The sequence below is a fragment of the Lagopus leucura genome, unplaced genomic scaffold (genome assembly GCF_019238085.1).
Source record: "Lagopus leucura isolate 7727_CA_CO unplaced genomic scaffold, USGS_WTPT01 Super-Scaffold_100004, whole genome shotgun sequence".
Lineage (NCBI taxonomy): Eukaryota > Metazoa > Chordata > Aves > Galliformes > Phasianidae > Lagopus > Lagopus leucura.
In genome coordinates, this window is record NW_024962264.1 from 17,423,392 (window position 1) to 17,705,016 (window position 281,625).

Consider the following 281,625-nt stretch of genomic DNA (forward strand, 5'->3'; position numbering starts at 1 on the left):
AAAACTCCACAGTAACTGCACTTAATCTTTATATTGTACATGAGCAATGAATATAAGTGTGCTATGCAATAATTTCATGTCAGACTATTGGATTTGTAGCACAAAGCAGAAATAGTTTGCTAAATAGGAATGAACAATCAAGCAATATTAAATGAGGGAAATGAATGGTTTAGTGTTCTAGCAAGGCAGAAGTAGTTTGTCATAATTTTTATGTTAAGTGGTTGATATTTTGTGCAGCAACACATTGAATCAAAAAAGTAATCCAATTTGGTATCAAAATGTCTCTAAATATTTGGACTATACTGAAGACTTAGAAAGGTGATTCATATGAGAGAGTGGTATAAAGTTCTGTTTTATATGGACACTTAACATAATGAAGTATATGCAGTGACTTCCACTTGTGTGCAAGTGGAATGGATGCTCTGGTGTAGTGAGTAATGACTGTTGTATATAAAGAGGTTTCTTGTCACTCAATGAAGAAACACCTTAATTTCCTGAGTTCTCTGTTTCATTTTCTTACGTTGTACTTGATTGAGCTGCATGTAACTTGTGAATGGGTGTAAGTGTATTCTTCCAGAAAATATGGAATTACTGTATGTAAGGATAGGTGATAGCAGATGTAGCTGCTTTGAGCCAATTTCACATTACGCAAGAAAGGTACAGTTCACAATCCAGTAATAAAGAAGGAGCTGCTTATCCTTTTCTGAGGATCAGGGCTAGCCAAGAGCTCCAAAGGAGACAATCTCCAAGTAGAGATGCTTCTTTTGTGGCTGCCAGCCCTTAAATGAGGTTCGGGAGAAGTGGGGCCAGGGTCCGGCCCTTCCAGTCCCGCAGATGAATTGCTTCCACCTGTGCTCCCAGGGTTGGCAACACACCTTCACCAGGTGCTCAATCACTGGTTCAGGCCATGACCTAATGGTTCCCATACGTTGTACATATGTTTTATGTCCAGCACATAATTTTGGGGATGACAGCCAAGCTGCATAGTCATCTTTAAGTGGCCATTTTAACCTCATTGAAGGGAAATGGAAAGCTGCCTGGCTATCTTGCTGTCATTTTTCCTCTACTACTGTGTATGCATACCAAGGGCTGTAGATCCAGCTTTCTGTCTTGTTGATCCACCTTAATATTTCTGCAATATATGTCCGTAATACGTGTGTACACATGATTGTATTTTCTCAAGCAGGCTTGGACTGCTTGGGTAATTGCCTCATTTACCTTTGAATAGGTAACTTTTTCTGCTGCCTTCATTGAGTGGGGAGTGAATGTACCCAGTGAAGGAGGGACAAATCAGGACTGCAAAGATGGGCACTAGCCGCCTGCCTCCAAGCTTCATTATAATAGGAATATGGACAGAAGCCAAGTATGTTATATAGTGAATTCACTTCCTCTGCAGAATACAGTTAAATGAAAAACACGTGGAAGTAACTTGTTGAGTTGATTTTGTTCTGTGCTCTGTCCTAGTAATTACTTTGTTTTCAGAACTGAGCATTCTGCATGTTTCTTGGTGGATGCTAGTGGTCTTGGAAATATCACAGCATGTGGGACCCAGTAAAACATGAATTTCATTTGTTTTCCTTGGCTTCTGTGTGTCATGATTTGTTCAAGATGATAGTGTCTGGAAAACTGTAAATTTTGGTTAAGTCTCCAGATTTATACTTGAGACTTAGTGTTGCATAGGAAGTCTGGCAGTAGGAGGCAAACTGTTGTTCAGCTGTGTTCCTGGGGGTGAACTGTGCAGCCTGTGTTTTGTTTACATTAAAGGTACACTGACAAAGCTGCTGGCTCTACTATTGGACTTAATAGTTTTGGTTTGGTTTGCAGCTGTGTTCTGCCCGTAGTTCTTTACTGGTTTAAATACTACAGCAGCAAATCCTGCTCAGCTAACACTGCTGAGGCCAGGATTTTACTATATTTCTGTATTGTCCTAAGGGTTTGCCAAGCAGGTTTGAAAGATGAAGATATGTGAATGGACATCTGTGCTGTTCTTGTGTGACCATTTAAGGAATTGAGCCATATGACTCCTTTTTCCTCATCTTTAGCTCTGCTCTTTAAAAAGTAAAGCTGGTAAAAGGTAAAGTAGCATTTCCTTACCTTATCCAGTTAAGGTGCATAGGTCAGGACAGGGGGACAAAAAAAAAGATCTCGGAAGTGAACTTTTCATGTGTACTGTAAGAACAACTGAAATGCTGTGACGTAAGAAATATATGAAGGATTCAAACACTAGTTCCTTAGTGGGAGTATTTTCAGAACAATTGTAAAGGACTGTTGTACTAACTACTGTGGAATAACAGTAGTTGTGCCCAACACACTTTGCTTTTGGGGCCCTGATTGCGCAAGACATGGAAGTACAGTGTGTTCTTGATAAGAAAAGGTCTTAAAAAGAGAGCAGGTTAAGGCAGCAGGTTAAGTTTGGAGATGGCAACAAGAAAACAAGTGGCTGGAGAGGTTGGAGCTCTGGATTTCTAGTTACCAAAGTATGTGCTGACTTCATCCAAAACGAACAAGGGACAGCTTAGAGTTCTGTGCCACTTTTCTATTTAATGGTGTTTTATTTATCAAAGCACCACTTCTAAGTAAGGTGAAAATACTGGTTCATCAGACTACCATGTGACACATTTTATCCTAATCAAACATTAATATTTTGCAATCTAGTTAGCAGGGCAGATTGTTTTGCCATCTGCTTATGTGGACCTCGGTTCAAGGCTGACTGGGATGACAACTGAAAGCCAGTTTGTAAGGCAATGTCCATAATTGATGGGAGCAAGCTATTATTTACTTTTGTTGAAATACATTTCCCTATTCCAGAGTTTGTGGGATTTCCCTACATCTCAAATAAATAGGAGTTTGACATTACAGAGAAAGATAGTGCTGTTGTCAGACAAATTACACCATAGGTATCTTTCAGTTGGTCAGCAATGAGCTCTTACCTATAGCAGTAATTCCAAAAATACTTTGTCCAGGCCTAAGTGGGTGTTACATTCTTATATTCTTACTTAGATGATGTTATCGGCCTTAAGCTCTCAAAGTGCTTTCTCCCACAGATGCAGAGATTTCAGTATCATCTGAGGGGAGAAAAGTTGCCTTCTGGCTTGGGGAAAAAAAATAAAATTGCATCACAGTCTTGTAGAAAGTGCATGTCCAGCACTGACTTTGTGGTTCAATTATTCATGTAACTTAATGTCTTTAACAGATGCTTGCTTTTTTTCAGTGTTATCTCAAAGGATCAGACAGATTTTTGCACTATCTAGTCCTTTTGCAGTATGCCTATTTGGAGCCTGAGGAGAAGTCCTTGAAATGGGCTCATATGGAACTAAGCCATTTACTTGAGTACAGGACCCTAAAAGACAAGAAAACATAACCAGCCTTTTCTATGGTGTGTTAGAAAAGGGTGGATCAGCAAGAACATTTAATCATGCCTGTATAGATGACATGCATTACCCCTCCAGTTTTTCCCATGGTCTAATTATGGTATGTCCATAAAGTATCTGGAAGAGGTCATTGCAGGTCATATTTACAATGATTTGATTCTTTTGCCACCTTTGTTTTTAGAAAGCTAATTTCCTCTGTCCATAAAAACCTGAAGAACCAGTTTCAGTGATGTCTTTGTTTAATGAACAGTGTAAATGGAACAAGTGTTTCATATATACTCTATGCTCTGCATCATTTTAAACAAAGGTATCATCATCTGATACAAAATCCAGGTAGGAAACTCATCATGGTACATGAAGACCATAACAAGTTCTGCAGTGATAGAGCCTTCCTCTCTCTTGTCCCTGTGATGATGCACTGAGAGCACAGCTAAACTGTGAAAATTGAGGTCCAGTATATGGCCTCCTGCGTAACTTCAGAGATGAGTTCACTGGGCAAATGAACTCAAAAGTAGGGATAGGATTCAAGGAAAAAAAAAAAGATGAAATAAGAAAACCTGGCCTCACTGCTAAATTGGGAAATGAGAACTTAGACCTCAGGTGAAAAGAACACAACTTCCTTCCCTAATGGCAGTGTAAAAATTTCAGGATTCCTGGGCTTTCTTGACTACTTATTATCTGCAGTTTTTATTTGTTATCCTTTTGTACAACAGTAAAGCAGGCTCAGAATTTATCTTAAAATGCTTAATTTATGAGCACTTGCTAATTAATAGAAAGTTTGACAGCTTTTTTTTTAAGTAGCTTGTGCATTTCCTCATCTCTACAACAAAACTGTCATACTGAGACAACTGGACAAGAAATAGTCACAAAAAAGTAGGGATTATTTCTCCATTTCTTCCCTAAAAATGATGTGCTTTTAATATAGAGTACAGCCAACCCCATGTAGGGTTGAAAGGGCAAGGTGTACAGCTCTTGTAATCAGCTCTGACCTATTGGTAGACACTAAAACTGGGGCGAGGAGTGAGCAGATGCTGTCATCTGTGACTGTGGTTTGTTTACAAAGGATGTATTAGTTACTATTTTCTCTAGATCTGTGTGAATTAGTAGTCTTCAGTATCATGCAGGAACTCTTTTTATTTTTTCTAATTTTAACTTAAAGATTCTCTGGCTTTATCCACTTAACTATGAAAAAATGTTTTATTTGTCAATATTTATTTGTCAATATTTCCTAATTGATAGGAGTAAGAGAAAATGTGTACATCCCCCTGTGACAGCCTAACATTTAGATTGAGCTATGCTTGTGCTTAGGCTAAAGAGGTGCAAGATACGGAAGTAGATGAGAAAAATAATCTAATCTGTGATGTTTAATTGTGAAATCATTTTTAGCTTTTCACTGGGTATGACACAGGAACGTGTTTCAGCTGAAGACTTACATAATAGACCCAGAGACACAGCTATGTAGAAGGGAAGGAAATTTTCATGTCTGAAAGCATGTATATGCAAGTTGGAATCAGAATTCAACTTCTGAAGTCCAAAGGAGTTGGAGCAAATGTTTGGGATCGTGACAACATATCAGAGGTCTCGGGTGACTGCGGTATAACCAAACTGAGACCAGCATGCATAGTTTAACCGTACAGGGCTTTGAAATGAGCAGCGCTCGCTGATGTTGTCCAAGCAGTTGTTGTGTCAGGTGCAACTGGGACAGTCATGGCAGGTTGTGTGAAAGGCAGGCTGTGATGTGGGGGCAGGATGTTTTTCTTGCCACTTCGGAGAAATTCAAAAGTCATCTGCCCCAGCCCAAGGAGCTGCCAGGGTACAGATGGTGACTCTTGCCTTGGTGGTGAACTAGCATAGTGAATGCTAGTTTTTAGTGAATGGGAAGTACTAACAAGCTATGTGGAAATGACAGCTAAGATGCCTAGGTGAGGGTGGCAGAACATCTTTTTGGTTGGTAAGCAAGAATTTTCTCTTGTAAGTGAAGTACATATCTAAAGTAAGTTAGTTGTGCTGCAACGTATGGGGAAAAAATGTAAATGCTAAGATGAGAAGATTGCTGGAACAAAGGTCAGTTTGTAATTGTTTTAAGAGCTCTGAACACAGAACCAGTACTCAAAGTATACCACAGTGAGAGAAAGATAACAAAAACCCAGATCCTTTACAAGGGGTTTTGGTTTAAATAAACTATTATAATATGAAATATTAATTCAGCAAATGTTTATGCTACTTCAGCTAGGTTCTTATCACACACTGTGACAATTTTCTGCACCGTGTGGAAAGATGGAGGCATTTGCAAAATTCCTAACAATTGCCTATCTCCTTTAAAATACCTAAGAAAATTGCAAAGCTTACTATTCTTGAGACTTATAGTTAATAGAAAAGAATACTGTTTCAACAAGCAGCAAAGAAGTGCTCAATGTGCCTACATCCCCAACAAAATGTTGAATCAAGAGTTTGCATTATATTTTACACCAAAACATCTGAATAACAGTGGCCTGTTCTCCAGAGCTGCTGCGTTCTTCGAATTTAGTAGTTGTTCTCTTGGTCTCAACTGTTTGCAAGAAACAAGCTGATTCAGGTCAGGAAAAATTTCCTTCATTAAAAATTGTTATAGGTGCATTACATTAAATGTTTGTTTTAAAAACAAAACTTTGAAACCCTGCCTTTAAGTTTAATACTAACTTGGAACTGAAAGGAACTGAAACAAATGCTAATTTTGTGGCCACTCTCAAAAGTGAGAGTGTTTGGGATATCCAGACTTCATCACCTGCAGTCAAGGATGGATTTGTCAAAAACAGTCCTGTGTAGGGAGGCAGTTAATGGCAGGGTTTTCCAAGTTAGGCTGGTCTAACTAGTGTGAAGGACTTGAATTAATGGCATGATGTGACATGGTGTGATCTATCACAAAAATATTGTGCTAGATTTGTTACTGCTGTTGTTTTGAAGGAACTTCTAAATGCACATCTGGCTGCTTAGGTGGATGGTGTGAGTGATATGCTTCCACCAGCAAACCAAAAGGAAACTAGGATAAGTATTGTCTTTAAAAAAAAATTGCAGGACTTAAAACTTTGTTCTTGCCTACATATACCAGCAAGACTGAAAACGCTAGCTATGATGCCTTAGCAAGTATCATATATTCTTCTTGATTTTGAGGCTTTATGTTCTGAATGCTTAGTGTAGAAAGCACTACTGATTAAGTTTAAATTGTCTTTTCAGAGTCTTGCTTTTTGGTTTTGCATTTCTTATTTCATTAATTCTGACAGTTTTGCAGTTACCAATATTTGTTGTATATGCACGTAAGAGTGGATTCTTCTGTGAGCCATAATTAAACAATGAATTATATTATCTGCCACACTAAGCTCTGAAGTTTTGTAGTATTCAAAAATGTTTTTATTGTGAGCTGGCACATGCTCATTAGCATGGATCTGGTCACTGAGGCTTAATCAGTCATGCAGGGGAAATTTGCAAACTGCCAGGCTTGTCACTTCTTGTTAACTCAGAGGAGAAACCTGGCCTCAAATACATCTTGACTGGGGAATGTGGGGACAGTACTGATAGCACATGGTATTCCAATAGCCCTGAAGATCCACGGCTACACACTGATAGAGTAGATTGAGGAGTGAGGATGTGGCTGGAAAAAAAGTTTTGTTGCTTGTTTGAATATGAAGAAATAAATAAAAAGGAAAGCTTGCCTCTCTGTATCATTGAAGAGCAATGATCCCAACTTTAGTGGTATGGCACCTGTAACTGACTGAATACAGAGTTATAATGGAGAAAAGTTGTGAGCGTAACTGCACGTCATGTGCCCAATTCCTCAAAATCATTTTTTGGTGTTAAAGGAACTACTTAGACTTTTTGGGCGGAAGGAGGTTGCTTAGAGCTTTTACTGCCTTAAATTTATAAACAGTCATATTCCTGTCACTTTCATCTACAGCAAGCATTTTTTTTATTGTTGGTTTTGGCAAAGAAACAAGTTCAGCAGCCAAGCCTAAATTTCATTTGCATAAAAATCTGAGGCATTGCAAGTTGGAAACAAACAGCAAGGCTCCTTTTCTTTGCTTTGACACTAGCTTTCATGCTACTTAGCATGTTGGTACATTTGGTATGCAGCATAGATCTGAAGTCTTGTTGGAGCCAAGAGAGATTCAGCAATGATTTTAAAGAATGAGGAAAAAAACCCAAACCAACACACAATCACAAGATTTCATCCAGAGATTACTCTCTCTGAGTACTTTTCAGTTTTTTTCAGTTAAAATGAGTTGGTTATAAGACACTGATATGTGTATGTAAGAGATTGTAGTGCTGTGGGATAGAATTATGATTTTGCATGGCATGCTTGAAGAAAAAAGGCCGTACCTTTTCTTATATCCTACCCTCTTTTCAGTTCAGATTTCATTTGGTGAAGCTGCACCTATAAATATCTCTCAGATGCTTGGTATAATTTCAAAGTCTGACTCTGACAGAACCTGCAAGTTGGTCAACAGATTCAAGCATAACATTTCATCTTTCTTTTCCCTCAGTGAGTAATATTTATATGCTGCAGAGCTGTGGTAGCTACCCACAAATGAATCTTTGGTTTATCGTCTAGACTTTGCTGAAGCTTTTTTCCAGATTACATTTGGAGTAATTAAATGTGTTTGGATTTTTTTTCTTTTTCTACAACTGACCGTAGGAATGTTTCTCAGGTAATAGCGACTAGATCACATAAGCCACAGTGCTTTAGGGATGGAGTAAATAAGTAGAAGCAAGGATTACAGGCAGTAGCAAGCCCATGGAAGGCAAAACGAGAAGAATTAAGTAAGGCTTGACTGTGAATCCGTGGAAGGGATTGGTGCCACAAATTGCGAAGGTTTAAGTAGTTAGTCTTGCATTTCTCCCATGTGAAACTTGGCCCTGCTACCTACATTTCTCTGGTTATAAAATTGTAGGTAAAAAGAAGAGCACCAAAGAAACAACCAAATTGGTTTTAACATACTTCTCTTAACATTTGTTACAATCAGATACCAAGCTTTATCTAGTGTTTTAGAATCATCCATATTGCAATTAAAAACAAATACATGTAACAAGGTGTTAAGATTTTGTTGATACCCCAGATGTTGCTTTGATTGTACAGAAAATAAGCATCAGTTCTCTGATACTGCAAGAATTTGCTGTTATTTCAAATGGAATTCGTCCCAGCTTGAAAAGCAAGAATGAAACTCTGCAGTGGTGATTAGTCAGTTTGAGGTAACCTTGACTCTGATCTGCCAAACCAGAGTGGGTTTTTGTTGGTAGAGAAAAAATTCAAATGAAGAATTAGCAGAAAGGTTTTACCAGATGTCCACATCAGAAAATGTGGAATTGCTGTTCATGTTTGGATTTGAAAGGAATAAACTACTGGTATCCTGAAAGAGAATATTCATAAATGAGCCTCAATATTGGTTCAGACAGTCCACCTTAATATCACGTTGCATGGACTTAAAGTTGTGGACTTATGTTATACAGTCCTGTTAAATGTCTGACTTGTGTGATCAATCTGTCTCATAGTGATTTTTATAGATGATTTCTGAGAAACTGACCACTTGTTACAGCTCCCATTGCCATGAAATTAAATTAATGCTGCCAGATAAACAAACCAACCTTAGAAAAATTCTCGTATGACCTTGATTATTTTTTTAATAGTCCTTTCTGTTCCACACAGGAACACTAATGGGAGAATCAAAAAGTCAAGACAGGCAACAACTGTTTGCCTGGTGGATGGAATGAATAGTGTTTCAGTCACTTTTTGAGGTTAGCACTTTTCAGTGTTTTCCCAGAACATCTCAGTAATTTCCAGTGCAGCAAACCCTGATAGTTTTTCTGCAACTGCGTGTAATACTTCCATAACAGGAGAACATAGCTTATGAACACTATGTGAATTGAATGCTCTTTGGAAGACATGGGTTTTTTTAACATATGGTGATTTTGAAGATGCCTGATAGCATGCATTAACCATAATGATGAGTCACCAGTTCTTTGGTTTGTGAACATTAAAAAGCCCAGTTCATGATTAACTGTAATGGGATTTAGATGTGATCCTGTAAGATATTATAAATTCAGTGGGTACTTCTGTCTGACTTTGCATATGGTTACAGTCAATATCTAGTGCTGCTTGTTCTGAGAAGTGTGAAATTTATTAAATGTGTGTGAGTACTCTTACAGGATAAGGATGAGGCTAAAAATCAATGCTTGTGCTTGAACTACAAATAATAAAGGAGAGATGTTACCTGTGTGTAAATATCATGGATGGCTAAATCTTCATTGGGAATGTGAGTACATAATTCAAAAGGTTTCTCTGACCTTTAGTTTGGTTGTAGACCCTTTTGTTATATTAAGTGTGTGTGCATGTATATATATTATTAGAGAGGGAGAGAATAGAGAAGGAAGAATGCTTTTTTTTTTCCTACATAAAATGACTTTTTCATTTAAGCATCAATCACTCTCTGTGCATTAACTACGTTTTATCAGATTGTTTGACCTTTGCTATCAAGGGAGTAAATGCAATTTTGCTTCTCCGTAATGAAAATAACATCAGGAAATATATGCAAGAATGCTTGTTTAATTTCCTCCTCCTTGCATTCTTTCTCTGGAAAATTATGAACTGTTGTCTCAGTTCTATGAAACATACTTTGCTTGGTCATGACTTTAAAATATGAACACATTTGTTTTTATTTCAAAACAAATGATGCTGAGTAAATGAATGCGGTGGTTTCACCTTGATGGGTAGCTGAACTCCACTATACTGTGCTCTTACTCCCCCTCCTCAAAGAAAGATGGGGAGAAAATATGATGAAAAAGGACTTAGTTAAGGACAGGGAGATTGTGGACCTATTACTGTTACAGACACAACAGACTCAGTAGGGGAATTAATATAATATACAGCCTGCCTGCTAACAGACCAGAGCACTGAGAAGATAAAAGCAAATCAAAAACCTCTTCTCCCTGTCTACCCACTCTTGCCTTCTCCTCCCAGCTAGTGCAGAGGAATGAGAAATGGAGGTTGTGGTCAGTCCGAAAAACTTCATTACTCTTGCCCTCTGTTCCTGCTCCAGCATGGGATCTCTCCTGCAGGGTGCTGTCTTTCTTGGACTGGTCCTTTGTGGTTTTCCTAAGGCAGCAGCTCGTCAAAAAACTACTCCAACACAGGTCTATACCACAGGATCCTTCCTTCAGGAGTGGACTTCTCTAGCATGGGTCCACATGGTCAGCAGTTCCCTAGACCTGCTCCACCATGGGCTTCTCCAGCGCTGCAGGAAACTAATGCTCTGTGCCTGGAAGACTTCTTGCCCTCCTTCTGCCCTGACCTCAGTGGCAATCGAGGCTCAGCTCTAGCCAGCGACAGGGCCATTTTGGATCATTTGGAGCTGGCTCTGATCCAACATGGGGCAGCTGCTGGGCTCTTCTCACAGGCTGTTCCTGCAGCCCTCTGCTATCAAAACCTTGCCATGCAAACCCAGTGCAATGAGGTAGTCACATTTGTATCTTTTACTATCCAGTGAGCAGAGTTAAACTTTATAAAGAACAAGACCAAGAAATAGTTTTAGATAAATATGTATGTGTACGTGTATGTATATGTGTTTATATGCATATATACATATACACATTTTTAATGCACATTAATGTTAACACGAGTCTAACAGTAATTGTAAATTGTTACAATCCCACATTCTAGTACAAAGCTGCTGTTTCTGCGTAGGAATATATCTGAAACAATATGGGCTCATCCATCTAGACTTGGAGCAGCTGAGAGAATCCTAAAATAAAGTTAAAATAAAAATGAATGGGGTCAAATAAATATGTGATTAACACGTTTAGCTACACCTAAAACATTGAAGCTTTGGGTAATGGGAGAAGTGAAAGATGATCTGAGAAGGGAGATAATTTGGAAGACAGATGCAGAAAATTTTAATAATATCTGGGGATAATAAGGACAAGCTTGTTATGAAGTTCTAATATAGAAGAATACAGCAAGAACAAAAACAAGTGAAATGACTCCCATCAGTCTTCCTCCCAAAAAACTTCCTGGACAGGGGCTTTCCAGGCAATTATCAGGGAAAGCAAAATATCTGTTCACTAAAGGTCATACAAACTTATACTGAGCACATTCTTATGCTAGCAGATAAATGTGTGAGGAGAACAATTTAGATGTTGAGATGTTTAGATGTTCTACTCTGGATGAAATAAAAAACATCCCAGATACCTTGTGATGATTTAGTATTAGCTGTCAAATATGTGATATAGAGAAGGCTAACTGCTGCTTAGTGGACAAACGTAAGATAACCAGCAGAGTATATGACTAAGAATGACATGAATATGGAAAAAGTAGGGTGAACAATTAATATACTGTCAAATCCATCCAGTGATTGAATACTCTCAAGGAAAATCACAAAGTTGTGTTATGAATAGTGGTGGCTTAACCTTGGCTAAGCTAAGCAGCTAAATACTCGCCCAGCCATTTGCTTTCTCAGTCCTTGCTAGAACAGGAAAAAATATATTAAAAAAAAAAAAAAAAAGTCACCCAGGAATAATAAAGTCTGTGGATTAAGATAAAAACAGGAGGATTGATAATTGCTGTGGGCAACATAAGATGTGACTTCCCATTCCTATCCCCCACTCCTCCTCTGCTTATGTGGCATCTTCCTAGATACACTTTCAGAGGTACAACCACGTTTGATTGATGGGCTCGGCTGTACCTTCAGTGAGTGTGCTGGAGCCAGCTGGAACAAGCATGGGCTGGGCCTGGCCTCTGCTCTCAGAGGATGTTCCTTCTGCAAGCATCTGGACACCTGCACCCAGTTGGAAGTCTCTCACTTAGAAAAAATCTTCTGAAAGACTGCAAGTAATATGTAACAGGGAGGAAAGTTCTTTTGTCCTTGGTTTTGTGTGAGTGTGTTGTTGTTGGGTCTTTTGTTTTGCTATTAGCATGCTCACATTTTGTAAGTAAGTTGTAAAGAGGCAGGAAAGAGTGTTTTGATTCAGAGTGGAGAGAATTTTTTGTTGTTGTGGATACTTTATATAATAAATGGTTTTAGCATTGTATTTTTTGGCTTTGCTATTTTACATATGGTTAGCATTTCTAAATGAATTCAAGAGATGGGCAAAGAAGTCTAGACTTGCTTCTTGGGGATGATGTTCCTCATGTCTGAGTCCTGCTTGTCTTATGCAGATGTCAATTCAGAAGCTTATGGTCTTTGAGCAGTGGTCTATAAGGAAGAAGATACGGTTTATAACCATCCTGATTTTCTGGCATTTTGACATATATGCAATGGAGAGCAGTCACTGTTCTGTGAGGAGAATATCTGCATGGCTGGGGCTTTATCCTCTCTGTTTTCAGGATTCATTTAGATCTAGATGTTCACTGGTTGTTGTTGTTGTTGTTGTTGTTTTGCCCCAAAGGTGGAATGGGTTACATTAATAATGTCTTCGATGTTTTCATCTACTGAGACTGACCTTCTAGTGGATGATGTGGTATGTACTCCTGAGTCAGCACAGGGATGGTAGCTCCAAGGACTGTGTGGTCATCTGATAATAAATTTGTACAGTCACTTGTCAAATGGACTTTGAGAGGGATTACTGGATGGGAAAGATGAATGCACCAATTTCCCCTCCAGTCTCTGCTCTGAAGAGATATCTACTTCTGCCCTTGCTGTGATACATGTAATGAAAATAAATTCAATAGGACAAACATTGATGAAACAGAGCTTAATTTAACTGAGAGTCAGAAACAGAAAGGAAAACGTGACCGCATTTGTGGCATATAAATTGTTCTGAATTAAGATTCAAACTCAAGACATGAAAGTTGTGCTCTCCTTTAGCGAGGAGGGTGGGGGGAGGCAGTGTCAGGACTGAAGAAATGCATCACAAATAGATTGGCAAAAAAAAGAAACTAATGAGTTACAGCTGTATTTAAAAAAAAAAAACACAAACCTTTCACATTTGAAAATTATCTAGTGATAGATGGATAGAGGCTGTGACAACTGATACAGCAGTGGTGCCAAGTGAAACACATCTGTTATGAACAGGGAATAAAATATATGTCACTGAAACCCTTTAGCGCAGCTTGAAACTTCATTTAAATAAAGTATATATTAAAATCATGCTACCAGTCATTCCCAAGAAACAATTTCATCCTCTTTAATTCTTTTTCTTTCCCCTTCTGTATTAATTTATGCATAAATATGTTCTGTATTTGGATGGTGAACTGCCATCAAATATAGTAACACCTTATGTGGATATAAGGTTCTGCATTCAGGGGTATGCATTACATTTTCGTGGAGTATTTAGGCATTCAAACTCTCTTTAAATGTTTAAAAAGACACCATATAGTTTGTTGTGGGTTATTGCTCATGGTTGTTATAATTTTTGCACTGCAAAAGTGCGCAAGAACTCTAATCATAGCCCAGCAGGAGAAACTTTTTTTTTTAGGAGAAACTTTTTCTCTCAGAGGGTGGTCAGGCACTGGAATGGCCTGCCCGGGGAGGTGGTGGAGTTGCCGTCCCTGGTTGTGTTCAAGAGGCGCCTGGATGAGGAGCTACGAGAGATGGTTTAGTAGTTTGTGGCACTGATAGGAATGGGAGGGTGGTTGGACTGGATGATCTTGCAGGTCGTTTCCAACCTTGTGATTCTGTGATTCTGTGTAGTAGTAGCAGCACTGTCAGCTCTGTAAGCATGTAGAGTGCTCACAATTTAAGTTTCAATCCTCTCATGCCTTTTTTTAATTAAACTTTTTTTTTTTTTTTTTTTTTTTTTTTTAATGGAGGGGTATCTTATGTGGTATTTTATAGTAGCCTTCTCCCTCCTGCCTCCCTTTAAGAACAGGATTAAATGTGACTAAATAATCTACTGCTGTCAGATCTTGTGTTTCATTAGTATTGCACCTAAATTTGAATTCAATTCCTGGTTAGTGCACTGTCAATTGAGAAGATGGATATCCACCAGGCTGAAACCAATTAGGAAACATGCTAAGTCTCCAGGGCTTTGGAGAGGGAACAAAAAGAAGACATGAAAAAAAGAGGACTTTTTTTTTTTTTTTTTTTTTTTTTTACTATGATTACTATGCTACTTGCTTGTGCTTTTCATAGTGAAAATGTACCAAATGGTAGTAGTAAAGTAACTTTAATCTGACTCTAGTTTCTTAATGATAGGCTGATTTATTTATTTATTTATTTATTTATTTATTTATTTTTAAGTGCTAGGAGTCCAGTAATTTGTGTCTGGTGTTTCTAGTGAAAATGTAAAAATCGTGACCAAAACACTGACAATGATTATGACTGTTTCAGAAATTTTTAAGATCTTATTCCAAGAATGAATTACCTGTGCCCAGCAGCTGTGGGCAAATTCAACATATGCTAAATTTGGGTGGATAGATAAAGCTCCTAATTTAATACTATACATCCCTCTCAATCAGCAAGTAAAGTTTCATGTGAAGTGCTGTGGTCAGTGGTCAGTCAGTGGTGCCTGTCTGCTGAAGTCTGTTAGAATGGTACCAGAGGATTTTCTCAAATGACTGCCATAACAATATGAATGGACCTTATGCCCAACTGATGATTTCAACAAATTGATAATAGATTAAAAAAAAAAGCTATCAAGATCTATGCTTTAGCCTAATCTACAGTAGTTTTGTTTTACTTAAACTTGAATTTTTCTTTAAACAGGCTTATTTTCTGACTAGGACTTTGGATTGCACATTTATGTTTAAGCATGGAGTATACAGGACAGTGATTTCTATAATAATAACAACCTCTCCTTTTAATTAATTATTGTAAAGAATTTACTTAGCAAAAAAAAAATAAAAATAGTAAGGTGGGTATCTCTTTTGAAACAAAAGGAATGTGTCAAATGACTGAATGTAGGACTGGATATTGTGTTGGCTTCAGATCATGGGAACACTACAGGCTTAACACATTCAGCATTATTCCAGCAAATTAATGGAGGTTTATGTAGAGCAACTGCATAAATTAAAAATGTGTTCTCCGTCATTGGAGGAGATGCAGGAATGATGAAGTCTCTAGTGTGGTTTAACAAATGTCTCTTCTCAAGGCTTATATGAATTTCTGTAATAGAAGAAAATGAATGGATGTGATAGAATAGTATTGGAAGGGCAGAAATAGCTAAAAAAAAAAAAAAGTTCTGTTTCAATTTTTTTAAATTTACAAGTAAACATGTGTAGGGTGGGGGACAGCTCTCAACTAAATGCAGTTTAGATCATTACAGTCTCCTAACAGTGTCAGTTTATCAGCAGATCTTTGGATTTTCTATGCGAAGCTTGGTGGGACAGCACGATGTGGAACAAGGTTATGCAAGGTTATACAGGATTGTAGTCTTATTCTGCTAGTGTTGATCCTTCTCAGTAACAGTTACATTTATCTGCTGCTACATTGATATATCATCAAATCAGTTCATGAAATGAAAAATAAATGTATCACCTGGAAGAGTTAGAAGGGAAAGATGAATGAAAACATCCAATAATTCAGGCCTTTTAACAAAAACCAAGACTAAGCTAGAACGCTACTGAAAACAGTATAAGACACACTACCTCTTAATCTTTGTGCTATGGCCTTCTTCAGAGGAGAGATTTGAGAAGCTTTGAGAACTTTCAGAGAATAGGAACTCTGCCCAGAAAAAATAATAAACTAGGTAGTCAAAGAAGAGTATTCAGTTAAAAACCAATTCTAGTATTCTTTTTGACGGAAGCCTAGTTGTTTTTTTTCTTGTGGTTTTGTTTTTTTGTCTGTGTGGGGTTTTTTTTGTTTGCTTGTTTTTATCTCAGATGGTTCTTTGTTGTTGTTTTAAGAATGCTTTTAATCCAGTATATGTGCCAATTTGTATTGACAGATTTGGAACTACAGATGCAGAAAAGAAACAGAAAATGTCAGTAGCATATACTTTTATAAAGGTTGACAAGACAGAGAAGAGAACGCAGTGGGTAAAGGCAGCAATACTGGAAGGGAACCTTTTAAATAAAGATGTCCTAAACCTAGCTCCATGAAACAAAGCTGAATTTTAGGAGGCAAAAAAAAAAAAAAAAAAAAAAAAAAGCAAACAACAGAACATTATGAATAAGTCTTTCTTAAAAGAATAAAAAGGCTACTTAAACTAAAGGAGCGAAGATTTAGATTAGATATAGGAGAAGTTTTTTCACTGTGAAGATGGTGAGGTGCTGGAACAGGTTGCTCAGAGAAGTTGCAGATGTTGTGGATGCCCCATCCCTGGAGTTGTTCAAGGCCAGGTTGGATGGCCCTGGGCAACCTGATCTACTACTTTATCCTACTGGTTGGCAACCCTGTCTGTGGCAAAGAGTTTGGAACTTGATCCTTGAGGTCCCTTCCAACCCAAGCAAAAATAAACAAGTAAATAAAAAATCTGGCCTCATAGGAAATGAAATACTGAACTCTTGGACGAAAGGCAATATTTCATGAACACATTGCTCTTTATGAATTCTCCTTTAAACTGTTTATTGTTATTACTTTTTTAAAATTGCAGGTTGCAAAATTGGAAGCTCAAAATGCTTATCTCCCCAGATATAATCAGAAGAGTCTTACTAATGGCCTCTCTTAAATGATAATCAAATTGCCCAGTCATAGGAGTACTTGTAGCAGCTCTGGAGACTTTCTGCCAGTAGTTCTGGAATTCTTGTTGATTTATGGCTTTCCAGGCATATATTATGAACTACTTACAATATAAAGACACTTGAGGATATTTGCATATTGTTATCTCCTTGGCTTTCGTACTCTTCTTATAGGGTATGTTGACAGCAGTTAAAATGTTCTGTGAGAAGGCACTGACCTTGCCCGAAGCTGTGAAACTTCTTACTCTGTGATCATTCTGACCTAGAACTCCCTTAAAATTAAAAAGGGCTCAGCCTTAATAGTGCAATAAATTATTAAGAAATTATTGTCTACGAAAGCCTAGCAAATCTGATCTTGAAGTCAATTGTGCTGAAATACAGAAGATGTGAACTTAATTTCCCGACACAAATTTAGTGCCCGACGATCTCGGATTTTAGGACAGAGTATCCTCCTGTTCACCAACATATAACATGAATTCTACAATTAATTGCAGGTATGTGTCTACTATGTACTAACGTTTGCTGCCTAGAAAAAATCAGTACTTTACTAGGATATCTAGGACTCTTAATTCTCTTTGCAGAATAGAGGGGCTATTAAGGTGATAGGATAGTCCTTCCAGCAATGCTTGATCTGATGGTAAATGTTAGTAATGCCCTGTCAATATTTTACTGATGGCTGCTGTGTTACAAAGTGTGAGCAAACTATTCATAACTTTGTTCCATGTTAGAATAGAAGCTGGTAATTCACAATGATGAATTGTTCAATTTTTGGCATGAGCAATACTTTCAAGCTGACTGGACTGCTCATTCACTCAACACAATAAGAGTTGCCTCACTTAAGAAAGTTTTTTGGATTTTTCCTGATTTTCTATCAATTTCATCTTGTTCATCATCTTATTTGAAATGTTTTCCTTAGACTTGGAGTTTCTGCAACTTCTTCTGCTACAAGCACAGCTCACTAGCTGAGACCCAAAGTTCAGTGTTGCAGGAAGTAATGAAAGACATCTTTGCAGGTGGAATGTCTTTTGATTATGTAAACTTTTATGATGTACACTTTTATTACAAGAAGAATTAGTTTGAATTCCTACAGTACAAATCAAAAAAATGTACCATGTAATTCCCAGTTACTTCAAAGAAGATTAGGAGTTAAAAAGATATCTGATATCTCCAGGTAATAAAGCTAACTATTTGAGGCCTGAGGGATTTTTTTCGTTAGAGCAATTACTCATCTGGCCTTGCTTGGGAAAAGCATTAATCATAATGACCATTTTAAAACACTCCCTTACCCTTCTGGGCAGGACCACAAAGGTCATCACCTAGTCATTCAGGTCAACTGGAAGGTCACACGCCTCCTAGAGCTTGACTACTGGCCCAGTGTGTGAGTTGACATTGGGTTAACAAATGGTCCCTCTTCTCCTAATTATAGGAAACACGGCAAGCTTGTAGCCATGGACAAGGGTCAGACTTGAAGGGACATACAGGTGGTGGCTGGGCCTCTGGATAAAAGCTTAAACATCCTAAGCTAAAACAGTTTCACTCTCATCTGAATGAGCCTATTTCCAGTAGTTTTGTAAGAAAGTTTTCTAAACAGTGTATTGTTCAAAGTAATGGCTTCATCTTTGGTGAAAATACAGTAATGACGGAAACTTCTTGTTGCTATTTGTATTCCATTTAGTTTTGTTTTTACAGTTTGTTTTGAGAATCTGATCTCTTGAAGACTTAAGTATACAGATTTGATTTAAATATTTATTAAAATCATGCCATTAAAAATGCTCGCTTTTACTCATACACACATATCATTCATGTCTTCAAATATCATTATTCCTTTTAATATCTTTAGAGCAAATCTCTTTGATTTTAGTAATAAACTTAGCAGGATATTACTCGTACAGTATTAATGAATATGCAAAGAGTAAGTAATTTATCATAGGCATGATTTTAAGTAAAAGTCTGTAGTTTGTATATGAACATCGTTGTGAGACTCATGACTTCATGTTGGTTTTGTTTAAGCTTCTGACTGGTACAAGCACATGATGGGAGAAAAAAGAAGGTCAATATTTTGAGTCATCTTCCCAAGGCTGATGAGATGTTTTTTAATTCCCCGTGTCATATGCATGCATATCATCAAGTTCACTACATCAAGGAATGTAGTGTTCCAACAAATACTCATAACTTTATGGTCAAATCCTGAGGAAAGTACTATGGCATCTTGAAACTCAAGTGCTAGGAGCATCATTGTAAAACTATAACATTGCCTCCTGTTGTGTGCTATGGTATCCATGTTGAAAAGAAGGGTGTCTTTTGACACGGCAGTAGAAATGTTGTCCACGTATAAGAGAATAATGCAAAATCTGCCATTTATTTTTCAATCATGTGGTTGGTCCCAGTCATGGTTTGCTTTGCTAGGGGATCATATGCTGCTATATTTCATCCTGCAGCTCCACTGTTGCATGCTGTTTCTTTTTTACTTGGCTTTTCCTTTTATTCCCTTTGCAGCAGTTAGATGACAGATAAGACTGAATTGCAGTTTAATAGATTAAACTCACTGGGGAACTAATACAGTCACTTGTCACCTGTAAATTGCCTCAGCATGATGCAAGTTGTCGTTTCAAATCAGAATTTTTCCATCAGAATGAAACTGCTTGGATTAAGCTTTTCCTTAAGCTTTTACCTTGAGAAACTTATAAACTTATGAAGCCTTTTTTTCCCCCCCTACTTTACTAGCTTCTGCATGGCAGATATAGATTTTGTAGGAAAATGGACTACAGCGAGATATGCAGTACTGGGTTCTTTGAAGCATAAAAAAGATTTCCTGTGAAATGCATGTGTATATTTGTGTGTGTACGTGCATCTTTTGAAGCAGATAGTGTATTTTCATCTTTCAATAGCCAAACTTGCTTGTGAATTATAACGTACCACTTCTTTCTTACGTAACCATTCAGAGATACTGGTATAATGCAGTGAATTTGCTAGCTGGCCTTACTGCTTTTCACTTTACATCTGTTTGTAGCTCTGACAAGAACAAATGAGTATTGCTTTTAATCCAGTGAAGCCAGCATAGGTCAGAAGGATAGTGTAATGAGTGTGTGAAAGTGATTTGTAGTTAATCTTGTGATGTAAGTTTCAAGTAGATAAGTTAGACCCAGGCTTCTATTCAGTATCTGGCAGTGTTTTATCTGTGCTTTACAGAGAACCTGCACAATGAATGCTTTATCCCACTGCAGAAGAAATAAATACTAGAAAGGCTGAATATTATCCTAAGGAAATAAGTAGTTGTTAATAACCCAGCCTATGATGAAGAGTAGTCTTTGGACTTCAGTTTAAGTGGAACAAATACACACTAATACTGGAAATTTATTTGACCAAGATTTGAACTTGGTGATTTAAGAAGACTGCTATTAGCATTCATGGGATGCTGTAGATACAAAGCATGTTGAAAAAATTAAGGGAGATAAATCTTCAGTTTTCTTGAAGACTAATTCATTGCCTTGTTGTTAATGGCTAACTAAAATTTTTCCTTTGATCAATCCCTTAATGTCCACTTACATGTATAGTTTTCAGTCAAAATTTCAAATCTAAGAACTGAGTTGCTGCTATATTTGTCTTCTGTAAGAGAAGCCATGGAGTAGCACAGGTAGAATTTCTTCAACCTCAAAATATTCAAAGCCAGCACCAAAAATTTCTTTCTGTACATAATACATGGTTGATTCTGTAGTGTATAAAGTATTTATTTCTTTTTTATGTCCATTGAATTTGGTTTATGCCTCAGACTGAGGTGCAGGGGTTGCTCTCTGTGCTTTTTCTTTAGGGTTGTTCTATTATATTTTGTATCTCCCTCTTCTAGTCTGCTGCTTTCAGCATTTCTCTTTCTTCTTCTGCTGTCTCTCCTGCAGATTGTTCATGACCACGTTTCCTGTCTGTTAGCTTCTGTAGTATTTGCCTCTTCTCTTCAGAAGTTTCCCACTTGAAGCATTCCATCTGTATAGAAGCATGTTACTTGCCAAGACATTAAGTTCGGAAAGCCTGTAACTCTATAGTTTAACGTTTTTGCCTGTTGTTTTCTTGTTTTTGAATAGGTTATGTGTCTACAAGGCTGTTTTCACTTCTGCATCTTTAAAGATTCAAAATCAGATATGAAGTCAGTTCTTTGCCTTTTTTTTTTTCTGTCCATGGGACTAATTATGCTAGTGTGCAATCAAATCATTTATCATAAGGCTTAGGCTATATCTAGGCTGCACAAAAGATGGCCAAGCTATCTTGAAATCTAACAAGCTGAGTACAATGATCTGTGCTGGAGCTTTGTGCGACTACAGTCATAAATAAATAGATAAATATGTATTTGCTATCTAGCTTTTCAACATTAGTGCAATTATTCATCTATTTCCTTCTTCTATTCTCTTCCCTTCTTCCTTTCTCAGAAAACAGATCTTACGTGCTGCAACTGCCATCCTTCTTTTTTTTTTCAGAAGCATTGAAAATGGTACCGTTTCAGGACTTGTTACATGCTATCTCTTTTTGTTATCTTTCCATAGCTGTTTCTCTGCTCTCCAGGTTAAGTTGTTCCAAGCTCCTAAGAACTGCAGTCTTTTTTGGTTCTGCACATGTAATGGCAACCATCTGCTAATACTTACTATCATATTCTATGTATTCCAACTGCTTGAAATTACTGAATGCACCTGAGTGTGCTGAAATGCTGTCTGTAGTGTAACTCGTACAGCAAACAAAATGCAAACTCAGTTTTCTTTTGGCTGCAGATTCGGAAAGACTTGCACGTTCTCAATACATGCATGATGACAGATAGCTAGAAAGTTGAAATAATACCTGTTTTGGTAAACACTCTTATAATGTCATGCAGTCAGATGTGTGCAATTAAGTCCACAGGTAAAATAGAAAAAAGTTGCTAGATATGCTTGCGTTTCCTTGAAATGAATGCCATTTATTAAAAAGTTAGAGCACAATTGAAAAGTGTAAGTAAAACTTGTTTAAATGTCTATTTGTAATGGGATACACTGTCTACCATTCCTAGGTCACCAGTTCAAATCTACCCCAGGTCAGTAGTCACTGAATCCTGGGAGCATCTAACAGCTGGTGGTTTATGTGAAATGAGTAGCCTGTCTTACTTCAGTTTGTAGTGAACAGGTGTCCACATTTCGAGAAAGCAACTACTACAATTGTTAGCTTATCTGGCAAACTTTGTATGGAAGCTAAAATGTGGGTGGCTGTACAGTGGAACTGCCCTGTCCCATTTAAAATGATTTCTTCAAGTTGGGATTGATTTGTAGGCAGAATGACACTCATATTCATGTCTTACACTGGAAGTATGGGGGTAGGAAACATTTGATATGGTAGCCAAGAGCATGGGTCCAGAAATACTCAGGTATCTTTGTGAAGAGGTGGTAAGATGCCAAATCTAAGTATCTAAAAATTCATTCAAATTCTCTCCTGTCTGTTGCTCTTGCTCTTACCTGTAACTGTCTTCCCATTCATTTTTCCAATCCCAGTCTTCCATAGAAGAATAATTCTATCCCAAAAATGGTATTTGAGCACATAGAAAAGCAGGTACAGAACTTTAAAACTGATATTTTTCAGCAGCTGTGTACCCTGCCTGTAAGTGAGAGAGTCTCTGGCAGATGAGAAAATGTGAAAAACAAAAAATAAGTCTTAAGCATAGAGCTGGATTGTGGAAAAAGTCTATCGCTAACACCTGCCCTGTGCACGCTGACTCTGTAATGTGTTATTTGACCTGAGAATTTTTGGAGAAGCTTCTTTTCCCACAGAGCTCTCATACCAATGAGAAACCATTCTGTCCCATTCTCTTATCTTATTGCAACAAATGTGAGTTTTGATGCCTGTGGGAGAGCATGAAGTTTGGAAGGATGATAGGGCCTGTGTGTTCTCTGCTCCAGCAGCCTGGACCATGCAGACTTCTATCAGGCATTGCACAACAGCCCTGCACTGAGTGAATGGCCACAGGGCTTAGCACACCAGGGCTGCTGTGCTGGGGGAAAGAAAAATGTGGCCAGGACATGCAGTAAAAGATGGCCTCACAAGGGCACAATGTTACACTGTTTTTCTTCAGCCTAACAGGTGGCTTGTCAACATAACTGTAATTTTATATAGAGCTATTCAAAAGCTTTGGAGACATAGACTGTGGCATTTCAATCATGTCCATGCCTTTGATTCTGGCGCTACGCTGTTGGGAATGGTATGGCACTATTTAAACTCAGTGTATGTCAGTGTTGGCTCTGTGGTTGTGTGCCTGGTGCCAGCTCAATACTTTCTTGTGTCGATGACTGCTCATGCTGCACATGTAAAAGTCGACTGGAGCAGTTTAATCTTGGGTTTCACAGTTTTGTTGATGTGGAGAAGCACCGTGTTAGAAACATTACAGGTGAAAAAAAAAACAAACAATGAAAAGTCTCCTTGCTAATGCATTATGTTCTGTAGACTGGACAAAAGAGCTTAATTAATAAGACAGATAATTGCACGTGGTTCGAAGTGTTGCATTTGTTAATGGTTCTGGTCCATGCAGACTACATGAGTGTGTATTCTATTTTTGCCATCTCAGGAACAGCTACGTTATATTAATTGCAACATTTAGGAAAAAACAAGAGGTAGTAGATTCACTGCTTCATAATTTGCATATAAATGGCAATCCTTTAAATGGAATTACTGATGGAACTTAAAAATCAGGTAAGAGTGTGAGATGTTTGAACTTCTGTAGCTTATGTTCACAGGCAGTTCAAACTGATATTCCCCAGCCCCCTACCCTGAAGACAGAATTATCTGAAGCACACAATCACAGAATTGTAAGGATTGGAAGGGACCTCTGCAGATCATCTAGTCCAATCTCCCCAAGATGAAAGTTCATCTTATTCTAGCCAAAATCTTGGGGGGGGGGAAAAAAAAAAAAAAAAAGAACAACTGGAATTGCTGATGTTCTGGTATAGCAGTTTCTAGAGAAGAGCACTGGTCAAGATCTAGGAACAGGCTGAGAACTGCACATTCACCATTTATCTAGGAATCGCTAGGAGGTTTAACTTAGTCAATGTTTCTCAATTATCTGCAACTCCTATAGGAAGTGATTTACTTAGAGTAGTTGGGAGAAGTTGGAAAAGGAAAATTGGCAGTCTGTAAGACTCACCAGAGTTCATCAGAATGTAAATGATTGTCTCAGTCATTTTGTAATAGAAATGCTGTAATAGAAAGTTTGCTTTCAGACTTACCAATCTCACTGCACTATGCTAGAGAACATGTAAATAAATTATTTGCCTCCTGAGGCCAACATATCTACAAGGAGACAATCTATGTTTTATTGATAGTTGCTTTTGCTTTGAAGGCAGAAAAAAAGATATGGACAGGACTTACTGTTTCATTAAAGCGTTCATAAAATAATGGTTAATGGCACAGATAGTTTACTTGCCTAATCTTCTCACTCTCTAGAAAAACTTGGTAGTATCCTCATTAATTATCATAATCAATTTAGCAGAACAGTATGTTTTCTTAACTTTTTTTATTTCATGTTTGGATTTTTTTCCCCATAAAGTGGTATTTAAAATGTGGATTTGATAATTTTTATTCTCCAAAATCTGTGTTCTAATGGAGTAGAAGCTCTTTAATATTCTTAGAAGATTTCTTGTTGAACTGCATCATTTAATGCAATTTTGAAGTTAAAGAAAATGTTACAGAAAAGACAGTTTTGTTGTTGCTTTTAGTTAAGCAAGTGAAGAAGTTGATAGGTGATTACTTCTACCATCAGCTAATATGCAATGACATATAATGAATATTACATAGGTTAAAAAATTATGGTGTGGAGGGAGAGGACAGAGAATTACTGTGTCATCACAACTAATTTCAGCTGATGAATTTGCCTTTTAATGCACTGTCTAGAAGACAACAGGAGGAGGGATACATTGAGAAGGGGCAGAACATGGATGGGAGACAGTCTTCTATCTACAGACCTAGGAGGGTTATCAAAATGTAATTAAGCAATTAAGTTATTATATTTGTGTACTAGCCACTGAAGCTTTGAGAGTATGTTACTGTACAATTTCCAGGTAGAGTCAGGTTCTTGATCTTGCTTAAATCTGGAAAGGTAGAAACTTCTGATATTAGATTTGCCACTGCTGGCTCTTAACAAATGAGAGTTTATAAACAAATTGTCTTGAAATCCCTGTGGCAAACATGAACAAATACTTGAAGTAGGGATTTATCTGTAAATTCATGAAGATTTTTTTGGAGTGTTGAATTGCAGCAGATAATCCATGTTGGTTTTTGAAAGATATCTCTACAGTGTTTTTGCCTGATAGTAATGTTAGTAGTAGTAAGAATATAATTGGAAATAATTCTAAAAATTTAATAGAAAGTAATTTGAATGAATATGTTTAGGGCTAGGAATGGTTGTAATTCTGATATGTTCAACATGCTTCTCATTGTGTGTCAGTAGCGCAGTGTTCTTTCTTTTAAGCTGTGCTCATACAAACTTTGGTAAGGTCGTGAGACTTCTCTCACTGCATAAATATGTCATTTTCTGTCAGGATTCAGAAAAAGGGATATATAACTGAAATTTTGCAAACTTAAATATTAATATTATTAATAATAATTTAACAGTGCAAAATACCATCATGTTGTTTGTAAGCCATGCTCTGATGTCTCATGCCATTGACATGGAACTGCCAGCAGTTCCAGTACTGATTTAGAAAATTAAGCAGAATCTATGCATGTGTCTAAGCTATCTGCAAAGCTCTGATGCTTCACATTAGAATATAAATGCAATAAAATAAAGCTCCAAGATGTTTGTAGATAGTTGACAGTTGCGTGAACATCCCTTGGTGCATTGTTCCTCAATTTTTGCTGTTTAAATTGCTGTTTAAATGCTTGCCAACCTATTTAGATTTCCCAGACTATTTTTTTTTTGTGAGCTCCCTTAAAAAAAAGAGAGGAAGGAGGTAGGCGGAGGTGTAGAAGCAGTGGTAATAAAGATATGTTTTGCACTGTCCATATTGTAGTCCTATGAAGACTACTTCAAAAGCTGTATCTTCAAAGGTTTTTGCTTTTATCCGGAACAAACAAAGCTCTTTAGAAAGTTCCTTTATGTTTTTGTTTCACTGAACACCTACATACTGGGTTCTCCAGTCTGCTAAACAGTAGCGCCTAAATACTTCCTTTTATGGGTCTCTAATTGCATATTTTTCAGAAGGGTCAAATTAAAGCTTGCTCACTGAGTCCTGGCAGTGACAAGTGGCAGGAGCAGCTCACTTCTGCCCCTTTAGGCCAACAGTTGGGAAAGCACCTTTTTATTGTAACCCCTGTAACATTTTGTACTCTGAAAGCACATGTACTATATGTTTATATGTTTTTGTGATTATTTTCCCATGTATGGTTTTCTTACCTTAAATAGAAGACAGTTTTTTTGTTGTTTGTTTTTTGTTTTTTTTTCCATTTTTTTTCCATAGTGAAACTCTATAAGGTATGTTCTTTTTTAACACATCTGCAGGATGGAGTTGAATGTATGTGTTTGTATGCAAGAGGGAATAAACAAAAACATAGAATGGAAGGGTTGACAAGTGGATAGTACCCAAAATGTTGTAAATGCTTTCAGCAGATCTTATCCTCAACACTACTCGCACCATTTTTCGTATATTGCTGTTACAGTATTCTTCTGTGCAGAATTGCTCCAGGGTATTACAAAAGCATTCTGTGAACAAACCTAATGCTTTGTTATAAGCTACTGCAATAATATCTCAACTGAACTGATTCAGAATTAGAATTGGAAATACTGGGCAGCTCCAGAATTGTTTAATGGAAAACCAGTGAAATTCCTCTGGATATGGAATGGAAGAGCTAAGAAATTGATCTAAATCTGAAACTTAGCCAGTGGTTTTGCATTTGCATTTATGTTTGAAAGTATACTAATAAAACCAGAATAACACCAATGGAATGCTTTGTTTCAGTGCATTCTGTTAGTACTTGCACTACTGCTTATGTACGACCAAACATTGCTACAAAATGCTGCTTTGCTGTTCTCTGCATTATGAGCACATCGGAATTACAGCTGTTGAAACCAGCTCTTATGCTAAAGCAAATTTGGTAGTGATAGTGTTTAAAATTGATACCTAAGCCTGAAAAAAATTTCTGTAGTTCTAGTGTTTTACTGGATTAGAACTTGTTGCCTTATAGCATTGCAAGTAATTTATGACATTTTTGATTAAGTGATAAATGGGAGTCTGGAATGTGCTGCTTTTTTCCCAGTAGGCTAGGGGTTAGATGTGGGGGTCAGCTTTGCTGCACAGGAAACCTTTCAGTTTCTTTAGAATGCCTTGGTACTTCTAGTTTGAAACAAATAAACAAACAAAACAAACAAACAAACAAACAAAAAAAACCGAGCTGGTTGTCCCAGAACAGCTTAATAAATATCTTTGAGGGTCTTTTAGCTTTTCCTAGTGTAAATTGAGTAAAAGTTGTTGCCAGTGAACTCCTCAGGAAAAGTTTTGATTTTAATATGTGACTGTCTCTTATTGTAGTTTACCCAACGTGTTGCCTCAAGTAGCATCAGCAAAAATGCTTACTGTGGTCTTACTCATCATGGCACATTAGTTTCTGTTTGGAGGCTACATGAATGAAAGATCAGAAAAAACTTTCAAGTTTATCCTGAGTGCTGCCTTTCTTAGACAGGATGGTTCACCAAGCATATGTTGTCTATTCTTGTTCAAATTGATCCAGTGCTAGTTTGTTTCTATTTTCACAGGTGAAGGAGAACTGTTTTGCATCACTTCTATCCCTGTTTAGCTTAGACGTCTGTGTCTGCCTGCAGGGCAAGGTGCATGGTCAGCCTTTCATCCTGCCCCTCTGCAGTGCAGCCAAGTATTGGGTAGCTGGACTGGGTTATAGGCTCTTAAAGTGATGCTGTGGAATGTTGCAACCACAAAACTGCGGAAAGACTATTTCAAGCTTATTGACAGCCTGCTCAAGCAGTAGTGGCAGAGTCAATTTTCAGGTGCTTATATGAGGTGTGTTGAATATGGCTTCTGCTTCCCGCGTTTGTCATTGGAATCTGCATTTTTTCTGGGTGTCCTTTCCTTTTTTTGTACATTACATGGAGATAAATACTGAGACAATGTCATAGTGCATAAATTCTGCAGAGATAAATACTTCAAAAATACATAGATAAATAAATTGGTATGTATTTAGGCAAGAAAAATATTTCAGGTAGAACTGAAGGTGCAGACGACTCATTTTGCTTTGAAGCAATCGTAATTCAGTTTCCTTATTGCAATTGAACGTTTCTGAATTCTAATAACTGTGTTACTTCTCAGCATTAGTATTTGATGTGAAGCCAGACACAGGAACATTTCGTTTGAAAATTAAATGGTTTATTAAATTATGGAGCCTAAAACTAACTACTTCAGTATTTCAATAGTGAGATTGGTGGGATATCAATTATTTCAAAATGGTATTTGATCTGCTCTCTTATGTATTTGCTACAATTATTAATTCATGTATTACTGGGACTAGTGGGATTCTTTGTTCAGGTCTGAAGTCTATAATGTAAAGTCTGTGAAGTTCAAGGAGTCCCTCCTTAATTTAACTTTTATCCCACTGGAATGTGATCTCTAGAATATTACCAAAATAAACAGTGAAGCTAATGAATTTTCCCTTGATTTTGTAATTAAAATTATTTCTAATTGAAAGTCATCATTATGCTTTTTTTTTTTTTTTTTTTTTTTTTTGCATATATGGTAATTGTGCTTTGTAGTGAGTATTTTCTATGCTAACAAACGTGCTTCAAAGCAGGGAGAGAAGCATTGCGTGGAAGGAAACAGCTTACCCTATAAAGTATTTCCTAATTAAATGCTGAATAACCTAATTGCTTTAAACAGATTTGCTGAATATGACTTAGTAATTACTCAGTGAAAGCTGATCTCCAAATACAATATTAGCAATCGGTAAGATCTGGTCTTGAGCTCATAGGTGCTTCAGTGTTGTACCTGGCAGTTCCTAGTCCTGGAACGCCTGCAGTAGTAGCAGGACTTTCTTTTTAGCTTTTCCTGGCTCCCAAAATAAACCCCTGAGAACCCCATCTCAACAGCTTGTCACTATCTCTCTACCATTTAAAAAATAAAAAATAAAAAATTCAGTGGGAACAAGTGAGTTGATGGAGGTGCAGGAGCTGCCTATGGTGTTGGGAAACAGTGACATTTCCAGTTAGAGCTCTTGCAAAATGGCACAGATGGGGGACTTAATGGGCAGGAGTTTATCTGGGCAGGTGTGAATAGCCAAAGTGAGTGCCAGCTCAAAACATCTGCCTCCATCTGTTTCTATAGCATGTCTTTGGTTTTACTGAGACTGGGAAAGAAGAGATGTGATAGGATGTGAGCACGTGCTGAGATGTGCTGAAGTCAGTAGCCATCTACTTTGTGCTTATGTGATTCCTTGAACAAAGCTGTATTTATGTGTCTGCTTAATTGCTTTTACTGAATAGGAATGCTTGTTAGCAGAGCAGGTACAACGCAATTTATCTCAGCTGTGTTGCCAAATGATGTTTTTCTGGATTCCAAGGGCAATTCATTCCCTGTGCTGAGCATCAGCTTCCCTCCTAGTGCCAATGAAGTGCCAAATAGGATGGCGGGTTTTGTGTGGCAAGCAGGTGTTTTTGATGAATAGAACCACTGTATCATCTGGCAGAGTATAAGGGACAGCCAAGAGTGACTGTTGCTGTGTAGGTACACTGCTATGTATTTCTAGTGTTTATACAACCATAATGTGAATTTTCCAGATAATGCTTTTAATTGGTACAATGAAATGTTACAATTGGCTATATATTCTTTGTGAAAACTGTAAGGCTGAACTAGTATGACAGAGACTTCCTGTTCATAAGCATTTTTTTTCACATGCAGCACACTACATAAATAATTTGCTTACCAGGAATGGAAAGTAGTCATGAGAAGCTGGTTTATTACAGCCTATTTCCTTCCATTTTCACTCATGAGTTTTCTTGGTATGTACTGTCCCCAGAAATAAAGACCACTGTGCATGGGCAACCCAAAGAGGTTCAGCCAAATGAAATGCAGGCACAAGTCAGGAAAAGAGTACTTTGAGAATGTCTCATTGCACTTCTGTGGTGAGGTAGAGAGAGGTAAAGAGGAGTCCTGACGTGGGCCTCAGCTATCTGCAAATCTTTGGCCTGTCATGGCTAACCATATAAAATGTGTTGCAGGACTGGAAGCTAAAATGGGCTTGCTTTTCTCTTTTATCTCTTTAAAGTAAAAAATATATATATTTCCCTTGTTTCTGCAGGTATATAAAATTTCACTGTCTGGCTGAATTCTGTCGAAAAACTGAATTAGCTAACGACTAAGTTGCTACTGACAGCTTTGGGTCTTTAGGTGCTGTCTCATTAATCCACAGCAGTCTGATAGGAAAATTACAGTGTTTTGAATGATGCTGGATTGTGCAACTGTGAAGTCATTCAAAAGGCTAATATGCCTATTAAAAAATGAACAGTGAGAGGCTCAGAAAACAGTTGTTACTGAGTTCTTTATTTGATATTTCCTACTCTAGTAACCTGGTTTAAGGGCTTTATCTGCTTCTGTCCCCTGTATGCCACTCTAAGGCTTCCAGTTTTGGAACATCACATCATAGTCAATTCCATTCTTTTAGGAAGCAAGCAGAAATATTAACAGTCTTAATTTTACCTGCCCTGAAAATCAAACTGATAATACCTGTATTCAGTACCTCACATGGAACTGGGATATCACCATCATTTATAACATACTTTGACATCTATGCTTGTAACATACCCTACATAATGGTATATTGTTTCTAGAGAATGTTACTGCAAGCATTTATATTTTTGTTCATAATTTCAAGATACAACAAAAGTAACTCCTTGAAGCTTTAGTATAGATTTACATAAATATTTCTTGCTTTAATATTTTATTCATTTCACCTGCACATTCTTTTTCTTCCCTTCCCTTTCTCTTATTTCTGATGCATGCTTTTGAATTTAATTAGAAGCTTTCTGCAATGGAAATGCTGAGTCAGGGCTTGAAGCAGTGATTGAGCACCTGGTGGAAGGCAGGGCCAACCCAGGAAAGCCCAGGTGCATGCAATGTACCTGAGTGATCAGGAGGGGTGAAGCCAGGATCCACCCCTTCCCAGACCTCACTTAAGGGTTGGCAGTGGAGGTGAGGCTGTCTCACTAGATATCCCTTCCTACCTGAGGCCTTCTTGAAGGTAAGTAGCTTCTTTATTTCTGTGTGTACAGTTGCTGTGTTGGAGCAAATCCTTGCTTACTGCAGCATGGAGTCTTGCTGCTCTGCTGTTATTGTTGTGCCTTTCATTGTGTTCAAGTTATAAAGATGTTACTTTAAGTACGTGTAGTTATCTTTTCCTCAAACAAAGTACCTTTTCTTAGTTTTTACTGCTCATGGTTATTTACCTATGTACAAACACTGGGTCGTAATTCCTAGAGTGCTATGAAAATGTGATTATTTTTTTCTTTTGAAGTTATCTTAGAAGAGCGCTTAGGAGGTACTATTTGATTAACTGTGTTGAGGAGAACTGCCAAGGACTTCTGAAATTGAAGAAGCTTAATAAGTTCTTATTTTGGGAAGCACACTGGAGTAAGCCAATTCTCAGAGTAATCACAGCAAGACTGATCTTGAAGCATTTAACTATATTATCTTGATGGACTCTGAAAGAACTTTTCTTTTTCACACCTTCTCATATCATGTTCTATTTTGATATCACTAGATGCTATGTTTCATCTTTCCCAGCAGAACTTGTATTTAAAGAAGATTGCACCTTACATTCTGATATATATGTTATATAGGATATCACTGAATAGAGATATAATGCTTTATTACAAACATATCTAGTGGCTCTCTCTTGTTATTCATATTTATAATAGTGAAGTCTTATGTTCAGCTACAGTCACTAGGCAATAGTTTGATATCCATATGCCTATTATAGCCCCTTGTTGTCTGTCCTACATTAAGCTTAGTTTAGCTACTCGGGATATACGGTATAATTTGATAATGTTTGGTTGATTACTCTGGTTTGCAACTCTCCTGTTGCCTTACACTTTTGCCACAAAATAGCTGCACAGGCTGCATCAAAAAGTTGAAAAAGTATTGTTTTAAACAGTTTATCCCATGATATTTGCACAGTGTTTATGAGGTAAGCATATCCTTGTATTTGTCGGTTATGGTTTTCCTTAAAAATGGGAGAGTTTATCCAACCAGTAGAGTAACAGAGAACGGGGTTAAATAGTCATTTAAGTCATTTATACTGGGTGTGGCAGTTGCAAAACAGCATTAAGAGCTCATAAATTTGTGACTTCTAACACGAGTCTGAAGTTCTAGTATTTTGGTGTATTTAAAATAGCATACCTTCTTTCTGGGACACAGTAGCAAAGTCATGTTCTGACATCTAAGCCCTGATTCCTCAATGGACTGTTTAATCTATAGACTGTTATACTCTTCCTATCATTCTTCTACAAAAGAGTATTGCAGGAAACATCAGACATTCGTTAGATCAAGCTGCTCATCTCAAAGTGGAATGGGAAGACTTCTCTAAATAAAGGAAAAAGCCATATACCTTCTTAAGCAAGTAATCCCACTGATTTTGATTAACAGGGCATATATAGAGACAAACCATTCCATATTTTTTTCATGTATGGAATTTTGTTACCACAGGCATATAAAATGTGTGCTTTAGATTGCTGGTTATTTTCTAATGCTTCTTTATGTTCATAGAAAACCTCCTTGAAAATATCAGCAATGCAGTGTTTTCAACTATCTAACAAAATGCCTTTCTTTTATTATCTGTAGTTACTCTACAAACAGCCCATGAATTCAGGCTCATTTTATTCTGGACTGTACTCTCAGTGCATCTGAAAAATCGCAGATCCAGTATACATAGTGGTTAATTGTGTTCTACTGGGATGAACTGGTGTTCAGTTTAGTATTTGCTTTGCGCTGGCCTGTGTAAATTAGTACTTAATGTCATGTTATACTTTGCTTCTATATCACAGCTCTGAATTTTGCCCAGTTTTTGATTTTCTCCTAGTGACTTGAAATTGGAATAGTGATACATGCAGATTAAAATGCAAGTTCCCCGACTTTCTGATGTGAAGCATCTACAGCTTGAGATATTTAGTGACCTCAAAATTAACTGTATCTGATAAATATTTCCCTCCCTGGATGTATTATTCTTCAGGCACAAGGCAGCGTAGTGCAAAAATATAGCAGAGTGTTCTTAAGAATCTCACTGGCTTGCTCACCTACCAAATGGACTGCAATTATTTTAGCATGGTGCTTGATTTTAACTAGTTAGCTCCTCCATTCTCCTGATGTCATGACAAGACTGCTGTGCCAAATGAGCTAGCTTAAGCTTTTTAAAGCATTTTCCATTTCCATGCATATTTCTTCTGCCTCCTTTGAAATTAACACAAGCTTACAACAGCAGCAACAAAAAAGCCAAGGTAACAGAGCAATAGTGTACTCTTAAGTTGTAGTCCAGTGTCTGAGTATTACTGCTGTACTGTGCCATCCATCTTGTACACCTGTACTTGGTCTTCAAGTGTGCATTTCTAATGAGCTTCTGAAAAACAAGCTGATTTCATTATTTTTGGTTAGGATATTAATTCTCAAGAAGGCATATAGCAGTCCATACACAGCTGCCAAAACAGCAGTTTTTGAAGCTGTAAATATGTCTGGAATGATCTGGGCTCAGTGGTTTTTGCTGGCTGAATGGAACCTTATTTCTGCTGAGCACTCTTTTGTGTTGCTTTTATTGTTACATGCCTTCTGCTTTTCTAAAAGCTTCTCAAACACAGAGGACAAGTTTTGTCCCAGGGATGTTTCCATATGTCAGAAATTGTTGATCAGAAGTCTTAAAGTTTGGGAAAGTGTGTGTCTCCTAATGGAAACAAAATAAAGGAAATGAGTTTTTTTTTTAAAAAAAAAACAAAACAAAAAAAAAAAACAAAAAAAGAAAAACCTAGGTATTACATGGGGAACTCTGTCTTTAAGAGCAACTGTTGTGTCGGGACATGGTATGCATCACTGCTGCCTCTTGACAAGTTCACCATGGAGAGACACAAATTAAATTCTTTCAGTTGCGGTTTTGAAGCTAAAAGTGTTTGACTAGTTCAGCCCCTGAATGGTGTTTAAGGAGTAAAGAGAAAAAGAGCAGGAAGTTCTAATTGGCAAATTACTTCTTGTTATTTAGTTTGGCTTCCAAATTGGAAATTACGATAATGAGGCGCTTTGTGGGACTTGCCCTTGAAGAGGGCCAGGCAGCTTTTTGTTCAATTACCATTTAATGTGAAGATATTCAAGGAACATATTGTAGCATTTAAGCCATCACTTTCTATTAAACAAGTATTCTAAGGTAATGATTTTTAAATCTCTCTTTGTGGATGGCTTTTGTGATTTCAAGATGTCTAAATGAAGTGTAGGTTGCAAACAAGGACTAAAAGGATTTTCTTACGAAGCAATATTTAGCAGAGTGGCTTTAAATGTATTTCTCAAGATATAATGAAGAATAGACAGTGTTGTACGCAGTGATATGATGACTTAGTTTTATAACTGTCAAGGTGAATGTGTATGTGTAACAGAGTTTTCATTAATTCTGTTGTTTCCTTTACAATTTCTTAATGCATCTTATTCTTAACTAAAAGTGATATTATTGAGAAGGATCTGATCCTGGAAATTAATAAATATATTTTATACATGTATATATATTAAAAAGTGCTGTTAACTTCAATTTTTGTCTTGTAGCTGAAGGTCTAACACTTGATCTTTTGTTGTATATACTAGCATGATATCTAAAAATAACGAAGAGGTGATGTAAGAACTAAGCATTTTGAGAGGAATTTAGTGTGACTACTTAATTTTTTAAACATGCTTCTAATAATAGTTTTTATTAAAGCAAATAACAACAATAAAACAAGAAACAGCAGCTTATGATTTCACAGCCAGTGGGCTGGGACTGTGTTCTGTGAGCTGTTCTCCCTTTTTTTGTGCTTTCTCAGTGCAAATTACTCATTCCTTTTCTTTGACGTAAGATCTGTTTTTTACAATTTTGATTACTTTTTTTTCTGTAGAGTAGGCTGCAGACAAACTTAATATAAACCTCTAGATTTGGTCCTGACCAAGGAAACAGTGTAGACAAATTACTTAGCAAGTTTCATTCAAAGTCTAAAAGCAAAAAATTATCTAATAAAGCTTTGGATGGACAACACAATGTTTATAAACTATTAAGAGCCATTTCACAAATGCACATATTTTCTTGCTTATGTTTATGTAATCAACCCTTCCAAAGTTGCAAACTCAGAATAAGCAATTCTAACTAGTTGACTTTTCACTTATCTATGTTCACATTAATTAGAGTGCTTTAATGTGAAATAGTGGAAGGGAGTTAATTTGTTCAGCATGTTTCCTTCTGATTTAGTTCCTTTCAACCCAAAACTTGGCCTAAAGCAACTGCACTTAATGCCACTTTTTTTAAAGCCTTTTTAAACAGAGGCATGCAATAGAAACACAGTTCCTGAACTCTTGCAGTGCTGCTGGATACTGTTCTCAGACCGCCTATTATTGCTTCTGTATGAGTGGATGACCACTGGATGATTCATAGTCTTGGCCTCCTGTCCAGCACAGAGAGCTGTTTGAGAGCAAACCCACAGGCAATTTAGTTCATGTTTTCCCTTTGGGTTAAGCTGGTCTAGGAACAAGATAATCAATCATTTAAAAATTTAAAAAATGAAACTTACTGTTGTGTATGCTGTTTTGTTATATTTATGTTAGTGGGTGAGCATACAAAATATATACCAATGTGTATATGAATAAAGATCTGTGTGTATGCATACATGATGCTAGTAAAAGAAATGTCAGCAGACTGTAGCAGTAAAGTGCTTCACTTCTACAATAGTAACCAAAAATAATCTTCGGAATTGTCCCTGTAAAAGCCAGACAGTTCACAGTAAGGCCAAGGAGGGGCCTCTAGATAACGTGTGCTGACCTTCTGTGTATCACAGACAGCACGTTTTGCTGTCTGTAATGAGACTGTAATGAAAGTATTTTGTTCCTTGGTAGACTAGGTCCCATCCCATAAGATGACTGTCAGTACAGTAATGTCTGAGTTCTCTATATTGACAGTGTTATATGAAATATACCCCAGTGTACCCAGGGAAAACCCCTGTTCTGTACTGGAAAACTGATAAAACAAATCAAAGGCCCTTGTTCATCTAGCACAAAGGAAGCCTTTTCATTTGTGGAATGTCTGGTCAATGGTTCAGCATGTGAACTGGTACATATCAGTCAGGTATCCAGTGCTGGGTTCCAGTTTTGCTTCATTTTCCATGTGCTTTGAACCTGTGACCAATCTCTCATGCTCCATAGGAAGGCATGCCTGAATGCAGCAAACTGCAGAGCAGTATTTGTTGCTGACCTTTCCAACATCTGGCTGAAGCCTTGAAGTGCGAGATTCAGTCATGGTGTAAAGCTGCAAAGTGTTATGAGCATTTGGAGGTCAACAAGGCAATCGTCTTCTCCCCCTTTTGGCCCTTAGTAGATGGAGATAAGCAGGGTGTCATAGATCATGAAGTACTGAAGCTGAAAAGGGCAGCCATGGCCCTGCAGTATGGCCCTGAACAAACAGGCCTTTGTGGTGATTTTTTTTTATTATTTTTATTTTTTACCATTCCAGGACACAGAGAATGCAAGTATCTTGTATATTGTATTTTCCTTATTCTCCTGGTAATATCTTACAAAGTTTAAGATGCATGCTCATAAAAGTAAGCAGTATTTTATGTAGACCTTCCTAGCCAAGAGAGACCTAGACGAACACTATGTGTGGTGTTGATGGTTCATTTGATTTTGGCTGTTTTCTCTGCCAAATCTCAGCGCAGCAATGGGAATGAATGTATTCTGCTTGGTGGAACACAAACATGGCTAACATGAATAACACTGTTAAAAGTCAGAGCATAAAGATATTTGTAAATTAGTCCATCTGAGATATTTTCAGAGATAATTCGGCTTCATGCTACTATGGTATTTCTCTAGATATTTTTACATTGGTGTGTTTGTTTCTGAATCACTGGAAAGCAGCCTATAAAATAGGTTTTTTTTGGCTTGTTTTTGGCTGATGCTTTACTACACTGTCTAAGCTTTGCTGTTTTAGATATCCTAGCTGGATGGTGTATGGAATTCTACACAATCCAACACATAGAAACATCTTGCTGTGTTCTCAGATATCCTTGTGGCTGATGCTAAAGGAAAAATACTTATCAATAAGGAAAAATTTAAGTTAGTAATTCTAAGTATCTTTTTGAAGATGATGTTGTAGTGATGTACTTCTGTTGTAGATATGAAAGAAGGAACGTGAGCCAGATGGCAGTTAAAATTGCAGAAATCCAAAAATAAAGCATAAAATGAATCGCAGAATCATAGAATGGCCTGGGTTGAAAAGGACCTCAAAGATCATTTAGTTTCAACCCCCTGCTATGTGCAGGGTTATCAACCTCCAGACCAGGCTGCCCAGAGTCCCATCCAGCCTGGTTTTGAATGCCTTCAGGGATGAGGCATCCACAACTTCCTTGGGCAACCTGTTCCAGTGTATCACTACCTTCTGTGTGGAAAAACTTTCTCCTAGTATCTAACCTAAATGTCCCCTGTCTCAGTTTAAAGCCATTCCCCCTTGTCATGTCACTATCCACCCTCATAAACACTTGTGCCTCCTCTTGCTTATATGCTCCCTTCGAGTATTGGAAGGCCATAATGAGGTCTCCTCAGAGCCTTCTCTTTTCCAAGCTAAACAAGCCCAGTTCCCTCAGCCTTTCTTGATAGGAGAGGTGCTCCAGCTCTCTGGTCATCTTAGTGGCTCTCCTCTGGACCTTCACCAACAGCTCTCTGTCTTGTACTGAGGGTGCCAGACATGAACACAGTACTCCAGATGGGGCCTCACAAGAGCTGAGTAGAGGGGGACAATCACTTCCCTCTCCTCGCTGGCCACCTCTTTTTTAATGCAGCCCAGAACACAGTTGGCCTTCTGGGCTGCAAGTGCACACTGTTGGCTCATGGCTGGCTTCTTGTCTGCCAGGACCCCCAAGTCCTTCTCTGCAGGGCTCCCCTCAAGGAGATCTTCCCCTAGTTTGTGTAAATACCTGGGGTTGCCCCGACCTAAGTGCAGAACCTTGCACTTAGCTTTAGTGGACCTCATTAGGTTTTCAATGAGATAAACTGTTGGAGCTTAAGATCCAAGAGAAATGATGCATCTCTGTTACCAGTGCTATCTTTTTAGGATCGAATGTTTGTCATGAAAACATTGTGGTAGAGCATAAGCCATGGTGTGCAGTGCAGAGGTAGCTCATACAAGAGACAATATCTGAAGAGGAATAATATGAAGTAACTTTGTAGCTTTGGCGCACCAAAAACACAGTATGTGAAATATTTTTCAGGCATAATTGTGCAGTTTGTTTTTCCTTTCAAAACACAACTGTAACATCTTCACATTTAAATACAAAAAAATGATAGAGAACTGAGTTTTTTATATTCTGTTCAATAGTCACTTATGTGATGTGTAACTTCAGGTCTTTGTTTCTACCTAGAAATAAAGTATGAGGGAAATGGAGTATTTTATGTCTGTGCTGAAACAAAAGTGAGATAGAGGAATCATTATTTTCCCAAAAGATGATGTCACATCTTTCATGTGAACTTGAGGTCTGAATGCAAAATGCAGTATGCAAATCATTACCTTTTACAGTCATGCTATTTTTGAGAGGTTTATAATGTGTCAGTACACACCATACATTTATATATCTGCTGTTTTTATTGTGAAGACAATTAATAATTCTATCAGTAATCCTAGTGCAACTCTTCTGCTGCACAAACATAAAGCCAAACTGAATTTCACAGGGATAGTGAAGCAACAGCATGCTGTCTTGCAAGATAGGCCTGTTAAAGACCTGTCACATTCAATTTATTGAGCAAGGCACTCAACTTTGGAGCCAAGAGGCTGGTTTTAATACACCTTTAATCATGTCGTATAATTATTTCCAAAATATAACTGTTAAAATGCAGTGTGCTGCATCATCTTCTGACAAGCAGGGAAGGTGCAAAGCAGAGAACCATAGAGCTGCGTACCTTTTGTGGCTTTTATTCTGGCTTGTGCAAACGTAGTCACAAGCTGGTAAACAGCTAGATGAGAACAGCAGGGGAGCTGCAATCATATAACAAAGAGAGGGCAGTGAAACAGTTCCTTCTTTAGGGTGAATGAAGGCAGAGGGGCAAAAAATGGCTATGAACCTCATCACTGCAGCAAGGATTGTACTTCAGACAGCTTTAGAAGTTCATACAGTCCATTCAGATCTCATTCCCTTTTCTCTCTATTCTTTTTCTTCTTTAAGATTGTGCACTGCTGAAAGTAAAACAACAGGCATTTTACGGGCTTTTGGGCTGCTTGTAGCTATTGTCAAATCAGTGCTAAATCCTACTTCAAATCAGGACAGAACTCGTGTCTCATTTATGTTTTCATAGGGATGAGATTGCCATGAATAATAGCAAGGAATGTCTGTAGAGTACATGGGGACATTAATAAAAATTACTGTTTTGAGCTGCCTAATTTCTCCCTTTTCTTGATGTTACTGTTCTTACCATAGGATCAGCCAGAAGGGAATATAGGAGCATGCATCTGCTTTTCAAGCATCTGCTATAACTGCTGAGGAAGATAGGTTTGTGCCAGGATAGAGTCCACCTTATTTCTTCATAAATGCTTTTTAATGTTTGATTTTTTGATTTTGTGTTTTATTAAATCACATTGTAATTAATTTCACACTTGATTCATCTGATATTGTATATTGTCTGTGGCAGTGAGAGTAAGTTGCTGCTTGTCGTCCCTCTTGACTAAGTTGACATGCTTAGTGAAAACAGCTGATTAAAAAAATTCAGTTGTCTTGGTAATGAAGTGGCTGAAGTTTAGTTTGTCTTTCTGTATTATTGTAACAGACTAAGTATACATATTGCATGGGAAGATACACTAACCACCTTCCAGCAAATCAGTACTGTAAAGTTTTTGTTTTTTAAAAAGACAACAAAACAAAAAAAAATCCATCAACTAAACTATATTTTCTACTGTAAGACCTAAAAAGACTAGCTTGGCCAGATGTATTAGAAGGTGGATGATGGGGAAAAAATATTTTCAACTCAGGAAAAATATTTTCAAAACAGGAAAATCTCATTAAATTACCTCTTATAACTTAAGGGGGATGGCAAGGGCACTGTAAAGAGCATTTAAGGCATGTGTATGGAAAAAGAGATAGCAGTTGAGAGAATTTCTGCTGAAACATTAAGAACAGTAAGTTATATTGGGAACCTACTGTCACTGGCTTATCCATATCTTCAGAGGCCATAAAGCAACAGAAACAGACATAAAGCATGGATAAAAACAAGGGCTATGTAATAAGGTACGTATTCCGCCTGCACAGACAAAAAGATGTCATAATTGTAGATTGTTTTCCTGTATTTTCACTGTGCACGCCCTTCCCAGCTTCTGCTGACCCGTGTGCCACCAATGTTGCTCCATGCTTGCTGAATACCAAATTCCTCCTTCTCATTGTACTGTTCTTTTGAACCACAGTTAGTTAAGGAGTAAGTACCATACAATATAGTAGTCATTTGATTTTTTTTTTTTTTAGTAGTGAAGCTCCCAACTCAGTTTGATATGTTATGCCTATATAAGCATGAAACTTTAGTTCTCTTTTATTACTTTACTATCTTTAAAAATTTCTCACTCTTCAAGAGAAGTGCACTGCATCATTGTCATTTCCTGAATTAAAATTTCTGTGCATCTTCATGCCCCATGTATGTATATAGTTGGTTGTGATTTAATCTGGCAGGCATTTAAGCACTGCACAGCTTAAATTTTCCACACTCTCTTCTAATGAGATGGGGAAGATGAAAAGAGGTAAAACTATGAGAACTCATCAGTTGAAGTAAGGATTGTTTAATAAGAATGGAGGATGGAAAAAAATAGAAAGAAATGTTTAAAAACAAACCCCACAAGAGAGAGATAACACAATTACTTACTACAACTACGCAGCCTTTGCCCACACAATGGTAGACTACCAGCCAACTCCCTTCAGTTCTGTTGCTCAGTGGTGCTGTATAGCGCTGGGCATCACTTTGGCCACTTGGGGTCAGCTATTCTACTGTGTTCCCTCCCAGCTTCTACTGCGCTTCTAGCCTTCTTGATAGCAGCGCAGCATGAGAAACCAGGAGAGTCCTTGACTCAGTGAAAACACTACTGAGCAACAACTGAACCACTTATGTGCTATCAACATTTTCATCCTAAATCTGAAATGCAGCACCAGTTACTATGAGAAAAATTGAATCTTGTTTCAGTCAAAACCAGGATTCGGGTGTGTATGATTAGCCATATCTGTGTGTCAGTGCTTCAAAGTGGGGTTGATTTTAGAATATAGAATATAGAGATGATGTAGCTGCCTTTTCTCTTTGACAGCACCATAGCTGTGTGTAGTTGCTGAGTGCTTATTTTGACTGATTTGCAACCTGAAGTGAAAACGTTGCCCTCATGTGAAACCTTTTTATGTCCTAAGGTGGTAAGGTCAGTTATAGTGTAGTTCTAGTATAGTTTCAACTAATAAAAGTGTATATTGAGATCATACTTTATCACTATGTGTTAGCAAGCACAAAAAAAAAAACCCAACCACAAAAAAAAAAACAAAACACCATCTCTTATCCTCTCATAGGGCACTTTAATGGCTATTTTTTCTCATTTAAAAATGTATGCATTAACCTTGTTCCCAGCACTTTTGGATCTGGTCGTGCATTTCTCTGCTGGAGTAAATGACTGTCTAATCCATGTCTGTTCATGTGAAGCTACTTATAAACCATAATCAGGTCACATCTTAACCTTCTCTTTGATAAAATAAATAGATTAAGCGTTTAAGCTTTTCACTTTCAGGCAGATTTCCAAGCCTTGAATAATAGTATTTAACTGTTCTCTGAACCATTTCCAAATTGTCACATTCACATTTAAAATTGATACTAGTACTGACCGCTTAATTCTAGTGATTATCTAACATGTAGTACAAGCAATTCCTAACTACATATGAGGTAGAGTTGACTCAACTGCAACATCTGCAGGTGTTCCTCTCTACTTGGTTAGTAATTGCAACCTTGGAAGCCTCTTCAGATCATAGCTATGAAATGGTTCTTCTGTCGTAATGCTGGCCCTTAGGATTAGTTCCTGAAGATGTGTGGCCCAGATTTTTCTCAGGAAAAATTTGGCTGTACTAAATTGTTAATTTGATGCATTTTTATTTTACTCAGTCATTGAGCGCTAAAACCATGCGATAGCAGTTAAGGTACACCCTGCCGGGTAATACTAACAAAGTGATTAAATTAATTCCAGAGTGCTGGAAAGATGAATTCTGTATGTGATCTAAGGCTTCGGGGTCCAAGAGGAGCTCTGTAAAGGATCAGCTTGGAAGATAGCTGAAACACTTCACAGTATTTAAAGCAAACTGGAGTATAAAGCCAATACCCACAGTGGTAAGTTCTCATTTCTAATAGAAAGAGCTTTGTAGTCACTGAAATAGCAATTCTGCATGAAGTTCAGCAACAGTAGAAGTTTCCAGATGCTTGATACTGAATGCTCAGAAGTTTTAGCATTCTGATTTTGTTTGCAATGAGTTTGTGCTCAGCTTTTTAGCCAACCTTGTTATAGTTGATGACCAAGGCCATTCAGCAGCTTCAGGATGGAGTTCCATGAATGCTCATTTCTTCTGCTGAGAAGTGCAGAGTTCCATGCCAACAGAGTTATATTGAATCCTACACCTGCTGTCAATTCACTTAAAGCTGGATCCTGTATTTACTTCTGTGCCTTAGGCTCTTTTTAAGATCCAACCTGTACTGTAATTCAAGAACAGTTTATCCTGGCACTTATTCAATGTTATGTACTTCAAAATCTGTTTTAGAATGTTCAGTAATTATTGAACAATTATTTATAATTAATCTCTTTGATTACTTAGCATTGATGTAGAGTGGGCAAAAACACGTCTGTACATGTGTACCTGTGAAAACATTTGCACATAAACACTCAGAACATAAGCCTGCAAAACACAACTTTTTATAGCCAGTAGCATACTGAGTTTTGTGGAGCCATTATAATGCCAGTAAGTCCCACAGGCAGAATTCTGTAGACCTATTATTGTATAGCAGTGTCATTATACAGCATTTGATATTCTCGGTGCACACAGAGGTGATGATGACGTTGATGCAAATACTTAAGCTGGTTAGTCATCTGTGTATTGAATGTTATGTATCAACATGCCTCGTTCTTTTAAGTTAAAGGACTACCATATTGTGTGGTACTTACTCCTTAGCTACCTGTGGTTCAAAAGAACAGTACAATGAGAAGGAGGAATTTGGTATTCAGCAGGCATGGAGCAACATTGGTGGCACACGGGTCAGTAGAAGCTGGGAAGGGCGTGCACAGTGAAAATACAGGAAAGCAATCTACAGTTATGACATCTTTTTGCTTGTGCAGGCGGAATACGCAGTACGGAGAGAAGCTGATGACTTTCACCTGTTACTAAGCTATCGCTTTTCTCTGGTCTTTAGAAAGTGGAAGGTAATTGCTTTTAGATGTATGTTTTGGACTGGACAGACCTGTGTGTAGATAGATGAATCTGAAGATAGTATTTTCTGCAGTCTTGTGAAAGAACGTGCATCATTTGTATGCTGTTTTGGCACCCTTGTAGCCTCAGATTTAACTCTGCTAGACAAGGAAGGATCTGGATTTAAAAAAATGTGTGGCATTCATTTGAAGGAATTAATTTGTCTTGGCAGAAGAGCATGACTTGTCCTTTATTGAGATGCTAGCATCTGTCTTTTGAGGCTTCTTAATTGAAGTGAGAGCAGTGTTACTGATTTTAGAGATATGTGGAGTTTTTCCTCAAGACGATTTGGCATCTTTAACTGGGTGTACTGGCTTAGCAATTTCAGAACAAAAGACTAGGATGGCCAACCCACCCTAAGGTACAATGAATTAGGGTAAAGGAGGTGACCTTAGCTTTCTAACACAGCTAAATTTCCAGGAATTGGAAAATTTAAAATAAAATGCTTCTGCTTGGGAAACTAAGCTCAATATTTCAGTGAAACTGTATAGCCAGAGAAAAACTTCTGAGTGTCATGTCTGAGTAAAACATGTTTAAAAAGAATTTTAAAAATCCTGCAAATCACCTTTAGCATAGAAGTGTGGGGTCTGATGTGACACCATAGATATGACTACTAAAAGTTGTACTTGGTAATAAGAGGTTTTTTTCTAATTCTCTGCCTTGTACCATATTTCTCCTGAGAAAGGTTTCCATTATAGCTTTACATCCTAAGAAGATTGTGCTCCCTTCCACTGAGGATAAGGTATAAGCTAAATCAATTACTAAGTTTACAGAAATAGAATTTTATTTTTTTTTTTCCTGTGTTCATTAGTCATGTAGTCTCATCAAAGTCTTTCCTCTACTGGATAGCTGTCTGGTTTCTCTTCCTTCTCACTGACTAGGAGTAAGCAAGGAAAATTTAAATTTACAAACCCCTCGAGTATACCTCACTGGCAAGGAGTGGGGAGAGAGATGGAGCTGTTCCCATCAACAACTGCGCTTAAGTTCTTCATGGAAAAATTGGTCATCTTTTTTCCATTCTATCTTGTTCTCAGCAGAACGCCTTTTGCTTACTTTATTCTAAATATAGCTGAACTGTAATCATTGAACTATTTGTTCTGAACAGCAGCAGTGGAGAGAATAATATAGCTGATTTGCACAAGCATTTCTTATTCTTTTGCTGTAGTTATGACAACTTTTTACATGAGCTGCATTTGGAATGTAAGTGTTTTAAGGGATCCTTCATAAGCAGTCTGAACCTCTGGATTTGCAGTAGGTCTTGAAAATGACTTCTGTTGTAAGGAAAATTAAGGCCACCTTTTTCAGGGTAAATGAGTATATATGAAACACTTGAAAAATGTCCTGTTGTGGAAATGCAAGTGTTAAACAATAATCCCTTGTATAAATCTCCTTTATTTTCTAGAAGAAAAGTAGTGTTTTGAAATACAAAATGGGGAAAGTATAAGAACAACATCCTTGCTCTGCTAGATTTTGGTATGGGTGGCTTGGCTGATGAGGGTTTTACTAGATCTTTCCCTTGTGACAGTCATACTTCTGACTCCACAGTTGAAGAACAGAACCATGTTTTTTGTTTGGTGCCTAAGGCTGATGTCATCCTTGGACTACTACAGGCCAGAATAGTAGCAGTAGTTCAAATGATAGTTCTTATTCTAACATTTTGATGCTTAGTCAGTACAGAGAAGTGAAACCAGTGCTCCATCTCTTTTCCTTTGTGTTTCTGACTGCCAACATTTAATAAGCTGCTCCTGAGTATTGTTTTCCTTATTGTTTTTAGATATTATGATCTATCAAATGAAATAAGTGTAGTAACACAGAGTAAGAATATTTGGAAAAGTTTATTCAGATTTAACTGGTAGTCAGCATGAGACAAAGTCTGCATGCTTCAGTGTGAATATGTGTTTGTTTGTTTTAAAGATAAAATACTTTGCCCCACTCAGGAGACATTGGACATAGTATATGATTGGATGGGTCATATTCCAAAACTTTATCCTCTGGGAGTTATTTAGGGGTTTTTCCCAGATGTTGCCTATAAGAAATCTGGGCTTTCAGTGATCCAAATCAGAAATACTGTTTTGCTCCTATAATGAAGGGACCATATGCATTGAAAATCATCTAGACAGCAGATGAGGTTTTATGTTGTGTCCGCTTAAAATCACAGAATATCCCAAGTTGGAAGGGACATGTGGGGATCATCAAGTTCAACACCTGGCTCCACACAGGACCAACTGAAAATCAAACCCTATGTCTGAGAGCATTGTCCAAATGCTTGTTGAACTCCATCAGCTTGGGGCCATGACAACTGCCCTGGGGAGCCTATTCCATGCTCATTACCCTCTGCTGAAGAACATTTTTCTGACACCCAAGCCAACTCTCCCCTGCCAAAGCTCCATGCCACTGCCTCAGGTCCTGTCACTGTTACCGGAGAGCAGTGATCAATGCTGTCCCTCCGTTCCCTGTGAGGAGCTGCAGCTGCCATGAGGCTTTCCCTCAACCTCCTTTTCTCTGGGTTGAGCAAACCAAGAGCCCTCAGATGCTTCTTATATGTCTTGCCCTCTAGACCCTTCTCCATCTTCATAGCCTTCTTTCTGATGCTCTCTAATAACTTTATGTGCTTCCTATTTAGTGGCACTCAAACCTGCACACAGCGCTTGCAGTGGGGCCACACCAGCAGAGCAGAGGTGGGCAATCCCTTCCATTGCCCAGCTGGTGGCGCTGGGCCTGATGCATACCAGGTTACGGTTGGCCCTCTTAGCTGCCGAGACACGCTGTTTCCTCTCAGCTTGCTCACAACACAACCCCCCAGATACCTTTTCATAGGGCTGCCCTCCAACCTCTTGTCCCCCAGGCTGTCCATACAACCAGGGATGCTTTGTCCCCAGTGCAGAATCTGGTATTTGCTCTTGTTAATGCGGTTGATGGTTACCCATTCCCTCTGATCTGTCAAGATTTCTCTGCAAAGCCTCTCTACTGCCTAATGGTATGGTTAATTATATTGGATGTTTCTTTAGGGAAACAGAACCACAGTGCACACTGTGACCAGTTGCATTACTGGAACATTAGGTACATAGGAGTACATTGTGCTTGTCTGCCTTGCTTTCTCATGCTGTATAGAGCCGTGTCAGAACCTCTATGCATAAATCTGAGTTACAGCTGTGGTTCTGTCTCTTTCCTTTCTCCTTTGCTTTTCTTTTATCTTTTCTTCTGAGTTAGTTTTGGTATTCTTAAGTCTAACACTGAAGCTGAAAAGGGAAGCCCTGCTGAACTTTGCTGGTATTATGCCAGTATATCTTCAGTAGATGTAAATACCCTCCACTGTTGACAGAAGTACTGGTGAGGAGGGTGACAAACAGCATCTTCCCTGTTACAGAGTAGTGTTTATGTGAGGTGCTTCTAATACATGAACAAAGTGAGAAATGTTGAGAAATAATTTCTTCATGAAGGACCGATTAAGTATTCCTTCATAAATGGACAGCAATGGGATGATTATCCTTCCAAGGACAGAATTTGGTCCTAAGACTGTGGTCATCTTGGCTTTAGATATCACAAACTATTTGAGTTTCTAATTACATTGGGTGTAATCAGACCCTCTTGATGTGTGGGCATGTGGACATATAGTTTACATTTACTGTTGAAGAGGTTAGGCTCTTCTTGCTGCTGGCATTTAGTTCTTGGTATGTTAATGGAAGCCTTTGTATAATCTGAGTGGAAAATGTGAGTCATAGTTTCCTTTCTTACTGTCTATATGCCATGTGCAATACCAAGCAAAGCTTACTAACATTTAATAGTGAATGATCTTTAGAATGATATGCCTTAGCAAATAGCTTCTACCTGTACTTAATGTGGAGTGAATTATTCTATCAGGTTATGCGAGGGAGAATGGAGAAATTAAATGAGTAATGAAATAGTTAAGTGTCAATTTCTGAAGTACGTTATTCTTTTATTGCGGTTGTACAACACAGGATGTTTTATTCCGTGTTCTGTAACATCATATCTCATAGTGTTTATTTGGACTCTAACTTCCCCTAGCATAGAGTAAAGGAGAGTTTTTCTTCAAGCTTGTCAATTGCTTGATTATTGCCAGATGGCTGTTACACATACATATATACATATGTATATGCATACATGTATTACCTATGCATATTATCGCTTCTAACCATGACTCTTATTTATCAGTGATGAGCATGTTCTCTGCCCTCTTCTTCCCTTCTTTAAAATAAGGATTCTTATCCTACTCAATCACTTCTATTCTTAGATTCACTTGCCTGTCATAATTTTGTGCCAAATTTCTTCATTTCTGAAGCAGTGGAAGAAAGCAATTATCACTTGTATGTCAGAATCAGCTAAGAGGTGTTACTACATTCCATATAAATCAACATAATCCAAGTGTCTTGGTACTCAGTGAACATATGCAAGGGCAAAGAATAGAATGTATCCCTATGAAAAGTTAATTGAATTACTACTTTAGGACTAAAATGGGTCCTCCTCCCAGTTTTGTGCATCAAGATGAATTGCAATCTGGAAAACCATATGCAGGAGATTAGAGCTTGAAGACAACTGTGGCTCAGGCTTTCTCTCTTTGATGCACAATTGCTGACAAAATAAAGCCAGTCAAAAATACTGCTTTGGGTGGAAGTGAAAAATATTTTAAAGTGCACCTGAAGATAGACAGAACCACCAAAGTTTGTTTAAGATGATACAGTTTCTACTTATCTCAACTCAAACCACAGTAAGAAGCATATTTTATTTTTCCTCTGAGGAAAGTGTAACCTGAGGTACCAGAAATAGCAGTACTTAAACAGAGTGGTTTATCCAGCTGAACTTTAACATGCAAGAAATCTAAAAACATGGCCAACTCCAGAGTAATAATTTGAATTGCACTTTGCATAAAGGAATACACTTCTATGTTTCCATACTTCTGTTCCATATTTTCTTTTTGGAAACTGACATGTCAAATCATAAAAGAATGTGCGTGGTAAATGGATACTTTCATATTTTTGTGTGACTCAATCAATTGGTTTAAGACCAGTGGACAGAGGTCTCTGCAATAGAATTTACTGTCATAAATAGAATCTTCTGTTTGTTGGGTTATTTTGGTTATGTCAAGAGGCTAGAGCCTGGGCAAGAAACATGCAGGACTCATCTTTCCAGTTTCTGGGTTTTGTTGATCTCTGAGATAAGTACAGCTTTCAGGACTTTCATTTGTTATTGGCATTTCTTTGAACACTGAAGTCCTTCTAATTCTCCTTACTTCATTTTTTTATGAGAGTGGATAGTGGTAGGATAAAGGCGAAAACTGAGACGGGGAGGTTTAGGTTAGATACTAGGAGGAAGTTTTTCACACAGAGGATGGTGACGCACTGGAACAGGTTGCCCAAGGAAGTTGTGGATGCCCCATCCCTGGAGGCATTCAAGAGCAGGCTGGATGTGCTTCTGGGCAGCCTGGTCTGGAGGTTGGTAACCCTGTACGTAGCAGGTGGGTTGGAACTAGATGATCATTGTGATTCTTTTCAGCCCAGGCCATTCTATGTTTTCATGATTATTCTATGATTATGAAACAGGCTCAGTGGAGGGAAAATAAAAACCTAAACCAAAAAAGCCTACATAGATATATGTTGAATACGGAAGTAATAAATACGTAAAGTAGGTAAATGTAAGATGTAATTTAATGCTTTTTGGTCAAAAAATGCTCGTGGATCAAAATGCTTATGTAGCTGTAACTGCCAGAAGTGGAAATGCTTCTTAGGCTTCAGTTACTTAAAACCAGATTATAGGCTCTTTATTCATACTGTTGAGTTGAAAGTTATTCAGATCAGTGATTTCACTGAAGGTGCTACTGAGAGGTAGAGTTCTAGAAGCAAATCTGAGAAGGAAGTGGCAGAAAAAATAAATAATTGTCTTCATTGTGTAATATTAATGGCTTCCAAAGAAGTTAAACATAAAAACACATTTAAAAATAAAAAGCAACCCTTATGTGGCTAAAGAATTAAATTGAAACACAGATAAATAATATTTAGAGGGTTTTTATCTTTTTTCCTCATCAGGAAAGGACGATTCAACATGTAGATGCTATTTATAAATAGCCATTGTGTCACTATGGAGAATAGAAATTGTGATCACTGAAATCCCAGTGCAGCAACTCTGTATAACATCAAGGTGAAAAAATCTGTTTTGCACATTCATGGCAAATCTCTCCCAGTAGCTACGAAACAATTTGCTTCTGCTGTCAGGAGGTGAAAGAAGTAATTTTCTTCCTGTTCTGTTAAGAGATCCTTTATCTCCACTTTTGCTGTTCAGGGAAATACTTTACTCTATTCATCCAGTACTAAGAAAATATGGAACCTCCGATGTCATCTCGTCAACTCATTAATTTTTCCTGTCTTGCTGAGTAGTTCTGTATTCATAGGTAAACTTGTAAAATCCTTTGACTGAAAGAAATGGGGCATTTTGTAGAGTAATATAATCATCTGCCTGGAGACAAAGTTCTTGTCAGATATGTCTTGACAACGTGTTGTAACTTCCAGAATTTTGACTCGTTTTAGCTGTGTGTGATTATGCTAGTGCAGTGTCTGACTAAAGGATGTTTGTGGAAGATGCTGTCTGGCACATGGGATATGCCTTCAGGCTCAGTGACTGAGGTACAACAATTTACTCTCCAAAACAGCACTTGAAGATGAGTATATCATTGAAAAGTGAAAGTTGTGGGTGTTTTTTTTTTTTTTTTTTTTTCCAGTTATAGGACACCAGATTCTAAGGAATAATTCCTTTCTGGAATGAATAGTTTCTTACAGAAAGATAGAAATTGCAGTTGATTAACTGAAAGCTTAACGTGTCCATGGACAAAAGCAAGGTCTGATTCTATGTAGGCACTTAATGATACCCACCTAATACGTTAAACTGATTATTGATAACTGACTTGAATAGTTTCAAGTATTTCTTTAGAGATAAAAAATCTATTCTTACTAGCGCGATACTAGAACTAGCTGAGGTGAGTGACATTTGAAATGTGTAAGGGTAGATGCCTCTAGCTGAATGAGGAGATCAGCAACAGAATGTAATCAAACTGAACTACATTTGAACTTTTTTGCAACTAATGTTTTATTTTAGAAAAGTATGTCTTGCTCAGCTGTTACAATGTGGGCTGTAGAGCTTTGCATACGTATAGTCTTCAATGGAATCGGTGAAGTTGGCACTCATTGCTTAGGAGAGACTTTATTGTCATCATGGATAACTTATTAAAAATGTTCTCTTCTAAGAATGTATTCTCTATTCTAAGAACTTTTATCAGTGGTTTTTTTTTTTTCTGGTAATACCTCAAGTGAACTTAAGTATATTTTACTCCAATAAACTTTATGGATTTTAATATCTAAATCTGGATTTCACTGCCCTTCTAATTTTAGATAAGAATATTAAACATGCAGCTGCATAGCAACCTGAAAAAGAACTGAATTAAATGCTCGAGGTGAAGACCTATTTGAGAGAATACTTAATTCTTTACTCTCTTTCCTTTTGTTCCTTGTGCTGACTGAATTTACCTGATATATGAATTCAAGCTAATTTCTCTTGCTTGGAGAATTTGAATATGGTATTACTGATGCAAGGTAATAGTGTTACACTCTCCTCTCCTTAAAAACAGAGCAAAATAGAAACACACAAAAAGTACAGAACCTTCCAAAAGTATGTTCTAAGAACCCCCCAAAAAAAAAAATTTTTTTCTTGTTTTGAAATTGTAACTCAGTAGCTCTCTCCTTCACAGCTAGTCTTTCCCTGTGAATAGATGTCACTATCCTGCGACCATCCATAAAGAGAGCAGGCAGTTCTGTCCTCGCTTTGCTGAAGATGAGTCCTAGATTTTCTTGCTTCTCTCTTTTTGCCTGCTGCTTAACAAACTCTCTGCATCCAATCCAGAGTGGGGTGAGATGTAATCAGAAGGATCTGCTAACTTTGCATTTTTCCCTTTTCCTATCCCCTTGAAGTGTTTACTGAAGAAGCAATCTCCACTTAATCCTTAGATTAACAAGTGTCAATAGGTAATTGTTGAACTTGATGGGGATACATTCTCCATCTGACTTGCTTCTCTTCATCATGCCGGTGTAAAATTTCTAAAAAGTTAAAACCTTGATTAAAAATAATGAAATAAAAAGTACTTGATAGCATTCACATCTGAAAATCGATGTTTTGCTGCAATCATTGACTTGCACAAAGTCCAATAATTTGTCTAATGTAACTTCTAGCTTTTTAGACAGCGGGTTGATTACTTCCAGATCTCTCCAGATGAGAGATTATCTCATTTAGTATGGGCTACAGACTCTTTTTCGCTAAATCCTCTTTGCAGTGAATAAACAGTATAAAAAGAAATTGCAGTAATCACTAAAACACCTATTCTCTCTGAGGCGAACAGTTAGAAGAATTGTATTTGGGTAAAGCACAAGGAAGGAAAGGACAAAGGAAGATTAAGACTGAGAAATGTGTAACCAAGTTCTACTAATGCATGCCTTTCTGTGTTTGGTGGTTTGCATTTGTTTGTTTGCTTTGTAGGGGTAGAGACAATGAGCTTAAAGGCATTTTTTTTGCAGTCTAGCCTGTGACAAAGTTGGTGGAAAACAATTGAGATCTGATAATTTGTTCCCTATCTTGATTTTGAAGATAGAATTAACAGTCATGGTCAGTGACCTTTGATACATCTGTAAGTCCCGTCTTTAAAGGCTGGTGTTGAATGACAGTCCTCGATCAAGCATGAACGTATGTAAGAGCTTGAATAAATGAAATTCTTGGTTTGAGGGATCTGTTCTTGGCAGGGAAATACTTGCACATCTCTGAAGTTGCATTTATGGTACATTCTTTGCATCTGCTTGACCTATGTCAATTTAGTCTCTTTTAAATCTTAATTTATAATGAATCATTTGAGTTATAATTTGATGATCTAATTAGCCTTTAACTGAAAGCATTAACTTGTTTGAAGTGAGATACTGTACCATACAGGAAAACTTAAATTTAACACCCACTTGGAAAACAGCACAAAACTGTCTTGTACTCATCTAAAATGCCCTGTCCCCTCCAAATTGTGCATGGAATAGAGTATTAATCTAGCTATACTAAATATTCCATAAAAACGAAATGAAGCAAAAGTTGTCTAAATTCCTAATAGGTATTAAAAGAAAAGAGAGGGTTTGTGCAACAGTACTGTGAGAAAAGAAATTGGTAGTGAAGTGCTGTGAAGCTAAAAAATTAAATGTTTGCTGCAGTCTATTTTGGCTTCCAGTTTCAGTGACTGAGTTATAACTGCTTGGTTAATGAAATGGCGTAAGAAACTGGAAGTTAGGTATCTATTTTTATTTAAGATACTGCATTGTGGAGCAGTAATAGTGCATTTCTCATGGTATTACTGATTATTCTTTATTTATATTCTTTAAAAAAGAGATGAGCAGATGGCTCTTCTTGTTTTGCTCTCTGTCAAAGAATTGAATCTTCACTGATTAATGGAAATATTCTTAATGTTTCTTTTTTCGTGATAATTTAGTAATCATTTAGTGTTCTCATCTCATTAGAAATGGAAAGACAATTATGAAATGTGACAGCTTAACGAGACAATTTCTACTTAACTTCACCTGCTAATTGTGTCTTTTCCCATAAAAACATTTGCAAGTAGCAGTCTTCGTTTATTTTTGATAGTGGGTTTTATTCTTGTATTCATCAATTTGACAACAGTTGCCTTGAAATATGATAGAGAGGAAATAAACATTGTTTATGTTACAGAATTTTTAGGAAAACTGTTTGGTAGGAGGCTTTGCTTTTTTTCCCTTTTAAACTCTTGACTAACAGAGATAATAGCAGGCTTTACTTTCTCATGTTCCGTGCTGCACCTGAAGAATATAGTGGAAATTAATTTCTGATTATTATTACATTTGAGGAGGACTTCTGTGTGTATTGAATCTGGAATCAGTTTTTTTGTTTGTTTTTTTCTGGGAACATAATCAAAAAGCTGCGAAAGAAAATTTGTGGCTTCTTAATTACATAAGTATTCTTTTCTCTCTGCAAAATAATTATAAATTCTCAAGTACATTCATTCGCACATTAGGTCTGAGACATCCTAACCATTGATAAAGCATGAGGTTTGTGTTTGGTTTCCAAATAGATATTTAATCCTTCCTTGGAATGTAACACGTAGTATAGATGGCAAACAAAGCATATGTTACTATACCTCTCTTGCACAATATGACTTCTACAATGTCTGGAGGTGATTAAGAATATGGAAAACAAGCTTTCATGAATATGAACACATCTGTCTTTCTAACCAAATTCTCCTGTGGGATTTGAAATTCCAGCACTCTGAGATCCTTAGAATCCCTTTCAGTAACTGAAGGAGTTTTTCAGAACAAAATTTAATGGGATGTGTTTAAAGAAAACAATGTATTGTGGCAAAACAGAAGGGAAATTCTTTCTCAGTCATGATTTGCAGGAATGTTTTGTGCCTTCTCCCTCGATAAAATAGTTGATACAGTTTTTCTTTAAGGAGATGCACCTGATAGATATTTATGTGCATGTATATATTAGTGTATCTATTAATTTTCTTTTTCAAAGGCCTAAGATAAAATAAGTCCTACTCCTTTTTCTAAATAAATTTAATTTGTGATGTTTAAGTGGAAAGCTGTCTTCTACAACAGAGTTGTATATAATATGAGACAGTTTAGCAGTGACTGAATAATACTGTGGCTTTCTTCTATTTCTGCATTAAAACATCTGTGGAAAGTTAAGAACTCAAGTTCTGGTTTAACTTAGGATTTCCATTTATTTGCAGTTTAAGGGCTTCTGTATGGATGGTTGTGCTGTAAAGATAGCAAATTTCTATAATCTAAATTCGTACTGTCTGGTTTCTTTGCGGAAGCTTGCTACATACTCTGTTGATGTAATAGCTGATCGTAGTAAATACTCATTTCTCTTCATGAGTTTAAGCACGTTGATGGCTTTTCCATGGAAAGACAGTGTTCTGTCACAAAATTGACATTAAAATTCTAACAGAGGAATCTACTTTTTTCCCTGAGGGGTTTTTGCTATTAATATAATGTGCGTTATCGAGACATCTTCAGAGTGAAAGTCAGAATTTAGCCTATACCAGAAAATATGTAATGAAAAAATCACCCTTTGGGATGCTGGAGATTTTCTCTATGGACCCAACTCCAGCATTTATTTGACTGGAAAAGTACACTGTCCCTCACAGGACAACTTATGTGTACCATGGGCAAGATTCTAGTGTTCATCTTCAGTGGTTCTTCTGAATGCCAAGGTCATGGGGATAAGTTCAGAACCAGAAGTTGTTTTTCTTGTGGCAGAGCTTAAAGCTACTAAAGTAAATGAATTTTGAATGAATTTCCCTACTAATATTATAATTTACTGATATATAAGTAAGAGTTATGTGAAACTACATCTAGCAAACTTAATCACAAGGGCCAGCATTTGTCCTATGTACACTCTTCTTCAGTGTAGAGTTGAGCATCTGAAATTTGATTATTGCTGTTTATTAGGCTTAGTTAATGGTAATTCTTAAGCATTTAATTATTGAAGGAAATAATACATCTTTTAATGGCATAAAAGAGTTATGTTTCATGTCACATAAAAATGTTCTTGATGCTTCATTATAGTTGAAACAAAATGTTGTGTTGGTTTTGTTTTTTTTATAAGGTGAAATAACAGAGAACTGCTAGTTAAGAATTTCTCACTGGAGAGGGAAAAGAAAACTCCATCAATAGCTCAGACAGCTTAGTGTGCTTACAGGAAAGGCACAGGAGGAGAAGGAGACAACCAGATGTCAACTTGATGGGAAACTTTTGTCCATTTCTGTGTATATTATGGAGTGCTTCATGAAATGTTAATAAACATAAGGAATAAGTTATGGGGAAGCTATTTTAAAACTAGCAGCATAAATGAATTTGAGAGACACCTAGATTTCTTTATGGAGAGAGGTGCTGTGGAGAGGTGTTGCAAGAAAACAGGATAGCTGGATTAACTCCATTCCAAAGTAAGGAGATACTGTAGTCCAGGTGGCCTTTTATTCCTAACGTTTTTTTTTTTTGTTGTTTCTTAGTCTTTATTCTTTTTTCTACTTCTTACTTTCTTCTTTAAGAGTTTTGTTCTGAAACATCCATTCCTAGCCTGGTTCTAGAGGCTGAAATGTAGATGATGCACTGGTATTGGTAAAGCTGTATTGCTATGTACAATAGAATAGAGAACATTTGACTACGGGTTAGCATTTTTAAGGTCTGCTGGGATGTCACAAACTTTTATATGAGGATTGTTTCTGGTTGAAATGAGAGTTAATTAGTAAATTAACCAAGGATGCAGCCGTTGTCCTTAGGCAATTGAAAATATTTGCTCTTTACAACTGAAGGTTACCTGTCCGTATCAAACTTTGAGTGATATAGGTAAGATTCTGCTGTATGGATGAATAACTAGAGTATAAATATAGTCATTGTTCAGGAGACCAGGAGAATATTCAAAAAGCTGTACTTCTGACACAATGTTATTTTGGTTCATTTCTTAGGTTACCCATTTATATATTGCCTTCTCTGTTTTTGACAAATAATCACAGAGTCATGGAATGATTTGTGTATGAAGAGGCCATCTAGCTCCACCCTTGTGCTATGGGCAGGAGCTCCTCCCACTAGATCAGGCTGCCCAGGGCCCCATCCAACTTGGTCTTGAATACTTCTGGGGATGGGACATTGAATAGCAGCTTCTCTGGGGAACCTGTTTCAATTCTCACCACCCTTAGAGTGAAGAATTTCTTCATTATATCTAATGTAAACCTATCCTAAAACAGTTTAAAGACATCACCCCCTGTCCTATCACTACACTCGCTGATAAAGAGACCTTTCCAGCTTTTCTGTAGCTCCGTTTTGTTACCAGAAAGTCACTATGAGGTCTCCCTGGAGCCTTCTCTTCTCCAGACTGAAGAATCTCAACTCCTTTGTTTATGTAATTCTTTCCATAACTGTGAAATGCTTGTCCCTACTATGTTGAATGTAATTAAAAATTATACAGAGCTAATTTATTCCTGGATGAGATTTTTTCAAGACTTTTGTCCTAATTGTGCATCCTTGTGATGTGGTACATGTAGTACAAAATGAAAGGTTTTCTTTTCCTGCCTAGGCACAAACTTTCCATGATGCTGTATGTTTACTGCCTTAACTCAAAGTAAAATTATAGGGACATCGCTCTGGAATCAAGCTCTCACAGTCCTGTAGTGCAGAAGCATGACTTAGTAGTATCTTAGAGAGAAAGCTTCATTGTGTCTGGTGTTACAACTGTACACTGGACTAAATTTAAACATTTTGTAGTGTGGCTCTCAGATAAAGTTCATAGGAAATAAATGTTCTTTTGAGCTAACATAAATGTAATTAAAATCTGAAGAGTTCATTGTTGCTCAGATATTCCCAATTTTTCAGATTTGTTTTCTACCAGAAGCTCCCTCTGTATTCTGATTTTGCACTTGAAGTCTTTCCTCACAAAGTCATTCATAGCAGGGTGATCGTGGACTTGTCACGTCCACGAACTTGTGTGTTCACAATGAGAAGCATGAACTAAAAAGTTTAACACAAATGAAGGCATTAATTAAGCAGGCCTTGTAAAAGCAGGAAGCTTAACTTTACTCTTAAATATCAGCATCTACTAAAAGATATCACTGTGTCATTGCTTTGAAACAGAGTGAAGAAAACTTCACGATCCCATGGACTACTGTATCTGGCCTCTTCTCCTGTCTGTTTCCTTCCTCAATCTCATGCCCTCAGAGAGCTTCCTGCAGTTGCTTTCTTGCATGTAATCTGGCCCTTGAGCTTTATTGTTATAAATTATTCTTCACTTCAAGTAAGAAATCTGGAATTCCACTTCCATCTGTTTTAGATCAAGAATGAGAGATAGAAATAACTTCCTACAATTCAAGGCTGATTGTGTGAGACCTGAAAATAGAGCTCGGTAGCAGTGGAAAAAAGCCAGCATCTCACTGCTTTGTCAGCTGAAGTATCTAATTGCAACTGGAGAAGAAAGTAAACTGGGGATCAGAGTGTGTTTTAATATTTTCTTTGTCGATATGAAGGCAGCAACAGAAGGTGTAGTCTCACATGACTATAGGAGAATCGGTTAGTCCTTGGTGTTCACTGACAAAAATGGACTTGGGGCCAAAACAGTGTCCTTAATGAAGACCCTAATTGTGTGGCTACTTGGAAAAGGAGTTCGGAAGAGTTGGTTTTGTTTTTTTTTTTTTTTTTTTTTTTTTGACTGCTGCTCATCTGAGCGTGCCAGTGTTTTAGAACATTCTTACATTTTCATTGCTGGTCAAGTACTCTTGACCTCCTGATGAAATAACTTTCACAACAGGTACTTCTAGGCAGTCTTTATCCTCCTGACTTAATTTATCCAGCTTGAGGAGACACATCATCTTTGAGGATGCCAAAAGGTCTACACCTGGCCAATCTGATGATGAGTAAAGGAGTATCAGAATTTTTCCCTTTCCCCAGAGGAGGTGGAAGCTAGAAAAAGGTTGCGTGAGGCTTGGCTCATTTACTTCTCAACCCATGTTTGAGCCTGAGGAGCTTGCATTGAGGTGTTTGTGGGAGTGGATTGTGGAGGGCAGTAGTAGTTTATTGCTCCTAGGCCTGCTCTACGTTCTCCAGACCCAACAGGCAAGTGTGGCCAGGGTCTACAGCTCTGATGTGGAGTGTTATGAAGCATGGCCATGCAAGGCAACTACGGATGCAAGCACAGGCATGGCAGCTGGCTGTGCCACCACTGAAAAACAGGGCACATCAATCAACTGAGGTGTCTCTAAACTGGAAGATGCTGTGGCTTTTAACAGCGACACTATATTGATTCACAAATTTCCGTGGATGATTATTATTGTGGACTTTGTCCGGTGTCATGACAAACTGATCAAAGCTGGCAAGTTCTATAGATTTGTGTTCTGTACTAACACAATTTGTTAGAAGCAATTACTAAACCCTTAAAACTTTTTGGAGGTGAGGATAGTCAAAAACTGCCTTATCTTGATGCCTTGTCTTTTAAATTATACTGCTTTAAAAATGATGATTCTTTCAGTATCTAATTTGTTTATGAGTAGTTTAAGCCAAATTGTTTTATTTTATTAATTTTTCATTTTTCATCAAGATCCATGGAATGGATCAAATGTTCCCACAGCCATTCTGAACAAGTTGATTCCTGTCTCTACTCTCTCTTCGTCTAAACTTATACCATATGCTTATTACAGCAGAAGTACGTGAATCCAAGCATCTTAGAGCATTTTGAGAAGGACAAAAATATAAAATACATTCAGAAGGAAGAGGATTTTGAGATGCAGCACGTCAGGAGAGGATAACAGCTAACAGCAGGCAAGCAAGTAGGTATCTGTTAGCATTTCCATTTCTGTCCAAGGTAAAGGCAAGTCAGCCACCCTCCAGAGGAATTTCTTTCCTAGTCCTCTCTCTTACCTTTGTAATGCTTTAAGTACAAAGCATTAGCCATATACAGGCTTGATCTGAGAGGAATGCAGAGACAGTGTCTACTTATGGGTGTTGCTGCAGAATTACAAAAGCCCTGTGAACTCCTATTCTGGTAAGCACTCAAGCAAGGAACAGTCCCAACCTATCCTCAGTCAGTTAATCTGTTTTATATTTTTTCTGTAAAAGAAGCCAGGTGGCTTGACTCCCAGTGCTTTGGCTTTGAATATTAAACAATGTTCCTTTTTGGACATGTAAGTCTGAGTGCCCTGTGATAGGCAAGCCAAGTGGATCAATGGAGCTCTGTATTTTCTTGAAGTCTGTCGTAAGTTGTGAAATAAAATATGGCTTATTTGGAATTGAGGGGGGGAAAAAAGTCCTTCACTGAGATGAATGGAATTGGTTGGGCACTGATGTTGTTTCTAAAACAACTCCTCCTATGCCTGATACTTTTGCCAGTTTCATGTGCAACTTGTTGGATTTCTCTCACGCTATGCATATGATGTAACGTACAAGCGTGCTATTGAAATATGCCTGGAGTATCATCTTTACAGAAGATAACACGAGTATTCATGAGATGATCGTAACATGCTAGCTTTGCATGAAAAATCTTGTTTTATTATTTAATTAGCATATATGCTGCACTAAAATATTGCATCCCTCTGTCTAGACATGAAAATATTTGATTTGGATAAATCATGCTAATCCTGAGGTTTTATAGTGAATGCAACCTGATGTATCCAATAAGCTGGTTTACTTTTCACAGCCAGGTAATAAGATTCACAGAATCAGAGGCTGGTTGTGAGGTTGGACATCTTATCCGACTCCCTGCTTAAATGGAGTCATCTAGAGCAGGTTGCCCAGGACCTCATCCAGGAGGATTTTGAAGATCTCCAAGAATTTGTTAAACTGAAATTGCTTTTAACTGACTACCTACTTTCTCCCAGGAAGGGAAACAATTGTCAGTAAAGCAGCTGTTACATAATACCCTGTAGACAAAATACTAGAGGCTGCACATTGTTCAGTAGTCTGACTTGCTTGTTTGTCAGCGGTTTCTTTGAAAAACTGCATCGGCATAAGGAGTTTGATGCATCATGTCACTTTATCTCCCTCCCTGCATGTATTAAATTTCTTACAAACAGGTGAAGTGATTTTAGTGAGATTAATTTGTGTTCCAAGTTTGTTAAACAATGAAGTGGGTATGACAGGAGTGCTTTCAAATGATGGTGATGACGGCTGGTGTAGATTTGGGGTCAAAGCTAGTCTCATACAAAAGAACGCTTAATTATTATTCTGAAAGAAGGAATGGAAAAGTATACCTCTTTTGGCATTCCAAAGGCAATCTAATTAGATTCAAGCATATTTTCTTGCACATTAAAAAGCGTTTCACTAGCTTAGAGCACACACTGGTAGTTATCCACGTTTTGTAAGTTACTACCTTTGGATACGTAGTCATTGATAACACACTTTGTTGGAACAGTGGTGGCAAAACCCAAAGCATTTTAGTGAGCTAGATTTCATCTTTGGATGCGGGCATCCGAACTCCACTTTTTTTATTTTCTGTAGTTTTCTCCTGTGCTAAACCACCACATTCCATGTAAGCCACCAGATACATTTTTCTCTCTCTGAACAGACAGACTCAGTTACTTGCATCTTGCAAAGTGAGCATCAGCTTTAAGCAGTGTAGCAATGGTGTGCCTGCTCAAACAAAAGCTGTGAGGTGTAAATCCAGGAATTTTTTCGGGAAGCATGTGATTTTGATGAAGGAATATAAATCACTGTCTGAGGCAGTGAAGGCCCTTGCATATGTCCTGCTGTAGACTGATGTAGTACAACTCCACAAAGACGATCTTTGGAAAATCGATAGACCATCTGTCCCTGTGCGGATGTTGTTTCCTCATTGTTTCAAATGAACTTCACTTAACTGTTTTAAGAATGGCATTCTTATTTACTTAGGACAATTTAATATTGATTTAGGAAGTTCACACGTCAGCAGCAGCCCTATGTCCAGGAGTAGCTCTGTTCTCTGTTTTCAGCTGTTAGGAAGAAGTCTGTGCAGTCATCAGTAAGAGGAATAATAAGGAAGGGCTTTTTCGTATAAACCTTGGAACACTTGGAAAGGAGGTGGCATTGTAATTCGGAAGTAATATTCAGAAGTAATTTTTCCTACATGCTGTGTAATGTGAAGTGAGAGACAATTTCTAATTGAAGTCATCTGACTTTTTGGACAAGTACTTGTGCTCAGGAAGCAGCTAGCCTGAGAGCAGGGTAATATTCTCACATTCTTCAGATAAATGTTTTGATATTCTTCAGATAAGTGTTTTGAATTTACTAGGTCTTGGTTGTAGCTGTGTGGTGGTCTCTATTGGGCTGGCTGTGGCCTGTGCTCACAGCCCTCAGGGATGTGCTGTGAGGATGCTGGATGCCTCCTCTCAGGCTTCAGCTTTGTGAGGGTTGCCAAGCTCCAAGCATATACCTTGAGATGCTCGAGTCTTGGCCTTGCTCAAGAATGAGTTTCATTTATTTACATGTAGTTACATTTTGCCCAGACTGTATTCTTAATAATGCACAAATCCTTTGAACTTGTTAACTTTTAGGAAAGTAATATAAAGTTTTTGGTTTTTTTTTTTCTCTAGAGATTATTTTGTAGGAGTAGCATTGTTATTTTTGTTTATTTGTTGCAGCCTGGTTCCTGTGAGCCCCTACATGAAACAAAATTGCTTCAGAATTTGTCCCAGTTATGAATAAACAAAATCTGTAGAGCTAGAATTAAAACACTGTTGCATGTTTTACCATTTCACCTCGTTCTCTACATGTGGCTAGCATAAGCCAATATGACTAGCGTTTATGCAACCTTTTTATAATTAATCCTTTTCTCCATAGAGCTTGAATTGTAAAAAGTCTCTCGAGAGTGATAAGTTAGTTCTTGGCTTTGTCTAATTGTTCACCTGTCCCAATGGATAATCCACAGTTCTGTTAATTAAATTATAGGTTGCTTTGCTTTGTAGGATAATGACAAATCAGCTGACACTATATGCAAACTGATTAGGAATGAATGTTTCTGTCTGACTAATCTCTGAACTATCATAACTTGTCAAACAGATGGCATGAGATGTGTTGCAAAGCACAAGGATTTAATGCTGTGTTATGTAAATTATTTAATTTGGCTGTGACAGCATGCTATAACCAAACAGTGAACATTACATCAAGTGCTGTGTAGATACATGGATTAAAACAAATTATCCTGTCAGTAGTAAGAAATAAAAAAGATTCGTGTGTGTAGGTAGAAAATGGTGGAAAAAAATTTGCTAAATTAGTTAAAAAAGCTGTTAACCCATTGTTACTAGTGTACCATGTGAAGGTGTGGAAACGAGGTATTCTGAATGCAAACTCAGCAAGTTGGCACAATTTTGTTAGGGATCTCTAATTTTATAAAGATCTATAAATGAGGTCTTGCATCTTGAATCTATAAATCTATGAATGAGGTTTTGAGGTCTTGCATTGCCTGCTGCCCGTGTAATTCAATTGGCTTATATTCACATTTAAACATCAATGCAATAAGAACATGTTCCTGGGAGCAGAGGGATAGCTATAACAAGCTATGTGCCTGGACCTGCAGTGACTATAATGAGCTGTTCAGAAAAAGCTGTGAAAGTAACTTACAGGGTGCCTCTGTGTATGGTAAGTTACAGTTTTCGTGTACTGAGTGCGAACAGTTGCTGAACAGCTTGTTAGGCTGAACAGTTTGGTTGAAAGAACTGTTTCTTCTTGACAGGTAAGGTAATGAAATCTGAGAACATGATACAATGAATCCTGCTATAGAATATAAATAAAAGGGAGAATTGGAGTTGGACTATTTATAACCTTTCAATAATTATTTTCAAAACCAGGAAAGCTTTTAATTCACTTCAGTAAGTGAAGTTTTATGTTTCAAGCATCTTTTCTTTATCAGAGCATGATATTGGATGCTGCAGACTGTCTTTACACGAAACTAGATTTCTATAGCTACAGAGCTTTGACTCCAGATGTGCTGCCATGCTGCTTTTTCTTCCACCTGATATGTTCAGTTATGCTAGGAGATGACTGAAGGCTGCAGTTGATAAAGGAGGAGGAGAAATAAGAACAATCAAAGTGTTAACACAAAATAAACAAATGGCTCAATTTTCTAGAAAATGAAGTTGAGTTAATAGCAAGAGGCTTAGAAACCAGTGGGGTATCTATCATACAGAACTACCCTGAGAGGCTTATTTTCTTAAAACCACTTGCAGAGGTGAGTACCTGTTTCTAGCTGTGTTCATGATGCCTAAATTGCCGTTATAGAAGAAATTAAGTTGCCAACATAAATAGTCGATAAAATAAAAGTGTAAGAATACATTGTAGACTCAAAAAGGAGCTTGTCAAAAACATGTAGATCAGACTACCAAAGCTATATGATTTTTTCTTTATGTGGGAAATTGCCTCTTTTTGCTATTGTTCTTAGTTGATACTTGTATCTCATGTTTAGAGTAAACAGGTGATGAACAGATGCAAGAAAGATTTTTAATTCATCTGTAATGTATTTCCATACTGGAAGATGAGAGAGTATAAAACACGGGTTTTACTACACTTTCTGACCATGCGACTTTGTTCTGTCCTTGTTAACAGATATGTTAAAACATGAACTATGTACATGCTCCTTAGCCTTCTCATTGAAATTCTTCCTTTTGCTAAAGGCTATGGGAAGGGATCCAACAAGCCTGTTAGAGAGATTCTAAGAACTGAGTATTGAAATGCAAGTTTTCAATTTTTTTTTTTTTATTTCAAATTACTCAGTGTTTCTTTCTAATGTTTCTTCCAAGAAACAGAGAATCCATTTCCAGCATCATAATCAACATCTTGGAGAATCTATTATGTTTGTATACAGCACAAAAGTCATACTGAATTTCATGGACAAATGTGTCTGTTGCCTGAGCAAGTTTCCAGGTTGAAAATATATTCATGACTACCACTAGATGCTGTCAAAGGAGGAGTCTTCTATCCTCAGACCAAAATGTGACCTGAAATACAGACTGTATTTTGTTGTTTGGCATGCATCACTTTCTTCCCATAGTTTTACCCTGTCTTTATTCATAGAATCAGAAGGGACCTTTAAAGGTCATCTAGTCCAACTCCCCTGCAGTGAACAAGGCCATGCTCAGCTAAATCAGGTTGCTTAGGGTTTGGTTTAGTCTCGCCTTCAGAGTCTCCAGGGACAGGGCATCAGCCACATCCCTAGGCAACCTTTTGCAGTGCCTTACTATCCTCACTGTCAAAGGCTCTTCCTTATATCCAACCTAAATCTACCCTCTTTAAACTTGAAGCCATTTCTTCTTTTTCTATCACTACAGACCCTGCTAAAGAACCTTCCCCCTTCTTTCATATAGCTGCCTTTTAGATACTGAAAGGATGCTTTCAGGTTACCTCGGAGCCTTCTCTTCTTCAAGCTGAACAGTTTGTCCTCATAGGAGAGGTGTTCCATTCCTTGGATCATTTTTGTGGCCCTCCTCTGGATGCACTCTAACAGGTTCATGTCTCTCCTTTTTGTTGTTGTTTTTTCTTCTTTTAATTTAGCTTGTGTTGTCCTTATTGCAAGTAAGTTATTTTTGACAGGAAGGACACAGACAATGGATGTGAATTGAGGCCAGAATTGTTTCCATCTAAATGCAGTATAAAGCAGTGTATGTGGAGAAAACTTTGATTGTGAAGCTTCTAGTACTCATCATGATTCCCAGTGTAGCTCTACTGTGAGACTTCAAGGTATCTGTTTTGTGAGCTAGGCGCCAGATTACTTCCACATGGAAATGCATTTGAAGAATAACTTCTTAGCCTTTCTTAGACTTTCCAGGACATTTTGTGTAAGAATGCAGTCTTCTCTCTTGACATTCATTAAAAGTTCTTTCAATTGACAGTGATGCACTTGCAGAATTTTAGTAGAAATAATTTCATTTTCATTAAAAGAAGTGATTTTGCAGAAGCCTATCAAAACAGACTGAGCCATTACTTTCCACAGCTTAGATTGCCACCTTTTTTTGCAGTAATGTATCAGACGTTTTGCCTACCTTCTGTTGTAGTACAGATGCTTAGATGCACCTTGCCAAAGCCTTGCTTCATCTCTTAAGCTGGGAGGATTTAGGTAGCCTATTTGAGTTGTCTTCAAGTTGTGTTTAAAATGGCAAAAAAAGGGTTGATTGGCTGTGATATTTGAGACTTCTAAGTATTGGAATGGGTGGATATCACTTGTCAGCAAAGAAGTGGGTGGAAGCCAGGTTTTACTTGAAGAAAACCCAGAGGTTAATCTGGGCTATGTTATAGTTTTGAAAAGAGAAGAGTTTTTGGATTAGACTCTAATATAATGCTAATTTTAATTACTTAGCATTTTCAGGGCAATGTATCAAGTTCTAAAAACACATCAGAGATTCTTTTTAACACAGTTATCTCAGCCATGATTACAGTGCAGTTGGGAAAGAGTAAAATAGATTACTGTAAGCACCTTTTGTCTCTACTAACAAGTATTTGTTATTGTGTAGATGCCTTTTGTCAGGTTTCTTTTTTTTTCTTAATTAGATGATGAAAACATTTTAATACTAATTAAATTATTAGAATAAACAGAAGAATCTGCAAGAAATGTGGAAATTTGTTTTTCAGCAGCTTATAGCCTTATCACCAGGGGGATTGCTGTTCGGTGGATTCCTGTTGGCTGTGAAACCATTTCTAAATCTTCCATCCTGGGAATTTAGTGGCACCTGTAGAAAAGCTATGAAAGAGTAACCTTTCAAAGTGAGGGAAGCTACTGAAGTGTTGGAACAAGTGCTGTTTAGCTGCCCCAAAGCAGGTGGAGACGAGTCCTTCGTGAGATCTCCTGCATACTCCTTTTGTGTAGTACCTTTTGTGCTGTGGCTCCTGTCAATGCTGTATGTATGCTTATGACTGATATGGGGTGCAGGTAGAGAAAGATTGTCATATTTCTGGTTGTTAAATCTCAAGAAGGTCCATTTGGGGCTCATAGGCACTGCTCCACTTGTGACACAGACAGTGAGTAATGTGGTGCAACTTGTCCAGGGCATGTCTTCCATGTGAGATGTAAGCATATCTTACTACTCTCTTCCAATACTTGAAAGGTGCTTACAGCAAGAGAGGGTTGGTCTCCTCTCACTGGTGACAGGTGACAGGACAAGGGGAAATGGCCTTAAGTTGTGCCAGGGTAAGTTTAAGTTGGATATCAGGAAACAATTCTTTACAGAAAGGGTTGTTAAGCACTGCAATAGGCTCCCCAGGGAGGTGGTTGAGTCACCATCCCTGGAAGTGTTTAAAATCTGTTTGGCTGTGGTGCTCAGGGGCATGATTTAGTGGAGGGTTGTTAGTTAGGATAGTATGGTTAGGTTGTGGTTGGACTCGATGATCTTTAAGGTCTTTTTCCAACCTGAGCAATTTTATGATTCTATGTGAATGAGGAGTTTTTACCATAAATCCACCACCTACCATTTTCTCATGTTTAAAACGAAGACAGTTTTGTGCTAGTAATTCAATGTATTGTGGGTTTGCTTTTGTTTATTGAGCAGTTATGGGAACTGCTAAATCACAGCCTGAACCTCTGATTGATCACCTGAGGGGAGCAGTGAGTCAGCCCTGGGAGCACAGGTGAAGGCAATTCACCGGTGCTGCTGAAAGGGGTTGGAGCTTGGCTCCACCTCTCCTAGACCCATTTAAGAGCTGACCACCAGTGGGGAAGGATTTCTTCTGGAGATTCTTCCTTCAGAGTTTTACGGTAAGCCCAGGATAAGGGTAAGCACTTTATCTATTCTGGTTTTGGTATAATAACTTGCTTAGCCAAACTCTCTTGTTTATTTCATAAGTGTAACATCTGTATATTTATTGATCATACAAGCAGACTGCTGCTTTTTACATATTTCATATAATTTATTTCTAGATCATGCAATAACTGTAAAAAAAAAAAATTAAAAATTGCGATTATATAGGGGAAAAAATTATTCAATTAACTGAATGACATCAAATTCATTTTTTGAAGTAATGAAAGAAACTATAAACTATGATAATATAATGAATGTATGCAGTGAAAGTTTACCTCCTGAATAGGAAAGGTCCTGTCCTGGTTTTAAGTCTGCAGCTAGTTCTCTCAAATAACCAAGTTCATCTCTCCATGGGCATTTGTGTTAAACAATAATGATATATAATTCACTTTATCCATGCAATCATTATTAAATCTTTTCATTACAGTGAGTTTTGTGAACTCCGTACCCTCTGGGAAAATCAGGATTTGCAGATGCCATTGGTATTAAGGGCTTTTGATTACAGCATCTGCTTTTTGTTTGGAGTGGGAAAAATTGAGGTCCAGATGACAGGACTCTGTGATGAAAATTTCCTTGTGAATGTTATTCATAGCATGAAAATCTCCTAAAGCAACTTGAGTAGCTGACTGGATTGTCTTATCACTAAAAATTAATGCTTAGAACTCAGTTTATGGAAATATATAGGAGGAGTTCTGCACCATCAAGTGAGACAATCTGATTTCATTAAATGATAACTCAAAATAATTAAATCTCTCATGCGTCAGATGTTTACCTAATACATTCGTCTCTCTGATTTTTACAGAGATTGACAAACAAGGCATTTTTGAATACCAGTTACAGTCTTATATTCCAAATGTATTCTGTATATGCTGTTGACATCCAGATGAAGGGTCTTTTTCACTATTTAGAAATCTGAGACATTAGATACTTCAATCTATATTCAGGCTTCTTAAAGTACGTACTGTGACTTTTATAGGTTCGGTGAATCTGTATAGCTTTCAGTGAATCTGCTAGCAAACACTCAAGTTTGAGTTTCAGTTCTGTTCCAAGGTATTCAGTGCAGAACATTGTCCTTGGGTGATCTTCTACCTCACTTGTATGCACAAGTCCAGCAGCAAAATCTTCAAGAGAAGTGTAAAATAATCAGCGTGCTTCCAATTGCGACTAAATTAACTGCATCAGGTTTTAAAGAAATTGATTTAGCTACTGTTATAACTAAAGAGTTGTCACTTGTTACAAATGATGAATGATGTATTCTGCTACACCTTGTAATAAGGCTCTGAAAAGTCCAAATACTAGACACTGAAATAATTTGTTGAACTCTGAGGCTAATGTAGCTGCTTTTGAAAGCTCTTTTCACCTGTTTTTTTTTTTTTCCCCTCCTTCATAATATGAATATCTTCGGAAATCTTTCTGCACAGTTGTGCAGTTATAGAAGGCACATGAACCCTTTTGTTTTGACTGATGTATTTGTTTATCCTTATAAACAGATATTTAAGAAACATAGAAGCAGCATTGTCTTACATGAGCCTGGGAAGTCTTGTTCTGTGTCTGCCCTTCTGTCCTTCATAACTCAGTGCCCTGTACCTGGCTGAAAACACTTACATTTCTCATTACAGAGTGCTGATATTTTTATAAGCCCCAATGATGTTGGTAGAGAAAATAAGCTTTGAAGTCTAATTTCAGTCTAGTATACTCTTCTGGACATTCAAATGAAGTGTTGGTATTTGAAATGAAAGTGGCAAGCAAAGTATTTCTTCATAGCACTTAGGAATAAATTACCATTGCAGTAACACTTGCAGCAAACTAGAGAAGGAAAGCGTTTGTTTACGTTTCAGTACTTGAAAGGTCTACATCTGAGTGGTTGCCTCATGTGCCAGAAATGTACCTTTTAGTTTAGCTTAAATAAGCATGAGTGGATTTTCTCGCCCACTTGTTTTCACGAGTTTGTGATAAGCATAGTTGGGCTTTAGATGATGGACATGTTCCTTGCTGGGCTAATCAATACCTAAAATCACTTGAAAAACTGTAATTACGTGAAGGCAGAATATGTGAGGGAAATAAAGCAAATGTGTTGGTTAGGAAGCTCTTTGAAGATTGAAGTCTCAGATTAAACATTCATAAATAAATTATCAAATGATTTATCAAATGGCTAAACCTTGGGAAAAGCTTGTCAGCACTCCTGTGTCTCTTTCCTCATCTTTCTAGAATGTGTGCTTTGTACAAATGCAAAAAGACTTCCTTGTTTAAGAGAAATCATTTAGTTTAAATACTTTTTTCTCCAGAAGTGATTTCTGTCACTTAAAGGTGATTTTTCTAGAGCAGACGCCTGGCATGTTTTCAGCTGTGAGGTGCAGTATTCTATGTCTTCTTTAACATTTTTAGAAAGGTTAGTAACAAAAAAAAATAGAATGCTATTTGTAAATCTCCAAGGAATTTTTTCTGAAGCAGTTATGTTGCTCCCTATTACTAGACAATTAATGCATCAGGATGCTTCTAGCTATTTGAAGTTACTGTGAAAGTGTAGGTGAGGTGACCACTGGAAGGGACCATGATGCCCTGTGGTGTCACATATTGTAAAACGTATTTCTTTGGCAGGACAGATACAATGCATTGTTAGCTATTCCTGTTCTACAGATGTATTCATTGCACACAAATAAGGGCTTCAGCTCTGCAGTTCCTACCAGACATGTCCTGTACTGGGGGAATCCAATCGTGGCTCTGACCTGATGTTGATGTGTGTTGATGACAGCTCAGCTACTGCACGTAGCAGTTTTTCTCCTCAAGCTGCGACTTCCACGGGCTATCAGACATGCATGTATCACATTTCTCCTCTGGCCACTCTGCCTGCCCTGAGACTATTGTCTTAGCTATTTATTGCTTTCTACATTAGATCACTGGCATAGTCCTAGACCAATCTCCCTTACTTCCTCCTTCACTGAAGCTAATTAGTGGTTGCTGCTATTGTTTCTGTCACTCTTTGGCATCTTGCCCACATGTACTCTAAGAAATGTTACCTTCATTATCCAGCGCATGCTGGATTAATCTAGTCAGTTTGAGCTGGGAGGATTAACTTAACTCTCGTTTTTCTAGTCAGTGGCTTGGATAAGTTACACTTCATGATATTTAATAGAAAAATGATGCTGGTGGAATATTGACTAGAAGGGCTATTGAAACAACTGCAGTGTTAATGCAGTCACCAATTTGGTGATAAAAGATCCCTCTGGTTAGGAATATGGTAATGAATGGAGTGTTCTTGAACTCCCCGTCCATGTCTCTGATCTCTCCATCCCCTCCATAGAAACCTCTATTTTCTGAAATGGGAGAGTGCAACGGAACTCATGCAATTGAGTGATGAAATTTGAAATAGTGAAGGCACTTTGTAAAGCAGTTTTCTTTTCAAATGTCTGTATTTGAACTGCACCATTCACATTCCACCTGCAGTTGAGTACTGACAAGGTGTAAGGGTGCCCAAATAACTTTTCTTTTACTTTGATACTGATACTGAATACTGATATTGTACTTTTAAATGACTAAGAAAAATTTGGGGAGTTATATGACTTTTTAAGTGTATTCTTTTTAGGTAGATGGCTGTGCTAAATTGACCAAAGAACCTAGTGGACTTCAGAGGAGAAAAATGTAGTACCAATTCAATGTCATTTCTGTGAAATCCCTTCTAGATTGCAGAAAATCATAATTTAGAGCTGATTGCCACTACACTGCCAGCTTATTAAACCAGTTCTTGCTCAAAATTTTCATCAGTTCAAAGAGTGCAATAATGGTCTGAATGCAAGGTTATGCATATTGCTTTCCTAACCCAAAAAGCATTTGTACACATCTTCACTGTTACTTGGGTTTTTAAAAGCATGATGACTTAGGAATTAGATCTAGAGTCATTTGAGCTGTTTGTGCCCTGCTGCAGTAGGTAGCAGAAATCCTGCAGACCATACACAAGAAAACATATCTTCAAAATTGATGGAAACTTCATTAGGAAAAAAAAGATAACTTTTGGAAGATTCAGATTGAGATAGAAGCTGTCAGCATAATAATATAACTAGAAAGTTAATCATTTTTACAGTGACATTAAGAGAGAAAACACAGCTGTATTGATTTTTAGGGAGTCTGAGGATCCAGCTCCTGCTATCCATGCCTGTAGGGCTATATAAATATTTCCTTTTACTTTCTTTGAGGTGCTGAGGAGGCAGAATACAGAAGGCTTTTGGATCTCAACTGCTCAATCCTGCCTGTGACAAATAAGCAGAGCTTACATCCTTTCTGGAGCCCTGTCCTGCAGCTGCTTGTAGGACAGATTGGATTTTGGATCCAGTGCAGTGTATTGGGTCAGACCATGGCAATGGGTGAGGCCAGCACTAGCAAGACAGCATGTCTGGATGCTTTGCAGCACTTGAGCCTGCCCTCATGCCTCAATTTAGAGACATCAGTTCAAATTCTTTGCAGTGCTGAAAAGTTCCAAAAGAAAGAAAAGTTTTTGTATAGTCTCAAGAGGCCATGTTGTTGATTCCACGTATGTGACTCAGACAGTGAAAGGTTTCATAGAATTTAAGAATAATACCCACAGTGTGAATCACTAATGCCATTGCTTAGTAGCTGGGATCCAACCATGGTTCTTGCATTTCTTGAATGTTGCTACTACATCAGCTTCTCAGGACATTTTGTCCAACACCAGGAGGCTGACAGACAGGTTCCTGTTTGGCCTGCAGCATTACTTACACTCTGGTGCTGTCAGTGATGAAACTGTATAGCAAGGATTCAAAACAAACTATAGGTGACAGCAGGTGTTCCATTACTCACTGTCTGATAACCCTTTTCTTGCCTCAACCCCTGCTGCCCATTACAAAGCAACATACTGTGTTATTGAATCCATTTGTGGCACTCAGATAATGCCCTGTAGAAGCCTGAGAAATTTTGGTGGGGTTTTTAGCTAGCTCCCTAAAATGTCCATGAAGTTATTGTGAGTTGCTGTATAATTTGCCTAGCTGAGACTGGGTTTTCAAGCATGGAGCAGCAGATGTTGAAGGACTAGTAGTAGTTAGATCTTTTGCACTGTGTTGGTCAGTAATGTGTGGTTGCTTCATGCGTGTCACTTTTATCAGCATCACCTAGAGTTTGGGATAGTGGTGTCTATTTAATTCAGAGGCACTGAGGGCTAGGAAGATTTTTCAGCATTCCTAGAGTCATGTAGCACAGGTGGATGGTGGATCTAGAAATTCTTTCCTTCCAGGATATCCTTGACTCAGTACATGCCAATAGTACATTGCACAGTAAGTCCACAATGAAGATTTGCTTGAAGGTGTTTGTACTTCCTATTTTCCAGAGCTCATTGGTGTAACGCTCTGTAGGCCTTTGCAAAGGCAGAAGATGCAGCCTGTCATCTTAATGTGAGCTTCCTTCAGGTGATTTTGGTACCCAGCAGTGTGTCTCTGTGGGTAGTGTCTAGTGGGGAGTTGACATTTTATGGCTTTTCCAAATACAAGCAGCTCCTTGCTCACTTATGCTTGGAATTACTTTTCAAAGCTGCTTGTGGTTGATTGAGTTTGTGGAAATCTGCATATTTATTTCTGATAAGTAATTTTTATAAGGTAATTTAAATTGCTTTTTTATATGGTTGCATCAATTTTCTGTGCCATAATTTGTGATTCTGTTTTCTTCAGGGCAAATTTTACATGCTCAGTAGCTAATGTCTAAAGTACATTTGATATGGCTTCAATATTTATGTCCCGTAATAAATTATCTTCCATGCAGAAGCATTTTCATGACTGTGGGAGTCAGAGAGAAGATTAGCTTCTTTGCACTTTGTCCAGCACTTCTTACTTGAGAATTCAGAATTCAGTTTAGCTGCTTTGTCACGCAGACAAGATACTGTACATTTCAACCCTATCGTTAATATTTAGTATTTTTTATCCTCACTGTGTGGAATATTACAAACTATTATAAAAATTCCTGCGTGTGTGTGTGTATGTATATATATAGTCTATTGTATTTTGTTAGCATTACTAATGTAAGCCTTGGGAAAATATCTGCATTCTGTGGTGGCTGAATATCATCAACAAGATGTTCTGGAGAACACAGCTTGTTTTCAGTTGTGAATACAGTTGGAAACTGCTGCTGAGATGGAGTTTTGTCTGTTTTTTCAAAGCTTAAAAATTGTTTGCCCCTGTACATAAAATGTATGGATCCTTTATCTAATAAGTGGGGTGAGAACATATTGGAGAGCCTGTTAAACTTCGTGCGTCAGCCTGCTGGCATGCTACCGTTGTTGCCCTGTAGAGAAGGCTGGCTTGTTCGTACCTTGATTCTCCCACATGCGTTGCACTGTAATAGTTTGAAAGCTTGCTGAGAACCTGTTCAGGATAAAGTGCTGGCAGGGTAAACAGTATAAATTGCTATATAATGTTACCTATGAAAAAGGCTATAGAAGCACGTTACAGAACTTCACAATTGGCATCAGCCTGTGCCATTCCAGCTTGCTTCCAAGAGAAAAATACCATGGACTCTAGCAAGATCATGTGCTCAGATATGATCTTTGTCACTTGAAACAATGAGAGGCTGACATAGCAAATGTAATATTGTACCAGCTTGGGCATTGTGCCCCACTGCAGATGTCCTCAGAGTTCATTGCTTTAGACAGAAATAAGATCTCAGTCTACAGATCTGCACATGGATATTGTCAAATTGGCATGAATGCTTGATGCTTACTATTAAGAAAACATTCAAAACTCTTGTGGCAATAATAAGGTTAAAGGTACTGATGTCAGAACATAATGTTGCTATCTGGGTTGATACAAACTGTTGCTCTGGAATGCATGATGTTTATATCTGGTACTTTAGAGATCTCATAACGTTCAGTGCTATTATTATCAGAGGTGAATTTTGAGAAGTCTGGACCTTGAAGTAATTGAAAAATGTCTTCAAAGAGATGACCATAGAAAGAAGACTTCTTGAAAGAAGACTGATGATCCCATATAGATTGCTTTTCTGTTTTGTTACCTTAGAGTTGTTTTTTTTTGTTGTTTTTTGTTTCAATCTACTGAGTACAGTTCTTGAGTTTTCCTTAGTCTTGTTATTGTGAGGATGGACTTAAAACACTAGAAGATGATGTCTTGACTGCTCTGATGGAATAGAAATTGTACATTTTAATTTATGGAGATAAAGAACCGGAATGAGAAAATATTTTCAGGGCTGAAATCTAGAGTAGTACATAAATAGTATGAATGCTGTAGATCACGTGTTAACCTTGCACTGCCAGAAACTGCTATAAGCATAGTAATGTAGATATTATTGTCATGCATAATAATCCAATTAACAACTTGACTCTGAAAAATGTATTTATGCTTTGTGAACACAGAACATCTCTCCCATAATATAGTAGTTGGAACATTAGAAGTAGAGTCCATCTGCAATAGAAAATATAGTGAATTAAATCTTTTCTAGTGTTACCTGACCAAGATTTTATGGTAGATGGCTATTGTAACACTTGACAGTAAATAAATTATCTTCATGTATGAAGTACAGTAACTGCAAGTGCTTAATGCCTCAAAGTTTATTTTTGTTTTGTTGGTATATGTTACTTCAGGAGAAAAAGATAAGTACAGTATTAAGAACTCGCTTGTATTTTTGTGGCTCACTGGCGGTGTGATCCTGAGAGCCTCAGTTCTCAATAGAAACTAAAAGAATGAGTGACTCTTGATAGGATAGAAATGGATCTGTACAATGATATTGGAGAAACTAAAAAGCTTCAACATTTTCATACATGAAGTAGGATTCTAAACTAAGAGCCATTTTTGATCAATTTTCTGTTTAGATTTTGAAACTTAATTTGTGTGTTTTCAGAAAAAGCAGTGTAGGCTTCTCAGTTTTGGTGTAGTCTTGAGGTCTTACTATGTTGATACAAAGATGACTAAAGAACAGTTGTATACTTGAAAGGCTTTCATTACTTTTATATATGGAACTAATACATACTATTTCCAACACTACACATTCTGTCCCTTCATCAGAAATTCCCATTGTTCTGGCAGGTAGTAAACGAAGGAGGTTTTTAACATCTGATATGGCAATTGTGAAGACAAACTGACAGTTGCTTGTGACGCTCTACGGAATGTGAATGCAAGTTGAGCAAATTGCTATGACTGAATGTGATGTAAAAAAATAAGAAGTTTTATGTGTGACGATGTTCTGAGTTTACTTAAAGGTTAATTAAGAAAAAAATCAAGGGGAACCTATGCATGTTACTGAAGAGCGTGGAGTATTTCATGGCAAGGAAAATGTGTTTAGATAGCTCAGAAGGCGAGATGGCATTTTGTACTTTGTGAAGGTTCATTCTGAAAACTGCCAGTATTTAATGTTTGGATATATACAAATACCCTCAGGCCTCATGGGAAGCAAAGAAATGTCTGGAAGATGCTGCTATGCTAGGTAGCAAGAATGATGTTCTGAAAATTGAGATTCTGAGTACCAGGAATATGTGCTGGAAGTAAGATGTTGTGTGGACTGCAGAAAGAGGGAGGAATGAAGATTTGCACCTTACTGTAATGAATGGATACTTTGGACTCCACTAGTATTTTAGTATTTTAATTATAATTATATTTATATAATTATAGTATTATAGTATTTTAATTTATACTGTGTTCTGTATGTATGGTGCAGAATTTCTAATGGGTGAATAGGAAGGAGCAAGGATTCTCTTACAGCTATGACTGAAGATTTCATCTCTCTACAATGCAGAAAGAACTTAGTGATCTTATGTTACATGCTGGGTGCCATTGATAACTAAGTGCTTCTCTGTATTTCCCTTGTGGTAGATAGAGTATTTGGAGAACTGTATGATATCACTGAATGAAATCTTAGAATTGTTTATACGACTTAGAGGACTTCAGAAGGTAATTTCATTAATCACCTGATGGTCCTGCTGTGAAATTATCTGCTAACCAGAGATTGTAAGAACACAAAAATTTCCAACCGGTCTGTGGTAGAAGAGCACCTGCTATTTTACTGGTGCTAGCAAACTGTTTTGCATATTCAATTTACTTCTGCAATTAGAAGTAATCTGTTTTCATAAAGCTTCACTACCATGAACTATTCTTCCTCAGTTATTTACATACATTATGATGCAGCACGCAAATGTATGTAAAACCTCTGGATGAATATTTTCTGATTAAACTTATGACAAAGACTTAAATGACTCCATAGTTGTAACACCTATAGAAGAATTCAGAAACTTTTGCTTGTGAATTTATTATGATAATACTACTTGTGTATATTTAAGATATGTATTTTTAGCTTACATTACTGTTGTGTGCTAAATGGTGAAAATCTATGTGTATCTATGATACCCTAGAATGTTAATTCAGTACTGCTTACAATGGTCTGAGTGCTGGTGCAATGGATAATAGCAGCGCTACCAATAGTAATAGGCTCTTACTTAAGTGTTTTCATCCCTAGTCATGAAGTGCAGAGGGAATTCTAACAGCCATAGTACTAAATGTATAATGTTTGTTAACTGATGTTAAAGTTTGTGACTTGGGAAGAGGAGGGAAGAAGAGTTCATAATGTGGTTTAACACAGCAGGTGGCTGAGCACCACACAGCCATTCAATCCACCCGTTCCCAGTGGGACGGGGAAGAATCCAAAAAAGAACCAAACCAAAAACAAACAAAAAAAAACTTGTGTGTTGAGATTTAAAAAAAAAAAAAAAAAAATTACTAAGATAGGAATAAGGAAAAAGATAAGAGTTATGACTACGTAGAATCCTAATCCCTTCAAAAGTTTCCTTTCAGATGATGTTATACAGTGTATAGTATCCCTATGGTCAATTTAATCCAGCTGTCCTGGTTATGTTCACTCACAGCTCCTTGGGCCCTTTGGTGAGGACAGCCTTGGCTCCGTACAACCCCGTAGCAGCGACTATAAACATTTGATGTGTTACCAACGTGCTTTTTTCTCCTAGAACCAGAACATAGTGTCATAGCAGACACTCTGAAGAAAACAATTCTGTACCAGCTGAAACTAAGTTTATATTCTATGAATCTCACTGGAAAAAGCTTTGTTTTTTGAGTAGAGTGGGAGGTAATTATGTGTTACATAGCTAGTTATAACCAGCCCTGCGTGTTCCTTATCCGTATTTCAAAAAAAAAAAAAAAGGAGCTGAGACTCGGTGGAAGATGTGGTGTCATTCTAGACAGGCTTTGGACAAGGACAAGGAGAGTGTCAATGTGCAAACCTGAAAGGGTTTTGGTTTGGAGCCCTTTGGAGCCCAACAGCAACACCTTATTTTTTCTGACTTAGCTGTTAAAGAAGCTTGTTTATATCTGGCTATGTTGTGGAAGAGAAATTAGTAACATCTTTGTGAATGCATAAATGATAAAAGTAGTTGTTCTTAGTGTGCCAGGTGCATTTACTGACTGTTCTATAAGAGAAGGAACAATCTTGTTTGTTGGTTTTACTATTGTGATAATAGGGAAATATGCTGAACAAATGAACAGCAATGATGTAAAAATCCATGAAGAAGCAGCAGCTGAAATCTGGACCTTTTCTGTCATCGATGACATTTCTGCAGGCAATCAAGACTCAAGAAGCAGAAAGTTTATTTTCTACCTCCCTTTCCCTGCCAGATGTTTATTTTGAAAGCTAGTAGCTACGTTACTCAGTATCTGGCTGTTAAAGTATTCTTTCTTTTTTTCTTTTTTACTGTTGCGAACTCAGCAGACATTTCAAGAGCATAAAGGTGAAGGGGCTGCCCCTATTGAGCTTCTAAGTGACCTTGCTGAAAATTTGTCTTCCCATTTATACTCATCCAGAAATGTTTGATCCTAACAGAGCTATCAACACCTTTGATTCTCGCATTCAACAGTGTTCTTCCTTTGTGTTGGATTCTGTTATAAAGTAATTTGGCATTGCTGCATTATCTAGAGACACTTATTTGCACGTGAGTTCATACTATATTTCAAAAAGATAGCTGAGTAGATAAAAACAGCTAAAGATCTGCCTATATTAAGTGTTTGTTGCCCTAATGTCAAATTATTTAGACATTTCTTGTCTTTCAGTGTGATTTGAATCTGCCTTTAGTCTAATTCAGTTAAACATGTTCAGGCCTCTTGCATCTAGCAGAGACTTGACACACATGTTCAGTATTAATGAAACTTGAGTTTTTTTTCTGATTAAAGTGTTAGCCAGGATAGCTTAAATTGTTTGCTCTCACTAATAAGCCATGTAAGTGCATAAGTAAGAACTTGCAAATGATAGCAATAAAAGACCTTTACTTGGAAATTCTTACTGTGCTGTAGTGAGTGAAAGCACTAAAATTTATAGTAATTGAGTAAATATTTGCTATTATTGGCCTTTTATATTTGGGGCATATCTGAAGACCTAGTAGCCTTTCAGATTTTGCATTCTGTAGCCCACAGAAGGGGGCTACCTCTTTTCAGGTGTTATAAAGCTTGCTGGTTTCTATGTGTCTTTTTTACGTATATGCACATGCGCTCCAGCACTCTCTGGTTTATGGCTGTAGTTGAAAGGCCCCAGTAAACAAGCTGGCTTTGCAGACTCTTCTTAGCTTGGATAGGCTTTCACTGATTGCATCAGTATCCCTTTTTTTTGGATTGATATTGTAGTCTTAATTCCAAAGTGCTGTTTGGGCTTTGGTGTTCAGCAGATGATTATGACCTTGTGTTATCAGCTGAGAGATACTGCCAGACCATAGCATAGTTTTTCATGACTGACGTTGAGGAGTTATTCCGATACCCCGTTGTCTGGTTTGCCAAGTAGGTTTATACACAAACTGTAAATTGTTCCAAACATTGTTGCCAAGTCAGTCTTTTGTTCAGGAACGTATGAGTTCATATCACCAGTTTTGGTATCTAAGTAGAGCTGTAGACTTTTTTTAATCTTTGAGTGCTCTGCACACATGTTGCACTTCTGCAGGTCTGTGGCACTGGTAGGACAGAACTGTAGCACTGCCAGGGAAATGGCCAGACTTCTTAGCTCAGATTTAACCCTCTCATTTCCAAATTCAGAAGGACAGTCCTTGAAGTGTAGATTGAAGCTTAAGAGATGCTATTTATTAATGTTTAACCTTTTGGGGTTGTGATTATAACTTTCCATTTTAGTATGAGTATAACCTTTCCCTGCCTTTAGAAAAATGCAGCACTTAGTCATGGCAAGGTGCTAATGTTTAACTTCCCATAAATTTTACTTTGAGGACATTTAAGCACAGCACCAAATAAATTTATTAACTCTGGACAGTACTTCAGGTGTAAAACAGAATGTAATGCTTTTCAGCATCCCATTCTACTGGGGGAATATTAAGTCATGCTGTCCAGATTCACTAAGAAAGACGTTTGTAAAAAGTGGCTTATTCCATTTCTGACACCTTGAATATGTCACCTTTGGGCAGGTATTAGCTGTTGCCCAAACATCTATACAAAGAGTAGTCTTCCAGCTGGAACCTTCCTGAGGCTTGCTTTGTGAACTCAGAGCCATATTTTCAATACTTCTTCTCAATGAACATGCTAGGCACCTTGCAGCTTGACTTGTAGGATAAAAATCAAAAATTGAATGTTCCAGTGTTGCCAGGCTTGTTCTCCATTACTGTCATTTCATTCCAGATGAAATGGATTGATTGTGGAAAACTACAGTTTCACTTTGCAGTTTGCCCTGTTGAATCAGGTGCCTTTCTTGCATTACTGGCTTTCACACTCACTCACTCCTGCATGGCTCAATTACAAAACTATGCTGTTAACTTAATTTTATTAGCGTGATTGACTTAGGTACCCGTCTGAGTAGCTATGACTCTGCTTTTGATAGGTATGTATAAAAACTTTATCTCCTTATTTTATTCTCTGAATGAATTGGAAGTAAAGACTGCAGCTAAATCTACAAGCAACAACAGTAGTGGACTGTAAGAAACTGATGTGTAGTTTTAATGCGTAACTCATCTGATTTCTAACTCATTTACACCATAGCATATGTAAAATATTCTATGTTGGAGGACAGTTAGCTTTGTATTGTGATGTGAAGAATATTCATTACTTTTTTTTTTTTTTTTCAAGACAGATCCAAATCTCAAGATGTTTGTTTTCTGTTCAGTACTTTTACAAGTAAAAGTCCCATTGCTTCAGGGGAAAACTTGCTTCAGTCCAAGCCGATAAGGCTCTCTGGATTGTCTTTAAGTAAAAAACTTTGTGTTTGTAGCTGACTCTGATTGTATGTTTGCCTGTCTGGCAGTCTGAAATGGTAGATCAACTCCATGTGCTTTGCTAGAGATGGATCTTTGTTTCCTGTTTGTTCTACTAGTCCTTCTTCTTTGCACAGGTAAAAACAATCTATATAAAATAATGTGAAAATTCATTAGGTTTTTGGAGTCTCTATTATGTCATGAGAAAGACCTTGATAAAAGAAATGGGTGCAGGTTCCACCTGTGAAAAGGCAATAATAGAGTGGATTAAGTTCTTCAAGTTCAACGTGGGGTTACAGTTGGCTGACAAAGATACAGCATTGGATGCTTTCCAAGCTACTGAAGGAAGGTACAGCTGGTCACAGAGAAGCAGCTGAGAGCATCCATTCTCCTGTGCAGCTTTCTGTAAGCTCTGTAAATACAGGCCGTGCACTAAGCTTTACATTTTCATAAAAAGAAAAAAGACGCTTGAAATAATCGGAAACGTATATTGAAGCAAGCCGCTATAGAATTGTGATAAACTGTCATTCACTACTTTTTAATTTTATGTGGAGCCTGACTTGTTACAGTTCTCTTAATGTTTGAAAGAGAGACCTATAGTAAGAAAAATCCTGATCCCAATTGTTTTGGTGTCTGCTGAAGTCTGTTTTATTATGATCACGCAGTGCGCTCACATCTCAGCCTGAAGTTATGTCCAGTGGTTCAAAGACACGCTGCTATATTTCATGAGCATAGTCTCATGAGTGTGTTTAAAGCAGGATATATGTTGAATACAGATTGTACTTTCTTTGAAGATTTGATTTTGCAGTACTTTTGTTTTCAGGCAAGTATGCTGTTGAAATAATTGAGCCTAAACAGCAGAATGTAGCCTGGGATAGTAAAAATATTTTACTGCAGCCTGTCAGGTTGAGTATGTGTCTCCTTAGGAACAAGCACCAGTACCACAGCAAAAGTGTACAGGCAGCTGTAAGATGTAAACTGAAGTAAGTTATTTCCTTTTATTACTTTTTGGTCTTTTTCTGCTGTGTCCCTACTGGGCTAAGCCAGACAAGCTATTTTTGAAGCAAGTGAGTTTAGTTTTTTTAGGAGCCTTTTTCTCTCCTTGCACATGAATCCACACATCAACAGAGAAGATGCTTTTAGAGGTTAACCAGAAGAAACTGTGACACCTGGGGTCTGGGAGCAGAGCAGTTCTGGCACTCTGTTTATCTATCTGCCTTTTTATTTGTAAGCAATAATTGTGCTGCTTTTGTGCTGTTATACAGTAGAGACTTACTGAGCCTTTTAAAGCCACCTATTATTTTTTTTAATTAGAAGTAACTTCTGCAGCTGTCACTAAGCTCCTCGTCAGATGGTATATTTATTATATTAGAAATGAGAGGAGGGACGTGAATAAGACCGACAGGAATATGCTTTGCTCAGGGTGAGGTTTTATGTTTAAATCAGCATGTGTGGGTTAGACAAAGATGATTGCAGTACCAGTGCCTGACTAGTTATGTGCTGCTGTTAATCCCATGGTATTGTATTTCCTTGTCTACCAGCGCACCACTGTCACAACTGAAATAAAAACCCTCTGAATTCAATGAACACTTTAATCTGTCATCATAATCATGCAGGTCTTGTCAGTCATGGCTTAAAAGTCAAGCATGCAGATCAAATCTACAGTAAGAGGAGACACCTGGACTCCACAGTGTAAGTGGAGATAGATTAGGATATTAAATATTTGGTTCATTTATGTTTCAGTGTTTTAACTAAATATGTTGTTGAATTTTTTTTTCCCCATTTATTTAAAATTTTATGAAGACTATTTAGTGACTTTGCAGGAGAAAATTTTTTAGAATAAAATTGAAATGTCAAATTCTGTGGTGGAGATTTATTTTCCTTGTTTGTGGGAATAGTTCAAATTTTCGGCTTGTGCTTGTGCTGACAAGGAAGATGAGAAAATGTTCAGAAGCCTGTAAATCTTCTAAGCTAGATTGCTTCAGGTTTACGTGGGACTCTAAAGCTTACAGTGATTGTAGTCTCAAACTCGTATTTGGCTTGGCTATGATTTGTGAACAAATATTTTTGGTAAGCAAATTACACTTATGCTGTGTTTGAAATGAATTTTGTGAGCTGTATCTTGCGCTTTGGTAGTGTAGTAACTTCAATATCGTATGCATAGTACGTAAGATGGTAACGTTTATGTCTCAAAGCCAAAGACAATATTGCTAGAACTCTTAAGATTAAAAAAAAAAAGTTAAACGTATTTAAGAAGGTAATACCCTTTCTAGAAATTGCTGTTCTGTATGTACTTCAGCAGAATCATGGAAAAATTGCAGTAGGAATGTCATATTTCTGTTTCAGGATGCTGTGTGATGTTTACAAGCTGTAACTTTTTCAAACTCACTTTTAAGACATTTATGAAAATGCTTTAGTAATCTGAATTGGTACATGAGAATGCAGCAGAACTCCCAACCAGTGAAGAGCCTTTGGGGTACCCATACCATTATTAATCCTTATGTACTTTTACTTTCAGTACTTCCAGTGAAAATAAAATGACTGATTGTAGTAAGGGTTGTGAGTAGGCGACATGATTTTGTCAGCAATGCTTCTCCCTTGCTATTGTGAGACTCAATTTTCAATGGCTTACAGTTTTTTTTTTGTTTGTTTGTTTGTTTTTTGCAAAAAGTTAACCACAATCTGCTGGCATTTCTTTCAAACTAGCTGTTCAAAAATGAAAATTTAAATGAATTCTGGCTTTACGTATTTTTTTGTTAAGAAAATCTCATGTAACGCCAGTTTGAAGTGAAAGATTGAGATGCGTTGGCTGCTATTTTTATATTTTTATTTACCTCTGAAATTGCCATGTAGGGAAGGAAGACATTCTGAGTTCAAAATATGATAAACCTTTGAAGAAAATATCATTTCCTTTCCCCAGTACAGTTTGTGTTTGCGCTGGGGTGAGCCATCCCTCCTGCTCAAAAGCAAACCCCAGCATCTGTGGTACTTCTCCTGCAGGTGAGTGTCTGAGCAGGGTTTTTCTTGGGCTTTGACAACCCAGTTCATGGAGTTGCCATTGTGCTGAGAGTGACATGAAACCATCAAGAAAAAAGAATTGAAGAATTAAAAACAAAAAAAGTGAAATTGAAATGCAAAGGAAAAAGAACCCAAGGAACTTGGTAGGAAGCTACAGCGAAAGGAATACAGGAGTACTAGGTTTTGGAGGAGATAGAAAAGTCCATTTAGATTTTACTGTTCTGTTGGCACTTCAGCATTGGTTTCGTAAGAGCCTGTGCTCATTGGCTGTGGCATGGTGGAGATGCCCTCTTTTCCGCAGAGAGAAGAGCTGAGCACCTTCAGTCACATGAGGGAGCTTTGGAGTAGTGGGGTCTGCTTAGGTCACAGCAGTGACCAAAGTTTCCCCTTGTGCATACAAGCCCTTGTGCTTCAGTGAAAAATCACTATGGCTGAGTGCAACTTGGCACAAGTAACATGAAAATCACAGGCAGGATATGTACTTGTATAGCATTTACTGTTTGGAATAGTAAGTGCTACTTACTGACATCAAGAGGTCTTTGTTTCTTAACAGCAATGCTTGAAGTGCTGCCAGCCTACGCTGTCCTGTCCTATAGCCTATGACACTGTGTAGGTACTAGATAATGTTGACTCCTTGGGAACCATGAAATGCTCTTTGCTTAAGATTAGCACGTCCAAAGCACTGTGTTTGAGAAAAGTTGTTAGAATTATATCATTTTCCTAAGATGCAATTTCTGTTACTGAGAAGCACAGATGGAGGATTAGCTTTTAACAGCTTTCCATTCTGAAGCTTTTGCTTTTATACATATATTGTCGTACCCTGCAGTTAAGCAAACATACAGAATAGTTGAATATTCTCAGATCTGATCTTAAAGGGGATTTAAATTCTGTTGGGGTTTAATAAAAAATAAATTAATACTTTATTTCATCTACTTGAATATTTGAAAAAGTTAAATGAAGTTTAGATATTCTTTATACAACAACTGCTTTTTTGCATCATAGGGCGAACTATTGATATGGCATGATAATAATACAATGGAATGGCTAGTTGAAATGATGAGAAGACTTTCATGCCTTGCTCGTGTAGAATAGCTATCTCTACATACTTCAGCTGTCCCTCAGCAGTATTTGTAAGCCAGGTGACAGCAGCTATTTCTGTGTTTGTAAAGATGACCATGTGTGCACAAAGTGTTATGTGTTCATTAAAATAGTTTAATGGTGTCACTACTACACTTTAATCTGCAAGAATCAGCAAACTGTTCTAGTCCAGGCTACCAGGAATTATTTCTAACTGCCTTAACAAGATAGATCAGAACTCCAGCTTCTGGCTGGACACAATACATGATATGACATGGATTGTTTGGTTGCTTATCTTATAAATGTACCTGTTGATCTTAGACAGTATTTTGGGTACCATCAGCTAAACGTATTCTGCCACAACTGTAGTAGTGTAGGAACCTGTGAAAGATGCAGGGTTTAAAAACTATTTCCTCAGCATTGTTAAACCTTATTAGATTTAGATTGTGTTAGCAGCAATGTCTCTTACTTAAGTCTTTATCCTACAGAATGAAAATATTGATGTGATTAAACTTCGGAACTGCTATGCATGCACAGGAATCTTGTAATTCAGTAAAGGTTTGTGATGTATCTATGAATAATTCTAACTTATGGGCTAAATGGAAAACTGGAAAAAGCGTCTACTGGTTACCCATAGCCAAGAACTGAATATTATGCATGTTTTGCTTGTCAAGGCTTGTCTTCTGCTTTATAACTGAAGACATTAAGTCTTGCTTGAGAAATTTTTTGCCCTTGTCTATATGTTATTAGGCAACAGGAGGAAACAGAATTTAACTTTCAGGATGAAAGCGAGCTGTCTGTGAAAGCAAATTTTGCATGTAGTCAGTTCCTGAGAATTGGAGCTGCTTTTGGGAAAAGTAAGAACACATGGTCAGGGAGGTGCTTCTTGCTGGGCTCTGCAGGAAAGGCGGCACTAGGCTGTTTATCTCCAGCTGATGACTTCTGGTATAGAGCAACTAGTGGAACGGTGCTTCTCCTGTGGGAGCTGGGCTTCAGTGTGTTTTAGCCTCGTGCTAAATGGCAATACAGAATCAAAGAAAATTCAGAAAAATATAATAATGGTTTATGATATGGAGAAAATTCAACTGAAGAAACTGGAAAAAAATAGAGTATGCTCACCTTACAGAGAGTAAGAGAGGTTAAAAAAAAATCATTTTAAAAAATTGTTAAATGGTAAAATGATATAAAAATAAAAAGCTGGATAGGCAATGTGTCATTTGACATTAGGAGACCGAGGAACTTACATCTGTGATTTTACAAGAAAATAAACTTGATAAAAAGAAACAAATATTCCTTGAAATAGGCTTGAAATTTTTTGAAATGGTGAAACTTTGTGTCACATGTAATTTCTTATGCAAGGAATTTATAAGATTAAGGATTAGGCAGTGTTATGGCTATAAAATGAATTCAGTGTTATAGAACTAAATGATGAGAGTTTTTGGACTGGATGTTGCTTTCCATGCTGCAATCGTATTTAATTGCTAGGGAAGAAAGTGGAAAAGTGTATGTGCAGTTCTGGCTGTACTGCAGGCAGTGGTCATCGGATCCTTTCGGCTCCCTCAGTAGTATCTGATACCAGTGAAATGATGTTGGGCTAGATGCATCTAGGCAAACAGCATTTAGTATGAACAGAAGTGGTAAAAGGAATCTGACCCAGGGAGGTCAGATGTCTCAACGGCGGATCAGATAGACTGATTTTGGCATTTCCTCAGCCAAGTTGCATAATAGCCTCTGACACCTATCCAAGCCCTTGGGCTGCACTGATGTTTCATGGTGAGCCAAGAAGAAGATGGACTGCGTGTGAAACAATAAATGTTATTTATCCAGCTGAGGCCCAAGGGGAGGAGATAATTTTATGAGGTAGGAAATTCAGGCAGGCTGAACCAGACAGGCTGAGGTACAAAACGGGAGATGGACACCCCACCAGGTGGGGTGGCTATGCAGAGTGGCAGGAAGGAGAAGTCCAAGCATTACATGAACTGAACAAGCTGAGAAAAAAGGGAAGAGCAAAAAGGCTGATGAAGTAGGCTGGAACAAATCCACACAGCACTTGTAAGTAAGAATATGCTCATGAGATAGAAATCCTCCCCATTCTTCCCTACTTGGTCTGGAATTGATGGCAGCTCTGACAGAAAGAACTACAGAAGTGTCTGTCGAATCTCACATAGCCCAGGCATCCATCCCAGGAGAGCTCAGTCTGCTGGGATGTGGCTATCCTGTTTTCTGTCCCCCGTGCCCATACTGGGAGGAAGAGGCTAGCAGGATTGGTCTGATAATCACACGGCATTAACTGGAGTCACTTCTGCTTGTGGCATGCACGCTTCCCAGGAATAGCCATTAGGCTCAGCAGCTGCTCTGCTGGCCTGCACCATCTCAGTGTCCCTGCAGCTGTAAGACACAAAGAGCTCAGTTTGCTGGGAAGCTGTTTGCTCAAGGTGAGCAGAGCAGCACTGCTGGTCATTTCTGCATTTAACAGGGAGAGGCGTGAAATGGAATTAATGGAGAGAGGTGGATTGTAGTCTGCTTGTGGAGAGAGTTGAGTCCATTGGCAAATAAAGGTAGTGGAAATTGAAGTGCAACCAGAAGCTGTTATTTTGCCAGTATTACAGTTAAACCACGAAGAAGAGTTTGACTTGGTTTGGTTCAGCTGACTGCTAAGTATTTAACCACATTATTGCAGCAAAGTTGCTAGTCTTATGCCTAATCATACTAAAGTAATTCCACTCACTTCAGCAAATTTGATCAGGATTTACTCTGAAAATGTAATTGGGCTAGTTTTAGGGGTTTTTTGTTTGGACTTGACATGACAAGGATATTCTTATTTGCAGTAGAATGTGTGAAACAAGTGTCCTTGGAAATGACCGGAGAATATTCTTTTCATGTACACGTGAAATATTCATTACTTTAAACAGTAGCTGTATGTGAGTGAGGGGTTGTGTGAGCAATGTCCTGTGAGCATCAATAAAACAGCTAACAGGATGGTGCACGGGCTTTGGTGCAGGAACTCTTATTTACAGTAATAGTGAATACCTATAATATAAGAAGGATAAATTCTTTTCCTTTGATAATGCCACTGTAGTGCTTTCCATAATCAGGTGCAAGTTTGACTTCTAGATCAGCTCATGACCAAATTGCAAATCATTTTGGTATGCTGATAATGTAGGTCTTGTTTACTGGATTTTTTTTCCATCTGTGTGCTGCTTTGGTTATGCTGAAGTTATTTGCTGTAAACAGATCAATAATGGAAAGAATATAGGTGGTGCTAGCAGAACAGTGTGCTGGTACCACCCACAGCTCCATTCTGTCTGTCTCCTGTTAACAAACTTCTTAGCTGGTGTGAAGCAGTGTGACTTCGTGATCATCACTGGTTTATAGTTAAAAATCAGTTTTTCACTCAGTTTTTTCAGTGCCTCAGAAATGTGCACTGTTAGTCTAAAATCTTGTTAACTAAAAATGTATCTCAGAAGGGAAACATTATTGTTTAGACTTTTAATATACCAGTCATTTCCATTTGAACAAGGGCAATCTGTGTGCTTGTTATGTTCTTTTTCGCAAAGCATATGGAGAACTGAAGAAAATCTCTGCTTTTGCTGTCCACTGTGCCAGCAATGTACAGCATCTTCACATCTGTCTTTAATAAATCAATGATATAATTTATCACACGATCCATCCACGTACTTAAAATGCACAGATATATTTTAAGAGTATGCTTTCTCTTTGTTTTATCTGATTTGAAAAATGTGCATAACCTAAAACTGGAATTTATGGTGTCCATAGCTATTGAATTAGATTCTTTTATCTATTAATGCTGCTTTGTGCTGTTCTAGTTGCTTGATGCAGCCCTGCAGCCAGGTGAAGGATCTAGCCATCTTGGTTTCGTAGTGTCTGATATGATGCTATGTTTTGGTTTGGGGAGAAGAACAGTGTAGATAACACACTGATGATTTAGTCACTGATCATTTCGCTCTTAGTAAATGTTGTTTTTTTTTTTTTTTATCTCAACCCATGAGATTCACCTGTTTATTTTCCCCCAGTTATCTCCTCCATCCCACTGGGAGTGTGGAGTGAGCAAATAGTTGTGTGGTGCTGAGCTGCCTGCCAGATTAAATGACAACAGTAGTTAAGCCCTTCCATCCTGTGATGCTGGCATGTTGGCTCTCACCTCCTAAGAGGTGTGTTTGCTGTATGTGACCCTGATACACAGTAGAGCATGTAGTGGAGTAAATTCAATGTACTCTACTTTCCTCTGATAAAAAAAATGATGCTTATTCAGCAACATAAAAACAGTAGATCCACTGCATTGAAAAGAAAGAAGTCCTGCTAATGAGACATCTCCAGGACTAAAGCAATAATCTGATAACAATCTATCTGTAGTAATGTTTCTGTTTTGGATCACTATAATTTGGTATTCATGAAGGCACAGTTTAGAGTAGACATTACTAGAAGATAAACGTTGCCAAAGTTGTGTTTTTTATCTTTGAAAATGTCTTGGAAAACCTGAAAAAGAATTCTTGTTCCTGGCCTATGGTCTCTTCAGGTACTACTGAAGAGTACATTGGTAGTTGCTTTGACTTCTAAAGACTATTGAGACTAACTTTTATTTTTAGTTGGATGAAATGAAGGAGGTGAGGAGGAATTGGCTGCAGCCTCGCAGTCCATGTCCCTTGCCGGCAGAGACACCTCCCACAGACCAGGTTGTTCAAAGCCCCACTCAGCGTGACCTTGAATGCTTCCAGGGAAGGGGGCATCCACAGCCTCTCTGGGCAACCTGTTCCAGTGTCTCACTGTCCTCACAGCGAAGAATTTCTTCCTGATACCTAGTCTAAATCTACCTTATTCCTGTTTAAAGTCGCTTCTCCTTGTCCTGTCACTACATGCCCTTATAAGAGTCCCTCTACAGCTTTCCTGTAGTTCCCCTCCAAGTATGGGAAGGACACTATAAGGTCCCCTTGGAGCCTTCCCTAGGCTGAAGAGACACAGATCTCTGCAGATCTTTCCTCTTCCACTTCTTACATTTTTTGGGTGGCAGTGGGACTATAGCCATTGCCAATAGAGTCTGAGGCAAAACAGTCATTGAGCACCTCAGGTTTCTCTGTATCTCTTGTGACCAGATCTCCAGTTTCCTGCAGGAGAGGGCATGCATCTTCCCTGGCCTCCCTTTAGTTGTTAATATACCTGTAGAATTTCTTAGAATTTCTCCTTGTTTCCCTTTATGTCCCTAGCTAGATTTAATTCTGTGTTGAACCTTTCCTAACCTGATCCCTGGTTGCTCATATAATTTCTGTGTAGTCCTGCCAGGTAGCCCGCTCCTGCTTCTGCTTCCCATAGACTTTCTTTTTCCAAGTCCAACCTGTTGATCCATGGAGGCCTCCTGGCATTCTTTTCTACCTTCCTTTTTCTCAGGATGCACTGCTTCTGAGCTTAGAGGAGATGGTTCTTGAATGCTGACCAGCCTTCTAGAGCCTCTCTTCCCTCCAGGGCTTTCTCCCACGTCACCATGCAAGGCTTTCCCTGAAGAGGTCAAAGTCTGCTCTCCTGAAGTCCAGAGTAGCAAGCTTGCTGTGTACCCTGTTTGATGTCCTAGGGATCTTGAAATGCACCATTTCATGATCAATGCAACCAAGGCTGCCTTGAGCTTTACACTGCTCGCTTAGCCTCTCTTTGTTGGTCCAGCACAGCACTTCTTCTTATGGGTTCCTGTACCACTTGGAAGAGGAAGTTATCATCAATGCATTCCAGAAATCTTTTCTATTCCTTGTTCCATGCGGTGTTGTCCCTTCAGCAGATATCAGGCTGGTTTAAGTCCTCCATGAAGACCATGTTTTGTGAATGTGAAACTACTCCCGTCTTTTTATAAAAGGCCTCATCTACTCAATCTTCCTGGTCAGACAGACCCCCATTGCAATGTCTCCTTCCCCTGCTGTCCCTTTAACCCTAACCCATAAGCTTCCTGTCAGCTCCTCATCCATCCCCAGGTGGAGACTGGGGATGGACTCCAGTTGGTCAGTGATGTAGAGGCTGATTTACCAATGGGAGTTCCCTTATCCTGCTCCTTAGGTGCTGCCTTAATGGCCTGTGATCCAACTCTGGGCCCAGGGCACTCATTATGATCATCACCCTCAAAGTGGAATGGTTCGATCCCCTGGTAACTCTAGTTTAAAGCTCCCCGATTAAATTGGAAAGCTTGTAGTCAAAGATGGTCTTGCCCTTCTCTGAGAGATGAACCCCATTCTCCACCAGAAGACCAGTTTTCTCTGAACTACTTCTGTGACATAAGTAGCCAAAGCTACTCAGTACTGACTTGGTACTTTATATTGACTTGATACTTCCTATTGCTTACAATTCTGTTAAAATATCACGTCTCAAAGTCTAAAGCTTTTATCTAGCTGAAGTCTGTTTTTGTTTTGTTTTTTTTTTTTTAATGCATCAGTCCCTTCTGGGTAGATGAGATGACAGCTAATGTCTTGTGCTTGAGAAGATAGCTATTTGACTTTTTAAATAAAAACATCTCCTTATTTCTTTCATTTTCAAAATTCTCTCCGTAGATATGGTGTTAAATTTTTGTTTCTTAAGCATTAAAAAAAAAAAAAAAAAAAAAAAAAAAAACCAAGAAATTTCATAGAAGTTAGGCTCATAAATGGTTGTGGTAAAATAAAATAGTTTCTAATATTGTGAAGCTCAACTAAGTTAACAACGAAAAACAGCTGATCCTTGGGCAATTTACTTTTACTACCTACCTACAGAAAAATCTAGTAAGCTTAAGAAAACAATGTATTGGCAAACTTAGCTACTATAAGTTAACTTTTGCTTATTCCTCAGTATCATTAATTTTTATTAAGGCAGCTCATTCTGCTGAGATTTGACCTTTGTTTTTCATTATAAAGTATCAATTTTTAATATGCATATATGTTTAAAAGAAAACTACTACTTAAATGCTCTGTATTAAATTCAGTTCAGCATGGGCCTTTCTAGTAATATTGTAGAGAGATTTTTATCCTGGTCATGAAAGTTCAGAATATTTACATCATAGTCTTGTATCCTTGTGCAAGCTGTAAAAAAAAAAAAAAAAAAAAAAAAAAAGGACTTTGTAAAATGAAGTTGTGCCTCTGACTCCATTGGCTGTTCCTGTTGCTGCAATGAATCTTCACCACATCCTCCAATGAGTGCAAAGTTATAAAAACTCTAGACAGATGGGAAACTCATATTTATAGCAAAATACCCAGGTTTTGATAAGCGCAATTGCAGAGAGCAGCAGATGATGTTAACAGTTAAAATGTAGGGAAAGCAGCCTGTTCAGGAAAAAGATGAAAGCTCATGTGCATTCTGAGGCAGTAGGTCATCTAATGATGGTCTTACATGTGAGCGTTTCTGTGAATCAGAACCATCAGTGACACAGTGCTTAAAAAGCATTGTTTCATAGCGGTAAAAATAAATAAATATAGAAAAAGAAATTTCTTTGAAAGCTCTCAATGGGTTGAGAGCCCTTGCAAGATCCACCTCTCATTTCTCAGTTTCTGAAGGGTTTACAAAGGCCACTGCCTTGAAAGAGTCCAGAGCAGTGCAGAAGTGTAAAAAGCTATTAGGGGGTGGAAAAGGGAGTTGCTCGTATCTGGGCAGGGATCAAGTTCATTGTTGCTACAGAATGATTTTCCTAACTTCAGTGTTATGCTTGCTTTGGGAATGTTGTAATAATTATCCAATGCTGAATACTTGCACGCATCTGAATCTAGTCTCTTCAGAGTAGTGGTTTGGGAAGGATCAGTGTTTGGTGTCAGAGGGAAGAACTGTTCGTAGAACCTGTTATTTGCCATCACTGCAGGTAGCTATCCAACTGGCAGGTTATTTTACTATGGAAAGCTGTTTTACTGGATGAAATTCCCTGTTTCCTAATATCCATAGCTTGGGATTGGCCTCATGGTTTTCTCTTTGTGGTTCGGCTGCAGACAAGCAGAAGGCAGAAGTTTTTTAGTTCTGAAGTTCTGTTTTCTCAAGGGAGAACTTGGCAGTAGATGTGCATGTGTGCATGTGCGCACCTATAGTGCAGCTGAAGTGTAATAAAATAGTATTCCACAAAACAGACTGAATATCTTGTTGTTTTATGCTGAAGGACAGAAAAGAAAATATTGTTTCCAGGTAAATAAGCTTATAGTTTTCTTTTGCACGTCTGTGTGTGATCAGCCCAAACTTCTGCGTACCCATATTTGGGAGCTTGGGGCAGCCAGAGAAATCTCACAGCAGGCTGATGCATGACTGCAGGGATGCATAAGGAAACTGACAAGTTTCAGTGTTCAGAGCTGGAAAAAAATGTTGGGAAAAAAGCCTACATATAAATGTATTGCATGAAACAAGTTCTTATCTGTGTAAGAAGTTTCTATGTATCTCTTGCAGAGACCAGAGCGTTTCAGGAGAAAGCTACATGTTTTCCATAAAGAAGTTTTTCAGATATAACAGCAAAATATTCTCATTTGCTTGATATTCTGTTGATAATGAATATCCTCCACTGTTCTTTTTGTCTTTAATGTCTTAATTTTGTTGTCTTAAACTTTCATTGCGTTATGCCACCACTGTCCTTATTAGAACAAGACAGAAGCTGTCTCATTTCATCCTAGCTGTACAGGGAGAGGTGACTGTGCGTTCCTGCACTCCAAGAACAGTTTGTCAAGAAGAAAAGAGGAATGTGATATTGATGCCTGCAGTTTAGGGAGGATGTTGAAGTGCATAAATGAATGACAAAAAAATTTTCTTTAGAGACTGCAGAAAACTCTTACTGTGGTATGTAAATGTTTGTGGGGAAAGAACTATGACTAATAAGGGTTTCCTTAGCAAAAAGTATACGAGGACCAAGCTGGTCTGTTAAGGCAAACACGTAAACTGGAAGCAAAGCAACCTAGACAAGCTGTTTGTATTTGGGGTGTGGGGAGTCAAGTAAGGGTTTCTTTGTCATTATTTCTATCAATATTTTCAGGTAAGGGCAGGTTGTTTTTATAAGAGGATGTGCTCTTAGAAATACACGCTAACCTTGCTTTCTGTAGGAATAACTGAAAGCAATTTAATGCTTTGTGATAAATTAGACTTAAGAAGATTGAAGGAAAGGCATAGTAATTCAAAGGAATATAAAAATACAAAGACTTTAGATGTAGTTTTTGGTTTGGTTTTGTGCTTAATGGAGTGAAAAGGAATTCTGTCTAATCTGAGGCCTGTGGTGGTGAGCATAAGAATTGATGAGCTTCTGTGCAGTAAGTTGGACATAAAAATGCTCTTGTCATTAGAACAGAGAAATGAATACTAGGGGAAACAAGTCTGTGGAAGTTGTAGGAATATTTTCAAAGTAGTTGACTTGCGCCATGAGAAAAGGGGGTTGAGCTGGACGACCTCTGCGGTTTCTCCCAGCCTTTTTTTCCTTGGAGACCGTACTGCATATCATAGCTCTTCATTTCATCTTTGGCTTCCTGAATCATTGTTTATCTTTGACCCTGCTCAACTACGTCTGGATCTTTCTCTGACTGTCTTACACAGCTGTTCCTGAGCATCAAACTCAAATGATATTCTACATGTTTCATTTCGAAACAAATTGTTAAGATGTACCATATTCTTTTTAGGTCCTCCAGGGAAAAGAGGTAAGCGGGGCAGAAGAGGAGAGACTGGTAAGTTTTCACCTTCCTAAATTGCATTACTGTTTGATGCTTGGGTGTTTTTGCAAAGTTACATACCAGCATGCATTCATGTTTATTTTCACTGCTTTCTGTGCTCTGAAAGAGAGCTCTGAAACTTCTTTTCTAGAAATATGTGACCCTTGGCATAGACCTGGTGGCCCTCTGGATACATGTCTAGTCTCTAGTGTCCCTTCTTTGTAGTCACACTTCATAATGGTTGGCATAGTACAATTGGCAACATTAGTGGTAACTGTCAAATCATTCCAGTGTCTTCTGAGGTTAGCATAGATCAGAGAAACTCTGGTAGTCAGCAGTTGAAATACTGTAAGTCAGCATTGCATTGGGCCTTCCTGGATTGAGACGAAGGGAGTAAGATTGTACGTACAATGTAAGTTGTAAATGTAAATGTAAGTAACATTTTAAATTTCCTTGGTTGTCGTGTCTGTTCTGCTAGTAAGGAAAACATTCTAATCAACTTGATCTCTACAAATTCATTAGTAGCTCTTCTTAACCCTTTAAATTGTCATTTATCTGGCTCTTTCTGTATTTTCAGAATCAGAAAACTGAAAACAAGTCCTGCCAAAAGTTAATGTAAATCACCTTGATGTGTTCATTTGAGATTGGATTAATATTTACTTAGAGACAAATGCTATGCTACAGAAATATATTCTGTGGTTAAAGACTCTTACAAATGTTCCTGGCAATTACTTTGCAGTATGCTTGTTTGTTCATTTTATGTCTCAAATAAACACACATTAAACTATTAACAAAGGAAATTGATCTCTCCCATTTAAAAACAGACCTGCACTTTAAAATGCTGTTTAAGAATATTTACCAGTATAAAGAAATCACTTTAGTTACAGGATAATAAAATTGCATTGTTAAAAACAAAAGGCTATCAATATTAAAAGCAATCTCAGAATACAGCTGCTGTGGTTTTATACTCCTTTTTCACTTTGCTTTATTCAGAAATTAGAGAGAGGCATAAAAGCTAATGAAATGCCATTGGTTTGAGAGCTGCAGCTGCTCAGCTTAAAAAGACTGAAATAGTAGATTTGATTTGTAGCCCTTTGATAATGTTTCCAAGAACTGCCATACAAAAGTCTTTGAGTCTAAATAATTGAAAAAATGTGCAAATATCACTTCATGAAGTGTGACATTTTAACAAGGAATGTTTTATACGTGTGCCTTGAGAAAGGAAGGTGATGAAAAGAAAGTTCAGCGCTGTCAGGTGGCCACTGAAACCTCCCCTTATAGGCAAGTTAGAAGACTGGAGGTTGCTGGTGCATGTATGTCTTGACTAGATGCCAAGGTTAAATGCCAAGGGTACTTTGTGCAATTTTGCAGCCAAGCTGTGATGAGATGCCTAACGGTGTGGCTAACTGAAAGTGGTGATGTGGTTACGTTTGTTTTGTGTGGAGTCTGACAAAACAAACCGTAGTCCATGGCTGGTATTTTTGGCCTGGCATAAAATTGCATGGAAATGGATGGAGAAACAACTTTCATAAGATTGCATGACCTTAGTTCAAGGATTGACTTCTTTGGTAAGGTAAGAGCATGCATTTGAGCATTAGCTGTATTTACATGTTGCAAAGTACAGCCAAAACCAAAAGAACTTGAGTGGGAAAATGTGTACGATGCATCAGCAGCATTGCTGGCTTACAATCCTGAAACCTTGTGTTTGGGTTTGTACATTTGTGTCTGTCTTTAATAATTTCATAAGCTTATAAATTCTTTTTTGTCTGTCTTTTTTTCCCCTCCTCTTTTCCCATCCTCCCTCCCCACAGGACCTCCTGTAAGTACAGTGATATGTTGTTGGTTCTTCCAGAATCAGGGAGAAATCGATGTTAGATACTGTTTTGTTACCACCACAATAAACTGATCGTGTATCAACAGGAGGGAATCTTGATGTTTATACTTACACAGCATAAACACTCGCTTATTATTTTGGAGCTGCATAACTTAGCCAGAAAGTTCCTTAAGGAAATTTTATCTAAAACTATAAAGCTTTACATTCAGCACTCCAGATAACAGTTTGGATCGCAATTCCATGTAAGTACATTATATTCATTTGCTTATGACTTGGTAACAAAAATTTTACTACAGTATAAAAATAAGTGAGTATGCTTTCTTAAGTCTAGACTCAGTCACTCTGCCTTTTACCCGGTAGCAGCTTGCTCTGCCATTGTCACAAATCCTTGGGGTCAAAACTCCTTGTTCTTTGGAAGTATATGGGCCGTCCAGATCATTGTGGTGTAATTGCTACTAAAGCCAGTAAGTACTTGTGTGAAATGAATAGAAAATAAGACTGTTCAGTTTAGTATTTGGCTGAATCTCATGCTGATCTTGTTTACAAGAAAAGTTTCTCAGTCTTTGTGTTATTCGTTTTGTGGTATGTTCCCAGAGTAAGTTGAAAGTCAAACTTGAAGAACAGTAAACACATGTATTTCAAACATTTATGTTTGTTATGCCATCCATATGGTGTGAAAGTGTGATCGCCAAAGCAGTATTTTTTTATTCTGCTTGAAGAGTTTTTTTTTTTTTTCCTATATTGGATCAGGTTATCTGTGTATTTTATCCTACAGATTTAAAAATAGTAAACTAAAACATTGGATTTCTGCGATGTGAGCTTATGACATAAGTGTAAGCTGTCTGTACTGGGCAGTGATTACTTATCTTTGAAAGATAAGACCATGTGCTCAGCAGTTCATAGTGGCAAATTGATTTAACAAGCCATCAATGAAAAGCCAGGCTTAATATATAATGGTGCTGCTTATTTGAAAGAAATATTAGCTTTCTCAATTTCTTTTGCAGTCTTCCCATGAAACACAAAGAACAACCATAAATCATGATACAAATGACTTTCCTGTAGTAATAATAGCGAGAGTTCAAAATACGCCTCATTATTAATGTCTCCAACTTCAACTCTGTTTCAGTGTAGGTTCCTTTAAGGAAAAAAAAAGTCTTGATTGCGGTAGTATTAATACAAACCTGAAATAGCTCAGAAGGCTGACCCATTATTAAGAAATCTCCTTTATAATCCTGAGTCTCATGTATAAAACTGCCTTACAGTACTTCAGTAAGTACTACAGTACTTCGTGCTGAAAGTCAGTAAGGGTTTAACTTTCTACAAACCATTTAAAAAGGTGGTATCTTTAATTCGCTTTTTGACAGGCAGGATCTGGCTGGGAGCAACTGTTGCAAACTCAATTACTGTTTTCACCTGTGATACTGTGGCAATACTTTTCATTCAAAATAGCAAGCATTTGTATATGCTGCATGGTACTCCATAGAATTTAGTTGTACTCTGTATTCTCAAAAGATACTGCAGTTATTTTATCTGTATAGGATGGCTGTGTCACATATGATAACAGTCAAACGCTGGGGCTTTCAATTTTTTTTATGATGAGTTATAGCATTCTCAAATTTCTTCTTTGGCACCTATGTTCTAGCGGTAGCCTATGTATCTGTTATCTTACTGATTAAGCTCTACAACATTTTTTCTTCTAGCTACATATTGCCCTTCAGTCTATCTATATGGATAATACTCTTCATAATAACAGGAATTTCACTGCACATCAAAAGTAGTCGGTAGCCTTGTGCTTAAAACATTTAAGTTAAGATACCTGACTTCAATTGCCAAATCCTTTTTTTCGCAGCATAGTACCTATTTCATATTTGTTGGCTTGTAATATCTTCACATAGCATAAAGTAATGGACGTACAAATTTTAATTTGTCAGTAATGTATGCTTCGTGGTTTTGATGTCATATGTCATGGCTGTGTTGTTAATGTGTGTCATACCATTTCATCTCATTCAACCAGGGTCTACCAGGGCGAAATGGCTATCCGGTAACTCAACATATCTTTATGATAGCTTGTATCACTCTAAAATCATGTTGCTAGTTTGTTGTTGTTCTTTTCCTTTCTTTTTCGTTTGTTTGTTTTGCTTTATTACTGTCAAAAGGACTGTTTTCCTGCTTCTCAGATGCCTACAAAACATAAGACTTTCCTTAAAAAAAAAACAAAACAAAACAAAAAAACAACAACCCCTCAGTGTTAATGATTTATAAATGCAATGTACTACTTGTTTGACACCATACATATTTTGTGTTGAGCATCTTCATTCTTGCATACAAAATTAGTTTTTCATTGGAATTAAAAAATTCTTCTAACAGGTTATTGAGCCTCAATTTTCTGTATTAGAAAGCCGTTCAGCTGGCATATGGAACCTCTAAATCCTTTCTTTCAATAGTGTCCTGCTTCTCTTGGCCACCTTCTTCAATGCATTTTGAGCAGAATAAAATGCTATTACAGAGGTCTTAACAATTGGCTGCATAGTCTCTCACAGACTAATTTCACAGTAACGTATGTACTTTTCTGTCAGATTCATTCGTATCTTTGAGATTTGTTGCCTGAAAATTCTAATTATGAAATAATGCATCTTTCTAAAATTGACTAACAATGTATTTATTTTCCTTCAAGTAGTCAGGCAAGCTGAATGCAGTCTCACAGTCAATAACTGTATGCCTAATGTCATGTGTTTATCAGAAACCAAGTGACAAAATGTGTTAGTGGTTACATTTCAGAGACAGTATGTATGTAGAACTTAGTGACTGTTCAGGCAGAAAGAGATCTTACCTGAAGCACTTGCATTGCATGGAAGGCCTAGAGTGACATACCTATATAGTCCAATCAATTGAATAATTTTTCAGCAACTTTTAAAAATGTTTTTTGTTGGTAGGTATACACTGCTTACATAACTTGAAAACCTGCAGGTGCGGATCATTTGAATGCTTTTCCCAGGGTGTCTGCTGTAGTTGCAGAGTTTAGTGAGAGATGTTACCAATGAAATATCACCTAGTGCGTAACTTTATGATTATAAGTAGCTGAAAGTCAGCTGGTGAGGAGCTGATCATTAGTATTAAGAAACCTGCCAGAATGTACTGAAACCATTAAGTTCAGAATGCACATTATAATGATACTTAGAGTGCTTAATCTGCATCAGTGTGTGTGTTTAAAAGAAGATGCAGCGAAAAGCTTGACATAAAATACAAACAAACAAACCCTTTCTTGCTCATCATCTAACTGTGAGCTTTGTACTGAGATTTGGATTTAAAAGAATAAAAGACTCCCAGGGACAGAAAAACCGCCCTTGGGTTGCTGGAAATTAATGACCTTAAAATAACAAAGTTATGTTGTGCGGAGCACAAAAGCCTCGTAGACTTAACTTCTTGGCAAGTTAAGAAAGTGATTGAATGCATCAGCGGACTCTTGCACGTTTTGAAGGCCCTACGGGGACAGTTTGAAAATATTATTTTCATTAGCGCCTGAACACCCAGTGCTTTGTCCTGATCCAGCTATTTTCTTGAAGAGGCTTGCTGTGGGATCTGAAGACAATGGAGACTCAAAGCAGTGTTGCTGAAATGGCTGGTTTTAATAGCGGCATTGTTATGGGCAAATTTTAGAGTGAATGCTTTTCTCTGCATACATGTGGCCATCGATGTGTGCATATGCACGTGTGCCTTCTTCAGCAGAGCTTAGCATCTTCTGAACACTTCTTTCTCTCACTTCACCTGAAGATGGCTAGTAATAGAATTCTTCAGCACTGTCCTCGGCTGGCTGCTCAGACCTTTTCAGTTACAACCACGTCCTGCTTTGAAAGAGAAATATTTAACAGCAAGTGTGATGCACTCCAGAAGTACTTATACGGTCCTGTAAAGCTCTATGAAAAGACTGTTCGTGTTTAAAGTTTTATCTCTAGAGTCCTATTTAACTTCCGCAGAAGTGTTATTGCTTTAATCTTTATTAGATTTTCTAGGCTATTCTATGAGGATAGTGATGCATACCTACCACATGAAACCTGAAAAAGCTCTCAGCTGAATAAGCCAAAATGTAACACTGTAGTTGTATAAAAGCTAGCGGCCGTTTTCTCCAAGCCTTAGGTTTTGAGTGTTTGCATGCGTTCTAATTTAACGTTACCTTAAGACATAGTAATATTAATAGGAATTTCAGTGAGACATCTAGAGAGGGATGCAGTAGCAAAAGTCAAGAAAAAAAGCTGGACATGCCTCCAGTGTGTAACAGTTGCGAAGGAGCTTATTAGGCAGTGATGTATTGATTTTGTAAGACACGACAAAAAGCCTGCAGTGTTATGGGTCCTTTTTTCCTCATTAAGGACTATGGAAAAAAATGGAGGAATCAAATTCAGAGTTTTAACTCTTCCAACTTCAGTTTAAAATTGGAATAGGCTGTATCTCCCTAAATAAAAGAGAACAACAGTATGGGTAAATATTACAGAATGAGAAATGGGTCTCTTATGACCATTTCAATTAATAAATAAGGCTGGAATTGCAACTAAAGACTAAGTTCAGCTGTTTGGGATTGCAGTGAAGTAACTATGTACACAAGCGTACATGGTGTTCTGTGAGGGACAAAGAGCTATTAAAAGGATGCCTAAATTGATGGTTCTTCTCCTGTAACAGTAAAACAGTATAACTTTACCAACCCTGAGATGCAGAGCTTTGGGATCTCACCTATCTCTTCATTTTCAGTTTTCCTAGATCTTGAAATATTCACTTAACTCTGATTGTTGAAGATAAACTGGCTCAGAACAAGAAGAAAAATTATTCTTAGCCTGATACAATTCCTTCTAGCTTAGAAAATGTCACTGGCATTATGAATCTGATTTTTGTAAATGTAAAGATAGTCTTAATATATCATAAATCAAGTGTGTATCCTGTTATGTAGAGAATTCCAGGTTGCTTTTAGAAAGCTCTAATTTCTGTTTCTATATGACTAATGATAAAGGAAATTCCAGGAAAAGCAGAGAAGGGCTGTGAAAGGATTTGAATGTGAAGAAAGAGGCATGATATGGAAGAATGTTAAAACCACTGTTGTGAGAAATCAATCGGAAGAAGACATTTTACTGCCTTGCTGTGTTGCTTAGTCCTTGTCATACTTAGTATTTGTTTCTCGAGGTAGAAGAGATTGCAGCTGTGTGGATAGGTATGAACTTAGTCATAGAGTATTGTGAACCCTTTACTCTTCTTTGCTCTTGCTTTCATGTGTCTCTGATGCAATTATGCATAATACATTTTCTGGGCAGTTGGTAAAGTGCACCTCTGTGATGACAAAGCATTGAGCTTTCATTCTTTAAATTCGGTTCAGCAACCAGGCATGGTTATGTTTGAGGGCTTATTTTATTTGCCTGCGTGTGACTTAGAAAGTTTACACACATGGAAATATTACTTCGGAGGCTTTTCTCTCTCCTGTTTCTGCCTCCTGTGCATGTTATGCGGTGGCCTATGTCTAAAAGGATCTTTCTTATTGAGGCATGAGGTATCAGGACTAAATCATGTAGGAGCTGCTAATGATCACAAGTATGGTGTATGGGTATGAAACATCAATAATTTGACTGTTACCCAGGATTGAAACTGATTATTTTTTTTCCTGGAAGAGTTTTCATAGGTTGATCCAGTCCACAGAATTAAGGGAATATCAATTCAGTTTGAGTTACAAGTATCTTGTGTATTTAAAACTGTGACAAAGTAAATTCTAGTGTAAGAAATAGTGTATACTTACTTGATGCATGAAGTTTTCTCATCAGAGTGTCTAATTGGATGCCTGCTTTTCCAGTTTCTAACTTCTCTATTAGTGTTGCCTGGGAATTTCAAACAAATAAAAGCAAACAAAATTTTGTATGGCTAGACATACTTTCACTCGTTTAATAGATTAAATGTGCAAGTCTGCCAAAACAAGGCAATAGGATTTGACTGGACTTTTTCTGTCGGTTCATGTATATCTAGGAGCCTTTATTCTGCAATTTTATGTGTAAATAAAAAATTCAGTTTGAGAGCTTAACAGTGGTTAAGCTCAGACTATGGCAGTCTAACCATCTCTACCTCAGACATTGTATTTCAAGTAGCTGATCAATCCTTCTCTTTGTTTGCAGTACATTATAAATGTCTAAGCTCAAGTAGCAGCTATGTCAGTTCCTGAGTTCTCCCTTTGGATTTGACCTGGTGATCCGATAGAAGTTGCTGTGTGTCTTTTACAGCATTTCTTCTTCTGAACAGGTGTTTCTGTGGACCACCTTTTATTTTTGGCATTTGACCAAAATAAGGACTTAAAAACATATGTCAGCAAAACTTCAGCAGTACATTTCACATTTGGAGGAAAAACATTGATAACTATTTTAGATTTCAGAGTAATTCTTTAGTCTAAATTCACAGGACGTTCAAAGCATCTGGAATCTCAAGAGCTTCTTTGTGCTTAGTGATTTTAGTACATTTTCTCAGTTCTATCTTTCTTTTTAGCTTGACAGAAGTGATTGGCTTGAGAAACATGAAGTTTTCAGGTGACCCATCTGCCTCAACTTTCCTATTTGTTCTGAAAGCACAGAGAATCCTCTGCTTTCCTCAGGAAGATACAGTTGGTCAGCTGCACGTCTTCACAGGTTACTGGGTACACCATTTCTATTAAAGAGCTGTGTACTCCTTGCTTATTTTTCCAAAAAGTTGCCAGCTGATAGTGGTGCTTAAGATCCAGCAGAGAATGTGTGACTAGTCAGTATAAATTAATATGTATAAATGACTTTCTTACAGCTTTTCTTCTTTCACATAACCACTTTCCATTAACGCATTGGTTGCAACAAAATCATTACTCTTAAATTCTCTTGCTGTGCTGATCAGCATGCTGCACATGTCACTTTGTTGATTGAACCTTCCAAGAACTTATTTTGGCCTGTCTAGATTGTAATACCGATGTTATAGCCAGTCCCTAGTTGCCTTTTTAGGCAATGCAGAAGCTTGTAAACAGTTGCTAAGTTTCTCCATTACTATTATCAAACTACAGCAATAACTGTTGTAGTCCACTCTAGAGTCCACTCTAGCACACAGAGATGAGCAGACATTCTATGGCTGTAGGTGAAAGATGCTTTCAGCCTTTTCCATGGATATAACTGTCAAGTTCAACATTCAACAATAGCTGTAGCAGTGTAACCTTTTTCTAGCTATATCCATGTTATCTGATGTGAGCCTTGAGCAAAGTTTTAACCGAGTATGAACTTGCCTTGATGCTGAACCACAGCTATAGTCCTAATTGCAGTTTTTAAGCTGCAAACTCAAAAAATTACTTTCTGGAACTGTAGATAAGGGATAAAGTCAACTATGGGGGGGGGGAAAAGTGGGCTACACCCTTCCAGCTTGTAGCTTTTGATATCTTGTAGTATAATTTAATGGGCCTGCAGGGGTAAGTTGTGTCAATGTATCTATTTCTAGAAAAAAACAATGATAGCACCACAAAAATCTTCCTAATATCCATAATGCAGTGGATCAGAATTTCTCAGTGATGCAATGCCAGGAGCAGCCCCAGTTTCACTCACTCCCAAAACACTTTTCAGTCTTAAAAGCGACAATGTACGTTTACTGTGTAGCGGGTTAATTATAATATTTTTATGACCTCTGAATCAATGAGTCATGTGTAACGCAATCCATTAGTCTATGTGCTGATTTTTGTAGTGATTTAAAATAATCATAAACTTTACTTTAAACAGAAAGGTTTGGGATCTTTTAAACTTACAGTTGCTATGATAATCAATGCTACGTATCAGAACATGTTTATTAGCTGGTCATAAGCCAATTGCCGTTTTCAAGGAACCATGGCTTGAATCCTATCATCTGTAACAGTCATCGATAACCAGCATATGAATTGAAAATGCAGTCTTTACTTCTGAACTGATCTTCTGATCTCTGTGGAGAATGCCCAAAGTGCCCCAACTTATTCTGTATCATCTGTTGCTGTGATCGTGAAATAACAATTACCTCATCTGTAAAACCAACAGGGAAAACAAGAGGAAATTTCCTAATTTGCAGTTACAAAAAGAAAGGTGACACAGATCAACTAAAGTAGAAACTCCACATGATGATTTCAGAAAAGGATTGGGCTGCAATATATGCCTGCCAACATTCAATGTTGTATGTTCTGATTCAAAATAATTTCTAAAATATTTCAGTCCATTTTCTATATGCCAGAACAAATAAGGATATAAAATTACTGTCATAATATTAAAAAACAAAACAAAAAAAACAAAAACATACCTAAGGGCATTAATACTAATGTTGGCAATTTTTACTGTAGTGGAAATGCTAAGTTATGTCCTGAACTAGTGATTGAGCACCTGGTAAGAAGGCAGGGCCAGCGCAGGTGTATGCAATGTACTTGACAGACCAGAAGGAGTGGAGCCAGGATCCACCCCTTCCCAGACCTCATTTAAGGGTTGTTGGTGGAGGTGAGGGTTTCTGTCTGGACATCCTTGCTTCTTGAGGCCTCCTGAAGGTAAGCAAGTTCTTTATTTCTGCACCCACAGATGTTGTGTTTGAGCAAATTCTCACTCATTGTAGCCTGGAACTTTGCTGCTCTGCTGTCATTGCTGTGCTTTCTATTGCATTGCAGTTACCATTTGCTGGAATCTCCAAGATTGTTCTTTAAATTAGTAATTCCCTGCTCACCTGCGTGGGCAGAGAAACAATGTCTTGCAAAGTTCACTTCTCTGTATGGCATTTTCTAGGTGTTAGCATGTCACGAGTGTTGAGCACCGTAACACTGGAATACTATGGGCCAGAGTGAATTAGTGTAACTCTCAGATTCACAACTAATGTTAATTTTAATTACTGTAATTCCATGTATCCATTGGGTAAGTACAGGGTTATTGCTGATGGAAGGTATATGTGATTTAACAACTGAATATCTTTTTAAAGTATTTTCTTTCACAGCTTTTAAAACTACCCTCACTTTCATAATTAACTTGGTGTAGATAGGGAAAGGAATTAAACTTGTTTGTCACTCACTTAATAGCAATGATATTTTGGATCTCTGGTCTACTTTACTGACCTTAGTTAAGCTGCTAAGTAGGTGGCACGCAGAAGGCTTTGATTAGGATTTTCACGTCTATGCTTTGGCATACGTAATTAATGTTTGAACTGTACCTAACATTATTCATACTTGCCCTTCTTTGGGAATCCCACTTGAAATTTCCCAGTCATTTCCTTTCAACACACATTGCATATCTCCAGTGTAATGGAAATGGCTTTTCTTAAGAAATAAACTACCTCTGAGCAAAATTATGTGTTCCAAATGTTTTCCCAACATATGCATGGATAGGAATTGCAGCTCTGGGCTTCATTTCTTAAACTGTAGCTGTGAGAATTGTGTACAGATTATACAGTGAATACCCAGCGATAGTTAAAGGTGCTGCTTACAATTTACCCAAGTTGTTTGATTTCTCACCACTTTTGAGATTTAAAGGAAACTTAAAATCACTGATTGTCCTTATAAAGCTGGTTAAGGAACTTTCTCCCCATTGGAAATCAGTTTTTTTCATATACCTATGGTGGGTTACATGCTGCTTAGCATGTAACTGTACTAGAAATAGTTTGGGCTAGCATTTATCAGGATAATAATGTTCTCAGACACGTGTTTTCATGCTTCTTTTTTAATGTTAGAGTTTAGGTGATAGAACAAAGCCTTTCTCTGCTTGCGGTGATCTGTTGGCGTGGACACATCTTGCCTCTTGCATCACTAGGATGTTGTTTGGAGTGCCTCTATTTTCTTTTATGAAGAGACAAATTCTCAGTTATGTCTGTGCATACCAAACTCAAGATTAGTTCAAGCAGTCAAATTTCTGAAAGCAAACATGCTTGTCTGGTAGGAAAGAGTTATACAAGCAGTGTGGAATGTCTACTGGAGGTTTTTTCCATGACTGTAGTATGCAGACCACAAATCACCCTCACAAAATTGTGGTTGTTTTTCTTTTTTTTTTTTCTTAAGGCAAAGCAATTAATGTTAACGAAAATAGTATTAAGATCTGCATGTATCTTGCAGAAGATCATTGTGGAAGATCTATTAGAACATCACTGTAGCTATCCCTGTTTGTTACAAGGGAGTTGGACTAGATGACCTTCAGGGGTCCCTTCTAACTCAAAGAATTCTATGATCGTTAAGAAGTCCGTTGGTTTATTTAGTACAGATCTGTTGCAACTATTTCCATTTTAATTGAGAGGAATTTAAACATTTTCTTCTTTGCTTCACAAAAAGAGCACAAAGAAGAACAGTCATGATGTGCGAGCACTCATGTTGAAAGGAATATTAATTTTGTTATGTAGAATTTTGTTGGTTTTATGTGATGTTCATACCAAGATCAACTGCTGCTTGCTTATGGTTGGTGAGGCTGGAATTCTTATCAAGTTGAAGTTGTAGGGGAACTGCTAGGTCATGGCTTGAAGTGGTGATTAAGCACCTGGTAAAGGGGTGGGGCTGGCCCAGGGAGCACAGGCAAATTGTTTGCACCTGGGCTTCCCAGCTGTCCAGAAGGGGTGGACTGAGAGTAGGGGCACCTGGACTCATACAAGGGCCAGCCACTGAAGGGAGAGTATCTCTTGGATCTAGGTTGTTTTTTGGGAGGGAGTGCTATGCACTCAGATTCTTTGACTTTTTGGGTGATTGGGTGATTCAGTTTTCTTTCTGTATATAACTGTTGGTTTACCTGGAAGTATTTTTCCTGCCATCATCAAGATCCTGTCAGAAGGAATTTAGCTTCTTTGTGAGTACAACAGAAGTAAAAGCAGAAAAAAAAAAATGCAAGATGATAAAAATACTTTCTGTAATAGTTCTTCATTTTACTAGATCAATTGTGAACAAGTAGTTCAGTAACTTTTTTTGTGCATAAAATCCTTGTGAATGAGGTTTCTGTTTTTCATTCAGGTAGTCTGACTTATTAGCTATCCTTCAGTATATTTGCAATGTGGAAATGATCTCAACATTTCCACTTCCAGCTGTGGGAGTCAATTATCCTAACGTTTTGTCCATTCTGTGAATGATAGGATGATCTCTTATTTTAGCTCTTTGCCCCTGAAGTGTGGAAAATGTGATCTGGTATTACCATTATATACAAATTGTTTCTCTCTAAATGGGATTGGAAAGAAATTCTTTTTTTTTTTTTTTCTTCATGTGTTACCAGCTTTTGTAAGAGTTCTTTTATGAATCTGAAATCCAGTTACATCAAATGAAAGTAATGAAAATATTTATTTAGACGTGTTCATATGTGGGTCCATGAAACTTAGAAGAGTAGTCTAGAGGTAAGAGAAAAATGGAGTGATGAAATTGGAATAATGGATAAATGTTTTAGGATTTTAAAAGTTGCTTCACTCAATGATATTCTGTTTTTGGATTTATTTGTTCACCTCTGAGAAGCTTCAATTTTAGTTGCATAATTTGACTGAAATGAGATAAGAAGGATTTACGTGATTTGCTGGAATATGACCTGAAATGACACAATAAATACTTGAGTTTGCAGGTTTTCTTGGCTGGGGGTGTGTAGTGGAAATGCTAAGTCATGGCTTGAACCAGTGATTGAGTACTTGATGGGAAGGCATGGCTGATTCGGGGGAGATCAAGTGCATGCAATGTATCTGAGTGACCAGAAAGTATGGAGCCGGGATTCATCCTTCCCAGAACTCACATAAGGGTTGGCAGTGGAGGCAAGGGTATCTCACTGGAGATCCCTGCCTACTGGAGGCCTTCCAAAGGTAAGAAGCTTCTCTTCTTTTATTTCTGTGTTTATGGCTGCTGCATTTGGGCTTGTTCTCATTTGTTGCAGCCTAGGATTGTGCTGCTCTTCTATTATTGGTGTGTTTTCCATTATGTTATAGCATTACAGGGTGGGTAGCCCATGTTCTACGTTGATGTGTTTTCTGGGTTAAGTGTTTTGTTGGCTGATTTGGATTTTTTTATTTGGATAGTAATTGTCAAGAAATAAGGAAGAACTTATAACTGCGTGGTTGAGACTTTGGTACTGCTTTGAGTTGAAGGACACTTTCAGTATACAAGTAGGAGTATCTGTTTGTTTTGTAAATTAGAAAGCTGTGAAGAGCATAGATATGAGTGTGGAAAAACTTAATAGTTTTCTAAAGTTCTTAAAGAGGAAAACTGCAACCAATTTGAATGGAAGTTTTAGTGGAGATGCACTCTTGTTCTCTAGTGTCAAAAAAAAAAAAAAAAAAAATCAAATTTTCATATATATTCCAGAAACACATGGAAGATATTTGTAGGGAAAAAAAAAAAATAATTGGCATGAGAAGTTTAGAAGATGGGCCAGTATCTATCTTTTCACCGGTAAAAAGGAGGAAAGCTGCAGAACTAGTTTGAAGCAGCGTATTGCTGTTGGACCTCTGAATTAAAATGATAGGATCCTGCTGGCATCCATTGAGTAGCCTCTTGTCAAGCAAACCAAAAATCATTTTAGATAAACTATTTGGCTGGTGAATGTATGGATCTAGGTTTTCTTTTTCATGGCTGCTTTATTGAGTTATTCTCAATTGGCCCTCTTTTCATCCTTTGTCTCTTCTTTTCCTTACCACACAGTGTGGTTTGTAGGTTTTTTTCTAAAATATTTTGGCAGTCACGATGCTGCATCTACGTTATGCTTCTCCTTATAAGGTTTTCTTTATTATTATTTATAATGCTCAGAATTTTTTTCCCACTAACTTCTTTGCTTGCTCTTCAATGAGATATTGGAAAAGCAAAAATCCTTGAGTTTGCCTAATAACTTACTGTAAAAATTCTGGTAGAAAGGTTATTTTAACTCAAATATTGTCTCCTTCATTGTCTATCACAGAGTTAATGAGATAAAGTCTGGATATTTGAAGTATCATGAGTCTAGTATGGTCATCAGGACTGTCTGAGGTCAGTGGGACATTAAGGTAATCCGTTAGCTTTCCAGGTAAAATAATAACTAGTAAAAGCACAAATTTGCAAATAAGTCTGTGTGCATATCTAAGCACTTTCTATACCTTATTATGACTAATCATTTTGTTTTCATAGTCACAGTAATGATGATTACTTCTAGAAGCCAGTTTTGGTGCTGATAGTGGTAAGATCTATTGGAAAACTTTACTATAAGGACTAGAAATAATCTTTTCTTAAGGCATGCTTTTTTCATTGATACATGTCCTTTTCGTAAATTTGGGGTGATAAAACAGTTGCATCATCAGGTGCATCATCAAATACTGTATGGGAAACACTTCAGGTGGAAAGAATGGAAAAGGTAGTGCACTGAATTCTGCTGTATTTCTTAAAATGAAATTAGCTTTTTAAGTGTGTTCCACAGGTTTTTCCATTGTGATCTACGTTTTCAGAGGTTGGGTTCCAAGTCATTTTGGAGGGAGCTGAGTTGAATACAGCCCAACCATTAAGGAATGGCTTGGGTTGCAGTATATTTAAAACAACTGTAGTAGTTTTAAACTACCTGCATGTGCATTTCTGTCTTTTAAGTCTAGGTAGGTACATGATGCAAGTATGGAGCACAAATTAATGAACCTGCTCTTGAGTTTTGTTAATTTTTCAAAGATGATGATTTCACTGAAGGAAAGTAAAAAGTGGCCTGTACAGGTAGTTGTAGTAGTAGTAGTAGTAGTAAAGTCTATGGTGTTGTATTACTTGCCAGGAAACTTTTTTTTTTTTAAAGGGCCTCAATTTCCCTAAAATAAAAGACTTGTAGAAACCAAAAAAGAGATTGTCTGAAAGAATTGAAATGGATTTATTTTATTTTATTTTTTTAAAGACATCAAAACAGTGTAAGGCACATTCTTCCTTAGTCAGCCTTCTGCAACTAAAGGGACTTCTATGGTAAGACAGTAAGGCAGAGGGAGGGGTTCTTTAGAATTATTCCAGAAGAACAAAAATCTATTCCATCGAAGTTGTCATGCCACAGCTGTTAAAACAATCAGTTTCTTCCTGAATGCCAGCCAGCTAATTTTTGAGAAGTGGTATTTTTCAGTTTATTGTTTTCTCATCAACATGGCACTAACCACATCTAATACATTCATACAATGTCACTGGCATTGATGGATTAGCCATGTGCTTTCTATCTGTGGATACAGGAGTGTCAATTTCTTTGAGAGAAACAAGAATTGTTGGGTAAATGGTAGTTCTGTACGTAGGTTCGTAGTGCTCAATTAACCTGCTAAGCAAGGCTGGAATTCAGTAGCATAATGAAGTATTTTTGTAATGGATATGTGTAATTCTGCAATCTTTTACAAATTGCTTTTATGGATAGATGAAGCATATGGGGGGGGGGGAGGTAAGAACACAATTTTCAATACCGTGCATGTTTTAACAGCATGCACTTACAGTGTGCCGTAATGAATGGAGTAATGTCTGCCTTAGTCTTTTAGAAAAGTCCATTCCAGTTTACGTCTGCTTAGTTTTCTCATGCATTTTCACATATAGATTTCGGCAGGAAGAGCAGTCATATCGCTCAGATACTCAAAAATGTATCTGCACCACAAGAAACTGTTTGTCAGATTTCCTGCATAAACTATGAGAAATGAGCAGAATCTCAGCAATTATTTTTCAGCTGTGAAATGTGCTTTTGAAAAGTGACTATAATTTTTCTTGCATAGAACTCTTTGTAGTCCCATATTGTTACCATATGCTGTGTCCCTTTTTTTGTAGTTCAGCCGTTCTGTGAATAGTCAAACACTGAACAGTTTTTCTTTCTCCAAACTACTGACCAGCCCATTTTAAAACTGCAAGGAAGTTCTTACAGTGTTCAAACTTCGTGCTGGACTCCAGGCTCAGGACCTTGTAATCTAGAGTGATATTGCTCCAACAAAAAGTTCTGGAGTCTGTACTTGACATTTTTTGATTTATTTTGTAATCTTTAAAACAATAGTTAATCTTCCATCTTCTGTTACTAATGCTTTTGACTGTATAATTTAGGCTAATCTAGACATTAGAGCTACTTTGTGAAATCCACTTCTTTAGGTCACATCATTTGATTGTTGAAATTCAAAGGAAATTATGAAGGAAAAAAGAAAAGAAAGAAAAAAGAGAGAAAATATTTTATTTCCGGTAGCAAGAAGAGTAAAATGTGAGATTTCTGCCCATTTTGCTTTTCAACTTACTGTTAGCATAGACTTACTGCTTTATGTGGGGTATGCTGCTTATTTCCCTATATTGAAGATATAACACTAGACAAGTGGTTTGAAATATAAATTGGAATGAATTTTCATTGCCTTCATGTTTATGAACTGAAATCCTAGTGTTGAGAGGCTAGTCTTTGCATGGAGCAGCTTTTCTGGCTGATGGAAACGTAGTTTGGACTCTTATGGTGCTGCATTTCTTCGTTCTCCAGTTTTTAATGGGATCTTGTTTCTAGGTCTCTTGCATGCTTGCAGGATATGTTTTTAGTTCCTTATTGGCTCAATAAAGGCAATTTTGTTGGAGTTCTTGATGGGGGAATTAATGTGGCATACAACAGCATGGAAAATTCCTGAAAATACAGGATTAGGTTTTAAAGATTAAAGAATGTACTTTCTTGTGTTGTTTGTTCATTTCAGTGGAAAAAAATTGTATTGGTTTTTAAAAGTATGCTCTTCTGGGGAGCTCAATTCACATCTTGACTGATTTTTCTATGATGAGAAGCAAGGTGCCCCTTTCTGGAAGCTGAAAGAGAGGTTCTGGCAGTTGATAAGGAACCTGTAAATTGCTGGACAAGATGATCAAGCAGTGTGACGGTGCTATTATAACACTTAGAATATTTACAATACTAATATTATAATAAATAACAGACTATTTTCAAATCATTTACACTCTAAAGAAGTTCCTGCCTTAGAACATATTGACTTTGCTATCTCCAGGTGGTGATCCGTCTTGCTGGATGTTATGTCTCAGTAGCTAATACAAAATACTTGAGGGAAGATTTCAGGAAATTCTGTAATACATTTCTATGAAATAGCCTTTTAGTACTCTAATTTGTGGGTAATTTGGGGAATTCAGACAGAAGGCTCATTACTGTTCTTCTCACAGTGAAGTTTCTTCCTTCTCAAATCACTTAGATTTATCAATAATGTCCTGATTGCTGGCCAGAGAGATTTGTTGCAGGTTGATTTAATGGACTTTTTCTCTCAGGATTGTAACAAGTGAATTCTATACCTGGTAATTTCACTGACACTGCTTTTAACAACATAGAGGAAGAAAAATGTTTCATCAGTAGGAAAACCTTAGCTAGTTGAAAAGCTTATCCTACTCATCACCCACATAAGCTCTAAAACAGGCTTTCATTGAAGAGAAATCTCATTGGACTTGCTGGGAAATGATACTGCTGTAATTAAAATCAGCCTTGATAAACCTGTAACTAACCAAAGCGGAAGGGGGGGGGGGGGGGGTAAAAAAAGCAATGATCTATCACTTGTAATGGTGTGATAAGGAAATCTGACAATCTTGAGCTAAAATAGGCAATTTGGAAAGGCAATGTGTTGTATTAAGCCGTACCTGAATCTGGGCATTATCTCTTAACTTGCTTAGGCACCAATTGATTTTCTTCTCGCAAAGATGTTCTTAATCTCACTCATACACGACAACTGAGCTGCAGCTCATACAGCTGCTACAAAGCTCAGTTCTTGCTATCTTGAGTCCTTGACATGTCTCTATTTGGGAGATTTCAGGCAGCTGCAAGTAACAATTTCACAACTGAACTTCCTGCAGACTATTTAGAAATGCGGAATATAGATGTGGAATAATTTTGTCAGCAGGATAAGAGCTTCTGAATTCATAAATTCTACTTACTATGGTAGTCAGAAATGGGTGTATTTTAAAGCTATCAAATATATTATCGAGAAGACAACTTTTAAAAATCCAGTATTGTCTACACTGGGAAAAAGAATTGTTTCTAAAATATTTGATTTCTCATAAAATAGGAAAAGCAATGAAATATCAGTGTTTGAGAAATGGTTGTAGATTTGGAGAACATTGGCCTATTTTAATTTAGATTTGTACGAAAGTATAGAATGGGACAAATTTGCAATGCTCATTCTTTCCACAGGACATACAGTAAACATTTCTTTGCATACTTCCAGTGATGATTAACCTATAAAAGCTATTGAACTGCTAATATATGCAGATATGTTTTATTATTAAAATGAAAAAAAATAGGTAAAGGATTATCTGCAGTTCATAAAGAGGAAATGTTTTTCATTTAGTATGCTTATTCTGATTCAGAATTCAGTCATCTCATGGGTATTACTTAAATAGAAGATCATGTAAGGACAAGTAGAGAAATTTAAAACTAAGAAGATATTCTAAGTCTTCCTCCCTTTCTTTCTCCCGGAAGAGTATTTGATTCTATATTAGTTTTCAGTACCTAATGTCACATTCAGAATGTTCTAAAGAAACAAATCTGGTAAATCTGCTTAAAGTGAGAATGCTGGCTGTCTTTTTTGATAGTAATAATCTGAAAGTTTTTGGTGATGATGTAAAAATTTCTGATGTTTAAAATTTCTTAGCCCCTTAAAAAGCATACTTCCAGAGTAACCTAGTTTAAATAGAAAGCAACTAATTTTGTGCAGCATTAAAAATCTGATTAAAGGTATCTATCTTCTGGGATGCATTACATTTTTACAGTATTCTTGAGTACAAGTTATTTTTCATGATATGAAAGTTACATGGCACTCATTCACATTCCTCCCATGTGTTGTCCCTCTCAGTTTTAGGGTTATTAGATAAGATGTTAATGCTAAGTAAAAAGCTGGTTATTCTTTAGGGGAAAGAAAATCACAGTACAAGCATCTTTGCTTTTGAGGATCTGGGAAAATAAGTAATGTCATAAGCAAATAACTAATAATGGCATATATTTTAGAAAAAGGGTAATGGAAGCCTAGAAATGACATGTATAGATCTACCTTCTGTAGTACCTTTCTAAGTGAACAAATAGCTAATGTCTGCGTCTGCTGCACAAACCTACGCATCCTCTTCTCTAGTGTTATACTGTCTAATTTTTAAAATGTTCTGTGGGAATTGTGTTACAGAACTTCATGCTTTTTTGTTTTATTTTTAAAAGAATTGACATGTTAATCTATAGTAGAAGTTAATTAGTGAACAAAGCAAGAAGCAACTTGAACAGTATGTAGCTTGGGAGCCAATCGCTCTAATGTAAGTCGAAAACAGACTGCAGTTCTTAGTCCTTTCAAAACTAATGAAGATGCCACTAAGTGTTCCTTGAGACTTCTAGTGCTATCATATAATGAATTTCAATAAGTATTGCTGTATTAAGGATTTGTTGGTGCATCTTGAAGTAGTCTCATGCACTGCTTCGGCTGATCTGTCTCATCCAGCCAGTATCAGCTGAGAGAATTCAGGTTGTTCCAATCTTTTGAAAAACGATTTTTCCCTCAACTGAGGGAAGAAGGTAACTTTAATGTTTTTTTTCAGTAAAACAGACACAATGCTTTTTCAAAACAACAATTAATATTCAATTTCACAGTAATGACCTTTTATAGTCAGCTTTTTTCTTCCTGTAGAGCAGTATGTCTCAAGCAAATTTCTCACTGCTCTATCCTGTAGAGGAGATCCCAAGAGGCTCTGCCAAATTAGACACTGAGGAGTCCTGATACAAATGGAATGAAAGGGGAGAAAACTTATCATTTTCAGCTGTGAGTAGGTGCTTCTTCTAATTCTCCTGGATTTCTGACTTTTTTTTTTTTTTTTACTAAGATTCTTCAAGATGGTACAATACAGTCCAATAATTCAGGTGCGGAGCTATGGATAAAGAGCAGGCAATAAAACAAATAGTTGCTAAAATGTTCTTCACTGTAAGGGAGCTTATAAGTAGTAGATTATTCTTTTCTGTGGTAAAGAAAACAGTGCCTATTTGCAAGATACAAGCAGTGATACAGCTACGAAAGATTTAACTTCTTTAAGCCAGCAGTTTGACCCTCATAATGAATGTTCCTTCTACAGATGCTTGCGTAAGTCATTACTGTATTCATTTGTAGTAAAAAAAAAAATGAAATCATTTGGGTTAAACTAGCAGAAGACCCAATAGTTAAACTTAGCTGCTGGCCTGCACAGCCCTTCGGGGAACTTTACATACTTACTGTGACCTTCCTGCTGAATTTCCATTGTTAAAATCTTTAGTTTGCCACCTAGATGTAAATCTAGAAGTAAATTCACAGCCAGAGCTCAGCTTAGCCTTCGATTTGACACCTGCAGCAGACTGTGTGTAAATGTTACTAGGTAAAAATACTGTTAGAGTTCGAGAAAAATCTGAGGCAGCTAATAATTTGCAGATTGGTCTTGATTGTTGGGATATACAGAAATATAGTTAGAAATTTAAGTAACTTTGAGAAAATTAGTGTTTTGTGTGTGCTTGTGTGCTAGAAGCATGGGATCAAGAACAACTAAGGAAGAGTGGGAATAAAAAGTGTCCTGATAATATACTGCAAAGTGTTGCTTCTTTATCAGATATTAGGAAGAAATGATTTAAAAAAGAAAATTTGAATGATTTTGTAGGCCTTCTGAACGGTCACAACCTTTCCCAGGACATCAGAATGTAACAAAAACAGTGGTTATGCAGGTTAAAAAAAAAAAAAAAATTAGCAACCTGCTTCACATTCTCAGAGCATAATCTAATCTGTAACATGAAAGTAAATAGCAGAAAAAGATGGAGGTTATATTCCTATAGGGCTATCCAGACATAACAACTTGTTATTGGAACTGAACGGTAGGTTAGTCCACAGGTTTTCTAGAAAGCTAATAATCAGAAGTAATGAGTTTCACGAGCTGTGCATTCAACTGATGTCCTACTTATTTCTATATGGGGTTCCAGTACTTCCTGGCCAAAATATAGGGGGAAAATCTTCAGCACCTCAATGAACTGCATGAGCTGATGCTTCTTATTAAAAACAGTTATTACATTATTAATTCAAATACATTAATTATGAGATTTTAACCATTTTCTTTTTATCTGGCAACAATATAATTGTGAAAAGACAGTTCTATTTTTTCAGTTTAAAAGAAAATGCACAGACCAGATGCATTATTTCATACATTTGGTTATGTTGTACCACTTTGATTATCCAACCTAACAATTCCTTCACTGCATGTTGAACACCAGCTATTTTCTGGCTACTTTGCATCATGCTGTTTTTATTATTTGTCTTAGGTCTGCTCCTTTGGTTGCTCATTTTATGCGCCCTGATTCTCAAAATATATTTAATCTTTTGCATTTAATTGCTGATATAGTTAGTCATCTTTTAAAGCCTGCGGTATTCCCCAAGTCTGTATGTTTTTCTCAACTTCAGTGCCCCGCTGATTTTAACTGTTCAATTTTGTTTTGGCTTTTGATTATCCTAGGGTCCGATTGGTATGGATGGAAAGCTGGTAGGTGATTTGTTCAAAAATAGTGCAATTTAGGTCTTGCACATATTCAGTCTTTGCTTTTTGAATTTCTCATGCTGAAATGTATATTAATCGCATACTGTTTTGCTTCGGCGTAATTTCAATCTTGGTACTGTAGACTTCAAGGGTGTCAGTAAGCCACTTCAGTCTTCTGCCTCTACCCAAGCAGATACACTGCTCTGATCATTTTCTATTTGGATTAGGCTGTAGAGGGCAGGTGTTCCTAATTCAGGATCTTTGTCCAGAGCATGTTCCAGAAAGGTGGTGAGGTGGTGTCTCTGATATGGCATGGTGTTACTTCTGGCAGCGTACCCATGGCTCTTGTGTGTTTCCTCTTTTTGCAGACTTTTCCTTCTTGCATTTTTGTTTCTCTACCTGGATTTTGTTGGCTAATTACATCTGAACAGCCCTATGTATCTTTATGCTATCCTAGATATTCATTAAGACGAGGCTCTTTGAAGTTATTTATACAAGGCATTCTGATCAGCTGCTAACAGTGTATGAGTTTCTGCTATTCTCTCTTTCTCCTTTTCCAGGACCGCCCTATTCTTTGATACTTTGAACGCATATTTTGTTCTTCCACTTACCAAAAGCCCATTTCCTTTGTAAGCTCTATTTGTAAATCTACAGCATTTGCTTCCATTTCCTTCTCTTAAGAATTTTTCCTACTCTCTTGAGGTTTCTTTTTATTGTGAAGCAACACTTCTGCAATGCTTGCTGCTTCTGGTCAATAGACATCCTTTAATCTTCTCTTCTAGCAGATTAATAGCTTACCTGTCGACTTCATCTTGACCTGTCTAGACTGTATATCTTTATCTTCCTCTTTTACTGTCATTTACATATCCACAGTTGCTAAGTTAAATTGCATGGAAGTTGGTCAGCAACCAAGGGTACAAGTCCTTCAGTCAAGGTAATTAGAATTGGCTGTCAAACTTAACCACTTTCTTTCCTGCCAAATAGCATATTAAGTTGGTAAATGCAATTAAAAAAAAAAAACACAGAAAGGTAATGTCTTCTGAAGACTGCTGAAAACCTGAGAGCAGCTACGCATACAATAAGAATGCAGATGAACTTCATAAATACACCAGGTAACTTAATAATGCTCGGACTGCTATGTAAGTGTATACAGAGAACAGACTGGTAGGGAGACACAGCACACTAAATGAAACAGGCTAAGAACAAAAAATGAAACCCTATTAAACTTTCCAACCCAAGCTGAAGAATATGGGCATCTGCTGTCCACAGATGTTCATGTCTGTTTTGGAACTACAGCTGGAGGTTGCAGACTGCTTCCAGGTGTCCTCTTGCCTGCTGTTGACTTCTTCCTGATACTTCCTATCACAATTTCAAGCAAAATAATGCACCACTTATTTCTTTTTTTATTTCAGATGTTCAGATTATTTCAGTGCAGGTGATCTTTCCTGTGCATCTCTTGCTTCTGTTTACATTATTACCAAGCTAACTTTGTTAGCCTTGAAGAGATGGATCAGTGGAAGAATAAGAGGGTTCATTGCTATTCTGCCTTCTACTCAGAGCAATCACTCAAAACATTGCTGAAAAGAAGCAGCAACCCAGATAGATTTTTCAAAACCTGATCTGATCCTAGAGAGTAGACTAAAACCACTTTCAGAGTATGGATCTAAGCAAGGCTGATATGGCAGTCCCTGAGAGCCAGTTAATATGGAGACAAGATGTTTTGTTGAGGAAGATTGGGCTTCAGTTTCAAAGAAATAAAAAGTACATAAGTTACACTGTTTAAAAATATATATGGCCAAAGTCTACTGTGAACTCTGTTAATACAAACCTGCTCACCTTCACTGAGATCTAAAACAGAATCTCCATCCACATATATTCCATATATTCCCCTTTCAGTATTTGCAATTGATGTCTGAGTTTTGCACTAAATAACATAAGAATAAAAGAGAATTTACTAATATTTTTAAAAAGGAGTAGTGCTGGCTTGGTGACTTCTCAGTCTTAGAGTATTTTCACCCATTTTTGTTTTTATTCTAAAGTAAGATAAATATGACTAAATAAAACCTTTTAATCCAAAAGCCATGTGCATTAGGACTAATTTGTGTAATACTGAGTCAGAGTGATTTTGGTTATCTTGGAGGCCTCCTGGGAGCACAAACGTATTAATTGAGTTTCCTCCAAGGAAATACAATACTAGATCATAATTGAAAGTTGTTTTTTAATTTGCACTGTATACGATGTTGAGAAAAGGCAAAATGAACTCCTCTTCTTTGTCTCCCAGTTGTTGAGCTTCTTTGTGCCTGTACCTTCTCAAGCAGAGCTGATTTCTGTAATACAGTCCTTGCTGCATTCTCTCATTAATGTCACTTAGTGCATCATCAGTGAGAAAACTATACTGAAACTGCATTTGCTGTTTAGTAGGGCAAGGAGAATCTAAGAGCGTCCAAAAATGTTGAAGGATTGAGAATGACTAAAACCAGAAAATAATTATCATCATTAAGGCGAAGTTCCTTCTATGTTCAAGGGCCTTGTAGCTAGCAGGATCAAAAAACTGTGCTATGAGTACTTCTGTATTCAGCATCCATATTTTCTGTTAAGTTCTGGATGACTGCAAGGTAGAAGATCTACAGAAATTAAGGGTAACTCAACTATTATATTTATCATTATTTCAGAGTTCTGTGTCACTACGAAAAACAAGTGTCTTTTAAAAAATCTAATTTCTCCTTCTGTATTTCAGATACGTTAAGCTAGTAATTATAGATACACTTGAGAAGGCTGGTTGTGCTCCTGAGGCTGACAGTAGAAAGTGCTTTCATAGGAGCATGACCTTCTTTCACCCTTGTCAGAGTGTGTTTCTATCATGTATGTCTGTCTCTTATCTTATACATAGCATGTACCGTGTGAATGCTGAGTGTCCTACATGTGTTTAAGCATGGAGAATAATCTGTTAGTTTTCAAATCTTGTTTTTTTTTTTTTTTTTTTCCTGTTTGCCTTCTACAGCTTTAAATTAGCATTTTGTTGATTTCAGATTTCAAGTTTTTTGTGTCCCTTGGAAACCTTTTCATGATTTGGTCAAAATGTATTACATCTTCTAATATTGTTGAGAGACAAATATACTGTGTATTTTATATATGAAAGTTCGTATGTATTCAGTTCATTTATATCAATTTATTGTACAGCTTGCTCAATACTGCATCAGTAAGCAATTTCAGTGATTTTTAGGATCAAGTGGAGCATATAATGGCTTAAAACCTGCATTGATGGGAAGATTAAGGTAAAAGCTGAGTGCAGAGGGCTCCTAGCATGTTTATTAACCAAGTGAGACATGTAATTTCATAGAACTGAGCCATTGTGAAATCTCTGTATTAGAATTGGCAAGCTTTTGTCAGTTTTTTTTTTGTCTGAAAATGCGTATACAACAATATTCTCACATGGAACTATTACAAGGTTACAGCATCTATAACAAGGAATGCTTTGGGCCTCCTTCAGTGTAAGGATTAGGTTAGCCACAGTAACTCCATATTTTCACTATGATCCCTCTCTAACGTTATTTTCTAATATCTTATATTTGTTTTTTTTTTTTAAGCTTGCATGTAAATTAAGAATGCTTTTCTGTTTAATTTTAATTAGCACAAAAAATAACTGCTAAAGTAAAAATAAATTGTTCTTCAGCTGCTTTTCTTGTACATAGCATGTCTTTGGTGAAATGCATTTTCTTTTTTCAAAGTCTCACAGAATCACTGACTAATACAGGTGGAAAGGAACCTCTGGAGATTATCTGGTCCGGCCTCTGATCAAGCAGGGTTACCCAGAACAGGCTGCCCAGGTGGCTTTTGAAGATCTCCAAGGAAGGAGATTCCATGAAGTCTCTGGGCTGCTTGTGTCCTGAACAGGCTGAACAGTCCCAGCTTGTTCAACCTTTGCTTCCATGGTAGTTCTTTACTGGTCTCCCTGTAGTATATTCATATCCTTCTGTGCTGAGGAACCCAGAACTGGACTCAGCACACCAAGTGAGATCTCACCAGTGTTGAGTAGAAGGGAAGGATCACCTCCCTTGACCTGCTGGCAATACTTTGCTTCGTGCCACCCAGAATACTGTTGATTTTCCTTGTGGCTAGAGTGTACTGTTGACCAATGTTCAGCTTGGTGTCCACCAGAACTCCCCTGTCATTCCTTGCAAAGCTGCTTTCCAGATGGAAAGTTGAAGAAAAATTGTTCACAGAAAACAAGAGGGCTACTCCTAAATTAATGCCTCCTATTTTATTTTGTTGGCCCATAGTGTCAGAGGCAGATGATGGTATGGCTGTAGATGCCTAACCTTCCTGCTGATATTCTGTTCCATTTTATTACTGTGTGCCAGATGGCAGCAGAGGAGGCAGTCTGACAAAGCATCTTCAGACATGGAAGAGCGTGTTAAGCAAAGGTGCAGAACTGAATTTGTCCATGGGGAAAAAATGGCACCCATTGGCATTCATCAATGTTTGCTGAATGTTTGTAGAGGCCAAACAGTGGGCATGAGCACATGAGTGGATGGAGTGTTTTCAGCAGTGGCAATAGTGGGTCACCTTTGCTAGTGCAGATTTTTATGAATGTGGCATACAGTTGATTGCTGGTGAAAATGCGCAGCTAATAGTGGAGACTAAATTGAAAAACAGTTGTGTAGCTGAGAACTTGCTCTATTAAATAGTTCTATTGTGCTCTTTGTATCTGTTTTGGTTTCCATAAAAATAAATAGGAGACATTAATTTTGAAGCAACCTATGTAGTTCAGGGAAATTAAATTCCAAGGGCTAGGTTAGCTTTTTATTTATTTATTTATTTATTTTTATTTAAGAATTTGTCCCTTTCTAAGGAGGCAGACATCTATGTCTTAGAGTGCAAGTTGGCCAGATGGTTGTGGTTCACAGCTACTCTAACTGTTTTGCGTTATGTTTCTAATTCATGCAAATAATTTGTAACAAGTGAGCTAGAACTGCTGGTGACTCAGTGACTTTCCTAGAGTAGGAGCATTAGTGATAGGAAATCTACTCTGGAAGCACTTACAGAATCAATAGATGTACACAGCTCCTCGGTTTGCAGTAGGCGTCTCCCTGTTTGTGCACAGGGTAGTCCCAAATGTTATGTTGGTAGGTAAGGGAAACAACAAGGATGAGTAGGTTCCCAAGCTGCCTCTTGGGCTGCCACCTCAGGTGTTCGTTGGTTGCTGTTTTTCTGGTTTAAATACCAGTTTATGCTTGTTGAAAACTGTGCTACTTGCAAGAATGGCAAAAAGACAGTCTTGTTTCCTCAGCCTTCTGTGTCTGCAGTTTTTTGACTTTGTTCAATAGCCAGTAGTTAGCACTTCATTGTGGCTCATTCCTGCGATTCAAGGGAGGAAAAGCGTCCAATACCTACTTATAAATCAGTTCAATATTTGTAGATTCTTTCTCACTTAAGAATTGTTAAATTGCGTCTTTCTGTAATTTCTAACTTGTATTGTTGTTACTATGTAAAGTATGAAGTTTCTCAAATACTGGTTCAGTTGAGTTAGTGTTATTTATTTCTGGAATCACTTAATTGCAACAGAGTTTCAGTTTGAATTAAAACACTGAAATTAAATGTTGGACTTAGAAATCCAGGCTCTGATTGCATTACTATTACTGGATTGTTTGTTATTTCTTTCATAAAGTTCTTTAACTCTTTGCTAGTGTTTAATGACCTAATCTTTGTCACTGCTTTCCATAACCTTATGATTTTCTTATTTTTCAGGGTCAGCCTGGTCCTCAAGTAAGTGCCATCTTATTTCCTTCATAAGTTAAGCCCACAAAACTCAGTTTATCTACAACGTAATTTGATGTGGAGTCCTCTTGATCATAGTGCATTAAGTTTGAAACTGGTAACCATTGCATAATTCAATAAGACAAATACTTCCCCAGATAGAAACATGGGGCCTCCCATACGGTTGTCTGAGTTCCCTCAGCTGTTTGACCAGATGGTAGGGTTAACAACGTGGTACTGAACAAAGCAAATCTCCTAACTATGGCTTGAAACTTTGCCACCTAACTTTAAAGCAAGATAAAATAACTTAGCAAATGTGTAGCAAATGCAATTCTTCAACTGCTTATTAATCACATACTATTAGTGTTGCTATAATCCAGGCAGGCCTCAGTTATTTTAAATATTGTGCTGCTAGCTGTTGTGATTAATTATATGTGCTCCTTGGATTAGTTCTGCTGCATTTAAGAATAGTAGGACTTTGTTTTGTGAGTTGTAATTGAAGATGTGGAACCTAACTTCGGTTCTAATATAGAAATAGACCAGCAAAGAGGAAGCATCTGGTATAGTAAAATCCACATGTAAATTGTTCCAGTCGCAGGATAAAGAAATGTGGAAGAGTAAAGAAACAGAAGGGAAGGGGTGGTGCAGGGAAGCCAATACCAAATCCAAGCTCAGTGAAATGACTTGGAAAAACTATTTTTTATATACCTAAGATGCACTACAGGAAGTGAACTCTGGTTTGGGGGGTCCATCTTAGCAAAGAATGTTGTCTGAGCAGAATTTATGATGTTTGTTTGATGGTGTTTGATATTTCAGAATCATAATTGCAAATCAAAACTTTGCAGTGTTATTGTTTGCTTTTTTAAGTTAAAATTTCCATTAAGGAAACATTTTCCTTGTTTTTTTTTTTTTTGTTTGTTTGTTTGATTCTTCATGTCCCTTTCTGTTGGAAAAAATAGTTATAGTGTTACCAATCCTCTCCACACTCAAGTTTGAATGCTGTGCATCAGTGCTGTAGGATTTTCTGACACTCTTCTTTGCAGGGTACCAGACTCCATTTAATATGACGTATATAGTCTGTATGATATTTGGAATGACAACTTTTCCATAGAGCTTGTATTTTATGGTAATAGGCTCTTGGCTTGTGACCTGCATAGAGATATCTGAAGCCTTTGTGCTGTTGGCGGTCAATAGAGGGACTGTAGTTCTGAGTGGCACTCTTGTTCTGAGCAAGTTCCACTGAGAACCTGGAGGGTGTTTCCTGAGCCTGTGGGCTACCCTGTAAGTTGGTGTTTACTTGTGCTGCTGCCCATGTGCTTTCCACCTGAGGCTGGATCCCCATCTCCCCCACCTCAGTTCCTTTCAGAGTGTATCTTAATGCCTGTAAACAACTTCTCACTTCTTGAAGCTCATCTGCTACATGAAATGCCTCCTTGAGGTACCTATAGGCAGCATGCCCCAGCAGAGTAGTAACTTTCAGCATAATCTGTTTTAGGAGCAGACAGGCAGGAAAATCTTATCACTATTGTAAAAAGTGGGGTGCAAACTATAGGGGGGAAAAAACTTCTAAAAGTTGCAGAGAATTTTATTAACTTCGGTGCCCTGTGTGATCATATAGAAATCAGTACCAGGGAGTGCTAGATCTAGGATGAGATTTCCTATGATCTAACTTCTCTGGTTCCTCTCAGTAGAAACATCTACCTATTTGCCATCGTTGTTTTGTTGTTGTTCATCCTTAATTGTGCCTTTCCTCTTATTTGAATCAATATGCTCATATTGCAGCAGGAGGATGTATGCTCAGTTATTTTGACTGGCTGCATGAGTACAGAAATAATTCTTACTAATGCACACGTGAGGAGGGATACTGGCATGAGACTTTAAGAGACTGAGATTGCCTAAACATAAAGGCTTGTGTGTTGGTGTTGACATGCAAGGTGTCTAAGCCCTGCTTGCAGTCAATGAAGGTTAAGTCAATCCTTAGTGCAGTTAGAATGCTCTTAAGCTTGTTGTAGACTCCTAAAGCTCAAGTACATTGCCTGCTGACAGGCATCTGTTGCTGCACAGGAGGATTCAGTCTCCAGCTTACTCTCTGGCAGCCATATGTACAAGGGCAGGAGTCTGCTGTTAGAATGTTGTTGTATCTGTCAGTCATGTTCAGCTGTCTTGAATACCTAGGTAAACTCTCAAATGACACTATTTACATACAGCCATGCCTCTTAATTATAGATCCTGATTACAGGCAGCTACTGAATGTAATCAGCATTCTATTGAACTGCTCTTTAGACTATGTTGACAATTTGCAGGGCTTAACCTGCAAAATGTTAGATGCCTTCCTCTTAAACAGAAACTTAGATCCAGGTAAATTCTGTAAGTATGATTTTTAAAGTGTTATTTTAAGCTTCAGTTGAAAATCTGAGGATGTTTATGAAAAGATCTTTAATGTATTATTAGAACCTGTTTACATACCGATAATATAAGACAAACTGTTTCCCATTTTAAAAAGCAACTTGCAGGAATTTCAGTTACCCATGAATATACAGAATTTCCCAATCCTTTTCTTTGCCCATAAGACATTTAGAATGAGAAGTATTGCTCGGCTTCTTGCCTTCAAAGATTACCATTTCTATTCTGATGATTGAAGCACTTAAAAAACTTTAGAAAGTTCTTCTGTGTCCATACAACTGAAAGCTAGATTCTTTTTTTTATACTCAGTTTATTAAACACAACTATTTTCTTGCCATGGTTTTCAGGAAGTAAACAGTTAATTGACCCAACTTGTACATAATTACTGGGTACAAATACTTAGTCTTAATGAATATCATTAGTAATATTAGTAACATCTCCTATCTCAGCCATTGAGTTTGTACTGTCATTCTTCAGCATACAACTGAAAAAAATAATTTTCATTATTAAAGTAGAAAGAGACTTCACTAAAAACAAAAAATACTTTATTTATTTTCAGGAAAAGCTCATGGTTCTGTCTTGTCTTTGAAAAGTGGACTTAGTTAAAAATAAGTAAATTACCGTAAGCTTTAAAAATGAAGTACATCCATGTAACTCTGGTTTTTCATTGTGTTTTTTTTTTTTTTTTTTTTTTTTTTTTTTAGCTGTTTCAGATTCCATGAAAGCTAGGCTGGTCTGTAGAACAAGGAATGCTAACTTCAGTATTTTGCTGAAATGTCAGTTATGAATTTTGAGTGACCTAGAATATTTGCTTTTTCTTGTTTAGAACGTAATATGTATTTAAATTGAGTTGTACCAGAAAGGTGGTGGGTGGTTGGTTGGATTTTTTTTTTTTTGTCCCACTGTAAGTCTTTACAAACAAATTTTAATCTCCTATTTAATATAACGGTATGCGTGATCGTCCAAAATAGACTTCAGCTTCAATTCTTGAGTTATTTGAGTGAGGATTGTACTATCTTGACAAAGGAAAGGACTTGTTTTCAAATTATTGTTCTTTAGAAATGAAGTCCGTATAAAGACTAGGAAACTGCATTTGGTATTATGGCAAAGGATGGCAATGTTCTTTTAGGTAACTCTGAGGTAAAACATCAACATAGAAATGTAGGGTGGGGTGGTGATTCAGTGTGACTGTCTTAGAGAGTTGTTTACTTTATAGCCATATCCTCTCCCTAACCTATCTGTTGTAGCAGGCTTTCTCATGTCCAGCATACATGAACTTTCAGTGTAGAACTTTGAGATACAGCAGCCCTGCAGATGCTTCTCCCCCTCTTTGGCAGCCATTCAAATCTGTATTAAAAGTAGATAAAGTATTAATGATTAATACTTGTTTTCATGAGACTCTTGTTTTCCTGCGCAACGTCTGTGGAAGTGATGTTATTTTAGTCTGAAATTTTCCAGTTCTGTGTACATGATAAAGAGTTACCATAGTAATTGTCGTGAAAGCTGTGTGCGTCTTTTCTAATGTCAAGCTTCAAGGTATGTGACTGAGTATTTTTATTTTCTAAATTTTCATGGCAGAGATTCTATTTCATGGTCAGATGAACTATTACAAGCTTGTACTGTCGAAAGAATTGATGGGAACCATTTTAACTTTGTTCTCTGTTTTTTCTCAAGGCCTAAGTAAAATAGCAGGACACAGGCCATAGTTTAGAAATATTTGGGATAGCAGCAGTATACGTTAGAATGTGTTTATCACATTCTAGAGAATGCTAGTGGTAGGGAGAGTCCTAGACCTCGGGATGGAGGTCAGTATGTAGCAGTAGGAAGGACTGGAAGGAGGCAATGAGTTTTGTGTAGGGAAACATGTTTTAAGTTTCTCCTTGAGTTTTAGTACTGTGGAGAGCCATCTGCACTCCAAGACTTGACTGCTCTTCTTAGTCCAATAATTCAGTACTGAGATGTTTGATTTAAAAAATCTATCTTGTGTGTGTTTCAATAGCATTTTAAGCTGTGGTCAAGGTATCCAATATGCCCTGTTGAATAAAGCTTTAAAATGGGTTTTCCCTGTTTAATTTCTTGGATTTGGATTTAGTTCTTTTGTCCCAGCTACAGTAAGTCATAGCTTAAGCTTTGTGTTCCTTGCTCCCTGCAGTTTGCTTTTAGAAATGTCTAGAGCCTCTTTCTTGTGTGTAGAGAAGGGAAAGGTGATAAAACGTATACTTATGAAGGCCAGAGCCAGCAGAAAGCTGGAGAAGTACTGAATTGCCTTGGGATGCTTGGTGTTGTAAGGTCTCTGATCCTGAGAGAAGCCCAGTGGCTTTATCCAGGCCATCAGCTGTTCACCTTCTAGAGAAGTATCTTGTGGGGTATTTCTTCTAGCAGCTGGATACCCTAAGCTTTTGTAAGCTTTTGATCCTGCTGAAGTATAGAATGAATCAGGCTGAATACAAAAATACCATCTGCTTCAGTTACGTGTGGCAAATTTAAACCTCAGCAATCACTTGAACAAAATCCAGGTACAGTCACTCAAGGTTTTGTTCTTCTTAGGAAATTGCTCCAGTAAATTTTGTGTGTCATCTTAATCGCTTATGCAAAACTGTAATTACCTGTACAGAGCCGTAAGTTGATGTAAACTCATGAAATGAACTGTTACTGTGATCCTTCTTTGAAAGGGAGTCAAATATTTCCAAATATTAACTTCCATCTGAAGACTTGGAATCAGTATTTTTGTTCGTTCTGAAGTGGTTTCTAGCATGTAAACAGTACTAAGAGGTACTGTATTGATCATGTCCTGTATTAGATATTATTATTGTCAGCAGGTGCTAAATTTAGCAAAACAGAACCTCAGACTACAAACATTCAAGTCATGAATTGTTCACTCAAATGCCATTAGCGAGTTCAAACTAATTAAGTTTTACTTATTTTCATTTACATACAATTAGCCGTAGTCTGAGAATTTGGGCTCATATGCAGCAGTAGAAGATGATTTCATGTAGTTTCTTTAAAAAGAAAAAAATAAATTAGTGTTATCTGATAGCCATGTAAACATACACTGGGGGAATACAGCCGAACACAACAGATAATAGCGTGTTTCTTCTATACTAGTAATGACGCTGAATATTTGATGCTACTGTGGCTAGAAAAACTTTGCTATGAGTTTTGGGATCAGAGGATATTTTCAACTATGGTATGGGCATCACATATACTAACAAGGTTTTAGAAATTTATTTCTAAATGTATTTCCTCATGTATTTTGCAGTTGGAGTTTTACCTCTTGTTTTTCCTTTTTAAATCTGTAGTAGAACTCCTGAAGAGGAGTGAAACTGCAATCTTCTCTGGAATCACCCTACCCATATTAAATTGTGAACCTGAGGAAACCAATGCCATCATGGCTTTTCATTTTATGCTGGTTATCAAAGCAAGGATCTAGCTGTTTTCTTTCCTTGGTTTTATAACTGTGTAGCTTGATCCTTTTTTAACCACGTCAGAGAATACAGGAGGAGAAATAATGCTCAAAACTTCTTTACCTGCAACAGATGTACATGAGTGTTTATGAACCAAAGAGTGGAATATATCTTCCCATATGGAATTAGCGGATTTAATTGCTTTATTAAGTGTTGGTTTCTCTATTTTGATAAGAATTGAAGTTAAAATTGTTAAAATAATTTGACAACAATGATAAGCATTTTTAAAATACAGAAACACTTAAGCCTCCCCAGGTAGACATTATTTTGTGTGTTTAAACTAACATAGCTGTGAATGTTGAATGCCTTTTCAGCTATTACTGTAAATAAAGAAATTCTTTGTTTTTTTGAGGAGGAAACACAATTGGAAATTCAGGGAGAAATGATGTGGGGCTATTAGTTGCACCAACACTAAGGAAGCATCCACATTAATTGAAAAGACCCAAGTTCCAAGCATAAACAAGCTAAATTCCAGCAGTATTGAATCTTGTGCTCAGCTTCCCACGTTTTTGTTATTTTAATTCTTTCCTCACCCTTTAGCTAAAATTGCTGCTCATGACATATCTATTTCCCTACCATACCCTGCTAAGTGAACTTAGCTTGGAAACAGACTTGTTGGAGTCTTCATCGTACATCAGATGGCCAAAATGGAGATTAGGCTCCTGTCCTAGCTGTGCTATATGGTGGTCTTTTTACCTGCTATGGTAAGCGTACTTTTGAGTTACAGTTTCAGTAACTGTCTGGAAACCTAGTGCTGAAGTAGCACGATGTGCCAGTGTTCCACGGCATTTCCTGGAACTGGTAGTTTATTTCCAATGTATTTTTAAGAATCAGCAAAATAACAGATTTGTATTCTTCTCATTTAGCAAATATGTATTCATGTATTCAGGTTCGGTTTTGAGTATTTGTAAACACAAAATTAGAATATTAATTGTACAGAGTTTTGTAGTGAGATCTCTTCATGCTATCTAACGTCAGATCTGGCTGACCGCACAATAAAGATCTGTTGTTACTAAAGTTTCTTTTTCCTAAATCTGAATTCTCCAGAGTGGAGGGTAATATATTCCTTATGAAGTGTATGAAGAAGGCCTGGAGGATGGGTTCTTGGACTAGTCAAGTTGTTTGGACTCAGAATTTTAAAGCTGATTAACCTCATCTCAGTAATCCAAATAATCACCACTTGTGGTACTGCTACTTTGTAAATCCAAGTCTTAAAATTAAAAACCAAACAAAAAACAATTTAAAAAGAAAACATATGGACCTTTTTATCTGTAGAATGTTACCAACATTTCTTATGTTGGCATCGTTAATTTCTAAAAAGAACTCTAAATATTTTCTTTACTTGAGTGAATATGAAGGCATATCTCACTTGTTGCATGCGTTAGCATAGATGCTGTAGGAAATCACACTTAGTCATTCCAGTAACTCAGAGTATGCTAAATCTTCTAACAGTAAGCAAAGAACTGTGAAGCCAAAATGACTTGTAATCCTTAGTTAGGTATGCTGTTGCTTGGCTTAAGATGGCTTATATGAGTACAAAAAAGCAATTGCAGACCTAATATTGTGATTCCAATGAGATGTACGGAGTTATAAAAATACAAATATGAACTCTGAAACATTTTATTCCCCCGATAATATATTTGTAGAATTACCTCTATTTTCTTCATGCTGTTCTGCAGATGGGAGAAATATAGGAGTGCTCTGTTTTACAAGGAATTATGTCAAAGAAAAATACTGCAGTGTGTTCAGGAATGTTATATAGTATTTTGCTATTCTGCTGCACATGTTTTTAATTCGATATTAAGCTCATAGTTTGTTTTTACCGGTTCTCATGTTGTAGTCAGCTTTGAGTTCCAGTTCAGTTTCTTGCAGATTCCCGTAGTCTGGATGGTGTTAAGAAATGAGTTCTAAAAACACGTATTTCACCAAGCTGATGATGACTGTAAGGTAATACTAGCATACCTCAGAAAACCCTGAACAAAACTATCAGAGGTTGCTTGATCGGCTGCTATCAGTCCAGAGCCCTATTGACTTTCTTTGCTGGATCACTGCAAACTAGAGCAGTCCTGGGATGTTTGGTTTTCAGATTGATAGCTGAAGTCTTGTTTTGAAATTTCACAAGTGAAATATTTCTATTTCTCTGTCAGTATTGTAGTTGTTTTGCTTCTAAGTTTGTTCCATTATAAGCTTCAAAATGTTTTCATTTTTATCTCCGTTGTAAAGTAACGCTCTTGTCACTGGAAGTTTGACTTAAAGCAGCTTTAGATGTTAGCAGAAATGTTTCAGGTTCTTCAAATTGAGTTGGAATTGGAATAAGGAGCTGCGATATGTTATTCTTTAAGTATTAGTCAATTTGAGAGGAGTGAGAATTAAGGGTGCTGCACTTAGGTCGGGGCAATACCAGGTATTTATAGAAACTGGGGGCAGATCTCCTTGAGAGCAGAAGGACTTGGGGGGTCCTGGTGGACAGGAAGCTGGACATGAGCTAGCAGTGTGTGCTTGCAATTTGGAAGGCCAACTGTGCTCTGGGCATTAAAGAAGGGGTGGCCAGCAGGGAGAGGGAGGTGATTGTCCTCTTCTACTTGGCTCTTGTGTGGCCCCTTCTGGAGGACTGTGTCCAGACCCGGTGCCCCCAGTACAGGAAGGATATGGAGCTTTTGGAGTGGGTCCAGAGAAGGGCCACTAAGATGATCAGAGGAGCACCTCTCCTCTGAAGAAAAGTTGAGGGAACTGGGGTTGTTAGCTTGGAGAAGAGAAGGCTCTGAGGAGTCCTCACTGTGGCCTTGCAGTACTTGAAGGGAGCATATAAACAGGTGGGGAACAGCTTTTTAAGATGGTGGATAGTGATAGGACAAGGGGGAATGGTTTTAAATTGAGATGGGGAGGTTTAGGTTAGATATTAGGAGGAAGTCCTTTACCCAGAGGGTGGTGACACACTGGAATTGGTTGCCCAAGGGAGGAGATTGTGGATGCCCCATCCCTGGAGACATTCAAGACCAAGCTAGATGGGACTCTGGGCAGCCTGGTTGTTGGTGACCCTGCACATAGCAGAGGGGTTGAAACTCGATGGTCTTTGAGGTCCTTTTCAACCAGGCAATTCTATTATTCTATTTAAAAAAAAAAAAAAAAAAAAAAAAAAAAAAAAGTATAGCAATTCTTTTCACTGGAGTTATATTTTTACCTCCAAAAATGTTAACTGTGGCATGGAAGTCACCATTCTGTTTGTGAGCTTTAACTCAGAATTCTGCCTTTGAAAATGCTTTGGCTGCCCTTACAAAAGCATAGAAGTTCCCAGTGATCTTTTTTCTTTTTTTTTTTTTCCCTGAGATTGGTTAGTAATACTCAAGAATTGTGGGCTGCTAAGAAGTGTGTGAGGTAATCTTGTATTCTCAGGAATGCAATCCAGTTATATTGCACAGTATGTCTCTGTTAGTGATCATTTGCCAAAAAGAATGAACATCCACTTATGTAAACATATACATGTGTCTGTAATTTCCCCTGAAGATGTTCTGAATTTTGTGGACTGAACTATTAGTCTTAAGGAAAAAAATGTTTTGTAATAAAATTTATGTTGTCTTAAATTGCTTCCTATATAAAAAAAAAAAAAGATGGTGCCAGCCTTAAAGATTACAAAAATATCTTTAGTCATCTCACTTTCATGTGTCTATGTATAAGTGTATGTTTATGTTTGTAGCTGATATAAAAATTCCTTTGAATTTACTGTTTCAGCTCAAACTTTACAAATCTGAACAGTTCTCAAAGTAGCTTTTCGAAGGATGTTATTGTAGTTTTCTCCTGCTCTAGTTGAGCAAATTGACAGAGAAATGAAATGCTTAGTCTTCTGCCACCATTTGTTTGTATTTTAGTGTTACTTCATTTGATAACTTTTACGCATTTATCTTTGAGCATTCTTTAACTTAACCAAAATTGATCTGTGATTAAGAGTTGACATATCCCCTTCAAGACTTGAGCATAGAATAGTTCGGAAGTGTTTTTCATCACTAGTACTTACAGTGCTGTATGGATTTTACCATTTTTTGTCAAGCTGCTCTTGTATAGGTTTGTTTGGGTGGTGTTGATAGCATGTGATATGCTTGGTAGACACAGAAACAATTTAAAGTACTACAGCATATGTAAGGGCAAATGGGAAAGGATATAATCCTCTGGGAAGTTTAAATTGGTATTTGACTAAAATGCTTTTTTTCCAAAGCCTTAGAATATCCTCAAGTTTAAAAAAATATTTATATATAATTACCTAGTTGGTGGAATAATTTCATTGCTTTTAAGCTGAGAAGATTATATTGTTGTGTATTAGAACCCTTTCAATCCCAAGGCAGTATTTTAGATGGTTATGTCCTCATACCAGTATTTACAGCTCTTGCCCTACTGACCACGATATAAAGTAAACTAACGTGCTACTTTTTTTTTTTAACCAGTAGTATTTCATAGTAGTGCTTGTAGATAACACTGAAATTGTGTTTAGCCTTGAATGAACAGATGTATCCTGTACAGAGTAGTGAAGTCTGGAAAAGTAAAAAGTGTATGCATAAGATGAAATGACTTGGGGAAAAATAAATATATAAAAACTTTGGGCTGTTGCTACTGGACTAAATGTGATGACTTTGGGGTTTGAGGAGAACAAATTGGGTCACAACAATCAAGTTATTTTTTCCTTGGATTGGCTTGCTTTTCTTTCACTGTCTGCTTGTTTGTGATTTTTTTTTTGGTAGGGTTCCTTACTTTGCTGCTAAAATATGTAGGCCTCCTTAACCTTATTGATATTCATAGAACAATCTGCCTGCTTCACATTTGCATGTTGTTTCTCTTCAAAGTAGCAGATTAATGATCGAAGTTGAAAGATGCACAGGATTTGAAAGCTGAGAAATGCTGTGACCACAGCACTTTACTTTAGTGACTGATAGTGCGTAGGTAGTGACAGCAGTGGTGAATCTCCATTGCCCTGAAACTATTCCATCACTTTCTTTTGTCTTTTTTTTTTTTTTTTTCAAAGTACTTGAAGCTCAGCCTGTCATCCTCATTAAAAAGGTTCTTTTAAGGCTCACAAGAAAGGCTAAATGTCTAAAAGGTGCTGTCATTTTAGCTCAATTACTTCAGAACACTAAGTAACCAGGCAAGCAGAAGTCTCTAAAGTCTCAGAATTCTCTAAATTACAGAAGCTACTGTTCAAGCTTTAGCTTAAAAAAAAAAAAAAAAAAAAAAAAAAAAAAAAGTAAAAACTATAATGATAAAGGAAGAAAATGTTAGATTATGGACTAGTATTCCTGAAAATAACAGGAAGTTGCTAACTCTCTGCAAGAGCTGCTTTCTTTCTACACTTAAAAGGAATAAATGAGAGAACTGGCTTATGGATAAAAAATCTACCAGAGGAAGTATAAAAATAATTCATGGTGTATTTTCTGACTCAAATATCTGGTAAAAGGATTTTCAGGAGTTTGATTGGCAGAAGAAATAGTTTTTTGTTTAATTTCTTTTGTGTCGGGAAAGAAAGCCAGAATATATTTCCGTGATTCCTACAGTTTTATAAGCACTAAATTCCACAGAAATGTATTGGTCTTGCTTTCAACTACATTTTATTATTGTTTTATTGTTGTTTTTCCAAGTTTTGATTTTTTTTGAAGTGTATTAATAGCTTCCATAAAGTAGAATGTTTTGATTGACTTCAAGGTATCAGTAGCTGATACATCTGGCCTCCAGCACAAGGAGATAAATGTCATTCCTTTAGAGCAAAGTATCTCCATATTGGTACAGACTCCTTATTGGCTGCCTACTGATAACATCCTCACAGGCAACTAAAGAAAATTCCTCTGGAGTTGTACCATGCTACTGCTATTCTAATAAAAGCAGTTAATTGGGAGATTAAGCAGATCTAGATATTTTTCTCCATTGCTTCATATCCCATTTAATGTTCAATGCAAAATAAAACATGTGAAATCTGTGGCAATAAAACTTGTTTATAGGTGTAACTTCTTTCCTGCTTCAGTACTTCAACACAACAATAAATGTAGTTCTGTGGAAATGGTGAAGCAGTCTATCTGGAAAACACTTTACCCTCAACTTCTTTTACTGAAATATCTGTAAGCAGCCTTTTACTTGTTGTCTTTCTGTCTCCCAGACATATAGGTTTATAATTGCCTAATTCATTGCTCCTCGAATTCCTATGGGGTCATTTCTGTTGACTTTAGTGAGTATTTACTGATGAAAGTATAAGGCCCTGGTCAACTGCACTTTGTTTTGTTATTGAATGTTATCAACTATTGAACTTCTATCAAGAAGCCCACGATTTCTAATATCTTTATCTACTGATACTCCTTTTTAATTGATCCATAGCAGCAATGACATATAGAACTGATTTTGCCACATGTGATGTAAATTCTTGATTACTGAGTGAATGCTGAGATAGAAATGCAGTCTTGCTTGTGAATTCTGTCACGTGCATGGATGCAAGCACATGATCTTGTTGGAGAGGATATACAGGGATACAGAAAAATAATCTACTGCTGAGCAGTCTGGTGTAGAATGGAGTGGGACTCCAAGTATCTGTTCTCTGTGCAAGGAAAGCAATAGGAAGAGACTGTCTCTGTGAAGGTAAAACGGTATGGAATGGTCTATTGAGATAGAGAGTTGAGGAGTTTTTGAATTTACTGTAAGCAGATGGCATGCTTTCTCAAGACTCGGGCATATGTAATAAGGCTGAGATCTGCTAGAGGATTGGCAGAATAATAGGAGGTCTGGACCAATCTGTATCAAATGAACATTTCATTTAGGGGATGTTATAGAAACCAAACATTAAAATTGGTATTTTTTGTTATACTGTTATTTAAAATTTTTCATCATGAGTTGAACTCCAAAAAATCCGGAGATTGGATTGTAAATATCAAATGTACCACTAATAATAGCAAAAGCTCAGCATTTAGTTCGTTTGAGGGATTTTGATTCTTCAGGACATGCTTCAGTTGTGTTTTCAGCTGTCTATGCAATTCTGGGGGCAAGCTAAAAAAATCTGAATGTTTCTGTCTTTGATTTAAACCTGAGGTAGTATATTCACATCTTCCCTGCACCGATGGCATTACAAATTCTGGAAGCTTGTCTATAAAATGTGACTTAGCAATAGCAGACTTTCTAGTCTGTGGTTTTTATGTGCTGTTTGGTAAGTCTAGTATGGTGAGATTTCCATTACACTCGTGAGAATTTTTGTATTTTTATTTATAGTATTGCATCAGAGCTAATATTGGTAAACAGCTAGCAAGTAGGAGAATAGAAAAGTGTTCTTGTCACAAGGTAGTGAGGGCTTATGTTCAGTAAATGTTTATCTCACAGTGTAATGAACAATAAATGGTAGCTAGGAGGCTTTTTTCTTCAGTAAAGACAAGAAAATGGCTTCTGGTAAAGTGACAGTTTTTGTTGTCACCACATCCTTGATCTTGCTGGCATGTACTGTAGCTACTCTATTCACAAGGAATTTAACAGTTGATTCAGATTCTATTTGTTTAAATTATATTATGATTGATCATTGGTCTGTCATGCCCAAACAAATAGGTACCATGGAATTTTTATTAGATTACTTATGTGGATGTTTGTGGTTCTGCAAATTTAAAAGAAAAATAAAAAATGTTTACCTGAAGGAGCAAAACAGAAGAGAAGAGGACAGGCTTACAGATTAAAGAATGAAAGTAATGATATTGAGTAAAGAATGAGGATTCTTCTTGTATGGGACACTGAGCCTTATGTTTCTTCCTGGATAGGGAGTGTTTGTTCGCAATAACCTGTTTGCAGCTTGTCTAATTATCTGATGATTTTTGTTAACATCTTTGTAAACCTCAATAAAATTCTTCATCCTAGTCTCAGCAAAAGCATTGTGTGAGAAATAAAGATGTCTAAATTACAGTTGTTGTAAGGTCCACATCCCCTTTCTTGATGCGCTTTGGGTAGATAGAGCTCTTCTGCCTGCAGTTTATGAGCCTGCCTGATTTATATATTGGAATAAATCATCAAGTTCTCAGTAGAGATGTGTGGATTTATGGCAGAGTTCACTAAATGTTCACATCAACAAGTAAACTGAGCTGTTTATCTAGATTGCTGCATATATATCAATTTTATGTTTCTCAGATTACATCCTTTTACATAGTATTTATTAAGTCAGACACAGTCACTGTGTAAAATGTTAAGGTTTTGTTTTTTCTGCCTTAGAAAACTGTAACAAAAATTGGAAAGTATAAGGGAAGCCAAAGAAAGATCAGTAAGTCTTTTTGTGGTTATTGTATCTTTTGTTTGGTTTTTTTAAAGGTTTCACCGTGAGTCAGCCATATCCCATGGAAAGGATAAAATATATATATATATAAGAGAAGAGAATATAATTTCAGATACAGAAGCTGTTCAGGTTCACTGGAAATTCTTGCAAATGCTTGTAAAATTTCTGCTAGATGTGATATTGGCATTGTAAGCATTGACTGTAGAAATGGGCAGGTTTAGCAGATGTCAAAGCCACATTGCTCTGTAGCTCAGGGTTTGCATGGAGGTCATAAAATTATGAGCATAGGAACTTAGAAATTATATTGTATTTTTTAATATTCTTTGCTGTTTCTTATGATTCATTATATCTGATACTAATATTCAATATGTTAGGCTAAGGAATGTTGTTCCACTCAGTAACTTGTGATTTGGTAAAGTTGAAAGTCATGAGCAAAATTTCTAAGAAAGAAAAATCAAACATTTTTTTTCTGAATAGTATGTTGTTACATGCTGAAAACAGCTTTTATCTTCAAAGTAAAGTGCAGGAATTGACTTAGTGTATTCATGCAACTGTGAAGATATATTTAAGCAAGTTGGCAGATTGGCTTTCTTTTTGAATTTGCCTAGCTAGTGTTAGACTGGCCAGTTCACTTCAGTGCTCTCTGCAAGGCTATTGTTCCCTTATGCTGCCAGTTACAGTCTTAGTGTGGATACTGTGTCTGCTTGCAGTGGTAAATGCATTGTGTTTTGCTTTTTCCAAAATGAAAATGAAGGTAGAATCTTGTAAGATGCATTCAGTCAGGATGACTTAACCCATGGCTGTATTTGTTTTGGTGGAAATAAAGGAATGTGGTGCCTATCTAAAGAGTTAGTGACAGTGCTATGGTAGCTCTGTCTGATTGAAGCTGCCAAGTTTGGCATCTCCAGTTCCCTAGAAATCTGGAAGCCAGATGATCCCACCAAGACCTGGGGGGTCACAATGCAATTGATTTCACTAGATTGGTTGTTACCAGCTTGATATGGGCAGCTTCTTTATGCAGTGTTATCCAACTGTCACTAAAAAGTCCCAGTTCCTCTGCGAAGACTTCAGAGCTTTTGACTTAGACTGGAAACATTGCTGTTTCTTTAAATTCCTTTCAGAATATCCCTTAGTATTTTCATTTCTGCATGTCTATTGATTCTTGGAGCCTTTTGTGAAGTCATGGTCAAACTTGCTTTATTACAGTTAAAGACAGATATGTAGCAGTAGAAAAAGATTTATATCTGTCAGGGACTCCAGAACCTTCTGAATGTTTCCTAAATGAGTATAAATAAAATACTGTCTCTTGAAGATGTCCACTGAATGTATCATAGAATGCCTTCAGTTGGAAGGGGCCATAAAGATCATTTAGTTCCACCCCCCCCATGGCATGAGAAGGAATGCCAACCACTATATCAAGTACTACACCAGGTTACTCAGGGCCCCATCCAGACTGGCATTGAATGCCTCCAGGGATGGGGCTTCCACAGTTACTCTGGGCAGCCTGTCCTAGTGCCTCACCACCCTCCGAATGAAAAATTTCTCCTTAACATCTAATATAAGTCTCCCCTAAAATGTACCTTGAAAAATTATGAAGGAGGTATTGGCTGAAAAGTGTGGAATGCAAATTAAGCTTATTTCAGGAAATGAATTGTAAAATACCAATTATATGAAAAATCATGCTGATCACACTCAAGAATATCTAGTTAACCTAGGTGGGAGTGTTGTCTGAGTAAAGACCACAAGTGTTGGTCTCCTGTTTTCCAATGTTGTGTCCTCTTGCCCCTCTACTCCTTACTACATACATTTATAGTAATGTAAGAATTTCATGAGAGAAGAGAAATGAGATTTTGATAGTCTCTATCCCACTGCCACCCCAAGAAAAAATCATCTGCCAATAATCCTGAACATGGCTGTTGAATGGATTTGACCTTGATTTCAGTTCTTGGCTGGCAGGTGCCCGGAGGCCTTTCAGTCTGCTTTAGAAGATCTTGCTTTAAAAAACAGTAGTATTTGTCGCCTAATTATGAATGCAGATTTTGCATGTGTTTGTGATTTACAAGCCTTTCCTTATGTGAAACAGGCTATAAACTCTCTTTGGAAATATATAGTAGTCTGGAGCAGATAATTACACTCTGAGAAAAGAGCCTCTGTTTCCAGTGAAAACACTGTTAAGTTATTTCAGAAATGCTCTGACCTCAGACGTTTCATATAACTTACACAAAATGCTTTCACATTTGTGCAGCAGCTAGTGGCTTGATCTCTGCCATCTCATAAACGAAAGTGCAGAAGTCTCCTTGGGAAAAAAGCAGGATGTCTATGCTGTGGCCCGCAAAGCCAGTGTTATTTTACTCACTCAGTTCTTTGTGTCTGCAGCCTTCTACAGAAGAAATCTTGTCCTCCTTTAAACAAATCCATCTCCTAATCACGCCCTGCCCCCATAAACTCAGCTTTTCCTCAGATTTTTTTTTTTCCTTCCCTTCCTCCACTCAGTGTACACACACTAATAAAGTCTGCTGTAAAAACCTTGGGAGAATTTCTCAGCACAAATGGAAAGAATATGTCAAAGACTGAGGATAGGAATTTTCTTTTTAAGCTTGCAGAAACAACAGAGAACAATTGAAGCAATGAGGGAAGAACCAAAGATGGGTGACCTTGCCATGTCAGAATTGCATTAATTTTCTTTAGTGAAACCCTACTGGTTCTTTTTGATAGCGTCTGAAAGAACTATTTTTGTTTGGGATTGTTTGTTGATTTTTTTTTTTTTTTTTTTTTCCAAGCTAGATAGTGCTAAGGGGAAGCATTAGAAATGCAAGTACAGAGACTTGTGAGAATGTTCATGCCAAAAATGCTTTTGTGGCCTTTTGAAAAAAGCTGTTTTTAACCTCTTCTACAATAAAATTGTCATATATTGATGAAAGCTTTGCATGAAAAAAGCTTATATGCTGAAAGGGTGAGTTAACTTCAAATGGTTCTAATTACATGCTTTGCCCCTTAGAGAGCAATGAATGGAAAATAGATTTCTGAATACCATGAGGACAGGTAATTTTCAGAAAACCCTGTTTAAAGAAAGGAGAACAAAATTGAATTGAAGTCTGTGATTGCCTCATTTTAAAAAAAATGAGACAAAAAAAACAAAATAACCAACTGTGGATTGTATTTTCAGAGATTCCATTATCAGAGGAAAATCTCCAGGAAACACACTAGGGGCACCTCTGCAGGTGGAGTTGGCTGAGCATATTGCTGACAGCTGTACCAGGAGATGGTCTAGCTGTCTTAAGGTTTGCTGGTGAAGGCATTCATGAGCACGCTTTACTTTGTTTTCGCTCCACTGAGCCATGTTAGTTTACTGAGGTCTTGGGCCTCCTGCTTGGAACCGACTGACTTCGTCAGCCATGATCCAAAGCTCTTTAGAAAGCAGGGCTACCCATGAATGTAAAGATAGTGCTGAACATTTGGATGATGACAGTAACATCTCCCATGTTCACAGCAAGATTTAAAGTCCGACATCTGTTTGCTCTCTTGGTCATGTTGTGCTATCTGTAATTTCATGCCTAAGATCCAAGGAATAGGATTCTGACTGTAGCAGATGGAGGTCATGCTATTTGTGGTTTGCAGCCAGTAAGATATTCATAGCCAGTAATGTTTTAATAATTCATAGACATAGAATAGCCATAGTCCTCTGCTTATGCTCTGTGTTCGCCATAAACAAAAAAGTAGCAGCCTGCACTGAGTGATTAATTCTTCCCATTCTCTGCAGTTAGTGTTACCAGTAAGGTGGGTGTGCAAACTCACTATGTTGATAACATGTATGAGATGACCTATAAAATAAATGAATAAATGGAGAGACTTAAAACGTGCAGCAGATGTATCCAGTGATTTTGCTTGGTTTGTGTGTAAAGAGGCCGATTTCTTGCAGGGCAGCACGAAAAGGGCAGAGGCCACAGTTAATGGCACAGGTGGCTTCAACTCAGCTTGCAGCAAGCTCTGCCCTTTGTAAGGAAGAGGAGGGGAGGCCTCCTGTGTCCCTGGCCTCTGCAGCAGGCAGAAGAGGTGGCAGGTTGTGGAAGGAATGGCATATGCTTTGACTCCTTGTAAGATTTAGCAGCAGATGCTCTACTCTGGCATGGATGAGAAGTCCTTAAAAATAAGTAGAAAATTGGCTGCAGTAGGAATTAACAGAGTTGCATGTGGTTGATCGCATCTAAAATACCCAGCAGACTGATCTTCCCTGCACTTGCATTTATGTGGGCTGCAGGAATTTTTACAAATGCAAGTTAAGAAGCTGCCCAGGTGTACTCTTCTCAGTAACCTCAGTTATTTTTAATTCTGTTGCAACCTTTTCTTGTTCGACACGCAATACGTGCACAAGCACACACAGCACTTTCTGTCATAATAGTGAGCAGACTAGCTTGGGTGGCTCCTTCTCTGTTTCCAGCTGCTTTCATAGGTACCTCAGGTCCTTCTTTGTAATGAAACACCTGTGCGTCTTTCAGAAAGCTGGAGGTTGCATCTGCTCTGTGTAAGCAGCTGATTGTCTGCAGACCTGCTAGCATTTTTACTTGCAAGATACTAACCTGAGAAGTAGTTTCAGAAAGCTGTGAGTAGCTTTCTGGAAGGTGCTCAATAAAAATGGAAATTAAAGGACCTCGCTGTTTTGTGATACTGTTGCTTTTCTGTTTCTCTGGTGGTAAATACCAATAAATATTATTTCTGCAGAATGGCGTTGCACAGATTTCTCATAAAAGAGCTTATTTTGCCTAAAATAACGTGCTTGAGACTAAACATCAACTTCTGTGTTTCCAAAGATAGATGTGAAAGTACTGCTTTTAGATTCTCTAATCCATTTTTCTTTGGCAATCTAAGCTACGAAGGGTGCCAAAATAAATGGCAGATTTATAAGCCTCTGAATTTATTAACTGTACTTGAAAAGAAGTTTTACAGTGTTAGAAAATATTTATTATCTAACAGGAGATAAATTGTTGCCCATAACTGAAATCAATAGAAATTTTGCCATATCAGAGATACTTTTGCTTATCTAAGTAGTCTGATTTAGCAGATGGAGTAAGCAAACTATTCAAAGAATAACTGTACAGTGCCTATAGTTTACTGCAAAGAAGCTGTTTCTGGAATACTTCCAGTGTCTGGTGCAAAAAATGACAAGGGAACACTTTGTTATGTAGAAATGATTGCATTCGCTTGCACATATTTCTTACAGCGTCCCGTAGCTTCAACGGTGCCATTAATTCATTACCTTAATTCTTTCTTTTTTTTTTTCAGGGCCCTCCTGGTCCAAAAGGCGAGAAGGTGAGTTGATGTACGGGTGTCACTTCGCAGGTAAATGGAAATACGTCACAGCATGAACTAAAGACACAGTTTGTATTGACCCAGTGTAATGTTAGATGATGTAAGAGAGCTGGGTAGCACACAGATGCTGTGTTAAACCTATCATCTCATCTTTCCACTTTGCAGGGAGATCAAGGTGATCAGGGCCCTCGGGTAAGCATTTTAAAAAAAATGTTACACTTCCCCTTCGCTGAGTAGGCAATTAGTCTTTAGCGCAACACTAAATTAAATACACTGTCTGAGCTAATTATGCTTATTAGCTGCATTTACCCTGCATGTTGAAGTCAGTGTCTGCAGGACAGTAATACTGAACGTGATCAGATAGTGTCTGAGAGGACTTGAGTAACAACAGTAAGTAATGCATTAAGATATAAAGCTTCCATTGTGAGTGGAAGCAGGTTTCAGTGATTTTGCTCTGCTACATAAAAGTTGGCTTTCCTAACCAAACCTTTCAGTTTCCCCAGCAATGTTTTCACGGCTTGCATGGGCTCCCACAATGCAGAGGGTCAGTGGATTTATAATAAATGTAGTTCTCAATTTCATATTTATTATTTAATGAATTGTAAACAAATACATATGCATGTACTAGCTCATTTTCCTAAAATGTCTGTATTTAATATTGTTAATGATAATGATATTATCGCTTCTTAAACACATCTGGACACTTAAGCAGGACACTGTTTACCTATATAAACATAAAATTTCTTTTAGTTTTTAAACATCGTGTTTATTTTAACAGAGAGCTAAAGAAGAATACAGGGTCAAATGTTCTGATAGGTTGACTGTGCCAGTTCTTTCTTCTTTACATTTGTGCTTCATTAGAAAATGTTTGGCTATATTGTTTTAATAATACAGTGATTTCCTTCTTTAGTTGCATTTTTGTGAAGATTTACATAATAAACTTTTGTCTGTAAATTATGCAGAATATTTTGAAATTGTAATTTTATTTTACTGTCCTTTATATTTTTTGCAGTTAGTAAGATTATATAAAGTCATAGTATATTCATCTATCTGAACTTGATGTTGGTGTTGTATTACCTACAGGGTTCAGTTACTGTTGTGTCATAAAATCATAGAATGGCCTCAGTTGAAAGGGATCTCAAACATCATATAGTTTCAACCCCCCTTCCTCCCTCACCCACCGTGGGTAGAGTTGCCAACCACTAGACCAGGCTGCCCAGAGTCCCATCCAGCCTGGCCTTGAATGCCTCCAGGGATGGGGCATCCACAACCTCTCTGGGCAACCTGTTCCACTGTGTCACCACCCTCTGGGTGAAAAACTTTCTCCTGATATCTAACCTAGACCTCCCCTGTCTCAGTTTAAAATCATTCCCCCTTGTTCTATCACTATCAACCCATGTAAACAGTCATTCTCCCTTCTGTTTGTTTATATGCTCATTTCAAGTACCGGAAGGTTACAATGAGGACTCTCCAGAGCCTTCTCTTCTCTAAGCTAAACAAGTCCAGTTCCCTCAACCTTTCTTCAGAGGAGAAATGCTCTAGCCCTCTGATCATTTTAGTGGCTCTCTTCTGGACCAGATCCAAGAGCTCTGTGTCTTTCTTGTTCTGTGTTCTGCTTAACCAAATCACGCCCTTCTATTGGAGAGCAGTAGAGACCTCCTTGGACCATACAGATCATGGTTATGTCTACTGTGTGTTAATAATGAGTCAAGTGCTGATAACTACCAAAAAACTTTCCAACCTAAGAAGTTTGCATTTAAGGACTTCATAAAGTCATAGGTACCAGTTGAGTGAGTGCCAATTGAGGCTATCTGACCATGGGAGAGGAATCAAGTGAGGTCAGTAGTAGGGGAAAGAAGTGGTGAATAACACCTTGTGAGCTAGCAGCAGCTTCACCCGCTGTTTATTTAGTCAACACATGCTGTAGTAAAGTACCTCTTTTTGAAACATGCATATAGCTTAATTTACCCAGTCTTCTTATTTGTTTATATGTTTGGTTGGCTGTTTTTTTTTTGTTTTTTGTTTTTTTTTTTTTGGAGTAAGACGATGCCTCTGACCACTTATTGTTTCATGGTACAGCAGTTATCTCTTCTGTTAACTGTCTTCAGGGTAAGCCTACTTCAGGGTGTGCCAAGAGATGTACAATGTAATTAATGTAAATTATCTGTTATGTTCCAAATGAAATTAAATATATTTAAAACTGGTTGGTTGCCTTTGCACATAGTATTTCACCATTGCCTGAGTCAAATAAACGTTTTTGGAGGTGACTCCGTACCATAATATTTTAGAGGAGTGTTGCACCTGTAATTGACTGTGGAATGATATCAGCATTTGGATTTGACAAGTATGCAAACAAATTGGATATGATGTCTGGAAGTGCTGGGCATCTTAGAGCTGATTCATCTTTTAGAGATAAGGACCTTTAAGTTTGTTCGTTTTATGACATTTTTTACATATTATTTGAATTTTGTTCTTGATGTAGTAAAGATCTTACTGTTTCAAATCATTTTTCAAAATTTTAAAATGATCATTCATTCTTTTTAAAAGCTGTTTTCTTTTCTCAAGTGTTTTTCATTAGCAAAAAAAAAAAAAACCAAAATGTGGATATTCCATGTCAGAGTGGAACTTGTAAGCTCTTAAAATTCTTCTGAAAGAAAAGCATTTAAGAAACAAAAAAATATTGTTTTATCTTTAAGGATACCATTTTGAGTTTTGAGCAGTTGTCATTAGATATGAAAGATCTTTCGTTCTGAAATATTCTCAAAAGTGCAAAACCAGTAATCATGTGTTTCAAAACTTCTTTCTTGTGGTCCCTGGAAACCCAAACTGTATGCTGACCTGTTTCAAAATTCAAATGTTCTTGAAAATGTTTCCTATATATTAAAAAAAATAGCAGAACTGAAAACCCTCCAAATACTGCGCAGAAGGCAGAAACATATTTTTAGAATAAAAGACCTTTTTTGTTTTTTCTTTTGAGAGGGTTTTTTTTTAAAAAGAAGAATCTGAAAGGTTTTCTTAGATATTCAGAATTAATAGCTGCTGGCCAGTCTTTCTCTTACAGAAACTGGTGAAAGGGCTGTAGTTCCTAATACCAGATGGCGTAATCCACTTATGTCCATATGTAAGCAAAACCAGCATTCCAGTAGTGTGGATGATGTAGAAGTTCATGCTCTGACTGTGAATTTGAACAGCAGGTTAATACTGCTTCAATCTCATGAGACCACAGATAAGGTAGTAGTGGGTACGTTCAAAAGCCATGATCTTTGAAGAACTAAAAAAAATAATAATAATATTTTTATATCAGATCTGGCAGACTAAACATTTAGGTCAAATGCAAAACTAGCAGTCTTTTGTATGTTTTTCTTTTTGTAGAGGACGTGGCCCCGTGATATGTCATGCAGATTTGCATTACTATACTGAGCCACAGCAAAATTACAAAGGGTGGTTTTTAGGTTTTGGGCTATTAGAATAAATGCTGATATCAATCCACTGCTTGGTTCCAGTTGCTGATCTCTACCCCAGTTTGAAAAAGCCTTTGAAGATTTCACAAGAGACTGTACCCTGATTAATGGAAGCAGAGCAGAGGTGAATGTCTGGGAGTAGTTTGGCTAGTATTGTTTGTCTTGATCAGCTTATTGTTGTCCTTTTCTAATTGATGTAACAAGTATCTTCTGTCCTTTAGATGCACTAGTGATTCTTTCTTTATCAGGTCGAGAAATCAGTGGCTAGCAGTTGCTTTAAATTGGTTTTAGTACAGTAAGAAGTCAAACTAAAAGATTTTCACAAAATTGTTCTCTCCCATTTAAGTAAAGTTTACCAGCTGCTGGCTTGGCACAGAATTGATAAAATCTCTCAAACTTCTGCAACAGAAGAGATTAAATTGGGGGGGGGGGGGGGAAGTTTTCAGAAGTTTATTTTATTGTGATAACCTTTATTGTCTTGAAGGTTAAACAGGTTCTTTATAGACTGTTAAACCAACAGATGAAGGAAGTGATATGATGCACTTTGCTATTTAACCCTTTCATCCCTCTTGTTTACTTTTAATTTATTAACTCTTTACTCACTGTCTGCTGAAGAGAGATCACTGCTTTGCAATAGAAATTTTGCAAGTTCTACTCTTCTGTGCTGGAAGACTATTTAAAATTTGCCTACCATAAACAACATAGGCCTGGAAGCAGACTATTTACTGAAATACATGCATACGTATTTGGATTTATAAAAGGGCTGCTCCAAAAGTAACACCTCTTATTTTGGTGGCCCACGATGTCAGAGGGTGGGTGGTGCATTTCAGCAGTGGCAATAGTGATGTGGAAGATAAACCACATTCCAGGTGGCTGTGAACAGCTGTCACACCACAAAATGAAGAGCATCTCAATTAGCTCATCTGCACTAATAGGCTAATCGTGGCGTCTGTGTTGAAAAATAATTTTTTGTTAGTGGGAATCTGCTGTATCAAACAGTGTTATCGTGCCCTTTGTTGTAGTTTCCATGGAAATAATTAGAAGACAGTGCTTTCAGAGCACCCTATGTTGATGTAAGTGTAGGCTGTAAATAAAAACTTCGGTATTACTTGTTGCATTATGGACACTGCATTTATAAACTATCTCATTTTAAAGGGAAATTGAAGATATCTAAGGAATGCATTTTGACCTGTTATTTTTCAAAGAAAAATAAATAAAGCCTCTTTATAATGTGTGTGTATATTATCCTTAATATGTCTCTTAAGGAATATATGAAATATTTTGAGTCTTTCCCTGCTCCTTCAGACAATAAATGGAAAATCTATGTTGTCATCATTAGAATTAGTATTTCATTCATAAATCAGGAAATACTAATTGCTTACTGATGAGTAACCCATGATCATCAACTCTTTGCCATCTTCTAAAACTTGTAAAAAATCAATCTGTAAAAAATCAAAAGGGGTGTTTATGTAGTCAATTTCTGGGACTACTTATCTGTACAAATTGACCAGTTTTAAGCTATTCTGAGTTCACTGTTTTCCATTAACGTGAAAGCGGGGAAGTGAGGTTTGGAAGGAACTCAGATTGCACTGGCTGCTCACTTGATCTGAAGCACTGGAGCACTCAAGACTTGAGATGAGCCTCAGCTCAGAGTTCTCAGGAGCATTCTTTTGGCAGTGGATGACTCTCCAGGGCTAAGCTATGCCTTTGATGTTTGACTCATGAGGTACTGCTGGGGAATGCAGAACAGCTGTGACACTAGAGAGTGCCACATACCTGCTCTCAAGACAAGGATGTTGTCATTTCCATCTTAAGAGCTAGGCAGTGCATGTCTTTACTTACCACTCATCAGTTTGCATCTTGTTCCTTTTTAGTAATGCCAGAGGAATGGTGAGGAAGGAAGCTTCTGTACATCCTGTTCCTCTTTCTCAAGCTCTGTCCCGTGACTGAGAAAACATTATGTAGGCATTTCATCTAGAATGACAGCTGTCCCGCAAAAGTATTACAGTACTGAACACTTGAGTTACAGCAGTTTGATCAAAGCCAGCTCTTGAAAAATGCTTCCTCCAGGCCTAATAAATATTGTAGAAGTGATTTGAACCACTCACCTGCTTTTTATAACTCCAGTGAGTATGAAATTTGAAAAGGAATGTGATAAACCTGAAGATTTTTACTATGAGGACCAACATGGTTTTTGGAAAAAAAAAAACAGCTTACATTGGATCTTACTGGATGCTTACCACCAGCTTCAGTAAGAGTATGCATGGCTTCAAGAAGGATATTTTTTGATGATTCTGATAGTCATCAGAACTCCTGAGTTGTGTGGAGAAGATGTTTATCTCACTCAAAATTCATCTAATAATAGAACTAAAATAGTCAAGTGCTAGCTTTATCCAGTTTTGTCCTTTCTGAGCACAGTGTTAGGCAGAGTCCGCTGTGAAAATATAGAGGTCGTTATAGAAAATAACACTTATTTTACAATGCTCTGTTTTTAGTCAAAGTTTGTGCTAATTTGTAGGACATTATACTTTTATTATTTTAATACAAGGACTGAATCATTACATGATGTATTCGATTATAACTCCTTGCTGAATTATTACCTACATGAAAAAAATCTTGGATCCTTGTCTTATGGTGCAATGTTTTACTTAGCAGAGCTGCTGATGGAGAAAGCAGCGGTTATGATAAAAGGGATTATATAAAAGAGTTCCTGCTGAGAGTCCATGGCACTGTACAGGGTGATACCAAACATTGTGTTCCCCAGGGCAGGTAAAATAATTAGCTGCAGGACTGCCACTCAGTCTGAGGGATTAATTAGAATTGGAGGTGGTGTTGGGGAGGAGGGAAAGCAGCCATTAAGGGTGTCAAGACCACTCTGGCCTGAAGCCTGTGTGATTTGATGTGAAATAGCAGCAGCTGGCTGTAACCTTAGGAAGTGCAAGTGAACAGCAGGTGGTAATTCCTGTCTCATTTACCATGTCTTCACAGGAACATGTAAGCTTGTGCAGCTTGGGTTTATTGGCAGGTCAGAAGGAAAATCCTGAGGAGGACTGTGACATTTACTGTGCTGAGCAAATGCAAAATTCAAAATGGAGTGTAGACAGTGTTACTGTAAACCTTTAAAATGATGTTTGCTCTTATACCTGTCATACAGAAGGGCTATGACAACCTTATAGGCTAGACTTTGCTGTAGGCCAACACACAAAGTTGAACATAGCGTGAAAAATCTGGGACTCTTATTGGGAGTGACATCTCTAAAGATTGTGATGGATGTTACAGGAGAATGCTTTCACCAAAGTCGGAAGTCGGGCAATTCTGTGAGGGTCTCTCATTCTTCAGTGTTTTCAGTGGCCACTGCATGGGAATGAACAGTCTTTATCTGCATTTCCAGGTGGGCAAGCAGTGTACTGCATTATATGGTCACGGGCCTGTTAGTTTTTGCCAAGCATCGTGTTTTGCTTGGCATTTGGGCAAAAATTGCAGGACACGCAACAAATGTGTTAATGTAGAAATGATTACCAGTTAGTGGTTCAGAGTGAGCTTGAGCTGTTGTCAGCAGAATTTAGTGGTCCAGTGGTCTGTACTGATCGCTGTAGTCTTTTGTGCTCTGTGAGGGCCTCCTAGGGTGTAGAACAAGAACTGTTCATATTCGCAGTTCAAGAATGAAACCAAATAAAGAGAAAACTGAATAACACAGAATCTGTCATTGAGAACAACTTTAGATAGGAAAAATATATATACATATATCTAGGGGATGTTTGAGGGGGTATTTATAGCAGAGTGACAGGAAAGGAAGAGAACTCATTTTGTAGGAAGGGTAGATCATTTTATGCCTTTTTTCATGCTTATTGTTTGCCAACATAAGCTTTCATGGATGCCAGAAGATGCAATGCCTTCTGAAACCTCTCACGCATGCATAAACCATGTACTCATAATTTCTCTGCTGGGTTCCATTCAGTATTCTTCTATTTCTGATCTTTCCAGAAATTATTATTACGTACGATAATATGATCTAGGTCCAAGCTGACATTTTTCTGGCCATTAGCTCTGAGATTATCAGTTTTGGGAAATGGAAAGAAGTTTTTTTCAACTTTGGAAAATGCTGGAAGATGTTGTTGCTGAAGGAGATCGTTTCTCTTTCTCATAGTTTGTTTATGTTGACAAACCTACAGTACTGGTATACTCTTGAACTTGTCTTTGTGGTATTGGGAGGCATTGAAAACACAGATTGGGAAGTGTTCCACATAAATGTTTGTTTGTGGAGCTACACAAAACTTTCAAAACTTTTTCACTTATTAAATAAATAAATAAAAAAAGCAAAACAACATTTGCAGAGAATCTCCTGAATTAATTCTCAGGGTTTTTTTCTGTATTTGTCGTGAAATGAATCAAACATAATATAAGTTTTGAGTTTCCCCCTTTAAAAAAAAGTCAAATTCTAAATATGCCTCAATACAGTTCTATAAAAACTATTATGCAACAATGAGTAAAAATGAAGTGCTTAAAAGATTTTCTGGTTTTCCCTTTTACAATTAAAAAAGAAAAAAAAGCACCTAAAATTTATTGTTTTCTGCTCCAATTTTAGATCTGTAGGTTTCTTGTTTGTACCCATTTCCATTACAGGGGTATTGTAGCTTTAGCTTGAAGAGGAATGAACTATGTACACAGCAGGACTAATGAGTCACAGATGTAAAGATTCTGGCACAGTACCATTTAATAACTTCTTTAACTTATATTCTATAACAAGATAAATGCAAATTTGATACATCTGTTTTCTAAATGGTGTATCATTTCAGCCTTAGCAATGTCTCAGGAATGAGCTTCTTTAAATGTATGGTGGTTTAGCCTTTTTTGGCTTTGTTTTCTTTTTATTTATTTCTAAAGAGGAGATCTCAGGTCATCAAGCAATGCAGTTAGCCACAGCCAGGTTCATCAGAACAAAGTGGGAAAGCTGGTAAAACTGCCTCTGACTGGATGGGATTCACTTGCGGTCTCAGTTTCCTCTTGTTTCACCAATGTGTATCAAGAAAAAAGTTGCACTAGCAAAGGACATGTTGTGTGCATCAGAATGTAACTCTGCCTTCTTAGGGGAGCTGGGGAGGAAGACCATTGTGGTCTTTGTGATCCAGAACATCTCTGATACGATTGCAGGTAGAGATGCACAGAACAATTACTTGTAATGATGAAAGATGGTTGTAGCTGTCAGGCCACTGTTCCCTGTTGGTGCTTTCCACGAGTCTGGCTGGACTGCAAAGCATGCTGCCCCTTGGCCACAGGGGTTGCCCCATCAGAGCCTTGACGTAGGACTTAAGAAAGCCACTTTGTCTGGCAGCCAGAGCTATGTGCAGCTTTCCCTTCTGCAGGTGCAACTCTGCAGCCACCTACATTGAGGCCTCACAGCAGGGCTGTGCCATGGAAGTGACACTTGTGTCCATGCACATAGGGATCTTAGGCATACCAGACTGTTTTACCTATATGCCTCAGCCTGATGTCTTAGCTGTTTCCTGGATCTCCATGGACAAACCTTTGAGGATCTCTGCCTCAAATAGGCTGCTGTTTCTAGAGGACTTAGGGATTTCATTCTTTAGGACTATCCTGCTTAACACTACAAGGTTTCAGCTTAATGAGGAAGTCTAATTTGCACCCTAGAAGGCAGCGCAAGAAGAGTGCTGAAGTGAGAGCAAAGCTCTCTCAGCAGGCTCTAATTACCACATCTTCCTTTTTTGTATCAAGTTCTGCACGTGTGGGTAGAGTAGAATATGAGAGATCACATGCAGCATACAGCACTCAATGGGCAAATATTACCCTGGTTATGAAAATGCCTTTATGTATATGTTGAAAATGTTGACCTTGGCCATTGTGGATTCCCCCAGATCTATCAGTAGATTGTTGTTCAGTGTTTATAATTGTGTATGTGTGATCAGTTTATGTGCTGAATGTCGTATGTAAAACAGAACGTGAGGAGCAGGATGGTAATTACACAAAGTGCCTCAAAATTCCCTGTCACTGCTGTCAAGTTCTGCAGCAACCCAGAATCAAAGCTTTCTGCAGAGCTGTCTTGAAGGGCTGTAGCACGTTGTAATGGAGAAACTGTGCAGTCAGCTGGCTGATAGCCTAACAACTGTCAAACAATCCTAACAATTTATTTTAATTTTAAGGAGTCACCTCTGTGCAACTGCTCCTTCTAATAATCTGTTTATATTGTTGTAAACAACATCCACACACCTATAGTGCAAACTTAATTCTGTTTCCCATATGACAGAGAGGCTGTTTCCTGTCAGTAGGCGATGTGGGGTATACTAAAGATAGTGTTTGTTCTGTTTGTCTGTCAGTAAATTGTCTCTGTGATGTTTGTGTTGTGTTGTTTTGGTACCATGTTGTGCTGTGTCCCTAGGGTCTGCCAGGCTTCCCCACAGTCGCTGCTCTGCACAGTAATCAGATCCTCACCGTCAAGGTTTGTGGTTGACATGTATCTGTTCAGTCAGGTCTCTCTGGATCAGCATAAAAGTGCACATGAAAAAAATTACTCTTACTACAAGATAGCCATGAATCCTTATGGTGGACCTAAGTCAACTCCCTTTGCCTTTGTATTGGTGTATGCATTTCTGATGCAAAGCGTGGGATCAAATCCATGACTGCATACAGCGCTACCCCTGGCAGCACCCATGTTCCGTGTGCTCTTCTTGGTCGGTATTTTATTTTTCAGATGAGAATTGCTGTAGTTCTGCTATCCTGAGGCATACAGGAGGATTGAAAATGTCAGTGAACTCTGTAGTGGTTGAATCAAGAAACAGTTATATGTGTTAGATATCTGAAGTTTAATCTGTATGTGCTGATTTTTCAAAATGCGTTTGCAAATTAAGCAGGAAGAATTGAGCAATCTGGTCAAGCTGGAACTCCAATCCTTATTAAAATGACACCATTGTTCATGGCACAATATGCTGGTTAGAAAATCTGACTGAAAGTTGAACTGGTGCTTTGTGTCTAGAAACTTTGCTGAGAGAACAGAATGCAAAAATACTGAATTTTTTCAGAGCCTGGATAATGGAAAAAAAATAAAGTGAAGAATTCTCCTGTGAAATCTGAGGAGAAAGGACTTAGACAATTAACTCGCTGTATATGATGAGTTCACAGAGCGCTAAAAGCACAGTTTCTCTCTGGCAGAAGCACCAGTTCATATAACTTTAGCTATTACAAATCTAATGAATATATCTTTATTTCTTTCTCGGGCCTTCTGATGTCTATTCTTCAATTCTCTCATCTCTGATCTTCAACCTTTGACCTCACCTGCCTGATCAGATGGTGTTTCCTAAAATCAATCATGGGTTTCTCTCTGCTGATCAGCAGCTCATTAAACGCCGCCTCATTAAGGTAGTGCTTCATCTCACTGGAATCTGGTTCTTCTTTACATTCAGTTTACTCTCTGCTGCACCTGTTTGTCGGAAGCCTTCTTATAGCAAGTTGCTTATTTGAAAGTTCTATAATTAAGAAATTGTTAATGAAATTAACGCTTAAATATTATGGGTAACTGCGCTAAATGCTCCACATTTAAGATGCAGTTAGCATTTTTAGTGGCTTGCAGCGCTATACTGGAAATCAAATAAGTTGAACACCATTTCTGGTGTTTTTTCAAAGGCTGTATGTTCTGGCAACTTTCTTGGAAATTGTCTTTTACAAATTAGTAAGTCTAAATCATTAAGGGATTTGGCTAATTATCACTCTGAAAGAGCTCACCAAAACAGATGAAAAATTCTGTGCGACTCTGTGGAAAAGCAGTTACTCTCCATGCTCACGTTTGAAGTCTGTCCACGTAACATTGATGGGCTTGGAATGTTGCCAGGCAAACTGTATACTTCTGGCACACGACTTTTTTTTAATCCTCAGCTTTGTCATGATTAAACCAATCAGGAAACGAAGAGCTGCTTATTGAAAACGGTTACTCTCTCTGGAAAACTGCATGAGTCAAATATTGCAAAGCTACCCCAAATTCTAGTTCGTGTCCTGTGATAGAACAAGCCATTTATAATTTCAGCCTTTTGCTCTGTGGCCGCTTGCACTGTACAGGTACAACCTGCTGGTCTTCAAGGCAAAGTGCAGTCTTTGCATTGAGGAGCAAAGACACCAGTGTTTAGCTCACAGTAGCTTCTTTAAACTTGTCTTGCGTTCTTTCTGGAAAACTGTATTTTTGTGTGGCGGATGCCTCTAAAGCAAACTTCTGATGATTATTTCTTTGTTGTGCTAGGGGGACCAAGGACAAGCTGGACCCCCTGGACCTCCGGGGCCACCAGGACCCAGAGGTCCCCCAGGAGATACTGGGAAAGATGGTCCTCGAGGGATGCCTGGCATTCCGGTGAGTTGGTCTGTTAGTGTCCAAATTTTTGTCAAATATGTAACAGTCAAAGGTGGTTTGTGAGGTAAGATTGGCAAGTAAGACATGTGGAAGCTGAACCACAGACAAATTTCGCAGTGCACCTGAAGTCCCTCTGCCACATGCGGTAAGTTCATAGCGGGGCCAAGAGTAATACCTAGGTTTCTTGCCTCTCACCCCTGGCAGTTCTTTCCCACACATTCTAAGGTTTCTGAGTTGTTCACTGATGTTTTAATAGCTGTACGAAAATGGTCTGCCTCCTCTTCAAGTAGCAAATATTCCCACTCAGACTTTAAGCTAAAGCTGAATGTGAGATGTCATTGCATAGGCTAGCTTTATTTCTCACTTTCTAATGATTTAGCTTCAAATTATGAAATCAGAATAATAAACTGCTAAATGCTGCCCAAAGTATGATAAATTTTGGAGTGAGATTCTGCCATTTCTACACAACACTAATTTTCTTCCACTCATCCCCTGTATTTCATTAGATCCATAAGCAGAATACAGAAAATTACTTAATGTTTTAGATGCAGGATCAGACCCATGGGCTTTGGCATTTTATAATGTGATATTAAACACTTCATAAAAAGATGGGTAAATGTAAGAATTTGTTTTACTTTTTTTTTTTTCTTCAAAATATGAGTATAGTTTTGACTCTATGGTTTGTGACCTCTTCAATACTCCTTTTTTAAATGTTTTTCTTTTTGAAAAACTTATCTCTCTGTTCATCGTGAATCCCACTGCAGTGTCAGTGTGGAAGCTGAATCACAGGCAGTACACTTGACAGCTGAAATGTCAAATGCACAGATCTGGTAAGCACATCTGTCACAAGTAAAGATCACAGCTGAGAGGATGCATAAGGAACTAGCAAGGTGAAGACATCTCTAGAAAAAGAAACAGCTTTGTCAGAGAGAAAGCATAGTTCATTTTGTAGGCCAGGACAGAAAGTCGTAAAATTTCACTGCAAAACCAAGAAAGAAAATACCCGAGTTCTTGTTCTAGCCATATTTGAGACTGCCTCATTTGAAATTGTATTGACTATGCATTAGGTGTATTAAGAGTGTAACATGATAACCATCCCTGGAGATGTTCATGAAACATGGTGATGTAGCACTGAGGGTCATGGGTTAATTGGTGATGTTGGTGGTGGGTCGACAGTTCAGTTAGATGAGGTGATCTTCTCCAAACTTAATGATTCTATGACTCTAATTGAGGCCTGCTGTTAGCCAACATTGGGCTGATAATTTCTAGCACAAGGTTGTGAAGTGACACTGAAAATCTATTGCTTTCACTGTATGCTTTACTTTGGCCATCTGCTCATTTCTTGTTAGTCTTCTAATGTGGTAAATTTGATTCTGTTCGGAGTTGCTTCTGATTTGATATAGAGGGTGAGACTGAAACCACAACCAATTTCTAAAACTGCAAGAGTTTTAATGGCTTTGCAACCATTTTTGTAATTCACATCACATGTAACAGGCTAGAAGAATCAGCTAGTGTTGCTGGTCACAGTCTGACTGCAGATTGCTTGGTTTTTGTTGCTGCTTAGCAAAGGGAACAATAGTGTTTCTCATGACAGAAGTAATGCATTTTATGCAATTAGGTCATTCCATTTTATAATAGTTCTGTAGTGATTTTTGACTTTAGATGGCGAGAGACAGTTTCTTTTTATAGTTTGTTTTTTGTTTCTTTTCGTTCAGCTGTGGTTATCTTAAGCCCCATAGCATTGTGGAGAATCAATTTGTGGTACAGCTTCAGAATCAGATAAAAATCAAACCAGATTGCTGACTATTGTTATCATCCTGCTCCTTCTCAGTGTCCTGCTTCAAGAGGAAAACTTGTCCCAGCTTTCTATCTTTAAAAGGCTTGTGTGGAAGAGAGAAATAACAAAATAATAGTTATACTGCATTACAAATAGGAACACTGCAGCATTACAACTGAAAGATAAAGTCGTTACTATGGCCAGCCTCCACTGTACGGCAGTCATTTTCTTAAGCAAGCTTTCATTTGCTTTTAAGCAAGGTACTTATAATTACCAGAACTTCAAGAAAATGTTTTGACCGCTGCCTTCGTCCATGCCCTATATATTTGCTGTGCATCCTGTGAAACTCACTCAAGATAACAGGGCCCAGGTGAGCATCTCCAGCAGCCATCATTACTTCTGTTCCTCTGCCTAGCAGTTTTGAGGAACAGTCTGTGTGCTAACATCTCCATCTGTGCCCACAGACCTCCGTCTGTGCTATCTTTACCTCACATGCCAGGAGCATGTATCCTGCTCCAGTCACTTAAAGTTTTTAGAGATGAGAAAATGTTTGTTTCTGGGACAGAAAGCCTTTAGATCTGAAGGTAGAAATGTGAGGGAAATGCTGTTAGGCCTATTGGAAGGTCTAACAGGAACCAAGGAAGATCAAGGGTACGAGAGAGGATTTTGCATCCTTCTGCTAAGCCTTTATTTGGGTGTCAGTAGAAAAACCTCTTGGAACCTGTACACACTTGCCTTCCAAAAGAGTTTTCCTGCCACACAGATACCAGCACTTTTAGAGTGTCAAAAAAGAAGCACAAGGGAAAAAACAGGGTTGTTTTTGTTTGTTTGTTTGTTTTTTTGCTGGTAATAAAACAGTAGACAATGTTACACAGTTTTGAAATTATTTCAACATAAAGATAATGCTTCCCAACATTTATAGGCATATCTTGATGCTTCTGTGATGCTGTGAGATTGTTGTATACAAAAATAAGCAAGGCTACAAAGGAAGCTGAGAAGTTCAACAACCTTGAATAATTTGCTGTCTGAAACCTGTGCCTGTGTGGTTTCTCTTTCCCTGTTTTTTTGGTGTGTTTGCAGATGCAGATTTGTGCATCTGAAAGCACATTTACCTAGAGAAGCAGTTTAGAATCTGTTGAGTTGCCAAGAACAGTAGCATCAAAACAGTTCCCATCGGTTCTTGGCAGGTTTTCTTTTATGATAAATCTGATGAAGATGATCCTGCAGCTGTGCTGATCCAACAGCACATGGATAGCCCGTGTGGTATGACATCCATTTTACTGTCTCAAATGACAGTTGAAGACATTCATTTAAAAAAAAGTGAAGATAGCTCCTCGCTTCATGTAGACATGTGCCCCACTAAGAGAATTAATTGGGAAAATGAAGGGATACCATTTTGAAAACCAATCCAAATATTTAACAAACGAACAATTATTGCATAGCCTCAAAATGTCACTGTTCATGGGTATATGCAATATGATAATTAGTAAGTTATGCCTGCTGACTGAGGTGATGACACAGAAGACTAATTCTGGAATATGTAAACAGTGATTCAGCACATATGTGAAAAAAACTTTATCTGTGTTCTTTAGCACCCCTGGCTGAAGTGGAATGTTATGATTGGAACTAAGGGGCTGAGAGTCAGCACACCAGGGTTTAAATTTTGCTTGAAGAACTACATCATTAAAAGATTGTGAAGTAGTACCTTACCTCTTAAAGTCTGTGATTTGATCCATTACTTTAAAAAGCAAATATACATATAAATGTGTGCGTGTATTTAATATGTGGTCAGCTGCCATACCTGTTGAGTAATGGAATTTTTTAAGAGGTTGTTATTAAGCAAGGAACTGAATTCGAGACATGCTAAATTATTCTAAATTATTCATGCTTTTTGTTTTTTTTTTTTAGGGTGAGCCAGGAAAGCCAGGTGAACAAGGGTTGGCAGTAAGTACTCTTTCAGTTTGCTAAGAAACTTTAACAGACTTAAACATGCTTCTTAAACTGTGGAATTCCAGAAAGCTTGATAATTGTATTTCCCAGCCTTCCTTTGTCATTGAGTCTTTGAAGTCTCGTTTGCAAAGAAAATGCAAGAAAAAATAGAATTTTTTAGAAATATACAGTTGCCTATAATATAAGGGCAGTTCTTCCTTTTGGGTTGCAGAAGTATAGAGGGCACAGCGAGGAAAAACTGCCATGTCAGATGTGCCTGACTCATGGCCCCTCTTATTGCCACCTCTAAATTTGAGCTGTTTTCACGTTGAGACTGTGGAGCAGTGCAGCAGCCATCTACTTGTTTAAAAGGCCAAAATCTCAGCAATCGTTCTGGCCCTTTGCCTGACATAACAGTGAAGATGCTGCAAAGAAACTCTCGGAATATTATCTCCTGAGGGTTTTCTTTTCATCATGTGTGGGAGAATATAGGAGCTAAATGAATGCACTTTTTACAAATACTCAGATATGGGAGTACATGTTTTCTGTTGCATCAGAAACTAATTAGCCCTTTTCATTTGGAAGCAAATTGAAGCTCCACTGTCTGTAAATCAGCTTCAGACACAGGATAATGCATCAGGGGTTTCTGCTTGTCACATGTTCCCAAAACTGTGAAACATTTTTTCCCTTAAGATTTCCCTAAATGCTTATGGTCATTATTATTTTCTTTTATGCGAAGTGACATAATTGTAGCTCTTGGCATGTGCTTTTGATTTCTGAGTGCTTCTGAAGGGGAAGATTATATGCTCAGCAATCAGTGAGGATATGATTACTACCTATTTGAATTTATAAAGTTTTAAACAGATGTGATGATACTTCAGCTTGACAATTTGCAGAACATTTTGGATTAACAAAATCCAAGAAAGTTTTTCAGCAGAGAAAGAAAAGATTGAGATTCTGAAGTGTCTCCTTTGATCAGGAAACTGAATTTTTTGTAGCTTCTCTTTTCAAGATAAAAATTTAACAGAGCTAAAATCTCATCTCCCAAAGGTACTACCTAGTGTTTTAGCACATTTGTGTTCCCTGTTGTTCCATTCTTTTTGGTTTATGAGTACTTATTGTTAATAGCATGTATAATAGCTGGGAAGGGCATTTTCTTTTTTGGTTTGCTTATTTTGATTGTAATCTCCTATTTGCTCTCTGGACTGCGCTTACTGCAGCAGTGTCTTCATTCTGTTCAAGACCAGATCATCAGGGTCACAGAATCCCCAAGGGTCTTTAAGCAAAAGAGTCTTGTGGTATTCAGAAGATTCCCACTGCTCTAGTCATCTGCACATAGGAAATAAAGAACTGCTACAGGACTCTTCATGTCCCTAAGTGCAGATGTGTTTAAATAGAAAAAAAGGGCATTTTAAAAATCATATCAGCAACTGTAAGCTAGAGAAAAAAAAAACCCAGACTGCATAAGTTTCCAGCTCCAAATGCCTGGTCTAAAAGCCAACATGATGGCTTGAGTGTTAACCTATATGTAGATCAAGAAAAGTTCAGGTTATCAGAGAGACATTTTATTTTCATTTTTCTTGGTTATTTTGACATATGCATTGCGCCAGTACAGATTTCCAGGCTGTCTTCCTTGTGAAAAGTGCTGAAGCTATCCATACAGATTCTGTCTGGTTTCCTTTGACATCTTCCATCATACATTTCTGCATGAATATCTCTTTACCTCAATGTTGAAATTTGAGGAACTACTGCAGAAGTAGCTGATTTCCAAACAGTTATGCTGTAGAATTGTGATGCCAAAGAAAAACAGGGAACACAAACCTATCTGCAATTCTTTTCCTGTGTTATTCATCCATCTCTTCAAATAAAATTACAGCAGAAATCTCAACTGTGAATTGTGAACTTCTACATTAATTCCGCAGGAACTCGTATGTAAAGAGTTGTCTCTGTTTCACACTGTTATTCAAGTCCAAGTTAAATTCCATTTTTTCTGTGTGTGAAGAAGGATCTGGTAGGTAGATGGGTTCTGAAAAGTACTACGAGTGCTTATCTCCCAGAAATCCACCTTTTAGGGATTATTGATGTTTCCAGAGCTTTTCCAGTAAGAAGCCAAGTACTGGAACATGCACTCTGGTTGTTCTTCTGGATAGAGGCAAGATACAGGCAAGGACAACACCGATGGCCCTGAAACAATCCCTAAATTTCCAATGTACTGTTTGAGGTTGGTGGAAACTGAAGGCTATTTGTATTCTAAAGAATCACTGTCTCAGCAGTTTTAAATAGCACTGGTACTATTCAAGCAAAGAACTGCAGGCCTGACCTCTAGATTGTAACAGTGGGATAGAAGCTTTTCTCTGTCAAAAGTGATTTATGCTCACATTCAGTAACATCCCTTAGTATTTCTAGGAGAATGCAGAGAATGTTACTAGAGCTGGTAAATTCAGTTTTAACCTTGGAAAAGGGTTAAAATGGAAAAACTTGACACAGCTTGAAATTGCTTAGCTTTCTGTCTTCTCTTTTTACAAGGAATGGAATAAGACCCTTGAAGAGCAAAAGATGGTAGATAATGAGATAGCAGCATGTTTTCCAGATTGCATCTCAGAATGTAACACAAACCTATTACACATCTTGAGTAGCTTGTTACCTACTCAAGCAACATGTGACTTGATTCTCAAAAAGTTGAAATCATTTTAATGCATTTGGAGTTCCAGGAACATCCATGTTCTTGTTGCTCAGTCAAATAGGAAATCAGGAGCACTAGTGAGGGCACAACAACTTGCACCAAGACTCTGCTGCCATATTCTCCTCAAATTTTATTGAAGTTCTGTGTCAATAACGAAAAAAAGTAATAATAACCATGTTTTAGATGTGGGAGAGAAAGCGGTAGTAACAATTCAGGACTTTTTCCCCCTCTTAGGCAGGGGAGGTTTGCTTGGACCAGACAGAGAAAATGACAATGAGTTCTCTTGTTTGAGTTCAGCTTTGCCGTAAGAGAACTCATCTTTATAGCACAGGGCAATTTGTGCAATTTACTCTGAAGAAAGGGAATGGCTTTTCTTTATTTCAGAAGTTAAGTGGGTGTAACACAACGGAAAGCACAGCAGTGACAGCAGAGCAGCAAAGTCCTAGGCTGCAGTAAGTGAAGATCTGCTCAAATGCAACAGCTACGGGCACAGAAATAAAGAAAAGCAGCTGCCTACTTTCAGAAGCCTCAGGTGCAAAGGGATCTCCAGACAGACACTCTCACCTCCACTGCCAGCACTTTAATGAGGTCTGGGAAGGGGTGGATCCTGGCCCCACACTTTCTGGTCCCTCAGGTACATTGTATACATCTGAGCGCCCCTGGGTTGACCCTGCCTTCCCCCAAGGTGCTCGAGCAATCACTGGTTCAGGTTGTGACTTAGCATTTCTGCTACAGTGGCTTACTTCAGGGTGATAGGAAGAGAGGGTTGGGAAAACCCACTGTTGCTTATGCAAGTGTCTTATTCCCTTGCTGAAAATATTCCCATGTTATCAGCATCCAGTCACCTTCTGTTGTTCTCATGGTTGAGATGTGGGGTCTTGCTGTTTGCAAGGTCTTCTGTCACTTTGTTTTTATGCTAGGAACAATCTGTTTTCTTTTAGGGCTGAATAGTGAGCAAAGTTAGTTTTAAGTATAGAAGAATTGAGTGTATATATCTTTAATGTCAGAAGAGAGTGTAAGAGTGCCTAGTTAGTTACTTTTTTTTTTTTTTCTAGTTTCCAGGACTCTAGAAAGCCCTTGAGGTCTACTTTCTGTCAGAGTAGAAGGTATTGCTCCTCTGTGCAGAATGGAGTCACATGAAGGCCAAGCAGTGAGGTGTGGTGCTAAGGGTTTGAAGTTTTGAAATGTTATGTGGATCTAAAAAAAGTCTTCTATGCCAGAGGGAAGACTGGTAGAGTTTCCTTAGCTTTTCATCCTTTTTGGTTGTGTCTTGCCTCCTATAACACATTTCCCTTCCCATGTCATTTGCCATTTGCCATGTCTTCCTGGTACCACATGAGGCTTTTTTTCTTTATCTTCTTATTTTCAGAAAGGATCATAAAAGTGTTTGTGATTCTTCTGTAGGTAGAAGCTAGGATTTCTGGTTTCAGAGTGCTGGTGATTTTATTATAAGTGTAGTCAATGACAGGAAACCTGAAACGCTGACACTGATAGGTGTTTTCAGATTCACATATTGCAATAGAACAGAAGGTGTGCATGGCTATTTTTATTTCTAATTTCCATATGGTAACTTTTTGATGTTGCTTTTTGTTTTTGTTTCCAAAACGCTTTTGGTGCTTTTAATTTAGAACTGTTCTAAACCAGTGCATAGCCATAGGATTCTGGAGGATCAAAATTTGCCATCTTTTCAGCTCCTTGGAAAATTAGTCAGTTGAATTGTGTTCAGTATACGAGTCAACTGCTTTTTGTCTCTGAATAAAATATATATTTTTTTTTCTCCAGAAACTGGCTTTAAAGATACATAAGTAATTTTACAGATGTTTTGCATGAACAGAATGTCTAGAACAAGCAAAGAATTCAGGTAAAGATATCTCTTTGCTAAAGAAATCTATCCTTTAATGATTAACTCAAATGCAAAATCCCTCTACTTAAGATGTATTGTTTTCCAGACTAGCAACTTTGTGCTTTTACAGACTTTGCTGGGCATGTGTTCAAGAAAAAAAAAAAAAAGAAAAGACTTAGTGGTCTTACTAGCTATTCAGTATAGGGAGAACTTTCTTCCAAAGAATATTGTCATATACTTGAAAGTTGGTGAAAGAGCATAACTTTGCAGTCAAATCTATAAAACCTCACATCTTTAAAATGAGTTAATATATATTTTTCATCTGAGGTTTAAAAAAACAAAAAAGGAAGGGGTAGGGGGGGAATCAGCCAGAACTGTCTGGAAAGTGCTGCTGGCTTGAGTTTAGCCTTTCAGGCCAACAACCAAGGACAGATCCTCAGCTGGTGTGAATCTTCATAGTTCCTCTGGGAAATTGCTAATTGTGAATTTGTTTTCCATGGCCAGAGTTCTGCAGCAGCCTTGTTTATTTCATTCTGGTGACATGTTCACAGTAAATTTTAGAAAGTGTGGTTCTCAAGCTGTCTAGATGTGAAAGTTTACCAAAAACTAGCAGCTGAAATTGAGAATCTCTGCCTGCACCTTCTACGGCACGTACTTATTTTTTTCCCCGATGCAGATTCATTGGCCTTAAGTTATAAGAGCTAGTCTTAGGAAAAATTGTCTTTGGGATTTTATAATCTCTACTTCAGTGACAGTTGTCTGGGATGTCAGAACAATGACTAAGAAGACGACGACAATGAGGATTTCTGCCTGAGCACTAATTAATAGCTTTTGCCGCACTTTTAATCAATTAAGGTAGCATATGGGACCACTGCTTAATGAGAATTTATATGAATTTCCATTATAGTTTATCTGTTTTCTTAGCCAGTCTTTTTTAAATTCAGGCAATTCACGAATGCTAAAGCACTATATACTTTGATAGTAGTATTCCAGTCATCACAATCTTTATGAAACACTCCTCAACCATGCGAGAACACACTTTCAGAATTACATTATATACCTTGTTCCACACAGCAAATGTGGTCAACGGGCAATACGGAGGCTCCTCGGAAAGGCAGATGGATGCTGTGTACGAAACCTGTGGTTTTCCTCTGCATGTACATTTGTTATTTTAAGTTCCCTTCCTAAATTCTTCTTTGTTCTCAGCTTTGTGGAAATAAGGAAGCGTTTCATGATTCCTATAGTACCAAAGAGGAAATATGCGTTCTCAGGTATAGTTTTGGTAACTCCTTTGTCCTATAAAAATGTAGGTACAGATCTTATAAAGGCCTTCTATTACAAGGAGTTTTTACTTTAGAAAGGTAGTATGAAAGCTTAAAAAAAAAAAAAAAAAAAAAAGGTTTGGGTTTTTTTTTTTTTTGTTTTTGTTTTTGTTTTTTTGTTTTGTTTTGTTTTTTTACCAAGCATTGGAATAAGAGTTTCAGTATGAATGTATTGCTCTATTGTGATGTATTTTGGTTTATAATTTTTCAGTACACCAAAACTTTCATTTTCTCATTATATTTTTGTTAGGCATTTTCATTTGGTGTTCATGCTTGCTGTCCTTGACATCTAACACCTCACAGAACAAATCATTACATCTAGCACAGACCTGCAAATGGAAAATGCTCCAAGCTTTCTATTTCATATATTTATTTAAATGTTTAACAACTGAGCCACTTGAAGTTGAGAATTAAAACACATAGGGAGGCTGTTTGTGAGGTATCACACCCTGAATTACTGTGTCTTTGAACCGCAGCTTTAACACTTGCAGGGCAGAATATTTCTTATTTTGCAGTTTGCTAAAGCACAAGCAGCAAAGTAACTTTAAAAGGAAAACATAACATATAAATGGATGTCTAGAAAGAGTTCTGGACTCAGTGAATTTGCTTTGACTACATTTGTGGCAACTTTTTCCGTTGTTTTTCCTTTTTTTTTTTTCTTTTTAATTTTGAGTAGTTGTTAGTGAAGGCACCTGAGCGTATCCAGCTGTAACTTTTTTTGATCATTTCTGTAATGCTGATATTTGATATGAAAGAAGCTCTGTAGATCCCTTGAGAATAGTGGCTGAAGAATGGCATTCATTGTGAAAATTCATTTCTTTCGTAGAACACTTAAAAACTTCTTTTTATCCTTGGATGCCCAATTTTTCCAAGTACTTAGGTACATATCAGACAATGCTCCATCCCCAGAGACACAAGAATAGTTATTGAATTTCTTGGGAGCGATGCAATTTCTTTTTCTACTCTCCAACTGAGGAATTAACTTGAGAATCTACTTCAGTAAACCCATGCTATTGCTTGTCATATCTGTATAGGTAGTTTATCAGTTACACAAGGTAGAAAATGGTTTTAGGAAGTGTTCAGGATATCTGAAATAATAGAGATTTAAAATGGTTTTTATTATTTTTAGTTATTTTCCTGTTCTGGGCAACTCTCTTGACCAAAATTTACAGCCAGCTCAACTGAAGTTTCTCAGTGCATGTATGAAAAAAGGGTAATTTTCAAAGATTCTAATTAATGACTTCAAACAAATTGATGACATGATTTTTCATATATATAGTGCTCTCCTCGGATCAATTGCTAATTGCTAAATGCTAAGGAAATAGAACCCTACATGATCATATTGCATTTCCCATTTTCTACTTGGATTCTCTAGCAGTTATCAATTCTATATAATTATTTTATATTCTGAGTACATACAGAATAAGAAACTCCTGTGTGTAAATTGTAAAATGTGTCATTTTAAGCTTTTAATTGCAATTAGCTTGCTGAAGGTAGTTGTATTTTTGAGGACTGTGCTGGTCATCAGGTGGTGTAATAGCTCAGAGGTCATGAGACATGAGAGTAACTTCCAGTCTGAGTAAAGTTTAAGTACCAGAAATGGAAAACTACTCATTGTTTAAAATAACTGATGATTAGTGCCTAATGCTCTTCCCTGAATCATCCATTCTAAAAATGCAATGAAGGCAAGATTTTTCTTCTATGAAAATACTTTCTTATTCAGTAAGTCCTCTGGAAGAGCTGGAATGGTAGCAGCAGTGAAGGGAAAATTCTAGGGAAGGAGATTTTTCTGGAGACATTTGCAATATCTTGAATCAAATCCATCCCACAAGTTGACAGCTGCAGACTCTAAGTGCAGAAGTACGCAGATGAGCAACACATTTCACAGTTTACTTTGGGGGATATTCCTAATAACTGAGTAGCAATTTTACCTTCAGATAGTAGCTTTGTTTTGAAGGCTTCCAAATGGTATTTTGGTTTAGTTGAATGTGTCCAAAAGATTATGTTTAGCTTCTTATGTATTTGGAAACTGAAGAGTAAGCATTTATTCCATGCACATAAAAGAAACAGATATGAAATATGAAGTAGTCTTCAGTTGTTCTGGCTTATTGATGGAAGGTAACGTAGTAGAACTGTTTAATAAAAGTCAAAAGAAAAATGATGCCCAGGGCCTGGATATTTGGAGCTTACTTTGGTAACGGTGATATAGGTAAACTGTAGTCTGAACATGAATTTCTTGGAGTTTTTAAGATGATAGCCAAACCTGTATTTTTCTTGGCAAAAGGGAAGATTCCTGGCTCATCACTTGCCATGCTGTGAGGCACTGGAAGAAACTTTCTTCATTTTCTAGAAGAAAGGGAAAAATTCTGTTTAAATGGAATATGTTATGTTCATGGTTCGGTTCCTTCCCCAGTAGGCCACTCTCACCTAGCAACATCCTATTGACTTTCTTCATTTATTTTTCTTCTTCCCTGTCTTCAGTGTTCTTGGAGACTGCTTACAAGTGGTGCTCAGGTAATAGGCTGTTCATTTGCCATAATCACTATTACAGGTGCCCTCATCCTCAGGTATATCTTAGAGTTAGAATTCAGGCACATACTGAAAAAAGAGATTTAAATAGCAGTTTACTGAAATGCAGTGGGCTGGTGGGATTTTTCTCCAGTCAGAAAAAGCAGGTAATCACTCTATTCACTAATTATCACTCTAATTATCATCAGATCTGAGTGTTTGGTTATTTTCACATCCTTTTAAAGAAAAGAAAGTTAGTCAGTCATTCTGTATATCGCAGATGGTTTTCTATTTGCAAAATCTGTCCCTTTGAAAAAGGGAGATGCTTGCAAGATCCTCGTTTTTCTAAGACAATGAATCCAGTACCAGCAGTTACAAGCAGTGGAGCTTTTCTTTGTTACCAGTTTAATGTTGCATCAGGGCAACATTCCAACACGACCTGGATCTACCAAAAAAAAAGGGAGTTTTAACCTATATTCACCCTATCTTAAATACAAAATTTGCCATTTTGAAGCAGAAATCCTGTTGTTCAAGGTGAAATCCTGAATAATTCCTGTTCTGACATCAGTTCATCTTCTATCTTTTCAAACATCAAAACAAGCTGAATTCTCCCATTCTGGCTTTTTGTTTTTCAACTTGATACAGTCAGAATTAATCTCTCTTAAGTTTGCTTCAGCACACACAAACTGCATGAGCACCTCCTGTAGGAACACGTGGAAAAGAGTAGATGACCATACTGAATGTGGTCTGATTTAATCAAAACAGACTGACATGATGTCATATACATGTTTTGCTGTTCTGTTTCCCTGATGCCTCCCCTTTTTGGCCACAAATGAATTGGGTGCTTCAGAGATGCCAGTTGAGAAATGGGTCCAACTAATATCAACGAGACTCACTCTTGTAAGACATTAAGCAGTTAACCTTTCCTGGATTTAGGTATTCCTGCATTCTCAGATCATAAGGTTATAATGGTTCTTCTTTACTTTCAAGAGAATTCTTAAAGATTTTTGAAAGTTTTGTTTTTTGTTTTTTGTTTTTTTACTTGTGGCTGATGGCACAGATCACGTGTTGGTTAAACTATAGAAATAAATTTCAATACCTTTAATGATCTAGAAACTATAGAGAGGCTAATGCTTCTCTATTTAAAAACAGAGTAAAAACTTAGTGGCATAAGCCAAGTTTTTGTGGAAAACTTACTGCCGAGCAGAAAAATTATTGTGGACCACAACTGATTGTTAGATCAGAAGAAGAAGAAAAACTACAGTCTTTTTAATGCTGACAGATTTGTCAGTATTTGAAGAAATAGATGGAATGGAAGAGAAGATGTTAGGAAGGGGGAAGTTTAAATCTTCTACTTAGAAGTAAAATCTGTTCCAAAAGAGAAAAGATGTATTTGCATTTTCTGTAGAACATTTTACTTTTTGTCGATGCAGAAAATTTCTACTGGTTTCATTCCAGTATCTGAATACTTACACAATGGGACAGTTTTAATTGGGCACTGAAGTTTAAATTAGCTAGAGTAATTACATTTTCTTTCTCTTTACAGGGACCTCAAGGGCCTCCAGGACAAAAGGTATAGTATAAGTAACAATACCATGATAGCTTCTGGTTCCAAACTGTAAGTAGAAAAGGTGAATGGAATTAGCTATTGCACACCACCTTGAATCTGTTAATTTAGATGCTATTTTGTGGTATTTTGTTTTTGTAAAATGTAGTCATATAATGTTAGACATAAGATTTCTCATTTTCGCTATCATAGGAAGTTCAAGCAATGCAGGGCAGAATGTTTTTAATCTGTCCGCTTAACTTTCAGGTGAAAAGGTTGCTATAATTTTCTTATTCATGGATTGGCACAGCTATGAAACCAAAGGTGAAACATAGTGAAAGATGGAGGGATAGAATTTCTGATTGAATGCATGTCCTTTCTCAAGTAGATCAATGCCATATGACTGAAAAATTGACCAACAGAAACAAAGGGTATAGGTGTTGCTGATAAATGGTTCTTAGTTGGCTGTATTCAGGTGGTTTGCTGTTGTCTTCCTGTTCCTTTGGTAATCGGAGATCTGACTTCCTATGGAAGCTTTCAGCATTATTTGCACTCATTAAAGCTGACTGCCTCAGTCTGATGGAGTGAGCTTTGGATTTATGGTACTGCACCATTAAAACAGTCCTAGGTATATCAGCAGTAGCAGCTAGTAAGTGGCACCATTCCAGCATCTCACCCACACACCACCAAGGCAGGTCATTTTGAGACTGATTTCAAAAGATAAGAAGTGTTATGGAAGATATCTAATTAGAGCAGGCTTAATTTGTATAAAGGAAAAAGAAGGGAAAGAAATAAGTAGTACTTATGTATGTGGCAAAGCTGTCACCTCTTTTTCTTCTTTTAAAATATTATTTAAAGTGAAGGTTTGGTTGCATCTGTTAAAATTGAACTTCTTGAAGAAACAAAAGCCTCCTGATATGTAAAAATGTAATCCCAGAGCATGTAAATCCATGGGATTTTGTCAGCTGTGAGCTGTACAGTTTACAAGCTGAGGGAGAAGGTTACCCTTCATGTTTAGCAATGCAAGAATGTAACATTGTAAAGCTCATCTGATTCTGAAATTGACATTACAGGAAATAGCAGAGTGGGATACTTTATATGTACAACATTAAAAAACAAACAAACAAAAAAAAACAAATGTTCTGGTGAGCTTTTCAATTTATGATAAACATTTATTGGTTAAGGGTATGGTAGAATCAATTTTATTTAAACTTTCTGATATCTCATGTTTCATAAGAAAAGTCAGCAGCTGTATGAGACTGCCCCTGGGAAGATTAACTGTTTCAAGGAGGTCAGACAGATGTCATAATGCCCTCCTGAGCCTTTTCTTACAAGTTTCTGGAAGAATTAAACAAAAAATGTTTACAGAATGAACAGAAAAGTTCACTAGAATTTGTATTAGCCATTTGCAGTGGCTAGCATTCATGACCATGTATCCAGCATATAGGGGCACCAGAATGCCAAAGTGAAAGCTTTGGGAATAAGGACAAAGCATTCAGGGTAATGGTCATGAGCTGAGATGTCAGTGTATTATTTATTACTGGCTTAGAGCTCTGCTGTGAGCTTGAGACTGCTGGGCACTCAAGTGTTGGATATTTTTTGAAGCACTCGTAAGCTTTTTTTTTTCCCCCTTTTTTTTTGTTTCACAGGATTTTTCCATCCATTATTTCCTCAACTCTATTAATTGATAAACATGCATCCATTATGGGTGTATTTCCTTTGGGAGTATTTGTCTGCTTCTAGTGAAGTCCCCAGCCAATTTAAGCAGAGGGAAAAATGCTGTGCACTGATTTTTGGGCCTCAGGACCCGATGGGCTTCAAAGGATACTCATTTCTTTCACAGGCGCTGAGCAACTGCACGTCTCTCCATTGATACAGCCTCTGCCTTTCCCAGTCTCCCGGCCAATCTTTTATGTTACCAGCCGTTCAAATAGCTGTATCTGTAACCTGTTCAGATATTTATTAATGGAAAATAAAAATACACTATCAGATTCCTTGCTGTGCAACATTGCTGTTACAGAAAAAGAGGATGGTGTTGTGCGAGCTCCTTTTCTCGTGCCCGAGATTTTTGCTGGATGTCTGCAGCAACAGTCAGATAAGATTCTTCAAACAAAATTGCCCATCATAAAAAATAGAGTGAGAGTTTGTAAAATGACTTCTCTTACATTATGAGTTGCTGCTTCTTTGTCTACTCCATGTTTTTGGTCCGTGTTTTGTTGTTTTTTGAAATTCTGACGGCACTAATACTGAAGCAGTTTAAAAGGTTGTTGGTAATTTGCACCGTCAGGCTGAACTATTGCAGATTATCCCTTAAAAGCTTTAAGATAGATTGACCCTGCCAGTTATTGGTCTTGGAGCACATCTCTCCATTTCAGATGTTTGAAAGCATTTGAAGTGTTAATGATTTTGTTCAGGCGCTATGTTAGGCAGTGTCAGAACAAACTCAAAATTTATCCAGAGCATTAAATGGAATTGCATTTTAATCCTTATATGTTTTACAAGGCATTCACAACAAAATTATCACCAACTTGAGACTCCTTTCTGAAAGAGGCTATACAGTGGGACAGTCACTAAAACGTACATTGTAAGAGCATAAGAACGTACGACACAAAAACATGTATGATTAATGTAAACAGTCACTTGTAAAGAGAGCTCAACTTGAATATAAATTAGTTTTTGAAAAATTTATTGCACTTAGAATATGCTGGCATTCACCATCTTTTTTAGGTGCTGTATTAAGAGGTGAAAGTTTTCAGCCTGTTTAATTTGCTAAACGCTGGCATCTCTTTCCCACCAGGGTTCTGTTGGAGTGCCTGGTGTTCCTGGGAAAGATGGACAAATGGTGAGTTCACTTGACTTTGTCAACATAGCACCTATTTGTGTCACTGATTAAAGCAACTCAAGGCTCATTCACATGGGCAATTTACAGAAGAACATCCAAGGTTCTAATTTCAAATCAGTCTCATGGAAAAGACTATAAAATCTGATTTGTGCTCTGAAGTTATTTTTTCTAGTTTTAGTCAGTGAACATGGTTACTCCAAAAATCTCATGCTCAGATTTGGTGGTGACTGATAGACATCCGTGTAAGCGGTGTATGACTTGATTCAGTATATTTATGAACTACATTTTTTTCTACAGCTTATTTTGGTTTAATTTCTGTTAACTCAGTTCCATGATGCAAGTGGTTACGTTTATGTGCTTGTACACCAAGTACCAGTGACAACACATTGTTAATACAAGCCTAAAATAGAGAATGATTAGGCTGGAAAAGCAGGTAGAGAATAATATAAATTAAACTTGGGAATGAAAATGCAGAGAAATTATTAGAAAAGAAATAGTCTTGAGTGCAACTGGGAGGAGATGGTAACTCAGTCAAGTCAGTGTTATGTTTCACTAAGCTGACTCCTAGTCTGGGGCAGTGCTCCATGAGAAGCAGCAGGGCTGTTTCAAAGCCCTGCTAAGGTTTTTTGGCAAAACTGTGTGGTGAAGTTTTTAAGTAATATCCCTCCCTGGCTGCAAACAGTATTAACCATCTGTTGTTCTCATAAGCACTAACATTAATAGTGAACTTGAAAAGCACTTGCAGGGAATACCAAAAGGAAAATGATACTGTAGCTTGTTCACTGTATTTGAGAAGTAAGCAATGATAGTGTATAAAGAACATATTACATATAGGGTGCTCAGAAAGTAATGCCTCCATGGAAACTATAACAAATAAGAAGTGCACAAAAACACTATTTGATAGAGCAAATTCTCAGCTACAAAACACTATTTTTCAGCATAGTCTACACTGTTAGCTGTGCATTCTTGCCAACAATGAACAAGAGCCTGCATGCTGCGCTCATACAAATCTGCACCAGTGGAGATGACCCCACTATTTCACAGTGGCAATGACAGAGTCATTGCAAGGAAAATGTTGCCCTGGCTGTCCATCATTCATTGGCCCAAGCAGATGGAAGTCATAAGATGCCCAAACTGGACTGTACAGTGGGTGTGGCAGGACAGTTCAGCCAAGACAAGCAATGTGCTCCACAGTCTTCACACTGGAATAGGGTCTGGTGTTATTGTTCTGCAAGAGAAAGGTTGTCTTCTTAATTGGTCTGACTGTGGAAGTGCAAGCTTCCACTCCTTTCCTCTCCCAAAACACAATCCACATCCCTTTACCTGCTGAGGGCTGCATCTTCAACTTTTACTACATTGGGAATTCACATCTCACCACTCCATGGAGCCATTTTGACTCTGGCTTACAGTCATGACACCATGTCCCGTCACTGGTAATAATGCAGTCCAGGAAACTGTCACCTTCAGCCTCATATTGGTTCAATAGATCTTGACAAGTTTGCCTACAGTGTTGTTTCTGTTCCCATGTGAACATTTATGGGATCCACCTGGCACAAATTTTGTGATATTCCAAAACTGCTACCATTGCTTTCAATGCGCTGAAGCCAATATTCAGTTCCCTGGTCATAATCCACTTTATTCAAGTTGATAGGCTGATCAAGATACTCTTCATTTGTGAAGTAACAGCTGTGCATGGCCATTGGGAATACGGCTTGTCTTGCATATCACTGCCACTGCTGCTGAAATGCACCACCCACTCAGCATTTCACTGTGCTCACATCTATTGTCAGGTCTCCATAAGTGCTCAGCAAGCATCAATGAATGCCATTTTTTCTGCGTGGAGGAATTCAGTGACACATTTTTGCTTCATATGTATTTTCATGTCAGACACTGTTCTGTCAGACTGCCCCTCTGTTGCCATCTGTCACATGGCAACAACATGGAATCAAATGTTAGTGGGAAGGTTCAACCTCTCCTGCCATCCATTAACATCCACCTGTGATGTCATGGGGCAACAAAATAAAATAGGAGGCATTACTTTTGGAGCAGCCTTCATTCTGCCTTCTTCTGCCTCCCTCCCCAAGAGCCCTTGAGAAAAAGGCACTAAGTTTTTCTAAATAATTCCATTTAAATTGTGCTTTCCTAACAGTAAGCTTCTATTATTGTAATATACAACCTGCATTTTAACAGTGGCTAGAGGAAATGATATGAGTAATTTCACTATAGTGGTGGTAATCATGCCATGAATCTATTATTTTTCAATGTTTATGTTCAGAACATTATGACTACTGTGAACAATGACATTAAAAATAAGTTGGGAGCTAGGTATATATAACACACAGTACGTTAAAAAAATTATGTTACAAAGTAAATTTGTGTTAAGTCCTGAGATTTTTCCTTGTTTCCTTTGTGACTTCTTTTAATTCTAGCACGAATGATTGAAAGTAGGTGCAAGCACAGATGGTACTAGTGTATAGAGTTCAAGTAATTAATGTGATTAAAATGTGAATGCAGGACCACATTTTATAGCATGATTTTCTTTGTATGTGCAGAACAATGAGAGAAGAGTGGACTACATAGTTGCAAACACATTGAATAGGAGTGATGATTCATGTTTTATCAAAGTGTTTAACGTATCTTCACATGATGTCTATTCAGAAATCTTTGCTTGTATGTGCACAGAAATGGATGTCAGTGAAATAACTCAGATGTGCCAGATATGAAAAGCTTGTCTAGTTACTAGCGTATTAACGTATAGTTTTGGAAGACTTAGATTTGGGGTTTGTTTTGAGATGGTTAGGTGATTGTACATTTGTTTTATGGAGACCGCGTAGACTGGATTGCAGTCATGCTTAATGGGGAAGGAAACAGATCTGAAATTGTCTTCCTAAAGTGAAAGTTAAACACTTATTTAACTGCTGTTTATCAACTTCGAATTGCATTTAAAAACAGAAACAAAAAAAAAAAAAACAACCAAATAATCCCAACATTTGGATGTTTTTATGTTTATTTTGTTCTATTTATGGCATCTAAAACAGTCATTACTTAAAGTAATAAAAAGTGTATACATAAATAATGTAATTATTTAGAGTGGATGGACTACTTCTAAATTTTAAGAAAAAACTTAATGAATTACTAAACTAAGTCTAGATATAAGCACAAAAACTGGGCAGATACGTGTAAAATGTAGTCAGATTTGGGTGTTTTACAGTTGGTAGCTAAGGTTGACTTGTAAGCATTACATTATGTGCAGAAAATGTGTTATATAAGCAGATAGAAAGTTGGAGAAGTAGAGTATAAGCAGATGAAAGTTGAATGTTGAAGTTTCTCTTAAAAAATAAGTTCTGTTAGCTTTAAAATAATGGTAGAAATAAATCTAAGCTGAAGCAATATTTATCTGAATTTAGTATTAGTAAATTGAGTGCAGTCTAGGATTCCCAGGCTAATATTTTGCTACCAAAAGGTCCATTGTTCCATATTGGACAATAAAAACAGATTCTTAGTGCAGTGTTTCTCACAAGGTACAGTTGAATGACAACCAGAGTGATAATTTCAGTGTCAGACATCTGTGTACAGCCTTTTTAGGAGTCTACATACATTAAGTTTGGCCAGTACTGTGTGCTGACTGCTGGCACTCCTGGCTTTACTCAGAGAGATTAATGCTGATTGCAGACCAACTTCAGTGTGTGATGCATCTCCTTTTAAGAAGATACAGAGTTAGAAAGCTTTAAAAAAGTTGTACTGTCTTGGTAGCCTTTTAATCAGTGAACTTGTTCTGCTCAACAGCAGCGTGTGTGGTACATGAAGATCCACATTACTATTTTTCCTTAGTTTAAAAGGTAGAATTCTAAGCACGTGCTTAAAATTGTATGTGAATGCATTCCTCATCTGAGCACTGAATATCTTTCAACTGATGAATGTCGACAGTGAATTAACTTTTCCTTGTCCATAAGCACTTGAATAATACACTTAGGTCATCACCATCATATATGTGCCTGCAATTTTTCTTTTCCTTTCCCTTCACCTCTTCTTTAATTGAAATAGTGGAAAATAGGAGACGATTGACAAGTCTGACTGGTTGGTCTGGAAACTAGATCATAAATTCTGAGTATACTTAGAACGATTTTCTAATCCCTTGACGTATGAACCACTTTTCTTGGACAATCTCTAAATATTAGAGTAAGTGTAATTTTACACAACCCACCTGTTTGTGCAGGACTGTTAACTGATAGATTTCATAGTAGCAAACTTATCGTCATCGTTTCACATATATTTTTTTCTTTCAGGCCAAATCCTATGGAATATTACCAGTCATCTTGAAAGGATGTTTACATTCCCTGTTTGTTTCTGCATTTAGGAAACTGTAGCCACATTCCGCTTATCTTGTTGAGAAGAACAACAAGATAACAACTGGGAAGTAGCCACCTAGTAATTCTTGCAGTCTGAGAGAGTGTTACAGAATCATAGAACCACTCAGGTTAGAAATGACCTTAAAAGTCATTGAGTCCAACCACAACCTAACCATACTACCCTAACAGCCCTCCACTAAATCATGCCCCTACATCCAAATGGTTTTTAAACACATCCAGGGATGGTGACGCAACCACCTCCCTGGGAAGCCTATTCCAGTTCTTAACAACCCTTTCTGTAAAGAAGTGTTTCCTGATGTCCAACCTAAATTTACCCTGGTGCAACTGGGTTGTCACTCGGTAAACAGAAACCTGTGCACTGTTTTTTTTTTTTCTTCTGTAGGAATTATTTTTATTATTTTGTAAGGATGTATCAAGAACAGAATGGTAGTCAGTACAGATCATTTCAGTTCAGGTTGTTCCAATAGTTTGACAATAGCAGTTTGATAAACTTCAAAGAAATCTCCCTGCCTTGTTAGTAGCCATAGAGTCTTGGTGTGCATGTTGCTTACTGCTTTTCTCATGCTCATTGTTACTCTAATTCATATGTATTTCCCCATTGATATTCCCCCTACTGTACTATGTCGAACATGTTTCAAAAGTAGTATTACCACATCTCTTTGGAGAAATGAAGGGTATGTACTAGCATTTATTTCAAATAAAGAAATATAGAGGAAGGAAATATCATTGAATGCAGTTCACAGATTCCCAGACAGGTTTGCAGGCCAGCTGAGTCCTGTTGAAGACTTTCCACTTAATTTCAGCTGGTGAGTGGGCCAGGAGAGCTTTCCAGCTCTTAAACAAACAACATTAAGTTAATTTTTAGGGGGGTGGAAAGCAAGTTGAAAGGAAATAATTCAAGCCTGATTTGAAATGGAAATCACAGTAACATGCCTGAGAAACTACTTTTTTCCCCTCTGTCCTTGTTTATGTATTTTAGAGTAAAAATAGACTGAATTTAGTTTGGGGGCCTCTTGTATTTCCTTATCCTTACAACTGATTGCATTCTAGTGACTGGAAAATATAGCAGTACTGACAGGCTTTCTTCTTAGGGCGAGATGGATATCAACCAGCTGGTGTAGATGGAGTTATGAATCCCACCGAAACCAAACTTATTTCAGAACAGTGGCCTCCAGGCTGTTTTTTTGTTACAAACAAGAAAAGCCAGGGCCTCCAGCCATTTTATTTTTAGCTGCTTAATTCTGGTCATAGAGGTATATACCTCAAGGGCACAGATCGCTCTATTAAGGAGAGGTATGATTTCAACAGCCTGAATTCCTTCAATATGTACTCTAGTGGCTGATACATTTTCAAAACTGATCTGAAGTAGGTTTTATGCATTCATAGTGACAGCTTTTTATCAAATTGTCAGCTGAGCCCAAGCAGTGCTCTGCACTGATCAAATTCAGCTCATTGAGCAGGGTGCCAAAGGATGTGTTTTAACCAAACTAATACAGGAGAGAAAGAGCTGGTCTCTCAATGTTAACACAATCATATGGGTAATACAGGCACAAGAGGACCAGGACTTGGATCAAGGCAACACTGCTGTGCTGTCCAGAGTTGCTCTTTGAACTACTTGACACTCCTGAACCAAGTGGCTGGCTTGAGTGTATTCTTCTTGGCATGCTGGCATTTTGTTTTCTCCGGTAGTTGATATTAATTGGAAGAAAAATCAAAATATTTCTGGTTCTCAAGGTGTTTTGCTGAAGACCTTTCTGGAAATGACCAGAAAGATCCTGAATAGCAACTTTCTCCGTAACTTTTTCAGCTGTGCTTTGACATCATAATTTGCTGATGTGATAGTATTTTTTCTAATTCATTCTGAGCCTCTCCTGTCATCAGGAGCACAGGAGCACTTACAGTCATACTGAATTTAGCTGCCTGATTTTGGGTGGGTGAAAGAACAATAGCACATTTGCTGGAAATTTCTGTTTCCATCATTCTGAGACCATTTCTGAATTCATCGAACTGGACCTAAATAGCTTCAGATGATCATAGGCAAGAGAAGAACTGGGGATTTACATGCTTAAAAACTTCTAGTGGTGGTGGTGTCCTTTTCTGGAGTAGACAAAAGTTTACTCACTACTATTATAGTATTTTTTATATTGAAATTGGGAAAAGGTATCTTTTCTAGTATTTTCTATTAGGTTATAATTTATTTGTATAGTTACGTCATGAAAACAGGACCATTTGTGGCTGGTTCCATAACTCAAAGACAACAGAACTTTGTACAAAACAGAAGGTAAGGGTTGTCTTAGGAGAACTTCTAATGCAAAATTTGCAGATTTACCAGTTTGGGATTTGATTTTTGTACATCTGAGAGGTTTTGGTGGGTTCTTTTGGTTTTGGTTTTGTTTTTTGTTTGTTTCTTTTTTGTTTTTTGTTTTTTTTACTGCTTTTACAAGTTCAGCAAAATCTTTATGGACTATAGCTACATATGTCCAACCTGCCCACAGTATCTTTCCTGCAGTCTATCTTTGTAAGTAAAGTTTCAAGAGAATCTTCTGAGGATATTTTTACACAAGCTCTTTGGGCCTTGCAACTCTTATTTGAGGGTGCACTGTGGCTGTTGGTATCATTTTAAGTGTAGTAGTATGTCATACTTTTACATAGGCACTATAAGGTTTTAGGACACGTTTTGTTTTAGTAATGCCTGTCCCTGTGTGATTGTTTTTGAGGACGTCTTGACTGCAGAAAGATAAGCTATGACACAAACCTAGATGTGCTATAGACAAAATCACTCCTTAAATGGGGAAGAAGAAAAATATGCTGACTTGATTTGAAAGCTAAATGATATGCAGAAGGCAATTGTTTCTGCAGCATGACACCTTTGCTGTCAATGCTGTTAAAGAAAGACAGCAATATGAGTCGGGAAGCCATTAACCATGGCCTGGTGAATGTACAAATACACGAGATGAGGAATATAGTTTTATAGCTTCTGACACCTTGCCAAGTTTAAAAGCACTCTAATTGCAGTTGATGCATGAGGTGGTGTTTCTGAATGTCCAGTTTTCCCTTCCATGCATGTCTCCTTGAACAGCAGCGTAACTGTCCTCAGCCAAAAGAGCAGCAGTTAATCTCCCAAACTCTGACCTGTGGGAGTGAAACAAACATACACAGCATTTTTCAATTTTAATATATGCTTTAATTGAAAACAAAAAAAAGCAATAAACAGCAAAAAAGTAAATAAATGGAAGGAAAATAATTAACCATACTTCTTAATAGAAATATTTTAACTTACATTCATGGCAAATACTAAGATTAGTGTACAGCAGGAAAACTGTCAGTCTACTTTCCTCCAAAATGTTTGCTGCTGTTTCAGCATGTGGCTATTTTTGGTGTTTCCTACCTGATGGGAGGTCTGTCAGGGCTTTGTTCTGTTTATTTGGGTGGAATTTTTTTTATTTATTGGTTGGTTGTGAGTTTTGTTTTATTGCTTTTGTTGTTGTTTTTATATTTTATTTTAGGCTTTAATAGAATATTTAATACTTAAAAATTAGCTTTAGCCCTGGAAAACAGGGTTTTCCTGGGGTAGCACATAAGGTTATGTGCAATAAAGTTATGTTTCGTTGTACTGCTCCTGCTTGTATGGACGATAAAATCAGGTTCTAAAGCAGTGAAAGGGAAACTGTGGTTTTATACTGTCCCTCTGTGCTTTAGGGCTTTGGAAACAGGAGGATAATGACTTCAAAAGCACAAAGGTGCAAGGTCATTACTGTGCTTTCCTTGTAGGTTTGCCTTCAGTTTTTCCCTTTCCCAGAGCTAATACCTGGTGTGATAATGCCTCTGGCTAGTACTTCCAGTGATAGAAGCATAAAGTTCGATGGCCATAGGAAAGTCACATATAGTCCAGAAACAGGACAGTTGGTAGAAACAGTGATTTACTACAAGGACATAGCAGCCAGAGGTTTTTACTTTTTTTTTTTTTTTTCCTAAGAAAGCAAGGCAACTTTTTTGTCCAGTTTTTAGTCTCATTTTTTTGTCCTACCAATGGCTGTATATGCAATACTTGGATATGTAAATTTGGTAGGAAGGCACAAGCTTGGGACTTTGACCTCTCGATTACTGATTTAAGCCCCTTGAAGTGTCAGCCAACTGCAGCTGTTTTAAATTGAAGGAGACAGAAACAAACTTGTTTGCAGTGTGGGATGAGGAGAAACAAGTGCATATCCATCAGTCCCTTCTGCTTCATTTTGTCAACTGGCAGTTTTCTCCAAGTGTCTTTTGGGTCAATCCTTTAGGACGCTTATGCCTAATCTCCAACAGCTTCAAATCCTGACCGCTCATATATCAAATGCCTGTGCTACTTTATCAGCCTTCAAGCTACTACAATACAAAGGAGCCTTGAAAAAGGGCTGACTCAAATAGCTTTGTAGTTGTCTGTGAGTCTAATAGCACCTAACACTTTGCTGTGAAGAATAGCTCAGTAGAGTTTTACAAGAACCTCAACGGTTTTGTTCTGTGTTTTGAAATAGTCCCATTAGTTGGTGACGTTAAGGTACTTTATGTTCCTTTAATTTAGAACTAGAATGGAACCTTCTTGGGGAATCAAGTTTATATATCTCTGATTCAAATATGACTGTATAAGCAATAAAAAGATCTTTCTTAGTGGAAGGCTTTTTTGGATGATTGGAACAAGCTTGTATCTCAGTTCTTCTGTAACTTAGGGCAGAGTTGGTTCATCCTGTCTACTGAATTTGAATCCTATATAAAAATATCCACTGAGTTTCTGAATTATCATTTCTCATTTCATTACTGTACTAGCTATTGAACTGAATTTTAGGCATTTTATTACATTTATGTAGCAAAAAGGCTTATTGAGGAACTCATTTGAAGGCATCTTCTGTTCTTTTGGATGCTGCTTTAACATGCTTTCCCACCTTGAAGTGCAATGCATTAGTGCGTAGGCGAGGGTTACAAAAAATATGCATATTTGTTGTGAATTTGAGGCATAACTTCCACAAAAGGTTTTACTCAGTCATCAACCCTAGATGTTTACCAGTAAGCCATTGATATATCATGTCTCTCAAATAATGCATGCATTTTTTTCAGTGAATCTGGGAAATGAACACCAGGAAATATCATTGAGAATTATTTGTTTTTCTATTTGTTATTTGCTTTTTCGGTTGTTTTTTTTTTTCTTCAGTTTAGAGAAAAAAAGAAGTTTACAAGTAATTGTCATTTATTGACTGACTTATGAAAATTACTTGCCACTCTTCAAGCTGTGGAACAAGCTTGTCTATGTCTACTATATATTAAAATACCCCAAATTTGGATCTTTAATGTTATGCTGAAGTTTTTAAAGTCTTTTAAATCTAATTTTTAGCTGGTGGTACTGGAGTGTGTAAAACTGACAAGCAAGGTATATTTAAAAAATTAAAAAGCTATCTATTCCAAACTCTTCTGTTTCTGGGATAAACCCGTTTCATTTTTCATCACCGTCTGTCTTCCTTAGGACCAGAATGTCGAAGTCATTTAAGATAAGCCTTTCTTGCAGTATTTCTGAGTTGTAGGAAAGAGAGAAGTAATGCTAGCCTTGCTGGAAAGACTGCTTTTAAGGTAAATTGAGCAGCTTTTCAGAATCATAAGTCTCAGTTCTATTTTCTGTTTAGCTTCACACATGCGTATTTCTGGTGCTTTCTGTAGAATTATTTCTTATCTCTACAGGAGCTTAAATTAGATTTAGTCCACTTAATATGAGACGGTGAAATGATGTTAATATGTATTTTGTCATGTCTTTGTTAACTGCATCTTTTTTGTGTGTTCTTAGGGAGAACCTGGTTTGCCTGGCATAGCGGGGGAGAAGGGAGCAGCGGGGCTTAAGGTTAGTACTGGAAATGGATTAAAAACAAAAGCACGCGGTACGTGAGTGCATATAGATCACATTTGTTCTTTCCAAGCAGTGTTTATATTCTGACTGGCTTTTAGTGATCTGCTCTCTCTAGTGATCAGCACTGTCAGAGGCTTTACACATTGCACCATAAAGAAGCATTATCTTCTGCTGTGCATATATAATTCCAGTCAGTGGCACTGACGCATACGCATCCATTGCCAAGTGAATGTAATATGCCTGCAAGTGTTTGGGAATATGGAGACCTTTTCAGAGAGGCTTTGTTTATACTCTTTACAATGTGTTTCAGGCTTCTTTTCAAGAGCCACTATGGTCAAATCTTTGATGAATGTCAGGGTTAAGTCTTGAGCGCTGATCCTGCTATAATGGCAGTCAGCAATAGACTGCACTAAGAACATGTCTGGGCCCATATTTGATGTGTCAGAGTCTCTCTTTGCATTTATTTTGTTGTTAAATGATTATTTTTCTCCTGTTTTGATATTGAATGAGTGGAATGGAACGTAAAGCTTATAACTCTGTATAAAAGCAAGCTCGATGATGTGATCGGTGGGCCTCTTGGAATGGGTAATGTTGAATTCTAATCCCATCAGCTGTGAGCATGTCTTTGGTGCACAAGTGCTCCTCAGCTGATTCTGTGCATCACACTGCTGCTGACAGACACACAGGGCAGGCTCTTTACGTTTACTGACTGGCTGCTTGTCCATCAGGGATGAAAACGCACCATTTGGGAGCGTGACCTTTTCTTATTTCGTATACAGAAGCCAAATTGTGGCACTTAATGCTTAATTCATATGCACAACTGTAATCTTCGAGTTGCCTAGCAACTGCCAGCCATCAGAAGGGGCAAAGACGAGGCAGGGTGCATTTCTGAGCCAGAAACACAGAGATGAGTTGTCAGGGTCACGCTCAGTGCACCAATGTGAGTTTGCCATTAAGCTAGTTTCTCAAATAAGTTATGATTTTTAAAATAGTGGCTAAAAGATCGTTTTCTTCCAGAAAATGTTAGAAGCAGTAAAGGCTCTTTGCTCTAAATCAGTTGTGAATTTGTTTGAGTCACTTACGGCTTTCTGTTTCTCCCACAGAGTCTCCTAAGCCATTAATAGAGTCATATGACTTTCACCCTACATTCAGCCTGTAAATTTGTCTTTCATTTATTTCCAAGATAAGGAAAACAAAATGCAGGAGTCACCTTCTGTCCCAGAAGGCCATCCCACAGAGACATGCACCTATTTGTGAAGGTTTAATCTAGAACAAAACAGGAAGAAAAACTTTGAAACAAAACAAAATTCTACATACAAATCACTAATGTTTTAAAATTGTACTGAAAATGTATTGTATATTGACTTCCATTAAATTTATTTATTAATGCTTATTGAAGATTTTGCCTTGGATTTTTATCATTTGAAAAAGTGTCATCAATTATGACTGATAATAGTACTTAAACTTGGAATTTTACTCGTGTTAATAACTTATGACTTCTCTGCTCCACTTGCTTTGTTCAGGGTGACCCTGGAGAAAGAGGAGAAAAGGTGAGTCCTGTTCCACTTCCTTTGCTGTTGTTCTGTTTTGGAAAGCTGTCAGCGCACTGATTCTTAGTTTAAAAATAAATAAATAAAAATGCAGCTGTAGGCTACAACTTGAGAGTCATTATGCAGCTTTTTCTGACATCAAATAATACGAATACCAGTTACTCCTTCTGAGATTATTGTAGCTTGATTACTCATGGATAGCAATGCTCATGCCTTAGTTGCTGAACAGCTGAGGAACTCTGCACCTATCCATGTCTAATGCTTATGTCAGAAAAAGATGAGTGATTGGATAAATGGTAGTGCCAAACATTTCTCATAACTTGGTTTTGATGCTCTGTTACCTGCAGGGAGTAAAAGAATTTGGTAACAGAGTGGTAATTACGCAAACTCTAGATCATATACAGTCACACAGAGACAAGATGAGCTCCATGCTGCAAAACATGGGTGTGATTCTGCCCATATAAAGATACCAGCAGGAGCACTCATGTGAGTAAACACTAAGTGCAAATCAAACTTCTGCATTTCTGCAGGGGCAACCTGAGCCTTATTTTGTAAGCCTTATTTTGAACAAGCATCTTTACACAGACTCATCTCCTGTGAATAAATTGAGCCATGCTTTTTAAAAACTAAGCTGCTTGTATTCAGGTGTTATTTGCTCTTGAGAAGTGCTTGCTCATGTGGCTTCAGTTTTCAGCTACAATTGAATTTCACTTCCAGATCTGTGTAAAACCATGTATTACCAGTTGCAGTTCATGTATTCTAAAGCACGTTATTATCAAGGGAAATCTTGAATGTTTTTACCCTACATGTAGAATATATAAGTAGGAATCTCTTTTCACAAAAATCAAACCTTTTTGTTAAAACAGTATTTCTGGTAGAACTCCAGTAATCCTTTGTTCATTTTCAAGCACAAAAGCAGTATAACAATACTTACCTGTACTGGATTTCTGTTACTTAAATTCATGATATTTCAACATAATCATCCATTATATTTCCCTAAAAAATGTAGTTGTAAATGTCGTATATGTACGTTATCATGTCAAATGGACTCAGAATGACATTCCTAGCGATTACTGTTGCACAACTCCATGACTCAAGCCCTTAATTAAAGACTTGCTTGTTTTTTGCTAGTTACCCTTGTATTGGTGACCATCCTGTACAAGTCCTCTGAGAGGAATTTTACATTAAGCTTTTCAGAGCAATGTGACAGGTGCTGAATTAATAGTGTTATTTGAATATTTTTACTGGTTGTCTGGCCAAGACCCACAAAAATGGTTGTGGCATGTTTAGAGTCAATCAGTACCTTTGGTATTTTGTATATTTCTTCCACTTGAGTCTCACAGGCATGTTTGGTCCTCATATATAACAGACTTTTTTGGTTTACTTGGGTGTTACTATACTGAATTAATAAAAATAGGATTTTATAGATAAATCTTTTGAAGCATTTCTTTAAAAAGTTATTTTTAAAATGAGAAATATCTGCCCAGGCATAAAGGAGTGTTGTTTGAATATCACTTTTCTTAATAACACACAACACATCAAATTTATGTAGAGATAAACATTTTGGTGGCTATCTGGAGGGGTGAGATCAGTGAAGGTTTTCTGGTTTGTGAATCATGCATGGAAGTGCTTCAAACTCAAGCAGTTTATAACATACATCATTGAAAATCTAATAAAAAGTATTGGAATTGGATAACTTACCTGAATTTGATTAGATATGCTTAGGTGAGTATCTCTGGAGAACTATGCGCCACCAGTTTAAAATGCTGAACCATCATGAAATCATTCCTTCATTTCTAAACCACAATGAATTGTGGAAGTCTGTAGACCATACCAACAGGAAGATAGTTATCTGAGAGTTTATGTACTTTTGTGGGTTTATACGCGACAGATACAGCAGCTATAAAAACCACACTTCCTGCCGTGTAGTAGATAGATTGGCTACTTGATTAATAAAACTAACTTGCCAATAATGTTTGAATGCTGACTCCTCTCTGCACACTGTGTGTTTACATAAAATCATCTTTTAAAATATGTATTTTCATTCCAGGGTGATGCTGGAGAAAATGGACCAAAGGGTGACACAGGAGAAAAGGTATGCTACTTATCAGTAGAGAGGAAAGCATGTGCAGTAGATGTGTTTACAGTCTAATCAACTAGTGAAAATAAAAATTTGACAAAAGAAACTTTCTTATTAAAAATGCTGAACAGTTTGACTGAATTCACTCTTGTAAACAGTGGGAAAATGTCCCTGTTCTGTTCCTGACTTTATGTAGCAGCAGCTTTAGATCAGAGTGCATCAGTCTCTAATCATCACTCCTCTTAGCTAAAATATGCATTGTTCAGAAAACTTGGTCGCAATCTGCCCAGGCTTTTGGTTCTGTGTCTGATGAGTTATATCTCTTTCTGGTATATCTTAGCTGTTCATATTTCCCATTCTCTGTTCTCTACAAAGAAAGGGACTAAACCAATGTGATACTGTGATAGCTAACTTCCTTCCAAACAGCCAGCTAAGCAATTGACAGTTGAAGATAAAAACAAAATTTTAGAAGATTTTACCAGATTATATCAATAACAACCTTACTTAATACCTTGTTAGCTCATTGTTGCAAAGTACCAATGGGAAAAAGTAGCTGACGTCATCAAAATATTGTGTTATTTAGTTTTTTATTTTATTTTATTTTATTTGAGATTTGTTCTGTACCCCTGCAGAAAAGATCGAAATTGAAATTGAGTATTTGTGTTCTACGTATACAAAGAAACCCATAGTACGGGAAGAAGGACCAGCCATAATGATCTTCTCCATAATCTTTTGTATTCTTTGTGTATTTTTTTGAGTAGAGATTGCATACAGCTTATTACCACAAGTTGGAACTCGTATGCTTCTAAAAGCGTTATTTTCAGTGACTATACTTGAGCAGAAGCATAAAAACATTCTTGTCTCCCACCCCATATGTTTAATTGCATAACCAACTCAAATCAGAGTGTAGTGCAAGAAGTTTGCCAGATTTATCAACATAGTAAGCAATGCACGCAAATCTCTCAGGCCCTATCGTTTGGAAGCAGTATTCAAGAACATAAAGTTATTATGGAGTGTATTCTAAAGTCAGGTACTAAAAATAGTCATTATGTATAAGAATAGTAAATTTTTTGATTCTCAGTTCATTTATATAATACTTCCTCTGTAGTCATGTTTATTAGCCTAGATTAAAATCTTAAGAACCTTTTTTAGTTGCTTAGACAAGGTATGCCAGTGAAGCCTTCTTAATCCATTTTTACAAGATTTAATAACATAATTTCTAGGAAAATATGAGATTATTTTTAAGACATAGTCCTGTAGCAAATAAGTGGGAAGTTAACCTCTCTGTTAAGTGGAGCTTCCCTTGTTGCTTTTCTTCTGTATCTGCTGTGAGAGTGAGCATGCACGCATTTGTATTCCCATGCTTCACCGTGGTCTGCAATGCATGCATCTGACTGCTTGAAATCTTGTTTAAGGGAAGAAAAACTCCTCTACCTCTTTCACTGAGAAATCTTTTTTTTTTTTCATATATATAGTGTTGTAAATATTACTATAGTGTTGTATATATTATTGTGAGCCTCAAAATGTTTGGGATCAAATTCTGAAAAAGTAGGTCATTGGGAGAACTTATATTTCTACATCTGAAGAAATATCAATAAATTTTTTACCATACTAATACAGATGTCTCCCAACTCTTCAAAGTTTCATGTTAGTTTCAGAGGTGCTGTGGTGACATGGAAATACATGCTGTTTGCATGAAGCTCATTGCTCTAACAGTAACAGCCAGGCATCCACCACACAAATTCTTAGGACAGAATAAGCAAAACCGTGGCTTGGTTGGCCTTTGTCGTTTTTTGCCCAGCCATTTTCCCTGCCTGTAAGGCAATCTGCCACCCAAGAAAAAAAAATCTGTGTCTTATAGTAGAACTGCAAATTACTGTTTCTGAAAGATAGCTTTGGTAGAAACTTTAGGACGTACTTCAACAGATAATATAGGAACTAGCATAAAACTCAGTGTCCTTACATTACATTTGTGCTATTTAACAAGGAGGATACTCTTTCCTGTTCTTCACTGTAGGGCAAATATTGTGCTGTATGACCATCACATAAAATTCAAGAATGAATTTGCCCAGCAGTTGTTAATTGCATTAGTGTTAGAGAATCTAAGAAAGCCTATTACAGTCATATTCAATATGTTCACAAAGTAGCCTTGATGTTTTTTTTTTTTTCTCTGTGTATCTTTTTTTCTGTATTGCTTGTACTTTTTTCATTGGTGTTATAATCATCTTGAACAGTTACCCTTACCAGACTATTCTGCTATAATGCAGGATTTCAAAGCAGCACAGAAGCCTTTCTTCTGTATTTTCCTCTGGGTATTTTCTATCAGGGCAGGGAGGTTAATACAAAAAATTCTGACCTTTTTTTGTTGTCTTAAAAGGAGCAGTAGGAATCAAGACCAGCAAATCTCACAGGCAGCCTCATTAAAGCATTATTCTTATGTTCTTATGTATGCTCTCTGCTTTCTCTTTGGGTAGCTCTGAAATGTCCAGAGTGTGTGTTACTTTACAGAACTTCACTACCAGATGAGTATTGAGAGTTTTTGTGAACTGAACACTTGTGGAGAGGAGTTCAAGACTTTCTGAGGCGCTATTTTTAAAAGACATTTTAAGAGATCTGCTGGAAGTGTTGTTCAGAGGTGATGTAAGGCTAGTATTGGTGCAGTTCCCAGATGTTCAGCCATTTGTATGTATGCTTCCTACTTGCTTGGTTTAAAAAAAAGAAAAAGCCATTTATTTTATATAAATAAATGCGGGGACCGTTACACTTAAATGATAACACTAGATGTTTAGGACATTTCATTTATAGATCACAAATTGTAAAACATTTCTTTAAAAGATTAAATCATGTTTCTGTAAGATAAATGCTAAATTTTAATTTTGCTATGTGACAGAGGTCTGGTGACAACCATTTTAAATTTTGTTTGAACAGGTTCCTATTTGTACAGTTGATTTAGCTTTACTTTCTGAACTGCTGTACCCAGTGGCTATCAGAGATGCTGACTCGGGTCAGTACTTTTTGACCCAAGATTTAGAAAGGAAACTGTCTTTTCTGAGTTGGCCTACTCTGAAGGCAGTATCAGTGTCAGACGTGAGTTCTTAGACTTAGCCCCTGGAAACTACCAAGTATTTTTCTTCTATGTGCACATTCCCCTGCTAAAATTTCTTCATTTCCAAATGGTCTGACTCATCAGAGAGCAGAGAACATGCTGTGCCATATTTTTTCTTTTAATCCCATATTAATTTTCATTCTTATGTGAAGTTGGATTATAAATACTTAACGCTCTTATCTCCCCATATCAATCATTATCCCTTAAAATGTTTAACTTGTGAACGTCTCTTACCAGTTGCTTTACCACTTTACAGCTATAAAAAGTCCCTGAAGCTTTGCAGTTGTACATGCTTGTAAGGGATATCAGCAGTATCACTCATGCACGTCTATCAAGAAGAGGCAGCTCAGGTTTCCAGACATGAATCAACCCTTCATAAAACTGACTTATTGTTTTTAACTCACACGAGAGAGCTGCAGCAACTGTGTAGAGGAAATTCTGTTTCTGTTCTTTAAAACAAAGTGAGCGTGTTTTCTGGTGCCATTTAATTTTATTGGGCTATTACAAAAAATAACCCCCAAACCAACTCTGAATCTCCACTGTTCACAGAATGCTTCCTCCAGCTTCACAGAGCCATCAGGAATGGGTATTCTGCTTAGACATCTTCAAAGTGGATAACACTGTTGGCTTCTATACTACCTATCAATTGCTAACAGGCTCTTGCAGAGTTTGCAGTTACTGCCATCTAGCAACGTGTTATTTTCAATGAGTAATCCAAATTTATTTTTAATAATAAATACTAATATTCAAATATAAGTGCTCCAGCCATCTTTGGCAGCCTCTATTTTAACTACCCAATTTTTCATCAGTTTGATTTTCTCCATCTTTATTTGGTATGTCGTGTAGGGGGGAAAAAAGTGCAGCAAACTGAGTATTTAAGAATTTGGAGGATCCTGTGATAATAACACAAACTGGGAGCTGAAAGCTTCCTTACCAATTCACTCAGCAGTTCTCTGAATTTGCGCATATCACTACCTATAGCCTGGTCAACCAAGCAGAAAACAGGACACTCTTTCTGAAGGCAAGATGTGTCCTTAGAAGAAAGAGCTTTCCCAATTACGTGAATTGCTGTAACTGCCTCATCCCATCATGTGCACCACTTAGCTGCATTGTCTTAACAGTCTAAACAGGCTGAAGAGCTGTGGAAATTGAGCTAAGACCTGTCCTGATGGTGATAAATGCATAGTTTGCTGATTTTTTTCAAAGCTCATCTTGATTTGCACAAAAGGCCATGTCAGTTGAGATTTGTAGAACCAAATCAAAAAGATCACTCGTAAATTGCAGTAAATGATTTTTAATGTATGTCAGCAACTTAGAGATGCCGAACGGTGTCCCATCTTCCAGCTTTTTAAAGAAAATCAGCAATTATTGTATCTGCATTTTTAGTTGTGAAATTTGGGTTTACTTAGTATACTTTTTGAAACTAATTCTCTCTGAATTTTTTTGAAAATAATATGGTTTCTTTTATGAATCCTTTGATTTAATTTCAATGGGTAAGTTCCTATGTATCATCACAGAGAGCAGATAGTCTTGCTAAATAGCTATTTTGCTGTATCATCTTGCTATAATCTTGCACGTTTTGCTGTATTTATTTCCTAAAATCTGCATATGTAATAAGCATGATCATTTCTTGTGGATTTTCTATCAGGGTGATCCTGGTTCATCTGCTGCAGGAATTAAGGTAATTAAGTGTTGAAAGCAATTGTGCAGGGAGAAGAGGGGTGGCTGATCAGTGTTACTTTGTTGTGTCACAGACGTTTCAGGTAATGTTACGATCTTCCCCAACCCTATTTTTAATTCCTTTTGATGGATATCATGCCTTTCATTTCTTTTTTTTGTTTAGGGTGAACCTGGTGAATCAGGACGGCCCGGACAAAAGGTATTAGTTGGAAATGTTTGTGTTCTTTTTCTTTACTGTTGGATTGTGATAAGTCTTGTTATGTTAAACTGTTTTTACACTAGGATGAGCCCAATGTAGTGCTATGTAGCAGCTTGTACAATATGGCATATGATCATTTTGTATTATAAAAAGCACAGGAATGATAACACTAATTAGTGTGAAAAGCAGTGTCAGAATAACACACCTCCTCTTCTAGCATCATAGCACTTCTTGCATTGAAAGCTCACCCAATTGCAGCTGGCAAGACTAACAACAAATGGCTCTGCTACTTGAATGATCACAAGCTAACTTTGCATGTTTGACTGAGTATTAACCTTCAGCCTGTGGTATATTATTACATCTAATTAGGAAGAAAATAAATGCTGACTAGAAACCCTTTCCTATGTACTTGTAAGGAAAATCAAACTATCAGAGATGCGCAGTGTGTGTGGGAGGGCAGAGACTGGGTAATGCTGCTCCATTCTTTCTTCCTGGGGAAGAAATTCCCCTGGGTGCTGCATAGCTGATGATGTTTTTGCAAGTAAAGATCCATCAGGAGCTGTAATCGCTCTGTGCTGCATGAGGCCCTGTGAAGCTGGGTAATTTCCCTTTTGAATCCACAGTACATCAAACAGTGAATGCTTTGCCTTCAGCTGCCTTTCGGGAGAGTAGGAGGTAGGTCCTGCTGGGAGAGCTGGTGGAAGAGCAAAGAAAAGAGACAATGAGGGTACCAGATTTTTGCTCTGCAATACTTGGTTTCCCCCTGGAGCCTTCAGCATCATTCTTGTATCTTGTAACATGGAAAATTTCCTACTGCTGTTAGGGTGGAGCAGAGCCCAGTAGAAGGTTGAGTGTGCAGATGTTTCAGCCCACCAGCTGTATAGTGAGTGGCACGACTACTGTTTTCTAATACTCAAGGCCTTTAGGTGACTAAGAAAAATCTCAAAACACTTATTAATATAAAACAACAAGTTGAGTCTTTTTGTTTGAGAAATTTTAGTTACCATCACTTATAACAGACTAAACAAAGACTGTTACAGTAGTAAACGCAGTTCTTTAGTAAAATAGAGTTTTAATTAGAGAAAGTAATCATAGTAGCCTAAAGCTATCTAGTCTGTGAAATCATTCAGCATGTGCATTCTCTACTGTGTGCTTTGCTGGAACAATAAACTAGAAAATGCACTTAAGAGCCTGTTGAGATTCATTCTCGCATTAGTTGGCTGCCATGGAGGTAAAAGCAGCAGTGATTTATCAGCAGGCTCCTGCAGGATCTGTCTCCAGGCACTCAGGTTTGATCTCATTTATGTAACATAGATAAGTGAGAAGTACACAGCTCAGACTTTCTATAGTGTCAGCTTGTTGTTTGCACCAAAGGGAGCTTAATGTGTTCTTTCCACATCACCTCACAAGCTCCCAGTATGCCACCTCCCTGTCTCCAGCCAGGGCCAGCAGGTCCCATAATGTGATTGCTCTGAGTGTGTCCTCCAGCCAGGTGTCCCACAGTTACCACTCTGCCTCTGCCTTTCACCCCACCAGGAGCTGTGGGGTCCTTTGTCCGAACAAACTTGTGTCTCATCCCTTTGTATTACCTCTCTTCTCCCTCATGCCCCATTATTTTTTTCCTTTCTGTATCTTCCTTCCTTATATATTACTTCTCCCTCCTCTTCTGGTTACTCCTTATCCATCTTCTAAGAACAGGTAAATATTGAGCTACCCACCTTAATAATACTTACATTAAATGAGATGTGTTGGTGCCTGAGTGGCCTGTCAAGGCTGTTGTGTGCCACATATCGTATCACGACAGAACAAACTTAGTGTGATGAGAAGTTAGTATACAGCTTCTCCTTCTTTAAAAATTATTCCTCTCATAAATCGTGCTTGTATCTTTCGTATTAGAAAAAGTCCACAAAATAAAGTGTTAAACACTCATCTACAATGCTAACTATAATGAAACATTCGTGATTTCATTATGTATGACATTCTTTGATGTATCTTGGACAGGCATCTTAAGTGTTTTAGATTGCTGTGAATACAAACTGGCTTTGCTGGATCCTTTCTGCTTGTTATGTTTGTGTCCCTAGGGTTTAGAACTGTCCCAAGATTAAACAGTCACCTACTGCAGCAATACTAATAGATATATCGATTGTGATCATTCATATGCTGTGCTTAGAATTGAACTTAGTGTTTCGAAGTTGGATAAGAAAAAGTAATGTTAGTAGTGTGGTGTGTGGCTGCCCAGCTGACTTGACAGAGAGAGATTTTGGAGCCAGCACTTCATCAGGAATGGGTGTAATGAAGACTTTGTAATGGATTATTCTTTTGCAAGACTGACAACCCATTTCCTGCTTTACTAAGTGTTAGGCAATAAACCAAGATCTAGTGGAGTCTACTGAAAATTGTATCCTAGCCACCATTCTTTCATCTAATTTTATAGTTAATGTTTTAAGAGTGGATTCTTTCCTGTGCTTTTAGGTAGTCTGATGACTTAAAATGTTGGAGTAACTGAAATGTATTATCAGATCCTTCCATAATATGCAAAAGTTACTCTATTTGGTAAAGCAATTTGCAGCCCCTGTATTGTGTTCTTCAGTTTGTGACAGAATATAATTTTGTTACGAGCACTTTGAGTCTGTTTAGTACTACTGTCTCAAAGTAGAGTTTTTGGGTACTGTAAGAACATTTATATTATGCATATATACGTTTGTTTGTATGTATGTATCTATCTGTAGCTCCATGTACAAATATGTGTATGTGTGTGTATATACACAAGTAAAATATTATAATAGCAAAAGCTGTAGTCCTAACCACAGAGCTGAAATGTGGATTTCTATAAAGCTCAAGCACATACAAAAGCTGGAATATAGTTCAATTCATTATAAAGGAAAAAGCTGGATTCGGAGTTCAGACCGGTTCCAGAAAGTTCAGGGAATATTCACAACCAAGGCATTGGTTTGAATCCATCTGTGTACTAAAGTAAAATCTCCAGCCTTTAAAATAATGTTTTCTTCACATGTTACTACTACTTTTTTTTTTTTTCTATTCATGATTTTTATTTCCCTAGATGACATCTTTCTGTTTAGTTGGTATCTCAAAATGGCCACATGTCAGAATGCTGTGCTAGCCTTTCTTGTGTTAGACTAATATCAACTTTGCATCAAAGGAAATACATTCAGTTCTTAATCCTCGTTACTAATTTACCCTTTTAAATGCTGTGCTACAGGTCACTATATTACAATTTTAAATAAGCAAGATATTTTTGGGTAAAGCAATACAAGGTTATATTATCACTAGCCTTCATGACACCATGTATATTCATAGATACATATCAAGCAGTGAAATAATGCAACAGATAGCTCTATAAAAACAGTGCTCCAGCTGTAATTAGGTAGTTCTGCTCGAATTGCACAACTTAAACCTGAGTTGCATGGTGGCTAAATCAGGCAGTCAGGCAGCACAACATCTATCTCAGAGTTGATAATGGAACAGAATTAAACATCTGTCGTAAGCATGGAATTTAAATGGCAGCGTAGGAAATGAACCAATGTTGCTTGTTTTCTTCTCGTTTAGTTGCCAAAATTATGAGAATTCATTCTCGGTTTTTCTGATGTGGGTTTTGGTGTTGTCATAGCATCAGAGGTTCCCAGAAGATATTTAAATTCTTAAATGGTACATTAAGAGAGTTGCATCTAAATCACTAATTTTGAAAATATCAGTCCCGCTTGAACTGACTAGTAGTCACCTGTGCTCTTTTATTTTGCTACAGAATATCTAGGTGTGTTCACTGCATAGTGACCATAACTGAATAATGTCTGTAATATTATGCAATTTTCCTGTATAGGGTGAACCAGGTCTTCCTGGGCTTCCTGGACTCCCTGGGATAAAGGTAAATAAACTGTAGTCTCTGTGGTACTGGGGGGGCACCACAAGGAGGGGAGGGACTTCAAGGGTGAGACTAAAGTAGTCCTACTGTGCTCATACAGCATCTGAGTCTCTGATATTGAGATTGTCTCTGATTAACACAGGAAGGTTTTGCATGGGAAATTGGTTTAAGTAATGAAACAGTATATCTTATAGTAAAATGTGAAGCAAACCATTGCCTTATCTAGGAAATAAAGATTCTACTGCTTAAAAATATCTAATATCAGTAGTCTTTTATATTTCTTTGTAATGAAGGAGTTTTGTCATTTGTGACATTGTGATTGTACAAAGTTTTACTTGATTCCCATTTTGATGGCTGCTTTCCAGTAGCAGTAATCTTACAGAATTTACCAGGTCTCTCCAGCCAGCAAACTACATTCATTATACACAGACTGCAGAGAACTGGCTCTGTCAACAAAAATACTCTCTGCTCCATTACACAGAAATGATTTCCACTGTGAAGTCAAAATGTTTTAATAAGATTCTATTCAGTATTAGCTACAGTCCCTGGTCTAATACCTGGTTTAGCTCCTGGCTTCCGGTTTGTCTGGGATCTTTAGGTAAGTTGATGCAAAAGACATGTGGTTGGTTTAGCTCTGGCATAAGTGGTTGCACTGGGAGTTGCAGACTCTTAGGCAGTTTGAGCTGCAACTGTACAATGCTGTGCAAAGTCAGGATTTGCATATCCTGAGGGAGTGCTTGTTAGGTTGGCTGCTCCTCCTTTGTGGCAAAGATCCTCCTTTTGGAGGACAAAATCTCTTCGAAACTTCTTGTTTGCATTCCATGATGGGCCTGTGCATACCTCAGGAGATGATTTATATTGCTTTTCCAATAAAAAGAGGGATAAGCCGAAGGCCAAACTTCTGTCTGCTTCGATAGGATTCAGTATCTATCTTATGGAATGCAATATTTACAGTGGTTTTCTCAAAGGACTTGTGAATTGCCACAACGTTCATGCATAATGTCCTTTCTGTGTTTCTAGTGAATTATGGGAATAATTGAAAGTGCATATTAAAGTTTGTGTATTGTCATACCTGAAAATATGGTTCCCAGGGTGGACATTCTTTTTCTGCAAGAATGAACTCTACACCAACTGGTAAAGATCATGTAGCTGAGTTGTGATGAAACTGTATTTTCAAAAGCATCTTCAACAGAAATCCATGGTCTGTTTGCTTTCCTAGGAAGCAAGGAGGTAGCTTAGCTGGAGGTCAGTGCCAGCATCCTGGGAACGCTCACCAAAACCAGCTGGGGTTATGGCTGGTCTACGTGGTTTCCTGTTCATGCAAACTATATAGTTTCATTTATATCTCAGCATGGAACTTTAAAACAACTAAATATCTGATCTAGAATACTATTTCTGTTAGGCTTTATCTGTTGGTGGTAAAAGTGGCTCAGAGGGTGGCTTCCAAATCCACCTAAAAGGCAAAATGTGAAGTGAAAAATCAAAGACTCAAAAGTCTTCTACAAAAGTTTCTGATGAGATCCCTTGCAGCTAAAAAGCATTAGGATTCTCACTGTGCTTTTTGATCTTTCTTCTTCCACTTCAATTGGAGTTACAGAATATTCTCAAAATTTGTCTTCTTTGGATGTTCTAGAAATTACTATGTTCTGTTTGTTTTCTGCTTAAACAGTTTTGAACAGTTAGCCCTCATTGGCAAATATGTCTGAAATATGTTAATTCTTCTAGGTGTACAGATTTAGCTTATAACTGTCCCCCAGACAAGCATTCTGAAAATCAGGTAAATAAACAGCAAGTGTTCATTTCCATTTGATATACAGTGTCTCAAAGCACACAAGCAGTTTTGAACAAACGAACTTGCTGTCTCAGGATCATGTTTACAGAGCTGTTATGTTCTAAACAGCTGTGGAATTGTTGGATATTGAGACTCCAATGCAAACAGACTTCTTCAAGGTATATGAGAAGAAATTGGGAAAAGGAGACTCCATGTTTCCCAATTTTCAAAGAATTTCCATTAGTTCTTTCAGGTAGAGAAAACAAAATCAAGACACAAGCTTATTCTATACACAGGAAACTCTTAGATGTAGTTCTTCTGGTCTTAGGTATTTATCCCATGACCATCCATTTAAGAAATTGAAGTCTCCTCTGATCTATCCGTTGAACTACAAATTTGCCTTCTTGTGAATGAAACTTTCTACAGTGTCAGTCTGTACTATGAAATACTTAGGTAACCCTGCACCTACGTAGCACTCCTTACAAATGTTAAAGCAGCCTGTGAAAACACAAATGCCGCAGCAAGAAGAGAATCATAGCTTTCCAGCTGCATCTCATCTTTCTTCTCATGGTTGAAGAAAATTCCCAAGGCATCCAGTCTAGTGTTCCTGAAAGAATATCCAGACTTCTTAAAGGATTAATAAATATTAATCACTGGAAAGTTTCAGCTTCTTGTAATGCCATTTCAATTAATTAATCAGTGTATATTCCCAGAAACCCATTAGAGCTTGGTTTAACATGACATTGGGATCCAAATGGATTGCAGTACTGGATGGACATGCAAGTATCACATCAGAATTCAGAATATGCAGCAGGGTTGTTACTAATTATTTTTCTAGACTCATTCACTGTGTCCATGCGGATGTTTTGGGAGTTCTTCCTGTTCTTTTGCTGTCTCTCAGCATTGTCGTTTAGTGCCATGGAGCAAACACAAGTGCAGTCAGTTATTTCCAAGACAGTGATGAAGCCGTCTGTGACATGCTGGAGAAGTGTTTTTCAAGCACCTGTTGCTGTTTAGGAATGGCTGGAAACTTAATGAGCCCCTGAATGTGTTGCACCATGTAATTTGGGAAGCGAGTAAGGGACCTAAGCACAGAATATTAATTCATCACTCTGATATCCCCCAACTGATGCTATGTAGATGCAGAATACCTTCTATGAAACACAAAATTTATATATCTGTTTTATCTCATAGCTTTTATGTGTACTAAGCAGAGGTAACTTAGTGTAGTGGAAATCATGCATTCTCGTATTTGCTGAACTGTCAGACATCTCTCACATCTGTGGTGTTGCATTTTCTGGCATCTAGGCAGTGCAACCTTCAATTTCATCACTGCAGAAGGAAGATTTCTGCAGCTCACAGTGTTTTCTCAGCAACAGTACTGAATTTTCAGCACCATCTGAATTTTCTTCAATGTTTCTGCTCCAGTTCTAAAACAAATACTGAAACAAAGTTTGTGATTACAACAGAGCTTTTATTTGATTGTATTCAAGAAAACTTCTATTGGTTGATTTGTCACAAGAAGAGAAAATATCTCTAGTCTTCCTGCTTTGAGATGTAGGGGCATTTTTCTGTGCATTCAAATTTGGTGTAATTGGCTGACTAGACTTGCCAGTGTGCAGCCACTTGTATCTTTCTGTGTTTTGGACTGACTTCACTGGGCCTGTACCTGAGCAAGATTCCAGAAGAACCTGGATAAGAACACGGGATTATTATTTTTTTTTTTTAGTGAAAAGCAGTTCTAATATTGATTTTTTTTCTGTACTTAAATTTCTTTTTTTCTTTTCTCTTCATACTTAGAGCTCATCCTGTATCTTTCCTAAAACTCCACAGAAAGACTGCAAAATTTTCTACTTCATAGAACTTTTAAAAGAAAAAAAAAGCCTCTAGAAAAGCTGATGCTCCTTTCATCCACTGACTTCCAGTACAAAAGAAACCTCTCAGAGAAAATGAAAGGCAGAACTTTGAGGCTGGGTACACTGTATGCAGCTTGTATTGTAAAGCCATTTAAATTCTTCAGAAAAGAGAGTAATGTGCTGTTGAAGCTTGGGTGTTTAGTTCCTGATGTTCTCTTTGGCATCTGATAGCAAAATGAAAGGAAATCTAAAGTAAATTGTGGTGTCAGGGGTTGCATTTTGGAGTCAGCGCCATTCACAATGCAGAAAAAAATTCTTCAAACTTCTTTTTCTCCCAGGTGTTGTCAGGAAGGTTGAACTTCCCTGGTTTTTGTTTTTTACTTGTCAGTGACTGTTACCAGGAAACCTGTGCTGATTCTATTTCTCTCTTTCCATTCTTCTCTGGGACATGGGCATTCTTGCCCAGGCTTCAATTAATCTCTCTTGTATCTATCACCATACCCACAACCTTCTAGCCTGATCTTGGGAGCTGGAAGGGGCCTGCTGACCTTGTGACAGGCATTTCTCAGTCCTCAAAATAAAGATATACTGAAAATGCTAATTGCAACAATTGAAAAATGTGGGAATTCAAACTTTGCTTTGTGGAAGATTATGTTTCTCCCTGATACGTATTTGCCTCAGCTCATATGTATGTTGAAATTTTCAAGTGTTAACTAGTTTCCAACCTTTCATCTCTCATATAAAGTGCTCTCAAGAGTGGTTGTCCAAGTAGGAAAAAGAAACTGTGTAGAATTCGTTCAACACCAAAAAGTAGAATATAATGATATATCCTTTTAACTGAAAATGGGAGCTAATCTAAAAAATAGGATTTAATACCTGCATTTGGACAGCTAATTTTTAGAAGTAGTTTTTCAGAAGTAGCTCTATGCATTGGTACATTTATTTGAAAAATTAAAAGACAGTAATGCCACTAACAGAATTCTGTTTCCAGAATGGAAGTATATAAACACATATCTGTATGCATGTAGTTACATATCTAGCTTTGTTCATCCATTCCTGCCTGTCTGGTTTCCATATGCTGTGGCAGTAATCACTTGCACAGGGTAGACAAGTCATTTTCCAGACTATTGAGAATCAAGGCCAGAAAATGAAATCATCATTAACATTGGATGGTACACATGTGTCAGAAGGATTTAGCTAGTTCTTCTTTTGGATATATGCAGTTCTTATTAATCTGTCATAAACTATATCCTCCAAATCATGAAAGCTCTCGTTTTCTTTCCTGGAAGAGGCTGAAGTATAAGTAACTGCAATACAGGATGTCATTTGCCCTAAAGATAGTATTAGTTGAAAGACTGAGCTTGTAAAAATCTATTTCCCACCATCTGTTTCATAACATAGTTGGATTTTTCTTTATACTTACAAAAATCAATCTAAATCCAAATTTTTAATGCAGCTGAATAATCTGAGAGCCCTATGTTCTGTTTTATTTGTTAAGTATTTCATTAGTCATAAGAAAGACACAGCAATATGAAATCATTTATGTACCTCAGGTATACAATTTTATGTGGTCAGAAATTAGTGCGTGCAGTAAAATTCTTTATGTTTTAAAAGTAGCAAAATAAAATTCTTAGATTAGTAATGTAACTGTTCTAAAGGAAATCATTTGGGGCCAGACTTTTAATAATGTAGCGGATCAGTCATTGCAAAGAATTAAAAATGAGATGCTTATTACAAAAAAATATTTTTATTCTAATCCTCAAAAATAGGTACCATGCTGACTTGAATTATAATTAGCCTTTAAGTAAGAAGAATTTGATATGACTAATACATGCAGATTTAATCAGAATTATTACTGCAGAATTATTCTTTTAACACCCTTCCAAAGCAGCATATGCTCCAAGCAGGCAGAACTTAAAAACAGTGAGAAAATCAGCTCACTAAAGAATAACAAATGGCATACAAAGTAGGGTTAGTTATGAAGCTTCAGGGTTTTAGACAGGTTTTGAGGTAGTATATTTTGTTTCTTTAAATGAATCATAAAGGCTGAATGTACATTTGGAAATTCAAAACCAGAATTGTTTTTCTAAGTTTAGAGACAGATTTGAGTGTGAAGATATTGTTTCAAATGTGATGAGTGAGCCAGACAACCTGTTCAGCTGGCCATTTCTGGAGCCAGTTCTGAGCTGATATGAAAAGCCTTAACAAAGGCTTCATAAAGTAGGGTGAGTTTTTTATCAGATTTCCTTTCACCTTGCTCACTTCCTTCATAATGAGCTGAATACTGGAGTCCTCCTGATATCAGAATTCCCATGGACTTAAGGTTATATGTAAAGTCCTTCTAATGCCCTTAACATTGAGAAAATATGAAGTGCCTTTTGCTGACCTGTATGGCCTAAGGCAGGCTGAGCTGAGGTATTGCTGCCCTGGATCTGAGTGCCACAGATTCTTTAAGAAGCAGCAGGTTAGGTTTGAGCAAGTACAACTTCATCAGCTGCTACAGCTCTGCACCTCCGTTTTAAAGACTTCAGGAAATGTATTGGTTATCAATCTCAGAAATGAAATCTGGGGGCAACAAATGGCAATTTCTGGAAAATGAGGGAAAATATCAGTGAACCAAATTCTATGTTTCTAACTTTGTTGTTCTCTATATGGCCTTACACCTGGGTTTTTGGATGTTTTGTTCTTGCTAAATTTTGTTCTGTGTATCTTCAGCTTTGTGGGATTCTTTCAGTAGCATTAGACAAGGAAAGCACATCAGTTTTTTTTTTTAATGACTATTAGTGAGTTAGGATGATATTTAAGACAAGCACACCTTGGTCTCTTCAGTGAATAAAATGGGGACCTGTCCATGTCTGCTCTGATTAGAAGGAGCACCTTGGGCTCTCCCAGGTTCTGTGGCTTGCGAGGAGTTTGCAGGCTGTCCCCATTCCCAGGAGTTGGGAGCATCTAGAGAATGCTTGGACATACAGGAAGGAGTTTGGAAGCTCCAACCTGCCTCTAAGTATGGTCTTTGTCAGTGTACAGATGAGGCCTGTCAGAACAAAGTTTCAAATAATTGCATTGCTTTATGTTTCAGCTGTGCTGTGAAACGAGGACAGTATTATGTTGTTTATAAATGTTGTCATCAAGCTAGTGACATTTAAAAAAGCAATTAGCATGGAAAGTGGAATTGTAATTGTTGCACCTTTCTTGAACAGAAGTTCAAGTTTTAGCCAGTTATAAGTTCTGTAAAAATTAAAATAGTGACAGTGAAGAGCATGTCTTGGAGTTAACCTCCAATATCAAAGCTAGCCTCTGCCTCAGCCCATGAAAGGTTTGATCATCATAAAACGACCAGTTATTAATATGTCTAGTGAATAATCCTCAAAAAAAAAAAAAAAAAAAAAAGACTATCCTCTGAAGTAAATTGCAAGGATTTTTTTTACTTCTAGTTATGATGGAGCTTACATAACTTTAGGTGTACAGCATGCAATTATAACGCCCTTTTCTCTTCACGCATTTTATGATTAGAGGTGAAAATTATCATTAACAGGGTTTCTGAGAAGCAGCATCTCATTTGCTCTCTGACCCACTGGTATTCCTACATTTGACAAATGTCTGAAGCTAAAAATGAGCACGTGCAGAGGTCATCCCTTTATCTGTTAAAATGTTAACGTCTCAGGCCATTAGGGATTGTTTCTAAATGATAACAAATCGCTCCTGTAAAATGGAAGTAACTCACAAGCTTGTTGATTTATTTAATAGCACATTGCCTCTGATCTATGATTGATGCAAATGGCTTCAAGCTCTAACAGTAAGTGGAGTTTAAATGCTGAGATTGATGTTGTTGACTTCCTGTGCTATGTGGTGATTTGTAAGCTTTTATTTCGTAACTATGCCAAAGGGTTGAACTAAAACTCATGAGGAGTCATCATTTGCTGATGGCTTTTTACACAGTTTGTAAACTGTATCTCAAGTGAGGCATTTCCTTACTCTCTTTTCACAGGCTACCTGCTTAACTTTCCTCTTTCCAGATGTCCTGTTCCCTGCCTCTGCTTTAGCAGGCAAAGTGGCTTGTGGTAGATTCTCTCCAGATAAAAATTTATTGTAAGAAACTATAGAGAGTTGTTTAGAAAAGTATTATAAAGCTTGGTTACTCTGATTCCTTGCATTCCTTTCAGTGTTTCACAGTTGTTTAGAGATGATTCTTGCCTATGCAAGGATTTTGAGGTTGGGAGATCCCAGAGCAAGAATGAAATCACCTCAGAGAGCAGCCTCAGCAGGCCTTTTTACTCTTACCTTACTGAGAGGAAATTGTTTCCCTTCTATTTCACACATTGCTGGCAGTGCTAAGCTTGATAGATTCTCATTTCTTTCCGTGGTGTGTGTGGCACAGAGGGTAACTGTTGCGTGTTAACCTTGGTAGGCAGCTGAGTATCAGCCACTCACTCACTCCCTACAGCGGCATGAGAAGACAAACTGGAAAAAGTAAAAGTGAGGGAAATAGCACATTGAGGTGGTTTGAAAAGGGAAACAAACAAAGCCAAGAAAAACAAGTGATGGAAAAAAATGAACCCAGATGCTCAGCATCAGCTGACCAATCCCCATCAGCCTCCATATAATGGCAGCCTCAGCCAACTTCGCCTGTGGTTTTTATTCCTGTATGGTATGAAATACCCTTTTGGCCATTTTGGTTCAGCTCTCCTGGATCTGTCCCCTCTCAGCTCCTTGTGCCTCTCCAGAATCCTTGTAGGTCAGGCTGTGAGAATTACAGAAGGTCTTGGCGGTGCATGAGCACTGTGCTGTGACACCTGAAACATCAGCGTTGTTTTCATCACAAATCCAAAATAAAGTTGTGAGGAAAATTAACTCTGTCGCAGCCAAAATGGGTAAATAACATAATATATGTAGTAGTTAATAACATAAAGCAGAAGGATGGCAGCATTTGTAGAACAAAATGCAGGGTGCAGCCGGACAGTTGAATGGAGTCTGTTTCTAATGTAAATATTTCTCTCTGAATAATGGAGACAGAAATGCAAGAAACAAAGCTGGTGCAGACGTTATCTCCACTGGCTGGGAATGGTGCAGAAGTGTGCCTGAGTGCTTCGGTTAACACCTTATGTTGTGGTTACAGGTGAAATTTGAGATAGTGTAGAGGATACTGCTTAGTTTCAAATCATCTGAGCAGATTGTTTTTCTACTTAGAAGCTTAGGATGGCAAGCCAGAGGTCTTTTAACCTACTTATCCCCACCAGCACTGTATAGAGAATTGCATGTTTTTCTTTATGTAGCCAAATCCTACCTACCTCAGTTTTATTTTGTGTGATAAGAACAGTCTGCAGGACCATGTTCAACTCAGCATTCATTGTCACCCCTAAGTCTTCCTCAGCAGAGCACTACTCAGCCAGTCAGGTCCTATCTTTCCTGACACACTAGTTATTCCACTTCACATATGATAATCTTTTAAAGCTCTGCATTGTGTAAGATCTGTACTCTAGCTATGTTAATTAAGCCAGCAGTTTCCTCCATTATCCATTCCACTTGCTTTTGCAAAGCACCTCTTTCTTGTCTCTGCGCATCAATCTGAGAAGTACTTTAAGCCTTACCACCGAAAAGACTGAATTGCAGAGCCACTGCATGTTTCTTCTGCTTAAAGTCATCAATTAGCCCTGGTAAAGTCATTATTAAAACAATCAGGGGCCACTGAGTGCCTCCTCATAAAATAATTGAAATTTCACTGTTGTCCATTTACTGACATAAAAGTGTTTCCATCTACAGTGGTAACCTAATGTTGCTCTTGCTGGTGTGCGCTGATACAAAGAATTAAGTAAACTGTTGTGGGTTGTTTTTCCTAAATGACAGCTAAATGCCCTTCTCTGGGACTTGTTTGTCATTGTTTATTCCTTTGTTTTTATTATCAATTCTGAACCGCAGCCAGATGGAACTTCACGTTAGAAAATGTGCTATTTAATGTTGGCATATCTTTGAATTTTTTTGATCTTCTGAGTTGAAGTCACTGAATGCTCCTCAGTATGGCCACATGAAAATTTTCTCCGGTTATAGATTTGCTACAGACCTTCTTTGCTTGAACTGCTAATGATGGAACTGCTAATGATGGATTGTTGATGAGAGCACAGATGAATATACAAGAACATTTGCTAACTTGCTCACTCACTGCAGCATGTCTGTATTTCTGTGCGGGCAAAGAGGTGAAGAGAACTGTTATCCAACTGCTTCTATTTACTGTCTCCATATGCTGTCATTAATTAAATCAATACAGGATTACGATACTTCTATCTTTTTAGCTATTTAAAGAAACATTTGATGGCTAATTTATGATCATCAAGTTTGGTGATATTGTAAAACTCTATACTAATTGGGTTATACTATTGATTTTTAAAATTTACAATACTTTGTGGGTAAATCTCCTTGATTCAAGTCTGTGTGAAAAGTAGAAAGTTAGGTAGCAAAAGCCTTGTTCAGGAGAACTTCTTATGGAAAACATATGGCTTCTTCACTTTTCACTGTTCCTCTTCAGCCATAGTGATAGGTTAAAAATAAAAGGAACAAACAAAATATTTACTCCGTTTTTTAATGCTGCATGTGCTGCATCTCAGCTTGATTGCTGCTATTTGTCTGTTATGTTTGTACAAACTAATGGGCAGGAAGGGCCCAGAACAGTGAGGGAATAAGGAGCTGTGGCTCTTTGGCACCTGTTCGCAGCTGTGGAAGTTGTGTGGATGTGGACAAATGAAGTACTTTCATGTCAGAATGAGGAGGAATAGTGCAGTGCTGATGCATTATACTTTTGATCTGCTTCCTTGCAATGATGTAGCTGACTCTCTTGAAAATGCATCGCAACAGTACCATCTGGCCTCTGTTTGTCATTACTTTGTCATACCCTCACCCTGTCTGCCCATCCACTCACTGCCTCATAAAACATGACTGAAATGAATGATCCTTAACCTCATAAAAAAACAATGTGTGACACCTTCTGTTTCATTTGCATTTTATATGCTGTGTGATGGCTTGCTATAAGAATGTATACTGATGAAAGTTGCTTAAATTTTAAAGTATTTTAATATAACTCTTCCATCATAGCAGGATGAGCTGATGATACGGGGAAAATGCAGCCAAAAGAAATTACTGTTACTGTATGTACACACTGCTAAATAACTAACCTCACATTCTTCTCATGCTGTGCTTTTCAAGGGTGAACCAGGCTTCATTGGTCCACAGGGAGAACCCGGGCTGCCAGGGTTACCAGGAACAAAGGTAAGGACAGTTGAACAATGCTCCAATATAAAATCCCTTGGAGCAAGTTCAATTTTGTTAGCAGAGATCGTGCTAATGCTGTAAAAATCTTTTAGCCACAAATGAGTAATTGTCGTAAGTTTAGGTTAAAATATAGCACCTACAGTACCTCGAAACTTGAAGAGTTCTATTTCGTGGACGAATGCAATGAAATACACACCTTTGTAGTGATGCCCTCGAACAATGTAAAGGCAGATACTTTATCCATTCATAATGTAAGTTTATTCACTGACTTTGTTTAATGTCAGCATCCCAAAAGTCACTTCTTCAAGAAGCAAAATATGCCTGCCAGAAGAAACTATGTTCTCATAACTTTTTTAGAAGAAATCTTAAAAGTTTGTGCAGGCATTAGAACTTTGATAATACATACAGACTGTGAAATACAGTGCCATTAAGCATAGGGGCTTTTTTTGTACTACATACGGGTTTTTTTTAGCTGCTCTGTGGTGAAGATAGCATATTATGAGTTCTACAAATAATATTCATTAAGTACCATAGTTCAGGAATCTTCATTCCACTTCTTTCGGAATAGGGAGAAAAATAGCTTTATAGGATCCTATATAAATCCAGAATAGAATTTCTAAATCTTACTTTTTGCAATTGAGAACACTGTGTTCCCCAATCTACAATCCCCACTGCTAGTTGTAGATGAGCTCAGAAATGTTTTCTTCTGATGTTTTGGTTTCTTTGCCATAACTGATTAAGTTGCATGCTAAAAACTGCCCAGTGTTTTGTGATATACGTGTACCTGCTTCCACAGGGTGACAGAGGAGAGGCAGGCCCTCCTGGGAAGGGTGAGCGAGGTGAAACTGGACTTCCAGGACCAAAGGTCGGTCTGATTGCAGTGTTTTGGTTAGGGGAACACCAATAACATATAATGCACCTTTTTCAGCTGAAAAAAAAAAAAAAGAGAGAGAGAGAACTGGGTCATTTTTAAAGTTTGAACTTTCTGATCATTGTAGCTATTGATTGCAGAGAAAATCCATTTTGCATGCTGTTTCTCCAATCCTAATACATCTCTAAGATGCTAAGGCAGATTTTGTACTTAGCAAGCTAGTTTGTATTCCTCTGAATTACTGGGAAAAGTAGTTGTGGTAACACTTTATTTAATCTCCTTATTTAAGGATAGTTAAATGTCTTCTCTACTGTTTGACTAACATTTTTCAAGAGCAGTTCCCATAAAACGGTTTTAATGATGTCTACTCTTTACTAATGCCAATACTAATTTTCCTTTGGAAGGATGAAGTCTGTGGCCTTTGCATGCTGGTGTTAAAGAATATGTTACTCTGGATGCTATTAAATTCAAGGTCTTTACAGACTCATGATCTTGATCATATAAAATTAAGTGATTTTGCTGTTCTGTAGTATAGTTAGTCATTACTAATTTCTTTTCCTCTGCGCTCCCATTCCATTATCATTTTTCTCCTCTCCATCTGCTGTCTTCCCTCAAACAGGGGAGAACAGGTGAACCTGGATCTAGAGGCCCCAAAGGGTCAAAGGTCAGTAGTAAAAAAAAAACAACAACAACAAAAAACCACCTGTCTTTAGTGGAGTGATTAGCACATTTATTTTACAATATGTTGTTTGTAACACTTCTCAGAAACTTCAGATATCCCTTTAAAAGAAACTGTACCAGATAATGCTGTCTTACTTATAAATGAAACATTCTTATTTTCAACTTCAGCTGCTAGAATTGAATCTTGTGTATTTCAATCACTGCAACTCTATTTTCCTTTTTATTATAATATCTGTTTCAATCAGCTCTTTTTTTCCTCATCCCACTTGGTTTCCCTATATGTAACTGATGTGAGTTAGTTCTCTCACATGCCACAAACCATCTCCTGTTTATGCCTGTGGAGTTTCAATTGGTTTTTGCAATTATTTTGTGGAACTCAACTTGGTGGGGTAGGAATCAGTCGTATTTCAAAGACTGCCAAAAGAGAGATGCTGGCCAATAAGTCCTACATAGGCAAGTTTTGTAGATTACATTACTGTTTTACCTACTGTAACCAAAGTGGTTTGATTTTATTTGTTTGGAGTGTTGGCTTTTTTTTCTATGTCAGACCATCCATCCATTTATCTCTATATGGATATAATGGGTTCACATGTATGTAGAGAAAGAAAATACATGCTTTTAAAAATATTTCATATACTTGGCAAATACTGTGCTCACTGGACTCCTCCATGTTATGTTATGTTATGTCATGTCATGTTATGTGTCAAATCAAAATTAAATCAGATTTGTTTAGGTAGTTCTTCGGTCTACTGTCAGAATAAAGGTATCAAGACAATGTTGTAGGCTAGTAGGGTACTGGTTGCAGAACCTGAAAGAAAGGTCCTTAAATAACAGCCGTTCACAGTGCTTAAGGTTATGATTAGGAAATTGCCCCTTCACCTCACTCATTCCTGCCAAAAAGGAAAGTTAGTAAGCAAGGGAGCTGATAGGGGTATTAATGCATCAGAGTAAGAGCAGAAGAGTAAAACAGATTCATTTGCCTCTGGTTCCTGGGCACTTCCCAAATGCACCAGAAAGATAGAGATATCTCTTTTAATTCTCATTTTACCAAAAAGGCCTAACTGTTTCTAAATTCTGGGTCAGAGAAGTCAAACTAGTAACGAAGATTGTTTTCAGCAACTCCAGTGACAGTTTCACTAGATACTGGCAAGGCAATACTGTTGATCATGTCCTGCCACCAGCCTCCTCTCCATGTTCTTCTTTCATTATCCCTATGACTGTTTTCTGTTTTATGGTTCTTTTTTTTCCCTATTACTACTGGTGAATTAACCATTCTTCCCTAACTTGTACCAGTGTTATAGAGATTTCAACAGGAGTAGCAGTTCTTTGCCAAATTCATTTTGAGTAATATAAAAATTGAAGAGCTTGTTATGACTGTGAAGCAAAAAGAATCATAGTCGCTAGGTGTTGAGTTATGAAAGCAAATATGTTTGAAATTCCCTCCATCACTTGAAACACATTATTAACAGCCAGGAGAATAAAGGTGTGTGCAATATGGTTAAGATCTTAAGCCTGTCACAGTGAGGAAGCTGTATAACCAAGATGTTATAATTGCAATATAATCAAAAGAGTAAGGCAAAAGCAAACAAGGATCGCAAAAGAGAATAAGTAGAAGAGCTTACCCTTGGGTTGAGCTCACTAGAAGATACCAAAAGAGGAGGATCTCCAGAAGAGATCCTTCCCCTCTGGTAGCCAGCTCTTAAATAGGTCCAGGAGGGGTGCAGCCTGGCTCCACCCCTTCCGGCAGCACAGGTGAATTGCCTTCACCTGTGCTCCTCTGGCTGACTCAAGGCTCACCTCAGGTGATTAATCAGAGGTTCAGGCCGTGACTCAGCAGTTCCCATACAGGGAGTAAAGGGACTTTAGTGGTGAAAGTACCTTTGTGTCTGCAGGAGAGGTAAGAATGGAGCAAGGAAGTTCAGAAGCTTAGTGGAGTCAGAGTCATGGAAATAAAAGTTTACACACTTTGAAACATACCTTTGAGGAAATTACTGTTTTCAGACTTCAGACTGATTTTATTTCTCTTGGTTTTTCTTAAAGCTTTTAAAATAGTGCCATGAAGAGTAGAGAAGTTGTGTTTGTTACGGAATTGGTAATCTCTTTTGTTGAGTCTTTGGTACAACTTATTCCAACCCAATACAGCACACAATAGCAACTTGTATAGAACCAAATACTTCCTTGTTAACCCTGTCACAATACAGATGTTTAAGGAATTTCTGCTGTAACTAAGATCCACATTCTATTAATAATGAGACACCTATTTGTTTAACTGGGTTATCTAGGAGAAGCATGTTTAAAAGAGACGAACTATCTAATATATTGTCAGATGGCATATTTGTTCTCAAATATCCCTTTTACCTAGGGTGATACAGGCAACAGAGGTGACACGGGATCTGCAGGTCCACAGGTAAGTCTATTTCTCATTTCAATCTTTATACTCTTGCATTCATTCTCTGCAATGAATAGAAATTGTGGCAGCAACTCCAGTTAATGTAATGAGATTGGTCACTTGACCCTGGTGGAAAGCGTGTTACTAATTTGCCTTTAATATGAGTAACAGTCCTTACTGCTATTTGACTTACTACTATTATCCTACTCACAGTTCGTGGGCAGGATGCTACATGCCATGTTCAGATGTTGCCCACAGGCAGCACAAAATTACTGTATTGGAACTGCTTCAGTGTTTAACTGCAGTGGTTTCATTTATTTGCTTTCCCACTGCAGCACAATTCACTTAGTGACTTGCTTGTTTATTGAAAAAAATATTTTAAAAATCCTTTAAATGTAGTCTTTAGTTTAATGCTAAGTTATGTGGGTGTAGTAGTCCATTGGAAATACAACAAAACTTGATTAGGCTGCTTTGGCATTAAAGCATTCATCAATAAATAAGTGTCTAGAGTAGTCTTTGGCAGATGTCTCAAATATTGTTATGGAAAATGTATTATAGGGGCCACCTGGACAGAAGGGTGATCAAGGTGCTACAGAGATAATTGATTATAATGGCAATATTCATGAAGCTCTACAGGTATGTAAACTTAACAAGGCTGAAATAGTTTAGCCTGGTCTGCCAAGAAGCCGTTTGACGTCATTTTCCTTCTGCATAAACCATGAGAACACTTTTTTTCCCCAAAGATTTGCTGAGTTTATTGATTAGGAATGTCTTTCTATATTTGGAAACCAGACTTGCTATTTGGTGTGAGAAAAACTGTTTTCTTGATATAATTTAGCTGAGTGAATTAGTCGCATTTCCCACAGAGCATATTGACATCATCTAATGAGAGTAACGCTGATTCATTGCTGTGTGGGGGTTAGTGTTGAATTCATGCAATGAACCACATACGTAAGTTCAACAGAAGCATGTGCTTTTCAGTTCAACAGCTAAAATGTTGACAATTCTTTTTTCTTCTTTTCCCTTCCCCTCTTCCTATAAAATGCAAAGAGCAGAAAATTTGAGATTTGGAAACCGTAACACATGTGGCTCCATTAGAAGGCTGTGGATTCAATCAGCAACTTGAGTATATTAAATAGACAAAGCACCAATCTTCCCATTAGTTCATTTCTAGAAACCTGTTTTGACAGGTATGCACAAAAGTATGTGGGATTAAAGTGGAGTTGCAAAAAAAATAAATGAGTGTTTGCATGAAAGCAAAGTAACAAGATGACATATGTTGTTGCAGTCAAGGTGATTTACATTGCAGTGTAGTCAGATGCAAATTTTGTGCAGTACAACTCCACCAAAATGAATGGGTTTGCTTATGTGCAGCTGAAGACAGAGCTTGGCTCATTGTACATCTGACCATTTTCTCACTGAATCCAATGAACTTTTTCTGGCATTTACTCAGTGGGAGTGGATAGATGTCTGGCCAGTCATGTGCTTTTCAAGTCTCCTTTGAAAATAAAAAAACTTCACTGCCTTTAGTAAAAATCTAAAAGCGCGTATGTTTTTGAAGCTAAGCCCACTCTCACTGTGAGTGGCATCTGTGGGGAAGTCTACATAGGCATGTTTTGAGGCTCTGCATTATACCCATCTCACTTGTTTCACTCCTAAGGGAATTCAAAGACGCATTTTTCAGTCTTTTAAATCAATCTCAGTGTTAGATGACTGAAGTAGCTTGGAAGTAATGTAGTATATTATCAAGCACAGATTTACCAGGGGCTTTAGCCCCCATGTTTCCTGTTTTCTGTCTTTATATCCTCACTCTGACATCAGTGCTACTTTCAAGCACTGTGTGAGAGCACCTTAGAAAAGCTGCAGCACATAAAGAAGCCTCAATAAGGGACTAAAGCCTACTGCAGTGGTTGAAACAGATGAGGAGGCCTTTTTCCTTTTGTAAATCATTTCAAATGTCATCACCTTCTGATCCAGGGCAACAAATAATTGATATCAATGGGAATGTCTGTGCAAGGATGGTGTAAGTAAGATTATATAGGATCAGTCAACAATATCCTTGCCAAATCGAGTTCAGGCCTTTCAAATGGCAAGCACCCATTGAGAAGTCTCCTGGTGCCAAAATCTTAAAGGATCTGAGGTTTGCAGCTTTCCCTTAGAGGTATGGAGCACTTTCAGCACTCAGCACCAAACTGTGACCTTACACAGAATTTGGTCTGCTGATTTAAGAAGTTGGCAAGAGTTAGAAAGATATAGGCTGTCTGCATTTCTTAGAATTTAGCAATAAATCATCAAGCAGCTCAGAAGCTTTAGGATAATATAGTTACTCTGCCCTGTGCCTACTGCTCAGTTTCTCATTCAGTCAGATTGAGACATGTGAGTCCATCAGCACTGGAAATAGGGATCTTAAAATTATCATCATAGTTTGACAAGAGCCCTGCTGTGTGCATGTGGCTTTCACTTGTAGTACCAAATACAAAATGCAGCTCTATCAAAATCGCTCTTCAGGCTTGCTCCTCAGAATTTCCTAAGGCTAAAGGCAGTAGCTGCAGGAGTTTAACTTTTGTAGAGGATCAGACACTTTAGGTACTGAAAACTGAATGTGCTGATGAAAATGAGCCTGTCAGCGTGATCATGCCAGCATTCATTTGCAATGGTTATTTTATGTTTTCATGTCTATACCAACTGAATTTTTCAATTTTTAAAAATCTTTATATATTACCATAAATACGTTACAGTGCAAAATATATGATTATATTAAAGTCATCTGTTAGAGAACAGTTTTCTTTATTTCTTTTTTATGTACTTCATATTGAGCAGGCTCCAATTTTCATGGCAAATGAAGATTCCTCTAGAACTTAAAAGCAAGATTTGCAAACCATCCATTTGCACATAGGAAAAGAGTTAAAAGCTAAATACTTTTCTTTCCATATATGCCAGAAGGTTCTTCATAGTTAATAGAAAAGCAAAGAGAGGCATCAGGATTCGAGATGTTTATTTTCTTTAAAAACATAGACAAGCATTTTGATTACTTTCAAACACTTTTTCGCTTGCTTTTAGATTCTTATTTGTAAATATATATATATATATATGTATTAGCAGATCAAGCTAAAAATAATAAAAGAATTCATAATAATTAATAAAAGAAGCCTTTTGTCTTTCCAGACATTTAAAGCAGAATTCAAAGTACTTATCAGTGTTTTTTTGGATTAGCACTTTCAGATTTAGAACCTAACTTTATTTTTGTGCATCTTATTTTCCATACCAAAAAAAAAGTTACACTTCTACTGTAGGAATTGTATTTTTTAGTTAAACCTTGGTGCAAAACTTGCAGAGATCCCAGAACAGTGGGCATTTTCTTTTCTCATTTCACAGTCTCTTTTAATTATCCTGAGAGACCAATTCATCCCATTTTTCTTAGTTTCTAAAAATCTTTTGGAAGACTTTTACTGTGATTTTACTGTTTAATCATCACCTACTCAATCACTTGAAATTTACAAGAAACTACAGTCTTCACCTATGTAAAATCCTGATTGCCCTAGAAGCCAAACTGTGCAACACTGGGAGTTAAGAATAACAGTCCTTTCTCTCTTATTTTTTGGAGATGTGGGATCTCCCTAGATGCAGTATAGGTTTTGTGGAGATACTAATTTTTACAAGCAGAATAATTTATATCCTTGTTCAGTTTAGTAATGTTGTCTCTTGTTAATACATTTTGCCAACAGAGGATTGCCACCCTCACTGTCACGGTAATTCCAATTGCATGATTTGCTTTGTGTTGTAGAATGTCTCTTTTATGTCATAACATGTTTGTCATTCTGCCAGTTCAGGACATGCCTTCCTTGAGTGCTGACCCAGCTCACCATCCGATGTACTTACTTGCTCACTGCTCCCTTACCAGAGAGTTTGTTGTCAAAAGTCCTGTAATAGTGGAGCCAGTTCTGCTCCTGATGAATTAATGGCAAAACTTCCATTAATTTAAGAGATCTGGAAAATAAAGAATACAGTTTTTCTGTAGGTACATATTTAGGCAGATTAGCTGCTTCGGACTTCTTGGCATACATTCTCATCTGCATGTGTCTGCACAGGAGTCCAGAAACAGGAAAGATGGGTTTTTAGTACCAAATGATTTTCAGATATCCACCTTATTTTCAGGGCAGAAGGATGGCTCTTTTACATTGGTTTGCAAAGAAACTTCATGTGAGAGTTTTCTGGAAAAGGCCCATCTTAGTTAACTGTAAGTCAGGATAAGTACAGAGCCTCATGTACAATTCCCTTGACCTACCTTATCAGACCTCAGAAAAAAATACCAATTTTTCAGCACCTATCCCCAGCATGTGCAGAGGATTGTAAGTTCCCATGCCCTGTACTCCAGCCAATTCCCATGATACAACATCAGAACTATCACAATCTCTGAGATTGACAGCTAGGAGATGTTTATAATATTGCTGGATCAGCCTTCTCTTAAAGCAACAAGCTGGGTATAAGCAAATTATTTTATTCTTCTCTTTGTTTTGAGTCACTCTCTGTAAATTTCTGTCACTCATTATCCTCTCATTAATGGAGAGGATTTCTTTTTTCTTTTTATTTATTAAAACAAACCCAAGCCTACTGTACGACACCCAGTTCAATATTTTGTTCCTGAAATTGTATCTGCATCCTTAGGTAGAAGCAAAAGGAGTAGTTGCAACTTGCTCCCTAACAATTTCCTGAAGCATTGAGCATCCCCAAAGACACTTAGCATCTTTCAGCAGAATCCTCTTCTCACCTTGGAGTGCTTTAGATTAGGATGTGGCTGAGGTGAACTTTGGTGTCTCCCTGCCACTAACAGAAGCTTTGCCATTTCATCAGTGGGAGCAGCAGGACTTTCTTATAGAAGAGGAAATGCACTGCTGTTTTAACATCGTTTTTACTGGTACCCATCTGTTTGCTGAGAGTTGTCATAGATAAACAACTTGTTCATGTCTGATCTTGGTTCCCTTTGTGCCACACATCTAACTCATGTTGTTCAGGTACCTATCTTAACATTCGACCTGCGTTTACACAGCAAGTCCTGCAGGAATTTCTTTTAAAACTGTGTGTGTTTCTTTTTAGGGACCACCAGGACCACCGGGACCCCAAGGGCTGCAAGGTCCAAAGGTGATCTTCCTTATTTTGCCCACTATGTTTTAGGAGTTGAGATATTTATTAGTTTTCTCACTACACATTTTGTATCTGGAGCTCTCGCATACAGTATATTTACCTGAAATTGTATTGAGTACAGCATGCTTCCAACTTTGCACTCTGGCAATTTGAAATGTAGCTTCCCAGAAATAGTACTTTGATTTTGTGCCATGCACAGTGCTCAGTTGAGAGCTGGCAAAATTAACTGGTACAAAACCAGCGTGGAAGCATCTTCCTCATGGATCTACACGGAGGCTGATCCCTAGGATTTCTGCTGCAGAGAGCGATCTGTGTGTTTGCACAGTAGCTGCACCAGCAGACAGTTGTTCCTGTGCGTTGCTTCTGGCTACGTGGGAAGCAGTCTGAGTTTGGCCACAGAGCAAGTGCATGTCAACGCAGCTTCTGTATTGCAGTAGTGCCCACCCAACGAAGCACAATATTTTCTAATCTCTGTAAAAATTATAACGTGCACGTGTGGGCAGCATCCTGGCTGCAAATCCAAAGCTGCTAACCCCACCTGTTGGGGTTGTGCACAGTACCAGAGCTATTAGTGAGCAGCCCACACAGAGACAATGAATACCATATGCTGCGCTGTTCCATAAAATTTAATAAATTTGCCTATTCTTAAGAAAACAGAAAGTGTTGCATGTAGTGCAATACTTATATTGGTTTTAAATTAGTTGAGATAATTCTCCTACTTCTTAAATATTGAACGTATCATATCTTCTGCCAGTGTCACTAAGCTCTTCCAAGAGTAGATAATTGTTTCTTCAAAAACAGTATTAAGCATTTGAATTTCAGGCTTCATCTGTGATATCATGTGGCAATTCATCCCATTTAACATGTTAACTGTTTTGAGAAATTGTAAACTATCGAATTTCTTCTATATGAAAACCGATAATGGAACACACAGTTAAGCATGCAAGAATTTCCACATTAGGTTCTACGCAGCACAAGGATTTCTGCAGCCAAGAGTATGTTGTAAAACACAGAGGAGTTGATGTCTTCCGTCATCTGGTTGTTCGTTTCTGTTCAAAGCTAATGACATAAAGCAGAATTCAACCTTACAAAAGTTTGTTGTCAATATCATAATCTATCCCCATCTTGCTCCCTTGGGGAATGCTATACGGGGATCAGCGCGTAGCGCAATGCAGTGAATGTGAATTCCTTCCCTGGTGATTTATGTTTGTTGGGAAAGAAAACATGAGGTCTCTGTCAACCCTATATATATCAGGGGCCATGATTCCATATTTATTCCAGTAACGAACAAAGTTCCCACTTTCTTCCCCAGCCTTTTGGGGTTTCTTCTTCTTTTCTTTCTTTCTCTTACTTTTTTGCTTATCTTTATGCAACTTAAAGTTTATGAACTTTGAAACAGCTCTTTGGCTGAGCTGTTTGTTCAGTATTGTGTACAAGTATTGTATGTATATACAATGTATACCAAGAGTGTTCTCTGGTTTTGTTGTTGCTAATTATTAATTACAAACGTTACTGACCAGTTTAATAAATTTAGTACTTCTTTTTCCATGAATGTCTTGAATAATTAGAAGATAATAATCCAATTCCATCTTACCTTTTGCAGGGTGAGCCAGGATCCCCAGGAATTCCTGGAGTTGATGGGGAACAGGTAAACCACCTAGTGCAGATTGTATGAACTACCATGCATCATTCCAGAGGATATTTCTGTGATCTCAAGTTGCAGCTTAGATTTGTTATCCATATGATCATTATTGTGTTCTTGTGGCCACATAATGGCTGTGATTCTACGTATTAATAATGAAGGTCAATCCATAGCATGACTTATTCTGCTTGTTAGGATCAAAGCTAGTATTCTGTTCCTACAGACAACTTGCTAAATAAATAAATACATATTTTAGGGTCCTAAAGGACTAAAAGGAGATATGGGTGAACCTGGAATGCATGGAGAAAAGGGAGGAATTGGACTACCTGGATTGCCAGTGAGTATGAATTAATTTTGGCTTAAATAAGTATATTTTTAATATCTCCCTCTATCAGGAATTTCCAGCAGTGCTGGAAACACATTACATTATAAACACATTATCATTCCTAGATGGATTGCTAATGAGATCTGAACTATTAATAAATGCTTTTTTTTAATGATTTTATAGGGAGCCAATGGCATGAAAGGTGAAAAAGGAGATGCTGGTTTGCCTGGTGCCCAAGGCCCTTCGGTAAGTCTCAGTGTGTTGTTGCAGTGGACGTAGTAGTCCAGCAATAGTGTTTTAGCTTTTAGTTCTGAGGAACAGTTCATATTCACAGCTTGTCTTTCCAGACATTCTTGATGATTTCTCTGCTTGAACTTTCACAGTATTTTGATTCATAATTTAGCTGTAGTCCATGGCCTTTTGAAAATTAAAGGACTTAAATATTTACCTTAAACAGCTAAATGCTGTTGAAGAAATGCTACAGATTTAGTTATTTTCAATTCTATTCCTTTGTCATAAAGAACAGTCCTACTGAGTTCTGGATCTCTAAACTATCAGAAATAAATGCTGTGCAAAATAATAGTAAGAGATAAAATCAACAAAAGCAACCATAATCAGATTTATTTCAACACTTGTATTATGGTGATCTATGAAAGTCCAGTGAGAAGCAGACTAGACTGGCTTCAGTGATGTCAGGAATCACAGAATCATAGGGATTGAAGGGGATCTCAATAGATCACTGAGTGCAAACCCCTGCTAAAGCAGGTTGCTACAATAGGTCACACAGGTAGTCAACCAGATGGCTCTCGAATATCTCCAGAGAAAGAGACTCTATAACCTCTCTGAGCAACTGTGCTAGTGCTCTGTCATCTCACAGTGAAGAAGTTCTTCCTTCTGTTAGTATGGAACTTCCCATCATCCAGTTTCTGCCCAATTCCCCTTTTGTGACACAAGATAAAGACTTTCTTAACATAAAATAGTTGGGGGAGAAAGTTCCGGTCTTGTGTATATTTATGCTTAATTTTCTACGTAAACCCTGCATAATTTTCTGCATAATTTTGATGGAATTAATACACAAATGAAAATGTATTGTTGCTCTGTACTTGTCCACTTGTAAATAATATTATCCACATATGAAAGCTTTTCAGGGCCAGACATCTTCCTGACTTTCAAAGCATTGTAAAATCATTAAAAAAAAAAAAACAAAAAAACACCTCAATAACTTCTTTTAAGGATGACTAATGTTATCATTAAGCTACCCACCTTGTTTATGGTGGCATGCACTGGGTATTTGGTACATAAGCTCTGAGAAATGAAAGAAGTTTGTCATCACAAGACACTGGGCACTCACTGTCTCTTCAGCGTATGAGTGTTTTGTTATGTTTGTTAATTTGCTAACTCATTCACCTTGCTCTGCTTGACTTCTCTTAAAAAAAGGCTTTCCATTTTCAGAAGACTTCACAGATGGTGGATTGATCTCTCCATGTCTGAAAGCTTGTTTTGTTCTCACTAGTGTCACCACCAATGGTCTGTGTTGGTGAGGGGCTGAGTATCAGTTTGGAGACATGAATTAGCATCCTCACTGCCACCATGCAGGCTACAGTAGAGACCCTTTGGGGTTAAACCCTGGGAAAGAGGTGACGCTGAATTGTAAATATCATCATGACATTCCCTTTTATGGATTCATTAAGAATGCAGAAAAACAGCACAAAATAAGCATGAGCTACATGCCTGAGCAACCTGATCACCTTTGTTAATGACTTCAGGGAATTCTTGGTACAAGTGGGCTAAGCGAAATGAAAGGAGAGAAAAAGGGTAGTCTTGAAAAAGTGTGAGTTATTTAGTATCTTTTATCCATTCATCGTTATTGGGAAGGAATTGCACAGCATCTTCAGCATCTTCTGCTCTTGTAGGTTACATAGTACAGAGACAGCTAAGGAGCATATATATAAAAGTTTGAGCGCGTATTTTCAGTACTGCTTTTTTTTTGTTTGTTTGTTTGTTTTTTGCCCCATGTTGTTCTAAGGTGTATGAGTCTAGGAGCAAGAATCAGAGACGGGCATGTTGCCATATGGCACAAGCAATTGACTTCAGGCACACTTCAGGCACCCCATCTTCCAAGTTACAGTAATTCCCATTTCTAAAACCGTTTTCTAGATATGCTGTCATGGTGTACCATTGCAATGCTACGTTTATAAGTGCTTGCTTGCCAGCAGAAGAAGGATCAATCTGAGTTTTGGTATTTGTGGGGAATTTCTTCACTGCGTACGATTTAATCTCGTTTTTTTTTTTTTTATCCATAGATCATAGGACCTCCTGGACCTCCAGGGCCACATGGTCCTCCGGGCCCTATGGTAAGCTTCGGACAAAGAGAACAGACTGGGAAGTGCTTGAACCCACTTATTTTAATACCTGATTAATAGAATTATGTGAGAGCATATGACAATTAGAGGGGGGCCTAATTTAGGACCTTTAAGTACGTTGGAAGTGAGAAACAAATTGCACCTGCCTATGCTGGTGTAAACATGTTACTGGTCTGGTTTATTCTCTAAATCAGGTGTTTACAGTTGCTTTATTGGCAGCTGCATTTCATTTGCAAGAATAAAAGAACAGATGTAACTTTCACCCATATAGAGCACCAAGCTCTTTTAAAAACTCATAGCATATTTTTGTAATTGAGCACAGTATCTTTATTTTCAGGGACCTCATGGCTTACCTGGCCCGAAGGTAAATTAATGGCTGTCTCAAATAGTCATGTTCTTGATGTCTGTGAAGTGTCATTCTTTGTTCTTTAATGCATGCAGCTATGTTTTGTTTGATGTCTCATTCAATAAGTGTTTCTGATATTCTTAAACCTTAAAGCAAATCTTAATACTGATAGATAGCTTAAAAGATCTTAAATTTTCTGTGATTGCATCTGGTTAGTATTTCTCCTGAGCATTGGCTGAATCCATTTTTTGTATTGAGATAATGTGCTATGGCACTAAATTATTCTGTTTCCTGGTGTTGGGCAAGTTACCACTTCTGTTGCAATTCTGAACATACAAGTGGCATATACTCAGGAGATGAAGTCAGAGAAACCCCTCTTCCTTTATGCTCTCTTGCCTCTCCTACTTCTTCCAGTATGAGTGGCCTCTCACTTTCTTTGGCGCCATGTCCTCTGCTGACCAGTTCTGTCATGCACTGGGCAAGTTCCCTGCCACAAGCCTGTTTGTGTATTTTCATGTTTTTCAATCCCATTCCTTGATGAGGCAGATTTTCTGAGCGTCTTCTGCAGTGCGGTACGTGAAGATGCACAGCAGGGACTCTATCAACATTAATGGCGCTGGTGCTGCTATCAGGAATGAGTCTTTTAATCGTCACAGCTCCCCAGTCGCATGCACCTTTCTAAAAGAAATACAAGATGAGGAGTTCTTTCATTTAGCCTTTGGTGTGGCTTGTTTTAAGTTGCGAGAAAATCTTCACAGGTTTGACATATTATAAGACTATTTGTGTCACCTCGGCAGAAGAATCTGGAGTCATTGATCATTTTTTGAAGTCAGGTCTGTTCCATTTACATACCAAACCTGTCTTACTTCAGGCTTTTGGCCTAACACCCGGGCTTTTGTGAAACTTCTCAGGTCTGTTTCCAAAATTTCAGCATTTTCAGTGCTACTGCTCTGAAAGTCACACTGAGTCAAATGGAAGAAAAATGAAGAAATGGGTGCCAAGGGGGCACAGCTGTCTGGTGTTACTTAAGGTAGCAAACTAGATCTCATTCTGAATTTTATTTTAAATGTATATGGTATAAAGTAGCATAATACATCAAAGGCTGGCCTAGGAACAAGGCCATGGGGAACAGCCTGGATGAAAAACACACACGTTTCTGTTACCCAGAAGGGGCAGGCACAGTCATTACCTTTTTTGACTGGGTAGCCCTCATGCTGGGGCAGATTTTTGTGATGTGAGAACGATTTATAGGAAATTGCAAGTCCGCCGTTATCCTCTTAGTAGCGTTTAATGTAATAACCTATGCATAATTTAACATTCACAACAAGACTGGTGCCATTTCTTATGTTGTTTAAGCCTCTCTGTATGAACACAGAAACTATGGACCTCCAGAACAGCTTGACGCTGTATAATGTATACTGCTGCTTTCAATTTGCTTGAGCTTAATTATATGTGCTTAAAGGTTTAAAATATCTTTAAATGAGATTTTGGTGCAAATTCCAGTTTGCCATAGGGAAAAATATTGATTCCTTCCAAAACAGGAGATCTGACTGTAGGAGACTTTTGATTTGAGGCTTGATTTTCAGGAAGTTTTCTTTCTATTTGAATCATCTGTAGAGAGTAGGCTATGGGATTTGAGGAAATCCTCAAAAGCCCTGAATTGTGTGATTAATTTCAACTACCTAAATAAGGTGATAATTATTGAGAATCTGTTGCTCAGAAGTTTCCAGTATTTTCACACAGACATCAGTCTGCATCAGATATCTCCCAAGTACTTTGTCTCAGGTCTGTATCTATAGGCTGAGAAGGCTGAATGTGAGTCCCTGCTTTAAACTGGAATTTGCAGCCATTTCTGAGGCTGGCTTTTTCTATCCCAGCTTAAGCACCCATTATAGCACCAAAAATTTGGCATTTATACTTTTACATTTAGGGTGAACCAGGGTTAAATGGTCTTAAAGGATTGAAGGGTGAACAAGGTCAAAAGGGTGACAGAGGGCCCCTTGGTCTTCCAGTAAGTAAAAAATCCCAAATCTATTCAATTTCAGTGCAAATTGCAAACTTCTCTTTCTGCTTACAATGAACAACACTGGTTTGCTCAACAGCATATATAGAATAAGCCATGGTAGAGCCAAGCATCAGCCTGTTTTTGTTTGTCCAAGTCATGCTCTGTAACACCCAGTGCTGTCAGGTTTTTGTTACGTGTCAGTTGAAAGCATTCAGTGTTGTGAGGATGCCATCAACCCCACTACATTCATCATTTTGTTATTTCAGTGTTGTATGGTGTTTGTGTTAAAAAGGGCATCTCCTTCTTCCCCACACCTTCATTTATTCTTCCTCTGTGAAACGGAGAAGTCTAACTGAGCAAAGTTAAAAAATTGGCTTAGGGGTTAGAATTTTCTAATTATTTTTCTAGAAGATGGCTCTTCAACACTACTATATTACTCTTTTTTCCTCCCTTTTTATTATGATTATTTTTTTCCTTTTTTTTTTTTTTTTTTTTTTTTTTTAATTGGCCCATGTCATTCCCCGTGCCCCAGGTAGACATGCACGCTCCGCTAATCCCAGCCTAGCAGCCCATTCTCCTGCTATTCGCAGGTGACCCAGCAGAGGTCCTCCCGTCCCCAAGGATGCCGACCAGGCGGTGCCGCAGCCCCGGGCGGAGCGGGGAGCGGAGTGGGAAAACAGGAATCGTGTTTGTTCGCCGGGCCGCGCGTCCTGGGAATGAATGGGGCCATTGTAGAGTCCAGGCTTTGTTAGCTGCATAATGCCCTTAAATACTTCTTATCTCTCTTAGCATACGCTGTTGTGTTTTGCTTTGTGTAGTAGGGTATTCAGTATTGTCCTTATTTACAAATTAGAAAGCAAGCAAGTAAATGACAAATTAAATATTTGCTTGCTAAGGCTAAAAACACCCCAACTTCAGGCGTTTGGAGTAACTGTGTAGCTTCGTTTTTTTTTCTGGGCAAATGTGCTGCGGTGGGAAGGCAGGGGTGGGTCAGTGGTCCAGTGCTAATGTCAGAACCGATGCGGGCTCTTGATGTTTCATGTGAATTTTTAACTAACATGCTGTAGTAATGTGGTACCCGTCCCAGAACCCCGTCACAATTCGTATTGTACATTTGAATTATGTTTCTTCATCAGCACCACTTACTAATCTCACGTTCTTGTCACCCGTGTCGTACCCATCATCCATGCTTCCACCTAACCACACAGGGAGCATCTGGCTTAGACGGAAAGCCAGGACCCCGGGTGAGTCCCTTGTCTTTCCATGTCACTGTGTTACCCAGGCTGTGCACGGCCTGGAGGAATGAAGGCCAGGCATCGCGGCATCTTCCATGCTTTGTCACAGGCTTCAAGCAGCCTCCTAGGGCAATGTGTCGGGGAAAGAGAACGAGATTCATAGCAACAAGAAGCTCAGAGCCTTAGGAAAGTTGATATTCGGTTAGATAACTGCTGCACAGCCTGCACTGGTTGGGGTTTTCTTACCCGAGCAAGGTTAGGGATTTGCTTTTCATAGGAAAGCATACTTGTTTTGTGCTAATATGGAAACAGTGAAATGGAATCAGGTGTGCTAGGCTTCTACTGCAAGCATTGTTATATTTAAAATACGTTCTAGATTCCTTATTTCTTAGTTAATTAATGAAGTATGGATCATCATAACGGGGTGTGTCCACCCATAAAGTGGACATTTCAGATTTAATAAAACAAACAAACAAAAAAACACAACATTTAAAAGCAAGCATTATTTGAACCTTCAGCTACTACTAGCCACAATAACTTTCAATAGCTTTTAAAAATCTTTGTACAACTTCCATAAAGAAATTCTAATCCAACTAGAAAAAAGATGAGCTACTTTGTAACATGAGAGCTTATAGGTTGAGTTTTGAAAGCCAGATTTGTTTGCCCAGGTCCCAGCATAATTAAATCTGCATTTTCATCTGGTGATGGCTGATTCCATATTAGTTTTTGGCTAGAAGACAGCTACTAAAGCTAAAGACTTGAAGGAACTGGACCTCCCTCTTACCCTCTTGGCTTCTCTTCGCAGGGTATAGATGGCCCAGTTGGTCCCCATGGCCCTGCAGGCCCTAAAGGAGACAGAGTAAGTATACATTCTGTGTGCTTTTCTTTATGAAGACAGTGCCACAATTGCACTGTCGTGTGGCTACTGCAGCATGCCTAGATGTTACTAAGCCAAACAATATCTCATCTGTGTAAGGATCAACCCAGAACTGCATTCAAGTTACGTGCACGTTTATGTTTGATTTTGTAAGTCATTAACTTTAGAACTGGTATTTTGTAATTACTAATCAGTGAAGACCTTACAGGAGTGTCATATTTACAGTGTTACTTGGGACATAATTTTGCTTAATTTCACTGATTAGTGTAAATAGTTTGAGAGAATAAATCAGATGATAAGAGTGATCTGGGCATACAAATATGCAAAAGCAAAAAAAAAAAAAAAAGCATATCATGTAGTTATTTGCATTACATTTTTTATCTTGAAAAACACTAACTTCTATAAATCTAAAACTTTCTTCTTTTTCTTAAGCATAGAAAATAGGAACCCTTCTATTTAATCTGAAATATTCACAGTGAATTTTCTCCAATGAGAAGAGGGTAGGGCTCTTAATCTTTAACGATGAGTCTGTCATCTTTAACAATCCTACTGTGAACTTGTACAACAACAAAGCATAAGTGATACATTACACTAAAACCTCCACAGAGATGCTAGCCCAGAATTATGTCTCTTTGAATTTCTCAGTTTAACAAAACAGCTGTGTTGAAATGACTTCAGACTTGCTGCATTAGGGACATGGCCATATGGCTTAGGTCCAGTTAGCTCAAACAGCAGTGCATCAGACAAAGGTATGCATGACTCGAGCATTCATTTCTACAGAGCTGTTTGTTGGGGAATAAATACAGGACGTGAAGCATGGTTCCAAAATAGGAACAGTGTCTTGTAGCAGGCTCATTAATGGTTAGTCTTAGGGCTTGAGTCTTTTCCCTTTTTTTTCTTTGGGGATTACAGATTCAAGTCTTTTTGCAACTAAAACAACTTTTTTTCCTATCAACTCTGTGGAAAGATGGTGAAATGTCATATTCTGCATTTCCAAAAATAATTTAGATGAGAGATACATTTAGAAATAAATAGAGATACCATACTCACAGATTATGAACTTGCGAAGGTTGTTCCAACACCTGAAATTTCCATTAAAAACAAAGTGCTATGATATCAACTATTCTTCTAATGTATGGAAAATGACTACAATTGTTCTTCCTTATGCAATTCTCCAAGGTCATAATAAATCATACATCTGGATCTAGAATTAGCCCTTTCATGGCTGTTGACAAGAAGTAGTTACAAAGGAGATGGGAGCTGCTGAGATGTAGATCAGTTCAATAATTCCATTTGCGTGCAGAGACTGATTTACAAAAAATACTGTAACTAAGATTTGCATACCCACTATTCTCTATGTAGCCAAAATGAATGGAATTCATCAGAAAGATGGATTTATTTTTCCAAGCAGACATCTAGTCTGATTATTGCTTGTAATCCTTTATTTAATAATTTAATGTTGGTTGGAAAGAGGATGTGTGTATATAATGGTCATCTGATAGGTGCCTGAGCTTGATAAATGTCTTGTTATCTAAATAACAAATGATGTATTTTTAACACAGTCTCATAACCTGCACTTGCAGCTGTTGAACCTGTTTATGTGAAAGCAGGATGAAAACATGTTTTGACTGCAGATTTCAGATTGCACCTTTTAATTAATAATAGTGCACAAAGCCACCACTCTGCCACTGGACAGGATCACCTGTTTCCCTGATGATAAGAAAAACCTTGGGATAATTTTAGCCTAGAAGGGCACTAAGGAACACTAATGTGAAACAGCCACATTATTTTAAGTTTGGAAAAGTAATCTCACTTTAAGAGATTACTTGCAAAATGCTGGTTGCTATTCATTTATGACTACTTAAAAATTAAGGAAATGAAGGACAATCAAACAAAAGCCTGATGGTGTCGTATGTAGAAAGCATGGCTTCATTGTTACATAGGCAACATTTGAGGCAATGATTAATTGCTTTTCTTAGGTAGAACAGACTTGTACTTGGCTAGTTTCAAACTTAACTATTTAATTAAAATAGAAAATGTCAGAGAGTCCTTTATAAAAAACTTATTTAGATGATGTAAAAGTAGAATAGGGATACACTGCAATTCACTAGAAAATAGGAAAATAAATATTAGAATAATTGTGCTGTTAACTCACTGCTTAGCCATGTAATTTTTTCTCTTCACTTTAAGCTGTTATAGAAAGTGAACATAGAATGATATCATCTTAGAACCATAGAATGGCCTGGGTTGAAAAGAACCACAATGATCATCGAGTTTCAGCCCCCCTGCTGTGTGCAGCGTCACCAGCCACCAGACCAGGCTGCCCAGAGCCACATCCAGCCTGGCCTTTAATGCCTCCAGGGATGGGGCATCCACAACCTCCTTGGGCAGCCTGCTCCAGTGCGTCACTCAGGGATGATACTGGTGAATGTTTCAGTGCTGAGTTTGTGTATTTCTCTTGGTAGAAGGAAAAACAGCAATTAATAGAATGAGAAACCAATTACGCAGTCTTATGTAATCCATAGCTCATATTCACCTGTGATTCAGGTGACTAAACTGAAATAGGAGGTAAAAAAGCAAGTCTGCAGATTTTGTTCTCTGGGTGCTGATGAGTCCAGAGGAGGACTGCTGAGATGATCAGGGGGCTGAAGCATCTCTCCTATGAAGAAAGGCTGGGGGAACTGGGCTTGTTTAGCTTGCAGAAGAGAAGGCTCTGGGAAGAGCTCACTGTGACCTTCCAGTACTTGAAGGGAGCACATAAACAAGAGGGGGAGCGGCTGTTTACAAGGGTGGATAGTAATAGGACAAGGGGGAATGGTTTTAAACGGGGGGGGGGGGGGGGGGTTAAGTTAGATATGAGGAGGAAGTTTTTCAGCCAGAGGGTGGTGAGGCACTGGAACAGGTTGCCCAAGGAGGTTGTGGATGCCCCATCCCTGGAGGCATTAAAGGCCAGTCTGGATGTGGCTCTGGGCAGCCAGGTCTGGTGGTTGGCGACCCTGCACATAGTAGGGGGTTGAAACTAGATGATCGTTATGGTCCTTTTCAACCCAGGCCATTCTATGAATTCTCTTTCAAGAAAAAATCTTAAAACCATTTCTGAACTTGGCAAATGTCTGTTTCCCCAAAGGGAAAACTTTCTCATGATTGCTCAGGGCAGCATGCCTGTGACAATTCATCAATCTTATATAATCCATAAGCATTCAGGACCTCATCTGATATTCCAAACACATCTCAGCATGTGCTTTGGATTGGAGGCAAAAATTGTGAGATACAGTTCTCTGGATATATTCTTACATAACAGATGTGACTATTTCCCTAGACTGATATGCTAAGTGTTCAGTATTTTTATGTCTACCATATGTTTAGGCTGTCTTGTGGGGACTTTGTACAGTCATCTTTGCTGTTTGAGATTGGAAAAAAGAAAGATACTTAACTAGTCTTGATGTGCTTTAAGTATCTATCAAACAATTTTGTAGCTGCTATATACATAGGTCAGCACATTAGTTTCTTCTCAGCAAAAAGTTTTAAAGCTGCAGGAGAATTACTGCTTTGTAAATGAGCTGTTGCTTCCCAGTGACTCCTATTGCTCTGCCATGGTATCCAGCCTCAGCAGTGCACAGAATGGGCTGAAGATTTACAGAACAAAGAAAGATTGGGCATTACACATTTGAACTTCTCTACACTGCGATGAAGACAGACAGCATCAGTCACCATAAAAATGTGAAGTATCTAAAACAATCAAATGTCAGTTTCTCTGACAAACTCCTTGCTGCTGTGATTATTCAGCAGCAGGCTCAGACTCTTAGTTTATCCTGGTGCCTACTGTTTTGTATTATCCTGTCAAGGCAATCTAGACTTAGCCATGCTCTTTTAGAGCTGGGATAAGGGACTTGGTTGTGCAGGTGCACTACACTGTTATTTAGGCATATGTATACATAATTGCTCTGTGCTTTTAATAACGAAGAATGATGTATTAATACTAAATAATGAATTAGAACCAAGGGTGCTCGCATGGGTTAATGCTTACCAGCTCAACAAGTTTTGCTCCATTGTCAATCTTGATGATCTGCTGGAGAGCACAGATGATGGTACTGGCATTCTGAAATCGGTCATCTGGAAATGTCATTTCATTTGAAAAAATTTGCTCTATATTGTACTACAGAATGAGTTTCATAGCATCCCTCTAGATGCTTCTTCTATGGATTTTAGTGTGGAATTAGATCAGGGTTCTGGAGGAGTTCCTTTATTTTTTTTTGCTGCACAGCAGTGGACTCAATATAATAAAGCAGAGTATACACATCATTAATCTAGAGTCCAGTAGAGCAGCTAACAACATGGTACAGTACATAGGATAATCCCAGCAGTGTCACTAGGAATAGCATTGCCCGCTTAAATACAACCTTTGATTGACATATTATTTTTGCCTGCCAACTTGCCACATCTCAGCTGCTGTGCTGGAGCTTTTGCTGAGTGCAGTGTTGCAACTCTTACAGGCTTGATATTGAAATCAGTGCAAATTCAGTTTGAAAAGTATTTTCAGTCACTACGTTGTTTGAAAATAAGTATCCTATGCACAGAAAGTCACTTTGCCTGGAATGTAATACATGTTTCCTCCCCACCCCTGGATCATTTAACAAAGATAACAGAGCTTGGATATTTTTTGCTCTGAAGATTTAGGAGCTTGTAAGTTTTAAGGTAAAGAAAGCACTTGATAGACATTGTTTAAGCCAGACAATGTTTTTGTTTGTTCTGTATTCTGTTCTTAGGGTGAAAAGGGAACTGTAGGTGACCCTGGACCCAGAGGACCCTATGGCTTGCCTGTAAGTTGCAAGTAGTTTGTACCTGTTGTGCTTTTCAGCACTCCTTGATTAACCTGTGTGCTCCGTGACCACTTTTGACCTAGCGGTACAACTGGTTGGAAAAGGAAAAACTAGATAATGATCCCTAACAATGCAAGGTCACTGACTGGTGCCGCAGAGGTAGGTTCCTGCTCATGCCTGTGGTTATGCAAAAGTAAAGAAATAAGACCCACGATTAAGCAGCAAGTGAGAGGAAATCGAGAATTCAGGTGCTCCTGTTTGTGCAGCTTGCAATCTGGGCTGCCAGAGGATGAAGCAGCAGGACTTCAGGATGAAAGCTCTGATTTCTGGAATCAGAGTCAATAAAGTGTTCGTATTTCCTTGCTGCGAGGCTACTTTGCTATATTATTTTGTTTGATGCTACAGAAACATCAGTTTTAATGCTGTGCATTGTGCTCAGAAGTACTTTGAGGAAGAAGTTTGTTGTTGATCGTTCCTGGGTGGAGATGGTATGTGTTAAACCCAACATGTAAAAGATATTGGCCAGTCCTAAAATATGAGTGAGAACTTCCTTTGCCTGGATGAGTGTAACCCTACTGAAAGGAATCACTTACTTTGCTGATGGTCAGGTGTGCACATGTGTTTGTCTCACTAGTACACTGACACAAGGAAAGCTGTGCCACTGTGCTGCTTCCAGGCAGAACCAGCCTCTCTGAGAGCTTGCAGCACCTCCATATCCTCTTCAGCCTAATCTATTTGGGCCAAAATTAATTTAGGTGGAATACAGGCTTGGGGTTTAATTGGATGCATTTAATTGGATCAGCAGTCAACGAGAAGAGACAGTTTCAGGCTCTGTGGAACGCTGGATTAGCTTGCAGCACACGCTTACTGGAGGATCAGTTTTTGTGAGTTAATTAAAAAAAAAAAGGCATTTTCAGTTTCCCCTTGTGATCTATTTTTAGCCCGCTTCTGGAGCCTGCCTACAACCCACAGCACCATTTTACAGTCAAGTTATCAGTTTCTGGAAATGTTAAACACTGACTGCCACATCCTTCCCTAATGGCAGTGCTGTCTGTGTGCTCTGAGCTGCGCTGCTGCGGCTGCAGGGAGCGAGTACAGTGCTGGGCATGGAGTTGGCCTTGGGTAGCCAAGCTTAGGGACACTAACAGAGCTTATGTGGTTCTTTGGCAGGGCAAGGATGGCGAGCCTGGCCTTGATGTAAGTAATATGAATGAACAATGCCTCACAATGGTAGGTAAGCGTCTTGCAAGAAACAGCTTACTGATAAACACGTTTGTTTCCATTTAGTGTGCATGCAGTACCTACAAAGAGTGCACTAAATGCTGCATTTGCTGTTTTCCTATGATAAAGAAAACCAAGGCTATGCAATGTATAGCCCTTGCCTGCAGACCTCGCCAGAAGTAATGCTTAGGAATAAGAGTAGTTGCTCCTTTGGAAGTCAAAATACTTCCACAGTCAAACCTCACTTGGCTCACTTGGAGCAGAGCAAGGCGTTGCTAACATTTGATCAAGTAAATTTATCACTAAATAGAGGCAATTATTCCATAACTTCCAAGTGATGCATTTAAAATTTTAGACCCTTTTTCTGGCACGCTAAATAAGGCTTGCTGAAAGCTTTTGCCTCTCATCCATGGAAATCCCTAACTTGGAGGAGTATTCTCCATAAACCCACAAGTAGGTGACAAAGCATGAACCGTTTTGAGTGATCTGATTCCTTTCCCTTACTGGCAAAATGATGTGCCAGACACCGTGGACTTGTTTCACATGCTCTCATGTGCATGCGTGTCTGTGCACAAAGCACATGTACATACAAAACGTGTTGCGAGGTCACTTTTTTTGCACATTTTCCAGGTATTTAAAATCTTAACTTGCATGTGAATAGAAGTCGACCTACCTTTGTCCCTTCTTTTTATAGGGTTTCCCTGGTCCTCGAGGAGAAAAGGGTGAAATAGGAGAAAAGGGAGAAAAGGTGACCACGGTGTTATTAACTGTTGCTTTGTTCCTTGGCCCAGTCAGCTCTGCTGTCTTTATTCCATAATTCATCCCATTAAACCTGATCTTTGTTTTCCCTGTGTGCCAAAAGGCAGCTCACAGATGCACACTAAACAAAATCCTGTGTTAGAAAGATCATGAAAATTTATGCACAGAATGAGTGCTACCAATGCGTGCCAAAGCACAGCTTGTTTTTAGACTTGCTTTCTCCGTCCATCTTTCACTAGTTGAAAGTCCTTGTCAGCCTGAAACTTTTAATGCAGACTTCACCGAAATGAGTAATTTTGGTAGTAATGTCATACAGGAGACTCAGAGCCTCAGCAGCATTTCAGTGTAACTGCTGACCCCAGTGTACTGTACTGTGTACTGTGGCTGCACACACTGCCTGTCCCATACCGAGTGGCAAAGGACTGTGCTAATCTTTACTATTGACAGTGGCTTATTTACAGTTAAGAGAAGTTCTCTGTGATGGTTGTGGACTGAAATTAAATCTTATACTACATTTCTGGTAAACCAATCCAACCCAACCAACCGTGTGGGTAACAGAAGAGGCCTGACGTCATTTTCACTGTCCAGACATGGTGGCATGGAAATTTGGAAGATGCAATTTAGAACCAAATGATGTACAGAAATACTCTCTTCAAATAAGTTGAGACTAACTAATTTCTAGTTAGGCAACTTACTTTAGATTGAAATGTAAAATTAATATCATGACTAAAACACTGTTAAGAACGATGCTAGTTTTTCATGGATACGTCTTGATAGGCAAGTAGCTCATTACATCAGTTTTGAGAATAAATCCTAGGCCAATGGTTTTTGTTTTAGCCTGTTGACAGCTCAACAGTAGAACTATGTTAGTGTTTGCATTATAATGTCTGCTTAACTTGGCTGTAAAAAAAAAAAAGAAAAAAATATAGCTCCCATTACTTCTACAAAAGTACAGTCCAGGAGCACTCAGCACAGAAACATTTATACAATTGATTTTATATTTTCAACTTTTATAAGTAGAAGTCTATTATTTATTAAAAATCATTTCATGTGTACTACATTCTGCCTCAGTAAAGAGGTTTTAGAAAACTACTAAAAAGAGAATGGTGATTCAGATTCCACATTCAACATTCCTACTGCCAAAAAGGAAAAGCTTTAAGAAAAGATGTTATGTGTATAGGGCAGGAAGGGAGCCCTTATCCCAAAAGTGCAGTTGTCTCTTGATATAAGGGTTGTCAGAAGAGTACTGAGGTATCACCAGGGTGGCTGGGAAGGCATCATCACGTTCCCTGTATCCCCTGTGCTGCCACAACTGTGCATGTGGGGCCACAAAGATGAGTCCCACATGATGAGGGGCCTGGAGCATCTCCCATATGAGAACAGGCTGAGGCCTGGGACTGTTCAGCCTAGAGAAGACTGAAAGGGGATCTTATCAATGCTTATTAATATCTGAAGGAGTCAGGTGGGGCAGGGCTCTTTTCAGTTGTGCCCGGCAACAGGATAAGAGGCAATGGGAACTGGAACATAAGAAGTTCCATATGAATACAAGGAAGAACTTAGTTATGATGAGAGTAACAGAGCGCAGGACCAGGCTGCCCAGACATGTTCTGGAGCCTCCTTTTCTGGAGATATTCAGGACCCATCTAGACACTTTCCTCTGCGACCTGCTGTAGGAGACCTGCTTTAACAGGGCGTTGGACTCTATGAGGTCTCTTACAACCCCAACAATTCTGTGACTGGAGACTGTGCCAGCCTGACTGCCTGATCTTTTACAGAAGTGCCACAAACTGGTGTCTCTATAGGTGATGAGTAAGGACAGGAAAGAGACCTTTTTTTTTTCTTATTCATCTCCATGTCTTTTCACACTCTGTATTTCTGATGAAGCTCTATAGGTCTTGGTAAGGACATTAAGTACTTGAGGAGAGCTCAGTCCATGGGAAAACTGGTCAAGTCTTCAGGAACTCAGACTACTCTCTACACGTATGAGTGCTGTGTTGGTTCAGATAGGATCACAGGTTTGCCCTGCAAAGTTTGAAGTATAACTAGTCACCTGCTGACTTAAAACATAGCAAGTTAATGAAATAGAGGTCCTAAAGACATGAAGGAGTCAGAAATCAAACTGTACTATCTGTTGTTATAATAATTCTTTAAGTACGTCCACACTCTGTGCTTACATCTACTCACAGTAAACATATCTATGTTGCAATGAGCACAAAGTGAGATTTGACCCTAAAGCTGTTAAGATTCTGTGCTATAAAGCTTCGCTTCTAGGTTTAACATGAAAACCCAGCCAACTTGTGGTTTTTATATATCACAACCTTACAATTTGGTACATGAGGGTAATGTTTTTTCTAAGTATCATCCTGAAACTTTTTGGCACACAGAAAAGATGAACAAGGAACTTTGCCTATCATGTCGCAAGCACAGTATGTTTTGTTCATGGAAAAGATATTTTTTCATTCGAATGTGTCAAGTATGCTACGATGCTGAATGAATAATGTGCTTTCTTCTTTGTTTAAACATGTTACAGCTAATTGTTTTTTATTTGTGTAAAAAAAAAAAAAAAAAAAAAAAAAAAACTTTTTCTGTATGCCTGTATGTGAATGAATTAAGACTTTTCATGCTGGTGTGGTATAGTTAGATGTCTGTTTACTATGCTTCACCAAAACCCACCTGTCTTTCCAAAGGGGCATTCCTTCCTTCTCCTTCTACCTTCATCCCCCATAATTCCCCTGTCTTTTTTACCCTTTTCCTCACAAATTAAATCCTCCCAATAGCCACAACCTTGCTTGCTGGTTCTCCAGTGTCATACTAATTTTCCTATGACTATTTTTCCCGTTTCTTTGTGATATTCCTGATTCACTCATCCTTCCTATCCCATTTTTTACAACCATAGCCCAGTTTGTTTCTTTCTTTTTTTTTTTTTTTTAACGGAACCTTTTTTGATTTTTGTGAATTTGAGAGCCAGCCTGAAACTCATTTACCATTGTGATCAACTGGTGTGAAATCAATTAGAAAATGAACTCTCCAAACATCTTATACTGCTTGAAGGTGAGGTCATTTTTGCAGATAGCTTTATTGAAGGGATCAACTTATTCCATGAGTAACTAAAGTGTTGGAAGTTTCACATTTAAAAAGAAAATTCAGTTCAAAATCAAAGGATTTATGCAGTAAAACGAGTAGATGAAATGCTCTCTGCTGTTGAAAGAACATTTAAATAGACATTAAATAAAGATTATTCAAATATTAGGCTATTTAATTAAAGGAACTCTAATGATCCCTTTTAACTAGTTTATGGTCTCAAGTCATCATGAAGTCTTTGAAAGAACCACAGAACTTCTCCATCAAGCAGTTTGGGTGCTTTGATTCCTCTAACAGGGTTTGAAATAAAGGATCCCATTGTATTTAGAGTGACAGGAGCGCACCCTTGGTGATGGCAGCAGGTTTCCATGGACGTAACCAAGAATGGGATTTGTCCCAGACTCTTACCAGAGTGCAGGAGGTCAATTCAGCAAAGGATGCACCAGGCCAAGTTTACCCTTGATGTGACATCATAGCCCTTGACAGAATTCTGCCACAGACTGACTGTACCGTCCCTTCTGAAGTTTCAGAGAAACAATGCCAATGTCCTCCACTCTTGCCAAGCTACTTTTGACCCATGACAAATCTTCTGAAGAAGCTAACAAATTTATGTGCACTTCAGAACTGTCATTTATAGCAAATTGGAAACCTCTCATTTTGGACTATGGAGTGGGGGAATTTGCAGATTTGCCTCTTTCTGAAGAGATCAGAGATTTCAAGCCCTGTTCTAGGATTCAAAACATCCATGATACTGACAGGAAATGTCAACAACACAAACTAATACCAACTGATTGCAGTTCTTGCTTGTGATCATATAATTTATTTTTCCACATAATGCACCAACCAAAACAGAACACAGTGGTAAGTGTCCTTTCAGTTCTCCATTGGCTTAAAAAGAAAAACTCAAACTTTTCAACCAATCTTTCTTTATTTTTTTTCCCAAAAGAATGAAACATGTTTTGTCCAAACCATTGTATCCACAGGGGGAAAAGGGAAAGAAAGGCAAAAAGGGGCCTAAAGGGGAGAAAGGAGAACAGGGTGCTCCTGGATTAGATGCACCTTGCCCATTGGTACGTCTCGCTTGTGTATTGGACAACTGATCATCCTGCTATAGATTGATGGAATAAGAAATGAGGGGAGAGGAACAAGCACCACCTAGTGTGTCACCGGTTGCAGTTGTTAATGCAGCACTATCTCAAGATTCACAAATTGGGGAACAGAGTTGGTTTTTCAACCTCCTGATTTGGTTTAAACCAATGGATTTAAGGCCTTCAAGCAGGACATAGTTGTTGCTTTTTTCACTGTTTTCTGCTGAATGTTGAAAAAGAACCAAATTCAGTGTGGGTCAGAGTCCCTGACCCCATACATTGAGACTATACCACTGCTGTGAGCTTGCTCCTCTTGCCTCTCTGTTGTTATTTGTTTGCTCCAGCTAAGTCAATACCTAAGGCATTTCCTTGACAGTAACGTTGCAAGTTAATCTTTACAAACAGGGATTCCGTGGAATTAAGGGGGAAAAAGGGGAGCCAGGCCAGCCTGGCCTGGATGGGCTGGATGCCCCTTGCCAATTGGTACAGTATTTCTCTTTCCTACCAACCCTGCATGCAGTTCCTTTGTTTGTAGTCAGCCGTTCTCAATGTAAAGTAATGTATTTCTGAGCTGACTTTACATTACTCACATAACACATGCATGTGCATGAATAAATCAGCTGCTTTGGTGATCGTAACCATAAAGAAAGAGCACACTATCCTCCTGATGCCTCAGACCTAACTCTCAGCAGTTTGCTCCCACATCACATGGCTATTTATAAGTTTGCATCCTTCCTACATTTTCCCTGAGAATTGTTATTTCTTCCCAAAATGCCTACTGCTTTACTGACCCTGAACCCAAGTCTTTGTAGAACCCCACCACAATCACCACTTCTAATCTAGTCCAATGACTTCCGTTTGCACTGGCTCAGTTTTAAACCCTCGCCCACCTGAGAGCTACTCTGCACCCTGGTCTTCCTTTCAAATCCGTGTCGTTGAGGGTACATGTTTTCAGGATTTGGCCAAAATGAGTTTTATTTAAAGAATCAGAAAAATATGATTTCTGAAAATCAAGTCATAGGTTTCCAGTAAGCAAATCTGGAGCCTGACCTTTCAGACCTTAGACAAGCAGTAACTTTGGTGTCTGGTCTGTTCATCGAATAGTATTTAAATAGATTTGGAAAGGAAAAGCTTACCTGAAGTTTGTAAGAAGATAACAGTCTGCTGCCCAAACCCTCACTGTCTTTGTTATTTAATATCTCCAATTTAATGGTCTTACCCTTGGAACTTACCTTCCTGCAATACACACAACACTTCCCACTCTATGTTAGCATGAGTTCAAGTTCCCACCTGTACTAAAATTCTACTCGTTGACCCTCTCCCTTGTACCAATCTGGCAACACTGATTTAATGGCAAAGTAAGTTTAAGTTATTATCCATTTAAAAACTAAACAAACAGACAGGCAGTCCTACATACACATTTTCTAAAGAAGCAAGAAAGAATTTTTTTTTCATTGTTCATGGTGAAATTTGATCTGCATGTTCTGATACTGTTTGTTGGTTAAGCACGGTTCTCTAAGATGAATGTTAAATCAAGTAAATTTTCTTTCAACTAGATCTCTTCTAATTTAAGGTCAATGAATTTTAATCTTAAATACATAGTCTCTAAGATTAGCCCATGCTCCATTTTGTTTGCTTCCACTCAGTGGTAACCATATCTCATATATTTTGTTGGGGATAATCAAGCATGCCTTGGTAATTTAAAATTGTTTTTGTCTCTTTATTATCATTTATATCTGGAGGCTTACTAACAATTGATGAATGAAAATATGTTTCATTTACAGGTCTTTACCATAATAAGCTTCTAAGCAAGCAGCATGATTTCTTGCTTTAGGCAGCAAGCCATTCCCATCAGATTACATTACATTCAAAAATTCTCATTAATCACTACCTTTGTGTGCAAATCCACGTCAGAGGCGTTATTATTCTTTATTCTAAAAAACGTCAAGACCTGAACTTTTTGCTGCTCGAGTATCATGTATTAATGTCATATGTGCTCCTTGTTCTATGTATATAACTCTTTGATGGGTAAGGCCTATATAGCTATGTGAAAACCTGTGTTATCAAAGTCAAAAATTGGTCTGATCTTAGTGAGTGCATAGAAATGTGTGAAAGTAGGGTAGTGACAGAAAAGCAATGGTGAGACACTCAGTAGCCCCAACACTAGTGTTCTCCTCTGCTGTGTCATTCAGGACTGTTCAGACTTCCAGATTTTGCTGCTGCTTTCAAAAGCTAAGACTGAAAGTGAACAGAGCAGATCATTGCCAAATTTGAGTCTTGCTATCTTATCACTGGAATAACTTTGCATTAGGGGCTCAGAAAAAGCAATACCCTCCAGATAAAAGTGATAATGTTTTTTTGCTCATTGATCTTGTATATCCAGCTGTAGATTGTTGTGAATGACATTATATTTAAGTTGCTCTGGCAGCAATAGAAAAGTTATTGAAGTGTTCTTGCAATTAGACAAACGGTAAAAAAATGATTTAGAAAAAGGTATCTTTGTGGCAGAGATGCATGTATGGATTTACAGGGTCAACCACCCCTGTGGCTTTTTCTTCACCTTGAGAACAGGAGAGATGAAGTTAGGAAGCAGTAGCTACCTGATTGATAAAAAGACAAAGCTGCTCTAGCTGCTCTAACAGATATAGACAGAATAACTGTGCTATCAAACCTAACTGCATTCTTTTTATTTCTCTCCTCACATGGAAACAGGGTCCTGATGGATTACCAATGCCTGGCTGTTGGCAAAAGGTAGGATGGGTAGAGCTGTTCTCCCCAGGGCAGCATGTCCCTGGCACACAGAAAACCCTGTCGCAGTCATATTGAACAATACTTCAGAGCCTCTTAGGCATCTCGACATATGCAGAAACACAAAATAAGACCTCTCTGTGACCATAGTTGGTACGATGAGGTTGTAATGTATAATAGAAGTAGTATCTCATTGAGGCAGTATTTTAGAAACAGCTGGCATTCAATTTCTGCGAAGTCTAAAACGTTTTCATCTGAAGAGTCGCACATCCTATAGTTTCAGCACATGGCTGGTGCTTCCAATTCTTTATAAAAGCTCATGCATAGGATATTTTTATCAAACATTTACTTTGCTGTATTACGATGCTATTTTTCAGGGAAATCTTATAACAGCAATGCATCCTGCCCTTCTCTGCCTTACCTTTCCATTGAATATATTTTCCTGTTTGTTATGTTTTATACTAACAATAATTGTGTGATTGGTAATATTACTTTTATACTAACGTTAGTGGCAGCATTTTTTTAGTGCAGCTTTAACTTAGACGGTTCTAGTTTTAAAAACAGCGTATTCCGAGTAAAGATGTAGGTGGAGCGATACGTAAGAAAAAATGAAAACAAAGCTGAAGTGAAATTCTGGCTGCATTTATCACTGAGGAGTCTCCAGTGCTACTCTTAAAATTCTGCCATTTTCTATGTATTTGAAATAGAAATCAGAAGTATTGGTTTACTAACCTGATCAATCTGTCTCTTTTTGTCTCTGCAGTGATGAATCTAACCTTACGAGCATGAAGTTGTGTATATAGTGCTCCACTTTTTGTATTTATAGTTGAAAATGGAAAATTTGATTTTACAAGTCTGAGAGATGTTTACATGTAGCTGCTTCTACTTGTTTGCAATAGTCCATGTGTACATCTTTTTTCACTTACATCTGCAGTTAGATGATATATAACTGCAGGACAAACCTGCAAAGATTGTCTCTCTAGAGATACCTATACAGCGATCAATAACATAAATCTGATTACTTCTGCAAATTCTTATATTTTGGCTTGTGGACCTGCATGGACAATGAGTGCCATGAACTAGTTTACAAGAAATTGTGACCAAATAAGAGCTAAATGCTATGAAATGTACTGTACCAGCTGCCATTGGAGTTTACTGACTTGGCTTCCATGCCCATCTTAAACGCTTCACTGATTCATGCCACTACATCTGCTTCTACAGACTAAAAGCATGAGTTTGTGTGCCAAGCCTGCTTGTTGTGTGATCACGTCACATGCTAAATGGCTGCTCACGGTGACCTTTGATTCCAGCTTCTGAATTGTTTCCTTTTGTCATCTCAAGGGAGTCACACCATGGCTTATTGCTAAAAAGAGATAAAGCAGAGGAGGATAGAAAGAGGCCTTGAATTTTTGGGGAACAAAGTTCCGGCTGCAGGTGGATGGCCTCCAGTCTTGTGGGTCCCGCCTGTCAATCAGCATCAGTTTGCCTAGCACTGCTCACAGTCATGAAGACATTCGTGATAGGCCCTGTTGAGTGCTTAATCAAGGAGGAGGGAAGGTTGAAGAAGAAACCAGGCTTCTCTGTGGGTTGTTTGGAAAGGCTACAGAGATGCTGCGGGGATCGCCTGAGACCAGAAGCTTCTCAGCCTTACTCAAGGATTGGCACAGTCTGTGCTGTGTTTGTTGTATTTGGGGACTGCTGAAGGAAGAAGCATCCTTGAGACAGGGACAAATCGAAACACCCTCACTGGGAGGATAATAGAACTGACCAGATCCGTGCGTACCATGGTGTGGTTTTCAGGTGATGCAATTTAAATGACATAAAACTAGCTGAACTTCTCTGCAGAATTTTGGAAGCTATGGTTAGTTTTCCTGTAACGGTTGCCATGAAGGACACATTTCAATAATCTATTCAACATTTGTGGTATTGGCGTTGATGGAAATACTTCAAGTCGCACATTCATCTTGTTTCAGTATTAACCATCTTTTTTTCTTTACAATCTTTAAAGCCTTTAAATGTAAGAAAGAAAAGAGTTTATTTTTGTTTCACAGGCTTACTTACTCACCTCGTTCTTTTTCTGCTGTTTTGATGACCTTAGTGGACATTGTCACCCATAAAACATTGGAGAGAAATAAGTCTGTGATGACTGCTGCACATGTCATCATACCGCACTGTTCCAGCTGTGGTTATTTCTCCCCTTCTGTTCAGGTGATGAAGTTTCTAGAGGTACATTGGAAAAATTTTCCTTCTCTGTTTTTTTTATTATTATTATTACTAGAAATACTTAATTCATGCACATTTGTATAGTTTTTGCCTCAAGGTTTTTCTTTTCCAGTTTTGAGTCTTCATATGGTGCACTGTAGTTGGAGAGATTAGTCTGAGAGATGGTGCCATATTTGACAGATGGAAATTCTTTTTTAAATCACTTCAGATTCTAGTAGATAGTAGGGTGTTCACAAACTTTTTAAGTTACTTTTCTGAGCGTTGTCTTTCATATGTAGACCAAAACTAAAATCGAGGAAGGCAGGCTGTCTCCATCCATGTGTGGGCATCTTGCCCTCTTGGAATACACATTTTTTCTTGCTCAGTCATTTCAAAGTTGTGAAGATGGGGACCTGCTGTAGTTGCACTTTTCGTACCGCTTTTCAGTATCAGATCAATATATAGCCACTCTAATGCTGTCTTTCACTCTGCTGAAAAATTATTGCCATCTTGGTGTATCAGAGACAAGAACAGATTTTCTTGGGGGTAGAAATCTTTCACAGATTTTTTTTTTGTTTTAAGAAAGATTATTTTAGTGGCCTCTATCTAATACTACCTTACTAACAACGAAAGTCCAACATTATTTGTGTGTATATATATACATAATATAATATATATATTTACGGCTCAATCCCATCTTTCCAACAGTAAGATATAAACAAATGTTCACATATATGAGGAAAAATACATTTATTTGCTTAAATTCTCAGAAATGCAAGTATGAATCTATTTGAATAATTACATTTACAATAATAAAAGCCTTTACGTGTCATAGATTCATGTTAACAGAGTGCTACAGCACTAATGTGAGCAAGGGACTTCCCACAAAGGGGACAAGAGGAGCATCATGTATAAATCATGAATGATTTAGTCGCCAGATTGCTTCTGCTTGCTTAAGAAGTGCTGTCCCAAAAAAGCAGTGTTGAGGATCAAGCTGCTCTCCTGACAAGAAGCAGCTCCTCATGCCTATGCTCTGACTTGGCATGTTTTGGGCTACCCATATTACAGATGCAAAGACAAGCAGTTGCATGTTTTTATAAAAGATCAAATACTGGCAATCATACATTAAGATCAGATTTATTTATATTTGAAAGGTCCCTCTGAGTATTCAAATGGAAAATAAAGTGGGATGTTTATTATTTGGCTAGACATCATTTGGCAATGCCATATTGAGAGTGTCTACAAACACAACGTACTTATTTTAAGAAATAGCAACAGAACGAGCTATGCATTTGCATGCTGTCATTAGCACTTTGATATTTTTTAAATCTGTATATCTATATTTTTAAACTGTCCTGATGGCATCCATTTCTATATGCATCAATAAAGCCAGCAGAACTTTGGTTCACAGTTTCTTCATTCAGGAAAGCAGTTTTATAGATTCTACTGTTAAATATTAGTCAAAACACATTTCTCCTCAAACTCCTTGACAGTGAGACCCCACTGATGAAACACTTAAGCACCTTTACTCACTTTCTTTTCTGTCTTGCAAAATGATTTATTTCTTTAACTCCTGCCACATAAGAATAAGGAATACCGTTGTGGTTTTTCTGGTTGTTATTTTGTTTTTGGTTTTGTTTTTGTTTTTTTCAGATAGTCTAATTTAACTTTTTAAAGCCTACTGTTCTTTTTCATGGAAAGTTCATTCCACATAAAAGACCATGGATAATTTCACAGGTTAAACTACATAGATTTGATGCTAAGATATGCATAAAATGTTTCATCTTGTAAGATTTACTGGAAAATGAAACCTGACAGTATCTAGAAAAGTTGTGTTCAGTACAAAAAAAAAAAAAAAAGGGAGCTCAGTTTAATATTTCATCAAGAGAAGCACCCTGTGAAGACTTGCAACATGTTTATTTTCTAAAAAGCAATTGCTTTTGGTGCTAGTATATCTTTTTTTCTTTTCAGGGCAAAGCTGCGGCTTGAACCACCTTGTGTGTTATGTCTTTTAGTGGCATTCCTCCAAATAGATAATTATTTGATTTGCTTAGTTTGGGACAGGAGCAGTAGTTCCTCTCCCACTCTTTTCAGTTGTAGAAATGTGTAGCGGTGTTAGTCTACACCATTTCTATACCCCTGACCTTTTCAGGTATGATTAGTTCCCTTTTCTTTGAGAGTTTTCAGTATTTGTTTCAGATGAAGTTTTGTAAGCATCTGTTACTCAAGTGTAGCATAACCACATTGTGCAGAAATCCTGCTACAGAAGCAGTAAGTCTTTTTAAGCACTGTACGAAATATGTCTGACATTGGTCCTTGTCTTCATATTCATCGGTTAGTATGTGGAACCTTTTTCAGGATGTTTTGGACACTTTTTTATTTTTCCTCAGTTAAAGCATGAAATTTTAACTCATGGAACAAATATACAATGTATTTTTGATCTATATTTTTTATTTATTGCTGATTTTGATGTCACCTTCTGGTATTGTATCAAGGCAGAATTACGCTCTTCATCCAGCTGTTTAGATACTCTTTTTGTCTACCGTTTAAGTATTATGAACGAGTTGCAGAATAATCAAATGCACACGTGTCAAGTACTCTCATGGAAATACTTGGATTAGTCACATACAGTGTGGCAAGATAGCTTTGGATCCGTTAAGGGTTAGTTGTAGAAGCATGCATGTGGGCATTTGTTACTCAGTTGTGCCAATGGAAAAGATGATGCAACACCAATGGAAAGAAGCGGTCCTTATGGGAAGGTTGTGTAAGGCTGGGGGCTGTGTCAGGACCCTGGACCCAGCCAGCATTTAGAGTTGCACTGACTGTTGCACAGCTGGAATTTTACACCGGGGCTCAGCCGTGCAAGGTTCTTCACTTGGCTGTGCTTTGCTTTCGCTAGCACCAGACCAAGGAGAGTGACCCATCCTTCCCTTGCAAAGAATGTATTGTGTAGTAACAAGGGGAATATTAGCAACTTCAGGTGATTTTTAAGCACTGCTGGCTGCATAAATCAGGCAAAACACTTTGCTCACTACTGTCAGTAAAAGCTGGGGATCCACTCCCGAATGTGATCAAGATGCTAAAAGACACACAGTAGTTGACTTTCGAGTTTCCTTTTCTCTGCTACTTAACCACCTTAAATTTCATTTGCAAATCTCTGTATTTTACCTGAAGAGAGACCTAAATTTTCACACTGAAGAGTGATACAAATCACTAATATCTGCAACAACAGTGGTCAAAAGAAAGTCGGATTTTTAGTCATAGCAAAATAATATTCCATTACAGTGACCAGAATCATGACAAACACCTGGCTTATTCATTTTTTTCCCTTTCTGCAACTTTTATGAATCTGAATGTTGCTGTAATGTGTAAATGAAGGTTTTCTTGCATCTTCTGTAATTGAAGTATTTTACATGGTGGTTGGAGTCATTAAATGATGTTGGAAACAAGTGCCTGCCACCATCATTTCTGATAGAATTTGAGAGCGATACTCCACAAAACCAGTGGAGTTTGTATTATAAAAAAAAAAAAAAAAAAAAAAAAAAAAAAAGGAGTTGGAGTGTTGTTTTATTTTTGTTCTATTCTTAAGATGCATCCAGTTATCAGTGCTGCTTGGAAATAGAATTTTCTTTGGAAAACAGGGGGCCTTAACTTAACCTGGGACCGTTAGTGTTTTACTTGTTTCTATTTAAAAAGGACATTGTATGAATTTCCCAGATACCATTGGTACTTGCACACTTCTCAGAAGTATTATGAAGAGCTGGGCTGGTGGAAGGATGTTTTACATATTGTTAACATATATGTGGATATTCTTATATTATTGTACATGTTTGGGAAAATATCACACAACTTTAAAAATGTTACAAAGATGTATGTATCTGATTTTTTCCTTTGGAAAATATTATATATTTTTATTTGTATTTTTTACTTTTTTAAGTTCATCTATATGTGCAGTTATTTTTGTATTGCGAATGGTCTCATAAATGCAGTAGAGGAGATAAAATACAAAGAAAAGTAATTTGGCAAGGATTAAACTGCTCTGGGGGGGACACATAGGTCAGTACCACATTATCAATCCTATAAATATTTGGAGTGTCTTAGCCCTGTAAATATGTCACAAGTCCTCTGTTGATGAATTGCGTAAAGAATTGCAAGGTTTTAATCACCCATTTTAATTTGTTATTAATTACCACTTTATTGTGGCCTCTGGTCCTCACTTAATTGAACCTGATCAAACAGCATGCTTTTGTTTTTATTATTAAAATTTCTCCTTGTTGTTTTTCAGTCGTATGCTGTTTTGTTTTCCTTAGTTTTGTATTTTGTTTCTTGCTGGTGAGAAGTTGATCTTCAGAATTATTTTTACACTATTTATGATTTATTTTCATAATGTAAAAAGTGTGTAATTATTAAAATATCAATTCAGTTATTGGTGCCGATTCGCATAGTTATAAAGTTCTTTCTGTTGCCGCAAAAAATACGCTCTGCTTTGTCCACAGTGGAAAAAGTTTGTGCTGCATTGCGCTAATTTGCGGTTTGAAATCTAGTGTGGGTTGTGTAAGTCAGTATTCACATTAGCACACAAATCAGGGCCTTGGCAACATGTTGTGTTTTTCTACAGTGCACAATAAAAAGACCGCTCACCTTGCTCTCCCATTCTTGATGTACATGTGGCACTGAGGGACACAGTTAGCGGGCACGGCAAGGATGGCTCAATGGTTGGACTAGATGACTTTACAGCTTTCTTCCAGTCTTAATAGTTCTATGAATATATGTGTATTCCCTTCAGATCAAGTCTGTTTGGTCTCCTTTTCTTTTTCCATAGGTTACATAAGTCCACAAAAGTTAAATGAGGAAAAGCAAGGGCCTTCTTTTGCGAACCATAGAGCATCTCCTCACTCTGGAAAAGCTGCCGAGGTTAAGTTTAAACTGCTGCTTAAGCATTGTGGGGTCCAAAGAAATAAAGCTGAAAGCTGAAAATCACCAATGGACCCTTTTTGTAATATTTAAGATGAAAAATAAACCTGAACTGCTGAGAAATAGCTACACAAAGGGACTGTGTCACAAGCAACAGTACCCATTAGGGAATATGAAGGTCTGGTCCGTTTTACTATGAATCTGCTTTGCTTAAAAAAGTTGAGGCATAAACATTATTAAAAAATGGTGTATTTTCAAAAGCATCCTGTTCTCGGAGGATATATTTTTGCAGGAGTCTCTGAGCAAGGGACATTTTTGGAAGAACAAAACATTGGGCAGCAGCTGTAACCTCTTCAAAGCATTATTTAAATGTTTGGGTCTTCTAAATCTCCAAATATTTCAGACAAACAAAACACTCCCCATTTTTTTTCCTTCACCTCAAAAATGTATTCATTCTAGACTTTAAGAGAGAATGAGCACCATGTGGTTTTGTCATCTCCTCTTAACTCTTGGTAATCTCTCTAAATGTATGTTAATCTTATCTAGCTCTTAGGGGTACTAAATATAGCTCTGCTCCATTTCCCAGAGGAGGTGCTCAGCACAAAGCTTAACTTACCCGGCATCCTCAGCAAGGCTGAGAGCAGATGTTCTCTGGCGGCTGCACGTAGTCCCTGCTTTTGAGGTGGTCACTCTTGGCTTTTTCTCTGTCTTCTCATGTCGTTTTGACTTTTTGTTGTTGTTTTTCTATGGAAGAGGGAGAGTGGTTCTTGATTCTGTTGCAGCTGTACTGTCAAGAAACAAACAAAAAGCAAATTGGAGCTGGATGTTGGGCCCTCAAACCGCAGCACAGCTCTGGGCCTGCCCAATCCTGACACTGTGTGAATGTGTTGGATGGCTTTTTTTTCAGATATTTACTCTTTAAGAACTTATCCCATAATAGACCTAGTTTCAGCAGTACACATATAGGCTATCATCACTTTGTTAGCACGAGGTCAACCGTTCTGGACATTTCCAGCCTTTGTTTCCTCTCTTAGTTCCATAGCTGCTCTGTTGTTCACCAAGGTCTGTCTGCAGCACATGATTTATTTCCAGTGTGGTAGCAAACCACAGGCTCTGACTGCTGCCGAAGCTACCTCTCAGTAGATTTCCCATTCAGGGATGCTACTGCCTCCCTGTTACTTTTCAACATCAGACTCCCTCTAAAGTCAAAGCTCAGTTAACCCATCTACTATACACTTTTCATCCTACTGCACTGATGGGATGTTGACTCGACTTTTCTCTGGCATCTGTTCCTTCCCATATTCCTCCTTCATAATTCTGTGACATTCTGAAGCACCAGAAGGCTGCACAGAAAATCCCTGCCACTTCTCCCTCTCATTTGTAATGGAAGTTTTACTTAAATTAACATATAAAGGTCATTACTCACATCCAACTCTGCTTTGCAGACCTACTAAACCTGCTGATCCTTACCCATTTATAAAAAGGAGTCCATGGCAATCAGAAGAGGAAAACAGAAGTGTCCTTGTATGTCCCTACCTCACCCAACTTCACCTGGTGATTCAATTCTAATAACCACACAAAAATAAATGTTACTAAAAGGACAACACAAGGACCTGACAAAACCTTCATGTTCCAGCAAGTACTAACAACCACACCCAAATAAATGTGAAAAACAAAACAAGGGAATGCCAAACCATTCGAGTCATATTCCCACAAACGCAGTCTTTCCATTTTCCCAGGGTTATGAACTCATCTGCTTTTCCATTGAGGTCTGCTGGTTCCCAGTCTGAGTGCTCATAAGACATTTTCTCCCTTTTCCATCCGTAGGAGAAAAATGTGCTGCTTTGAAATGTTTGCTGTAAAGTCAGAGCTTAGATGTTTCACATGCACAAGTGCGTGTGTACATTTGTATGTATGTCAGTATACATGGACTGTATTTTTCAGGAAAATACCATACACAAACCTGCAACAGGAGAGCATGTTCTGCCAGTGTAGCTGTACTCAGTGTGCTGCAATTTGCATCTGAAGTCACATCAATTAAGATGCAGGTCTGTAATGTGCATATGCCAAGACATAGTGTTCGGTACTAATAAATACTCTTATCATTTTTGTATGTACGGATTACAGCGTGGCTGAGCATTCCAAGCAATCATGAGCTCTTGCTGGCATCACCTTTTGTCTGGCTGCTCCCTCCTGGAACAACAAGTACCTGGCAATTTTTCATGTGCTTGTAGGAGTTCTCCTGCCTGTGGCACAGTCAGACTTTTGAGACGTAACCGATTCTGCCTGAGGTAACATACATAAAAACAAACATGGCGTAACAATAAAAGCAAACAAAAATATCAACTCTTCTTATTATGATATTCATGAAATTGTGTGAATATATTTGCCCTTTACAAATGCAGAACTGCAAACACTACTGGCACGTTCAGCACTGAAATGATTTCTCTACAAACATCATTCAGAAAGCAGAGTGCATGCAAATGGCTCTGGAAGGTAATGCTGGCTGCTCCTGCAAAGGGGCAGTGGGCACCGTGTGCCTGCCTTTATCTTTCTGAGAAGAAACATGTCATCAGCATGGGTCATTTTCCACTGACCAGCTATAATGGATTTGCCTTTCAGAATGAAACAGCAATGTGCGGTTTTTCAGAGGCTCACCAACTCTGAAGCAGTATTTAGGGAGAGGAAGTCATTTTACTGGACACTTTGACTTGCTTGTGGTAGCATTTCCTTCTTTTCGTCCTCCATACGGGGAGACAGGAAAAAACAAAATTTTCAGAAAGTGAGCAGAACGAGATGGAGAAAGCAGTACATCTACTTACTTAAAAAAATATGTAATAGTAATCTTCTATATTATGGAGAAATATGTGTTACTCCACAGCATCATGGCAACAGGTGGAAGGGGCCAGAAAGGACTAAAAAGCTAAATAGTGTGGTGCTGGGAGTGGGTGGCAGCCCTGTGTATCAGGCAGGGTCTTTCTGCTAACTGTGGGAAAAGCCCTTCTCTGCTCTACAAGTGAGACGTGGCAGCCTGACTCTTGACTTTATCAGAAAAGCGTGCAAAAGCCATCCATCAAGAGGAAAGGGCATTTTTGCTGATGCATGTCCTTCTGTGGCTCTGAAGGAACAGGTGCAGGAACCTGCCTCGTACCAAGCTAGTTCCTATCCCACTCTGAACTCTTCTGATGAACTTGAGTATCGTATCAGTTGCTAACACAGCATCGTTTTGCTAAAGCTGGAACAAAGGCCTGATGTAAGCACGACAGGCCAGTGATGCACGCTTGTAAAAGAGCAGAACGGCATCTTGCATAGCCCTTACATCTTTTTGGGGCGCAGGCTTTCTGAAACAGCGAGACGGGGCAGGACGGTGCAAATAGCTGCTGCTTCCCAGCACCAGCAGTGCCAGCAGCCCTGGCGGAGGGACGCGCTGTCCCAGCACCGACAGAGGGCAGGCGGACACGGGGTGTGGGAAAAGCGGTCGTCCTGAATTTCCTCCCGACGTCGGGATCGCAGTTAGATACAGTGTCTAACGCACACAGCTAGAACTTCTTAAAGTCCGTGCCGCATCTCTGGCTCTGAGGACGAGCGGCTGCTGGCTGTCGAGGATGCGGAGGTGTAGCTGCTGGGGTCTCTGCCACCTGGGCTGCATTTGCTTTGCTAATTGGTGACGTGAGGCTGCTGATGAAACAGGCTGTGAAAACTGGGGAACTTCAAAATTAACACGGGCTGAAGAAAATGCCTGTAGGATATAAATGCTGCTGCTCGACTAGAGAAGCTGGGAGAAAAGTGGCTTACTTGGCAGAGGTATAAAAATATCTAAAAATATGAAGGTATGTGTCTGCACCTCCAAGTACTGGGATGACTAACTCAGTATCGACCCAGAAAAGACAAGCTGCAGCAGCACGCAAAGCTGTGTGTGATTCTAGACATGCTTTGACTGCTCGTGGGGCACAGTGTCTGCACAGTGGGGCAGCAGAGAGGTGGATGTAGGTTTTGTAGTTCAAGGAGCTCCGGATGGTTTGTGGGTACACCATGGCAGAGGGGAGGTAAAGCTAAGCAGCTCTGCCAGCAGCTTGGCTTGCTGTGTGGAAAAGCAATGCCTCTTAGTGTCATTGCCTCTTTCTCCCACGGTCACCAAGGGTATCCATGAAGGAATGCCAGACTGTACCATCCTAGGTCTGAATCAGTGCTGTGGGTAGCAGGGGAGAATGGGACTACTTATAGTTAAGTGCTGCCAGCCCTAAAATAGGATGCACCAGTGCATCAGAATACCAGGACTATAGCCCCATGCTTCGTATGAGTATGCTGTTACAGATTCTGGGAGATGGAGCAGAACTGGGAAGGTGCTTGAATTACGGCCCCAGTTTCGAGTGAATGAATTACTCAGGGTTACCCAAGCGTGTGCTGTGAAGAACGAAGGATGGGAGGAGAGCAGCCCACTCCAGGGGCGAGGCTCCCCGTCTCCCTTCCGTTCGCTGCCTGCGAGCTCTCATCGCCTGGCACTGCAGGGAGAGGAGCAGAGCGGGGAAAGAGGAATGGAGGGAGGGTACAGAGGGAGGGAAAGAAGGAGGGAAGGAGGAGTGGTTTGGCGGGGCCGGCTCCGCGATAAGAGGCGGGGAGCCCCCGGGCTTTCCGTGGCGCGCCGTGCCATGCCGGGCGGGATGGAGGAGCGCTACAGCAAGGCGGAGACCCTGGCGCTGCGGAGAAAGCACATCGGGTAGGGGCGGCGGGGCGGGCGGGAGAAGGGCTGTGCCATGGCATTCTGCTTCCGACAGGCAGGTGAAAAAGAAGCTGAGATTGTTAGAACCAAACTTGGCTATTTGCTGATGGCAGCCTAAATACTCCGGGTGTATAGAAAACTCCCTAAAAAGTCACAGAGAGTGTGGCCTCATAAAGCATGCACATCAACCCCTCTGTAGGGGTCGGCTGCTGAGGGTGCTTCCCTGCACGAGCTGCGTTGGGTAGATGCCAAAAACCTCCTGCAGAAAGGGCTGGCACGGAGCAGAAGAGAACAGTGTCATCCAGAAATGCCCCATAATAATGATGCTGATGAAGTGTGCTTCTCGTAAAGTGTAGCAGAGGAATAGCGGAAGATAGCAGAAAATATCTAAGTAACAGGAGTGTGAGGTGTGAGAAAGAAAGCAAGTGGGTTTTCTTTCTAGGAGTTACCTCTGGGCTTTACAGGGTCCCAATCTCAATAGAGATGACACATGGGATGTGTGAGGAGCACTGCCTGGGTTACCTGGAGACAGATGTGTCTATCCAAGGCCATATAAACACTGCTAAAAGTTCAGAAGGCTTTCATTCTGCTCAGTAATGCCGTTCAACATAACTCCATAGCTGCTGCCACAGGGGCAAAAAAAATGTTTGAAGAGTCCCTCGGATCTGCCACGAGGAACCTGAGTTCTGCTGGAAGCCAGTGTGATTTGTGTGCTTACAGAAAGCTGCTTTTAAGAGTTTTGCTCAAAGCAGTTGATTTCAGAGACATAGAGATTTCAGGGCCTTCTCAGCACCCGTGAAAGCTGGAAATAAAGCCTGCAAGGAGGCAGTGTTTTGTTCCTGAAGGTGACCTCTGTAGCCACTGTGGCTGTTGCGTAAGGAACTTCTGGCTATAGCATAAGAAAATTCTTAACAGCTTTGCTTTACTCCCAGTGAGTTTGCTGGCTGGCTGTGTCCGTGAGCCGTGCAGACAGAAATGCAGTGGGACCTATAGGCACCTGGATAGACTTGCAGCCATTGTGCTCATGAGGACTCTGCTAGACAGAGCCATGCCTTAAAACGCCCCTGGCAAGAGCTGCTCCTGGTTCCAGGCATGGGCAGTTCTTCTCCACCACCTTCTGCTCCCAGACAATCTTCAGAGAAGGAAAGCAGCTCTTTCCTTGTTTCCAGAGCTGCAGCAGATAACCTCCCACCAACCCTTTGGGAGGGGGAACTCCTCAAAGAACTAAAATGGTGTTATTTTATACAATTTTTTTAGGCCTTCCTGCAAAGTTTTCTTTGCCAAGGACCCTCTGAAGATAGTGCGTGCTCAGGGCCAGTATATGTTTGATGAGACTGGAGAAAAATACTTAGACTGTATCAACAACGTTGCACATGGTAAGCAGTTTATCTTGTGCTTCACATCTAATAGGAATCCTAACGCACTTGTTTCAAGTGACAATATGGTCACAGCTCTTTCCTCAGTCTCCTTTTGAGGTTCAGTGACTGTTTGCTAGTATCAACTGTTTTCTTCTTTAGTTGGCCACAGTCATCCCTATGTGACAAAGGCTGCAACAAAACAGATGGAACTGCTCAATACGAATTCCCGGTTCCTGCATGACAACCTCGTTCAGTACGCTCAGCGTCTTACTGCTACCCTGCCAGAGAAACTCTCTGTTTGCTATTTTGTTAACTCTGGGTAGGTCTGCTCATTTTTATTTATTTATTTATTTTTAAGGCTGTTTTCTTTGTGTTTAAGATGAACGTTCAGAACAGGTTGGTCCAAATCTTAAACCTGTGAGAGGGGGGCTTAGTAATAAATGACACAGTTATTTCCAGTAGCGACTGATTGAAGGGCTTAGTACGACGGCTCGGTGCAAGAGAGCCAAAGGATGGAACTGAAGAACATCAGACAAAAAAAGGTGGGGGGAATGGACAACAAGAAACGCAAATTCAGGCAGCAAATTAGTGAACGCTATGTTTAAAGGGGCACACAACCTTGGAAGCAAGTAGCTCTTTCAGATGGTCTGTCCAATCTGTGATCACGGACTCTGCCCAACAGGCAGTAGGAACTGGGGCTGCTGTAGATCAGGCTAGAAGCCTGGGGCTCTCAGCCGGAGCAGATATGTGTCCTCCACTGCTGGATGGTGCTGGGAAGGATGGAGCCATTGTGGAGGTACACGCAGGGCTGGCATGTTCTGTAGCTTTTCAAAGGCTTGCAGTTGTGTTGCGCTTCCAGCTGCTGACTGCACTGCAAAGTGGTCTCATTTGTATCAAGAGGAGGGAAATGTGTGCGAGCAAACTGGGGGAGTGAAATAATGCATCTCTTTGTTGTTTGTACAAAGGGCTGGTTTCGATTCACTGTCTTAAATGGTGTTTACAGTCTCAACCTTAGCACTGTATTCTGTATAGTAACAGAGCCTGCTGTGTCTCAGGCCTACTCTTCTGTGTTAGAACAAATTTTAACTGGGAGCCCTTCCTCACTGCATTGTGGATGTCTCTGCTACTATGCAGGTCTGAAGCAAATGATCTGGCTTTACGACTGGCTCGGCAGTACCACGGACACCAAGATGTGATCACCCTTGAAAAGTAAGTACACAGAACAGACTGCAGATGCAGCCATCAATTCCTACAATTACTTCAGAAGCAGCTTTGCAGCAACCCGCTGCTGCTTGTACTGGCTGCTGAAAGCAAGGCTTTCATAGGAGAAGAGGCCAGGAAATAAGCTTCCCTTTTCCACATTTGATAAACACAAGTTCTGAAGATTTGTAAGAAACAGAGATTGTCAGGCACCTGTGACAGGGATTTCACACAGAGCATCCCAAAGCAATTCAGTCCAGAGGCTTGGGAGTCACTCTGAAGCACCAATGAGTGGTCTAGCCCATAGGATACTCTGGAAAAGGAGCTTTCTGCCACACTCTGCTGGATGTGTTTCTTTATTATAGTCATGAAAGTCTTTTCCAACCTAAATGATTCTAGGACTCAACGATTCTAAATAGATAAATAAATACTTCATGGTTAAGAAGAAAGATCCTGGAGCTCTGCAATGGTGCTGATGCTCTGTTGCTCCGATGCTCAGCTCTTCTCCACTGAACACAGGAGTAAGCACACGAGATTGAGCAGCCACAAAATCAGGAGGAACTGAAAAGGCTGTCAGTCATGGAAAAGGTGGTTGACCATGTCTCTGGGTTTCCCTACCTTAGATGGGGGTGTAAGGTTGGTTACGCTACTGTTGGGCTCTAACTTTTCCTCAACCTCTGATCAGAAAGTCCAAGTAGAGAAACTGCAAGAGCACATCTTTACCTGAACAGCAGAAGGCTTGTTTGACCCAGCTGCAGTCAGATCACTGCCGTCCCCCCTTGACTTACACAGCCACAATTTGGAGCCACTGCCAGTAGCTTTAGTAAGGAGAAGCTGATGATGGTGCTGGCTCAGTTATTCTGTTTGACTGCAACGTCTTGTCTTCCTGAACGCAATAAGGTATTTCTTTGCCCCAGCTCTCCAAAGCTCTGCAGAGTATTGCTACATCTGTGGGCCCGGGGCACAGACTATTTTCTGTCCTTTCTTTGGCTCCACTGGCAGATTTTGATGACTGACAGGAATTAAGAAGAGAAAAGAGTCCAAAAAAAAAAAAAAAAAAAAAAGACCAAAACCCTTTTGTACACTATTTCTTCTGCAATTAGATTGTGACATGTCTTTGGGGTTCAGGATTTCTTCGCATCAAGCTCATGGCTAAATGGAAGTGTTTGTTCCTTGAATGAAGCTACTAAATGTTATGAACTTATGTTCAGAAGGCTGTGCTTCCTAATTTCTAAGTCAAGCTAACCTCAGTAGTAACCACTTTTAGCGTAATTATAAGGCTTTCATTATTCCTCCTTATCCTGAGATTGGCTTCGGCCAAACAGACAAGACTGTCGAGCCTTTGGGGCAGGTAGTGATGAGCTGCTGCTGTACAAAATACGAATCTTCTGCTGCAGCACAAACTCTTAAGAGCCTTTGCAGTGTTATTGGTGTCTACCTCAGAAAGCTTGAGTAGGCTAAACTGGGGTCTCTAGACTGGGAGCGAGCTATTGCTCGTAATCGGTGAGGGCAGCTGGTGTTGCAACCCAGGGACAGCATCTTTTTCTGTCCTTACACTTGCAGCTGATTTAATGCAAGAAAAAATCCTCACTCCTGATTCCTAGCTTGCTAATTAATTAAGTCAGTAGCAGTTTCATACTGCCTTGAAAAAAGATTTAGTGAATTTAAACCAAGATCCCATCACAAACATTTCTACAGTTGCATCTATCTGTTGCAGATACAGTCTCTTAGTCTGGTTTATTTATGGGTATAGTTGTAAATTTAGCTCTTCTATGAATTTGGAGAAAAATGACTTCAACGTTTAACACTCATGCAGTGCTTACCATGGCCATGTTACATCTCTGATTGACATCAGTCCCTATAAATTTAATCAGCTGGGAAAGGACAGCAAGAAGGAGTTTGTGCATGTGGTAAGTGTGGTTTTCTTTTTTTTTTTTGGTTTGGTTTTTCTTGCTTTATATTGTTATGCCTCTTATGCAGCATATTCAGTTGCTCGCTTCTGGGTGTAAATATACTTTCATTCTGCTTTGCTGATGCCAGTAAACATACGCTTGAGTGTCGGTGGCTTTAAAACAGCAAAATTGCTTGCTTTTGTATTTCAAAGACAGTACTCAGCTGTGAAGCTGAATTCCTTCCAGTGCGACAAGTACCCTGAGTCACTGGCCTGTGCAGATACACAGTTTGAAGAAGGTAGCCGATAACTCTTGTGTTAATTTGGCTAAAAATATGCAGGGATTTTGAGTCTATTTTCAAAAACCAGAAAGGCAGAGCACGCGTGTACACACAGTTCTGGGCAGAGAGCTCAGGGTGACCATTGTACTGTTTGATTTCCAGCCTAATCTTGTATGTTTTACCAAACCAAAATTCACTCTTAGAGAAGTACACCAAACTGCAAAGAGGTGTTTCCTATCCAGACTTCTTGGTGTTAACCACGCTGTCAGATTAGTGCCCTCTTTTCTATAATGGTTCCATTTCTTTATTTATGGAACTTCTTCCAACACTGTAGACACTTGAAGTTCACTCAGATTACTTCCTGTGATGAGAATGCTGAAAATCAAGTGACTGATTGGAAAACCCACTTATGCAGTTGCAGAAATGGAACATCCTGCAATAATCTAAAATAAGATGAGAGACGAAGACACGGCATTATGTCTTAGGCGAGAGGAGGGATGATATTGAAAAGGTGGATAAGTTAAATGGCTTTCAACAGTTGCCTTCAGTTGTACTGAATACATTACAGGACTGCCTTTGTGTTTAGGCTTCTCTACGTGTATTTATTGTAATTCCATTCAGAAACTGAGACTGTGCTGGCTCTTATCTGCATGGAAAGACAAAAGTATATCCTGTTCCAGAAACGCAGAGCAAGAGAAAAGAAAAATGAAGTAAATGCTTCACAGAAAGATGGGCTTTTAAAAAAATTTTGGTCTTTTCAGGCTCCTTCTCCAGACATCTATAGAGGAAGATATAGGGAAGATCACCCAGACCCAGCAAGCGCTTATGCTGAAGAGGTGAAAAAGATTATTGAGGAAACGCAGAAGAATGGACGCAAGGTGTGTATCTTGTGCTCTAGAAATGCTGAAGTTTCATCTCCTAAGTGTAAAATGGGGGCACGAAACAGGAAACTAAAGATATACTCCTCTACTTAGTTTCCTTTGTGTTCAAAATGTGCCATTTTTCAACCAGATGTTCTTATCATAATTTTTCTAGGCACCAGTAGACTGTGAATATGTTAGGGCACAGCTAGGCTTGGAGGTAAGCTGAGAAACTACACCAAAAATTCTAGCAAAGATATGTAAAAGTGTCAAGGATGGAGAAAATATGGTAGATAAAACCTTGATATTACAGTTTTGACTGCAGTAGCTCAGATAACTTTGGAGTCATTTAAAAAGATCAGTATTTTAATCACATGATCTTGATTTAAAAAATAATAATAATAATAACTGTAAGCAGGGGCTGCTTACAATGTGTATTAATATTTTGTACAATTGCACTAGCATTTGGGACGTTAAGGTCTTGATTCAACGCCCCACATTCAGTGGAGGTGGGAACATGTTCCCTTTTAGTCCAATGGACTTGTATCACTCTTAATTTTTTCATCAACTTTTTTATTCTCTACTAACGGATAGTTTTGTGTTTGTTTTTTTTTTTTTTTTCTTCCTTTGTTTCCTTTCTTTTGCATATTTCTTAGGTTTTGGTGACATAACCTGTGGCAGGACAAGTTGTACTAAAGGCTAAGCCTCACATGCTATGGAAGCTTCGTACTCTTTGGCTGTAGCATGCCTCTTCAAATATAGTGTATGATTCTTTACACATTACTGCTCGGCCTTGTTTCCAGGAAGACTGCACCAACTCAAAGAGACCTCTTGATGATCAGGGAGGGGTTCAAAAGTGGTGTGGGGATGCAACCCCTTAAATAGCAGACTTGTGCTGAGACTTTTGGGTAATATTGTATCTCTGTTGCATAGGCATGTTGACACGAAACAAATTTTGTTGTTCCAGTGTAACTGATCCGCTACTTTTGCCCTTCTTGACTTGAAATAACTTTCTTTTTCATTCCTAGCAACTGGAATTATTTCATCTGTCAATCTATTTATTTATTTATTTATTTCTCCTCTTCTGTCAAGTGCCTCATGTTGATATTTCACTTGTTTAGTTATTTACATTAGACAGGGGAGCCCAAAGCATAGCCTCGGGTCATCTTCTACCCGGCTCTGCCTGGTGTTTGAGATTGAACAATTAAGCTGATGCGTACCTGTTACTGGAGTGTTCTGGCGTTAAGCAAGTTTTTATTCATCTCTTGGAGAAAACTGTGAACATTGTTGTGTTTCCTCCTGTAAATTGTAAATTAAATTACAGAGCTCCCAGGAGCCTGTAGCTGGTGTCCGCTGACACCAGCGAGCATCTCCAACTTCAATAGCAGTAAGATCAGGGATTAATGGAAGCCCTTGTATTCTCATCATATTGCAAAGGCGACCCTGGCTACAGCGATTTGGGCACCCCCTATTGAAAAATGAGTAAGCTCTCTAGCCATAACTTCTCAAGAGCCCTCAACTGTCCAACCCAGTGTGTAATTAAATTAGGGCACACACTTTAACGTTTATTTCTAGACTGTTACATATTTGTGCAAAGGCCAAACAGATGAACATAGCTCTTACCTGAGTTTGTGGTTTTTTTTGTTTTTGTTTTTGTTTTTTTCAGATTGCTGCTTTCATAGCTGAATCCATGCAGAGCTGTGGAGGCCAAGTAATTCCACCTGTGGGCTATTTCCAGAAAGTGGCAGAGTATGTACATCGCTCTAGAAGGGCATACCTGGAAAATTAACCACAAATATGTTTTTCACTATGGGCTAATCTAATCAATTCAACTATGTCCCTCACGTGTTCTTGTTCTGAAGAGTATGATCCCACTTCTATTTTCTATGGGACAGCAGCTGACTAATTCTTTTAGCTATGTAATTGTCTATCTTTAACGTTCTGTGTAAGTTTGATGGAAGATAAAGTTGAACCATCAGAGTGGTAGCCCTGCAGTACAATTACAGTCCTCCTATTTTCCATCCAAGTATTAGCTAGTTTTTTTCAGGTCAATGAAGCATAAGTAGAGCTTGAAGTATTTGTAGTACTGCTTGTAGTGCTCAAGTAGCAAAGGAGTGCTCCTACAACAAAGGAGAAACTCAAGTCACTCTGGATCCAGATGTCAGACTATTCCTGAAAGCAGAGTCCTGGCAGCAATCTTTGGAATAAGAGAGGAAGAACCAAGCTATTCTTATACAGACTGATGGGATGTATGCCAGGGGGCTTGCATGGTTATGCAGCTTCTGAGCACGGTTGCTAGAGCACCAGCACTGAAGTTCAGTACCGAATTATATTTCAGCAGTCATGTTCTTTCTTTTTTTTTTCTTCCCTAACTTGGTTTCACAGCAGAGATTTTCTGTACTGCAGACATCCTTGTTTACCTAATTTACCTAATTTACCTATTCAAAATCAGTTTGCACAGTCACTCCAACCATCCATTCTATTTATTTTCAGGTATGTGCGTGCAGCAGGTGGTGTATTCATAGCTGATGAGGTCCAGGTTGGCTTCGGCAGAGTTGGGAAGCATTTCTGGGCTTTCCAGCTGCAAGGTGAAGATTTTGTGCCTGACATCGTCACCATGGGAAAGCCCATTGGCAATGGCCACCCTATGTCTTGTGTGGTCACAACAAGGGAAATTGCTGAAAAATTTGGTGCCTCTGGACTGGAGTATTTTAATACAGTAAGTTTGTATGTGAAGGTTTGTCCTTTTTGTTTGTTAGTTTACATTTAGCAGTTACAAGTTGTTCAAGTCATTCTGCTGACACCTGCATTCTTCATTACATCATGTTGCTAAGAGCTGGAGTTAGCCAGTCTAATATTTGAAAACAAATAGACCAGCACTAGCTCTCTGGCAAGTCATGGAGCTCAGCTTCTATGCATACAGATAAATTATACCTTAACTCCCTTTTCTCCCTTGTTTCCTCTGAAACGCTGACCATGTAACACTTCGTTATCCAGGACAGGATCAGCTATGAGTGCTGTGCAGGTGGGATTAGGTCCTGGAAGAATTTGCTGTGCAGCTGTCACCTAACAAAACTGACCCTCTACCAGGAAACATTTGAGTGGCATGCTTGCCACAGAGGCGCAGTTTTCTTCTTATTTCAAATCCTCTTTTCTGCTCCTGTGACTTCTTCCCAGCTGCCATTAATTCCCCCTGCTTTCAATGGAGCTTATATGGTACAGTTCAGGAAACCCCAGATCCATAACCCACTGCCCTTCAGAGGAGCACTTTGTCTGCATACATAATCAGCAAACCATGAGAGCAGCCTGAATGCTTGAGCTGTGGAATCTTCAAATTACTGAAACCTGAAGCGATGGAATGGGGAGCTCCCTTCCTTGGGCTTTGCAACGCTGCCGGTGGGGGAAATGTCTTTCGCAGCTTGCACAGCACAAAATCTCAGCCTCCTTAAGCTTTTCTCACTACATGTCACGTAGGAGAGGTCAAGCAAAAGATACAGGAGTAGTCACAGATGAACATTTCTGATGGGTTCTGTTTTCCTGTTGTTTTCACCATAAGTTTGGAGGTAATCCCGTGTCTTGCGCTATTGGTTTGGCTGTACTGGAGGTAATTGAAAAAGAAGATCTGCAAGGAAACGCTACACGTGTAGGAAGTTACCTCCTAGAACTGCTGGTTGAGCAAAAGAAGAAGCATCCCTTAGTGGGAGATATCAGGTAGGTGTTTCATGGCTGTTAGGTGTTTTAGAGAGGTGATGGGAAAATCTGCAAGTCTGGGGTGAGGGGAACACAGAAACAATATGCCATGATTTACACGCCACTCCTTTTGAAATTGGGCTACCCAACATCAATACCGCAAAGAACTTATTTTACAATAAATGTTTCCATTCAGCTGTTTAGCTGGGGAGTAAGTGTAGCCTAGAAAGGCTCTGGGAGTAGATAGGAGAAAAGTCCATCATCACAGAATAGTCCAGTCATCAGCACACTCCTGGAATGATGGAAACCTCATTCAAATCTTCAGATCATTTCCTTTGGAGATGTTGGTGTGGGTTCCCCTCACCTCACCTTAGTATCATGATAGCCACCTTCAGTTTTGCCTTCGTTTTTCTTCTTGATTTTCTTCTTGTTCTTTGCTACCTTTCACAGCACTCTACTTTGTGGTTCGCAGGTTTCTACAGAAAGAATGTAGCCTTAATGAGTCAGCTGAATTTATTCAGAATCCGCTGTTAACCCACATTATCAGTACGAACACAGGATTTTATCTTTCCGTGTTTTATTCTCTTCTCCAGAGGCGTTGGATTGTTTGTTGGTGTGGATTTGGTGAAGGATCAACAAAAGAGAACACCAGCTACAGCTGAAGCCCTTCACCTCATTTACAAGTAAATATTTTGTAAAGACTGCATGCAGCGATCAAACCCTCCTAATATTCCCAAGTAGTTACTCATTAATTTCAGTTTAAATTCATGTCGCTTATGATAGCATGGCGTTAGAAAAATTTTCAAAATTGAACTTTGCCTAAAGGACAGGAACCATGTAGTTGTGTAACTGTTTATTAACATATGTTCCCTCTTTCCACAGGCTGAAAGAGCAGAAAATCCTTCTTAGTGCAGACGGACCCTACAGAAATATACTAAAATTTAAACCACCAATGTGTTTCACTATGGAAGATGCAAAACATGTAGTGGAGACAATTGATGTACTTCTCACAGGTATGTATGCTTTAATGCCCAAAAGAATAATCTGTTCATTTCCAAATGACACATGGGGAACACCAGCCACAGTGCCATAATGCAGACCATTACATGTCAGGAGAAGTAATTACTTTCTGTGCTTCTTGTCCAAGCTGCTGTTCTCAATGTCATTTATTCTAAACAAAGTTTTAGAAGCCTCATAAGTACTTGATCCACACTTTTTAGGCTAAATCCCGCTCTTGAGTCTTCCTCTTACAGACTTGTTTTCTTTTTTTGCATATTTTATTTTGATTACACAAACTGAATGGTAAAGAGCAGATAAAGTAATTCACTAGAGGCCTGAAAGACATTACTCAAACACTGGTAAAACTTTCCATAATGCTCTGTTTGGGTTTTTCATTGTTTTGTTTTGTGTTTTGGTTTTTTTTTTTTTTCTCTAAACTGGCTTTCTTGAGCACAATTGCTAGTCTTGCTCCAATTTAGCCTGAAAGTCTTCAGGCTCTATTTATCTTCTACCTGGGGACCAATCCAGGGGAAAATAACATCAGGTTATTTATTATTAATAACATACTATTAGCGTACGGGCTTTCCAAGCCCAGTCTAAGTTGAATACTCTCTTCTCCTGAGATTAGATAGACTGACACGAATTTGCTGGATAAAGGCAGGCAGGCAGCTCTGAAAGATCTGTCTTGAACCCCTGTGCTAAGCTGCTATGTTCACTCTAAACTCTCACAAGCTGCACGGCCTTCATACATTAATCACGTTTCCTTGGGAAAATGTTTTAGGAAATATTCATTATTCTTCAGTCACTCCCCTGTGGGATAAATGCACAGAGGAATAGTTGATGGGGTACTCTTTTCCTCCGGCCAGCTGTTAAAATGACTGTGCGCTTACTTACTCTTGGTTCTTTTAAATTATTTTTTTCTTAGAAATAGAAGAGGCAACTGGAATGAAGACAGGAAACGATGTATCTACAAATGCACATTGTAAAATAAAAGTATGTTTTGAATTTTTATGGAAATTTTAATCAGATAGATGTTTGCTGAAACAAATGATTTTAGTTGAGTACTTTTTGGTGGTACGAGTGGCTCTGTGCATTGAACCTGAGCTCAGAACATAATCTATTACAAGAAACCTGAGAGGATTGTGTTACTGGGGCAGATCTAAAAAGAGCTGGTAACACAGACCTACAACAAGAAACGTTTTATAGACAAACCCATTGCCTTGTCTGCCTTGCATATATGTAAACAAGACCTACCAGACTTTGGGCTGCACACAACTGTGAGCTCTAAGCAGTCAAGAATTTTACTCATTCTAGGTACTGAGTGCTGCCAGTGGATATTTGGCCTTCTAAGCCTGCCTTCAACCTGGAAGAGTTCCAATTTTTACAGTGTTCCAAGGACTTAGTTTCCACGATAGGTCTTTGAGTATGAATGGTTGCCATGCATTCAAATTAGGACGTCTTAAGTTGCAGCACTGGCTTTGGACAAATCATATATAATTTCTCACACCCTTAAAAGTACGTATCGTCCACTGTGCCATAGGAAAGCTCACTGAGGTGTTCCTTGGTGAGTTTTCCATTGATGCTGCAAATGGCAAGGATGCAATAGCTCAGCTGTCTAGGGAGGAGTAATTAAGGCAGAGATTGTATGGATTACTGGCTATCCAGACAGCGCAGATGAATCTAGATTTTGGGTACAAACTGTCTGTTATTAGCATTTGTACATTCAGGTCAATCTCTTCCAAAGGCAAGAAGTTGCGCTACTAAAACGGAAGAGTCATGCAGAGTTTCTTAATGGAAATCAAGCTCAGTTGGCTGCATGTTGAAAGTTTAGCATGACACTTCATTGATATTTTGTTTGTGTTTCAGGCTAATGAAGGAAGTCCTCAACCAGAGTCTGCAACTGAAAGCACCAGCCATTTGAATGGAGCTGCCTGCAGACAAGAAAATGGTTTTTATCCTGAAAAACACTCAGTGCCAAGTAAAACAATAAGGACATGAAGAGAGAGAGTTTTCTTGTTCAGATTGAATTTATTTCCTATTTGTTTTTGAGATGAAGAGTGCAATAGTGCTAGGATCTGTTTAGAGCTTTGTGCTAGTACCAACTAGCTTCATTAGGAGTTTAAAATACATGTTCAGATATAGCAGAAATGTACCATGTGGTCTGAAAGCTGTGTGTGACAGAACAGGCAAGTGATACTTTAATACCTTGTTGCTGATTGAAGGCTTGACACACGTAAACAATCTGCTAAATTGAAGGATTTAGTCCCATTACACGGAATCTGAATTACTTAACCACCGTGCAAGAAAATTGCCAATTTCATTAAGTTTAACACAATAAGCTTAGCATGCTATTTTTACAGTATTTTAAATTTCAATATGTAATATTGAGATGTTAATCACTTTCCATGTTTTAATGGCTGAATTCACAAAACATTGCTTGAGAGAGAAGCCATTATTATCTCCTTGTATAACTTAGGTCCTATGGATCATTCCCTGCTGATGTACGTTAGGGTAGCTTTGCTAATGTCGATGATACTCTACCAAGTGTCTACTACTGTTTGTGTGAAGATGGAACATTTATGCAAGCCATTCTTGCTTTGTCTTCAAAGAAAATGAAAAAAGATCATAATTTTCTAGGGATGAAGCAACTTTTATAGATAACTATTTATACAGAGTAAGATTTTTATCTTTCTTTTTCAAAAGTTTATATATTGAACTCCCTCAGTCCACAAAATGCGCTAGTAGAGGTTCAAAATGAGGTTCCCAGGGACAGCCCAGCAGCCCAGCTTGCATTCCCACGGATTTTAGATGTTTTGAAAGTCATGGGAATTTCCGCCTGATCCTTTCATAGCAATTCTGTTAGTTCTTTTTCATCGGAGGTGAAGCGTTGCATACCAGTTGCATTGGATCCTGATGCATAAGTGACTACTAACATTTGACAGATTACTAAAATGAGATGCCCTCTGCATAAAGTATGCATACAGCCACTGCCTGCCTTTGCTTCAGGTAATTTGGGCTGACTTGCCTCCTTGTTGGTATTAGATTTTAATAGTGCACAATTCTTTTTTAATACCTGCCCAATTTTACGCTATGGAAGACACTGAGGGCTTCCAAGTGGTTTGTATTTCAGGAAAAAGACAAAATCTTTTTCCTTTTAAGCTTTCACACCCTGAGTTCTGTTTTGTTATTGCTGCTAGTGATTCTACTGCTATGACTGAAGACTCAGCACTTTAATTTTGTATTTTCCACAATTTGCTATGTTAACATTGATGTTTCCAGTGTAACTTCTTCTGGCATTCTCAAGCTGGCTTATTTTCTATTTCACAATTCTTGAATAATTCCATAAAAATAAATCTTTATTTGTAATATGTAATATTTGTGATTATGATGTCCTCCGCAAGGGTTTTTTTGTTTCCATTTCGTTCTTCGTTAACATCTATTTGATGAGGAGAAAACACTTAGCTTTGGCCTAGGCTTCTCTTCATGCGGCAGTAGAACTGGCGTGGCTGTTTCCCCAAGGCTCTATGCTACAGCGCTTCTTCCTCCAAGCCAAATGTTACCTCTGCTGCCACAACTCAATACTTGTGTGACCTTCCTGCATATTGGACTGGATCCTACTAACCTCACATAAAGAGGCAAGACATAGGTCTTTTCCAGAATGATGCTACAGAGACCTAAGTCAAACTCATCCGGAGGGGTGGTGGGGAGTTATAAGACCAGATACAGCACTGCAAGACTAGTATATCAAAACAAATGCCAACATATTAAGAGCAAATTTCTGTGGAACTTTTTCTCAAAATCAAGACTGCCACTGAGGCTTTGAAGCCTAGAGCTTGGGGAAGGGAAGTGCCCTCCTTACATGCTACTTGGAGGCCAACCACCTCTTGTTCACTGTCAGCAAATTAAATCACCTGAACACACTGCACCTATCCAAGGGATTAGTAACAGTCCATTTCCTTCCTTACTTCTTGGAGGTCACCCATTTTTCCTAAGTGCCCCACGTGTTTCCTACCATGAAATGTGTCTAAAGGCCCAGTTTAACTCACTCCTGGTACGGGGCAAGGGCTGCTTATATTACACATCACCCATAAACGCAGAAAATGAGCAGCACACGGTTCCCAGCAAGGAAATACTAATGTAGGGATATTGGGAGGGTTAATGCTCAGAGTAACACAGCCCACCAGGCTATGCTATGGCACAGACTGTTGTGGCACACCATTAATATTTAACTTCTGAAAGATGAGACGGAACTGGAAGATCCAATTAGGGACATAACGATCATATCTTCATAAACGCAAGGGGCATGTGCCTCTACCTCTATAATACCTGCACCTTGTTTCTACATAGGCTAAAAATACATGGAAAAGTGCCTGTTCCAGTTTGTTGTTTTGCAGCCAGATTCCGCTTCACAAGGCAAGAAGCTCTCTACCTTGATGTTCCGCTAATTATGATTAATTGTGAAAGTTATCTAGAAGAGCTCAAGCTGAAGGAGAGCACTTATCTAATATACTTGGAATAAAGCACTTCCATTTATATGGAGGAACCAATCCAGCAGCTAGCAGGAGCTGAGACAGACTTACTAGATTTACTATTACTATATTTGTATTAATGCTCTCGAGATTTTTCAGAGTCCGACAAGATTATGCACAATCCCTGCTGTGAAGGGTTTATTAATTAGAAGCGACCGATTAAAGGATGAAAGAGAGTAGGCAGAAATAATTAACATCAAACATGACAAGTTGTTCCAGTCATTTGAACTGAACCAATATGTTTTCTTCATGTAACAGGTACTGCATTTTCCCCTCTGCAACCCTTTGTTTCCCTCTTTCTTCCTCTCCTGTCCTAGCTATGCCAGGTTTGGGTTTTGGCCAGGTGTTGGCCACGTAATTCAACTTCCCCAGCCCTTATGTTCATCAGACACTCCCCGAAAGCCAGTTCAATTCACTAACCCTGCAGAAAAAAAAAATTATAATACAGCCACACTTTTTTTTGCCATTAGTTTACTGGTGAGCAGACTCTTGGAGGAAACCCAAGCCTGTGCAAAACAAGCAGCAGGAGGAAGAGTCAGTGGAATGAGGGAGGGGCAGGACTCCACCTCAAGTGGGGATCTGGGGCTACTTTTATCTTCACTGCAGCTGATAATCATACCAGAAGATGAACCAATTAATTCTATGGCATTTTACCACTATGCCAATCGCTTTTATATTGCACCTTTAAGGCTCCTAATGCAAACAGACTGCTTAGAATACGGGAAAAAGAAAGGACAGTGCTCGCCTCAAATACTGATGAAAGAACACTGTCAGAGTCTGAACCAAATGCCAATTAATTCTCCTGCATAAAAGCAAGCAGGATTGAACCTGTGCAGAATTGGAAAGCTGTGCCTTAGAAGGCACTGTTCTAGGGAAAAGAAACAGGATCAAAAGTTGCTATGTCAACATAACATCACTGACCTGCCAAGGAAACAGAGCATGCTGCATACCCATGCCTGGGGAGTATACCTCATCCCTACCTCCATTAAAGGTTGTAATATGTCAAGCAGAAGAATTAATGAAGAAAATCAGGTTTGTATTGTTCACAGAGCAAAAAAAGAAAAAGCCAAGTATGTCAACAAGAAATCCGAATCACAGCAATCTGACCAGTTTGGGTGGTTAAAATCTAAAAAGGAGGAGAGGAGGAGGAGACCCAAAAGCCCAGTCAGACTGCAAATGGCCAGTTTCATTCAGAATCTCTTCATACTTATCTTCTCCATATCACGCAGTGTCATATTTTGTCTGTGCTTTCTAGGCATATGGTTTTCCAGACATACAAAAAAGTCTTATCACAAAATATATTTACAATCTTCAGTGCTGTAAGCCTGACAGATGATAACACAATATATTCAAGACAGCAAAGGTCCACATCTATACCCTCAGAAGAAGCAACCTCTGATGATATCCAGTGAAAAAAGGGAGATGAATGAAAGGAGTAATCAGACAAGCCTCAGACATAATTATTTTACACGTGTCAGGTTACAACATCCAATGCATTTGTTGTTTGTTCTTTTTTTCTCTTTTTTAGTCTTTGTTTTAAAGAATATTACTGAATGGAGGCATTTCATTTTTAAGGCAGTAAAATGGTACACCCTCATCTAAAAACCACCGCTTTCAGCACCAGTGTGCAAAAACTATAGCCTAAATGCAGAATTTGAAAACACTCTTCATAAAAGTATTTCTACAAGAAAACAAAGCTGTTCAAATGTCTCTTGCAGAATGAGGAACAGGATGTTTAGGCATCCTCTGAATACTAAATGTTGCAGTTACTCTAAGCTAAGAGCTGGAGAAGCAGAGACTTAAAGAAGTTGTGCTCGGTCATGCACTAGCAAAGTCCCACAGGACTGGGATTTCCGTGGAATTATATTCATTACACCACATGGTTAAGTATTGTACAATTGTATTGTATTGTATAAGCATATTGTATGCAAGCATTTTGATCTACTTTGGTTTTTCCTCCGTTTAATGTAACAATGCAGAACTGACTAATGCTTGCAAGCAAGCAGATTTCTCATAGCAGCACAAAGGTTCATTTAATCTTCCAGGTGATGACTTGAGCAAGAGTTTTATTATTGTCCCTCTGCAGTCTGAACCTGGCCCATGTTGTTGCCGACCAAGCTCTGGCGGAAGACTTATGCAAAGGACAGCAAGGCCAAATGTTGTGACAGAATTTCTCTATCTATCCTACCTATAAACATTTATGTTTTCCCACTTGAAACATTGGTCCCTATGGGTCAGCAGAAAAGGCATCAGATCCAGAATGAGAAAAAATAAACCATATTTTTGCTTTTGCCACTTACCCACAGCATGGCTGGACTTTGTCACGTTATTACTGCAGGCTTCAGTCATGAGAGAAGTCTACTCGGAAGGACCTTTCAGGTTGATATTTCATAAGGAAATACATCTGGGTCTAAATGAAGATCCTAGATACTGCACTTCAAAAGTTTAAAGCCTTCACTGAGCTACACAACTGAAGACCAATCTGTACTAGGAAAAACAACCTCCAGTCTCACACCTCTGCTCACTGCCATTCTCATATGTCGGGGTAACCTCTGCTCTGATATTAACATATCATATATCGACATAACATAACATATATCAACAACAATTTGGAATGAAGAAAAAAAAGAAGAAAGGGAAGCGTAGGGGGAAGAACACAAAATTTTGTCTCTGTTGCTCACTAAACATTGCTAAGTCTTATATGACTGACAATGCAGAAAGCCCGGACAAATATCCTGGATCCAGATTAGCTGTGGACTCATTACACAGATCAGCAAGTGACTTAGCATCTTCACATCTCTACTCCCACCTGCTAAGGCAGCAATAACAATCTTTGTTATGGTTTGTAAAGGTTAATCACTTTGTGAGGCATAATCCCCAATAGTACAGGACTGCAAGTCACAGAGTACGGTTCGTTCAATTTATTTATTTACAGTTGCTTCATTTTCGTCCCTACTTGAATGTGGTTTTGTCAACTAAATAAGCCTTACTATGTGCAGTAAAGGTATAGACTGATTGCACTAAATAACATGAAGCAAACCATAAAGAAATTAGGCTCTACGAATGGAATACACTTTGCACATTCACCTTCAAAGATCAGCATTATAGTACAGATGAGTCCTACAGGTGTGTATGAGGCAGGACCAGATTCCCTTTCAGCTTAGGCATGTATGCAAAAATGACTGCAGCATTTGATGCCTCTTAACTCACAGCCAAATGAGGCCACTGCTACAGGTGGTGAGGTTGCAGTGAAAAAATGACTTCCAATGTTGGCTAGGTCAGGTGTAAAAAAGTTTATTCTGACACAGATGTGTAAATAGTATGTGTATGAAATCGTAGGGGCGTGTAGAGATACGTATCTCTTTATGTACACACAAACATACAGAAACATGTATACATACGCATTGCAAAACATTTGTGAGGCAATAACTGTGAGGCAATAAGTTATGTTCAGAAAATGCATTCAGTGTGCAATGGAATCACTGTTTTATGCACTTTTGAGAAATAGAACAAAAGACATTTTATGAAGAGACCATGGGGCTTAGACAGAGGCTACTAACTGCAGACGAAGCATTTAATACCTAAGCTTACTGCTGTTATGGAAAAAGGTGTTTCCACGGGCATCAAGGACAAGGAAAAAAAAATATCTAGAAGGAAAAAAAAAAATCACCTCTCTGCTTGTTTCCCTTCTTACATTCCCCAAAAAGTGCCTGGAGAGAAATGGGTGCAACTAGCTCCCCTTTCCCTTTCTGTGGGTCTCTTCACAGACTGTCCTCTTGTTGTCTTGTTTTAACCAGATCCCCAAGTGAATTGCTGGCGGTCTGGAAGTCAAAGCAGAACTTCTGGCATGTCAGGTAACAATCCTCATATGCTTGCTGAATGGTAAATTACTTCAAGAAAGGCTACTTTCTCTTTCCTGTTTTGCCAGACTAGCCTCAGTTGGATTAAAAGTGCTTTATACTTACACAATAAGTAACTCAATGGCTTGCCCATATACAGTGTTTGTTTTTACAGTGTGGAACACCTGCATTTTCCATCACTCTATTTTTTACCTCCTCTAAATGAATACTGCTTCACATGCAATGTCTCCTCACAGAACAGACACAGTTCCAGACTGCTGAACAAGGCTTGCAGCAGGCCGCTCAAGCACAAAGGTATGTGGCAAGCAAACCGGAGGCCTGACGAGCAGATCACTCGCAAGGAGAAGGGGTGACATGGGCTGGCCAGATTGACTCAGGCAAGAAGCAAACAGGAAACTAAAACAAGAAGGAGGAAGAACACAACATGAGAACAACATGAGAACAAACAGCGGCAGTCTCTGCTAGCCAGCAGCGTATATAGCAGTGCCACACATCATTCCTTCAGTACCCAAGCCTTTACCAAGCTATGATCTGTCTTAAAGGGTAAGAGACGCACCAGTGACTCAGGGAGATCTAACTTCACCAGTTTAAAGCAGGAAAAAAAAAAAAAAAAAAAAGTGTTCGCTTCTCACAGCAGCAGAAACATTAATTTTGCACTGCTAAGCTTTCAAAAACTTTTTGAAGTCATTTTCAAAATGCTAGTGGAAAAAAAGAGTCCCATGACTCTGTTATCAGTCCACTTATGTAACCTGTTTGCAGTGAATGATTAATCAAAAAAGATTAAAGTTTTGAGTAGTTGCCCAGAAATCTTGCACGCAGAGCCAAACAGTACTGCTGATGATTTAAGTTGAAAGGATTAATTAAAGGAGAAGCTGCCGAAATTCATCCTTTGAATAAGGAAGTGCAATTCCCATTGAAACGTCAATGACAAACTGGGTACCGATTTGAAACCTGATACAAAATGCACAGATAAGTCCATTTTCCTTTAGCTTTAAAGACCTGCACTAACACACACGAAAGGGAGAACCTGCGGCAATGAAGTTAGTGACGACCACAGTCCAGGCAAATGAGGATATGCAGGCTTAGGTCTTTGGCAGTTCCTTTGTAATCCCCTTATGGAAGCCACGAACATTTGTTTGACGCAGTAAGCTGCTCAGGAATAAATTACACTTGTAATGCTATGAGTATTATTTAAGTTTCAAGCACTCCCCAAACTGTTGATTCTTTAATGATCTTCAGATCAGGCATTTCAACGGTGCTTGTTTAAATACTCGGGAAAACACTGTCACAGGAGAATTGACAAGGTTCCCTATTGCTTGGAAAATAGTTCTTCATTGCCAGCTCAGAAATGTTTATGAACTAAGAATGCCGTTATAGATTTTTTTAACTCACTGCCTTTATTAAATGCTTTTGCAATTCACTCATGGCTAATGAAAAGGCTTGTCTGCACTCCAAAGTTAATTCTGCCCAGGAAAGAGTAGCCATGCACTGCAGTAGCTCCTGCTGAATAACTTGCAGCGTGAAAGCCTGCTCTGGAATCAGTCTGCCTTGTTCCACTTTTGATTAATCCACTCTGAAAGACAGAATTTGAGATGAGACACAACCAGAGCCGAGTTCTTTTTTAAGAAGTACTCGAATTCAATATTTGTCTTTCACTGTTCTCTCCTTTTCAGTAGACTTTTTGGCATACGCTTAATTCAGCTCTTCAGTAAGAACAGAGGGAGTAGGAAAATGAAGTATTCTGGAGAACTTTTTTGTTGGTTAATTCCTGCAGGTATCCTTGAATTCTACAACAAATATTGGAACTAATGATCTCTGGCCATGGAAGGCTTCTGGTTGTACTTTTAGGTTCAGCATCTCAGGACCCCAGTACTCAAGATCTGTTGTTTGCACAATCCAACTCTTTCTCAGTAACTCTGCAAGGGGAATGGAGAGGATCAGCTTTGCCACTCTAGCTGCACAACGAATCACCATAGCAGTTGCTAACATTATATCCAGAGAGCTCTACAGTCTTGCACAAGATTTTGGTCACCGCACTCTGCCAGAGCCTCCAAACAGCGCAGTGACGCCACTAGCAGTCAGTGGCTCTTTAGGCAGCTTGTGAAGCATTCCACCTGCAAGCGAGATAACTGACACCCTTTTCTCCAGTACCACAACTGCTTACACGGTGACTTCTAGCCCTCAGAGAAACAAAACATCAACCTCTTCCAAGGGGGCTCATAAAGGCACAAAGGAAATATTCGCGTGTACCTGGGGCCATTCTTGCTTTTTAGAATGCCCATCAAAACAATTACACACAAATACATATTTTTAAAAAAGCAGTGGCAACAGGTGACTCCACACCATCAAGGGTCCCCTTTATTTCTTTTCCTTGGCCATGTTTCTGACTGTCCTAAAATTAGGTATTCTGAACAGCACTGGTGTTCGCATTCTGCCTTCAGCTAGACAGACAGGAAACCCAGTTTTCCATACCATGCTCCTGATCACAAAGCACAACCTGAGGCCAGGATTTGATGAGGCAGATTTAGGCTGGCTACTACCAGATCAAAAACAGTGTGGCCACAAGCCATGCAGAGCTGATACAGTACAGATTCACCCTGCAGGTTCCAGACTGTCAAATTTTTGGAAGTGATAGAGGGGAGAAAAAGGGAAACTTCATTTTTACAGATGTTACAGCAGATTAAGCATAAACTGTCCTGCTGCAGATAGCACAGAGTTTATAAACTCTATACACTCGCACACATTTGGTAGAAACTCAGTCAAGTGAAATCAGTTCTTCTGCGCCTAACGGTGGCTCCAGGATGCTCCACAAGTGAGCAGACTCTGTATCTGGTGCTGGATGGTGGTAAGTTAGATACCAGCACCGTACGGATGCCCAGCAGAGGCACCCACTGCTCTGGCAAGGCTGTAACTGCAAACCACTGTACCAGGATTTAGGCAGCCCTGAGATTCAGCTGACGAAGAGTGCTGTTGCAGACAAAACCCAAAAATGCCACTGAAAAGAAAATTAGAAAAAGAAGCAGACGATGTCTCTAGCAAGAGTACATGTGGCTTCAGCAGCAGTCAGAAATGAATATACAACAGCTGGCACAGAACAACGCATTTTAAGATACCTAAGAGCTCAGTGTGTAACAACTGTTGCAATATTTAAGTAGCGCATGAACACTTGAAACCCTCTGTGGAAGGGATACGGAGCCACTGCAAGTAACTGTAATGTCCTATCCTTTATTTCATGAGAAAATGCCTGTGTATAGCCAGAGAATAATAAATCCCAAGCAGGAGGACAGCAAATAAGGACAGGAGGCCAGACTGGTCTTTGCAACATGTATGAGGATCAGTTGGAAAGAAAGGAGGTTTTCAGATTAAGAAAGACTATCTATCTCGCTTATAAATGTTGAAGAGAAAATGTCTTAACACCTATACTGCTTGGATTCCTTGCTTCCACGTGCTGCTCTTTTTTAAAGGGCATTGAAGCATATTTCCTCAGGCATTTGAGCATTTCAATGGCTTGGAGCAACCAGCAGAGAAAAGAGACAAAAAGTAGGTGTGTCCATCCGTAAACACGCATGAAAATATCAGAGCCACACAGTCTTTTCCACATGAAAGAATAAACCAGGCTTCTGTTTTTGCTCATCAGCTGTAACAAATTTGCCAGCATGGATCATATCTCCAGCTGGTGTAAAGTAGAGAGGCACTATCGGCTTCAGCAAAGCTACAGCAGTCTTGGGTCAGTGTCTTTATTCATGCGCCGGTATCCACAGTCTCATGCATTTAAACGACTCCAGGAAACACAAAGTGTGAATTTACAGAGTGCTTTTACCCTCAAGTGCATAAATAGCCTGAAGTACAGACTCACAACCCAACGGTTTCCGCCAGCACACATATACTGTCTTGAACTAATGTACCATAAAAGGCAAGAATCAACACAAATTAAACAAGCCGGCCCAAAGAGTTGGCAACTTGACTTGTAAACAAGCATCATGCTGTCCCACTTCATTCCTGGTATTCATTTCTAGTTAATGCAAGCAATTTCAAGCACGTCTGAGAAATCATGTTTACCATTTGTCTCGAAAAAGGAATTCTCCTTTGCATCCCACATCTTCTCAGACTTCTGTTTTCAGAAGGCCCTACTCACCCACCACAGCTCCCCTCTGCTGGCAGCATCAATTGAGAGAGGAGTACGGTAGCTTGTTCGCTAGGTACTCGAGTGTACTTTCTCTAAACAGAGAGTGAAAGCCTCACTCTTGTCACCTCTTGCCCTCCACACATTCTCAGCCTCTACCGCTTAAGCATCACCTCTGCTTTTCTCGTGGGCTCTTCTGTTTCCTACCACCAGAGCTCCACGAGACCAGTGGAATACAGCTTCTCAACATTATGTTGGCACACTGAAGAGAGAAAGAGGTGTCACCGGCTGTTAAGCAGTGCACCACATGCTTTCCTGATCTGCCATCGAGACATCCACAAAGCTTTTGGGCAACACAGCTCTAGCAAGCAGTCCTCAGAGTCCTCAACCTGCACACAACAGAATTTCACCTTCACCATAACCGTAACCGGTCACATTTCAAAAGGTGAGAAGACAGAGGAGAATTCACAATGGCACTGAAAGATGATCGCTTGCTGCATCAATTCTTAGTAGTTTTCTTTAATTAACAGAGAAGCAATAAGGCAAATAGCAGATATGCTGTCATGTTCTTTTGCTGGAGAAGGCTTTAGAGTAAAGTTAGTTGGTTTGTATGACTTGTATTAAGTATAAGCATTTTGTAAAATCCACTTGGTTCATTCTTTGCCAAGCATCAATAATCAAAAAGTGAAGTAAGATCTATAGTACTCAGCAGCTGTTTTAAAAAATGAGTAACACATTCAAATATTCATTTGTCTTCTACTTTCTGGGAATATTCCATGCTTTTCAGTGATGTCACTTCAGAAAACATCCTTCAGAAGACATCGTTCTGTTTCATGGCCACGGCCAAAGTGACAATATCTGTCCCCACACACTTTCAAGGAATACATCTAAAACTTACATGTTTGAAACAGACTTTTGGTTGAAAAAGTGTTCCAAAATGAATTGCTTCATCTGTTAAACTTAGAACTGATATTGCAAAGACCTGTTGGCAGTTTGGCAGAGGAAAAATCTTCCTCTAAATTGTTGAATGTGGCTGGAGCACTAGGCTAAGCCTTACTTCCTCAACCCCACACACCTCTTGCCAAATCCATGCAGAGGCTGCAGGGGGTACCTTTTGTATCAAAACGCATTACCACCTCCCAGCACTGTTCCAAAGGATCACATCCTCTCCCCCTGCAGGCACCGCTCACCCAACTGACAAATTACCACAACCACCCAAAGAGCCACATGAGTTTGCAGGCCAACTTGTGTCTGCTGTCCACTGAAAGCTCTTCATAAACTTCTTTAAAGAGAGGAGAAAACCATCACAGAAACTTTCATAGGCATTCATAGGAAATGGTATAACATTCTGGTAGGTTTATAGAATTAGTGGCCATACAAATACAGAGTTATAGAAGTATAGAATTAATACTGTGTGTCTCTCTGTGACCAGGAAGGATGAGTGGCTGAAAGATACAGAAAATACAGAGGGTATTTTCTAAGCTCTAAGTAGGTTGTTTCTTTATTTGTACAGTGCAAACACCTTCGGTATAAGGAAAACCAACAATAAGGATGTGCAATAATCACTATATATTACTTGGATTCCCTAAATTTATATGGAAATCTGCTTGTTTTTTTTTCAAGCATATAGTTAGTACACAGTTAGGAACAAGTACAAAAACCTGGTGTTCCCTACCTGGTGCAGGGAACCTGCTTTGTCAGGGGAGTTGGACTCGATGATCTCTGGAGGTCCTTTCCAACCCCTACAGTTCTGTGATTCTGTGATTCTGTGTGCAAAAATGGCCTACAATGAGTGACACTGCTCTTTGTTCTTCCTCTCCCTGAATCCGATTTTCTCAAACCACCACACTGGGACTGCAAAACATCCGTGATGTGCCTGTGCTGTTCAAGACAAATAAGCTTTTGATCCACTTGGTCCATTTACATGAATTGAATGGAATTTATAACCCCCCAAAACTGGCTCCTTTCCCAGATTATGCATAATTTGGGTTAATCATAGAACAAAGGGAGCAAAGGTTAGCAGAAACACCCCTCAGAGGTAATAGCATTATTCTGTGAATCCCCATAAATTACTGTTTAGTTTGTTGCATTTAGCTATTGCAATCTTTTTTGCTGCTTGTTTGATGTTTAATTTCTCAGTGAACCTTGAGAAACCTGGTAGGACATATGACAGCAACCATAAGTAATCATTTGTAGTTAGTTACTATTAACACAGTCAGGCAGTTATTCAATAATGATAAAAAAAATAAAAATAAAACATTTAAAAAAAAGGCCAAAATGAATCAGTACATTTTCTAAACATATGTTTTGTCTCTGTTGACTGAGGAAATTGATAAGCAGTGTGGAAAAGTTTGGCATGATTGTAGCAGAGATATAAATATTGAGGTAACTATAGATGAGCTTTTACCAGGTTCTGTACTGATTGCTCATCTTACTGTTAAATTGCGCCCATTTTTTTCAGACTCCAGAAAAACCACCCTGCTGCGATCTCGCCCCCTATTCTTCACAAACAAGTACTCAATGCAGCCTTTGTTATGTGGAGTCTTAAGGTACAGTTTCCCACTGCTGGTGTTCAACTCATCTTTCCAACTCCAGCTTCTAAACAACACCAACATCATTATTGTTAGAGTTGGGATAGTACGGTTGGGTTGTGGTTGGACCTGAGCAATTCTACGGTTCTACCTATCTGCTCAAAGCTGTACCTACTGTAACCAACACTAACTGTAATCCCCTTCTCAACTGTGTCTCCAGGCTAACTGCCTTAATGCAAATACATAAGAACATATTTCATATATGGCTATTTATATGAAAAAAAATAAATACATGAGGAAAAAAAAAAACCAACAAAAAACCACCATTAAAGTTTCTGATCACAACAGTTCCAAAAGCTTGCAACTGGAAACATGTAAGATTGAGACATGGACAGAAAGAGCAAGTATAGAAATGCTGTTCTGTACAGGAGTCTTTGAATGAGATCCTCACCCCTCCACTTGATTTATTCCATTGTGACTACACTGGCTATGTTTGGCAATTACATTTTGTTCCAAAAATTGTCCTGTCCAACAAACACATTTGTTTGAACTATTGGATTCAACGTTTTTCACTAGATTTTGCAAGTCCAGTGTGCGTAAGAGAGTAAAACTTAAATACAGAGACTGACCTTTTCACTCTGCAAGCAGAGATTTCAACAAAGTTGTGTCTGATTAGAGATTTCAGGAGATTTCCTAAGTTTTGAAAGCCTTGGAGCTATTTGTAAAATAGAGCCTGCTTTTTTACAGCTTGTTTCAATGTTGACATGCACTGAAGAGGTCCTGGCACTCCAACTAACCCAGCACACTGCGCTTACTCAGAAGCATAGCTGGATACAACTCAGGTTCTGGCTTGCACAAGTTAACAGTTAATAATACCTTCGGCCAAGCTTCTTCATTTGACTTCTCTTCTCTTGTCAAATGTAAACTGAGACTTTCTAGCCTATGTTCTTGCTGTGTTACTATTTACGCCTGCATTATTTGTTTTCAAGACAACTTGTAATAGCAGTATAAATCTCACACCTACAATCTACGACCATAGCAAACAACAGTCTCCAGCACATTGTTGCTGATGCAGTACTAGATGAGAGAAACAAGAATCAAAGATACCGAGGGGTTTTCACTAGGAATGAACTACACTTTAAAGGTTTTCTTAAAAGCACAGAATGGGGACTGAAAGCAGTTGCTTGAAGAGTTGGTTTCTGGCCTACTGCAGATGAAAGGGAAATATGCAGTAGTTTAACCAAAAATAGGATCAGATGGAAAGCTTTAATTTCCATACTAAGTTGTACTTGAATGTATACTGCTGGATCAACACTGATATAACCCAAATGACCACAAAGTATGGTTATCCAAAATGAAGCTTTTCTAAAATACTCTCACAAGTAGTCTCTACTGCTGCCAGATTAATTTGAATTCAATGCATTAGCTTTGTTTAAAAATATCTCTCAGCTTCAGAGAGGAGTTTGGAGCCAGTTGACCTCCCTCTCAGCGTATGTAAGTGATAATGGCAGGTGAACATGTACTGTACAGTAGCTTCATATTTCTGCCATTGGGATTCATGTCACTTTCTATTTTTGAGAGTTGCCTGAGTGTTTACTAGGCTACGCCTCATCCCCCTCTTTCCCCTGTACCGTAACCTCGTAACTCAAGATGCTGGTGGCAGTATTGGGTTTGCAGTTCTCTGACCTTTTGTCCTTCTACTTGAAATTGACTGGTCTCATCCTGCAACGGCTCCCGGTTCAGTTACACTGATAACCTTTCATGACATGCCTTGTGAACTTCCCAGCAGAAGCAGGAAAGGATCACAGATTGCCTCAATTTGATCAGCAGCAATTCAAAGTCAGGTCCCTGCTGGGCTGCGGTGGAACCTGGTCTTTCTGAAACAATTCTGGGTGCCACTGAGGGACTTAACATTTAACCCTTCAAGTGACAGTGTGGATACAAGCGACCTAGGGATTGAGTTTTTGCCTGAATGGTGGAACTCTCATTACAGGCCCCTTTCTCCTGCCTTTATTTAGGCAAAATGCTTAGGAATTTATTAGGTACTTTGCCACATAGAGGCAATTGGGCCACCTGTAGAATCCATTCTAGAACATTTAACAAGGAAAAGCAATTCCTTGCCCAGAAACGCCACCATACAAGGTCCACTCATCCTAAGAAGATGTCCAGAGAAGGAAATGACTGGCAAACGGGAAAACTTTTAAATGACTTTTCTGTTTCTGCACAAACACTCTCCAAGTAAAGCAGGAGTTTTATCTGCGTGCCAACTGCTAGATCTAACTGGAATCAAAGCACTGACTGCCAGCGTTTAGTAGCCTAGCTTGTGGAATTAAAAGATTTGGTAAAAGCTGAACATTTGCAGCCATTTGTTAGGAAGGTGCTGAGCTTTCTTCTTTATTTTAGAGCTGTACCTTTTTAGGCCTTTCCTTCATCTCCAAAACACAAGTGATTCAATGCAACACAAACTCTGCATGCTTTTAGACATGATCTGGTAAGATGCAAAGCAGACTACTTTTTCTCCGGTATTTTAATGAGTTGCTAATACTTTTCCCAAGCAACATAATTTACTTGTAAACATTTGGCCTCTTTTTTTATTCAGCCTTTCTGTAAGGAATTATCATAAATCTACACCCTTTCCATGAACACTTGAAATACAGCCACTATTTTCCCTACGTGCCATAGTCATATTTTACTGCCGATTGCTTAGTTTTTTTAATGTGGATGCACGGGGAGTTTGTACTTATTCACACAGAATAGTCATTTGCTTTGGTAGTATTCATCGGAGCAACTGCTGACCAGTCTTGTATCTCCTGAGATCACAATATGCTGTCTTTCCCACATCGCAGCAGGGGAAGCACATTGACAAGACCTTGCTGATTTATGCTAGCACTCCAGCTGAGCAGTCATACCTAAGGTTGTTGCAAGAGGTAACAGACCTTTACATTGAATCCTCGGTTTGTCTGCCTGACCTGCTACTTAACCAGGGGTTAACTGTTAATGAATTTCCCAACAGTGTCCTGTGATAAAGAAACATGCTAATGGTTTCATAACTCATTTCATTGCAGGTAAATGTCTCCATCAGTTAAAAGTCTATATTTCCCTGTTCACAACAGGGCTATAAAGCACCACTGATTTTAACGCTTTAGAAACAGCTAATACAATGTACAAATCTCAAGCCTTTTGCCCATGTACATTTCTTTAGAGCTCAAAGTATCATCCTTGATAAGGATGAGAAACGCTGGCCTGGCTCTTACATGTCTGATAAATGTGCACAAAACAGCTGAGTGAATTAACAAACCAAGGGCAAAAGGCAAAGATCATGCATGGGATTAAAGTGGACAATGATCCTTCCTGAAACAGCTATTTGATGATTTCATTTTGAAAAGGGAATACGACTTTGAAGCCCTACCAGTATTTTCCATAGAGCTGAAAAGTAGGGATGACAGATGTCCCAGCAGCTCACTAGTTACAGTCACAGCAAATATAGTTTTCTTGTCACCACCTCCAAATCCCAGGGTATGACTGACTTTCCTTCCTCTCTCCCTCCCATTTATCCCTCTATGTCTATTTCTACATTTCCTCACCCCACCTGCTCTGCCAGAGCTCCCAGCTCATCCGTGTGCTTGTCAGTCTCCCTCACGATCACTGCCTCAGAGTCCCTTAGGAGCAGTAAGAGTTTCCTGAGCTCAACTGCAAAGTCCCCATCCTCATTTTAAAGGCTTATTACTGTCACGCCACTGACTTCAAGGAGCTGAACATACTAAATTACACACACACACACACACACACATATATACACATAAAATCATAGAAGGAAAGAATGCATTTCTAAGGTAAGTCCCAAGATGAATATCGCTGGGAGAAAAACTCACGTTTAGTCAGGATTTCACTGACATGCTCTGCCTATTCTTATTGGCATTTTTATTTGTTTTTTATTGGGGAATTAGCATAAGGATATAACTGCTTTCAAAGCTCAAAACAAGGCAAGGCAGCAGCAGTGAGAACAAAGTGAAGCGCACACACAAGATTTACATCGCTGGCAGAGGTCATTTTGTGGACAATCACCTTTTTTTGGTATACAGACCTAATTTTTAGATCCTACTGCTCTGGCCAGATGAACTTTTTATATGTAGACGCTTCATCTGGCCCACAAACACTTTCCAGACTTCAGCAATAGTGTCCTTGCTTTTCTCCTACCAGGATCCACAAGACCTTACGTCACAGTCTTCCAGCACTTTGGCCAGAACCCCACCTTCCTGCTTCCTGCAAGGCATACCTGTCTTTGCTGTTCCAGGGCCAAAGAGAACTGAGACTGAAAGCTGAGAACATTGCAGTTCTCAGCTGCTAAAGAGTCTTTCGCATCTTCCGTACCGACACAGGATGGACTTCTCTTCAAGTATCACATCTAGTTATTGACTCTCCTTACTGAAAAGAATTTTTTGTTTTGTTTTGTTTTAAGGAGCCTTTCCCCTGGAGTTTTATCGTTCTCCAGCCTTCTGTGTTAGTTACAGGAGATAAGGCCGATTCAGCCAGTCAACAAAATGTTTTGCTCATGAAGCTGAAGTTCTGCTTTTCTCCTGTACTGGAAGTGGTGATACTTCCACATGCTTCAGAGAAAAATTTGTTTTAAGGTCTGTACTGGCTCATCAAATATTTTACTAATTATAGGCCCTCCTGCAGATCTATAATCCTTTTAGGACTAAATTAACCCTTTTTTACCAAGAGCATTAACAGTCACAAAGACAGATGCTATATACAGAAGCTATTCAAAATAGATCAGTCTCTGCTATCCTAGTGATCACTCCCAAGTTTTATTTGAAGGGAAGTCTAATCGTATGAAAGATCTTGGTCTAAGGTAGCGCATTTCCCACATCTTCCCTTTCATCAGCAAAGAAATTCTACATTAGTAAAAAAAATTCAGAAACCATACATCATTACGACCATAAAATAAATGTAGCATAATTATATTTCTTTGGACTATCAGCCTTTAAAAGCAGTCTGTGTTCCCAGGGCCCAAAACATTCAACCTTCACAGGCTTAAATATCAACAGCCCACTCAGAAGCAATTCCCACTGGATAACTGTTCCACAGGCTCTTGAGGGCAGTGTATTTAAGAAAATGCAGAGTCGTGAGGCTCTGAGGCTCCAGGGGAAAATCAACAAAGAAGATGGATGAAAAACTTAACATGAGCCAGCAGTGTGCCCTTGCAGCATGGAAGGCCAATGGTATCCTGGGCTCCACCAGAAGAGGGGTTGCCAGAAGGCAGGGAGGTGATTGTCCCTGTCTTCTCTGCCCTAGCGAGGCTCCGTCTGAAGTACTGTGTCCAGATCTGGGGCCCCCGTACAAGAAAGACGAGGAGCTGTTGGGGAGAGTTCAGAGGAGGGCCACGAAGATGATCGGAGGGCTGGAGCACCTCCCCTACGGAAGTTGGTGGCTCTGCATTCAGCAGGCAGCTTGGAGCTTGATGATCCCTGAGGTCCCTTCCAATCCAAGGCATTCTATGATTCTATGAATCTATCTGCTTGTGGTCCGTCCTGGTGCCAATACATCAAGGTTTAACTTCCTGAGAGAAAATTTCCTCGGGGCATACAGGACTTCCACTCTGAAACATTTTTACTCCTTATTTGGGCATAGGTATAATGCAACTATTTTCATTGCAAGAGTCAGATGTGCTCACCTCCTTAAGGCAAAGCATCAGAAGACCCCTGTCAACCTCAGGATCTTGTGCTGGACTGAATGAGTAAAGACACAGGCAATGGGAGGACAGAGACGGGCTGTCACTTCTGCCATTACCAGCAGTAAGTTGTCCTCAGGGCAACAGGTCCCAGGCTTTTCTCTCCACCCAAGGTGCGAGCCCAGCCTCCGCAGAGCAGCATGAGACGTGTGCTTGTGGAAGCAAACAAGTGGAATTTTCAGAAGTTTATGTGAGTCTACGTTTGGGTAGATTTTCATGGGGACAGCAAAAGATGCCTCCTGAGAGGGTTTACTTGCAAAATTTTAGGTTTCTTTCCACTGTAAGCGGGGGGTAAAGCTCTTCAAAGAAACGGATGGAAGAATTTAATGTTAACAACTAATCTTCCACAGGCGTGCCCTCAGAAACAAATTATTCACATTTTCTGAGATGGAGGAAAAAAAAACCCACAACTTGGAGCAGTCTGCAAGTGAGGAAAAAGTGATACTGAACACATTTGAGTTTGGTCCACGCAAACCAAACAAAAACAGCAACTTATAATGGAAAGTTTTGAGCCACTAGAACTGAAGCAAAATGGCCAAGTCCATCTCTCTAGAAAGGGAGCTGGAGCCCAGCCAGCCCTGTCTGGTGACCACGACCCAAACACAGCAAAGCTGTTAGTGGCTCCTGTCAGCTGGGTGAACTGAAGACAGGAAAGAGAAACGGGTGCATTAATCTGTTGGATGCAGCCATGAGAAGGCCTGCAGGGGAAGAGGATTTCCCTGCAGATGCTGTAAATAAACACTATCATTTATTTTAGGTGACGCAATGAGGATGTGTCATCTGGACCACTGTGTATTTCTTACTATTTGTGGGCAAAGCAAAAGATTTGGAATGAGAGGATATGAAGGGAAAAAAGATGACGTTTCTCTTATGAAAATAAACTTCATCTGTCTGTTAAATCCAGCAGAAAGGAGCTGAGGGGGATACGACTGCTGTCTTGAAAGAAGTTCAGGGAGAAAATTGGCTCTTCAAATTAAGTGACAACTTTGACAAAATAATATGTTAACATTAGTTAACAGGCATAAGGTACAAGTCGTTAACTGTCTATAAAGTAGCACATTCTGATGGGGTCCTGAGTGCTGGGATTTCTTGAACCTGGGACACGTGTGTTGCAGAGTTAAAAAAGAAATGACTTCCATATCATAGGAGCCAGTAGTAGCCCCAGTAACAGCCAGACTCAGGCAGCTACTGCTTCAGCTGAATGCCAGTAATTTCTTTTAAAAGTCCACGTAACCACAGAAACAAACTCTGTTATTAAGGAAACCTTGAGATGACTGATCTTGCTGGTAGTCATAAACGGGCTACGTGGTTTGGATATCAACACACAAGTGGCTGGAGGGAGCGAGCACAGGGGAAAGCCACTGAGGAGATGCAGTGAATTCCCAGACAAAATCCAGCCACTGAGTCAGCAACTGTTTCCGAATTGCCAAGGAAAGAAACAAAGCCGTGTGACCAGTGGACTCTGTCTTTTTTTTCTTTTTTCTTTTTTCCTTTTTTTTTTCCCAAGCTTTAGTAGAAAAAAATTGCCCATTTCCTAAAGTATTTTGCAATGTGGAAATAACCTGAGCTGCCTGGAAGGGCTGATCCTGCCTTTTGTTGTATTTCTCATCACCACTCTCCTAAAATTGACATACCCCAGCATATGCACATTGAGCAGTTCTGGTGTTTTCCTCCCGGCTCCAACTTATTTACAACTGCAGTGTGGCCAAAGGCCTCATTTTGCAACACTGGGGAGTCTGGCAGCAAGCACCAAAATCCACACAGGTCCCCGGGGCGCTCTGCTGCACGCCTTGTTCTGCAACCTCTGGTCTGACAGATGTGCTGGTTTGCTAGGACAAGGGGAATGGGCAAGTGAAAACGTACATTCTGACATTGTGTAGGTGTTTTTTTCTGCAATGTATGGCTTTGGCATTGCAGGAAAATGAAAAGTTTTTATTTCAGCTGTTCCAGGTAGGCTCCCTACTGGACAACGCTTCGCGTGTCCCAGGACTGATCTTCACCAGAGCTGTGAACGTTCAATGAGGAGAATTTATGTTTATACCGAAGCCTCAGATTCAGTGACTGGAGATACAATGCACAAAACCACAGAGAAATGTTCAAAAGAAGTTAGTTATAGCAGTTTCATACCAGATAAACTTATTAAAAAAGAAAAAAAAAAAAAAATGGCATTTGCTGTTTAGTTCTAGCATCTATGTAAGTGTCTATTTTAACTATTGTCCCAGATTACTCAGCTTTATACTTAGTTTTGCAAGTAGTCTATGTCAGGCCGAGTTAAGACAGAGTAAGACCAATTCAGATGACTATGGAAATGAAGAATGCATACTGATAAATGCCAGAATGACTGTGCTTCAGTAATCCCCGCCAGAGCAATCATGGATGTTAATACTATTTCTGGATTGCGCTATTTTCTTTGAGCCGTTGAAATGGAAACCATTTGATCTAGAATTGTTGCACTGAAAAAAAAAAAAAAAAAAGCTTTTGTGGGCGAGGATCTACATATTTGTAAAGAAGTGATTGTGGCATATACACAGCAATCTGAAATACTTCTGACTGCGCAGTGCATCCGCAATTGGTCGTGTAACAAAAGCACGCGACAATGCTGTTATCATTGTTTCTATTGTCTTTCACTTCCCACCGATGTCTTTTTGTCAGCTTGATACATTTTTGGTTCTTTTCAGCTCTTGCTTTGTTTGCTTTGCTTCTGGAGCAAAACTCACCTAATGATGCCTTTTCTTAGGCTACACAGGTTTTGTTAGGCTGCACTGTCTAGCAAAACCGGATCAGTCACTCGGCACACAAACCCGGAGCGAGATCGGGGTCTGCTGTTTTAGCGAGACTTATTGTGAGGAAGGGAGCTACGTGATGCAGCTGTGTCGGACAACATCATCTATGCTGTCTGAAGGTCACTACTGATTATTCCAAATGGTCCCTTCGTATCTTAGGATTGGACTCTTCAGCGACTGGTTCATTTTTATTTTTTTTTTCTAATTAAATGAAAAAACTCAATGTAAATCCAAAGAACCTCTTGCCTGAGAAGCAAAGAGCCAACTATCATTTTCAAGAGCTGAGAGAGCAGAAGCAACCAACTAGGTAGTCAGTATCCCAGTATGGCCCTAATGAGACCCACCTGTGCTAACGAAGCAGGTGCTGTGGGGCCGGGGCTGCCAGGGCACAGCTGTGCCTTGTTGGGAGCCCTGGGCAGGGCCTGCCTCAAAGCCTTTTAAACCCTCACTGGAGGCTCCTGAGAGCTATGGGGGGAACTTTTGTGGTTCTCTGTGTCTACTGAGAGGCTGCTGGGCTCTCTACCTGCTTTTTTGTGGTTCTGGCTTAGAACTGCAGCTGGGTTCTCCTTTCTTTTGGGGGGGGGTCATCATGGTACTCTCATCTGGTTTCTACTTCTTGGTTTGGGGGCGGTTGGCTCAGGATTGCTGCTTTATTTCTTGAGGCAAAACACAACTCTAAGGTTGTGGGTGCTGCAGTTCCTCCTACTCCTCTTGATGGAGAGGCGATCAGGATGAGGCTGTGCCCTCAAGCCCAGCACTGGTGCTGCTTAGGTAAGAAGTGTTGCAAGATGCTGTTCTTGTGGGTTCCTGTTCAGGTTGATTGTTTGGTTTTAAACTTGAGGGTTGTTTGTTTGTTTGTTTTGTCTAAGCTCCTGTTTTGTTTTTCTTTATCTGTCGCAGTGTGAGAACTGCAGTGGCACCTTTTACAGCAAGGATCAATGGAAGCCCTTGAGCAGCTTTGCCGCCAGGGAAACTACGGAGGCTGTGAGTGCCGGGGGCTCAGGGACGACACGCACCGGGGCTTCCGGGTATCCCGCGCCTCCATTAGAAGGCTGCCGGGCTCCCACCCGGCTTTTCCGGGGCCGATGCGGGACAACTGTCGGGTTCCCCCTGCTGTTCAGCTTCAGCATGGCGCTGCTGTTCAGCTCCCACTACGGTTTTT

The 281,625-nt window shown here is 38.3% G+C and overlaps 2 protein-coding genes and 1 long non-coding RNA gene across 4 annotated transcripts in view; all 3 read left to right on the plus strand.

Moving 5' to 3' along the window:
- The first annotated feature begins 93,852 nt into the window (after positions 1–93,852).
- COL25A1 (collagen type XXV alpha 1 chain) lies at positions 93,853–241,269 on the plus strand. Its single transcript, XM_042872066.1, has 36 exons — positions 93,853–93,893; positions 95,690–95,697; positions 121,862–121,879; positions 141,287–141,313; positions 141,479–141,505; positions 152,074–152,145; positions 153,017–153,124; positions 156,810–156,845; positions 166,733–166,759; positions 169,530–169,574; positions 179,754–179,807; positions 181,337–181,363; positions 183,414–183,458; positions 188,198–188,230; positions 188,393–188,428; positions 192,267–192,311; positions 203,130–203,192; positions 203,992–204,060; positions 204,686–204,730; positions 207,110–207,154; positions 207,695–207,772; positions 210,862–210,885; positions 212,231–212,275; positions 213,882–213,926; positions 214,177–214,257; positions 214,429–214,491; positions 216,549–216,599; positions 216,946–216,972; positions 218,885–218,965; positions 221,000–221,053; positions 225,838–225,891; positions 227,062–227,088; positions 227,807–227,860; positions 231,936–232,022; positions 234,753–234,791; positions 235,552–241,269. The coding sequence occupies exons 6-36, from the start codon at positions 152,074–152,076 to the stop codon at positions 235,552–235,554; spliced, it is 1,563 nt and encodes a 520-aa protein (XP_042728000.1). The 5' UTR covers positions 93,853–93,893; positions 95,690–95,697; positions 121,862–121,879; positions 141,287–141,313; positions 141,479–141,505; the 3' UTR covers positions 235,555–241,269.
- A 5,256-nt stretch (positions 241,270–246,525) lies between these two features.
- Positions 246,526–260,276, plus strand: ETNPPL (ethanolamine-phosphate phospho-lyase). Its single transcript, XM_042871229.1, has 13 exons — positions 246,526–246,621; positions 247,882–248,000; positions 248,142–248,301; positions 249,117–249,191; positions 250,999–251,092; positions 252,116–252,232; positions 253,881–253,963; positions 254,708–254,933; positions 255,771–255,925; positions 256,498–256,587; positions 256,787–256,917; positions 257,829–257,896; positions 258,770–260,276. The coding sequence occupies exons 1-13, from the start codon at positions 246,554–246,556 to the stop codon at positions 258,899–258,901; spliced, it is 1,518 nt and encodes a 505-aa protein (XP_042727163.1). The 5' UTR covers positions 246,526–246,553; the 3' UTR covers positions 258,902–260,276.
- A 19,265-nt stretch (positions 260,277–279,541) lies between these two features.
- LOC122180395 overlaps positions 279,542–281,625 on the plus strand; it is a 4,565-nt gene continuing 2,481 nt past the window's right edge. The window contains exons 1-3 of one of the 2 annotated variants that reach the window (XR_006179045.1): positions 279,542–279,556; positions 281,126–281,234; positions 281,364–281,447. This is a non-coding gene — a long non-coding RNA (uncharacterized LOC122180395). Of the gene's footprint in view, positions 279,557–280,905; positions 281,235–281,363; positions 281,448–281,625 lie in introns of those variants that run through there. The other variant, XR_006179044.1, reaches the window with a different exon arrangement.

Bases quoted from the DNA above. Each gene is read 5' to 3' on its own strand.
- COL25A1 (XM_042872066.1), top strand. From the start codon at position 152,074: ATGGTGTTTCCTAAAATCAATCATGGGTTTCTCTCTGCTGATCAGCAG. The intron at 156,846-166,732 runs GTAAGTACTCTT...TTCTCTTTACAG, and splicing joins CAGGTGAACAAGGGTTGGCA to GGACCTCAAGGGCCTCCAGG. The intron at 192,312-203,129 runs GTAAATAAACTG...GTGCTTTTCAAG, and splicing joins CTGGACTCCCTGGGATAAAG to GGTGAACCAGGCTTCATTGG.
- ETNPPL (XM_042871229.1), top strand. From the start codon at position 246,554: ATGCCGGGCGGGATGGAGGAGCGCTACAGCAAGGCGGAGACCCTGGCG. The intron at 248,302-249,116 runs GTAGGTCTGCTC...GCTACTATGCAG, and splicing joins TGCTATTTTGTTAACTCTGG to GTCTGAAGCAAATGATCTGG. The intron at 256,588-256,786 runs GTAAATATTTTG...CTCTTTCCACAG, and splicing joins GCCCTTCACCTCATTTACAA to GCTGAAAGAGCAGAAAATCC.